Consider the following 283,161-nt stretch of genomic DNA (forward strand, 5'->3'; position numbering starts at 1 on the left):
CCCCTGCCAAAGGAAGAAAGAAGATCTAACTTATCTGGCTGCAAGACACAAAAATATCTCTATGTAAACTGGCATAGTACCAATATAAACTAAAATTACTATAAAGTATAAACTAAAATTAATATAAAGTGTATGTTGAATTTCCTTGTACTCTGTTGAAGCAGCTCACGCTGGCTTATCAAGTTTAGCATGCTGTTTTCCTTTGGTAGGATTCACAGGCCAAATCTTACCTTCTTATTTGGTATGGGAGACCTGCGCATCTCACTCTGATCTAGAACTGAGTGTCATGGGAGTACAAGGAGGTCAGCAATGCTCTAGAGGCTACATGGCAAGAAAATAGTTTTGTATTCTCCCCAGTTTTTGGCTGAAGTGAAGGAATGCAAAACCCTGTCCTCTGTGCTATGATAAGCTGGAAGACCTTGTTGCTGTACTTCAGTATTTTTGGTAATTCCTGTGAATGACTTAGTTATCTGACTTTGCATTAGTTAGAATTTTATGGACCTGGTGCTGCAGTCGCTTGAAAGTTTATGGAATATTTGGAAGGTTCCTAGCAATTAGAAGTTTCTGAAATTGAGGAGGCAAATCCACTTTGTGTATGTAGAGTCAAGACATTCTTTTGCGCTATGCTGGCAGAAAAGGTCACCTCTTATGCTGATTTCAAAGTGCCTCATAAGCACCTCAGGTGATGCCTCTGACTTATTCATTGCAACAGTAGGGTTTTCTTAGTATGTATACTGAGCTGAAAATGGGAGGACGATACAAGAGCAATCAGTGGTGGATTTCTTTTGATGCTTAATTAAGTTTGTTAACTGAATAATCAAGACCTTTAATCTTAAAATGGGGTTTCTCTAGAATTTTTTTCTGCAATGGATCTTCAGTCCAGTTGCAGGAATGAGAACTAATTTGATTCTTATGACTGGTTGTTTTTCTTAAACCAAAAAAATCTGAATGTAGTTATTTTGTTATTCCCTCCTACGCTTGTAGGCGTGTGTTAAAAAACCTGCGTGGTAAATGGAGTGAATCTGTAATGTAAGAAACTCCATCCGTATAAACTACATTTCTCTTCCTTTCAATCTCTTTGATAGTATACTTAGAACTCAAGAAAGACTAGATGCGTTAAAAAAAAAAAAAAGCTGAAAAGAATGGGTAAAGTCAGAAATCGCTTAAATTACATGAGGGATACTAGCAGACCTATTTCTTTAACAGGAGCCCCTTCCCAAACTCCTCTAGGGTGGTTTTGTGGGTTTTTTTTGTTGTTGTTGTTCCCTTTTCTCTTCCTTCCATCTCCCAAGTTTAAATGCTTAAACTGCCTCATGATTTCTGGACCATTGTGAATGACCAAAATACATAATTTGCCTAGATGATGTCTGTTTTATAGCAGTTTTAGACCTTCTAAGATATGTAGAAAGCCTATAGCACAGTTGGATCTGTAGTCTGTTGGATGCTAAATTGTAAATAAACCTTCTGCTCCGATATGATCTTACCTGTGCAGTGGACGAGACAGTTGTCCTGTCTACTGAAATTCTAGTTAGTGCCTCAAGCTAAAGGGGTTCATTAAATCCACAGTTGTACTAAGGGTTAAAATATTGAAATTGGCCAGTAAAGACAGTCTCTCTGAGGCTGGTTCTGGCTATATAAACTACTCCCAGACTAAAAGAGGAACTTTTTTCCTCCTTCCTCTCAAAGAGGATAGAACGGCTTTCTGCATCCTGAGATCTGAAATGCTGACAAAGCTCATTTTCTGACAGGGTAGCCAAATATCTCTGCTATTGTGAAATTAAATCTTAGAGTTAAATTGGCGTATATCTTGGCTCCGAGAGGAACCTCTTTTTATGCCTGGCAGATATCTAACCTGAAACGGCTTGCTCCTGTCACAGATCTATGGAGGGGATGTGTTGTATTAATTCAAAGAATTCTGTTCAGGTGGAGTGGGATAAAGATCTTGCAATTTATAACTTTTACCTGTATAAAAGTAAAGGTTAGTTTAGGTCCCAGACCAGGTATTCAAATTAGAAGAGGTATAACTCACCTGTTACTATTGCTCAGCTGCTAAGATTGTGGGTAATTGGTCAAGCAGACATAACTGCAAAAATTATTTTTGATACCTAGGTATTCATTGCTTTCCCATGCTTTTTCTGTTAATTGTCCAATTAATTCCACTGATTCTACTCCCACGCAGTAGTTCAGTTCCTTTTCAGGACAGGACCTGAAGTCTGTTGAGCAAGGCATAGGTATTAACTGTGGACTTACTACTTAAGGACAAGCATGACTTCTGGTAGGTTTTCAAGAAGTCAGTCCATTTCTGTTGTAACCTCCAATTTTTATGAGGATCTGTTTGATACACCGAAGCGCAGAGCTTTGGTTGTAAGGGATTTCCATCTTGACCACTAAAAATTTGGCTTCTTGGCATTCCACTTTTCCATTCTAAACTCAACCATTGGTTATCATATTAGCTACTGTAGAAACTAGCAAATTTTTTTTTGTAGTTATGAAATGTCTGCTTTTAACTAAAAGTCAGTGGGTTTCAATTGTGTTACAGGTACAAAGTCAGTGCGTGCAGTTTTGCAGAAAGTCTGATTCTGTAATGGTTATTTTTAAAAGGCTAACCAGAGTTGTACGTCTTAATCTCCTGTTGCTTCTGGAAGACCACAGTTAGCATGGCCATTTGTTCTGGTGGCACTGTTATGACCATTCCAAGTAATCGTAGGTAACATAATGATCAAATTGACTGACAAAGGAGGCTGGCAATATTTGTGCTGAACTTGAGAATATTTTATTAGAACAGCTCTTGAAAAGTAAATACTTCATGGACGTAGCAGAATTACCTGAAGTAACTTCAGATCAGAGTAGTTATTCATAACATACAAGGGAGAATGGGGAGGGGACATCAAATACGTTGAATGCTGTAAATTTCAAACAAACTTTTCTCTCTCGCTTCTCTCATTCTGCAATGTAGGGTGTTGAAGCCCCCTGGAGGAGGTTCTAGTAATCTCTTTGGGAACACAGAAGAAGTTTCTTCTTCAAGCAGGCCACACCGGATGGCATCCAATATCTTTGGAGCATCAGAAGAACCTCAAAACATTCCAAAAAGAACAAACCCTCCAGGTAAGAGCAGCCACCTCCTTCAGCACAGTTGGGCTCTGAATTGCAGCACAGAACTGGTTTCGTATTCCTAAAGTGGAACACTGTGATCTGTCTGTCTTTTTTAGTTGCATTTTTACAAATTGAGTGGGCTTGAACAATAAATCTATTCAGACTGCTGAATATATGAATATTTCGGTGATCTACATGTTCACAGACTTCTTAGCACATCATCCAAGTCTAATTCTTTTCGAGTTGAGGTCTAGGAAAAGATGAAAGGAAACTGCTTCTATTCTAAAGCTGTGTCATCAGTTAGCTGCAGCAAGTACAGCGGTGAATCTGAGATCCTCTAGTGAATTCTTGTAACAAAGGATTTCAACTAGTATCTTCAGGCAAGCAAAAGTAAGTCTCTAGGCAGTAGGGTCCTAGAAGTCTTTGAACTCATATCTTTTTAAAATTTTTTTAATATAGTGTGGTAAAACTAAGTCATCTAGAAAAAAAGCTAACAACTGCCTTGCAGGGGGAAAAGAAAGTGGTATTTTTGAGGATTCTAGTTCTGCTCAGCCTCGTCCACGCATGAATCCACCTGGTGGGAAGACAAGTGATATCTTTGGATCTCCTGTATCTACCAGCGTTGTGCGAGCACACCCAAACAAGCCTAAGGTATTTGTACTTCTTTCGCTGTCAAACCAAGAAGCTAGCAGCTCAGTGAGTTGCCTTACAGTCTTGTCACAATGCAATGCCGGTATTCTTTTTAAGATGACAGACCTGAATTATGCATAGGGTGACTTCAAATTAGACAGTTATTCCTGAAGTCTCTTTCTGATAGCTTGTTATCTTTGGTATATCAGATCTCAGCGTGCTCTGTAGTTTGCAGTCAAACTATTAATTAGACTATGGATGTGTATTCAAAAAAAAAAAAAAATGCTTCTGAAGCCTTTGGTCTTCCTTGTAAGTGAGGTACAGCTGGAGTTCTTGGCACACAGTCAAGAGGCATTTAAGCTAGATAGGGAGGAGACACTTCTCTTTATTCTGCCGTTTGGCAGAGGTGATCTTGATACCAATTCTGGAAAGTCGGTGAACACCAGTGAGCTACAGTCATAAATCTTCATGAGGCCTGGCTGTGCCTTTCACCTCTCTTAAATATATGTATCTCCATTCAGCATGAAAGCACTTTAGCACGAGACTAAGCTTAAGTGATCAACAGCTAACTCAAGATCAGCTCTGAGTGTCAGGTCCAGCATGCACTTGATTTTGTGATGTCAGACAAAAGCGTGTCTTGCTATATGAGTTGTCATTTTTTGATCTTAAAGCTGGGATGTGTAATAGTTGGAGAGGCTTGTAGTTATGACCAAATCTGGTTTTGGATAAAAGGAGGATACATTGCCAATTACTTTATTTCTGTATTTAAATGCTCTATATTTGGATTTACAGCCTGCTGCCTTACTCTAAGTAGATACTATTAAGTGAGCAGCTACTGTTTTGGCAATGCTTTTGACATGTCGGATAGCCTGGAAACTTAACATCCCATGAAACACGGCTTGTTGTCTTTGTGCTGAAAAAGTAGTAGTAGTAAATAAAAAACCAGTCCCCCCTGGGCTGCAACCCCGACCCACACCCTGTGGGTGTCGGGCCTCTGAGGAGCCCCTTGGTCCCTCTGCACATCCACCCGTAGTCTCTCAGCACGTACGGAGACCGCGGTCCCTTTCGGACAGGGACCGTCTCTTCGTTTTGCACCTCTCCAGCGCGAAGCAGTGACGCCCTGCTCCTTCAGATGGGCTCCTTGCTGCTGTCCACTTCACCTACCAAATCAAGAGATGGTGACGTTGCATGCCATCCGACACCGTGTTTTATTCCACTGCATCCTGGTGAATTAATACTTGTGCGTTTAAAAAGAGGTGGATGTTCTCGGGTGGCTGTGGACAGGGAGTGTTAGTTTGTGGTCTGTGTTAGCTGCTCTTGTGAGGCCAGCAACATTTTTGTAGGCCACTACAGGAGTCCAGTGTGCACGTGTCCCCTGCCAGGCCCAAGCAGGAGGCTTGGAGCAGCGAAGGGCAGCGTGGTGCCCTTTCCCCTGGAGCGAGGGGCTCTGCCCTCAGCCCACCAGAGGTCATTGCTTGGTCTCCTGCTCTCGGCTCTCTCCTCACGAACCGGAGGGCTGGCTCCTGGCCGTGCCACAGCTTTCTTCATCTCAGGGAGCCCCACGGTCAGCGCTGAGGCTGTGCGGCTGCTATCAGCCTTCAGCCCTGCACTGGGGCATCGGACATGGCACGGGGCGAGGCACGGCAGGGGCTTGGCGTCTCACCCAGCCTTTCTCTCTGCTTGCAGCCCAGCTACCCGCTCCCCAGCCCTGCTGGCACTTCAGTAGTGGGGACCAGGGGAAAGAGCTTTCCTGGCCGGGGCAATGGGAGAGTTGGGTGCAGAAATGCTTTCTAGGTTGGTGCTGGGAGCCCCCGAGGAGGAAGCAGCCTGTCCAAAGGTGCCTGATCCTCCCCTGCCCATCAGGAGACCCTGCTGCTCCTCAGGGGTGGCAGTGCCCAAGGAGGCGCCATTGGCTGCCTGCTGCCCGCCCTGGCAGGCCCTGGGATGCACAGCAAGGCACTGGGAGGTCCCTGGGTGCCATGAGAAAGGCACAGCAATTCAGCAGTGTAAAATGGAAATGGTATATTTCTATGTAGGCAAAGTCAGGTCCCCGCAAAATCAGGGCTTTTCAGGAAAAAATAGCCTGCAGAGCATTAACAGACTGACCCAATCTCATGGAGCGCCGTTAAGCCTGCCTGGGCTCTGGAAGCGTCACTGCCACCGCCTGCATGGAGTCCCTGCGGAGCCCAGGCAGGGTGCCCAAAAGCCAGCAGTTCCGAGCTGCCTTCCCTCCTACTGCACAGCCCGCTCTCAGGCCCCCTGTTGCATGCATTGTGGCAACCCAGGTGTCTGGAGAGGAGTTTTCGGAGGTGTCCCCCTCTCACCTCAGCTCCACCCTGCCTTTCTAACCAGGAGGTGTCGAACAAAAGGCTTGGGAGCCCGAGCAGAGCTTTGGCAGAGTCAAGCTACCCAGCTGAAAAGCTGCCCCCCCCCATAACGGTTCCTGCCTGGGGTTTCATTGGCCCTGCGGCACACGGTGGTGCCTGCACAGCTCTGGGTACCCCTGACAGCGCTGGCCTGGGTGCCCCACTGTGCGAGTCCACGGATGCTTCCCCCTGCAGCTCTGCTCCCCTGGGTGCCCAGCACTACTCTTCCTTCTCCTCCTCCTCCTCTGCCTGTCCTCTCCCCCCGAGGAAAATCCCCTCCTCAGCAGGGACGTGCAGCCGCAGCAGGGCAGACTGCCAGAGACCAGGAGGCACACGGGCCACAAAGAGCAGGGCTGCAGCCAAGCCGGTACAGCAAAGCCTTGGGAGAGGGCTGCCCGTGGAGCAGGACTGAAGCTCCAGCCCTCTTCCCTGCAGTGGCCTTTCCCTGCCCCACCAAAGCTCACCCACTGTCGAGTGCACATTTCACAGCCACCGATGAAAGACCCACAGTGTCAGACCCAGTGGTTTGCAGATGGGGCTTTACTGAACAGAAGGAAGCGTTGGTGATAACAGCCTGGCTGGCCGGCACTGGCGCTTGTCATGCTGGAGGAGGCTCTTGCTGGACATCTCTCTCAGGAGCCTCTGTGCCCGAGAGGCTCTCCTGGCACTCGCCGATGTGGACTAGATCTGCTCCCCAGAGCTGCGGAGTTGAAAACAAAGCTCTGTAGTCTTGTATGCACAGGGAGGTGCAGAGCAACTCTACAAGTCTAGTCAGGACACACGTGGTGGGATCTGCTTCTGTCTGGAGAGAGCAGGCCCGTAGTCCCTGTAATGCAATCCCAGCCTGCTGCTCTCCACGCCACGAGGGCTGTCAGGAAAAGACCCTCTTTGCCCAGGGGCTGCGGGGAGTCAAAGGAAGAAAGGGCACTGCCGGCCAGGGCCAAACACTGGGCATGTTTGGAGATCCTTACCTGAGGGACGACTCCTCACCACCACGGCAATGGGCTCTTCCCTCTACCTTCTCAAGGAGGCGGGTCGCTGCTCCTCGCAAAGCCCAGTAGGTCCATGGGGAAAGGCTCCTACCGCAGCAAGGACAAAGTCTCACATCTCAACCGAGACCCTCCTGCCTCTCCCCTCTCCCAGTTGCCCCCACCCCCACGGTCCCATTCAACCTCACAGCCCCCTCGGTGCCGGCTGTGCTTGGGGCTGCAGAGCGGCACCTGGCATTGGGGACTGACCTGTGCCCTTGTCGAGGCACAAGAAAGGAGAGGATGCTGTCTGTATCCAGCCCCGAGGCTCTGGGATTTGCTTCCCCCACCCACAGCTGGGTCACCAGCCCCCAGCTGGCCCAGGTCTGGCCTGAAGCTGGCCCACACTCACCTTTTCAGAGGTGAGGACCCTGAAAGGCAAAGACTCAACTTGTCCTCTGGGCTCTCCTCATCCTCCACGGATGGCTCTTTTCTGCCCTCTCCCCACCACTCTGGAGTGTCACGAATGCAGGAGCCCTGCACAGAGAGAGAGGGGTGAGCACGGGAGATGTTGCTGGGCAGCAGAGAAGGTGCCTCGAGCTGGTACGGCCCCACACAGGACAGTCAGCCCCCACGCTCCTAGGGCTCAGGGACCTTCCCACCTTGGCCCCCCCGCAGGAGAGGAATGCTCCTTTCCTAATTGTTTTTCACTGCCTGCAGTACCTGGGCCTCCCATTGCTCTCGCTCTTCTTTCCAAGCCTTCGGGGGTGCCACTTTTGCCCTTGCCTTCTGCTGGTACTTCTTGCGCAAGGAGTCCCAGAGCTTGCGTCGTTCCTCCTCCGTGCACACGCGGGGCTGTGCCTGCAGGGCCATGGCAATGCAGCAGCAGGCAGTGTTAGTCTCCCCGGCGGAGGGCTGCGGGGATTTTAGGTCTCCCCCTCCCTCCTGCCCCTTCTTTTCAGCCTCTCCGTCAGCCCTGCTTTGCTCGCAGTCCTCACAGGCCCGACCGCAGAGCCTTTCTGCAATGACCCCTGAGCCAGGTGACCATGGGGCTGAAAGCAACCCAGCTGCTTGCGATCCCAGACAAGCCTGGCAGTGCCGTCGCCATTACAAACACCACCAAATCAAGTCTTTGGGTGTTTCTGGGGATGACAGAAGTGAAGGCTGTCTTCTAAATGGACAGAACGACCTGCTGCCTCTTGAGAAATTCTCGGGAGAAGTGCTTCAGCCTTCAGCTAAGCAGACGGCAAGGCGTCTTGTAAGGCATGACATCCGTAGAACTATGCTTTTCTACAGGTGGATACGACACAGTCCCTCCAGGAGCCCATACCACGTACCGGTCCTGCCCTCCTCTTCCCTGGCCTAGCAGGGGGTGCAGGTTGGGGTGCAGCTTCCCGCAGTTGTTGGCTGCTGCGTGCCTCTTTCCCCGACCGACGCCACTGCAGCACTGCCAGCTCGCTGCAGACACACAGCGGGAGGAGGTGGTGTGAGCACAGGGGGACTGCTCTCCAGCCGGGGCTCCCAAGCTGGAGCTTGCAGAAGGCAGCTCTGCCGAGAGGCCGATGCCAGGAAAGCACCTCTCTCCCCTGGTGCTGCGGGGGGCGGGAGGAAGGGCACTGCGGGAGAGGAAGCACTGCCCGTGTCTGGAGAGATTTACCACTTGAGCTTGTCCTGCAGATCCATCTGGTCATCCCTCTGCCCCCTGCCATTGCGGGCGACCTGCCCCAGGATGCACGTCACCACCTCCCACAGGGCCCGGTGTGTCCGTGGGGAAAGGCTCCTGCAACAGCAAGGACAAAGTCTCTCTGACCCTTCAGCCGTGACCCTCCTGCCTCTTCCCGCACCCAGCCCCACACATACGTGGCCCCATTCGGCCCCACAGCCCCTTTGAGGCAGGAGGAGTTGCAAGCCCCGGCTTTGGCCCCTGCCATCGGGCTCTAACCCAGCTCCTTCCCGTGGCTGGAGAAATCCCCGGGCGCTCTGTGCAGCCCCGTGGCTCAGCGGTTGGCTTCCTTGACCCACCACCGGTGGCTCACCACCACCCCACTGCCCCAGGCCTTGGCTGGAGCTGGAGCACTCTTACCGCTTAGGGGGGACAGCGTCATCCTCGTGGACTGTGGGTGGCTCTTCTCTGGCCTCTTCCCACTCCTCCATCATCGTCTCCAGGAGGTCGGGGCTGGAATCCCCCGTCTCCGTGCTAGTCGGGGGGCTGACTGACGATTGCTCAGAGGAACTGGATTCCTGCGCAGGAAGAGACTCTCATACAACAGCCCCGCACCCGGAGGGTGCTGCTTCCCAGCATGCAGACCCCCTGACCACTTCTGGCAGGGACGCTAGCGGGACGGGGAAAACCAGGAGACGGACCTCAGCACTCCCTTGGGGTGACGCCTGAGTGTCACCAGGGTTTCACTACAACGCCCTGTCACCCCTCTTGCTCGGGAAAGGCAGCAGTCACCCGCCCAGCTCTGCTGCAGCAACGCTCCTATGACGGCTTGGGTGCTAGAGGTACCTTGCAATCTCAGCCCCCCTGGAGGAGAAAGTGCTCTTTTTCTGCAGGAATTCAAAGTACCTGGCTCCTCTGCGTCTCCTCTTGTCTCTTAGCCTTCGCTTTGGGCGTCCCCTTTTCTCTCTTAGCCTTCGCTTTGGTCGCTGGCGGGGTTTGCCGTTTACTTTTTTGGTCTTCCGCCAGCTCTGTTTTCTTCTTTTCCTTTTCAGCCAAGTATTTCTGGATGTGTTCTGGAAGCTTCTCCTTCGTCTTTGAGTGTTTATTCTGGAGGGAGACCAAAAGGCAACAGCAGGCAGCTTAGTCTGCCCTGCAGAGGGCTGAGCTGTTTTCATTCCTACCCTCCCTTCTGCCCCTTCTCTTCTGCCTCTCTGTCCACGCTGGTTTGCTCCCAGGTTCCTGCAGGCTCCACCAAAGAGCCTGTCTGTAATGACCAGGGAGCTAAGCGACCACCAGGCTAAAAACCACCTGGCAGCTGGCTATCCCAGACAAGCCCTGCAGTCACGTTGCCGACAGAAACATCCACAAGTAAGGTCTTTGGGTGTGTTTCATGCGGCTAATGGAAGTGAAATGGCAGAGTAACCCGCCTCTCTTCAAGTAAGCACCAAAGCAACTAGTCAGTGGTCCCGTGAGCACAGAGTGAAGAATCTTGTGAGAATCGGCGTGCATGGAGCGGCGCTTCTTTACAGTCCAGTACCACACGCTCACTGCAGCAGCCCATGTCAGGTACCTTTTCTTTCCTCTCAATAGTTCTGGCAACGAAGTCTACTGTTCTGGGTTTGACCGGAGGAATTAGTTTCTCTTTCTCCTCCTTTTCCTTCAAGGACCTCCCCTGGATGGCCGGTAGCTGCCTGCAAAGACACAACAGGGTGCGTTGGCAGGAGCGCAGGAGGAGCTGGTTCTGCATCTTGTGCTTCCAAGTGGCGCACCTCCTTCTGCAGCAGAATGCGCTCTACTTGCCTCCTTGTGATCAAGTCCACAGAGACAGAGAAGACCCCAAGCTGTCAGACTCACATGTGCCCAACAGCCCCACTAAAACTCAGGATGCCCAGGTCTAGGCCCTCTCTTGCTGGAGCAACGAGAGGAACAGGGTCCCATGCTCGGAGGTACCGCTACGCCCTCCGGGTCAGGGCACTGAAGTCTGCTCAGTGGTCCAAAATACAGAGCGCTCACAGGCTGTACGAGCACATTGGGCGCCGGGGACGCAGTGTCAAAAGGAGGAGGACACGACCCCGTGAGAAAAGCAATCCTGCTGCTGAGCTCTCTTTGGCCCTTCTCTTTTGCAGGCCATAAGACAGGCGTGAGCATAGAAGAGGCTTCTGGTTAATCGGAGGGATCCTCTGCAGTAACTAACTGCAGAGCACTGTTCTCAGCAAACAGAAAGGTCGGGGTCATTTCCGTCTGAAGGGAAAGCCAGAAAGACCTTCCGCTCCTGGAATGAGCATTTGCAGTTAGTTACTCAACAGATCTGCACACCAGGAGGAGCACAGAAAGAAATGGTGCTGCCGGCAGAGTCTCCCAAGAAGCTAGAAGATGCTTGCCATGCACCAAGAAACCATTAGTTAGTGGGACGAGGGATAACCGCACTTGGAGTTCGTCTAGCCTCTGTGTCCAGGAGAAACATCGCACTCCCACCGAGACGAGAGCACGGGGTCACCCTCATCCATTTTTGCAAGTGTCTCACCTGGCACGAGGCTCACTCCCCTCAGCTTTCTGACCCTGCTCTGACTTTACAGTCATCGCGGGTAACCGCTTTGGAGAAAGCCTTGCTCGACGAAGGAGACGCTTCTCGGCAAGATCCTCTAGAAACAGGAAAAGAGACGATTCTTCAGGACAGTATCTTGGTGTTGTTCTGGGAACTGGGTGCCTATTGTGTCGCAGTTCCAACGAGAGTGACGTGCAGGTCTGCTCAAGCCTGTGGTAACCCTGATGCAGGTGGCCCTTTTCATCCCTTTGGATGAAAGCCATGTTTCCTGGGAGGTCTTAGGCCTTTTCCGACACTGTTTTTTTGTCCAGCTCCTCATGCCTACAGTGCACCATTATCGCCTGGGGAAAACTGTTTTGACGGCTTTCTCTCAGGCATGTGCTGAAATGGCGGGCTCCCTGGGAGATGCTGGTGGTCTCCAAGAGTCATTCTGGGGAGGGGAATCATTTAGCACAAGAGGAGCCGGCTCTTGGATTTCTGGACTGGTCCCACGCGCACAGGTTTGCTGCTGGGGCACGTTCACACCAAAGGCATTGCTTCGGAGACATTTGAGAATATGGTGGGAAGAAGCAAGGTTAGAGCGTTGCACTGTTTGCAGCACAGGCTGGGGAGTGGAGGCCACTGGGAAGGTGTCCTTCCGCAGCCCCAGCGGCCATTTGTGGTGCAGGGCTGTCCTGAGACCTTGTTCCGCAGTGGGTCACTGGAGCTTTACCATAATGGGTACAGAGAGTGACAGGAGGTGCCTCTCCCTCTTCCAGGCATCCTGGGGTAACCTAGGCTCTAATCCCCTCCGGACGCGGAGGAAGGAAAACCTACAGCCCCCTGCCAGCAACCCGCTGGTCCCTTACCTTTCTTTCCACTGCCATCACCTTTTCCCCAGCCCTGCTCTGGGGCGGCCTTCACATGTCCCGTCAGGTCTGCTTTCGCTGTTGGCATTTGAGGCACCGTCTCAAGCTTGTACCTGGAAAGAGGAAGAAGGCACCAGCCTGAAGGACAGACACCGCATTGTTTCCCAAGCAGCCCATCCCGGAGGACCAGAGGAGGAACTCCAGTGCCTGGAGGGGCAGGCGAGGCCCCGTCAGCCTGTGCCGGTGTTCTTCCATCCTTCCCGTGAGAATGGTCGTCCTCCCACAAAGCCCCCTTGCTGCTTCTGGGGAAAATGATTCCTCTCTCACTCACAGTGCGCATGGAGAGCAGACTGCTCTCTAGTGCGCTGATCATCCAACACCCTTTTGAATTCTGATCTTGTCCTCCAAGTTTCTTGCAGAGCCTCGCAGATTAATGCCTTTGCAGCTATAAGGAGTCACCTCCCTCCCCTCAGTCGTCGATGGCACTGCACAGCAACATTGGCACGAGACAGAGCTCTGGAGGACCCCACCAGATGCAAGCTCCTGTTTGGACAAGTAACCACGCCTCTACCCCTTGGCCCCAAGCAGAAGGCAGTCTCACGCACAGGAAAGAAAAAGGGCAGGAGAAACCTGGTGGAAAAAGTTGTCTAAATGCCCCTCTAGGTTCACAGTAGGACAGACGCATAAAGCATTGTCCCTGTCCCATGTGCCTCCAAATGAAGTCAAACTGAACAAGAGCAAGCAGGGAGTTCCCTGCCAACAAGGCCTCTGAAACACTCGGTCCTCAATGCCGTCACGAGTACAGTTCTCAGCGCCTGGCAAGGCAGCCCTCCCAAGCACGAGCTGAGAAGCTGCTCGCTTGCTCAGCCAAGGGCTGCAGGAGCAAACATACCCTGGTAGGATGATAACACGTCCAGAAGAGGTCTGGGAAGCAGCAGTGTCATGGCGTGAGATGACCGAGTCCCTCATCTCTGGCATCTGCAACGAGGATGGAGACAGGTGACGGGAGATGGGGACACTGGGAAGGGCTGGCTGCTCAGTCCACCATAGACCAATGCAAGCAAAGAGCCAGAGCAGCCCAAGGGCTCTGGCCTCAGCAAGCCTTGCTCTGCCTGTGCCTCTGCTCCCTACCCCGAGAGTGGGGCAAGCAGCGCTCCCCACCATCAAGGCTGGCCTTTTGTCACAAAGCGAGGCCCCTCTGGGGGTGTCTCTTGCAAAGCCAGACCATTGCACGCAAAGGAAGTGCTCTACAGAGCGCCTGCTGTACTGTAGACCACGAGGAGCCCAAGTGGCTGAACAAGGCATGGCAGGCCAGGAGAAAGCAGCCCCCCAGCCCCCAGAACGCATTTCAGAAGAACCAGGAGTGGCGCTGGGAAAATGAAAACCCTACCTCGAGAACAGCTTGCAACATCTTGCCGGTCCCGTTCAGCCTTTTCAAAAAGTCAGTGTAAAATCTCATTTTTACGTCTTTTCCCTCGATGATCAGCATGCCCACGTCCCTCCAAACGAGGGCAACGTTCCTCCTGTTCTCTAGGCAGACACGGAAAAGACGCATGGTCCTGTCCATGCAAAGCTGCACCGTGCTCTCAGAGACAGCGTTGTCTGAGGCTATCCGAGCGTACGGCAGTTGCTCAAAATGTTGATGACCTGAAAAACAAGAGAAGAGGAACACATGAACTTGCAGAGCTGCTAAGCAGGCTACAGTCAAAGGTCTGCAGCTTCCAGGCCCTCAGGCAATGCATTGCTACTGAGTTGTCCAGCTGGTACAGCGCCTCTGAGGAGAAGCTCGGGTCGCCCCTTCCTGTTGGAAGTGGAAAGTGAGGTGCGGAGTGGACAGCTATGGTTTCTCTGATACAGAAAGGGAAAGAAAGAGTCTCAGGCGCTTGGCAGGAAGAAGAGCCATGACTGCAGGACAAGGTGGGGAGACAGGCGCCAGGTCCCACGGCAAGCTGGAGGGTGCCAGGCCATCAGAGCCGTGCCCACACGCGGTGCTCTCTTTGTCGTTAGAGAGAAACGAACCCCAAACACAGACCCAAGCTCTTGGTGCCCCCCAGGGTCCTACGACGGCTGCTGCAATGGCAGCAGCGACTAGAAAGCACAGGCATCGTGGTCACTTGGGTTTTGGAACAAACCGTCTTTCCTCCCTGGGTTTCCCCTGCTTTTCCCCCTTGCAAAGAGGCTGTGAGAGCCGGGAAGAGCCCTGGCATTTGCCTGTACGAGGCCTAGTGCAGCAGAAAGAGGGAGCAAGAGTTGAAACGCCATGTAATGAGAAGACACAGCACCAACAAAACTGGAAGGAAACCTGTTGTTGAAGCAGGTCAAAGAGAGCGTGCTGTCATGCTGCATCACCAGAGGACGCTCTGGTGATTATTTAAAACAAATAGGTAGGCAGGGTCCTTTTCACAGCAGGCTGGTTTTGTCGAGCTGAAGCTGCTCTCAGGACTGCAGCGGGAGTTTGGTACTCCGCTCACCAGTCACCTCTGGAGAGCAGAGCACACCTCCCCACTCTGCTCAGGGGCAAGCGCCGCTTACAGTCTTTCTGCTTACCAGGAACGTCTATGTAACTATATCGGAGGTCATGATCCCGCGCAATAGCGTTTGCAAGATGAAACACGGGTCTCTCCACAACCACCAGATCCTTCTCCGTGCTGGCTACTCGCTCTCTGACAACCACAAAAGTCCCAAGTCCAGGAATGCGGACAGCCTGAAAGAGGTGAGATGGTGGATCAGAAGAAGTCTTGGAGGGACAGACGGATGACTTGTCAGAGAACGGTGATGGTGCTTAGTGCCCCGCCCAGGCCTGAGGTACGAAGGAGCAAGGTGGGCTCTTTGGAAACCTTGGGAGAAGAGAAACAGGGTCTGCGCTTTTCCCTCACACTCCCCTTCGCCCATGAAGAACCAGATAGTTCAGGAAAAGTTGACAAACATCCTTTGGCTCGACAAGATAAAAGGCGGGGGGGATCCCACACTTGGAATAAAGCCTCGAGTGTCCCAGGCTTCCGTTTTGTCATGCAACTCTGACCGTGGGGACTCCAGAAGCCCCAGAAAAAGCCCAGCCCTTTTTCCGACGCTAGGCCTTATTGTACATCTGAATGGACAGAGGAGGTGGTCCGTCGCACATCTGTGCATTGCAGTGTCATGCTGGAGCATTGTTCCTGCTTTCAAAGGAGGGCAAGAACAATTGCACTCCATGGCAAAGGGCTGTCAGGACTTCATCAACCTTCATCGGGATGTGAGGGGAGGAGGAGGAGGTAAGTCCCACCTGGTGGAGGGCCAGCTGTTGTCTGAGGTAACACGATGCGCTGGCCCAAATATTTGCGAACTCTGGAAAAACAAGGGAAAGACATGTCATGCTCCGAGGCAGCAACCTCAAAACCATTCAGCCCACTCCTGTCCAAGGACCGATGCATTTCTAACACAAGCATTTTGGATGGTCTCTTTAGAGCCCGGCAAGAACCAAAGGACACCTCAGCCTGCCTCCAAGAGAGCTCCTTTGCTTTCAGGTGCAGCTCTCCAGGGTGTGACCCACTGCCACGGGAAACCTCAGTGGATTGCCACGCCAGTGAGGGCACGGTCTTGGAGGCTCAGGGCAGGCCCTGGTGTCCCCCCAGCAGGGGCCAGCTTCCCTGTGTCGCATCTCCGAACACACCGACTCCGCACGGCTCACGAACACCTTCAGCTCTTCCACTCGGACATGAGCTCAGGGTGGGCAATGCCCACCACCAGGCAAGGAGCAGCCCTTTGGGGCCAGGGACTTCTGCCTGGGGTGCCCCAGGAAGGCAGGGGCTGCGTCAGGAAGAGAACCGGGAGCCCTGGCTGCCAAATCAGCCCCTCAGTCCTTAGGGGGATGGTCAAGCAGGTCCCTCCTTGCAGTCACCGGTCCCGAGCAGCCACCCCCACAGCCCTCGGGGTTTCCATGCCTGGTTTCAGAGATGTCCTTGACCAGCCACCACTCCTGAAATTGGGTCTGAAGGCCTTACCGGAACTCTTGAGCTTCTCAGTTGTTGGAGACAAGTGAGGCCGCACGAAGAGGACGTTTGCCATCTTAGTTCCACCCTTGCTCCAGGTCAACAACTGCAGCAGGTGGCTGGCCGATGGCTTTCTTGCTTCCTGCAAAAAGGCTCCTCGTCCTCTCTGCTCTCCGCCTCCTCCTCCTATGCCCTTCACCACCCCCAGTGCTGCTGTGCTGCCTCTCTCTGCCTTCTCCTCCTCACTGCAGAGCAGCTCCTCCGGAGCAGAGAGGTGGCGAGAGCAGCCCCCAGCACCTGGAGTCCCCTCAGCCTCGCCGGGGTGTGTGGGGCGGATGCTGGTCACGATGGGGAATGGGGGCTGTCACCACTGTGACCCCAGACCGTGTCACAGAGGGGCTGCACACACTCGCCTCCCCCTCCCCACCCACCCAGGCCCTGCCACCCCATCACCCCTCTTCGGTTCCCCCAACAGAGATGTTCCCTCTCTGGCTGCCTGTCCTGGTTTCGGCAGGGATAGAGTTAATTTCCTTCCTAGGAGCTGGTACAGTGCTGTGTTTTGGATTTAGGGTGAGAACAAAGTTGGTAACACACCGATGTTTTAGTTGTTGCTAGGTAGTGCTTACACTAGTCAAGGACTTTTTAATTTCCCATGCTCTACCCACTGAGAAGGCTGGAGGTGCACAAGAAGCTGGGAGGGGGCACAGCCAAACTGGCCAAACATTCCATACCATGTGGCGTCATGCTCAGTACATGAACTGGGGAAAGCTGGCCGGGGGGGCCGCTGCTGGGGACTGGCTGGGCATCGGTTGGCAGGTGGTGAGCAATTGCGCTGTGCACCACTTGCTTTGTGTATTATTATTATTATTATTACATTATTATTATTTTATTCCAATTATTAAACTGTTTTTATCTTAACCCACAAGTTTTTCTCACTTGTGCTTTTCCAATTCTCTCCCCCATCCCACCAGGGATGGGGGGGAGGAGTGAGCAAGCGGCTGTGTGGTGCTCAGTTGCCGACTGAGGTTAAACCACGACATTTAGCTACTTTGTTTTGACAAAGAGAACCGTATGTCTCCTTAGTATTTCTTTTATTTGGTATCACTGCAGTGGGCAGGGGCTTCAGGGAGCTGCCTCCACCTCACTGTCTCCTGTCCAGGAGGGGTTTCCCCAGGCTGGAGCTCGCCCCTGCCACATCCCCACATGGGGACACCGGGCTGTAAGTGCTTATGGGCTTCCTTCTACCCTTCCCTGCTTCCTCCTGCCTCTCTTACCCAACATGTCTGCAGCGGGGAGCAGCGGGCTCCCCTGACTGGCGAAGCTTTGGCAGGCGATGGCTGCTCACACCTGCTTTGGAGCTGGCTGGAACTGTCTCCAACTGGCCCCGGCAGCACCTGACCCGCTCCCACGCGGGTCCCGCTGCAGCTCCCGCTGCTCTCCCCTTGCCATCCACGCCCAGCACAGAGCACCCTTGCCCCCGCAAAACACGTGTTTAAGGACCCTTGGGACATGCATCCATTACAAATGCTGCCTTTAGCGTCCTCACAGTGGAAATGAACTGCACCCCTCTGCCCTCAGAGCAGACCACAGGGGTTACTCCTAACGGTGGGGCACATATATTGCTGAAATCCCCCCCTTGCAAACCCGGCTGAGGGGCTCAATGTTGTCACAGCCCTGAAGTTCATCAGCCCCCTTGACACTTTCTCTAGTGTTGGCCCTACTATTGCACTGTCAGCATCATCCGTGATGCTGATCTCACCTCTGTTTCCCAGCATATACCTGTCCCAAGTATGACAAGCGTAGGTCACTCCTTGACCATCTGGGCATCCCACCACCTCATCAGGCATTGCCCGAGGGGCATTACCTGTCTGTTACAGCATCCAGGAACAGCCAAGAGCTGTGACAAACCGAGGTGCTAAGGGAGAACCTGTCTGTGCCCAATTTACTTAAAAAAGAATGATAACTTTTCTTTTTAGATCCATTCCAAATCTCCTGGTGAGACTGCACCATTGCCAAGAATACAGTCAGCAAGGTTTGTAAGAAGAAGGAATACATTAGACTGGGAGAGCTTATGTAGTCTGGGATTTTGGCCTTTTTTTTTCTAGCCACTTCAGTCCATCTAATAAAACCTGGCTGCTTCTTTGTAGTAGTAGTAGTAGTATTACTGCAAACAAGTTCAAAACTAGAAACATAAAAGTGTATCTGGCTGTACAAGTAGTGCAGTGGTGCAACATGTAACCTTGAGGGCACCTGGTCTCACCCAGAAAAATCATGGTCCTGAGCTGGGAGCCTAGGCTTCCTCTGTGATGCATGAAAATCAGACACCCAAGATGATACCGACGCATGCAGAGCAGGAATCAGCCACGAGAAACACTGAAAAACAAGTGGGTCTGCTCTTGTCTTGGCCTTAAACAATTTATTCTGGGTTTCACAAGTCTGAGTCTTCCCCTTCAAGCGCTCTCCAAGTCAGTGAAGGAGAGACTATTATATAAAGCGCATCTAAGGAGACAGATGCAGTAACTTTCTTTTCTCTAGTAGCTCAGTATTTAAAATTCTCACCAAGATAACAAAAAGCTAGGATCATTTTCTTCCTCTGCCTGAGAGGTTATAAATCTGTATCTCTCACCTCTTGCAAACAGTCTAACAATCAGATCAATTCAGAAGGGAGGACCCTTACTGCCTCTCCTTGAAAAGGCTTCAATTTGCAGGAAATTATAACAAATGCATTTGTCCCAATAGAAGGGGACAGTTTGCTATCAGAACGCTTCCCTGCATGGAAAAGAAGACCTGGATTTCTGTCCTTCAATATCCTGCAATACCGGTTTAATATAAACTATATAAACTATAATTGAAACAGTGCCTGAAACTGATGTGGTAGGTATGCTGTGAGGTCGCCCCTTTACGTCTGGCTGTGCAGCTGAGGGAAGGAGTGAAAAGCCAGGTCCCTGGCTCACATTTAGTCTGGGATGCTTATTTGCACCGTACTGTCAAACCTTAGGCAGCTGCAGGCAGAGGTATGGTTTAGGCGCCTTTGGAATTAGGTATCCTGGTGCTTCAAAAGGCTGTTGAGCGGTGAATGTAAATTTTATTTCTATGTAGTATTTCACTTAGGTGCCAACATACCTACTTGCATCATCTCTTGAACCACAGTAGATGTTCCAGTTTCTTCAGCATCTTCACCCGAAGTGTGAAATCCTGACTCTGCTGAATTGCAAAATTCCCCTGGTTTTAACAGGGCTGAGAATTTACCTCTGAAGCAGAAAGAATGAGGAATAATGAGTAAGAAAGAATGAGCATCAATTTGAGGAACAAGAATAAAAGCATCAGTGAAGACAGACTGGGCCGTTCCTTTTTCAGATCAGCTGAATTATGAAATTTATCTCCCTCTGTAAGTTAGCTCTACGCACAGCTCCATGGGCTTCATCATTTCTGCTTAAGCCATCCCAAGTATTCTGCTGACTTCTAGTCACATTGTCAAAATCCAAACAAAAATAGCAAATAAAATATTCAAATTAAAACAATATTGAGAAATGCAGCAAACTTGATCAAGACACTTACTTACTTACTGAATGAGTTAATTTTTACAGGGAGAGAATGAGTAGGTCAGAATGCTTCGCACTATACAGCAAACATGAGAAGGCTGAACAAAGGCATACTGTATAATAAAGGATGGCATATAGGATATATAAAGGATATTCCCCTTCCCTAAAACAAAACATGATAGTTTAAAACCAGCATGCTGAATACACACACAGGCATACACACACAGTTGTTCTGTGGAACTCTGCCAAATGTTCAGGCACTTATTTAAAACAACTTGTTTAAAAACAAGAGAATAAACCAAAAGATTTCTATTAGAAGAACAATGAAGAGATCCACAAGTTGCATTAAAGGAGATTAAAAGAACAAGCAAACCTCAAACTCCTTCTGTGTGTGGGACATACAGACTCATACACAAATAGTCACTCATGCAGAAATAGTCACTAAATGCCTGAAGGCCCCTGCTGGAGAGGTTACTGATAACTGTCCACTACAGAGACTCCTCTGAGGCCTCTGGTGGTGCCAGGTAGTGCCAGGGACAGGCTGTTGGACCAGACGGACCCCATGTTTGATGTGCTATGGCAGCTCCTGCATACTTGGAGCTAAGCACTGACACTGATATGAAAGGCCCGTGGGGACTTTAGTTGGCTGTTTTGACAGAAGTACCAGTTTTTAGACGTGTCAGAGTGTGCACCTGAGAATGGGACAAACAACGGTTGACATCCTTGAGGGCTCATTAAAAGGGCTCAGTACTTTTCGAGTTAAGCTTTTTGTATTTTCCACTGACAATGCAGCTTCAAATGCTACTGTCTAAACTGAGAAATATCAATCCAAGCATAGCAAATATGTGCTCTCTCATTGCTTAGCAGTGATTTGGGGATCCAGGTCAATCATTACTAGTCAGAAAAAAACAGTTTAACATGTCTATTGCTGCTTTTCTCCCAGTGCACAGGCAAATTTCTTAAAGATCATGTTACATTTTTGCTTGGGTATAGGATACTAGAAAAAAGAAATCTATTACAAGGTAACTGAACCCATAGGTGAATAACATAGATGTTTGGATGTAAAATGTCCAATAATGATTGCCAGAGTGAAACTTCTGTGTCAGCATCTACAAAATTAATTACGAGCAATGTTCATCTTCCTAAGAAATAAATTGTGTCACTTCAGTACTTCTGTGTCAATTTAGTATAAATAGCAAGGGAAACTGAGATGACGCTGCGTACCACAGCTTTTTTTTCTGAGAGGTTGCCAAAGCCAAATCCTATCATTGGATTATTTAACAAAATTGATCCCGAATGCTAGAAGGACAAGAAAATGTTTTGCCGTCAAAGGGAGATGTGCAATGAGCCAGAGTGAAGGACTGGCATATTACTTAAATGAAAGCGTACAGCCACCGTGTTGTCCTGTAGGATGGCTCCAGGCACCGCATGTTAAGCAATTTGCAGTGAGAAACTAACTACTAAAAAATGTTGTTTTGTTTCAGAACCCTTCCACCAAACCCATGCTGTCAGCCCAAGCTAAAGGCCAAATCACAGTTTTCTACTGTGAACAGAGAAGCTCATGAATAGATGGAAATGTTTTCCATATGTCAGAGTGCAGGTGATGAGGAGGTGGTTCAAAATGTAGCTGAAATATCAAGGGACTAGACTCACATGAATACACTTGGACACATAATGGTTTTGGATACATGCTGAGGTCTCCGCTGTGCTGACCACACTTCAGAATAGAGCTGGCGTGGGCTTTAAAACATGGTATATGAAAGAAAGACCTGTAAGAAACAAAAAAGTCCTTTCTGTTCAAGCAGATGATCAATACAGCTTGTGACTTTTCTGAAGCTCAGCAACTAAACAGAAGATCAGATTTTTAACAGGGGTATAACAATTGCAGCTCAGTTTCTATAGCTCTTCTTTGTGGAGTGGTCTTACTTCCATTGCAATTCACATAATATTTGTTTGGATAATATGGAAGAATATATAAGCCATAGCCCTTTCTAACGTGTATTTATTGATTGAATAAGTGATTTGATAGCACTCTGACACATTTATATAACGTGGATTTTGGTTCTGAAAAGCTGTCAGCATTCCTTTAAGTATATCATAAGTTACTTTGCCTCAACTTACCAACAAAAATGAGATGCATCAGTGGTAAGACGCTGAGCTAGACTGAGCTATGACTTGGCTGAGCTGTTGCATGATACAGCATTTCTGACTTACCAGAATCGGCAAAACAAATATTCATTCATTAAACATATCATATAAGCCCAAAGTAATTAGATGCAAATAAAAATTGTAGTTTAAGGCATTTGACCAATCCCCTGCCAGTCTAATTTCCCTTAAAAAGCATATATATAAAACTTTCCCTTAAAAAGCATATATATATATATATACACATTTTATAATCCTGAGTGGATTAAACTTTTTATCTCAGCATGCCATAATGTCTCAATTTCTTCCTTTATGTTAGTACAACAGTAGGAATAGGAATTATTAATGCACATTTGTTAAAATAAACCTAAACATTGGTGGTCACAGGATCTTGCAGCCTTTGCAAAGTACAGTTAACTGAGTATCAGGGAAAATTATCTTCTATAATGGACATCTTTAGGAATTTCATATCATTGTTTTTTTCACTTTTCACTGATTGAGGCTTTCTTTAAGGACCATTTTAATTTTTCTTCCATTTTTAAATTGTCTCTCCAGAAAATATTTAATGCTGGATTGGAACAGAATGAGCTGACGCATTTTGGATTCTTAGACAGTTTCCAGTGGTCCATTTTGTATGACCTGATGAAATGCCTCATGAAAGGCAGGCTTGGGTTCCTGTGCTTCTGTTGGCCTTTATGGTCTAGGTGTGGTATGGTCTTAACTGTGTTGGTTGCATCTCTTTTCTTGTTAAAACAACACAGAAGAAAAACTCAGAATATCTATTCCATATGGAAGACAATGACTCAAAGCACTCAAACTGTGACATGCCCGAGAGGAGAAACTGTCGGACCAAGATGGAATGAAACATTTCAACATTTTAAAATCCAATTTTCTCAGAAATTTTCATTTCAGGAAAGAAGAGTGCTGTTTTGACTCCTCATGCTGATTGGGATGAAAAGAAGATTTTAAATGGAATTTTCCTTGCAATGTAAATTGGAAGTTTGAATAGCTCCCTGCAATGTTAAAGTATGTATCATATGCGATTTTAAACTTCTTGCTACCCTCCTGTGGATGAAATGAATAATTACTTCAGTAACAATGTGGGGGAAAAAAACAAAACAGGGAAATAACTGCCTTAGTAGAAGGTAAATTCCAGATAGATTAATAAGATCTATTGTCTTGGGACATGAATGCTGATTCCGCTCCTCAAGAAAACTGTTGAAATCATGCAAATCATATTTAATGTCTGTCACACTTTTCTGTATAATGTAGACAACAGTTTAGCAACTGAAGGGTTGGTTGTGAAGATAAAATAAATAAAGTGTATTAAAATCCTTAGAACAAAGACAGACAGAAGTGCAAATCATTTTTATGAAGCACACTGATGCTAGACCAACCTTGTTGTTACCGTAAGTCGGCAGATGAAAAACTCTCTAAGACTCAATTTGGAGTTTTAGAAAGTAGGCATTCTTTATTGCGGCGCCGGGTGCAAGATGGAATTTTCACAAATCAAGCACACCTATGGCTATATCACCGTTATATTTATACACAGAAATTATAAGATAGTACACTCCCAGTTACAATGATTGGTTAGTGATTTACATATAATTATAATATTGGTTATGTCATTCTCTTCTGTTACTATGCTTGCGCAGGGGAAGGGTCTTCACCTGGGCAAGGGTCTTCTTGACCTGTGGGTGTGTTTTTTAGTATTATAATGAAGGCAGTTCACTTCAGGACACCTTAAAAGTAAGTTTTGTTGCCAAGTTGGCCAGCTAGATATCTACCTTGCCAGGTTGTCAGATAACTCATCCTATATACAATAGAACCTAAGGGCTCTGGTTGTGGTCTAGAGAGTCCAGAGAATAGGGACTTCAAGCAACACAGCCTCAGATAATAAGTAACACAGCAGCCTCTACATAACGCTACCATAGAGGCTAACTTACTGAAATCAAGATGTTCTTATAGTTGATTATTTCACAACCTAACATAAAAAGATTCAGTAAAACTTCAGATAATCTTCAACATTGTGATCAACCAACAAGTTCCAGGATGACAGAAAACATGGGACTTAATCTAAACAGCCCCTAAAACTGCTACCATACGCAGCTGGGCTACCATACAGGATGTTGAATAATTTTCAGTTCTCCTTTTCTGTCACCATAGCGGAGGATGGATGGGTTGATTAGAAAGCCATCTCAAACCTTAGATCCAGCGCACTCCTGGATTTAGAGCTCCTGTCAAATTGCTTTGTCACGAGAAGATGAAGAGAAATGACACAAGAAGCTACACCTGAAATTAACAACAGAGAAAAAAAAGAGAAGAAAAAACAAACCAGAAGGTCTTTACCACAGGCAACTAACCTGCCTGTGAAAAATAACACCTGCTTTCTCTTTTTATCTGTTAACACTTAAGCCCCCTTTTCTAAGACAACCTCAGTTCTACATTTGTTCTTTCTCGTCAAAAAATCTTGAGAGGCAGCATCACTTGTAACACAGTTGGTATTACGCAAAAAGACAGGACTTCACGCTGTGGAATGATCTGCCAGAATATCTCACGTCATAATTCAAACCAGCACCTATGAAACAGAGTAAAGTTCTTCATGTAAATTTTTGTCCAAAATGGTACAATTTTTTTTAAAGCAGATTGTGGAGTTTAGAACCCAAATCCTGAGCGTAAGCCTGTAGGTCTTGTGTTCCCAATCTCTTTGACACTGCTCAGAGTCTCATACAGACCTGTCACCATTTGGTTGGGTTGTGCTAAAGCACAAATGGAACGACATCAATTTTCTGGGGACAAAGACCATAGAATCATAGAATCACTTAGGTTGAAAAAGACCTTTAAGATCATTGAGTCCAACCGTAAACCTAACACTGCCAAGTCCACCACTACACCATGTCCCTAAGCGCCACATCTACAGGGCTTTTAAATACCTCCAGGGATGGAGACTCAACCACTTCCCTGGGCAGCCTGTTCTAATGCTTGACAACCCTTTCAGTGAAGAAATTTTTCCTCACATCCAATCTAAACCTCCCCTGGCACAACTTGAGGCCATTTCCTCTTGTCCTATCGCTTGTTACTTGGGAGAAGAGACCGACACCACCTCGCTACAACCTCCTTTCAGGGAGTTGTAGAGAGCGATGAGGTCTCCCCTCAGCCTCCTTTTCTCCAGGCTAAACAACCCCAGTTCCCTCGACTGCTCCTCATCAGACTTGTTCTCCAGACCCTTCACCAGCTTCGTTGCCCTTCTCTGGACACGCTCCAGCACCTTGACGTCCTTCTTGTAGTGAGGGGCCCAAAACTGAACACAGTATTCGAGGTGCGGCCTCACCAGGGCCAAGTACAGGGGCACGATCACTTCCCTGCTCCTGCTGGCCACACTATTTCTGATACAGGCCAGGATGCCATTGGCCTTCTTGGCCGCCTGGGCACACTGCCGGCTCATGTTCAGCCGTCGACCAACACCCCCAGGTCCTTTTCCACCAGGCAGCTTTCCAGCCGCTCTTCCCCAAGCCTGTAGCGCTGCATGGCGTTGTTGTGACCGAAGAGCAGGACCCGGCACTTGGCCTTGTTGAACCTCATACAGTTGGCCTCAGCCCATCGATCCAGCCTGTCCAGGTCCCTCTGCAGAGCCTTCCTACCCTCGAGCAGATCAACACTCCCAACTTGGTGTCGTCTGCAAACTGACTGAGGGTGCACTCGATCCCCTCATCCAGATCATTGATAAAGATATTGAACAAGACCGGCCCCAAAACTGAGCCCTGGGGAACACCGCTCGTGACCGGCCGCCAACTGGATTGAACTCCATTCACCACAACTCTCTGGGCCCGGCCGTCCAGCCAGTTTTTTACCCAGCACAGAGTCCACCTGTCTAAGCCGTGAGCTGCCAGCTTCTCTAGGAGAATGCTATGGGAGACAGTGTCAAATGCCTTCCTGAAGTCCAGGTAGACCACATCCACAGCCTTTCCCTCATCCACTAGGTGGGTCACCTGGTCATAGAAGGAGATCAGGCTGGTCAAGCAGGACCTGCCTCTCATGAATCCATGCTGGCTGGGCCTGATCCCCTGATTGTCCCGCACATACCTTGTGAGTGCCCTCAAGATGAACCGCTCCATAATCTTCCCCGGCACCGAGGTCAGGCTGACAGGCCTGTAGTTCCCCGGATCCTCCTTCCGGCCCTTCTTGTAGATGGGCGTCACATTGGCAAGCCTCCAGTCGTCCGGGACCTCCCCCGTTAACCAGGACTGCTGATAAATGATGGAGAGCGGCTTGGTGAGCTCCTCCGCCAGCTCCCTCAGCACTCTCGGGTGGATCCCATCCAGCCCCATAGACTTGTGAGCATCCAGGTGGCGTAGCAGGTCGTTAACTGCTTCCTCTTGGATTATGGGGGGTTCATCCTGCTCGCCGTCCCTGTCTTCCAGCTCAGGGGGCCGAGTACCCTGAGGATAACTGGTCTGCCTGTTAAAGGCTGAGGCAAAGAAGGCATTGAGTACCTCTGCCTTTTCCTCATCCTCGGTGACAATGTTCCCCCCCGCATCCAATAAAGGATGGAGATTCTCCTTGGCTCTCTTCTTGTCATTAATATATTTGTAAAAACTTTTTTTGTTGTCTTTAACGACAGCGGCCAGATTGCGTTCTAGCTGGGCTTTTGCCTTTCTCATTTCCTCTCTGCACAACCTAACAAGATCCCTGTACTCTCCTTGAGTTGCCTGCCCCTTCTTCCACAAGTGGTAAACTCTCCTTTTTTTCCTGAGTCCCAGCAAGAGCTCCCCATTCAGCCAGGCCGGTCGTCTTCCCCGCCCGTTCTTCTTACGGCGTATGGGGACAGCCTGCTCCTGCGCCTTTAAGACTTCCTTCTTGAAGATCGTCCAGCCTTCCTGGACCCCTTTGCCCTTCAGGACTGTCTCCCAAGAGACTCTCTCAACCAGCGTCCTGAACAGGCCAAAGTCCGCCCTCTGGAAGTCCATGGTTGCAGTTTTGCTGGCCCCCCTCCTTACTTCACCAAGAATTGAGAATTCTATCATTTCATGGTCGCTACGCCCAAGACGGCCTCCGACCACCACATCTCCCACCAGTCCTTCTCTGTTTGTAAACAGCAGGTCGAGCGAGGCACCTCCCCTGGTAGGCTCACTTACCAGCTGTGTCAGGAAGCTGTCTTCCACACACTCCAGGAACCTCCTAGACTGTTTCCTCTCTGCCATGTTGTATTTCCAGCAGATGTCCGGGAAGTTGAAGTCCCCCACGAGAACAAGGGCTAGTGGTTGAGAGACTTCTGTCAGCCGCTTGTAGAACGCTTCATCCGCCCCTTCATCCTGGTTGGGTGGTCTAGAACAGACTCCCAGCAGGATATCTGCCTCGTTGGCCTTCCCCCTCATCCTTACCCATAAACACTCAACTGTATCATCATCACAATCGTTGAGCTCTAGACAATCAAAACACTCCCTAACATACAGAGCCACCCCACCGCCTCTCCTTCCTCGCCTGTCCCTTCTGAAGAGTTTATAGCCATCCATTGCAGCACTCCAACCGTGAGAGTCACCCCACCATGTTTCTGTGACGGCGACTAAGTCATATCTATCCTGCTGCACGATGGCTTCCAGCTCCTCCTGTTTGCCGCCCATGCTGCGTGCATTGGTGTAGATGCACTTGAGCTGGGCTATCGATTTTGCCCCCAGCATTGGCATGCCACCCCTAGGCTCATCTCTAGTGAGCCTGGTTTTATCCCCTTCCCCCTTCGAACCTAGTTTAAAGCCCCCTCAATGAGCCCCGCCAATTCATGAGCGATGATCCTTTTCCCCCTGTGAGACAGCTGAACTCCGTCTGCCACCAGCAGGCCCAGTGCCGTGTAAACCTCCCCATGATCAAAACAGCCAAAATTCCTCCGATGGCACCAGCCCCTGAGCCACGTGTTGATCAGGTGTGTTTTCCTGTTCCTTTCAGTATTCTTCCCTGCCGCTGTAGGGATAGAGGAAAACACTACCTGTGCTCCTGACCCTTCAACCAGTCGTCCCAGTGCCCTGAAGTGCCTTTTGATCGCTGCAGGACTTCTCTCTGGAACCTCATCACTGCCAGCCTGTATAACCAACAGCGGGTAGTAGTCAGAAGGCCATACCAGACCAGGGAGTTTCCTAGTGATGTCTCTGACCCGGGCCCCAGGGAGGCAGCAGACTTCCCTGTGGGATGGGTCCGGTCGGCATATCGGGCCCTCTGTTCCCCTCAGAAGGGAATCGCCTATGACAATTACCCTCCTTTTTTTCTTAGCAGAGGCAGTCATAATGTGTGGGGCTGACTGCCTCACCCTAGGCAACCCCCTGGATGGACCTTCGTCTACATCCTCATTTGCCTGGCTCTCAAGTTCCAGGGCCCCATATCTGTTCTGTAAGGGCAACCGGGAAGGTGAGGGAGGCCGGGCGGGGGTTCGCCTGGCACCCCGAGCAGTGACATGTTTCCATTCCCCCCCATCGCTTAGGTCCCCTCCTTCTACGTGGTGGCAAGAGGGCAGGGGATCCTCTGCTTCTTGTGGAGCCTCCATCTGCTGCCTTTGCCTCAGGGATGGTAGGGTGCAGCTCCACCAATCTATCTCCCTCTCACACTCCCAGATACTCCTCAACCTTTCCACCTCCTCCTTCAGCTCTGCCACCAAGCTGAGCAGATCATCCACCTGGTCACACCGCACACAGGTGGTGTCTCTGTTGCCCTCCGGTACAAGTGACAGGCTCAGGCACTCCCTGCAGCCAGAGACCTGGACAGCTGTACGCTTGCGTGAGGGCTCCGTCTGGGTCGCCACATTCCTTCTGGCGACGGCTTTCGGCCGAGTGGAAACCATAGCTGGTCCTCTTCTGGGAGGGCGATGACTACTAGTTGAGTTGGCCTTTAGAGCCAGGAGGGGGACTGCGCCCTGCCCGCTCGCCTTCCCTGCACGCCCTCCCTTGTGAACTGCCACTCAAACTGCTGTGCCACGCCCTTCTGACGCGCCACGCCCTGTTTGCCCACCCTGTTCGCCGCACTCCGGGTCGCTCGCGCTCCCTGGGGGCTGCTCTTGTATGTGAGGGGGTTTGGCTGCCATCCCTCTTGTCCCCACCCATGCTGAGTCAGAGCTGCCACTCATCAGGAGCTCCCTCCTCCGGCTTGGGGCGGGGAGGCTGGGGCACCCTCTCACTCCCTGCGCTTTTGCCTTCATAGGTTTTGCCGCAGTTTTGCCACTTTAGGAAGGGTCCCCCGGCGCGATCCTCCGCTCCGGAGCCCTTCGCCTCAGTGGCTTTGCTGGAATCCGGGAGGTTCCTGGAAGGCATCGATGATAACTTCCTTCTCCAAGTGGTAGAGGAGCCAACGAGGAGAAGTGCTATGCTGGACCTTGTTCTCACCAACAAGGAGGGGCTGGTGGGGAATGTGAAGCTCAAGGGCAGCCTACACTGCAGTGACCACGAAATGGTGGAGTTCAAGATCCTTAGGGCACCGAGGAGGGTGCACAGCAAGCTCACTACCCTGGACTTCAGCAGAGCAGACTTTGGCCTCTTCAGGGATCTGCTTGGTAGAGTACCATGGGACAAAGCCCTGGAGGGAAGAGGGGCCCAAGAAAGCTGGGTAATATTCAAGGATCACCTCCTTCAAGCTCAGGAGCGATGCATCCCAACAAAGAGGAAGTCGGGCAAAAACGCCAGGAGGCCTGCAGGGATGAACAAGGAGCTCCTGGACACACTCAGACACAAAAAGGAAGCCTACAGAGGGTGGAAGCAAGGACAGGGAGCCTGGGAGGAATACAGAGAAATTGTCCGAGCAGCCAGGGATCAGGTGAGGAAAGCTAAAGCCCTGATAGAATTAAATCTGGCCAGGGACGTCAGGGGCAACAAGAAAAGATTCTATAGGTATGTCAGGGATAAAAAGAAGATGAGGGAAAATGTGGGCCCTCTCCAGAAGGAAATGGGAGACCTGGTTACCTGGGATATGGAGAAGGCAGAGGTACTCAATGACTTTTTTGCCTCGGTCTTCACCGGTAAGTGCTCGAGCCTCCCTGCCCAAGCCACAGAAGGCAAAGGCGGGGACTGGGAGGATGAAGAGCCGCCCACTGTGGGAGAACTTCAGGTTCGAGACCATCTAAGGCACCTGAAGGTGCACAAGTCCATGGGACCCGATGAGATCCATCCGCGGGTCCTGAAGGAACTGGCGGATGAAGTTGCTAAGCCACTCTCCATCGTATTTGAGAAGTCGTGGCAGTCCGGTGAAGTTCCCACTGACTGGAAAAGGGGAAACATAACCCCCCATTTTTAAAAAGGGAAAAAAGGAAGACCCAGGGACCTACAGACATTTTTATTTAACTTAGGTTTTGCAACAATCTTTACATTTAATAAAAAACTACATTTGAGGAAATATAAATATTTTCTGGATATCTTTGTAGATCTGCAGGATTTGTGGATGAGTTAAAAAAAGAACAACAAAACCAAAAAACCACAACGAACACATAGTTAAAGAAATACCGTAAATACACAATGGTTAAAGCACAGTACTACTCAGTGTCTGTTAGTGTATGTGTTTTTGCCCCCCAACCTGAGAGCCTCTTAATATCACAAGTAAGAGAGACCATTAAAGACAGAAACTTTTAACAGGTATTGGTTGATCAGTCTGGTTCCGTTCCTGGGTGTGCTTTGTGTGGAGCGGGAGTGATCCTTCATTGCTCCTTGTAAAAGCTGTTTGGCAAGCTGAGGTGGAATTTGTAACTCCCTAGAAGTCTTGATAATAAAATAAGAATTCATCGTGAAAAAATCCGTATACAAAAACAATCTTTTGAAGTAGGCAGAATATGCTCTTGGTGTCAGGTTATACTAGTAGTTCTTAATGCATATTCAGTACAATAACTTTTTTTAAGGTTTTCCATTTTCTGCATTTGGAAACAGCCAGGTTCCAGGTAAGAGAAGAGAAGGAAATAAGTATTTTTAAGCTAAGAGTAGTTCTGTTGCAGGCTGTCTCCTTTTTACTGAGCTTTTCTTTTAAATTAGTAGAACTATTCTTTTGCCAGCCTCCCAGCCATGGATTTCAATTAGGACACTACAGTGTCTAAATGTATCACATTTTATATTCGTTTAAAGAATAACTTGTTATCAGACTCTCCCTAGATCGCTTGAAGCCCATCATACTTTATGGAAAAGGGAATTAGGGGAGTTATTCCTGACTCTCCAAGCAGAACACCTGAATCTAGAGAGCTGGGATGCTACTTCTAAAATGTGTTTTAGGGAACAATGAAAATAAAAGTATTGATTGCTGTAGTCGCGGAAGAGTGCTGTAGTGCCAGGGCGAAAACTTCCATGTGAAGTTTTTAACATTGTTTTGTCAAATTTATGTGTGTTCTGTGTTCCTTCATTTACGGAACAGTGTACTTTGCTTGCCGACTTCTAAACTGTGCTGTTCTCACTCTGTACTCAGGGAATACAGTAGTTCCTGCTCCTCTCTTAGGGCTGTCAGCAGTTTTGCATTTGTTTTCTTTCCTCCAACATGATTTTTCTCCTAGATTTTTTTTTTTTAATATCTTTTCCATAATATACTTATGTTTTTCACACTTCTTTTCTGGCTTTTATCCTAGGTTTTGGTGGGTGGGTTGTCCGTCCCTCCGTCCCCGCCTTTCAAGAACAGATGCAAATGCAGCCAGAGCTTATGATGCTGATCCATTGCTTATTTGTGAGCTGCTTGGTGGTGGTAACAGATAGTGGGTATCTGCAACCAAAGGTGCAGCTGAGCAGGTGGTAGACAAATTGATCAGGAACAACTGCCAGGAAGCCTGACTCAATAACAGATGCTTTATGACCAATTAGTTAGGCTCTTTAAGAGAAATAGAAATTATGAAAAATGAACAGCAGCGCTTTTCTTCCTTCTTTTTCTTGATTAAATTAGCTCTGCTGTTCTAGGTGGATCAAATAGCCTTTGAGCATTCAGGCCCTTCTTTCAGTCACCTTCAAGTCATGTGATGGAACAATTTCCACAAAGCTTGTCCGTTTTATATAGTTATATCAGTTAATCTAAGAAGAAATAATGTTTCTCTCCAAAACCCCCTTCTCACTTATACCCTTACACTGTCAAAGTTACAGTAATAATAATAATGATGATGATGATGCTATTTCTGACTCTTCACTTGCATGTAGCTACTTCAAGGGCACGTTTGATAAAAAGGTATTGCGTTAGCTAAAATCAAGATGGAGGAGGAGAGTCAGCTTGCACGAGTAGTCAAAAGAATTTGCTGTCCTAAAGTAGTGTAAATTTGCAATTTAGCTGTCTGTTTCAAGATGCATTGAATTATTGGATTTATTTTCACCGGCTTTAGTGGATTTTGCATGAGACTATTATGAAACTGTGTTTTCCGCCAGAACAGGAGGGAATATCTAGGCACGTCTTCACTAAGCGAGGAAGTCGTTCCAGCAGTTCTGATTGCTGTAATGCTGTAATTAACTCCTTGCAAGAACAAGGAAGACAATAATTTTGGCATGTTCACGCAGCAGCATTGTTTTCTGTACAACTGTTCCATCACATTCCCAGACTTTGCATTTTCTAGCAGTTGGGTGCATTCGTGCATCCTATCATCTCAACGTGAGCTTTATAAAATTACGGTGATGAACAGCATTCGTGGTAATACTGTAAATGTAGCTTTCATTGAATCCCTGTAGTTAAAGGCAGAGAGTACTTGTTGTGAATCACGAGGATGTGCTACTTCAGCGTAAAACTAACAGGAAGAGAGATTTCTAGGAGCTATAATAAAAGTTGAAGACTTCTAGTCCTCAGCTGTTTTTTCAGTTACTGTTCTTGGACGAAATAATAAGAAGCACTGGACAAAGAAATGTAATCTGTATCTAGGGTTTGTATTTACTGCAAATTCTCTAGGTTTTGCCAGATTCTTCAGGTTTTGTACCAGGCACTTTTATACTAGGCTGCCACTTCCGACTGCTGGCTGAGACCAATGTTTGGGCTCGTGAAGAAAAGTGGAGGTTTTTCACCTAAAGATTCAGACCCAAGAGAGAAGTTGTCCAAACATTGACCAGCTGAATTTGAGAGCAGCAGAATTTGTAGTCAAGTTTCCTGTCTTCGTGCATTGCAGTCCCTGTTAACTTGACATAAGTGAGTTTGGGTTGATTCATACTGATCTTGTCCTCACTTGTATTGAAACTTGGTTTATTTACACATTAAAAAAAAAAAAAAAAGAGGGTGCTAGCTGCATATGATTAAACTTATTTTCAGGAGATTTATTTTCTAAAAAATGCCGATTTTCTGATAAAATCATATCTGTGCTTTAATAAAATGACACGAGGATATTGAGCCTCATGCGTTAAGGCTAAGGTGTCCATTGCAATGACCGGGAGGAAGTTTTATCTTATGTCATTGAGTAGATATCCACAAGTGTTACTATGTCCTCCTCTAAGAGTCTGTCCGTCGGCAGAGATTGACCGTTGTACTTGGTGGGACCCACTGTCTTCAAACAATTCAAGTTTACAACAATTCAAGTTAGGGTTAAGTTGCAAGAGGAAAGGTAACAACGATGCTTCTGTTAGAGCAGCTGTAGTGTTGTCTGCTCTTGCGGATGTGGAAATAGGAAGCGCTATTTAAAACCAGGCAAGTGGCTCTTGGGTCTTTTTTATTTTTTAAGTAGCACCATTGCTAGTTTCTCCTCAGCACTTGCTAGCCTTCTCCCCTTTTCGTTAGTTGAGCCATCACTACTTCTGTGTCAGAGCTCATTGGAAAGAGCGAGGGCTAACATATTCCCTCTAGCTTCTGGTAGCTCAGTGCAGACTGAGGAAATCTGCCCTTCCAGCCCTGGGATATTCTGAACCTGTAGAAGTTCACAGCTTAATAACTGAAACTTTTGAGCTGCTCACCTCATCAACTCCATCTTCTCAGGTCTGGCTTCACTTCTGCTGCCCTCTTGCAAATTCTCCTCTTAGCAGCGTAGACAAGTGCTCTTTCTGCCTGATGTTGTCTTCCATACAGCACAGGAAAAAATAAGATCCGGCTGTAGGAATATTCTCCATAATTTCATTTTACTTGCAAGGACTTGTGTTCAGTCCTGCTGCTTCTATGCTAGCTGATCCTTATTGCTTGAAGCATTAGGTAGTAAATACCGCTATCAGTAACTTCGTTGGTCTCAACGCCTGCCTTTTAAGTCTCTAAAAAGAAAACAGGGCTGACTGAGTAAAGAAATCAAATAGTCGCCATTTTTGTTTTCACACAGTGGCTCTTGCTTTTAAGGATCTTTATGGCTGTTAATGTGGTATTGAAACTAAAAGCCAGTGAAATCATACTGTAAAAGTTACTTTGTTCAGATTCCCGCATAAGCTGTTAGACCTCATTTCTGCAACAGATGTGGTGTTGATATTCCAGAATGGAAGACCCTTAAAAAAACTTTACTCTTTCTTCCCATAACTAAGAGTTAGGAGTATAAGGAGGAGACCAAAGCAAAGCCAGTTGTCTTTTATGAAGAAGCTGTCTCTGAGGGTACTCTTCAACCGAAGTAACATAATTCTGGTCCGCTTTATAAAATAGCAATCCCTCCCTAAGTGGATAGCCCAGGGTTTCATGAAAGTCTGGAAGAGTAGGGTCACAAGAGTAGCATTTCTATAATGAAAAGTAAGGTGATAGAAAAGATTGAGTGCTGTTGTGAATCTGCACTGCAAACCCTTACATTTCTTTGTTCATTCCTATAGCCATGGTTGTATTTGACTCTGTATCCCTAATAAGTGCGTATTCACAAACTTTTGTTAATGGTGCCTGTAAATACTTCTCTTTCAATGTATTCAGGGCTACGACTGTTCGTTACAAAGGCAGAAACCTTCGTATCAAAGCCCCGATGTGCAGGGCTTTGAAGAAACTCTGTGATCCAGATGGTAAGTAAGAGATGCTGGAACGTGAAAGGGTTTTAACAGATGGTTGGAAGAATGTGAGAGAGAGTAGGCCTGTTTTGGTGTGTACATCACTGGCAGGGGGATTTGTGCTATTTCACATTTGTGTTGGGCACAGATATGTCCCTATTGTGTTACTTACCCTGTTTGCTTGTATAATCCCAATAACTTAGGGCCCACCCAGCTCTCTAAATCTTGGAGTATGTCACTAGCTAAATTGAAAAGGAAATAGCTACACCAGACAAGGTCGCTACTGCTTTGCCAGTTGTGCTTTCAAAGTTTAGTCCCTTGTGCCAGTGAATACGCAGTAGTACATTGTTTAGCATTGAGCATCTTAGATTTTTTTTTTACCTTCTCCAGTTCAGCTATGTGTGATTTTTTTTTATTATTATTTTTCTTTTCTTCCCCCCCAATAAGTAGAATCAGTACAGTTTAAAGGTCTGAAATACTGTACGCGTTCAAAGTTTCCAGCCACCTGATCTTGACACTGCTTGCTCAACTGGAAGCTCCAGTACCGCTGCAGTGTCCAAGGAAAAAAATAAACATATTGGAACAGGAGGTAATCTAAGGAAGCAGGCTCCACTGGTGAAGCTGAGCTGCCTAAGTTGTCGCTAGGTGATGCTGATGTCTGTGATGCTTTTTTTTCATGTAACTGAGCATATAGCGTTCTGACTGAGTTGTCCTTGCTTTGACCCGTGCCCTTTGTGCTTCATCTCCCTTCAGGTGTTAGTGATGAAGAGGACCAGAAGCCAGTACGTCTTCCTCTCAAGGTCCCTGTGGAGTTGCAGCCACGAAATAATCATGCATGGGCTCGAGTACAGAGTCTTGCCCAGAATCCACGGCTTAGGTAATGAAGAACTGATTGTGGTGCTCAGAACAGAATAGGGAAATATATGAGCAGCATTCCAGCATCTTCCTCTCTCTTCAGGGTTCTCTTTGCCGACTGGGCAGGTCATCTTTGACAATGCAGTTTGCCTAAATGTACTTACTCTGAAGGCTTGTCCAGCCAGGGTACATGATTGTTGTAAACATGAGATATCAGACTTGAAAATTAGATTACTATTGTTCTTTATATCTTTTAATTTGAGTAATGATAGGAGCTACTAGAGTTGGAGATGAATATACTTTGAGCCACTTACACCCAGTTGTCAGAGCAGAGTGCAAGTAAAATGGAGATATGCAGCACTAGTTCTACTAAAATTTCTATTGAACGTACCATGAGACAGGGGCACAGGGGACGGAAGTAAAACAATGGTCGGAGGTGTCTGCACCAAGACTCTGAACCTGTCAACTGCAACACAGTGATACTAGCAGAAAGGAAGGTATTTGTAGCTTAATCTCCTGCCTGCAAAATGTAGTTGGTGCTGTCGTTTCAGTGTCATCAGTGGCTGTTCATCCTAGTACTTGCATCTAGTCCAAAACTCAGGGCAGAAAACACGAGGCCGCTGTGGTGTTGATTGTTCTTTCAAATAGAGTACTTCAGTATAATGACCGAAGATGGTGCAGAGAGGAGAATGAAGATTTTTGGCATTAGGGTTATTTTGTAAAATGCTTTAAGAGCAAAAAGTAAATGTTGGGGGGGGGGTTTGTGCCCCTTTCTCTATTTCTTTCTATACTTCATGTGGTAGCTTTGTGCCTTGCCTGCAGTTTTGCACTTCAGCTACATCTTCCCATCTTTTCCTATCTTCTTCCATCTGGAGAAACTAGTATCTTGAATCATGGCAATCAGATTTATCTGATATCTATAAAATGAGATTTATCTTTCATTTATCTGAGAGATCTTAGATCTTTCTTAGTTGTGAGTTACCTAGATTTTAAAGTTGCGGCATAACATATGTTTTTTGTTTTTGTGGTTTTTTTCTTAGCGCTTGGGAGTGGTAGGTGTGTTCTCTGTGCTTGTACTACAGAATGCCAGTTTCTTCCCTTAATTCCCATTCTGGCATCAAGGCTGTGACTTGAACTTCTGCTGACGCTTTTCCTCTGTTCCCTTGCTTTGTTTATCTCGCATACAGGATGATTGTGGAGTTACATCGAAAGGTCTCCAGCCTCATTGAGTTCCTGAAGCAGAAGTGGGCTCTCCATGAAGTGCGTATTGTATCCTTTTTCTGCTTAGTCTGTTCTGTATGCTGTGTCCTGGGAGCAATTCCCTTCCTATGCGAAGTTCATTTCTGCATCAGAAATGTGATTCTACCTCATAAATTTACCAGCCCGTGCTTAGTAAAGCTAGAGGTCAGTATCTCAGCACCACTAATGGAGCTTTTCATGGGAAACCCCATAATAGTCCACTTTTACCTCCACTCTTCTCTACTATGAACCCCTGAAAAACTCATTAGTAATAAGGGAAGCTCCCTGCCTTTATTTCATTTCCTTAAACAGTGCGCTTAGTCTGTTCATTATAGATGGGTGACCACCGCAGAAGCCTGGCTAATAGCTGACGATTTTGTTTCCCGTTTCAGCAAAGAGATTAAGGACAGATCTTTCCACTTGCTTTATGCAGTTTCACCAAATGAAGGCTTAAGCTTCTTGTCTAGGTAGCTGCTGCTACCTGTTAGGTATCTATATGCTGTCTGAGCCGTACAACATTAGAGATATCCCTACCTCTGAACTTTGATCCATGGAGTAGAAGGATTTGTGAGTTAACAGCCATTCTGTTCTCCTGTTGACTGGTATGCTGTATCCTGTTCTTAGTCCTTTAATTCAGGCTTTTCTTTTTAATTTGTGAGCCTGGGAAGAAGTAGCAGCATAGCACTTGAAACTTAGAAGGGTGTCAAAACACGTAAGGTGGAGGTTACTGCACAGTAAGGGGAGTCTGTTTTGCTGTGCAGTGACGTTGGGGTTTTTTTGCTTGGTTTTGTTGGGGTTTGTTGGTTGGTTGGGTTCTTTTACAGTTACAAAGGTGTGTGAAGCAGAGATAAGTAATTTTGTCTGGAACAGAGATTTAGTTTGTGCTTGTAGCAGGTCTTCAGTGTAGTCCTTATCCCCACAAAAGAACTTAATTTCTGATCATAGAGTCTTCATGTCTGTGCTGAATAGAGGACGTGTCCTTGATCAGCTACTTTCTTTTTTTTTTTTTTTTTTTTTTAACTTGCGAAATAGGCTACCGGGTGTTTGTTTGGAAGGGGCAGATGATCGTTGTATTCTTTGACACGTCTTTTTTTAGCGTAAAACACTAGAAGAACGGCAGCTTCAAGACTCCAGAGACTCGGAAACAAGAGGCAGCTTCTCAGAGGAGAAAGTGATGCTCCATCTCTTTCCAGGAGAGAACTGTACACTCACTCCGCTGCCTGGGGTAGCCAGAGTGGTCCACTCCAAGGCTTTCTGCACAGTGCATTGGCAGGAAACTGGCAAATGCAAACAGAACACGAAAGACTCTCACTTACTACCCCCTGCACAGATCTTAGGCATACAGAGTGGTCAGGGAACAGCTAGGGGACAGCTAAAATACACGCGGGGAACAGAAGGTAAGGGTGTTGGAAGGGCAGAGAGCACTACAGAGTCAAGCAGAACCTCTCAGCCCACAGCTGAAGTTTCTGCAAGCACTGAAGATGGTGCCCCGGAGACTGGCCTGGTGGAAGGAACAGCCTCCAATCTTGGCATCACTAATTCTCTCCAAAAACCGCCTTCTGGACTTCAAGATCCAGGAGGGAACCACGAAAAGCTGAGCTCAGCGGCCTTCTGTGTGGAGGGCAGGGAGGCCCTGGCTAGTGACCAAGCAACTGTGTTACCATCGTGCAGCACAGCTTGTGCTTGCAGTAAGATCCCTGATGTGGAGGAGCTCTCTCTGCTTGATCCATTCCCACGGTACATGAAGTCCTGTCAGGACCTGATCGTCCCAGAGAAGTGTTCTTGCACAGACAAACTGCATGGGAAAGACTCTACTCCAGCAGCTGGTGATACTTCTCCTGTGGCTTTTCCAAGTGGGAGGAGCACAGAGACATCTGACTCCTATTCACAGCTACCGCGAGGTGGTGTGGCTTCACCCGGCAGTGGCCCATCCAGATACGAAACTCAGGCTAGCCACAGCCAGGGCCAGCAGCTTGATGCTTGTGCCAAGGATATAACAGATGCAGTAATGGAGGATTCTCAAGAGAAGCTGGGCTCCTCATTTCCACCTCCACCTCAGGGACAATCTAGTACAAAGTCTCTCAAGGATGACCCAAGCCGGCTCTCTCAACAGGTTAGAGAAGAAGGATGGAGCCTGCGAACTTCTGAGAGCCTTACGCTGGCTGAAGTCTACCTCATGATGGGCAAACCGAACAAGTTGCAGCTGGAATATGACTGGCTGGCCGTCTTGGAGCCAGAAGCCCAGGATGCTAGGGAGCAAACATCTGAGTCAAGTGCTGTTCCTTCATGTACCACCTTTCACAAGCAGAGACTCCTAAACTGCCTTTTAAAACTCATCTCTACTGAAGTCAATCCCAAACCAGTAAGTAGTTCTTGTTCATGCTCCAGATGCTAAACTCTCACTTGATCTGGGGAATAATTGCCCAGTTCTGTTTTCATAGTAAATCAGTGACCAGCCTTGTCAAGATCTTGGAGATTCCTGTGTTTAAAAAAAAAACAAAAAAACCCAAACAAAAACAACAACAAAACCCAAACACCACCACAACCCGGCTTGCTACAGAGCGGACTTTTCCTCAACATGCTGCATTTGCTTTTTACACTACCTTTTAGTTTCTGGTTTGCTGTGAGTCTCAATGGTATTACAGTGAACATTTAATGTGACTACTGAAAAGATCAGTCATGGGGTTAGGTTGGGTAGGTGCCTTCTATTCTCTCAGGTTTATAGAACTAAAGAACAGCCCAGGTTGGAAGGGACCTTGGAAGATCATCTGGTCCAACCTTCTGTGGGAAATGGAGCCTAGATGACAGAGGGAGCCTAGGTGAGATTAATATTCCACATGAAAAGTGCAACCCTTAATTTCCAGTGTCTGTGTAGTTCAAGTTACACTAAGTGTAAGTGTGAAAAGAATTCATTTTTTTGGGATAGCATAGCCAATATAACTGTGTCTGCCACAGTGATTTTTGTAAAAGCTCCCAGGCTCTAGGGTAGTTGTTTAACAGACCCAGAAAAATATCTTCTTCCTTAGGCAGACAACCGGGAATGAACTTGCTTTCCTTCTTGTGCATTGTAACCAATGTTTAAGACCTGTCCCTGTGATACCGGGGCAGCCGTTTCCACCTAGTGCAACCGATTGAAACCTAGTAAAACATCCTTTTAAAGACCAAAAGGACACTGAATTCACCAGATGAGACTGAATTCCTGTGCTGGAGATACGATAAGTTAAAGATACCATTTGCATTGTATTTCCAGCATAGGCTGCAAATGTATCACTATTCCCAAACACACATAGTTCTTTGATCTTTCTTTGTTGGCACAGATTTACCACCCCCACCCCCCCCAAGCTCCTTTTGATCCTGATTTTATAGACATAGAAGGTAGGATTTTATAAATTTAAAACCATCTTTGCTCAGATATAGCTCCAGATATAGACTTTGTTTAAACTGTAAAGACTTTTGGTCTGACATCTCAGAGGTCTGTGACAATGTCTCCTCTTTCGGCATCTACTTTTACTTCTGGTGACACATGTGACAGCCAGGGATGACATGATGAAACAATCACGAACTAGAAGGAAGGACATCTCCTTAGACTTGGGGGGAGAGGGATAGAAGAGGGGGGAAAAAACCCAGCAGTTATTATTTGCAAGTGTTTTCCCGTCACTTCAGCACTCTTAGTGTCTTAATCAAAGTAGTGTAGTGCTCCTGAAAAATAATTCTTTCAGATATGTACCATATCGTACATTCCAATGAAAAGTAACGTATACTTTTATTTGTCAAATACCACTTTATACTGGCTGTTTTTCAGAAAAAGAGATACTCTTCTTGTGGCAATGAATGTCGTGGGACTGATACATATTCAAGAGGCGAGGATGATACTGCCTAATTGAAAGTACTGTAGACTTTTTGAAAGTTTTGTCTCTTAAATCCTCTGCATTTCATCAAATAATGGCAGGAACCATAATATTTTTGCCACAGGGTACTTTAACAGCGGAAGGATTGATAGTCTAGATCCTTGCTGTTTTCTCAAGATAATATGTAACAAAGCTAAAATGGCCAACTGTGCTGTGGTTCATTCCTTTAAATGAAGATTACCAGCATAAAGCAAACTATAGCAAATTGCATTGCAGTCAAGTGTGGGTGGTAATTTTATGCCTGTGATTGCACACAGATTCCTTAAAAAGGGAGCATTTTCTAGAAAAGCATTTAAACAACATAATGAAAGAACTGGATAGGCCTGGAAAATTAGTAAGCACCTTGCCATGTGCCTCTTGTCAGTGCTGTATTACAGTATGAAATAGGAGAAGGGATGGGAAGAAGTTCAAAACTATTGGTCTCTACTTGATTAGAATTAAGAGCAAAGTATTTTTGTCCAAGTATACTTCCAACCAGAGGTGCTCTCTGGATAGGTAGAGTTTATGAAAATTAATTTTGCACTGAATTAAAACCAACACCTTTTCCATTAGTGTGACAATTCTGTGTCTTTACCTTTTTTCTATTTCTTTTTTTTTTTTTCCTTTTTATCCTGGGGTAGTCCAGCACACTGAAGCTTGTGTAGTGTTAACCCGATTGTAACATAAATTAATGATATTGAACCGATGATGTTTAACACTGCTAAATGCACAGGCAGGGAATTTCAGCTGCCCACCGCACACACACAGAGGTATTGGTTAGGGTACTTAAAGATGTTGTAGTATGTCAGATTATTATTTTTTTTAAGCTTCCTAAGTAGAATGAGTTTAACAATATACTTCTTGTAACAGTACACAATATTCATGTAATGTGTGTGCATTTTTAGACGCCCGAGATGAGCTCTGTGGCCACATCCCCTATAAAGCCTGCTCAAGAGGAGCAGTCACTGACTCCTCCGGGAAAGGTGATTGCCATCAGCACCAGGAGTCCAGGTTGTGCACGAAATCAGTCTGCCCTTCGCAACAACAAGACTTTTTCTCCTGGTGCTGCTTCCAGCTCCTCAGGTGAGTATTCATAAAAATCCATTTCAAGAGATCAGACCCAGGCCATGAGCACCTTGTACCATGATGAGCACGTCCCAGTAATGTAACGCTGGGAGAATGAGTGTTCTTACTTTTACGAACTTAACTGTTTCAGAACATTGGTATGTGTTAATTTGCTTTAGAGTTGTCCTAAATTCAGTGCTTCTTTGAACCTTGAAAAACAATGTGTGCCAATAATACAGTTTACAGCCTGGAAGAACTCTCACGAGTCTCTCCTACAGAAGATGCTGGTGTTTGTTAGGAGCTGACTGATACAGGGCGTGGGATCTCAACAGAGTGAGGGCTTACAGAGCAGGAGAGTAAATATATGGTGTAAAGTTTGTTGATAAAACAATTACTGAAAATTTTCTGTGCCATTCTGCCATTATAAAATACGGAATGATTATGAATTACCTTTTCTTTTAATAGAAGGTACAGCTGCTATAACTTGTGAGCCCTAGCCATGCAGACCAAGAATTTCAGTTCTATTCTTCAGTCCCGTTGCATTTGCCAGCAAACGTTTTATGACTTTAGAAAAGTCTGTGAAGGTGTCAGGGTTACTGGGAACTATTGTGATTCTTATGCTGTCCTTTTCACACCCGTGCTGTAAGAAGCAGTGGACCATGAGCAATTTAACCGATGCTGTAAAACATACTTAGTGCTCTGTGTGGTTTTCATTTTAGAATGGCATTATAGCAATTTCATCTTTGTCTAAAGCTTACTTGCAGACAAGGACGTACTTACTTAAATATCTAGTAAAAAGCCAATAATTTAATAGATCAAGCAGATAAATTGTTACATTTCAGTAAGATACACAGGCCTGAAGGACATACCTTTTTAAATCAGACTTGCAAGTAGAATCAAGCTTACTTAGTTTGCAAAATTCATTTTTACGAGATTGTACTTTATGCTGCCCTAATGCCTTGAGAATCCTTTCTGAAGCCTTTTAAGTAACGGTAAGGATCATCCGCTGAGGATACCAGACAGAAACAGCAAGAAGATAACAATGCTTTGTATCTGATCTCTTAGAAACAGACACCTGTTCTGTTTACACAGAGCTTCATTGATTCAAAACCAAATATAATTGTCCATGTTAGTCTTTGATTCGCATCACTGAATTACAAGTAGGGTTGTGCAGCACTATGGTTTAAGATACCATAATGAAACACATAGTCTTTAGTGCAAAGTCAGGACGTGAAAAATACAGACTATGTATTCCTGCTTTTGTACAGTACCAAAGGTAGGTTGACAGTTGGACTCGATGATCTTAGAGGTCTTTTCCAGCCTTAATGGTTCTATGATTCTATAGCCAAGTTGGCTTCAGCTGAGCTGTTTGGCTTGAACAGAGGAGCAGTAAAAGTGTGTTCAGTACAACATTCTACCTAGTTAATTAGTATAGCTTCTCAGCAGTTCTGCCTGGGGTAATGCACTCAGCTTGGGCCTCAGGTAATGGCATCCAGCACGTCACACAGATACCCAAGCAAGTCTGATACCTTCACCCTAAGTTGTGTTGTTTTGGTAGACAAACTGAATGCCTTTTATCAGCCCTGATAAGGGTGTTCTGGATCTAAAATAGGATTGTTTGTGGTCTGCAACCTTTAGTATACAGTAATTATCAAGCTTCTTTGTATCCTCACATGCAGTGCTATTAAGTGACTGCAGTAATTTGGCTGTCAGAAAGCAAACTGCTAGGTTACTTTTGGTGATGAGCCTTCTAGGTGCCTTCCCTCATAGACTTTGGTCCTGAGTCCGTCTAGGTGCTAACTGCTTTTTGGTTTTCGTCTTCTGGGTTTTTTTAATTAAAGATAAATTGATTTGGCCTTCTCAGTAGAAAATAAAGATTAGAAGATAGCCTGTGTCTACTCCAGAAGAACTGAAAGTGTTAGCAAACTGACAGTTCCACAAAAGCCACGCAGGTAGCTGGAGAGACAAAAGAGAGGATAAGAAGAATCATGCAAAGAGATTTAGAAAAAGTGAAGCAGCAGCTGTGATGCAACATCACCTGTAGTGCTTAAAATATCGTTACGTAATTATAGTTGCATCCGTTTATTGCTTTTTTTAAAGATAATATCATGTGTATTATCTTTAACAATTCTCTCTAACTCCTGGTCAGGCAGGAGGCACAAATTTATATGTCTGCCTGGAATTGATTTTTAGATACATTGGCACACTAATTTTAACTAAGCTTTGGAAAAACAACCGAATCTAGAGCAGCAGGGTGGAGGGTGGCAATTTCATCTTTTAAATAGGAGGATAATAAAACCTGCAGGTTTATTAGGTAAATAAAGCTTCATGTTCTTCAGAACACTTCTTGAATACTGTTGCGTATACCCATCTCTGCCTTAGGGTGGCCCAAGCTTGTGCTGTACTGTATTCCTGCCTAGGGCAGCGGGCATGACTAGGGATCGTTGCCCACCTTGCTTCTTCCCCCTCTGGGTGAGTCAGGTGCCTGCTGCCTGCCAGCTGAGATCTCCAGCCCAGCAATAGAGGCTGGAGCACCGTGACAAGTATGAGTGCAATACGAGTGTGAAAATAGCCGTTACTCTCTGTTGTAATGAAACCCGATGTTTTATGCACAGCAAGCACTTCTGTGGAAGAGAGGCAGGTACGCTTCTTGGTCATCTCAGAATGACATACTGACAATACTGGTTTTCATCCTAGCTGGATGCCTGCAGAGTGGGCACAGCACTGTGGAATCCTACAGTATTTTTTAAAGTTCAATGTAAACGAAGACGTTTTTTACTTGGACCAGATGCCGTTATTTCAATGTGCCAAATGTATTTCTAAGACAATCCATCTTTTGGAAGGTATTTTGGTAAATTGATCCCTGCTCTTTCTCTGTCACCAGAATCGCTTTATTGGGGTTGCACTTGGAATCACCACAGGGTGGTGGTGGGGAGCGTAAATAAAATATAAACATTGTAGAATGAGTCTGTGTTTGTATTACCTTCCCCTACAAAAGGAATGGTGGATATATAGTTTGTTTAGTGGGAAGGGCCTTCAAGTATTTCTACAGGCTGAATAGATAAACTGGTTAACATGGTCTGTGTGGGGCTTAAAACTGGCTGCTTAACTTCTAGTTTCTTTAGTAGCGTAAAATTGCATTTAACCCCCTTCTTCCAAGGATTTCAAAGCAAGTGAATGTTTGCAGTGTCCTTGTGAAGCAGGTAAATACTGTCAATTTGCAGGTGGGAAAACTGAAGTATCAAGAGTTTCATGATTTGAGTTCACAAGCAGATGGTGGCAGAGCCAGGATCCATTAAGTCCCAGCTCTCTGTATGATCCTCCAATTACTAAAGAGTTACTTTCTTTTTGTTTTCACTTTACTTCATTTAAATTGCTGTCAAAATCTTCTAGGTTTGAGAAACCTCCCTAGACCTCTCTTGGTGGCTGGTCCTTCAAGTTCTGGAAGCACTGATGCGGATGGTGGACTCTTTGCAGTTCCTACAACTCTCCCACCCAACAGCCGCCATGGGAAACTGTTCTTGCCTAGCAAAGAAGCAGAACTGACCTTCCGGCAGCACTTAGATACAATCAGTGTAAGTGAGATGACTGAATGAATGAAAAAAGTAGCATATTGTGCCTGAACCAGCTTCTAGTCGGTATTACAGGGGTTTTTTTGGTTCATCAGCAAGTATGGGCTTCCCTATGAAGCAGTGCTTCTAGTGATGCTCAAGCATAACATTTTATTAGCTGAGATTAGTCAGATTTTGACTATGTAACTCTGCTTTGAAGTGACATCACCTCTTCAGGCCTGAATCTGAATGCCATCACACAGCCTGATGAAACTGGTTCACTCTCTAATTAAGTTGCTCCAGCAAATATATTTGCCAGGTCTAGCAAAACTGATATCCTTCTTATCGTGCAGCTACTTTTAATACCTCATTGCTGTATTAAATTCAAATACTCATTTTATTTTTATATATACAGTCTCACTAACAACTTCTGGCAAGCTGCAGTAGCTAAGAAGTGAAATGGCTTTTTTGGGAGAAAGCTTTATCTCCGTAAAACAAGAAGAAAAAAAACCATGCCTGGTGGAAAATTTTCCTACTCTAGCAGAAAGATTATTCTACTGTCTGAAACAAAACGCAGTATTTTAATAAATAGTTATAACTTTACTGAAAAACAGAGTCTGGGGGGTATAATTTATTCTGTGTCTGCATGCTTAAAATACTTTCTAATGCATTTCCTGCTCTTGTCCAGATGCAGTCGGACTTCTTCTTGCCAAAGCCGAGGAAGTTACGGAACAGGCACTTGCGGAAGCCATTAGTAGTACAGGTCAGACCAATTTGCAAAGTGTGAAATGCCTGTTTTGCTTCCTGAGTAGATATCAGTAAGGCTATACTGATTTGCACCTAACTGAAAAAACCCTGAACTTCCCTCGTACATCCGCTGGAAGAGTGAAGCTGAACATATGAAGGAACAAGCATTTTAGTCTATATTGTAGCCAGCCATGTTACATTCCCTATGTGAGGAATGTCAGCAACAGTAGTAGTCCAGTGCATGAGGTAGTTTGGAAAAAATAAAAAAGGCCCTCACCTGAAAGCAGGTTCTGCTGTTTGGGCCTGCTGGTACTGATGCACAGGCAGTGTGTTCACGTGGTATCCTGGTCTGTCATTGTTAGAGCTGTCAGTGCTAATGCAACAAGATCCCCCTTTAGGTATTTTTTCCTGCTTCCTACGCACTAATGGCTGTTAAACTGGGGTGGGTATAAACCTCTGTAGTGAAATAAAACATAACACTATTTAAAAGAACAATGATTTCTGGAACAAATGGGTCTTGCAAAGAGATGTATGGAAGAGGTAGCCTGTTGTCATGGAACTTTGGTGGTAGGCAGGCGTTAACCTCCCTTAGACTACTCTGATAACCCAGCAAAAAGGCACGTGCCACTGTGAAACTGCAGGTGGGGAACATACAAGAAATCTAAAACCAAAATAATGGAAACTTGTTTAGGGAAAACAAAGTTACCGAGTGTCAATATACCCTTTTGTCTCTTCTGCTCTGTATAAGAGTAGGAGACCTAGAAATCACATACATGCTGTTTTCTGGTACTGAGATTTTCTGGTCTATGCAATTCCATTTGTTTTAAGAGCTCCCAAGTACATACAGCTGCCTCATGAATTCACACTTGATTAATTGTAATGGAAGATCAGTTTGCACACAGGCTAGATCCCATCCTTAAGATCACTGCTGTAACTCTGTGGGAGATTTGAAAATTACCACAAGTATAATCAGAAAGGAATATAGTTCTAATTAGCATTTCTCTGAGAATTGTCCATGTGGAAATTTTCTCTTAGAGTAGTTTACAGAGAAAACACATGATTCCTGTCTGTAGCTTCTTTCTCAAGATTACACAGACCTTATTGCTGTGTCTGTTGCATGATAGTCACGCCGTGTAAATACTCTGCTTATTCTGGAAGGTATCATGAACTTCTGTGCCTTAAAAGATGAGCTTTACCCTCTGTTCTGTGTTTAAATATGTTCTGGTTTATTGTTGTTTCTCCCACATAGAGAACACTGCTCCCGAGGCCATCTGGAAATCCATCCCAGCATGTCTGTTCCTTTTCTATCTTATCCAACTCATCCATTACAGGTGAGTCTGCATGTCTTCTATCCCTTTTATGCTGCCATGAGATGGACTAGAAAGTGTCTCTTAAAACTGCATAAAGGAATAATTTCTAAAAAGAGGAAAACATCCTTTCAAAACCACAGAGTCCTTTACTAGTTGCTTGAGTCACTTCCTACAGGATGATGTGATTGTTCTCCATCATTGTTAAGCAAGTCATGATTATGATAGAAATTTTTTTCTTCCGTTTCCCAGTATTGAAAGCAGGGAAGAGTAAGGAGTTCTCTACAGGGAGACAAAATTTTGGAATAAATTACTTAGATAAGAATTTTTGTTCTGTAGGGTGTAATAATTTGTCTAGATTTTTTAATGGACTTTTCCTAGTACTGTTTAAATCTCATACACTATAATCAATGTACTGCCCATTTGCCCTTTTCTGCTAATACACTCTTGAGTACAATGGTAGCACAGGTGATCCCCCATCTCGGCTTAAATCTCAAAATCAACATGAGACAGCTTCAAGAACACAGCAACACTTGCTGTTGCATTTTTGTGATAAGGCACTGGTTAGCTTGCATTGGTATTTCAAGTCTGTTTCCACTCCGCTACTCGTCTCCACTACTTGCATTTCCGGAGCTCGCTACTGCTTGGAATTTGTTTGCTTCCACTGAACTGTGTTGTGCTCTGCTTTAAAGATGTTAGATTTCATTTGCTTGAGAGGTATTTAATCCTTCACCCTAGGGAGAGGTTCGTTTCGGCCAATCCAGTCCTCACTGACTAAAGCTGCTGTTTCTCGTCCGATTGTGCCCAAAGTTCTTCCAACACAGGCTACCAACCATCTGTCCAGTAAGTCACTTCTTAAACAGAATGAGTGTCACGGTCTGTTGTGATCTGTATGATGTTACGTTGTTGGTTTCTATTTCCTAGGTAAAATCATTAGTGCCTTTGGAAGTTAAAGAAAACAGCTGTGTTAATGACAACTTTACTTTCTATGACTTTGTGTGGCTGCAGAAAGGGAGCAGTCAGTGGTGGGACAGCCTTGAACTAGGTTCCTTCACTGTGTCTGACCTGCAGGCAAAGCAAGGGGTTAGAATTTGTGATGGTTTGTTGTCAGACCACTTTGAAAAGGGGTTGTGACATATTTGAAAGAAACTTGCAAACAGCTTATCTACTAACATGGGATTATGAATTCTACAAGAAAACAACATGCTGGTGTACTCCAAGCAAATACTGTCTTGCAACAAAAGAATGGGTCCCTTAATTAGAATGATTAGTGAGGTGAAAGCAATACCTGCCTCTGTTTTACTTAGAGGATTCTCTGTGATGGGAAGACAGTCAGATGTTTTAAGTGGATTTGAAAAGATCTGGGTGAGGTTGACCCTGCAACAACATAAGAATTTTTTATATTGAATCTAAATGGCTGCTAGAGGCAAGATAACAAAATAAGGCTGTGTTGTTTTTATAGCTCCTCTAGTAAACCGTATGAAATTTCTAGAAATTGCATAACCAAGTACTTAACCATTTGCAGGACAAAAAAGAAAAAAAAATAGAGGGAAAGGGCGGGGGGAGGGCTGGGATGTTCCTCTAAACTGTTTTGATATACCTGATAACATGTTGGAACAGGGCAGAAAAATTAAACATTTTAGCTGAAAGAAATGTTATACTTTGAAGAGGAACAACTGATACAGCTGATCAGATAATTACCATTTTTGCTTTTTGCATGTGTTTAAGTTTTGACTCTGGGCAACTTTTAAAAAATCACCTTTTAGATGAGTCACAACAAAGTAATTGCCTGAAGAAAAGGCTTGCAATGTGTTTTTTGCTTTTTTGTTTCACAAAAGGTGCTATCGACTTGGCAGCTAAAAGTGCTGGTATTATCCCTGGTAGCCCTGTGCCTGTCCTGGATGCAGATGGTTTGTCGGGTGTATCTCCACTGTCACCAGATGGAGTGACCACGGTGGTAACAGGGCAGGAGTCAACAGTAGTGCATCAGAATGGAGGCTCCATCACCACTGTAGAGGTCAGTCTCTTGAGCATGCTTTTTAAAGTAGTTCAGTGTCTCGCTCTTTCATTGTGTAAAAAAGCTGTATTATTAATGACTGCTTCAGCGAGCTTTCTCCTGGAGCTTGCTGTTAAACACTTTTATCATGGCAAACCCAATCTATGTTGTATAGTGCGTATTTCAGGGTTGAGGGATCAGATCATCATCACATTGAACAGATTTCCATCCTATAGAACAGCTTTCAGCTGTGAGACTGTTGAAGTTGGCCATCCAGAAATCTGGGCTTGAAAAGAAACAGTAGCATTTCAACAGACAGTAATTCAGGAGGGAATTTGGGGCAAAACAGGGACTTTTAGGGATGTATTTGGAATGGAAGCTGTGATTTCTCCTTGCAGTTTCTTTCATTGAGACCCAAGATACATGTTGGTCCGTGTCATTTTCTCAGGGAGTTGATGGACGATTTTGAAAGGCACGATATGTAAAAGGAGTATGCATAAACGGTGATAGGCACTTGTCTCTTACCTCCCCAGCTCTATTTGCAGCATTTTGTGTAAATGTTTGTCACTCACATGATTTCTGTTGTGCTTCTAGGGCTCGGGCCCTGGGTGTCGGGTTCCATTCATCAGCCTACCAACACGGCATGAGCAGGAGGCAGTTCCTGATGGCTTCCAGGTAGAGTATGTGTTGAAAGAACAGTTGTATGAAATAGGTAATGTTCTGAAAACACCACTGGTATTACTAGTTAAAACCCCTTGTTCCCAGGTAATTGTACGCCATTGGTACTGTTTTGTGAGAATTGAAATCTCTAGCATCTGAAGAAATTTAAAGAAAGGGATTTAGGAAAGCTGCTTGAAGTTATGTGGGTACCATTCTCTAAAAAAGCAAAGCGAAGCTGACAGTCTCTGACCTCTGAAGGACAAACAGGTTTTACGTATTTCTTGATACAGTGGAGGAGTTTATAATTGCTGTGCTATATCGTACGTGTGTATTTTAGACTTCATAAAGAAAGATTTCAGCAATTGGCAGTCCCGCTGCTTGTATGTTGCTAAAGAAGGAATATTAAGACTAAAAGCGTGATTGTAATGCCAGCATCCTCTTCAGAGAATCACTTTTCTTTATGCTGGATCCAATAAGACATAGATACTTAAAAAGTAACTGTGGCAGCACCTAAGTTGTAAGTGTCATCATCCTACCCCAACTTCCTTCTCCAGTGGGATCCAGGACCTTGCGTTAGATACTCAAGCCTCAGAATACAGGCTTTTCTTTTTTCCAGTGGAGGCACTTTCCACCCTTCTGTGACAGGTACATGTGAAAAAGGTCAAATTAATTTGATTGGAGAGCATAAAGGAGGAGAAGAATTTTTTTTTTTTTTTTTTTTAATAGCACAGATGTTAGGACATGGACCTACTAGGCATTCGTTTGTGGTAACGGGGCCTTAGGTTCTGGTTCTTGCTCTCAGGACAGCTTTGTATATACTACATCAGAAAAAAACCACAAACAGTTCTATGATGAGGTATTAATAATGAGACTCCTCAAAAAAGATCAGTTGAGTTTTGGGAAGTCTGGCTGTAAAGAGGAGTGAGTTAGCAGTTTAAAATATTTATATACCCTTCAAGCAGTTACAGGTTTTTTGCCTATACAAAGGCAAATTAATACTTAATTCTTAAGAACTGTCTTGTAGGTTCATCAAAATCATGTTAATTTTATTATTATGCTTGTTTCTGTTACGTAGGCTGTATTAAATATTCTTTGGAATGTTACAGACCCGTATTTTTTCAGATGATTTGGCAGGATATGGGCTGAAGCATATTTGTTTATGCTTACAGATATTTTTTGTGGAAAAAAAAACCAAACAAATTTATTATATAAATAATATATTCCTAAAATTTCAGGAATATTAGCTGCTGGATTATTAGTCGTCTTTTTTTTTTTCCTTAAAGTCTGATCTTAATCTGATGCTTAGGAGCTAAGCTGTTGCTTTTCAGACGGATTTCCAAGTCCTTCATAAATTTATGAACAATTAACTCTGTTTCTTGTAACAGGGCGCATCAGTCCTTTCTCTGTCAGAACTGTCCAAGACTCCCCTCCAAAATGGTCTTTCCACCCCTCCGCTTCCCTCATCAGAGGCTTCCAGTACCCGGCTCTCTCCTCCCAATGTTTCTGCTCTCTTGGATATTTCGCTGCCTGGACCACCTGAAGATGTGCTTTCTCAAGGGGAACCTGCCACTCAAATCAGTGATTCTATCATTGAAATAGCTATCAGCTCTGGTCAATACAGTAAGTCTGAGCTTGGCTAAAGTCTTCCCATTAACTTAAAAAAAAATCCCTGTCATCTTACATGTCAGCAGAAACTTTTCCAGGAAGCAGTTCTTGGGTTTTTTGGGGTTTTTTTAATATCTGTTGGAAATAAAATTATGTGCCTAGCCTTTATTTTCTAGCATATATAGGTGGTTTTTTGTTGGTTGTTGGGTTTTTTTCCCCTTTCTAAACATAAATTGGTGTAGTGTCCTGTAGCTTTACCGCATTGACTGAATCAGTGATTCCTGACATTGGCTTACAGGTGAAGGTGTTTCTCTCTCTCCTGCAAAGCTGAACGGCAGTGACAGCTCCAAAAGTCTTCCATCCCCATCCAGTAGTCCTCAACAGAACTGGATTGCCTCTCCCAGCCATGATCCCCAGTGGTACCCCAATGACTCCACAGACTCGTCTCTCAGCAGCTTGTTTTGTAAGTGTCAGTATGCAGAGAACTGCAACAAAAAAGCTCTTCCCTTTCAAAAAAAAAAAAAAAAAAAAGCACTGTTTATTACAAGTGAATCCTTTGGAAAATCATAAACCCAGTAGGACATTTGTCGAATTCTTCCCTTACTTCTTGCTTTCATTTCAACAGTGCTGCCTTCAGACCGTTTTCCTTCTCTTTACAAGTCTGTTCCTGAAAAGATCCTATTGCTAGATTGGGGCCCTTACCTTGGGACAAATAATTCCTTGGCAGTTCTTTGTAGTCTGTTTGGAGCCTGACTCATCAGATAGGTTGAGACATTTTGGCTGCTCTGCCAAAATGAAAAGATGCCCTTGGCTCTGCTGTTGGAAAAATAGACTCCGTTCTGTGCTTGGTGAGCATAATCCCAAAGACGTGAGATCACTGGGTTTGTTTGGGCTTTGGTTGGTGGTTTTTTTTAATTAGTATTTAATGGGGCCAGTGTAATGAGTCTCTGTACTGTTAGCAGCGTGCTGATGGTGTTCACGCTGGTAAGACATAATTTTTAAGCGATAAATAGATATCTGTCCTCCATTTTCAATTTCCTTGTCCTTCTCTTTATCCTCCCAATTGCAAACATTCAGTGCAGTGACTTACTGATGTGCCTGTTCTTTATAGCAAGTTTCATCTCCCCTGAGAAGGGACGAAAAATGTTGCCAACTCCTGTTGGGACTGCCAGTGGCACCTCCTTACTGGGACCCAGCCTTCTGGATGGAAACTCACGGGACTCTTTTGTGTCACGGTCTCTGGCAGATGTAGCAGAGGTATGTCATCAAATTACATCCAGCTGTCTGCTTCCTTTTTTAGAGCAGTGTTATTGTATATTGTCCGTCATACCTTCCTGAGATACTTAAGGCAAAGATGCTTTGACATCTGCACTTTAGCTTAGTAAAACAGGGTTACAGTCTTAACAGAAAGATGTAAAATGACTTGAGGGTATACTGCACCAGAGCTGGTGCAGGAAGCTGTTGGGAGCACCTTCGACCCAGGTTCTTTTTGCTGGGGGAGGTCGTGTTTACCTTGTTGGACATATCTTTGTTTCGACAGAGTTGTAATCCTTCTGTTTTGTGTGTCCTGCTTTGTAGAGCAGGAATTGAAAATACCAAAGATGAGAGAAAGGTTAATACTGATGCAGCTACAGTACAGTCGGAGGACTGGTAGAAAAAATACATAGGTCCAGAAGGAAGAAGCAGGAAATGGCTAATACTGAGTTACCTGAGAGAACGGCAGGTCCTTATGCTGCTGAGTTATTTTCTCTGTTGGTAGAATTATCCTTCTGTTTTGAAACCTTTTGGAGGGGTAGAGTGAAGACTAGCATTTACTAAGGCTTTGATACGCTTGAGGACAGAGCTCCCTTTCAGAGGGACAGAGACAGACTGGAGGAATGAGCTGCCAGGAAAATTACGGAATTCAGCAAGGACAAATGCAAAGTCCTGCCCGTGGGAAGGAATAACCCCGACAGCACTATAGGCTGGAGACTGACTGTTTAGGACGCAGCTCTGCTGAGAAGTACCTGGGCATCTTGACAGACGGCAAGCTGAACATGAGCCAGGATGTTCTGTGGCAGCTAAGACGACCAACAGTGTCGCGGGCTGTTTCAGCAGGAGAATACCTAGTAGGCTGAACAACGTGGCGATTATCCCACTCTACTCAACAGCTGTGAGACCACGTCTAGAATATTGTGACCAGTTTTGAGCACCCAATACAGGAAAGGCATAGATAAACTGGAGCAAGTTCAGCAGAGGGCCACCAAGATGATTAGGGGGCTGAAGCACCCGTCTGTGAGGAAAGGCTGATGGTACTGGGCTTGTTCAACCTGGAGGAGGCGTCGGGGCAGGAGGGACCTAACTGCCTGCCAGTACTTGCAGGGTGGTCATCACAAAGATGTAGCCAGGCCCTTCACAGAGTGGTGATGCATGGTGGGAGGAATCAGAGCAAAAGCTGAACTGAGAAAGGTTCTGACTACATATAAAGAAAAACTTTTTCACCCTGAGGACAGTCAGGCAGGGGAACAGGTTGCCTAGAGACGTTGTGCAGCGTCTGTCTTCAGAGCTTTTTACGACTAACATGGATAAAGCCCTGAGTAAGCTGGTCCGTCCTCCTAGGTGAACCTGCTTTGAGCAGGAGGTTGAACTAGAGACCTCTTCAGTTCCCTTCCAATCTTAATTGTCCTACAGTTTACAGTCGTTGACTCAGTGTAACATCATGTACCTTGTAACTTTGTGGGGGCTTGCCCTGATGGAAGGAAAACGTCATTCCTCCGTTGCCCTTTGGATTTGAGTAAGGAGGTTCTGTACAGACCTTGTAACCAGAAGCTGCAGCAAGCTCATGCTGTTTTAATGTGCCCTTGGCAGCTTCAGACTCCACACACAGCTCCACTTCCTGGCAGAAATAAGATTCTGCTTACTAGGTGGTGAGAATCTGTCAAGGCGTGTGTTAATTAAAGGATTATATCATAATTTATTTGTGTGGATTTGAAGTGACGTTGCAGCCCTTGATCTTACAAACTGCCTTCAGAAGAAAATGGGATGTGGCACCATTTTAGGCACGCCACATGAAATTCCACCTGAACACAAGAAAACTTTTTTAATGTGAGGGTGGTCAAACACTGAAACAAGTTGACCAGAGAGGTTGTGGAATCTCCATTCGTGGAGATAACTCAACACCTGGCTGGACAAGGTCCAGGGCAACCTGTCCTAGCTGACCCTACTTGAGCAGGCTGGTTGGACAAAAGGATCTCAAGGTGTCCCTTCCAACCTCAACAGTTCTGTGGTTCTGTGAAATTTCCACTGACATGTAGTTCTTCTCTTCTCTCTTCTCTTTTCTAGGTGGTGGATTCCCAGCTGGCTTGCATGATGAATGAGAACAGCATAGATTACATATCTCGTTTTAATGACCTTGCCCAGGAACTGTCAATACCTGAGCCAACCCGCAGGGAAATTCTGTTTGATGGAGGAGGAGGCGGTCCCCCAATTGGGGATCTCTCACAGTGAGTGTATGAGACCAGCAGGCTGGTGTAGACTGTTCAGCTAAAGTTGGAGCTTGCAGCGCTGGATCATGGCAAGGGCAGGTTGCAGAGAAGCAGCTGAGGCTCAGTTGTCCCTGTCTTGTGCCCTTCTTTCTAAAAGATAAGCATTGTCTTCAAAGGTCTGAAGAAGTACTTGCAAGTCCTGGAATGTGCAATATACTTGGAACAACGAAACATGGCGTAGTATTACAGGAAATGGTGTGTCCCCTGCATCAGCGATGTAAGATGGCAGGTTTATGGGACAGTCCTGGACTTGTACTTTGGAATGGCCTAAGCAAGAAGCTCAAGCAGGGAAGGGTATTGCCAGAAGCTCCCCTACGCGAATTATTTTTTGCGTAGTAATCAAAATGCCGTGATTTGGGATCCACATTGAAGTTTTGGAGGATGAAGGGTGGGGGTGGGTATGGGAACCATTTTGCATCTTGACATGTCCTAGTTGGCACTCTTTTTATCAATCAGTCAAACTGAAGTTTCTTGCACTCTCTTCAAAGGCGCTGCAACTCTACGATGCTTCGTTTTTATAGACCATTCTGTTTCTTTGGCTATGTTTTGTTGTTTGACCATTCCAGCAGGGGCACGTACCTGTTTTCTTGTTTTGTAGGGGAGCTCTGATTCACCCTACTCCCAGTATTGCATGGATCCTTGGGGAGTTTCCTCTATTTTTAAACCCCATCACGTGTCACAGTCATCATCATCCTGACTGCACTCATATTCTCCACCTTTGAGATTCTTCATCGCATTGCACAGTTCATCCCATGAGTGGGAGAGTGCTTTGTTTGCTTTCCCTGAAGAACGGTTGCTTTTTAAGTCAGGAGACACTGCAAAAGAGCTTACTGGAGTCATTATGAAAGCTTTGTCATAATTAGTCTTGGCTTTGCTGGAAACCTGTATATATTGCCATCTTTCTTCACAAAAACTGAGGATTTACCTGGGAGAGGAAATAGGAAAGAATATTGTCATGTATAGAAACAAATAATATGTGAATGCTAAAGTTGTTAAGATCTGTTTTGTGTCATGAAGAGGAGAGGTGTCAAGCCCTAGCTTAAGCCCTTAGTCCTTCCTTATTTCCTCCTTGTTCTGTGAATTCCAGGTGCTCTGTAGTACCTCAGGGCATCATTTTTCATTATAGTCACTCCCAGGCACTAGTGGATCTGGTACTCCATCTACTAAATCCCTATGCATTTAATGTTAGTGTTCCAATATTTGAAAGACCCAGATCCTGATACCAGCGGGTTCAAAGGAATAGAAAGTTACTTTCTCTACAGCTGGTTGTCCGTCGATTCTACCTTTATAACTCAGGAGACTTTTCCTATTTCCTTTCCTGCTGGTCACGAGGGAGAATACCTTTATTGTGCCCCTTTTTTTTAAGCACTTGTCTGCTTCTCCAGTAAGAGGATGTCCCTTGGCCGTTTTAAGTAGCTCTGAACTTATCCAAGGGACTAGTCCTATATAAACCTCAACTTTATATTATTAATAAATAAACAAAACTTCTCCATCTCTTAGGCTATTATCAGGGGTTCATTTTCCCAACTTGCACTATACTTGGTGGATGTAGTTCTACCTGCCTTTAGCTACTTTTACAAGGCATTTGACTGGGAGTTTCTTCTTGTAACCTTGCTCACGATGCACTGATTGGATTTGCTGTTTTCCCAGTCACTTTACCCTGCTTTCTGCAGATTTTTTTTTTAACCGCTATGTAGTTTGCCTTATGCTTTCTGTCATTAAGAGGAAAATGTAACACGTTTTCTGATGCACCTTTTGTGTGGCCCAGAGCAACCTTCCTGATTTCACTCAAAAAGTAGTGAGATTTGGATGACATTCCAAGACCCCACGTATCAGGTTGCTACATTCTCCTCCGACGTAGGAACCATACGGATGTGTAAAAACAGCGTTAGTACAATTAGATGTTCCCAACAGGGAGGCAAACCTGTATTACTAGCAAGAAAACAATCATGACTAGAAGAATGGAGAATTTAATACCTGTGGGCTAACTTTGTATTCTGACTGCACGTCATGTGGGATATTAAGTCCTTCTGTCATTATTCCTCTTTCATTATTCTTACAGAGCCTTGTTTGACAATTCTGATGCAATTATCAGGAAATCATGTAAACCTAGAATACAAAAAGTTGAAGGCTGTCAGAAACATGAAGCTGAGGAGTGTATCGTTCTCAGCATTCATCCTTGGTATGGAGAGGATACCCATTAATCTCAAGAGTCATTCCCTCTAAAACTTTTAAGTTTCACTTAGAGTTGAGCTGTATTTTGGTTCGGCCTTTCCCAGCTTGTTTCCTCTTGGTTTTGGCTTCTTAACGTTAGTAATGCTGATTATCCTATATGCTGTACCTCCAAAAATCCTTCGGACTTGCAGGACAAAAGTAGAGGGCTCCTACTGTACCTGTGGATTATGGGACATGCAGGAGGAGATGTTGATACATTCTAATCAAGTACTGTATTAAAAAAAAAAATCTGAACTCTCATTCTTAAACTTCTGAATATTGAAAGACCAGCCTGATGGTCTACAGTGTATTTACGTAGCTTGACAAGCATTTCCTCTGTATCGATGCTGGTAGCGGAGTGGATGTGACGCTGGTTTTGACTCTTGGGTTGCCTAGAATAAGTGCCAGTGTTGCTGCGCCTATATGGCAGAGCACTTCATCGATGAAGATCTGTGAAGACTTTCTGCCGCCTGATACGGGGAGCTGTCAAGCTGCCCTTTCTCAGCCCATTCAGTTGCCATAGGGGAATAACAGAATTGCAGAATGAAGTCAGCACAGTGGCTATTTTTAACGATGCCATGAGATCAGAAAACGTTAATATCCTGAACCTTTGCAAGTAGACTTGGACTGCCAAGTCATAACAAAAGTGGAAATGACAGAGGTCAGTTCAGCACTCAGAATTTTGTGGTTAGAAATGTGTTTGGCATCAGCCTCTTAAAAGTTGTTATTATGAAACAGAATTTGGTTTCAGAAATGTAATGCTTTGCAAACTGCAGTTTAATAATAAAGCCCTTTCAGGACAAGTAAGTCTTATCAGGGAAAAACGTGAAAATAACGTAGGTCATTGTGGTAATTTTGAATCGATGCAGAATTTGTTATCCTTATTATGTGAAAGGTCACTTAAACACGCCTCTGATTCCACCAGTTCTAGATTTCAGGTGGATGTGCTTTACAATACTAATCATCATCAGTTTGTGCCTAAGACTGCTAAGTGAAAAATCGGGGTGGGGTGGGTGGGTGTAGGAGGTGTGTGGGGGTATGTATATACACACACACTATATATATATATGTACACACACACGTATATATGTATGCTTGTGTGTGTGTGTATATATATTTTTTGTAGAACACAAAACTCTTTCAATTTTAATTATTTCAGCTTCCCCAACAGAAGTAACAAAATCCGTATGTGTAACAATGTCAGCCTATCCTAAGCAAACATTCCAGCAAGTTATACTGAAATGCACGCAGGATTGTTTTTGAGGTAAACAGGACTTCGTTAGCTTAATAGCTTCTTGGGGCACTGTAAGGTGGTTGGAGAGGACAAATGGACACTAACAACCTCCAGTTCTAGTATTAATTGCTCTAGGCTTTCCCCGTGTTGGATTAGTGACTATATATAATAAGGAAGTTCTGAGTAGCTCAGCAAGGTGAATGGCAGAAAATTCAGTCTTTGTTGCCATCATAGTCTGGGTGAAAAGCAGTACTGCATCCTAAGAGTTCGATCTACCCATGTGTGCGCTAACTGGGTTTTCTGCTGGGTGTTGCATCCTGATTACCCACACAATTCATTTATCCTTTATCACTAAATCTACTAAGCATAGGAATACTAATTGGTTTTAATATGGCATTGTTAAGCCTTTTCTTGACACCCCTCTTTGTATTTCTAAATGGAATTAAATGGCTTGGATCAAATCTAATCTATAAAGACATCTCATTTACTGACTCCGCAGATCCCAGAGTGGAAATTACGTTGCATTTTGGTTTTTACACTCAGACTTTGGATGCATTTATAAGGAAAGTACTGCACTTTTTTTTAACCTTTTCAAACCTTTGAATCTCTTAATTTCACAGCAAGTTGTAAATGTTAACTAAGTGAAACCTTGGCAAGCACTACGGCAATAAGTTATCATTAATTACTGAAACATGGTAACTGCTTTAGAGCTTATGGTTCTGGCAGCAAAATTTAATGCTGTTTCTTTTAATAATAGTTAAGCCATATCATCTAAGGTTTCTGGCTTGTTTGAGATGTGAATTTGTTTTATAGATTATAAATATACCTATATAGTGTATGTATAAAGCAGAATGCCTGTCCTTACTGATTATTTTTTGTACCATATTGTAAATTATATTATTTATTCTTTACCAATTTTGGAAAAAGGTGTTTTGGTTATTTAATATAATATACAAAAGCTGTTAAACTTCCTCTGTTTAAATTTCCAATTCAACTTGTAAAGCTGTTTTTATTCTTGTGCATAAATACATACTAATACTTGGTCTAACTTATGTCCAGTGTGTTACTTGCCATTCACGCCCTATCAGATTTTTCCATTAACCTTTATTTACATAACAGTGGCCCCTGGGGGGGTGTCTAAAAATTTGTCCGTAAGGCCAAGCCTTCCGAGGTGAAATTCTAGTTTCAGTGAAATCAGTGGCATAACTTCCACTGACATCTCCCATCCCAGAATTTTCATGGTTTTCACCACAGTGAGAGGTTTTGGTTGGGTTTGGTTTTGCTTTGCAGCTTCCATTCCCAGTAGCGTCCGCTAATTGTGCGCGTCAGAAATGGGTCAAACCAGAGGGCTGTCTGTCCTGAACGTCCTCTCTTTGTCCATGGTCACCTGTAACAAGGGGAAGAAAGGAAAAAACCAACCAACCAACCAACAAAAAAAACTACCAAGCAAAAGGGTACAATAAAAAGGGTATCGTATATCTTGGTTTGGGTTTTTTTTCCCCCTAGGTTGTTTTTTTTCCTTCACAGCTTCAGATAAGCAGGAACTTAGATGTAGAGGTGGTATTCAGGCCATCACGTTTTATATAGCCACTACCAGAAAAACTTTTTCACCTTGAGGACAGTCAGGCAGGGGAACAGGTTGCCCAGAGAGGTTGTGCAGTGTCTCTCTTCAGAGCTTTCCAAGACAAAACTGAATAAAGCCCAGAGGATGCTGGTCTGATCTAGCTCACCCTGCTTTGAGCAGGAGGTTAGACTCTAGTCCTGAGGTTCCTTTCAAGCTGAATTATCCTGTGATCTTTGTCATGAACTAGTTCCTTTTGGTACACATTTAGGATTTTGGTCTCTGCAATATGCAATGGCAGCTTTAGTTTAATTACGCGTTGAGAAAGTGCAAGAGTGTTCTTAAAACTAGATGAAAAGAAATGAGGAACGTTTTAAAAAGCTCAACACAAACCCGCGTAGTAATATTCTTTGATGCTTCCTTTCCATCCAAAGAGTGAGGACTTATCTCTACCACTTGTGTACTGAGAAAACTGGACTGCGTGACCAAGTTTGAGCTCTTTCCGTGCAGCTTCTCACCTCTACCATGCTGTGACAAAGGCTCACAGCTAAGAGAGACCTTCACTTCGTTCCCACCTTATGTCAAAGCTGGTACTGAATCCTACCACTTTCTTTTCTCACAGACTATCTAATTTTGCCCTTAATGACCAAAACTTAACACTGTCAAAACAGAAGGAATGAGTCGGAAGTAACAAATGATTAGTAAAGTAAGAAATGGAGCAAAGCAAGATGTTGCAGTTAGAGTGCACATTTTTGGTGTGGTGGTGTTTTGTTTGAGGTTTTTTTTAATCCTTCAAGACAAAAGCAGCAGTACGGCTGCTTCCAAATTTACTTCTTGGCATATGGAAAGCTGTGGAGCCATTAAGTAAAATCTCCAGCTGAAAAAGTTAACTTGTAATGTTACTATCAACCAAAAACGTTTGGCTAAAACGGCCATGCAACTGTTGGCTCCTCGAGTGTAACTGTACCAGCTCCTGGGAGCACAGGTTCTCCAGGAAACCAGTGGCTTTCGCGTGGCAGTTGCCCAGCGCTGCTTCAGCCGTGAGCGATTTACGGACACCGTTTCCCGGGACAGGGACCGAGGTGAATTCTAGCAGGTGGATTGTTTACTGTCAGGTTGCACGCTGGGGTCGATAGCTGTGTATGCACGTTGCCTCCCCACCAGCTGCGCTTCGTGAGACTGAGGTGTGACCCTCTCCTCTCCTCTCCTCTCCGACAAAGCTGGGTGAAGCGTCAGAGGTTCCCAACAGACGCGGTGCTGAAGTCACCAGGTTATAAAGTCGCCTCTGCGGTTACTCCTTATGGTGGTTTTCCTCCTGCGTTTCGCTTTACCTTGACGTTTTTGGGTGAAATGCCCGTATGAGGCCCCCGGGGCCGGGCAGCACGACTGAAGCGCGGACCGGAGCCGACCCCTCTCGGGGCCGTGGCAGCCGCTTGCCACAGGGCGCCCCCCCTCAGCGGACAAAAGCCGGCCTTTTTCGCCCGGGAGGCAGGGCCGGCTGGGCTCGTCCGTGGGGAAGGGACTACACGCTCCGGAGCCCGCCCTCGGGAGCGGGCGGCTGCGGCCGGGGCTGCGGAGGGGCGGCTGCCGGGCCGGGCCGCGCCCCCTCAGCGGGCAGACGACCAGGCCAGCTGCGGACGCCGCACCCCTCTGCCGGCCGCTTACCGTCGCGGTGCCGCTGCCCTACCGGGCCCTTTAAATGCCCTCCCCCCGCTCGTCCCGCTCCGCCTCTCAGCCAGTGTGGTTCTGCCGTTCCCTCTGACGGACGCGCGGTCTTACCAATGGGAGGCGGCCCGGATGAATGACGACGCGGGCCCTTTTCAAGCTTCCCTCCCTCTGCGAGGCTCACCGGACAGGCGGGATGTCGACCGGGCGGGCTGCGCTCGATAGGCTGCTCGACGTGATGGGCAGTTGGGTCAACCAACGGTGGGGCAGGGCGGGCCCGCCGGCGCTACCTGCGGTCCAGGCAGCCGAGGAGGAGCGCCGCGCGCGAGGCTGTGGAGTGGAGCCCGTCGTCCGCCACCATGTTCCAGGGCCCCGAGGCCGACTCGGCCAAGCCCAGCTCCAGGTGGCGCAGCGGGGGTGGATTGGCGGTGCGGGGGTGAAGGGGGGAACGGGAAGAGCCGTGCGGCGGCGCAGAGCCCGCGGCGGGGCTTTGTTCGGGGTGAGGGAGAGGCGGGAGAGGCGCAGGCTGAGGCTGAGGCTGCGGCTGCGGCGCGGCGCTGAGGGCGGGTGCTCCGGCTGCGGCGCGGCGCTGAGGGGCGGGAGGCAGATGGGGGGGCTCTGGCTGAGGGGAGCGGGTCCGTGCTGGGGGGGCCTTTTCGGCCGCGGTGGGCGGGAACGCCGCCCCCCATCCCTCCGGTAGCTGCTGGGGCAGGAGGCCGGCGCAGGGCGGCGGCGCTCGCCGCCTGCCCGGTGACCCTGCCGTGCCTCAGCTTACCTCTCCCGCGCCCCGGGGGCGGGGGGGGGTGGCGCCGCCGGCGGAGCGGGCGGTGTGGGGAGCGGCGCCGCGCCGCGCTCCCGGCGGTGCGTGCCGCCTTGGGCTCGGGGCCACGCCTGGGACACGCGGAGAGAGAGCGGGCAGGGCCGGTCCCCGTGGGGCTGCAGCGCTCGGCGCCCGGCCCCGGCCCGCCGAGAGGGGGGTTGAGCTCCTGCTGGGGGTTACCGAGGTGGAGAGGGCGTCTGGATCCCGAGGGGATTCCCGTGCGGGAGGAGAGGCCTGGCGCTGTGGAGGCCCTCCTTCCCCCGTGTTTGTACCCCCTCAGGGAGGGAGGAGGAGGACGTGGTTACGCTCTGTGAAGCGTTGAGAGGATCCGACACAAACGCCTGCATAAGCATAAGCAGATGTTACCTTGTTTTCGCCCTATGAAGTTGAACTATATTGTTATACTTGGACGAGGGCGTATATCGTAATAACTTGGAGCTGGAGTGATTAATCCATCTGTGAGGTAATTATGTGCTCGGAGGGGAAGGAAGGAAGTGTTTTGAAACTGCGTAAGGGTGCTCTAAGTTTGCCTTTTATTCCAGTCGCTTTAAGCTATGACCTGGTTGTAAAAGACTCCTGAGGATGCTCTGCCCTTAGTATAGTCTCCGAGAAGCTTCTCTTCTCATCGTAATTTTGGACCGTGTTTAACTTATAAATTTGGTTTCTGGATGGAGTCTGGAATGCAGATCATCATAACTTTAGTTAACAGCAAGCAAAGGTGGTCGTGTTACAGCTTGTTCTCTGGCATTGTGGCAGAGTGTTTTCATCGTGCCTGAGAACAATCTATAGCAACGCAGACAACTATATAAACGGACTGGCACAGCAAGCATGCTTACTGCAGCACTGCAATACATTACGTTATTGGATTTTATAGTGGTCTCCGAGATGGTGACTATTGACGTACGGCCTGTGCTGTCAAAAGCAAAAAGTACTTGGTTTAAGGGCACTTTTTCCAGAGCTTATTCTATTAATTCCCTAAAATTAATATTTGATGATAACTTTATTTGATGGTAACTTTATTTGATGATAATGCAAATCCTTTTGCAGTTCTTGATGTGTAGAAGTTTCTCTAATGAAAACTGAGCCTAATTCAAAATCCTTGCAGCAACCACCAACAGCTGTGGAAGTGGGAAAAAATAACTCTTCCTAATGTGAAAATCTTTGCGAGGAAATTATAAACAAATGCGTTGCATTTCATAATACAGGGGTGTTACTGTTAGAAATAAATTATGTGAAAAATATCTTAAAGGAAAGCTTCCACTGAAATCATTGTCCAGTGAGACGTGTCTCTAGTGATCCAGTTAATGTGTACAGTGATACAGCTAACAACTAGTTTTATTTTATTAAACTTTGTATTTTTAAGGAAGTTTTGCATTTCCAAAATAAAACAAGGAATTGCGTGTCTAAGAGTTGCTGTTGCTCTGAAAGCAAAGCAGGACAGAGTTGTATCATTCTACTGTTGGTGCACGCTATAAAGCTCTTATGTATCCTCAATTCAGCTCGTATACGAGCAGTTTCACAACTACTGTATAGAGCTGAAAATGTTAACTGTAGCCATCTTGGAAATGTAATACACGTGTTCCCCTCTGCCCCATCAGTTTTATGGCAGAGTACTGCAGAGCTTTCAGATCAAGAGCATAACTGACTTAGCAAAGCTTGCTGTTTGTTTATAAGGTGAGTGAGCTATTTAATGAGCCATGAGTTTGTATTGATCCATCAGCAGGAGTGCCCCCAGGAACTTTCTGGTCTTTGCTTGAGAGCCTGGTGTTCCAAACCTTAACACCTGCTTTCTGCTAGTTACCTTAGTGATGGTCTCTGACATATAATGCAACTCTCCTATTTTACCTGCTTTATTAGAAGTGTCTGAAAACTAGTAGGACTTCAGTGTTTAACTTTCAGGGAGAATTAAAAAAAATATATATTTAATTTATATAGCCAGTGTCTTGAAGTAATGGATAAGCCTTGGCGCACCTCTTCCGTAGGTCAGCTGAAAGGTTTAATGAGGAAAAGGCATTCAAATTCAAGTGTGTTAGAATGTAGGAAAAAAAGATGACAAGAACTAATTAAAATTCTTCAAGCCTGCCAGAAGAGAACAAAGCAATTAGTAGAGGCTTTTAAACTTACAGGGTAGGGTTCTTAATTTAGCTGTTCTAGATGAATTGACAGACTTCTAGTCTACTGGAGGGAAGTGGGAGAAGAGACAGATTTAGATTGCATAGAAAACAAAGGGTTTTTTTCATTACTGTTTAACAGAATAAAACAACGCCTCCCCCCCCCGCCCCCTGCCAAAGGAAGAAAGAAGATCTAACTTATCTGGCTGCAAGACACAAAAATATCTCTATGTAAACTGGCATAGTACCAATATAAACTAAAATTACTATAAAGTATAAACTAAAATTAATATAAAGTGTATGTTGAATTTCCTTGTACTCTGTTGAAGCAGCTCACGCTGGCTTATCAAGTTTAGCATGCTGTTTTCCTTTGGTAGGATTCACAGGCCAAATCTTACCTTCTTATTTGGTATGGGAGACCTGCGCATCTCACTCTGATCTAGAACTGAGTGTCATGGGAGTACAAGGAGGTCAGCAATGCTCTAGAGGCTACATGGCAAGAAAATAGTTTTGTATTCTCCCCAGTTTTTGGCTGAAGTGAAGGAATGCAAAACCCTGTCCTCTGTGCTATGATAAGCTGGAAGACCTTGTTGCTGTACTTCAGTATTTTTGGTAATTCCTGTGAATGACTTAGTTATCTGACTTTGCATTAGTTAGAATTTTATGGACCTGGTGCTGCAGTCGCTTGAAAGTTTATGGAATATTTGGAAGGTTCCTAGCAATTAGAAGTTTCTGAAATTGAGGAGGCAAATCCACTTTGTGTATGTAGAGTCAAGACATTCTTTTGCGCTATGCTGGCAGAAAAGGCCACCTCTTATGCTGATTTCAAAGTGCCTCATAAGCACCTCAAGTGATGCCTCTGACTTATTCATTGCAACAGTAGGGTTTTCTTAGTATGTATACTGAGCTGAAAATGGGAGGACGATATAAGAGCAATCAGTGGTGGATTTCTTTTGATGCTTAATTAAGTTTGTTAACTGAATAATCAAGACCTTTAATCTTAAAATGGGGTTTCTCTAGAATTTTTTTCTGCAATGGATCTTCAATCCAGTTGCAGGAATGAGAACTAATTTGATTCTTATGACTGGTTGTTTTTCTTAAACCAAAAAAATCTGAATGTAGTTATTTTGTTATTCCCTCCTACGCTTGTAGGCGTGTGTTAAAAAACCTGCGTGGTAAATGGAGTGAATCTGTAATGTAAGAAACTCCATCCGTATAAACTACATTTCTCTTCCTTTCAGTCTCTTTGATAGTATACTTAGAACTCAAGAAAGACTAGATGCGTTAAAAAAAAAAAGCTGAAAAGAATGGGTAAAGTCAGAAATCGCTTAAATTACATGAGGGATACTAGCAGACCTATTTCTTTAACAGGAGCCCCTTCCCAAACTCCTCTGGGGTGGTTTTGTGGGGTTTTTTTTGTTGTTGTTGTTCCCTTTTCTCTTCCTTCCATCTCCCAAGTTTAAATGCTTAAACTGCCTCATGATTTCTGGACCATTGTGAATGACCAAAATACATAATTTGCCTAGATGATGTCTGTTTTATAGCAGTTTTAGACCTTCTAAGATATGTAGAAAGCCTATAGCACAGTTGGATCTGTAGTCTGTTGGATGCTAAATTGTAAATAAACCTTCTGCTCCGATATGATCTTACCTGTGCAGTGGACAAGACAGTTGTCCTGTCTACTGAAATTCTAGTTACTCCCTCAAGCTAAAGGGGTTCATTAAATCCACAGTTGTACTAAGGGTTAAAATATTGAAATTGGCCAGTAAAGACAGTCTCTCTGAGGCTGGTTCTGGCTATATAAACTACTCCCAGACTAAAAGAGGAACTTTTTTCCTCCTTCCTCTCAAAGAGGATAGAACGGCTTTCTGCATCCTGAGATCTGAAATGCTGACAAAGCTCATTTTCTGACAGGGTAGCCAAATATCTCTGCTATTGTGAAATTAAATCTTAGAGTTAAATTGGCGTATATCTTGGCTCCGAGAGGAACCTCTTTTTATGCCTGGCAGATATCTAACCTGAAACGGCTTGCTCCTGTCACAGATCTATGGAGGGGATGTGTTGTATTAATTCAAAGAATTCTGTTCAGGTGGAGTGGGATAAAGATCTTGCAATTTATAACTTTTACCTGTATGAAAGTAAAGGTTAGTTTAGGTCCCAGACCAGGTATTCAAATTAGAAGAGGTATAACTCACCTGTTACTATTGCTCAGCTGCTAAGATTGTGGGTAATTGGTCAAGCAGACATAACTGCAAAAATTATTTTTGATACCTAGGTATTCATTGCTTTCCCATGCTTTTTCTGTTAATTGTCCAATTAATTCCACTGATTCTACTCCCACGCAGTAGTTCAGTTCCTTTTCAGGACAGGACCTGAAGTCTGTTGAGCAAGGCATAGGTATTAACTGTGGACTTACTACTTAAGGACAAGCATGACTTCTGGTAGGTTTTCAAGAAGTCAGTCCATTTCTGTTGTAACCTCCAATTTTTATGAGGATCTGTTTGATACACCGAAGCGCAGAGCTTTGGTTGTAAGGGATTTCCATCTTGACCACTAAAAATTTGGCTTCTTGGCATTCCACTTTTCCATTCTAAACTCAACCATTGGTTATCATATTAGCTACTGTAGAAACTAGCAAATTTTTTTTTGTAGTTATGAAATGTCTGCTTTTAACTAAAAGTCAGTGGGTTTCAATTGTGTTACAGGTACAAAGTCAGTGCGTGCAGTTTTGCAGAAAGTCTGATTCTGTAATGGTTATTTTTAAAAGGCTAACCAGAGTTGTACGTCTTAATCTCCTGTTGCTTCTGGAAGACCACAGTTAGCATGGCCATTTGTTCTGGTGGCACTGTTATGACCATTCCAAGTAATCGTAGGTAACATAATGATCAAATTGACTGACAAAGGAGGCTGGCAATATTTGTGCTGAACTTGAGAATATTTTATTAGAACAGCTCTTGAAAAGTAAATACTTCATGGACGTAGCAGAATTACCTGAAGTAACTTCAGATCAGAGTAGTTATTCATAACATACAAGGGAGAATGGGGAGGGGACATCAAATACGTTGAATGCTGTAAATTTCAAACAAACTTTTCTCTCTCGCTTCTCTCATTCTGCAATGTAGGGTGTTGAAGCCCCCTGGAGGAGGTTCTAGTAATCTCTTTGGGAACACAGAAGAAGTTTCTTCTTCAAGCAGGCCACACCGGATGGCATCCAATATCTTTGGAGCATCAGAAGAACCTCAAAACATTCCAAAAAGAACAAACCCTCCAGGTAAGAGCAGCCACCTCCTTCAGCACAGTTGGGCTCTGAATTGCAGCACAGAACTGGTTTCGTATTCCTAAAGTGGAACACTGTGATCTGTCTGTCTTTTTTAGTTGCATTTTTACAAATTGAGTGGGCTTGAACAATAAATCTATTCAGACTGCTGAATATATGAATATTTCGGTGATCTACATGTTCACAGACTTCTTAGCACATCATCCAAGTCTAATTCTTTTCGAGTTGAGGTCTAGGAAAAGATGAAAGGAAACTGCTTCTATTCTAAAGCTGTGTCATCAGTTAGCTGCAGCAAGTACAGTGGTGAATCTGAGATCCTCTAGTGAATTCTTGTAACAAAGGATTTCAACTAGTATCTTCAGGCAAGCAAAAGTAAGTCTCTAGGCAGTAGGGTCCTAGAAGTCTTTGAACTCATATCTTTTTAAAATTTTTTTAATATAGTGTGGTAAAACTAAGTCATCTAGAAAAAAAGCTAACAACTGCCTTGCAGGGGGAAAAGAAAGCGGTATTTTTGAGGATTCTAGTTCTGCTCAGCCTCGTCCACGCATGAATCCACCTGGTGGGAAGACAAGTGATATCTTTGGATCTCCTGTATCTACCAGCGTTGTGCGAGCACACCCAAACAAGCCTAAGGTATTTGTACTTCTTTCGCTGTCAAACCAAGAAGCTAGCAGCTCAGTGAGTTGTCTTACAATCTTGTCACAATGCAATGCCTGTATTCTTTTTAAGATGACAGACCTGAATTATGCATAGGGTGACTTCAAATTAGACAGTTATTCCTGAAGTCTCTTTCTGATAGCTTGTTATCTTTGGTATATCAGATCTCAGCGTGCTCTGTAGTTTGCAGTCAAACTATTAATTAGACTATGGATGTGTATTCAAAAAAAAAAAAAATGCTTCTGAAGCCTTTGGTCTTCCTTGTAAGTGAGGTACAGCTGGAGTTCTTGGCACACAGTCAAGAGGCATTTAAGCTAGATAGGGAGGAGACACTTCTCTTTATTCTGCCGTTTGGCAGAGGTGATCTTGATACCAATTCTGGAAAGTCGGTGAACACCAGTGAGCTACAGTCATAAATCTTCATGAGGCCTGGCTGTGCCTTTCACCTCTCTTAAATATATGTATCTCCATTCAGCATGAAAGCACTTTAGCACGAGACTAAGCTTAAGTGATCAACAGCTAACTCAAGATCAGCTCTGAGTGTCAGGTCCAGCATGCACTTGATTTTGTGATGTCAGACAAAAGCGTGTCTTGCTATATGAGTTGTCATTTTTTGATCTTAAAGCTGGGATGTGTAATAGTTGGAGAGGCTTGTAGTTATGACCAAATCTGGTTTTGGATAAAAGGAGGATACATTGCCAATTACTTTATTTCTGTATTTAAATGCTCTATATTTGGATTTACAGCCTGCTGCCTTACTCTAAGTAGGTACTATTAAGTGAGCAGCTACTGTTTTGGCAATGTTTTTGACATGTCGGATAGCCTGGAAACTTAACATCCTATGAAACACGGCTCGTTGTCTTTGTGCTGAAAAAGTAGTAGCTGTCTCCTTTTTCCTGGAACCTTAGGGAGAAAAGATCAGTCCAATTTAGCTTCTTTTTCCCTCCTTTTTTCTCCTTAAATTTGAAGGTGCTGGTAGTGTGGTTTTGCCTAACTTGTTATACAGACTCAGGGGTGTATTTTGGGGGATTTGGGTCATAAGAAGGGAGGAGAGAAAAAAAAAAGTGGGAGCTAGGTTTTGTCAGGAGTAGTGCTGTTGGTGTAGGAAAGGGCTTTGTTTTCTTCCTCTGTACCCCTTTATCAGGCTGGTCTCTGATTCTTTTTAGTTGCTTTTTTAAAAATCTAACATTAATTCCTGTGAATTCCTGACTAAATGGAGGACAACACTTTGGAAATTCCTATGTCTTTAATTAGAGCATTGGAATTGTGGGAAATACTGGGATGGAAAGGAGATAGCATATTTGCAAAAATTACTGCAAGTTGAATTTCATGGGTGGGAAAACATGCAAGCTTTTCTGAAGTATTGCTGTGTATTTCCGACAATCAACTGGGACTGTTGGGGAAATGGTCTTAAAAGGTTTTGCTAATTACCTGACTGTTCGGATCACTATGGATACTTGCTGAAGACAGTAATTGCTGAATATAAATAGGGTGCTCAAGGGCTGTTTGTGTTCTAGTTGTGAATACCAACTTCTCCTGGATGGTAGCGGGTGCTTGACAAGAATGGTAATTCCAGACCTTTGGACTGAACTGTTTATCATAGACAAAGTTTTAAGCCTCTAATGAACTAATGTAGCGTCTTCATCTGTGCTTCGATGAGTTGTCCGAGTTGTGCACCTGGACATAACATAGGAGTTTCCTTCTGCCACTGCTTTTGGGATTATGCAGTGGTAGAGGGGATGCAGGGCTGCACATAGTGTCTGCAGCTATTGCCTTTTACCATGATAAACGTATAAATTTAGATCAGAAACAAAGCAAAACTTTCTGAAGGATTTTGTGACAGAGTTACTGTTTGAGAACGATAATATACTAAGATAGTTTTTGGTTTCTTTGCAGGATCACATTGTCTTGAAAGAAGATGAAACACCAAAGAAGCTAGAAGGTCAGCAAGAGAAATTCCTTTCTCTGTTCTCTTTGAGAAGATAAGCTCTTTCTTATGCTTCCTCTTAAAAATATAAGACTAAGGCTGGTGTTTAGGGTAATGTGACAGGGAAGTTTTCCTTCTGTGAGTCAGAAACTTAATCACTTAACTTCAGGGAAATGGTTCTCTTCCTCTTATTGAGGAGAAGTCCACAGTCTTGATACTCTCTGTGTGTGTGTGTATACTTTGCTTGATACCGTGTGTGTGTATATATATATATATATAGAATCTGTATATATAGAAAAAATCCTACCAGATTGCTTCTTCCTCCCTTGCCATCTCTTTCAAGTGTATAATCTTGGCCTTCTGTAGTTGTAAGTAACAAATAGCTGATTGACAAAATGTATTATTGTTCAGTTAGTTATTGTTAAAGAACGATGGGAACGCTGCTTTCAAGCTCGGTGTGAAAGGATTCATTGGTATGTTGCATCTCTTAATTGCCTGAAACTGCCAAAATAATTCTGAAGGTATATTGCTTAGCCTACGTATCTTTGTTAGAAAGATTGCTGAAGGAAGAGAGGAATTGTTGTGAATAGTGAAATTCTTCCTCAGCACCTGTTTCCTTCAGGAAAAATGAACAGGTATAGAGAAACCTTAGTGTGCTATGGATGGGAGACATGGGAAATAACGCAACTTACAGAAGGTGAGGCACTTTGTGTGCTACAGAATAGCAAGTTGATCTAATCCCTTTTCTTTTTATTCAGCTACAGAAAATATCAAACCACAGCTGGAAGATGGTGGCGAGAAAAAAGATCTGGGCAAAGAGGAGCGATGCAAGGAGCCAGAACCCAAGATAGACAATCATGAGCCTCGACTAGGGCCAAGGCCACGCTCACACAACAAAGTTCTCAATCCACCGGGGGGGAAATCCAGTATTGCGTTCTATTAGGGTCATCTGTTCGCTTTCACTAACGGAGTCTGCACAGTAACTCTTGTCTGTGGTTGCAAGGTCAGTTTATAGGCTATTGTTTGTGGATAGATTCTTAGGCAGATGGACGAGGGTTATGCTAAAGTGTGTAGGAAGGATAACCTGATGATCTGGGGAGGGAGGGCTGGGGAGGGAAAGGGTGCCCTGTGGAAGGTGTGAGTGTTGGCCTGCCTGGGTGGGTGGCAGAGGGGGACATTAGTGTAACTTTGTGAAAGATCAGTGCTACTTTGTGGTGAGTTCATCAGACTGTTAGGTTCTTAGCTAGCTAGTGGCTCAGGACACTCTTGTGGAGTCAGGCTTATCCATACAGTCAACACGTAAAACATTGTGAATGGGTAGGGACCTGGAGGTCACATCTGAAACATTCTGAAGCACAGCAGGTAGGCTGTGCTTTCCTCGAGGCAATAGGATGCAGCTTCACAGTGTGAGTTGCCTTGCAGTCACTTTAATGTAAATACGTTCCGCTGGAACGAGTAGTGCTACCGTGGTTTTGAGTGTCTTCAGTCTTTGGTTCTCTTTTTCTCCTTTCTTGCTTTGCAGCACATGATTGCTGATACAAGGACAAAACATGCTGGAAGTTTCTTTTATACTTACAAACCATCGTATGTTAATAAATATTGTGGTCTTCCCCTCCCCAGAGTATTCAGGCCTTTCTGATGCCTTCGGTAATCTGCTGATTACTATGACTAGCTCTTGACAAGTGATAATATAAGTCCAACATACTGTTTCATGTAGGTGCTTCTAGAAGACTTTTATTTAAAGTATCCTGGCTGAGTGCTTGCACATTTTCTGGTAAAGATGTGGGTGCAAACAATAGCTTTATGGTACTCTTTGAACAGAAGCAATGTAAAGTGTACCATGACTGTGGAGAATATACTGAGGTGTCCAGCCAGCTAGCTTTGACCCAACCTGTATAGAAATGCCTTAGCTTCTGCAAAGGTTTTTACTTTGTACCCTGCGGAAACCAGGACTGTTCTACTGTCTTCACCACAGTGCATTTTTTTGTTTGTTTGTCTGTGCTGACTCTGTTAGTGAATTCTCTTCTTGTCGGTCAGCCTTATGTTTGCCTTTGACTGCCTCAGATTTTTGTTGGTAAGGTTGGGAGAACTACGTGGATTCTCCCCAAACCACAGTTGTAGTTGTTTTGAGACATGCTGTAGACTATCCTAGTTGGAGAAGCAGAGACTTTAGCAATACAAATGTTTTGGTTGCGCTGGCTATCTTAAATCATGTTTGGAAGATGTGCATGTTTTGCACAAACATTTGTTGGGGAGGGTAGCTCCCATCATTTGTTCCCTGAATGGACTTTCTGATCATATCCAGAGCTTTGATATATGAATGTTAACATTAGGTGCTTACTGTTCAATGTATTTAATAGTGACTTTTTAAATTTGACATATCAAAACAGGAGTTGTTCAGGTACACCAAAGAACAAGTGGCCTTATCTGCGTATATCCACTGCTGTTCTAGCCCAGGTTCCCTGGGAACTGCTACTGTTTAGAGGGGACTATCTCTGGGCCAGGTGCTAAAATACTCTGTGATTATAGTACTCCCTTAGACTGCTCAGTTCAGTTGATGTCAGAAGTGGTGGATGACTGCGTGAAGACTTAGTTGCCTTTTCAAATAGTGAAAGTGAAATATATGGGGCAGTGCTAAGGGTAGAAATAGCCATGAAAAGCAGGGATTTCAATGCCTTTGTACCTTTCAGATAGGTTTGGAGCTCCCTGTTATTTGTTCCCCTAGGAAAACAAGATGGTGATTCTAACTGCAACCCTGTAATGGATTTATGTTACTTCCAAACATGTATTTCCTAGTGGCTATTCTTGAGTCTGTGCTGTCTAGCCTCCGGCTGAGTCTGACACATCTATCTGTTTCAACTCCTTGTTCCAGTACTTGACAGGGTTTTAAGAGGCTATGGTGTGGAAAAGTCAACCAGAGGCTGCTTTCTGCATTGAAGGGTCTGGTGTAATTGACGCCACCTGTAATACTGAGCTTAGACTTCGCATCTTTTAGTACCTGATGTGCATTGGCTACAGTGCCTGTCTTTTAAACAGCAACTTCCAACTAGGCCTTAAATTAGTTAAACTATGTTCATTTTCTTGCATTTCTTTCTTTGGAATCTAAACCGTGTTTTCAACTCATCAAGTAAGATTGATAAGAACATTTCTCCAGTACAGAAGGGGACTGGAAATCAAATGATAAATCATGCAATTGTCAATAAACCTCTGTATTTTGTTACTTCATTGTGTGCTGTAGATGTCTGCTTTTATAAATTAACGGGTAATCTAGTTCAATGTAGATACACTGGTGAATTTTGTTATCTGAAATTGGAAAAATTGCACAAATCTTTTCAGGCCTTCTGCAGTGGGGGGTATGCTTTGGAGATGTGACATCCTGCTCAAGGTTGCTCATGAGACAAGCACCTCTTACCCCTGGGGAGTGTGAAGGGACAGTAGCAAGGGCAGGCTGCTCAGGTCAGTGCCTTTTTGTGGGCAACGTTCCGTGGCATTCTGTACAACGCAGCGATGCTGTTACGCTCTTCAGCAATGCTGTAAATAGAGTTAAATATTCAAATATTTTAACTCTTTAAGTCTATTTGTAGAATAGTGTAATAATTCCCCTTGAGCACGGGAGGCTCTTTATGTGGAGAAGTCATACCCCCGCTTCTACACTTTTGATGAGTGTGTAAAACTCTCCTCATGTGCCAAACTGTCTTGGCTGACAGCGTGGAGGTAACTGCAGCTACAGAAATTCCAGTTCCGGGTGAGCTGGACATGGCAGCCTCTCAGCCGGGGTGTTCTAAATCTGCTGTGTTCACAGATTGTGATGCCCTACAGAGCCTCTCGGCCAGCACTTGTTTCTGCAGTGACTTCTGTATTTGGCACTGAGAGTTTTGCCATTTATAGTTCAGAACTCTTTTCTCAAGCATTCACAACGCTTTGGGTAGGATCTGCTTAGTGTGGGAACTTGTGAATATCCTTGATAGATAACACATTATAATAGGACAATATAAAGGATTGTCCTTCCTTTGAACTGCTGCCAACTAGTAGACTACAACATAGTTTCACTTTGCAACTCTATACATTACCTCATTGCTTTGCCCCTAAATTGAAGGTTTGTAGCTTAAACACTTAAGATAGAATATTATCCAGGTTACTGTTTCAGTCTTGGAAGGGAAATTATTGTATCGTTATAATAAGCTTAGCTTGGAAAGTGGTTAAAGGATGACTTGCGTGCTTTCGTAAGTCGTGTACAATTCTAGGCATAGCTGCTGCTTAGTTCCTAAATGTGTCACCATGCCCGTCCAGTACAAGACAACACTGTTCTAGTGAACAGCCCAGCTGCAACGTGTCACCCCTCCTGATCCCCTGTGAACCTGATTAACCCAGATCAGTGCATGTTTTCCCCTATTAAGGCTGCTGGCTTCCATGCAATACCTTTTAGGCAAGCACTGTCTCATATTGTCCTTCTGTTACATCACTGCATAACTGTTGATAAACAGCCCACTTTGCACTCTTAATGAGGAAGATTAATGTCTTCTCTGTCAGTGTTTTAAGTAGCATTACTGTGGGTTTTTGAAGGATTTATAGAGGTTAAGCAGACTTGGAATACCTGAAGTACATTCTTGGGGCTTGTTTAGCGAGAGAACGTATGTAAAGTAGTCTTGTGTGGAGACAATTATTTGAGCCCTAAATGAGTAACTGTTGTGGTATGTTCCTGAAAAATTCTTGCGGTTGCTTACGTATAATATGATTACACTGGTGCATGGACGTCCGAGTATCTTGGCTACCTGTGTGATCGTGTGGTGGAGAACAGTTTGATGCATGCCTGTCAACATGTGGAGTGTGCTCAGTTGTCAACTTGCATCTTCATAGTTTGGAAGCCAGCTGGCCACCTGGCATTTTGTTCAAGCCCTCTGATGTGTCTCCTATTGAATTTCAGCTTGAAGCTCTGCTGAAATCCTGTATCGCTTCCCTTTGGAAAAGGTGATGGTTTAGAACATTGTTGAGGTTGGAGTTTTCCATTGTTTATTTTTCTTGAGGAATAAAGTAGGGTCACAACTAGGATGCTGTGCTATACTTGACTAAAGAAAGCAAAAGGATACAGACCTCTGTGAGCATAGGCTATCTGCTGGTAACAGAGGGCAGGATTACAGAGAGACTTTGGCACATGATAAGCCATTTATGTCATCACCTGTTATCAGCTGTGCAAGAAGTAGACTGGGTACTGATTTATTGCTGGCCAAGGACTGATGCACAGAACCCCCACAAACAGCCAGCAGACTAAGCTGGATGTCCAGGCTGCTAGCCCAATTGCTACTTGCTCCTCCCTCTGAAAACACAGTCAGTGAGCAGAAAGAGCAGTTTTTAATTATTCTGCTAAATTTGCAGCCCTGATTATTTTTATTGTTTTATCTTGCTTCTGGGGATGAAGATTATGCCCTCTTGAATATGGCTTTCCCTTTCTTTCAAGCTGCAACTCCTTATACTGTTAACAGGACCTCCTCCTCCTCAAGCAGGTCAAAATGCTGGCCATAACCAGCAAGAACGCAGTAATTTGCTTTACCCGTCAGCCTCTCTACCTCCAGCCAGCTTCTAATTCTGGTCTCTTACCCTACTGCTTTCCTCCTCCCTCCTACATATACATATATTTTAAATAGTAGCTATGCTGCCTTTGGCTTCTCGATTATCCTTCCCATGCTACTGCTGGGTGTATGCTATATGCCACTTAAGCCAAAAACACAAACAGCTCTGTGTCGAAGTGTATCAGAAGCATAGAGGTCGGTCAGAAGTAACTGGGAACTTAATGTTGTGCCAGTTTCTTCATAAAGATGATGGCTTTTCCTCCACTGCCACCTCCCACAAACTTATGTAAGCGTATGCTCCGCTGTGTAAAAGTGTTTAATATTCTGGCTTCTGGGAGCATCCCCCTCGGTGTGAGTTGCCTGAACTAAAGTCCACTTTCAAGTTTCACAGTTTATATTTTAAGAGTTGCAATCCACAGTGTCTCATGCAAGAGGAAGGTTCTGCCAAAGAATATTGTTGAAAAGAGCTCGCCATTTCCAGGGTTGCCCAAGGCTGGGGAGAGGGTTGAGGGGTGGGGGTTTTCAGTTACCTGTATACATGATCAGTGCAACACTACAAAAGTGAAACAAGAACAGCTGATTGTTTCTTTCCATTTCTTGCAGCACGTTGACCTCTGTGAATGCCACCCTTTCATTTTCATTACAAGCTCAAACAAAGTAGAGAGCCATGCAATTACTTTGTAAGAAGTTTCTCAGAAGTGAGCTCTGGCATCTCAACAGCAGGTGACAAGCAAGAATCAGGAAGGCAGGCAAAGTGAAGGTGGCTTTCCTGTCATCACTGGAGTAATTAATAAAAAAAGCAATTAAAGAGGAGTAACAGGAAGCTGTTGATGAACTCCAGTGGAGATGAGCAGGTACTGTTGCAGGAAGGCTGATTCTCTACCTCCTTACTGTTGTTACGTCAGCTTCAAGCTTTATTAATCTGAGCTGAAAGACATGAGCAGTCTTTTATGAACAACTCTTTGCCTGTAAGAGGCTCTAGTAGAATCCTCCCAACCTAAAGGTGCCTGTGCAACAGACTCGAAGGTCACTAGGATCTCCCCACATCGTCAGGTTGTATGAAAGGGTTTTTAAAAGCACATGCAGGGATCTTTGTACAACGGTATCTACAAAAACCTCTGTAGCCAACAGAAGTTCTCCTAGGCGGTGAATGTAGGAAATATGCAGGAATGCTTCACAGTGAAACCTGGTAGACTAGGCAGTGAGATTTCCAGTGCTGCATCGTCATGAACTTTGTTAACCAATGGCAGATCTTAAGGAAAGTACGTCACAACTCTTCTTCAAAACAGAAGAGTAAAGTTTCTTTTCTGGTAATTTGGAAGTAGGTTATGGGATGGCAAACAGGAATGGCTGGCTTTTGAGCTTGTTCCATGAAGAACCAAGTACAGAACTTTCAGTGGGTATCCCAGCAATTGTTACAGGACCAACTCCATTGAGTTTAGCTGCAGCTGAGAAAGCTGAGGACTTCCTGCCAGCCAGGCTGGTCACTGCTTTTAAACCAGGTGTTAGTAGTATTGACACAAAAAATCAGCTCTGTTGAACACATACTTTCTTCTGTACACAAGCCTCCAACATAAGTATATAGCATGTGGTTTTTCATAATCGCATTTGGAAACTTGCCATGGGCTTTCCCCACTACAAAAAAATGCAACTGCAGGATTTCAGCACGGAGGAGTAGTACAGTGACTGGAGGCTGAGGGATGTACTTAAAGCCACAGTCTAGAAGGAGTCCGATTTACCAGCTGAGTGAAAACACTGGTGAGGCCTCACACAGAGTACCGAGTCCAGTTTTGGGCTCCCTAGTACGAGAGAGATGTGACTTAGGGAGGGAGTACAGTGATGGGCCACAAAAGTGGTAAATGGACTGGCACATCTTTCACAGGAGGAGAGGCTGAGGGAGCTGGAGCTGTTCAGCCTGGAGAAGAGATGGCTCAGGGAGATCTTGTCAGTGTGTTTAAGTACCTGCTGGGAGGGAGTGAGGACGAGGGAGCCAGACTCTTCTCTGGACAAGAGGCAACGGGCACAAATTAAACCACGTGAAATTCCATCTGAACACAAGGAAGCACTTTTTTACTGTGTGGGCGTCAAACGCTGGGACAGGTTGCCCAGAGAGGTTGTAGGGTCTCCATCTGTGGAGATGCTCAACCTCTGACGGGACGCAATCCTGGGCACCCTGCTCTGGCTGACCCTGCTTGAGCAGGGGGTGTTGGACTAGGTGATCTCAGGAGGTCACCGCCAAAATGTGGAGTCTGTGATTTTGCAGTTCTGTGACTTCTCACCCCACCCCCAAATTTCTGCTGCACCAGACTCCAACGGGCAAATCCTTTAATTGTCTGTGGTGTGAAATGAATTCACGGTGTAACTTAAAACTTAGAAGACCTTGTTCTCTGAACACGTTCTCTTCAGTAAATCAGTTTAAGAAAACTTTGCTTTGATGGGTGGATTTGTCTTCTGTGACATCTACTTAAAATGTGACTTTACTGGATGCTGTTGGTGCCTAAATTGCTTTCAATCTACTAGTGTTCATATTAAATGCAACTTGAGCAAAGCTGCTCTTTCTCTTAATTTGTAATCATTTACATAAGTCATTCACTTCAGCTTTCCTTGTGCTTGGCTATGTTAAAGTTTACTTCATTCTTAAAGCATCCTTTGTGCTTTCGTAAACTCTGTGCGAGTGTTTGTGAGCGTTTTGCATAGTGAAAAGGGCAGTTGGCTGAGCAAAATAAACCTCTAGCATTCATGAATAAGAGCACCCTGGTGTAAAGGACAGAATTTCAGATCAAAACCTTTTATGCTTTTGAAGGCAAACGAATAGGCACGGCTTACAGAAGCATTTCTAGTAAGGTAACAAGCAATTAAGCTAGGCTTGTGTGCAAAAGGTAATCAATTGATTAATTCAGTTGCCTGCCTAAAAAATAATGATGGTGTCACTTGCATGGATAGGTAGTTTGTGAAAGATGCATGCTGATCTAGAGCAGTAACAAACAGCAGGCCTACCAAAGTATGTGGATTAGCAAGTGCTGACGTACAGGATTCTCGTGATGGAGAAACAGTGGTAGACCAGGCAGGCACACCTTATGTGGGCAGTTTTGATGCAAGATTGAAAAACAGCTATCTAATGGCTTATGAACAAGCTTCAGCTAGGTTAGTTTCACTTGCTGTAGTGTAGCTCTTAAAGTGCCCCATGCAGGTTTCTGTATGTTGGAGAAAGCCTAAGAACCATACAGCAGACACCTTCCACCAGGCATAAGAAAGTGGAAACATTCCCTTTCTGTAGACAATTCCCTTCAAGATTCCATTTAAAGATGTTTAAAATACGCAGGCTAAAAATCCACTTTCAAACAGAAGTGATCAGTGCTGTGTCTGGCAGCCGTCCTTGTTCTCACACTGCAAAGGTTCAGCTGACAGAGCCTTCGTTTCCTGTTTCATCATCGAGGAGTGGTGCTGCATCTGCAGGGTCTCTGTCCTCCTGCTCCACAGGTGCTCCCTTTCTTGTTCTGTTCAGTGTCCCACCCTAGAAATTCAAAGAACCGGTTAGTGACAAAAAGGATACTGTTCTTCCTGTACACATATTGCTACAGCTGTGTCCTGGCCCTTCCCCTCACCTTGCAAAAAAATACAGCTGCCAATAGCTTGATACTAGGTAAGACTACTATGCACTGCATCAATATTTTAGCAGATAGTTCTCTTTTTATGCAGTTCCATTTTTATGTTGGAGGAATTACTTATATACACACCCAGTAGCTATTACATCAATAAAAGCAACTCGGTGATGCAAGCCTATTCTTCATCTTTTATCACACTTACCTGTTTCTTGTCCACAACATTGAGGCTAACGGAGGCAACAATGCATGCAATAGTGTTTGCCAACATAAAGATCATCATCTGTTGCCAGCGCCACAGGGGGATCTTTAATTCACTAGAAAAGGCCAAAACAGGATGGAACAACTAGTCACTTGAAGATGTTTGAGGCACCTCTATAGTTCCTTTTGCAACCAGGTTGCAAAGACACTGGTTTCTGTTCACACTGCTCCACTAAAGCACTGTTGATGTCTCTGCTTGGGAAAAAAAAAAAAAAAGCATTCTCACCTGGACTTTGTTCCTAGAATGTGTCCAACAATCAGATTCGAAAGGCCAACTCCAATCATCTGCACAGAAGTTGCAAGCCCCATAGCTGTCCCTAAAGTTGCTTGGGGGGCCACAAGAGGTATGGATGGCCACATACTAGCCTGGTAGAAGTAATGAGAAGAGGAATTAACTCAAAACCTTATTTAAAGGTGTTAGATGGTCATTGGTTTAAAAAGGAATTATTCCCAATAAACATTTATACTTTCTCTTCAAAAAATCTGTTTATCCCTCCCAGCCTATTGGCTGGTTCTAGACTGTTCCCCATCCTTTTCAAGCAGCTTGAGACAGCAGAGACAATGCATGTTATTTGAAACTGGAATAACCTGACTCCAGATTGCTGAAGGGGAGTTAGACCTGATGATTTAGCTCGTAAGACTCAAAGGAGATTCAGGTGTTACATTCAAGGTAAAAAAGCACTAAGAAAAGCACAGACAGATTCCTGCTTCATGCTATATCAAATGGTCCCTTACTCTGCGTTTTGCTCCATATTGATTCTTTGGCGTTATTTGTTACTAACCAAAGTCTTCAGGATTGGGGAGCCAATGACTTCAAACTGTGGCTGCTAAACCTGCTCATCAGGGCACAAGGGCAGTGATATATGTCATCCAGGATGTAGAAGGAGCACAGCCACAAAACACTCAACTACAGCAGTGAGGTTGTGAACTTACAGCAGCGAAAGAATAAGTAATCCCCAACCAGATGGTAGAGACTAACGGAGGAACAAATGTAAATGCCAGGAGAGCGAAGACTGGCAGAGTCAATGCAGCACAGCCAACAGCAAAGACGCCTCTCAGTCCAACGTAGTCCTGGTAAAGGAAACACAGAAGGCCTCTTACCAGGAATCCTTGCTTCCCACAGATCCTAGTGACATGAGCGGCTGTGCAAAGTGGGCTGGCATGAGTGGCAGTAACATGTCATTTCCTAGTTGTTGATACTGTAGCAGACTAGCTATTACTAGTTCCTCTTGCATACTCCTGAACCGAGACTGAAACACTTGTCAGAGAATCGGTGTCCAGTATTCATGTGAAATGGCAGGCTTTAATAAAGGGGGAGGAAAAACACACCGTTATGCCCTGACAGTTATGGAAGTAAGGAAAGGAGGAGTTTGACAAAACAGGGACTGATTACATGCGGGTTGTCCTTTCCCATCTACTTGCAAAGCTTATTGCGATCCTTTCTGTTTGTCTCAGACTTCTCAAAACATACAGCGATTTGCCATGCTTTGATGCTACCCTAGCACAATTAAGGGACAGAGGGAAAAACAAGTTAACATTATTTCTTGTAATTTAATTCAGACTAAAGTGCATCTTGCAGTTTGCAAGGAATTAAAGGACTGATTGTTCAGCAACAACAGGCTAAATTCTGGTTGAGGGGGTTGTAACAAAGACATTTCAAAAAATTAGGAAAAAGTTACCAGCAAGCACTTCTGGTTTTGGGTACTCACAATTAATATGCCAACTGCTGCAGAGAGAACAAGGGAGCTGTCGTACACTGCCCCAGCAATATAAGCGGCTGCCTGCTGACTGTAACCAGAATATTTATCCTGGATAAACTTGCTAAAAATAAAAAGAAGGGGGAAAAAAAATCACATAATTAGGATTCTTGGTCTGGTTATTTTGACAGAAAGTAAGTCTGAGCACAAACGTATGGACAGGAAGGGTTTTAATGAGAGGACTTGTAAACAAGTTTGATTCCATCTGGTTTGTAGAGCCAAGCCTTTGTTGTTTTATTTTCTTGTTAATTGGTGCATGCCATAGAGAAGCTGGTAGCTTAAATGGCCACTTTCAAGATGCTTCTGCAAGTGCAGAGTAAAACCGCAGGTTAAAGTTGGGCATATGTTCAATTACATCAGCACAGCTCACAAGCAGCAATTTGCTGTCACCTGTCCAAAACACATGGATGGATTTTTTACATTCTCTTTGAAGAGACAGAAGGCATTATCAATCCAAGGGTGGGAATGCTGAGGGGCAGCAAAAATATTTTAAAATAATCCAGCAGCAAAGATTAGCATTTAAATTGAACACCTGCATTTTAGAAGTACTAGGAATTCCCCCTTGGCATCTTTACGGAGACTTCTGGTTAAAGCAGAAAACATACAAACCAAGTTTTGTTTTCATTGCCAGAAGTCAGCCTTTCACCTTTGTTAGGGACACGCAAAAATGGCCTTAAAACTTACTCAAATTCTTTACAGAATTTACAGTCATACAGTCATAGCAGCTTAGAAAGACTAGTTTTAGAGATCTTGTAGCTACTTAAACCTGGTTTGGCTACTTGCATGGCTATTTACCATTAGTAATAATGAGCCTTTATAGCCTGTGCTGTCAGCAAAGTATGAAACAAGACACTGTTGCCTGAACATTTACTGCAACAGAAGTTGGCAAAGAGCAGTGGCCTTGGGACCATTATTTTTCCGACTGGGAAGCAGCATAGCATTTTTTGCCAGAAAAGATGTGTGAAACATGACTCTCGGTGCCTGAACTTTTGCACCACAGGGAGCAAAAAAAAAATTCTGCAGGGAGGCAGAATTGCAGAAATGAGGATTCTGTGTGATCAACAGACACCGTTTTCAGTTAAAATGAGATGCCCATAAACTGCCCATAAAATGGGCAACTGATGGAGAGCCCATCTCATCAAGGCCTTGACGATCCTTGCCACCTTGAATATCTTTATTTTACTAGTAAGAGGTCACTTGTACATTTGTTACGACAACGTTGATGACATTTCTTCACTTCCGATTTCACAGTGGCTTACTATACATCACTAATGAAGTACTACCAAAATAATTTTCTTTTTTTTTTTACTGCAGGCCTTTGCTAATATAAAAGTTCATACTCGTTATGTGATAGAAGCTGCATCATCCACAAACAGGAAAAAAGCAGCAAAATGACAAGTCTGTGGCAGAGACACAGGACAGAAGCAGGAGTCCCAATTTAGTCGGGCAGGTTGCTGCTTTGTTTTAAGCACATGGAGGCATCAAAAAGGAAGTCTGCAAGCTTTGCACTGGGATGCAAAGGCTTTCTCACTTACAAACCCAGGCTGATGCAAGCTTAGCTTTGTTCCAAACACAGCAGACAACATGCAGGAACTGCAGGACAGAACTGCCCCAGGCCTGTGAAGCTAACACCCCACCCAGCTCAAAAGACAGCCACTTCGTTGGACTATCACAAAGGTGAAATGTCTACGGGCTATTTTTTAAATAAAGTATTTCTTCCCCTTCTCCCAAATCTTTCTGATCCTCCTTTAGCAGTGTTCCAAGCTTTAAATATTGGATGAATCATTTCTCTTTAAGTTATTTTTGCTTTCCTTCAGAAACCTCCCTCACCTTTGAAGGGAAAGAAAGGTCAAAGAACCCTCATATTCTTTAGCTAGGTGTTAAAGACATGTTTCTCTGTGTTTCCTGAGTGGAAGGAACAAGCATATTACCCCCATATTTCCCAGTCAACTGAAAATCGAGGGCCTGCAAGGCTCTGATAGGCTTGTATCGGTCAGTGGGACTACAGCCATAGAGCAATACCTGGCGTCTGCCACAAAGGGGAAGACTCCATTGTAGAAGAACATGATGGTGAGGACCAGGAGCCAGTAGCGAAGGGGAAGTCGCTGGATGTCCTGAATGCGCTGCAAAGATAAAATGTGCCCTCACTCACCAGGAAATAGTCTTCAGCTCCACACTAATGTCACTTTCTGGGAGCCATTGAAAGTCACAAAAAAATTTAAGAAGTAACAGCAGGTAAAAGGGAATTGAAAGGCAGCTCATGTACCTCTAAGCGAAATTTGGCATGTGCTGTCCCCAAAGCATTCCTTCCTTAACACTATTCAGTAAAGAAAACAAAAGAAGCTTTCTTCTTATTTTTATAAAGGTTATGGCTGCAAGAGACTATTCTAAGCTGGCTCCATTAAGAGCCTACTGCAAAACCTTAAGTTGAAACACAATGGAAAGATATAGTATAAACAGGAGTCGCAACACTGAGATACAGAAACCAGTAAGAATACTGTCATGAGAGGTAAGCCTCATGACATAGATTTAAGTGCCATAAAAATTGCAACCTATTGCCTGTAATGCTTGTTCCTAGACAGAAGAATGCAAGGAGGAATGGAAGATAAGGGCTGGCAAAAGATAGTTCAGTACCAATCAGATTAGCTATTTTCTATCACGGATCCTGTGAGCCAGAAAGCAGTTCCAGAGAGAGGCTACTGTCTAGTTTTATGCACAAAATCCTCCTCTGAGCCACCTACAGTCAAGAAGTAACTGGCTCAGGAAAGTAATGCCGTTCAGAGTGCTAACTCAGCTCTCTGGAAGCCTGCAAATACATAGGCTCTAAACAGAAAATTTAGACTTTAGTGGCTTGCAGATGCAATATCCTCAGATGTACCTGAAGAACTACTCTGCAAGATTTAACCAAGTGGTGTTAATGCCCTCTTCTGGCCAGGACCAGCTCTTACTACTGCAGGCTTCCCTGCACTGCAAAAGCAGTGCTCATGCACCCCAGGCTTTCAAGATTGAGATAGGAAAGCTGTCTGTGCACCACATACCACTTTTTTGGATTCTTGCTGGATAACACCATCCAAGCCCAGTTGCTTCATGCCCACTTTATCTAGTACACTGACTGTGAGGGCTGAAACAAAACCAAGCACACAGAGCAGGGTACCTGGAAAAGACACAAGAGGTGTTAGAAATTCCTCAGCGTGGAGAGAGCTGAATGACAAAACCAACTGCATGTAATACACAGAATTCTCTATGACTCCTACTCCTGGCTTCTCTTAACATTAACAGCCTTCCCTACTGCAGCCATATAGTAGGATCATTTACCTCTGACCACCCAGAGTCCTTGAGCTCTTTGTCCACTACGCTTCCAATTCCCTGCAGAATTGCCTGAGGCCAGTGAAGCTAAAGCCCCACCCGTCTCTAAAGACAGCCACTTTGTTGGACTATGGCCGGAATGCCTTCTAAACCACAGCAGGCCTGTGCATAACAAACCCAAGGTTAAAACAAGCCAGACATTAAGAAACTTCCATGGTCCCATGAGCAGGAGAGGTATCACACACAGGGTGGTACTGGAAGCCAAGTTACACCTCTTCATTTATGTGACCTACTGCAGTTACTACAGCAATCTGACCTGTCGGCACACCCAGCTCCAGAGAAGTGAGTCAGATCATGCTGGGTATGCCCGAAGCAAGTTTGGCAACGGGCATCTGCTGCAGACATCCTTCTCTCAGAAAGAGATCTGTATCCGTTTTGTTTCTCTGTGACGCATACACACTTTGATGTATTTATCCCTTCACAGGCTACTGAAGTCGCTGTGCTGTGCTTGCAAATGCTGCCTGAGTACAAAACTAATAGTGTCAGATGGGATGCAACATGCCATGCCCGTCCCAGTTTCTTCGCTGGGAGCTGGAATCAGAGAGCAACGGGTTTCAATTTCTGCAAGAGATTTATCTTGTATGCATCCTCTTTTCCATGGGTGATGGCCCACACTGTTTTGTTGTTTGAGAAATAACATTTTCCTATAATCACTGAGTCTTTGTATCCAAAGGATGCCCTGAAGCAGGTCTCCCTAACATCACCACTCCAGTACACCAGTGGTACCAGAGTACCTGAGTGCCACTACTTAACTGCACAGTGAAACAGATCATCCCTTCCACTAGAGACAGATCCCATCTCACTGCACCAAAGAGAGGACAGAAACTCAAATCTTCTAAAGATATGAGCCCTAGAACAGATTCACACTAAGAAACATGTAATTCAGATTCTGCTTCTCACAGTAATTTAAGCCCACAGTTTTGATCAGTCCACGTGCAAGGCATCTTATGCTGAGACCAATACAGATAATATTACAGAACCAGCATGTTCTGCTAGCTAAAACACAGAAGAACAAACACATTAGATTCCTCTTTTGTTTCACTCTGAAGTTTCCATTCCATGGGAGTAAGCCTACATTAAGTACTGACTACCTGTGACTGCAGATGTTAAAATATCTCAAGAAAACTGCAGACAAAACTGTCAGGCTGACACTACAGCTTTAGAGAGGATTTTCAGGCATCAATGAAGAAAACACCACTCCATTGCATACAGAAAGCAACAGGAAAAACTGGAAAATAATGTGCCTCCTCCTGCTATCTTCACTATCTCTTTCAGGTACTTTTCATAACCGGACAAAACAGGCTAGCCTCGGGTCTAGAAAACAAAAGGCCAAAGCACCAAAGAAACTCACCTCCCCAGAGTGTCCACTGCATTCCAAATCTTGCCTCAAACTGCTGGGTGAAGAAGAAGTTGAGGACACTCCCAAGACGGGAGAAAGACAGAGTCAGTCCAAATGCCAGTGCCAGTTCCTTCCCCTTGAACCAGAAGGCTGTGATACGATTCTGCACAACTTGGAGAAGACAAAAATCTGCTCTTGAACAGACAGACTTGGCCAAGAGCACTGCACAGAAGCAACAAACACAGCCTCTCAAGCTCGAGTGCTTGAGCTGGGGTTAGAGGACCACTACGCATCCCAAGTGGAGGTAGCACGTGTCAACTTCGCAGTCCATTTTAAAACGTACTAAATCATACTGGGACATGGGAGGTGAACTTACCCCTCAAGTAAGGCAAGCAAAAATAACCCCAAAGGCAAAGCAATCACATGTCAGTCCCCACCCTTGGGAGAAGGACAAACTTGTTAGAGGGGAAGACTTTTAAACATTTCAGCACACATTAAATCCATGCAACCCTTCAACGAGCAGTGTTCTTCTGTTAGCAATGTAGGTTCCTGGTGCAGAGCAGGCAAAGCTGACTGGTAGGACAATGGTCTAGGAGGCAAAATAAAAATGACCCTCTGGTGAAGCATAATTAAGACTGTGAATTCCTTACTAGTAAGTGATCCATTCCCAGAGCCAAAGAGCAGTCTTCCTGTTAGCATCATTGGTAGGAGGTATGGCGACCCCTTGAAATGTGAGCCTAGAGCAAAGATTGATGATCCCAGCACAGTCAGAAGAGAGAAAACAAAGACACCAACTAGGGAGAAACAGAAAAAAAATACACAAACCTCAACAGACATGCTGAGATCAGGACAAAAGCATTCTTTGTCAAAAAGCAAAAGAGCAACTTCAAAACACGCCAGTAAACCTGTGGGCTTCCATCAGTTTACCCTCTTTATTTTAATTTTGTAAAGACTGGTCTCTTTATAAAATGACCTGGGAATCCTCAAAATAATGATGATATGATCATGGTGGAAGGTTAGAGAGGCAGAGTAAGTCAGATAGAGGACTCTGAACTCTATTATAGAGTCCCTGTTCCTGTCCTGAGCTCCACTACAGACTATGGCCTAGAGCAAGGGATCTCCTTCTCTGTGCCTCTGTCTCCTCATCTGTAAGATGTTTACCTCTGTGATACAGAGACAGAGCATAACTGCATTTGCTGGGACTGCTGGGTCTTAGATTATGGCACACGCCAAAACAAATGTCAGGGAACAGAACACTGCTTTATCAGTTTGCCCCATCGAAAATAGATAACACTATTCCCTGTTACATGCGTGCCAGGGGAAAGCACGTTCACTGCACTGCTGTGTAAATTAGATAAGTCAGCGGTCAAAGGATGAAAACGTCTCAGTTGCCTTCATGGAGCTGCTCAACTAACCGTCACGCACTCCGCACACAGAGCTGTCCCTCCTCTCCCATCCCTCTGTGATCTTACTGAAGTGGAACCCTTGATCACCCCTTTGCACTGAAAGAACAGCCTGAAATCCCACTTCAGTACAAGAATAAATTAATTGATCCTCAGAACTTACAGCGATTTCCTAGTTTATCAATCAGGAATCCAGCCAGAATAACCACTACTGCATTTCTAGGAGAAAACAAGAACAGAAACATTTGTGTCTTGCTGCTGGGAAGCAACTAGCAAACTACCCCCCCCCCCCAAAGCAAGGGAAAAGTGACTTACGTCCAAGCATAGATCGCGTACAGCAAATTGTATTGTGCAGGTGTCATTCCCAAGCCTTCAACACAGTCCAGCGTGCTATTACACCCAGTGCTGTTACAATGGGTTCCATTGGGGCAGGTCAAGTTCTGCGTAACAAGTCACAGAGCCTGTGTCAGGCAGCAGACACAGATGAAAACCCACGCATTCCTTTAAAAATGAAGTAAAGTTCTTGCCTACTAGATTTCTATTTCTCCTACTCAGTTCCCACTTCCACGACCAGGAATTAGAGGACGTGCATCTTCTCCCAGGAAGCCAGCCCTTGCCAAATGAGAAATGACTGGCCATCGGCATGGCACGTCTTCCCTTTCCCTTTCTGTGGCAGTCGCGGCAGGGGCTCAGCACTTCTATACACATTTCAGTCCAAAAGAAAAGCCAGGAGACTGCACCATGAGGTTTATTTGATCCCTTAGTTTCTTGGCCATAGTTTAGCTTCATCTGACTCTTCATTACATACTATAAAGTCTTAAGCAGCGTGTAAATATGAAACTTAGCAGTAGTCCATATTAATTCACAGCTATAAAGCATTTGCTGAACAGTCGGAAACTGGTAGTCCTAGCGTGATTTAATAATGTCGGTTTTGCTACTGAAAAGCAACATTTCCTCAACCCTAGATCTTCCAACTACTAAAAATCTACCTGCATTAGGAAATGGACGCTACGTCTTCCATACCAGTAGGCACAAGCTTAACGTCTTGAATAAGCCCAAGGAAAGTGTGATTTTAACCACATTATTTTTATATAGCCATCATATATACAAACCCCTCAGATCTGCTGTAGCAGAAATGTCCGAGGCTGCAGGGGAACAGTTCTCTAGAACAAAGCGTCTTCACTGCAAGCACTGGTCTCAGACGCTCCAACTACCACTGTACCACTTGTGTAAGGCAGGTAGAGGCTGAATTCCCCAGAGTAAAAATATGATGAGAGTGTCAACAGATAAAAACACTCTTTGCACAGTTCCTAACACAGAAAAATATGGCTTGGTTTCACTACCCTATAAAGTTGCCTAGGTAACAAAGTATGACATAACCTTTCCTTTACTCCATAAATAAATAACTGATTCTTCTCCCACAGACCTACAGAAGTTGTGGAGCATCAAGGAATAAATACTGACCTATTTTTTTTTCTTTTTACTCCTGTTTGCAAGACAAACTGCACCCAATTTAGCTTGGAGTTCACTGTCTGAATGTTATGGATTAACTGCATTTAAAAAAAAAAAAGTTACATGCAAGCTATATATGTTTCTGCCCTTGCTATTGAAGCAGACAAAGGACAGGACAGTGACTCTCAGCCTACACATACTAATCTACCAGCAGATGGCAGGCATGAGTAAAATCATCTCTCAAAAGACATGAAACAAATGCAGTATGACAGATAAATGAGTCAAGTAAGAATCTGTAAGGTATTCAGGATTTCAGGTAAGAACTTTGGGACTCCGGCATCCCTGGAGAAATCCCAAATATCAACTGGGATATCAGTCTGAACCCTGAACAAAATAATTTTCTAGCGTTTGAGAACACGAGTAGTTTTTACGTGACGGAGTCCTCCTGTGATCTCCCTACACGGCTCTGTCTTTCAGGTAGCAAACAAATGCGTGATGTGATACCTGCAGTATCAGGAGGTTTGGATCTGAAGACCCAGAAAGCCTTTTCTAGTCTTCTGTCTCCAACAGCGCTAGTCTTCCAGTCCAGTGCAGGTACTAATGGTCAATTCTATGTATCTTCTACGTGCAGAGTGGTGTGAACGCTATTCTAACTCTGAACTTCATTAGTGTAGTAAACAGTTGTTTGGACGGAGAGCTGACAGTCATTGAGCAAGGGCAGGTTTTGGAGTTCCAGTTCTCCAGGCAGTAGTGAGAACTCAAACCCTTCATGGCTTGTCCCAGCTTTGTGCATCTTCTTCACGGCAAACATGCCAGTAATAACCCCTCACCCCCAGCATCTGGAACATAAGACCTTGGAGCACGACTCCTATACCGACACGATCAGAAAAGGTTTTGAAACTCTACCGGCGACCAAGGCCTCCATTTTGCTGGTTCTGCCTTTTTTTGCCCGCCCCGCTGCCGGACCGCGGCCCAGACGAACGCCCAGCACTTACCCCCTGGAACTGCTCCTGCAGGACGCTGGGGATGTCGAAGCAGAAGTAGGAGCCGAAGGTGAGGAGGCAGTTGAAGAGGAGCACCACGAACCTGTAGGAGGCTGCGGGGTAGAGAGGACCCACCTCACCCCACTCCTCACCTCACACCCTTCGCCTCAGCGCACGGCCCAGCCCTCCCCTCCCGCAGGCCCCGCCGAGCCCCCAGCTGCGGCTCAGCCAGGCGGGCCCCGCCGGGCCCGGGGGTGCGGGCCCCGCAGTCAGCGGTGGGACGGGGCCCGACCCCCGGCCGCCTGCGGGGCCCGCACCCCCGGGCCCTGCCCCCCGCCCCGCCGGCGCTCACCCCGCTCCGCCGCCACCGCCATGCCTCAGCCCGCGCCTCCCCCCGGCCCCGGCCGCTGCGCCGGCCCCGCCTCGGGCCCGGCCCCGCCCGCGGGCCGCCCGCAGCGGGGACACGGGCCTGGCCCCGCGGAGGCCGCCGCCGCTGCCCGGGGGGAGGCCGCTGGCGGGCCCCGGTACGGCCCCGGGGCCGGGGCCTGCCCCTCTGGGTTGAGCCGGAGCTGGAAGGGGTTGAAAGGAATCTGAAGGGAAGGGATCCGATTTGAAAAGCAGCGTGATACACCGGAGGAGGTATCCTCGCTTGAGAAGAGGAAATTCAGCAAAGAGAATTAAAACAAGTGCATACAAAAGGAAGGAGTCAAATGGGTAAATACAAGATGGGGAATAGCTGACTAGGGAACAGCAGCACAGAAGAGACTGGTTTGTAATGCATCATAAACCGAACAGGAGTCAAACCCGCGGTGTTTGGGGGGGAAAAAGGCATATCTTTTAGGATGCGTTGTCTCATCTAAGAAATGGGGAAAGAGAGCAGTTATTTAAGCTAGTAGACAATACTGCACAAGAACAGATAGAAACCAGCCAAGCATAAATTAGGGGGTTGTAGTTATCACAAGAGCAGGGTCCTGGTAATAAAAAGAAGAAAAAGAAAGAAAGAAGAAAAACCCCACAAAAAAACCCAAACCCCCAAACCCCTATATGATTGAAAGGGTAAGTATATTTCTCTCCCTGTTTGAAGAATATTTTCTACCCAAACAAGGCACAAACAGCCATCAAATAAGGCAAGCCTCACAATAGCAACAGTGAGGGCCAGTGCCTTAACCTGATTTTAAAATAGAGCTTGATAAATACATGAGTAAGGCATGGCTGTCCTTCACAGCAAGCAGCAGGACTTGGGAATCCAGAAGTTTCTTCCCCCTCCTGTGTCAGTGGATCAAAGGTACACACACAGCAGGGAAAAGGTACGGGATGAAAAAATAACCTTGAGCGACCAGGATACATGTCGCAAAATGTTCTCTGTGCTCATGTTACATGTTCACTAAAAGTTTATTCAGGTAGCCATGTTAAACAAAAGTTTTCCAGCAGTGGTGTGTACTGAAAATAGTTCAATAACTAACAATTTTAGGAGCATCTGACTTATGAACAGAGTCAGACTACAAGATATCCTTAAAGTCTATTTTTATAAATGCTGTTGTTTTAGACATCGCTTGTGCTGCCATGTAGAAGTTTTTTATTTTATCCTACCCTATGATTTCTCACTTCCGTGGGCTGCAGGTGTGGAGAACGCTGAAACAGCGTTGTTACCTTATGTGCAGAGGGTGCTTCATGTTGCTGATCCATGTTGTCCTTACCTAGCTTTGGTGGGCTGATCCCGACGAGCAGGTGACCCCCCACCCAGCTGCTCACTCACTTTCCCCAGTGGGATGGGGGAGAGAATCAGAAGGGCGAAAGTGAGGAAAAAAACCACAAAGCCTCGTGGGTTGAGATACAGACAGCTTAATACATGAAGGGGAAAAAAAGAACAAGGAAAAAACCCACCAAGTGATGCACAAGCGATTGCTCACCATCAACAGACCGATGCCCACCTGGCCCCCAAGCAACGGTTACCTTGGAAGTAACTCCCCCCCAGCTTTCTTCTCAACATGGTGCTACATGGTATGGGACATCTCCTTGGTCAGCTAAAACATGGTTGTGTTACCAACAGTTTTCCTCACCAGCCTGAAGCACAGCACTGTATCAGCTGCTATGAAGAAGACAGATAAACTCCTTCCCAGCTAAACCCAGTACACTAACCAAGAACCAGCTCCTGAAAGGAACTCTTTTGGCCAAACAAAAATGTTTTATAGAAGCATTTAGCAAAAATAAAAATGTCTGGATAACAATAACATTTATATATACATGTGGATATCTGTGTATGTATATGTGTGTATATACAAAAATGTGTGTGTGTGTGTGTATAAAACATACAACTGTGTGTGTGATTGATCTGAAAACTAGGGTTAGAGCTTTCCTAATGATTTGCAGGTTTTCAGGAAACTAGCTGGGTTTTGATTCTAGGTACGTCCTTACAAAAGCTATGAAATGCTCCCGAGTCCAGTTCTCTGTAACAGTGCTGGCCCTCATTTCATTTCTGATTTATGTCTTCATGAAGGATGCCTGCTGGCAAGTATCGTTAAAATGGCATCTGGGAGAGCCTTTTCAGCTATCAATAGATTGCGACAGCACTATTTTTTAAAGTCAAAGAATGAATCTAAGATTCCAGACTTGGAAGTAATACATATGTGCAGGGTACTATAGCCCACAGATTCTCAGGTTTGTCAGGCTATAACCATTACTAGCAGTGGCGGGCGTGTGTACCAATACTGCTGGGAGCAGCAGCAGGTTCCTGTTCTGTACAAAGCTTTGTAGCACTTCTAAGACGTGTTTGTGCCACTAGTGGTATTTGTATCACACTTCAGGAACCTTGCTTATGAAAAATATTAATATGCTGGACAAAATTCACTGTGGTGCCAAAGGGATGGAAATGAAAAATACCTATCAGCATCCTGCTATGTAAATAATAGGCTGAAGATACTGGATTCCTTTGCATAGTGAGTCTGGACACACACTTCCAATTTTCTCCCTCAGAAGTGTTTTGTTTTCCATATATATATATATGAAATATTTTCTGTATATATATGTGTGTATATATGGAAATAGATATATATTTCATAATAGTCCGTGTTATATATATGGAAATAGATAATATATGTTTTCAACATATATGAAATATTTCCCCCTCCCTCCTTTCAATTTTTGGCTAACAGGCTATATGAATTTGATGTGTTAGAATTAATTAATCTTTTGAATTTTACTCTTTTTTTTCCCCCTTTTAGCTCCAGCTCATAAATGATCTGGAGTAGAGATTGCAAGTGTGTTTGATTCATGAGCCCTTACTAAGAATCAGCATATAGGACTAGTGATGGTGAGGTCAAATACTTGTGAGGATTTGCAATGGTAGCATGAATGTTTGTCCAGACAGGTTACTGCATGTCTAGAAGAACCTTTAGGCTGTCTTTAGAGAGGAAAGGGACAGGCATAAAAATACTTTAGATGTCTGGTCAGTTAAAGATAACTTTCTGAGCATGGCCAGGTGAAATACTTTCCTGCCAAATCTGTATGTCAGCAGCTCTGGTGTCTCTGCTCAGAGCTTCCTAGAAGAGAATCAGAACTAATAGACGTGACTGATTAAAAATCTATGATCCAGAAATCATTTGGGAACACTGAACCTGAAGATTGTTGTTAGTTCCATCTTCTATCCAGTAAGAAGTCTTTTTGTAGAAGAAGAGGTGGGGGCTTATGTCGCAAACGGAGTAGGAAGATCCAAAAAAATTAAAACTGAAGAACTAGCAGTGTGTCACAAACCTCGTCTACTCACAGCACTTATGGGGCAAGAACCAGACCAATTCAGACAGAGGAGAGAAGGAGGAGAGCTCTTTTTCCATTACTGCTTCAAGGAAGAGAATTAATATTTGATACGAAAAATCAATTAGCTGACAAGTAAGATGGAGATTATGAATACAACCTATGGAGACCATCCTTGAAGAAAACCTTTAACGTAGAGGATCCGTGATGGCTTTGTAAGGTCTGGAGCACAGTTGTGGGTAGCTGGTTGACTCAAGGCTTGCCTTAGGTTGTACCTTGTAAGTGTGTCTATGATTTGAATATTGTCTCCTGTCTATTAGGTCTCTCATGTTCTGTCAAATTCCATTCATCTTAACTTGAATTTGAAGGTGTTCAGCCATTCTGATTTTTATTTGAACCATTACCTGGTTCCTACACCTGTGCATCCATAAACATATCATCACAACATTTTGCCTTGACTGTATATTTATTCCAAAACTGCAGAGCTCTTGTTATTTCCTGAAGCTCTCAAAAGTCCTGGTTTTAGTCCTCTCATAAAAACCTACACAGATAATTGTAATTCAGTTTTACAGAAAGCTTACTGAAAGTACTATCAAGTCCTTGAAGTTCTTGTGCCAGTTTTTCTGACTTTATAGCTTCAATTTTCTATCTTAAAACAGGCAGTCTCTTCTGGTATATGTTTCCTCTTGTTTATCTGGACTTGTCATCGCCAAGATCTCAGTCTCAGGGACTCCTCAAGTACTGTGGACAGCCCTTTGAGTTTAACACTTAACTTATTAAAGCATGTGTCATTATTTGCATTCCGTTTCCAAGTGATTGCCTTACATGAGAGAAAACAGTGAAATTGGTTTTGTGACAAGTTGTGTTAAATCTTCTTGAAAAGAAAAGATATTGTATTTTTTGTTATCTCTTCAGTCATAAACAGGTAAAAGTACAGCTGTAGTAAGTACAACATTTTCAGGCAGGCAAGTGATTTTAATTTGTCAGTGTTATACTTCATTTTGCAATGAATTGTGTATTTCTTCTGAAAACAGAGGAAACAGGAGCATTAATATGTAATCATTTAACATGTTTTGCCATATCCTTCTCATGACTGCGTATTTTTCTTACTGACCAGCCAGCGTCTTCTCTCAGGCTCGCTGGGTCCCCAGAGGTTGTTCTTCTGCCAAGCTCTGAAACGTCTTTTTGCTGCTGCTGCTGTCAGAGGCTCCCTCACCCGATGGTTTGTGTTGTTCGCTGCCGAGGCCGAGTGGCTGGAAGGGAGGAGAATCCCGGGTGCACGGGGTGAGCAGGGGGGAGGAGGAGGGTTTACAATGGCAGGAAGACCCACACTTGCGTGTGTTTGCTTACTGCGGTGTCGGAGGGATGAGCTATTCTTTTTTTTCTGTAATGTCCTGCTGTTGCAAGAGAGCTCTTTAATATAATTAAGAATGTAACCTTCCCTAGCATTACTGCTCCATTTGCTCATTCCAGCTAGCTGAGAAGCCATCCCTCCCACGGGTTCAGGACAGACCTTAAAACCCACCATGGATTTAATATGGCATTAAACTAAGGAGTCCTGTTAGTTAATTATATTCTTTGGCCTTGCCACAGAGGCAGAATTTTCCCTCTTGCTGAACCGCTAATAAAGGCAACCTGACTCTTTCAGTACTTGTACTGCATCCCTTACTGCCATATCTCAGCATCTGTCTGTCACCTTAAATTTGTACTGAAGGTCTTTTTTAAATGCAGCTTAGGTTTCTAGAGGCTCTGCAGGAGTCTCTCTCCTACTTTATAAAAAGCAAATGGAAAGAAATGGGGGAGCTGATGTAAAGCTTCTAGACACTAAGGTGTGTGCAGCTGCCCCTTTCTGCTTGAAAAGATTGTCCCTAGCCAGGCATGTCCCTGCACCTGCAGTTTGTGAGCTGAAAGCACAGGAGTAAACGTGGGGCTGGGTGGAGGTCCAGGACACGGGAAGAAAGCAGCATGCTGGTACAGAATAGAGTGTCAAAACCGACATTTGAAATCTCCCATCCTACTCCCTTCATGTTTCTCTCTGTCTCTCACTGGCATGGAAGGATGCCAGGTGCAGAAGGGCTACTATAAAACATGTAACAGCAGCCAGTGTTTCTGAAAACACCATGAGCTTCTGCGCATCTTACTAGGCTTCTACTCTTTCTTAATTTACCGTGAGATACCCTTCCTTGCAGTGGCCATGGTTTTCATATAATGTAGCTTGCTTGGGGTTTGGGGTTTGGTTTTTTTCCTCTCTATACTTGATAGGACAAGGAGTAAAAGGTCTTGAGATTAGCGGGCCAGGACATCCTGGTCTCATTCAGGAAATCTTTTTTGCCTTCAGTTCAAGGTCTACTCATTGATTTAATATGCAAGAAAAAAATAACAAAGTCCACATGCAAGTTAGTAAAAAAAAACCCCAACCCTGAACTTACACTTTGCATGCATTTTTGGTGTTAATATTCACTGTGGATGTAATTATCATCTCCCCTGAAAAGCACTCTTGGATATCAATAATAAAGCAATGAGAATACAGTTGGACTCGATGATCTTAAAGGTCTTTTGCAACGCAAATGATTCTATGATTCTATGAGAATTAATAAAATACAGAGATGGAAATGGAACTCTGATCTTACAGATCCTTAGGGCAGATCCCCACTGCAATCAGTGGTTTGGCAATTAGCACAATACCATCTTAAGGCAATACTGTACCATTTGCGTATCATTTCTGGAGGTATTGCAGAGCTCTCAGGTGAACTTCAGCTGCGAGTACTGGGGTCAAGTTATTTAGTGCACAAGTTGAGCAGTTTATTGTGACAGATCAAAAGATAGGTAATAACTGGGTATACGCTAACTTTGGAGAACCACGTCAAAAAGACATTTGCTTTAGGCAAAGATGCCATCTTTAAAACTGTGTCCAGAAAATGCTTCTGAAGTGCACTGAAGAGAGGTAGAGAAGAAAGTAACTTTTCTGTTGCTAAACCATATCATCGCAGCAATGAGTAGTGCACTTTAAAATTTAGCAAACCAGCAGATGGGAAAAACATTGTCAGATTTTACAAACCTTTGTTTTAATCAAAATATTGTCAAAAATATAATTACTTGAAGCATTTCGAAGACAGAATCGCAGTGCTTTCTTATGTTCTTTAAAGAACTCAAATAAAATAGAATACAAAAAAGAAGGGGAGTTGCCTTCAGCGATGCAGAAATCCGTGTTTGCAGATCTCAGGGATTTCACCCAGAATGGAAGTTGCTTTTACTGATGTTTTACGAACACTAAACAAAACTCTCCCAATCTTTCCTACAAGGCCTGACTTCCTCCCCTTCTCTCCACCATCCTCTGAAGACCAAGGCTCTGGTACAGTTCTGCCAGAACCTTCGAATGCCTCCTTGATTAGCCCCTAGGGTCGGGTAGGGAATGGATCACATTACACAGCCCCTAACAACTGTCTGAGATCTTGTTTGGTATTTGCACAATCTTGCTCCTTGATTGAAAATGCTTTTTGGTTTGTTTGTTTGTTGTGCATATTTATACTAGTGCCATTTACACTGCTGAAGAAATGTAAAAGATTAGAGAGGATGAACTGGTGCGCCTGTTTCTCCATTGGTTACAGAGCGTGAAGCGCTACATCAAAGCAGTTAATTATGTTTTGACTAAATTAGAGTATTATTTGCAAAACAGCGATGGAGTGCTCAGTAGGGTCAGTAGATGTACACAGCTAGTCTGCACAAAAATTTCATGGTTGTGAAGGTATCCAATACGCAGTTTTATCTACCTTTTTTTTTCACATTCCATTTAATTAATAGGAACTCTGTGTAATGATGTAGAAAACTACACACAGTTTTCTTCAGCCAGTAGAGAATTGAACAAGCAGAAATACGAGGGTCTGTGGTCTGTAAGTACCTACCAAGGAATGACGTCTGATTCGAGACAGCTCCTGAGTCCTGTAGAAGGTATATTAAGATTCTGTGGCTGCAAATCAAAAATAAAAAATTTAAAGCTGGAAATACCGCTAAGGATTTCCAAGAGATATGGTAGATTGTCTATTTAAAAATGAAGGCTGAATATCTCTGTAACATACATTCTCTGGCCGAAGCACAAGTCATTACCACAGTTCAGAAATTACTGGGTGAATGAGGTTTTGTAAAACTACCAGAATATTTTTTCCCGACCTTAACAAATACGGAAGAAGCTTCTGTAGTGGGAGATGAGCTATATGTGCATCGGTTGCTGTTGTTATATAGGGTTTTCAGTGGTCTTCTGTAAACATTGTCTTTAAAATGCTTATGGAACTTCATAAATTATTTGAAGCCAAATCAAGCATTCTTATTAAACTTAAAAGGAATACCACTAAACAGTTCTTATGCTAGACAGAGATAAACTTCTTTAAAACGGTTTTATACGATCCCATTCCTGCAGCCAAATTTTGCCAGTCAACTCTCCAAATACTGTCTTATAGAAAGGAAGCACAAGTAGTTTCTGCTGTACAGGTATTTTTAAACAAGAATAAGCACTTGTAAAGAAAGTCTGGTTTACAGAAACCCTACCTCTGCCACAACTGTCATATTGGTTCTATGATGCCGTAATTTTCTGCAGAAACAACTTAACACCTCAGATTTCGGCTGAATATTATTTGAAGGTAAATTCTAGCCACTAGAAAACAATTTAATATTTTCCTTGGCCGTGTGCCATCAAGATAAAAACCTAAAGACGTTTATTCTTTCACACAGCAAAGTTCCAACTGTCCAAAGGGAAAAAAAAAGGCTAATTGGAGATTGCGTGGTTATTAAAAAACACTCCTGCTTTTACTTGCTTAGTCTTAGTGTTTCTATCCATTTGGCACTCCTTGTGTGTTGCCTTTATATTATCTACTTGGAAAAGCGAACTCTTTAGGAAAGGGACCTTGCAGTCTTACCTGTAGAACAATTAGTTTTTAGCATATTGTTAGCGCTAAGCAAATACCAATTTGAATCATAAGTTCCTACGCTAGATGCAATAAAAAACCAAGAGGGATAGAATAAGCAAATATTTTTCCTTGCCAACTTTCATTTTGGAGTGGTAATTTTAACTCTTTCTCACACATGGCGGCACCTAGCATTTCTGCAGTTTCTTGACTCATCTCTAGACTTTAAATTATTCGTGGATTTATAAATACAGGAATGTATCTCTTAATGTATAATTTAACTTAAGGCAATCATCCGTCTTTTTCAGTAGGAGCTTTAACAACATCATAGGACTTGAACAAGCCGTCTTTTGTAGAAAGGAGAATGTGATCAAGCTCAGATCACCTCACCTCAGGGATGCCTGCTGAACCTTTTGAGATTACAGTCAAGAAATGTGGGTAATACCATGAACTCATCAGGCTATGCAATTTAATGGCGTTTAATTTGTGTCACTCCCATTGTTACAGTTTCTTATGTATGTGGGCAAACGCAAGAAAACTTTATGAATGTTTTCTACATACCCTCTAGATTACATGAAATTAGAAGTTTGATGTAATGAGGAATGAACCAAAATAAACTGGCGAATAAGCCTTCTCTCACCCTTTCCCTGCCTTGTTTCTCTCTTTTTACCTGATCTTGTAAATTTTTATTCATAATATTTTAAATGCAGTCAAGCATTTAGTCAAGCAAGCAATCAAGTTTGCTGGCATGTTATTTTTGTTGTGAATGACAGTACAACTTTTTGTCTATATAGTTTCCCATGCAAGACAGTGTGAATCAAGGCCCAACATGTTGGTCAACTTTTTGAGTTTTAAATTTTTCAGCGGGATTTTTTGCAAGCACCTTTGTTGCTTATATGTATACAGCCATCGCATCTGCTGCACTCTGCTGGACCTGCTCTCTGTGGAGAACGTTTGAAAATCTGACTGTTACATTCAGATGCCTCATGATTTATTGGTGATCCATCCCATAACTAATTACACCTCGGACTCAATCATTGTAGGTCCCTTCCAAGTGAACTACTCCTGTCCTGTCCTGTCCTGTCCTGTCCTATCCTATCCTATCCTATGCTATTCTTTCTCTGTCAATTCTTTTTTTGGGAGACAAACAGGTTTTTTGCTATAAATGCAGCCAAATCTAAAAGCTGTCATGCAATGAATCTATCGTATACTAGCAATATAGTTAGCTACAATTGACATAACATAGACTTAAAACTGTTAATTACCCATGAGATGTGATATTTTCATTGTAATTATGCTTTCTGGGTAGGTTTAAAGTTCTTTCCCTTTGTGTAATATGAAGCTTTTAGGGTCACTGCTAATGACAACTTTGGAATTACACTCTTCTTCAAGACCTCTAAATCAAATGTGTATGTTGGGAGCCTTTTCACAAAGCAACACCTCATTTCTCTATCCTACCAGGTTGGACTCAGTACAGAGAAGATGGCTTTCTGTTGCCTTCGTACTCAAACTCCACAGTCTAAGATCAGCTGAGCCCAAGATCTGGCTGACTGCTCTGAAGTTTGCCTGCAGGGGTTTTCTGCAGCTGTGCTGCAGAAGGGAATAGCTGGTCCCTATCCAAGTACAACCCTTTTGGCATTTCCCTTCCCTTGATAACTCTATTACAGTCCGGAAGCACCAGTGCACCAAGGCAGACTGTCGGCCATGGCAGTGCTTCACGCTGCTGTAGAAAGACGAAAACACAGGTCAAATGAAGACTCCGGATCTGCATTTAGCTCTCAAAAGCTCCTTTGCTTTAATCCCAGCTCTAGCAGTCCTTCCCTACCTGGTCCATTTAACGCTTCTGCCTCAGTTTCTTCCATCTCTAAACCAGAGACAATATTCACAAGGTGCAAGACCCGATTAGCATTTGTAAAATGGCAGTTACTGAATATGGTGCTGTGGATCTGTGGACTCATACACACCAAAGACAGATATTTCTTACATAAGTCATTAATACGCATATCGCTGTAATCCCACTCACTTCTGTATTACTTCTGCTTGCAGGATATAGAATCATAGAATCATTAAGGTTGGAAAAGACCTCTAAGATCATCGAGTCCAACCATCAACCCAACACCACCATGTCCACTAAACCATGTCCCTAAGCACCTCACCTACACGTCTTTTAAATACCTCCAGGGATGGGGACTCAACCACTTCCCTTGGCAGCCTGTTCCAATGCTTGACAAGCCTTTCAGTGAAGAAATTTTTCCTCATGTCCAATCTAAACCTCCCCTGGCACAACTTGAGGCCATTTCCTCTCGTCCTATCGCTTGTTACTTGGGAGAAGAGACCGACCCCCACCTCGCTACAACCTCCTTTCAGGTGGTTGTAGAGAGCGATGAGGTCTCCCCTCAGCCTCCTCTTCTCCAGGCTAAACAACCCCAGTTCCCTCAGCCGCTCCTCAGAAGACTTGTTCTCCAGACCCCTCACCAGCCTCGTTGCCCTTCTCTGGACACGCTCCAGCACCTCAACGTCCTTCTTGTAGTGAGGGGCCCAAAACTGAACACAGTATTCGAGGTGCAGTTGAATATGCCCAAACGTGTGCTGCTATAAACAGCTGACTGCCTTAGTATTTAGTTTTCATTTGTTGTATGGGAAAATTCCCATCTGCCTGTGTTTTTGCAAGACTTTTTTCTAGATTTTTTTTTTCCCTAGATCACAAGATTGTTCTGAATGAGACCATTTTTTACCTTACTGTCTTTGTTTGCCTGGTGTTTAGTATGCTGCTGTTGTGGCTTGTACTTGGAGTTGTAGGTGCTACCTTATTTACTATTAACGATAAAAAAATGACCCTGTTTAGGTGACGGGAATTTCATCCACCTTAAGCGCTGTTTAGTTTGCATGGGCTACAGAAACATTTTCCAGTTGGTACTGTGGACAATTCTTTGATTACATTATAACCAGGATTATCTTGTTTCTCTTCTGTGAAAGCAAGCAATTCACATGCTAACTCAACAGATTTCTCTATAAATTCTGATGAAAGTAACATTTAAGTCCACATAAAACTATGTTAAATTGGACTGTTTACAAAACCACCAGGGCACTCATTTGTGCAATTTTAAATTTTTTTTTTTCAAGAAAAAGTTTGAGATCTGAATTACACTTATATCTTTTTAAATGAGGACCTATTTCAAAGTAGTACGTATTTCTTCACTACCTTTGACAGTTGGACTCGATGATCTTAGAGGTCTTTTCCAACCTTAATGATTCTATGATTCTACATCTGACACGGTGTCTGAAAAAACAATTGGATTGTCTGATTTAGCACTTACTGCATGTATGCAGGGGAAGTAGCTCCATGTAAGTACTAGCATACGGGTTTAGTGGATATTTCTTTTCTAGGTATTTAATAAGCAAGTTGGAGATTCAGATTAAACATCGTTTTCCCGTGTTTATGGGACAATATGAGTCGCCAGAATCAGAAGGTTACATTGAGTATGCTTATTTGGTGTTGTTAGGTAGGGAAACTTCTTTTATAATACATCTGTAGAAATGGAAGTGGGTGTCTCAGTTCATCTGTGAGCAAAATGTTCCACGTTGTTTTCTACCATGCAGATTTTATCCCCATGCCTAATAATAACCACTAATATCTGGGATGATATTCCAGGTGATTGAACCATTGACTTTTCCTCTGAACAACACAATCATGTAAAACTTGGGGGCATATCCCTTTTTTTGTCACGGTGTTTACACTATTTGTCGTAGCCTTGCCCAGTTGAAATTCAGAAAGACTATATATACTTTGGCTTGTCCGGTTTGTCTAATAAAATCCAATATTTGGGACTCTAGTGATGTAAACTATTTAAAGGCAGCTAGAAAGATACAAACAGCTCTTTACTGCTGTAAAGTATTGCTTGCCTACAAAAACAGACTTGTTAAATTATCTTGTTTTAGCCTAAACACAGCTGTATTGCAAAATGCAGATTTCATTGGTGGTGTAAAACAGGTATGTCTTTTTCATCCAAGTTTTTCAGCCTTCAATAACAATACCGAACCTGAAAAACCATTTCTGATTTTAAGCTGTTAATTTAAGCAGTTGTTTGGTCTCCTCCTTTTACCACCCAAACTGAAGATGTTTCCTTATAGTCAATGGGCTGTGTAGTTCTCTTAGCCTCTCTTTGGCCATTTTTCTTTTAATTTTTTTAAAAACACTGTACAAAATATGACTTGATTCTTCAGGAAAAGCTCTGTAGCTGTAAAAGACAGTAGCATGTGTATGTTCCGAGAACCTAAACACCTAAGTTGTCCATTAATTGTTTGTTTTAAATGTATATTCTTGACTTGCAGAAATCTGAGGAAGAAAAAGTAAGACTGGACTTGGATGAATGGCACCCGAAATGTAACCACACTGTAGTTTCCCGGGTGTTAATATATATGCAGCTACCACAAATGAGCACAATTAGCATGAAGTCCTGCATCCGCTCGTTAGGCTCAGGCTGAAGCGTTGCCCCAGTGATGAAAAAAAAGCATCCCTAATGTCTGAAATCTTACTGCAATATTGGTTTGGCCATTCGTTCCTCCTGGCTGATGAGTTCTCAGGGGCCGTTCTGCACCCCTAAAAGAGACAAAAGTAAACGCTGGTGAAAGGCGGTTGAGGAGTGCAATTTGGGGTGCTACAAAGGAAAGTTTAACTCTTGAAGAATGATTTGGTCATATTTTCTATGCATAAATTTGCCCTGTAACTTTGAAATATTTTGTTCAGAAAGTTAGAAATGGCAACTATCACCATAAACCTCCAACAGTTTTGGTTTAGACTTAAATTTCGATTAGTTGGAAACCCCCTGAAAGTGGGAAGAAATAATCCTTCAGAGAACTTTACAGATCCTTTATTTGAATATTTCTGATCATAAGGTGATTGAACAACTGTTCAATAAAATCTAATGCATCTAATAAAATCTTTTTTAGGGCTTGATTTTTTTTTTTTTTTAAGGCAGTAACAGCTTGGCTAATTAATAAATCTCTTTTTCTCTTTTGCCTATGCTTATTTCTTCCAATGATGCAAATCACTTACCTAGCTTGTAAACCATTTTTATTTCTAATTAGAATGCCTAAATGAGAAGCTTTTGAATTTCAGATCTATGCAAAGAATTTAATTTATTTGCCTTTTCTTTGTTAAGAATAGTAAAGTATGTCCTTGATATTTCAGGATCTCTCTACTTTCTCAGCTAAGAACGTGAAAAACAGTATCCCTCACAAGTAGGTTATTCACAAGGATATTTTGCAAAAGGGCATCGAGATGAGTAACAAGGTACTGAAATGTTCTCGTCACAGCAGCGAGAACTGGGGGATGCTGGTAACAGAGGCATTTGGGAGCATTATTTCCCTCTTCCACCGCGTTGCTAGACTCTGTACAAAGGTATCACATAAATGGGTATCGTATGCATCAATTTGCCTTTTGTAATACACGCTGTGGGTGCTCCCACATCTGGGAGCGCACTGCTGCTTATAGAAACCTATCGATGAAGTTCTGCGATTGTGCTGCTACTTTCAAGGGCTCAGGTGCTGGGGTTTTTTCAGGACTTCAGACGGCCAGTTTGACCTCTGGCTTTATCTGTCAGTTCACCCCTGCCTGACTAGGTCCTTGTCTCCTTTCACTGTAGTAACCGTAGCTGCCTTACCTTGGAAACATAACTGAGTAACTAAAGTGAAACAACTAACAGGCATGGAGCAAGGGAGTGCCCCGATTTTCATAGAGACGAGGAAGAGACTTGCAAGTCTGAAGGTGTTGGGAGGTTTTGCATTAATAACTGGGTGCAAAATTACATTCTGACACTCTTCTGGCTGGAAGTTTTCGCCCTCCCTCAAAAAAGAGTCCTTCTAGATCAGGCCTCAGATTGAACAACATCCAGTTTAGATAATGCTTCTTATGTTTTTGTTAGACGATGGAGAATTTGAGAGTGTGAATAGGAAAGACTTGACTCGTTTGTGACCTTCAGACCATTTACTTTGAAGGACTCTCCAGTTTGTAGCTTGTTAACATATCCAGGCCCGGGGCAAGTTATTTTCCCTAAATCCTTTGGGTTTGGGGTCCAGATCAGGATGTGGAGATTTGGGTTTGGATTTCAGCTAGGATGAACCGAACGGACCGCAGCACAGAGCTAGAGTTGCTGAGTCTTTAATGTGGGTCCCCGAGGAGATGGCCTTCCAGCACACAGCATGATTTGCAGCTTGCGTCAGGGCGCTGGATTTCATCCGTGCTCTTGGTAGCTCTGCTGCGTGACGCTCTGCAGCGCCGGGGTGTCACACGTGAAGATCTCCTGCGTTGCATGGAGCCCCCACGTGCAGCTGACACTTCACCGCCGTCCTTTGTCTGGCCATAGGTCTTGGGGGAAGAAACTGGCCAGGGGTGGGTTTGACCTTAGTGTACCCCCACAGCAGAGCGGCGTGTGCCACGCGTGGGGGACGGTTCAGTCGGGCAGCTGCTGTCCGTGGAGGGGGTTAGCGGCTCCCCAGTGGGAAAAGCGTTGGTGTGCTGGAGCTGCTCCCTCTGCACGGCCGCGCGGGGAACGCCGTGGCCGCCCCCCGGCCCCCTGCTCCCGTCCCTCGGTCACCGCCCGGGGGCGGCTCCGGGCTCCCGGGGCGGCGCCGCCGCGCTCCGCCCCGGCCGGTCCCCGCGGCCCGTGACGCGGCGGGCGGGGCGGGGGCGGGCAGAGCCTGGCGGCGGCGGCGGCGGCGGCGGCGGCGGCGGCGGCCTCGGCAGCGGCGGCAGCGGGAGAGCGAAGCGGCGCGGCGGAGCGGGTGGCTGTCGGGCCGGCAGGATGCTGGAGATCCAGCTGGACGATGGCGGCGTGGGGGGGTACCCGGGCGACGATTACTGCTCGGGGTCGGTGATGTCGGAGCGGGTCTCGGGCCTCGCCAACAGCATCTACCGCGAGTTCGAGCGGCTGATCCACTGCTACGACGAGGAGGTGGTGAAGGAGCTGATGCCGCTGGTGGTGACGGTGCTGGAGAACCTGGACTCGGTGCTCACCGACAACCAGGAGCACGAGGTGGAGCTGGAGCTGCTGCGGGAGGACAACGAGCAGCTCCTCACGCAGTACGAGCGGGAGAAGGCGCTGCGCAAGCAGGCCGAGGAGGTGAGCGACGCCGCCCCGCGACCATCTTGGCCGCCCGCCGGGCGGGGGCACCGCGCCGCGGCCCCGCTGCGGCTGACGGGCGGGCAGGGCCCGCGGGGGGGTGCGGCGGGGCCGGCGGGGCGAGGCCGCGGGGGCGGCTCGGGCCCGTGGCGGGGCCGCCTACCCGTGGGCCTCGGTTCCGTCTCCTCGATCGGCCGCCGGCGGCGGGTTCTCCCCCCTCCCCGGGCCCTCACGGCGGGGCCGGGGCGGGGCGGGGCGGGGAGGCTGGGGCGGTGGGGAGCCCCGGGGAAGCGGCCGGCGGTACCTTCTAGAAGGGGAGCGCGGGCGGCCGGCGCGGGTGCGGGCCCGTGCCCTGCGAGACGTGTCCCTTCGTGCGGGGGGGCGCGGTCCCGCCGCAGCCCCCCCCCCCCCCCGGCGGGATCCCCTCCCCTGGCCCGGGCAGGCCGCGGGGTGGACGGCCCGGCCCGGCCCGGCCCGGCTCGGCTCCTCCCGCAGCACCGCGGGGCCGGGCGGGCGGGTGCCTCTGCGGCTGATCCGCCCCTGTAAAAGCAGGAGGGAAAAGGACTAAACAAAAATAGCTGCAGTCCTGTGGGTTTGAAGAATTCCCTTTGGAATGCCAACAGCACATCGAGGACTTGGCATTTATGCTAATTTGTGGTTTAAAAAATACTTTTTAAATGGATAATGTCCGTGCAGCCATACAGCTTTTTTAATGTCAGCAGTAAGCTATTTAGTTGGAGCAAGAAATCACCTTTAGAGTATAGCAGCTGATTTTTGAAACTTGCTTTTACCAAAACTACACCTTGAACCTTAATAAAATAGTTTCCCAAGTTAGCATCTGCAGTTTCCTGGAGTATGGATTCACTCCCGTGAGAGCCATGTCAGAGCTGCCCAGCTGGGAGGGGGGATTGGAAAGTGGATCACGAGAAGAACAAACCCCTCTGACGGAAAGGAATGAAAATCCTTGGGTTGCAAAGACTCGGATGTAGACAAAACAGGGAGGGGAGGTGACTTGCACTCTTGTCTTCTTCCTACATCTGCGCCTGTCCCTGCTGAAATCAAGAGCATCTTTTCAGCCATGAATGAGGACTGTGAACCGTAGGGTTTCCTGCTCAGGCTCTTGAAGTGATAGTCCGCGAGCTGGGATAAAGCATTGGTGGCGGAAAAAGTCTGTCACCATCACATCATCCTCGTTTCACTACATAACTTCTTAAAAAGTGGGGTGTTTTCCATCTTCCAGACTAAGAAAGAGCAGAAGATTTAAGATTCAGTAGTCTTACTAGGAGTTAAGTTCTGATTTGATGAGGGGTAATTAATGAAATAGCTTTTGAACTGGAGAACAATGAAAAACACCATGCAGTGGTTTCACAGTCGTGTTCTTGTTGCTTAATAATCGTGTGCAAGAATCTTGCGAACTTGATGAGGGGGACATCTGCGGTCCATTACTAATACTGAAAGCAAGAGCCAGTCAATTAAAGTTTTAGTCCTGAGTTTTAATTATGTATTAATGGACTAATAAATAATCTTTTAAAATTCTTTCGAATGCATGTAGGGATTGAAAAATGATTCTGAGTACGTGAGACTTTACTTATTAAACGTTGTGTAGAGACAGTATTTTGCAGCTTCTGAGAAATAAAATTTTTTAAAAGTGCACTATTTATGGGGAGAAAAAATGGGACTACAAATGGGGAATGGAACGGTCCAGTTGGAATGATCTTGCACCGTTGGACTCGGGTGGATTTCTGTTCTTGACTTACTAGATACAGGATGTGTTTTCTGGAAGCAAACGTAGTGACAACAGTTACATTCCCTGCAAGGAAGCTCAGGAACCATAGAAGGATACTCTTTGCTGAGATTTCAAAAGCGGCGATGATGATGATGTTACTCTGTTATCCTTGTGCACAGCTCAATGTAAGTGGGGGAAAAAGTGTCTGCAAGGAGACTTGTTACCAGAAAGGAATAGATAATGTGCTTTTTACGCGAACAAGTGAGTATTCTGCCTCTACGTAATCCCTGTTACAAGGTCATATATGGAATATATGGCTGTTATTTCACTCTGCATATAACAAAAAGTACATTATTTGTCTGCACCCATTTCCCGTATGCTGCTTACTATGCAATAAATTGCATGTTATGGAGGTGAAAATCTATGTATTACAGAGAAATCTGCTGTCCACCAGATAATTGTAAACGATCAAAAACCAGAAAAATGTTTTTCCCACCAGAATGTGGATTGTTGTTCTGTGGCAGTGCCCATAGTAACCAGGGAAGGTTCATCCCACATCTCAGGCAGCGTTCAGCCTCCTGCGCTGCGCCTCGAGTCTTGGGGTGAGATCTTCACTTCTAAGTGGGAGGATCCTCCTCTGGGAACAGGATTTGACCTCACTCTTGATTCCTCTCTGGGTATGAGTGCTAATTACAACAAATAAAGTTGGGAGTTGGAGATGAAAAACTGATCTGTTCTTCTTTTGCAATATCGTGTCAAAAGACCCTGAGTTATAATTACTTTATATTAATTTATTAATTTCAAAGTAACTGAAACCACAAGTGGGCATTGTTCTCTGGCATAAAAATGTGCGTTGTATTGTCTTGTTACCACCGCTGTAGAACCATCAAATCTTGCTGTTTCATCTTTATGGAGAAATTGTGCACAAACAGACTCTATAGGTATGTTTTGTTAAATCAGGACTGTTTCTAACAACTTTCATTTCACTCCCACTAAATGCCGTAAAGGAAAGTTTTCCTTCTCAGTACTCTTCTGTCTCTTTCTCCAAGATGATTCTGTATATTATGTTTTAAAACAATCTTTGCCAAAAGCAAATTATTGCTTTATTTTCTAAACACTTGGGCTGCAGAGTGACTCCATATTTTCCACTTGTCCTAAAATAGGACAGCAGAAGCACCTAGGCAAGTGGATTGAAAATAGAAGTTCCTTGAAATGAGGCGGTGCTGTCAGTCTCTGATTACGGGGCTTAGTACACAACGTTTCAGTTTTCCGTGACCTCCAAGCTACTGAAGATGTGGGATTGCACCAGATTTTTGGTGTTTTTGTTTTCTTCCATCTGTTTCGTATTATCTATGAACATAGGGTAATTATTGCTTGCATGGTGTGGTGTTCTGCGGAATCACAGCATTGTTTAGTTTGGCGGTGACCTCCTGAGATCACCTAGTCCAACACCCCCTGCTCAAGCAGGGTCAGCCAGAGCAGGTTGCCCAGGATCGCGTCCCGTCAGAGGTTGAGCATCTCCACAGATGGAGACCCTACAACCTCTCTGGGCAACCTGTCCCAGCGTTTGACGCCCACACAGTAAAAAAGTGCTTCCTTGTGTTCAGATGGAATTTCATGTGGTTTAATTTGTGCCCGTTGCCTCTTGTCCAGAGAAGAGTCTGGCTCCCTCGTCCTCACTCCCTCCCAGCAGGTACTTAAACACACTGACAAGATCTCCCTGAGCCATCTCTTCTCCAGGCTGAACAGCTCCAGCTCCCTCAGCCTCTCCTCCTGTGAAAGATGTGCCAGTCCATTTACCACCTTTGTGGCCCTGGTATTTGTGGTGGTGTATACTAACACATGGTATTTATTTATTTTTACTGGCTAAGTATTGTTTTTAGCTTGATTTCACAGAAGGAAATGAAGCTTGTGTGATCACTCTGTTAGGCAGTCGCCCCCAGTAACTTAGGAAGCTGGTGACTACTTTCAGCCATATTTGTAAAAAAAAAAAAAGGGCTAGTTATAATTTTTTTTGTGAAAAACAAAAGAGAGAAAGACCAAGTGAAGGTCCTGCCTGGAGGAGAGACAGGCAGAGCTTGCCAGCGTGCGGGTCAGTAGCAGGCAGCAGGACAGTCGGCACGTGGGTCTGGGGCAGGTAGGTCCAGCTCTCGTTAGCCCGTGCAAACGCCGTTTCTTCCTGGTGTCTGCTCAGAAGACACATGGGGGTAGAATTGGGACAAGGAAAGGGCTAGGGGACACCAGCAGAAATCCCCAGGGAAAACAAGCTTTATTGGGTCCTCTCTTAGTAAGACATTTTGTTTTATCTAAGCTGCTTTCTTAATGTTCTGGATTCTTCTTCTTCCCCTGAAGAAAACCACCACTGTGTGCCCTAAATGCTGGTTTCTGCAGAGATTGTTGGTCACGTTTGGGCACTAATTCCAAGATGACCATGCATGTGTAAATGCACATAAAAGCTTTCACAGACGGGAAGCACAGAAGCACGGGGCTGGTTGGCGTACGTTAGCATTGCTCCTTGGAGGTCAGAAAAGCGACGAGGATCTCTGCCAGGCATGGAGGTGGCCTTCTGACCTCTTGTTGCATGAAAACTGCTTCCAGTGAAATTTCATACATCACAAGGGAAGGGTGGTGGCTGTCCAAAGAAACAAAAAGTGCGTTAATAGCAAAGTAAGATCTTGGTCGATTGATTTGCAACATCAGTTAATGCTCATTAGAATTTTTAAAATGGATGCTCATTTAACATGCATATATGTATGGTATAGAGATAAGTACCTAGTGCTGGTTAGGAGATCTGACCCCCTTGTGAAAGGCTTTTGTAGCTTGTGTTCTGTGCTACGGCAGTCCAGCACCTGGAAGCAACCTCCATTGGAAGGTGCTTAAAGAAACCTCTGTCTCAGTAAACCTGGCTGTTGTTTCTAAACAATGACTCTTCTGCCTGTGGTGGTAGGTGTGTTTCCAGGCTGCAGGTGTTGGAGGGCAGGTGACGCTGCCCACGTCAGTGTGGTTGGGCCTTTGCTCGGCTCCGGGAGCAAGGAGCCAGCATGCGACCATGTGGCAGCGCCTTCCAGACTGCGGTTCTCAAAGACTTGCTGTCTTGCTGTTGGACTCGACCGAGAGGTGGGCAGTGCTGCCCTGAGCTGCCCAGTGATGTGACGTGAGCTTTAGCAGTGCAGGGACCCCTTGAAGCAGCGTGTGCTGCTGTGTGTGACATTCCCAGTGGGCTGTCTTTTGAGTTGTCATCTTCTGGGCTTCCCCACAGGTGTATCTGTGCTCTGGGTACTTTCACAGAATCACAGACTGGTTGAGGTTGGAAGGGATCTCTGGAGGTCATCTGGTCCAACCACCCTGCTCAAGCAGGGTCACCCAGAGCAGGTTGCCCAGGACCGTGTCCAAGCAGCATTTGAATATCTCCCAGGGATGTAGACTCCACCACCGCTCTGGGCAACCTGTGCCAGTGCTCAGTTACCCTCACAGTGAAAAAGGGTTTCCTGATGTTCAGAGGAGACCTCCTGTGTTCCAGTTTGTGCCCACTGCCTCTTGTCCTGTCACTGGGCACCACTGGAAAGAGCCTGGCTCCATCCTCTCTGCACCTTCCCTTCAGGTATCTATACACATTGATGAGATCTCCCTGAGCCTTCTCTTCTCCAGGTGCTCCAGCTCCTTCATCATCCTTGTGGCCCTTCACTGGACTTTCTCCAGTATGTCCTTGTCTCTCTTGCACTGGAGAGCCCAGCACTGGACACAGCACTCCTGGTGTGGCCTCACCAGTGCTGAGGGGAAGGATCACCTCCTCAACCTGCTGGCAATAGCCGAGGACACCATTCGCCTTCTTTGCCGCAAGGACACATTGCTGGCTCATGTTCAACTTAGTGTCCACCAGGACCCCCAGTTTTCTGCCAAGCTGCTTTCCAGCTGGGTGGCCCCAGCACATGCTGGTGCCTGGGGTTGTGATTCCCCAGGTACAGGACCCAAAAAGGATGTGAACTGTAAAAGCCCTTTGCTGGCATTGCCACTGTGGGACTCGTGTTTGAGAGACACCTGGGTGTCATCCTTTCCCACTTCCAAAAAACAGCAACATCTCCATCTTCTGATGGCACGTTGCCGTGGCCATCGCTTCCTGTTTATGGCTTGCTATTTGCATTATTTTACGTGATAAGCATGTTCACTTACCAGTATTTTATTTTTTTTGGTAATAGTTGGAGATGCCTCCAGTGTTTTGTTTGAAAATCAGCGGGCAGTGCTTTGGGAAAAGATGGTCCTTCGTGAGAGACAGGGACTGCAGTTGCCGCAGGTTTCTGTGTGGCTTGAGGTACTTAAAGAGCTCTCCAGCTGGGTGGCAATATTGCAAGTTCACTAGCTCCTATCTGCATCTCAAACAACAGAAAGGCTTTTGAAAATCGCCCCCTCCCTCCAGTTTGTTAAGGAATACTTTAAATATTGTCCCTCCCTCATACACTAATTCCCTTTAAGAAGATGGTGAGGAAGAGTGATAAAAGTGATGCTCTGTGCTCCAGCCTGCGGTGTTCTCTGCTGCGAGCGCTTTTTCCCTTTCTGCCTTGTACCTTCTTTCTCTGTGAAATGAACTGCAGCCTGGGAAGGCACTTTCTGTTTCCCCACCCTGAAACCTGACCTCACAAATAGCTGATTAATGGGAGTTTCTGCAGCTTGCTGGTGACCTCACAGCATCGAAGGAAAACAGCATTTGGGAATAGCAGATACCAGATAAAGAAAGGCTTTGGTTATCACATGGATCCTTTCCACTATATGCAGTTGAAAGTAACTGGCAAGCATGAAATGCAGACTTACTGCACAGCCATCTATTTACATGATCCGTCTCTATATTCTTCAGAACCCTCTTCGTCCATTCCTGGAGCCTGCGGGCACTGTCAGATTTCACCAACAGAATGAGCAGCAGAATCTGTGTCATTATTAGAGGGTTCTTCCAATTTACCTTGAGTCCTCTTTTGCAATTGTCTTGATTTACAAAAGCTGTTGGTCCCAGAGAAACTAGATTTTTTCATTTTTGTGAAAAGGACTGTGATATTTGTAATGATTTTTTTCTACTGAGCATGCAAATGTTAGATTTCATATTTATGATAATTTCCTCCTTACTTGTTGTAAGGTTCCAAAATATATCCATTTAGTTGTTCAGAAGTAAAAACCAACACAAGTGTGAGCGTCTGTAAAGTGATCCCATGTCTTCTGGGTGAGACAAACCTTAAATCATTGGGATATTAACCATCTTTTCTCATTTTTCTTCTATGTCTTTTGTCAGTGATATCACTTGAACATGATTCAGAATCGATCACAGTATTGCAGATTATGATTAAAACTCAACAACTGAAGATAATAAAATTAACTCCATATATTTAAAAAGTAAGCAACAACAAAAAATGTTTCTGGAGACCCCTGTGTTTCAAATTCATATCTAAGTAGGCAGTGTTAGTTATAAGGATTCTAATTTTCTCCTTTCTCTCTTAAATGGTAAAATAAACCTACTAGCCATCCTTACCAATAGTGGCAACCTTGTCATTGCTTTGGCCTGTGATCAGCACGTCCACCATGTGAAGGATGGTAATCTTTAGATTCTAAGCATGCCTTTCCTTATAAAAAATTGTGGCAATAAAACTAAATAGGATTGTAAGTCAAAGATTTAACATCCCGTTGCTTGTCTCCTGATGCAGGACTAGGATCGATGTTAATGCAAATAACAGTGGTAGAGATAATTCTTTCCTTCCCCTGAAGGTGAAGTAGGGGCTTTTGCTGGGAAATAATTAAATGGTGCCTTTTCTCTACTCAGATGCGAGGGTTGAGAGCTGCCTCTGCAAGCAGAAGGAGGGTTTGCTGCAGTTCTAGATTGGTTCCTGTCCTGCCCCTTACCCCTGTCAACGCGACACCAGGGAAGAGACCGTCTGCAGAGGTTTAAGAGCAGCAGCCACTCTCTTCCCTCTCCACAGTATGATTTTAGTATTATGGCAGTCTGCCCTTTTTTATTTGCTTCCTTCTTTGTGCATCACTCCATCAGCAGTAAGGCGGATCGGCACATGATAGGGTGCGGACCGGGGGCAACAGCACGGATGAATCCCAGGCTGGCAGCAGCGTGGCGTCCAGAAAGGTGCAGAACGTGCTGGTCTGTTCTTGGGACCTCGTCTCCCGTGGGATCTGTCTTGGTGGCGGACTAGTCAGCGCTGGTTTTGAGATGCAGGAGAGAGAGGTATCCTTCTGCTGGTGAGAAGCCAAGCTGGTCTGATGGAGGGATACCAGGTGTATCAAATGCAGACCAAGGGCTAAAATACAAGATGTAATGCCTTGGGGTTAGGCAGAGGAAAAAATGCTCTTAGAAATGCAGAAGCAGCCTGTCCTTCCCTCTACTTTTTTGATCTTCTCCCCATAAAAAGTTTGTGTGCAAAATGCTTTTTTTTAATCTAAATACTAGATTTTTTTTAGCATATTAGAGATGACCTTATAGGACAAATGGTTTCTGGAAAGCCACTTGCTAAAAACGCTTGATTAGTTATTCTAAATTTTTTTAATAAATGGTATAAAGTCTAGACTGATTAGATGAAATGAATTTGGAGACTCTGCAGTTTACAAGTTTTATTAATTTAAAGAAAGCTAACAAAATCGATTTGTGACAGGCCGTAGAAACTGACCATATGATACATATTTCTAAATCACTTCTTTATGAGGAATCAGGCTTTCCAAATGTAATGCCCATCAGTCCTTGCCATCTGGTAACCTTACTTTATTCTCACTAATCTTGGAGGAAAAAAATATATCCAAACACAGATCCTTCATACAAATCTTCTTTATGTCATTCAAGCTTATGGCACTTACTAATATTCATAAATATCAATATATGTTATTAAAAATTACCTTTAAAGTAAAATTAATCTGTGTGAACACTGTGAGCTGTTGCTTTATTTAAAGAGCAATTCAATATAATATTCTGGATGTTAGGTGATGATGATGATCTGAGGTTATGGCCAGGTTTCCCCTCAACAGGTTTACCTGCATAAGTCAAATTGTAATCCCCAAGCGGGCTTTGAGAAGCTTTTTTTTTTTTTTTCTCCTGATGAAATGAAGCAGGCTGCTTTGTGGTCACTTTCTGTTCATGGCTCTACAGGTGGATTTTTCAGGGATGTTGTTGGGATGTGCTAGGTATATGAAGGCAGAACTTGGCATTGGGGTTTCCGGAGGTAGAATTGTAAGAGAAAAGCCAAGAAGATCTGGGAGGATTCGGACTTACTACCATTGCAAATGAATTTAAATAACTGTGATGGCTGAAGTTCAAAGAAAAATCCCTAGCCAGTCTTCACTTTTCTGAGAATGATGCAATCTTTCATCTAGCAGAGGCACCCTGGCACCTTTGTTCTTCCTCTTGCCCGCTGAGGAGGATGAAGATGGCACACATCTCCATCATCATCGGTTGTCGTGCTGCCTCCAACAAGTTGCAGCAGGCTAGATCCTTTCATGCTGCTGAGGAGGAAGCGTGGGGTGTCCCAGGCGAGAGGAGCTGCTCCGTTCCTGTCCTTATCTCCTCCTGCATAGTCCTCCTCCACAGTCCTGGAGCTCACACAGGGAGTGCTGGCCAGGCGGTGTCTGCTCTGCATTGACTTCAGGTGGTGAAGTGACGTCTGAGCAGCCGGCTGGACCCTCTTCCTGCCTTTCCCAGTGGGAACCTGCTTGGCATTTCCAGGAGACTGCGCCATGATACTCAAATACTTACATCATGTTGTGTGTGCGAGCCTTATAGGCTCAGCCTATGTCACGCTGACTCTGTCCAGCCCTTGCTTACTGCTGTGCAAGGACCAGCAGATGTGTGCAGGGCTGCCATTTCATCTGTCTGCTTCTCAATCAACAGTGATTTCAGTTCTAGTCCAATCTTTCAGATAGATAGACCATCGGTCTGAAATTGCACATTGTTGTCGGGAAGATTGACAGCTAATCTGCATGTCCAGGAGTGCCACGCATGGGCCATGACAAACACTGCAATTCTTCTGTATTTTGTGGTAGAAAATACCTTCTTTTCTTCAAGGAGGTGGTCAGCCTTCAAAATTGATGTATCGGGTGTGGTATTCTGTTTGTCTGCAGGTCACTTTGCAGTCTGTTGAGCTGCAAGGTGTCCAGAATGATATCCTTGGAGCTGTGTCTTGCTTTGCAGGACAGATTGCTTTAGTTCAGGTATCAATGGGAAGCATTGGACCTTTTGCTTCTGAGCTGGATGGTGACGTGGTCTCCACTGGTTGTGGAGAGCTGCTGGTGTCTGCCTTCTCTCCCAGTGCCCTCATTCGAAGGGACTTGCTCAAGATGCGATGCTCAACTGGGTCTGACAAAGAGTTTCAGGCTCTTATTTTTCCTTCCCATTCTACCTGGGGTTTGGCCATCCCAACCTCAGCCACTCTGGCATGAACGCTAGTTGCCCCCTGGAGAGGGGAAGCCACATAGCGGCATCAAAACAGGCTTGCCTGCCCTTCCATCTGCAGTGTTTCGTGGAAAGGTTTTCCTGTCGGGCACATGCCGAGTTTCTCCCAAAAGATAATTGTACATAGTAATGGTAAATCCTAATTTAAAACAGGAAAATTAACTAGTCTGTTAATGATTGGATATTTTCAAGGTGTATGGCCCAGAGGCACGTTAGCCTTTTGCCCTCTTTTTCAGAGTCTGTCTGAAATCTTTGTTTTTGAGATTCTGTGCTTGAAAAAGGACTGAAAGGGCTCATTTGCAACACATTTATGAACAGCACATTCGGAAGAAGTATACAACGTGATGTACAACACATTTAGAAGAACTCGGTTTAGAAGCTACTTGGAAGTAGCTTCTCCTTCCCACTATGGAGAGAGGTGTCGTTTCAGGATATTTTACAGTTTTCTTTCACCAATCAATGATAGCTTTGGAAAATAATCCAAATATATGTTTTGGTTGAGCTAAACCAGAATCCTCTATTTTTTTATTTAGTTGTTAATCATTGTAAAGTACATTGTGTCTTGCAGAAAGTGGGACACTAGGACATGTGTTTAAAGAATGAGCAATCTAAATTCAGCGTGTCACAGCAAACGGAGATGGGGAGTAAGGCAAGAGGCATGTGGTCTGCGTGCACAGGACGAGAAGATGGTGAAAATTGCTGGTTCCTCCTGTGGCACATCTCGTATACCAAGTTCTGGGTCTCTCTCTTTGCTTTAGAGCTGCAGCTGAGAAGGCAGGTGTCTGTTTTCAGGAGAAACCTCCCTAGGTTGAGGAGTGGGTAGGCAGAGTTGGTGGTATTCGTTGCAGAGCTGCCTGTGGTGGTAAAATTAAGAGGAATCTGCTGCTCTCAGCATTTAATTTGGTGCATATGTTCTCCTCCAGCGTTACTTAAGGAAAGTGTATAGATTGTGTTTCAGAGTATCAGAGCTAAAATCAGAGCTAGTGGTTTCAGAGCTAAGAGATTTTTTAAGTAGCTGATACATTAAGTAGCTTTTTTTCTTACTAAATCTTAAGGAGTTTTATATTTCATGGTGATGGTGGCATTAATTGACTGCCTCTGTCTGGGTCTGCCTTCCCATTTCACTACATTTATTGTTACTAAGTTTCAATATTCTCCCCAGAAGCCCATGGAATGGATTTTTTTTGTTGGTGAAATATCCACTGGTTTATATTGGGTATAGTGGAGTATTTCTGATGTCTTTCTCTACATGGTCTAAATTTGACCTTCCAAAATCTAGTTATAAAGCTCATCTGAAGCTCCACTAGAAAAGAAATTAGCCCTGCCCTACCTCCCAACAGGAGGGTTAAATTCCAACCCCAAGCCCCTGCTGTGGAAGCAGAAATGTTCTATTATGTAAGACATTATAACAGACGTGGATACTACATCTGCTGAGTATTTCAGAAAAGTATTGCTAGATAGTTCTGTACAGCTCTGAGACACTTCAGGATTGCTTCCTATGAAGATCTGAACAGCTACCACATTTATTTTTTTCTTTTAGATCGTGAAGGTGTGGTACCGTACAGTATGACACATATCTGCTAGAAATATCCTTTCCTTTAAGATGAAGGAAAGGTTTATGGAATAAGGATGAAAAAAAGTATTGAGAGAAATACAGAAGGATGGCCGTGGTAGCTGGCCTCTTCACTTTTGTGTAATGCTTAATAGGCTCTTCCTGCACAAGGAATTTGTCTTCTCCAGTGTTAAGCTACATGAAGAGTGTGAGGCTTGGTAGCTTTGCACACACAAAGCTTTGTTTTTAAGGTGTGTTGGGTGTACTAGATTGGATTTGGTATCAGTTTTATCCTTAGTACACCAGAGTGACTGAAAATAAGCTCCAGTAACTGATTTTAATTATTTAAATAGAGATTTCCCACTCTAAATGATCTGTTTTATTTTGTTTATCACTTTGTGCTTTTCTGTAGTCTTTTAAAGACAAGTTGCTTCTCACTGGTTCAATGCAATTAGGCTCTATGTATATATAAAATAAGGAGATACAGTATTTACACACATATGCTTAAGAAATTATGTTAGTCATACTTCTTACTGCATTTTCATTTTATTAGAAAGTGAAAGACTTTGTTAGAGAAATAATACTTTTTCATTTGTGATTTGAACATAACAGTGTTCAACAGATACTACCGTACTTTCACATTCAATCTCTGAGCATTTATGTTTAAAAGCACATTCAGTTTAAACTAAAATGTTATTTTTATCCATTGATTTGTGTATACCTTGTACTAGGTGCCTTCTGCCTCCAGAAATCTCCTCTACTTACTAGCATAACTGGAGAGGTCTGCTTTGAAGGGGCTTCCCAGCGCGGTGCCTTGGCAGAGTCCTGTGGCGTCTCCAGCTCTGCACGGGGGAGATGGAGCTTGTGGTGGCCCGGCTGCGGGCACCTACTGGGCCTGCGCAGGGCCTCTGGTTTCACTAGTTGTCCTCTCTCTGGAGGTCCTGGTCCAGCAGAACACATGCCATGCGTTCAGCTTCAGGGACATCACAGGCTCCATCGACTGCTGCGCTGGTCACAGCCATGGTGTTGGGGTTGTCCCTCTGGTGATGGCTGTCAGCTTCATTCCTTCCTTGGTGGCTGTGGCTTCAGTGGGAGCTGTACCCCTATTCTAGGGCCCTGCCATGGGCACGCAGGCAGCGGACCTTGCCCTTCCCACCAGCCTGCTACCTGTTCTGCTGGAGTCTTGATGGCTGCTCTGCTGCTCACTTGCGTAGTGGTCTTTGGCAAATCTTCTGTTCACTTTGTAACAACTTTTTAAATCTGTAAAATAATGATTTAAGCACCTCTCAGGATAGTTACGTGGTTTAACACTATTTTTCATCAAAGCCACCTTTTGTAGCAGCATTAAATGCAATTGCAGCATCTTTGTAATTCCAGTTATTTGAAACGCTGCCTACGTTTTACCAGCCCCACCTTAGTCTCACCTCCCTGGTTTCCTTCCTTTTCATTCCTTCAGCTGGGTGGCCTTTGTAGTGTGTAGCCTGAGTTGGATCGAAATTGCCACATAATTTGCACCATAATTCCAGATACAAAAATACATAGAAATACATTTTAGTCCTCACAAAGGAAGAAAAGTTTACATTACTAGCTTGCATAATTTTGATTTTTTTTCCTTTTTAAAATGTTTGTTCCATGAATATTTGTTTCATTATCCGTTGCTATCCATGCTCTGTTTCTGTTCAACATTTAAAAACAGTGCATCAGTATCTTTTATCTCCTTGAATGGAGGCTCCTGCTAAGCTATGCAGGAAGCAGAAAACCATGACTTCAATAATGTAATGTCATACATGAAAAAATTTAGAAAGAAAGAAAAAACAGGGAGGCAAGAGTTGGATCGTGGTGGTTGGGTGCTCTCCACTTGCTGCACCTGTGGTATGTTGATCTCTGTGATTTGGGAGAAAATTAACATCTACGCTCTTGCAATAAGGAAAGTTATCTTAAACTAATATTTACCATGTAATTTCACTGAGAATGCCTCTGTCCAAGTGTCCAGCTTTCATTGGACAGCCTGTTGTGGAAGCAGTGTGTGAAGCAGGAGGTCTGTGCGTGTCACAACGTGATGGGCATCCAGCATCCACTCAACCTGTTTTTTAATAGTGAATCATCTATTACTATCTGTTTATACACACACACATAAGATAGTATTAAATACGTATGTAGCTATGGTATGTGTAGTTATAGTGCTGGGGAGTGTCTTCATTTAAGTTGAGTTACTCCAGACTTGATCCCTACGGACTTCTTATGGCATGGTAATTTTTGCACCAAATCTGTAACTGTTTTGCCTCTAGCGTTCTTAGAAAGTCATCCACTCTTAATTAAAAGCTTAGGACAGTAACACTGGAAGGGACTGAGTGTGTGTGTCAGCGTGTCCAGTCCCTTGGTATTGCAGGCAATTGAGTTATATAATCCGTTTCATAAATATATCAAGCTTTGTCTTAAAACCATTAGTTAAATCTCCTGTCTCTGCTCTTCTGAAAGGTAACCGAAGATTGCAGTGGAGGGTTTTTTTGGCAGGTTTTTTTTTTTTTTAATTCGTCGCCTGGTTTTACTGGTTTGTTCTTCTGCCAGCATTGTCCTTTAGTATTAGTAAGTTTTCCCTCTATCAAATATTTATGTCTTTGCTGTGTTAATGGAAACTGGTCCTGACCTATCTTGGTCTCCCTTTGCTAGGTGTTGGAGCCAAGCTCTCTGTTCCCTCACTGAAGAAGGCGGGCAAGCTGGCCTGTGCTGCGTGTCCTGCTCACATGGAGGTGTCCGTGTGTCACCTGGCCAGCCTAGTCTTTTTTTACAGATTCCCTCATTCCCCTCTGCCTTGAGTAACACTTAGCCACATCTGGTGCTTGGGTTGATCCTCTCTGAGAGGTAGGAGGAATAATGGGTGGTTTTCCAGGTACATCTTACCAGTGCTTCGTATGGTGGCGTGAATGCTCTCCCGGGAGTGTCCCAGTGTCATGCTGCCTTTTTCAAAGTCCTAGTAATAAGATCTATCTGAGGGCTGTCACTTTCCTTAGCACAGTCCAGTGCAGTCTGTGTGACATGGAGTGGCAGGAGGCGGCAGCATGTCCGACTCCTCTCTGCCCTCCTCACGCTGCGGTTGCATCTGGCCCAGAGCACGTCACCGTGGGGCCTGATTAACTAATCATTCTGTCATCAGCTCCTTACTCTCGACCCTCCTCATCAGAGCAGAAATGGCTGTCCCTATGTGCGTGCCCTTGCACTCGTGTGCTGTTCAGTCACAGTATTGCTCTGGTCTTCAGCATCATCCAGTTCTTCCCCTGTGATAGTTTGGTTCTTTTTAGTGCTGATGGCACCTCCTGGTCTTGTGTCATCTGCAAGATTTCACAGTCGCACCTCCTTTCTTGTTGGCTGTGCTTGCCGATGGAAATACAGGACAAGGCTGTTCTCAAGGCACTTTCGAGAAGAACTCCTCTAGCAGCCTGTCCCTTCTTTGCGCACCCCTTTCCTCCACCGCATCTTCTGTTCCAAGCAAGGATGTCGTTAGTCCCACCAGGAGATGTAAGTGGCAGGATGGGCTGTGTCTCGAGCGGAGCTGGAGCAGGGTCGAGGGTGTGGGAGGGTCCCCTCTGCCTCTTCCGGCTGGGCTGTAGGACCAGGCCTACTTCATGGAGAGCATCATAAGAGAAAAGTGATCTTCCTTTGAAAAAAGACTCGGATCCCTTGGAATAGGAATATAGGAGATGGTAATCTTTGCATAAATCAACAAAAAAGACATTTATTTTACAGAAGGCATTCAAAGACCAATCTATACTATAGAGTATCTAGCAGATAAAAGATGTCTTTTTGACTTCTTGAAGTTAGCAACAGGAACAAAAATCTTTATCTGCAAGTCTGCAGATGTAAAGGAGATGTTATTTCACTAGAAGGTTGTATGCTTTTATGGAGATGGAAATGTTCCTTCAGGAGTGCATTTGTCTTTGAAGAGGATAGCAAAGATTCAGACACAGGGCATAACTCGGAGCACCTTTCCATCACAAAACTGTGTGGTGTGTTCCCTTCTGGACTAATAAACTCTAAAAACTAAGTTAAAAATACAGTTAAAATGGCATTATAATGTGTCAGAAAAAATGGGAAGGAGGAGGAAGGCGTTCTCTTTTGCGATGTTTTGGCCATTCTACTAATAAATGGCCTTGTTCGTTGTCAGCTTTGTTTGAGGTCAGAGACCTCAGCCAAGGAGGGCTGATACGTATTTTTCCATATTAAATGCATATTTATGTGTAAGCATCTTCATGTGAATCAGTGTTATGTATCTTAAGTATTCAATATAGAATTATTAATATAATCATGCATTCCTAATATAAAACACGTCCTGGTCCCAAGGCTGATGTGTAACATAAGTTGTACTGTGAATATGGTTTGAACTTCAGGCCAAGCTCTGCGATGAAAATGTAAGAGTTTTTATGTCGCAGCTATCACAACTGTGATTGCATAATTGCCAAACACACCAGAAATGGGGAACCCACGCAGAGTACAGTAAGAGACATTGGAGAACACAGTTGTGATTTGCTGAGTTTTGTGATAAGTGCAGGGTAAGATTTTGAACAAGCATGAAATTTGAGTTGGTAAATAAATTATCTGTGATTTTTAAAAAGTGTGGTGTAGTCACAATTTGTTGATTGCTTGATTTCACAGTTGCAGCTGAACTTCTTTTCAGCTTGTGGACTGTGCTATTTGTCAGTGCACTTGTGGGAGTGTTTGGTCTTTTGAACTATGTCTTACAAAATTAATACTTGAGATAGCATCTTCTTGTTTGCAGTAACTAAGATCCTTCTAAGCTGGAGAAGATATGGGCTATTACTAGAATTTACACTTACTGATTGCATATTTCTTGTGGCACAGTTGCTGTTTGGGGTCTCTTTTACATGGATTACAGATGTATTGGGGTTTCACTGCACGTCGATACTGCTGGGGAGTATCCAGGCTGCAGGGGTTTGCTCTTCAGGTGCCGTGGCTGGGATTGACCTGGGTCACCTGGAGAAGGGTCTGCTGAAGGCAAGGGCCTTCCAGGAGAAAGGGTGAGCATTGCTCGGAGCACCCTCAAACCCATGGGTCTGTCACCTTGGGGCATTTAAGAGCAAGATGAGTGATTGTCAGGTGAAATGCAAGGAGTTCCTTTTTACCTGTTAGTGAAACTCTGCTTTCAGGGAGCCAAAACATTTCTAAAATTCACATCATGTTAGATACAACACATTGGAAATTCAGGTATGCTTTTATCACTGTGTGTGGACTGATGGCTGTATTTTTCTATTTGTGTGAGGGTACATTTCAGCTGTTGAGACCAGCGAGGGAGAGCGGCTTCAAATATTTGCAAAACCATTGTTTTCACAAGGGAAACACTAAATATGTCTGTACTGCTTCTCTTCTTGATGGAAACTAGGAATGTTTTCATGCAATGGAGTCAAGTTAACATTGATGTAAGGTAGACAAGCCTCAATTCCTTAATCTTCTACTTCAGCTTTGCCAAATAAATGGCTTGGCTTTATATAAAAAGCCTATAGGAATAAAAATCTGAACATCTATTCATACTTTGAGATTTTTAACTGTTTGTTGATTTTTACACAGCGCTCTAATGCTCTTCTAAAAAGTAGCTGCATCAATGTAGGCTGGCTCATAAAGTGAGAAGCAGAATTCCCTCGATATCAACTATTGAAATGAAAGTTATTTCCTGAGGGAGCATTTCACTGATGACCACTATAATTCTGAGAAGTGGCTTAATTTTAAAGATCCTTCCTCTGATTGTCAAAGTGAAAAGATTTAACACTCTGTTCCTGAAGCTCTGGCATTGTTGGTATCCGACTGTGGCCATTGCCTGTACAGGAGCTACAATAAGAAAGTGTGACTTGCTGATTTGAGTGTCAAATACTATGTGGTAGACATCTGCTTCGTAAGGAAGTAATCTCTCTTCCTGAAGTTGCTGTTGAGTGAAATGGCTCCTGTTAAGAGAGCAGAACAAGGCCTTCACCTTGAGCAGCATTTAAAACTCATCAGCAGCGGGCCTGATAATGGCACTGGAGACTTGGTTTTGAACAAGTCAGAATTTAAATAGCCAGCAGTTGGCCTCTTTCTTTGTCGTGGCTTTCTAAGACAAAATACTGTCAACACAACTCCCTAAATTGCCGACCTAATTACGTGCTGCCAGGAAGCTGTGAGGTGGACTACACAACTAGCATTGCCTCCCTTGTCTGTGGGCTACCTGCAGGTGAGGTGACCTCCCTTGGGAAGTCGCGTGCAGCATGAGCCCTTCCCCACTTCACCAACAGACCTCTGTTTCCCAGCAGATGTCTCTGCCAGTTGTGTATTCCTCGCTTCTTCATGCAGCGCTGCTTTTGTACCCGCAGCACTGCCATCTCTGGCCAGCAAAGGGGCGAGGGGACGGGTCTGAGGCTGAGCCCCCGATGCTCCCTTTGGTGTGCAATACCGTCGCACACGCTACCAGCCACCACAGATTAAGGCCACGTAATAAGGTTTCTGCATATATGTGCGGCTCTGGCTCTCTGCTTGATTTATCACTGATGTGATCTGATGATTTCTGATTTTATACTACTATTTTTAGTCATTTTCTTCCTTTGCAAAAGGCAGTAAAGCAGGAAGCCAAGTGATCTGCATTGTGCCACTGCTTTTCAGAGGAATACTCATTCTTTCGCCTTAAGATGATTTTTTGCTAGATATTTTCCCTGTAAAGACTAGCGTGTAAGCCATTGTTGTTTGTCATAATCCTGGGTTATTACAGACCAGTTATCCTGCTTGAAACCTGGGGATAGAGGCTAGCAGAAAAAAATCCATGTGACTAATTTTTATATATAGCAGTTTCATACTCCAGTTTTCTTAGATCACTGAGGTTTAACTGTTTAACTGTTCATATTCAGAAATTCTTCTTTGAAAGCAAGCATAGAGGCTCTGGAAAAAATAGTAAAAATTATAAAAAATAGTAAAAATAGTAATACTGTGGTCAGCCTTGCTATTGAGAACTACTGGGAGTGTGGGCTATTTCTTCTTCCAGTGCACCCATCTACTTTGTAATAGTGGGATCCAAAAAAACTTTTTCTTAACCATCAGTGGAATTATCTGGTCCTTTTTATTTCTGTTTTCTAAATGTCTTTACCACATCTCCATAAAGATGGAGCTGTGAGCTGTGAAATCACTGAGGTATGGGTCTGAACTGAGCTCTGCGCGGTGAAACCATCAGAGCAAATCAGTTGCAGCACCTGGCTCTGCAAATAAGAAACCCCTTGAAATCAAGGGCAGCTCAAAGCAGCAAGTTAAGCCTGTGATTCTTTGCCAGCACCGTATTTTTTTTTTTTTTGCCTCTTGGCAGCACTGAAGTGAAAGAATGCAGTCAGCAAATTTGCATTTCAGTTTTTAAACTTAGTACCCTGGGCATTTTAATTTGTGGCAGAGTTTTTTGTAAATAGTGTATCTTAGTTATTTTAAGATGTCTTTAAAAAGACTATACGGCTATGCTGTTTGGTTTGGGGTTGGGTTTTTTTTGGCCCACTCTTATCCTGTTAAGTATTTAAGTTTGTAATGAAGCAAGAGTCATATCTGCAGTATCTGCTTTCAGTAAGTCATTGGAATTTGTACTATTTCTGAGGCCAGAAGTATGAATTTGATTCATATGAATATTCTTTTCCCTTATAAAAGCTTGCTGATTTTAGTTAGCACCCACAGAGATGTGGGGCTTCATCTTTGTGCATCGAACATTTGCGCAGCATTTAGATAGGATTGGCTGTGCACAAACGTAGATGAAAAACACAAGAAACAAGTAAACCAGAGGGATTCTTTTTCTATTATAACTGGTTTTGCTACTTTTTGTTAATATTACAGACAGAAAATGTTCAGATGGGAAGGTGACTTTCAAGTTAGTGTCCCCTCTGCCTGTTTATTTGTAGGAGGTTTAAAAGGTCAGGGTGAAATCTTGGTCCTCTTCAAGTTACTGAGAACATTCCCACAGCTTCAATAGGGCCAGGATTGTACCCACCCCTCTGAAAGCAATGGAAAATGTGAAATTGCTATGGATGTTTAGTTACTGAGCTGCATTCACTCAATAATATGTGCTTGGTTTTAAAGCATAACTGCCTCTGTGAGTCTGGTTAATAAAAATTAAAAAAAAAATTAAAATACTGTATTCAGTTTGTGTTCTCTGTTTCTCCTGCCCTGGTATGAGTTTCTAGCAACATGGGAGGGCAAGGGTTGGTGCAGAGACCACCATGTGATAGGGGGATTTGCTGTGTGCTAGGGGATGCACCTGGCAGGTTGAGTTAGGGCAGGAGAGAGACCATAGCCAGCCCTGGCCGTGCTGCTTGGCTGGGCCATCTGCAGCTGTATACTGTGGTCCACGAGCCGCAGCTTGAGGACCATGGCACGGCATCATGCTGTAGACGAAGTGCTGCCTTTGCTGTCTCTGTCTCTGGAGGCTGTTGTTCACAAGAGTAATACAAATGTACCTGAAGCGCCTGTTTTCCCCAAACTCGTGGCACTGCTTAGTTGTGCTTGTAGAAGTGCTCATATTCCTGAGCAAGGTCATTTCAATCTCTGCTGCTTTTAGTGGCTAGTAAGGCTCTTCCCTGGATCCTATAGGAAATGTCTGCTGCTGGCTTATTGGAAATAAAATAAAGCCTGCCTGAATACTCTGATGAGAGCTCACTTGTACCATGAAGGATGAGCGGCAGTGACAGTGTGCGCTAAGCCGTCTCCTCAATCAGGAGCGCGCTTTCCTCGGGGATGGCCCTGGCAGTGAGACCTCTCCTCCTCGTCCCGCTGCTGTGGCCGTTCACTCCTCTCTGGATCTGGGACTTTTCCTGCTCTCAGCCCTTCAGACCTTCTGATGCACAGGGAGAGCCTCAGGTGAGATGGCTTCTGATGCAGGAGCAGCTAAAAGGTGCTTCAGAGACAGGGAGAGTGAAGAGCCCTTGGGTCCCTGCACACAAATGTCATTGTTCGATCTCTTCAGCAGACAAGACAGGATATACTGCAGTACATTTATCTGAAATGCTGTTCTTCCCTGAGAATACTTAGGGTAATATTAATTTTTAATATTGTTGTCTCCATGTCTCTTTCTTCTCCAAATGGTTAATTGATTTCTAGTTTTCTGTTTCTTTGATTACTTTTAGGTTGCAAAATGGACAGGACTGAATAAGAAGACTGAGCCATATTTGCAGAAGACTTAATCTTTCAATCAGTTTCCTCTGAATTAGACCAAAACAGCAGTGGCAAATCCAGGAATCCTATTAAAGATGACCTACATAGTGGGAATAAAATTGGGCTTGTACCTTCTTTTGCTTCCTAATTTTCTGTCAAGAAATCTGTGAATGTTTTCCTTAAAGTCCATTCATTTTTATTGCTGCTAAAAACTTCATTCCTGCCTGGGCTGGGTGGCATGCTCTTGGATGGAGAACTAGGAGCAGGAGGGCATCCTGAGCCAAGAGGGTAGTGAAAGGTGAGCCAGTGCGATGTGATGGGGATTTAGCACTTGGCTGTAATTAAAAAGGTTCGTCAATAGAGCTTTAGCAGAGTGGTTCCAGCAAAACCCTGCGAGGAGATGGAGATTATACCAGGAAAATAGCTCTTTTGTTGGTGTAGCTTCGATCAGTCCTCCAAATGGAGCAAGTTAAACTGCTGCTTCTCTAGGTCTGTTGCTCAGAGTAGCTGTGTCAGTTAGGATTTTTTTTTCCTTTTTACTTATTCTGAAATTACATTGTTATTCTGGAAAATGTGTCAAGAATAAACCTGAAAATTTACAAAGCAGGTTGCTTTATAAATTTCTCAAAATCCGTAAAACAGATTGCTGGGTATTTGTGAGTGACTAAGGGATTTCAATGTTTAAGAAAAGATGCTTACTTAAAAATCCAAAACCTTGTACAGTCTTAAAATTTAATTAAAAAGTACACGTTTAGCCTCTGAGATGACTCCTTTATAGTGGAAGAAAGGTATTGGTGTTTCTGGTATTTCTAGAAAATACTGCTGCAAAACAACCATAAGGTGGAAGAAAACCCCACATTGCAATAAATTTGGGCAGGAAGGAAAAGAAAGTTAAAAGCCCAGTTAAAGATTAAAGGCACTGCAGAACACCGAGTGCAGGAAAATGAGACGTGGCTAAAATGGGTTTGATGGTTTCTATAAATACAGGTATGTAGGAATGAAAACTGACTCATTGTTCAGATGAATTTACTGAATAGTTTTAAAAGTCTGCAAGAATAATAAATGATGTAGCCTTTCAGTTGTCTACAGAGAGAAGATCCAGTTCACAAACATAATGATGGCTCCAGTGTCACTGCTAATTATTCCAGTAAAAGTAATAGGAAATGTGCACAGGGCTTATCCTGAGAGTGCAGTCAAACACTGTGCATATTGTTTCATGTGCAGAATTTTAACAAAATAATCTTACTGTGCATTTAAATGCATTCGTTTCCCTGGGAATCTTATCCAAAAATGATTTTCACCAGAGTCTGTCTCTCTTAGAGTACAATGAGGCTTTACTTTGTTAAATTAAACGTGCCATGCCCTCTTGAGTGGCATTATTCGCAGAGAGCAACCCTTTCCCCCGTGCAGAGTACAGAGGAGGGTGAGAGAAGGCTTTTCTTCCCCAGTATTCGTACTTTCAGAAAGAGGAGATTTCAGCCAGCTGATGTGCATGTGCTGGTGAATCTGTTAGAGTTGGACCTAAGGAGCATTCTGCAAACAGACGGAGAGGAAGAGAGGCAGGGCCAGGAGCAGAGCAGCCCTGTGAGCCCCTCATAGCCCTGAGTTACCTCCTGTGGGCTCCTCTTGTTCTATAAACATCTTAAAGGTAGATTAAAGCCTTCTCGGCTTTATTTCCTGCTCTCTCTTCCTCTGCAGCTCTGAATCCAGGGCTGCTCCTGGCCCCAGTCGTGCTCTTGCTGCTCAGCTGACAGGTTTGCGTTTTAATTGCTGGACTGGTTGATGCAGATGACTCTCTTGTTTTAGCTTCCTTGATGTTTAGGAGCAATGTAATGAGACTCGAATTTTTGGGGTCGTAAGGCCAGAATAGGACTTGTTCTGAAGCTAGTGAGATAGCTTTAGTATCCTACACCATTGGAAGCATGGTGGGACTGCGCTTTAGACTTGGTTTGCTGTGGAGAGGATGTATGTGGTTAACAGAGCAAATGTTTTCTGAGCCTGATGGATTTTTCCACAAGTTTGTGTCAGGGGTGTTACTAGAACCAGCTCAGTTTCTGAGTCTAGGAATATGGGTTATGGGTCATTATTGTGTATGGGTATGCGTTAGTGTTTTGTGCAGAAAAACTCTCGTGACCACGTATAGCACAAGGACCAAGCTTGCTTAAGTACACTCAGAGATTTGAAGGTGCTATTCACTTTCCAGGGACCCTGTTTAGTTTAAATATTTCATGAAAGCAGCTGTGACTACAGCTCTTATCAAGAGTAATGTGTAATATCAATTCATTACAGTGGAGATAAATTGAATGTTTCACACGTTTTACTTTTCTTTGCTGTGCATGCTAGTATCCAATGCAGAGAATGACTAAAGCTCCCAGGTCAAAAGTGACATTTTACAGAAATAATAACCTGAAATTAGGTATTTTTCTGTTGTGTTTTCATCATGAAATGAGTGTATCTGTAAAAATCTTTCCTTCAGCCCAGTGTTCTATGCAGGAGTCCGCACTACTATGTGCACAGTTGCCACTTTGCTGTTGCTAATGAGAGTTAGCAGCAATGATCCCTTCCCTCCCTTCTTTGCCAAGAGCAGCTAGCCAAGCTTTTTCTTGCTAGGTATAAATTTGTTAAATTCTGCTGTGAGAATCTCCTCCTCCGCCTGTTTCCCTCCTCCTTCCCTCGGCTCCCGCATACCACAGAGCCCTTCTCGAGTTTGCTGCTGGGGCAGGTCACCGTCTTTGGGTGCAGAGGTCGCTCTCAGCTGCCCGGAGTTGTGGATGAGTTTTCCACAAGACTTGCACGTTTCTGCAGAACTTACCCACCATGTGAATTATAGGTGAAGCTTTCTAAAAATGTGCAAATAGAAGAATTGGTCTGAAGGTTTCTGACATATGTATTTGTAAATATATGACCGTAGAAATAGAATTTGTCTTCTCTGACATCAAATTAACAGGAATCAAAATTCAACCTGGCATGAGGAATAACAGTGTTGCTGAAGATGATAGAGTTGCACTGGATTACATAACTCATGTTGGAACATAGTTTATGTATTAATAATACATTAAATATAGCTAACACTTTCTCATATAAAATAGTCTCTTCAGCTTGATTAAATGCTATTGTACTAATTGCAGTACTTAAAAATTCTTGTTTCCTATTTTGTAATTTATATGCTCTCAATTTTTCTTTTTTTGTGAGGAGAGGAAAAGTCATATAGGGCAAACACATTTTACATTTATTCCTCATCCGTGCCTTCTTCTCTGCTTCTTCCCTATTCAGAAGTTTATAGAGTTTGAAGATGCACTGGAGCAGGAGAAGAAAGAACTACAAATCCAAGTGGAACACCTTGAATTTCAGACTCGACAGCTGGAGCTGAAGACCAAAAACTATGCAGATCAGAGTAAGCAAAGTTGTACACCAGACATGATTATACGCTTTGCCTTCCACACACATATATTGCTACTTTGAAAATACTTTTCATACTTTTTGTTTGTTTTAATGTAATTTACGCAAAGCCTGAAATGTCTGGTTATCCCTTACTTTGGTATAAAATTCTGAGCCTTCTAAAGGGTGGGATGTATCCACACTAATTTAGTAGAGGCTTCATTGCTTCTCTTGTGTGGGGCATGCTCAGTCTCTCCTGATGCAAGATTTGGGTGATTGGTGAAGCTTCGGAACCTGGTTTCCAGTTTCTCCTTACCCCTGAATAGAACCTCCCATTTTTTTTCTCATATGAACAATAACATTTATTTGTTTGTTTGTTTGTTTGTTTGTTTATTTTTACAAATACTTCCTTAACATGCACAGCCGTGTTTTGTTGGCTGAAGTTCCCCTCAGAATTCATTGGTGTTTTGTCCAGTCCTCCTGCTCCTCAAATAGCCAGAGGCGCCCGTCCCAGAGGATAATTTAAATTGTTGTCAGACTAGGACACTTACGGGGCACCAGGCTACTGCTGAAGAACTCTGCTTCTAAGGTCTTATTGCATTATTTGGTCTGTTCATTTTGGGAACATGCAGATACTCATGAATTGAGTTTGTAATGAAGACCAGATCCCACAACGTGCATTATTCTGTTTTGGTTTGTTTTGTTCAGTAGGTATAAATTAATTTCTAACAAAATATGCTTTGAGACTTCTAGTTTCTTTTGAGAGCCTGATGTGTGTTGGCTGATGGTTGGAATCTTCTCTTGGTAGTTTCACGACTGGAGGAACGTGAATCAGAAATGAAGAAAGAGTATAATGCGCTACATCAGCGTCACACAGAGGTAGGATGTCATCTCATTATTTCTAAATAAATAAACTGTTAGCCTATAGGTAAAGTCATGTCAAAGAATTCAGCTTTACAACACTAGTGATGACTAGAGCTTCTGAACCTTGGGAACATCAGAAATATCTGAATGGAGGGTGTAAAGAGAATGGAGCCAGGCTCTTTTCAGTGGTGCCCAGTGACAAGACCAGAGGTAACTGGCACAAACTGGAACACGGAAGGCTCCCTCTGAACATGAGTAAAAACTTCTTTACTGTGAGGATGACGAGCACTGGCACAGGTTGCCCAGAAACGTGGTGGAGTCTCCATCCTTGGAGCTATTCAAAAGCCACCTGGACATGGTCCTGGGCAACCTACTCTAGGTGGCCCTGTTTGAACAGGGATGTTGGACCCGATGGACCCCAGGGGGTTCCTTCCAACCTCAACTGTTCTGTGATTCTGTGAACAGTGCCCCACTACCTCATCTCCTACTGCCAATGAGCCTCCAGGAGACGTCTTACATGATTTTTGGATATGCTCTTTCATGGCTCTTCTGTTACAAGATTAAGCTTAAGTCATTTCTGACACTATTTGCTGTCAGATTTGCTGTCAGATTGGTCCATTCACTTACATCATCAGCTTAGAAGACAAGAGCAAAGACAAGGAGGTGTGCAAAAAAAGAAAGGGAATTGGAAATGGATGCTGGAGAAGATCAAACAAAAGCAGAAAATGAATCTTTTCTTCTCCTCTGTTTGGCTCATGGATTTTTCTCTCCTCACAGATGATCCAGACCTATGTGGAACACATTGAGCGATCCAAGATGCAGCAAGTTGGAGGAAATAATCAAACTGAGGGCAGTCTACCTGGGAGAAGGTAGGGCCATAACCTCTCCATGTAATGTATGCCATCTGGGAACTTACAAACTGGGTGCACTTATTTGAGAGAGAAACCAGAAGCAGGATCTTTCCCTGTGGGCATGGGTTGTAGTTGAAGCTTTTTTGTAATGGGTTGTGGGCGAGTTATGGGTGCGTTTTCTAAGGCTTGACAACGAGGAACTTTGTGTTCTGTTACAAAGCTTAGGCTTTGTCACGCTGCTATTGATGGGGGGCCTCTGGAAAAATACATTTGTATTCTCAGCATGTGAAAGGTTTATCTATAAAATGGATGGAGGTGTCAAATAAAGTATTTGTGTGTGTGTGTATTTGTATGTGTGATAGCCAGCAAAACCGTAGCAATTAAATGCGTTAGCCATTATAGGATTTTTTTTTTCCCCCCTGTTCCTTCAAGGGGAGCTTTCTGTAAGTCAGTCACCCAATAGACCTACTTATGCCCAAGAAATTGATTTTCCTCCCTCCCCGCCCCCCCGTTTTCAGACCACCAAACCAGTAAGAACCAGCTTTTGCTTAAAGAAGGCAGTGGTGGGAAAGAAGTTCAGTGTATACAAGAACTAGTCTTCTGTAGTCTTAGTCTTAGAACAAATTTAAAGCACAGAAGTTGTAGTTATATTGATTTCAGTACAGATACATCTGGTTTTAACCGGTATGTGAAGGAACCAAATGCTTTCTCTCTGATGATACTATATAGCGGTAACATTGCCCACAGGGTGAGAAGTAGAAGAGATGTTCCATAAATACTGGTTAGAGAAGTAATAGATCACATAACACATTATCTACTCAGATTAAGCATAATCTATTAAGTCACTCAGCCATAAAAAAGATGTTTTCTGTGGCAATTTTTATGCATGGCAGATTACTCTTTACGTTAATCATCACATGCTAATGAGGTGATTTACACTATAGTGACACTGGCTAACCCAGGAGGTTTTAAACTAAAACAGTGTTTTCCAGGGGAACATTATTGACCAAGTAATATGCTGCAGGCGATTAAATCTTTTTGATGTCCTTGCCTGTCTTTTTGCAACTTTTTAATTTCTCCTGGCCTTGAGGAATGTTAAAAGGTTTTGCGCACATGCTGACCACGAGCCGTGGGAGCTGTTGGTCTGAGAAATAGACAGAGACAGTACCAGCTGCACAGGAATACTCGGAAAAGAGTGCCTGCTAGGTGCATCCTCCCTCGTTTCTTACAAAATATGTCTGTCTGATCTTGGTTAATATCTGTGAACTTCAGCTGGTTAATACCACTGAACTTCGCTCAAAAACCAAATCTTTGGGAAGTATTAGGCTAAGAAAAGGAGTGGGGATGGCATGTCAGACTATACACATAAGGCAGCATGGGCAAAGACACGGAGATGAAAATACTGGGAAAACAGATAAATGGAAAGCCTTGAAGGTTTTTGAAGTATCATCTGGTAGGAATGACGAAATGCAAAAGAAGAGCATTGAGCAAAATTTGGGGATGAAGAAAGAGCAAAATTATATGAAATTAAGAATAAAGAAATACATTAAGAATAAAGGAAGAATAAGTGAGGATATTTTAGTAACTTGTATTTAGGTCTGTAACACTTAAATACCAGAATGTCAGTTGGTTTTGGGGTAGTGTAAAAGAAAGGAAATTTCAGGTCTTGGCATAGCACATGTAAATACCCCCTGTCTGCTATGGCGTCCTGTTGCTGCATTGGACTGCTCTGGAAAAGACTGAATTCAAATTGCCAAAGTTTTGACTGTGTATTGTAAGAAAGAAAAAGGGAGAGAAAAAGAGACCCAACCCCACCTTGTCAATGAAAGAGGCTTGAAGGATGGAAAGGGAGTAGTGTAAGACATGAACCTTCAGAAACTTCGGTAACTAGCCTGGGACTCCTGCCAGATTCCCTGCAGCCTTAGAGTCATACAATATCCTGAGCTGGAAGAGACCCACAAGGATCATTGAGTCCAACTCCTGACCCCACACAGGGCAACCTAAAGGTTAAACCATATATCTAAGAGCATTGTCCAAACACTTCTTGAACACCGACAGGTTTGGAGGCGTGACCACTTCCCTGGGGAGCTTGTTCCTGTGCTTGACCACTCTCTCAATGAAGAATTTTTTCTAATACTGTCTATTTGCTATTTCATTACATCCCATAATAATTAAAGATACTTCTGTAGCCGTGGCTACAAGAATAACTTGCAGCTGGAAGATACTGGTATCTCAAAGAAAGATCCTTTATTTATTCTGAATCAGTTGATAAGATTTTTATACTCTCATTTGTAAGGCTACCAAAGCCTTACATAAAGGAAGGAAAGACACAGTTATATGTGAATCAAGGGGGACTATTTACCCTTCCTCTTCTGACAGTCAAATAGTCCTTTCAGGAAAGAATATCTTAGAGTATTTCTTCGAGAGAGGAGTAACTAAAGGCTGTTGTAGTTGTTGAGTGGGCTGTATAGTGAGTTACCTCTATGCTCTATTTTCTGCAAAACAGTAAATTAATCTCACAACAGAGAGCTGTTTAGGAGAATAAAAATAATTACAGAATACAGTGTTTGGGGTCTGGCTAAAATTGGATTGTCTAAAATGGAAAAATCTATTGGGGAAAAAAAAATCAAAAGATAGATGGCAGCCTTCCTAGGCAAAAGAGACAGGCATGAGGGGTGTAGAAAGCAAGAGAAGACGTGGTGTAAAAAGAACCAGTGACTTGTAGGTGTTCTTCTATTCATAAAATCTGCCTTATCAGACTATTTTTCTTCCTGCTCCTCTCCCCCTCGCAGTCTGGAAGTCCACAGTGGGCTGCCAGAACATGGTCTGATCCTAGTGTTACAGCTGAAATGGGTTAAGCGTGTTAGGCTTGTTTCCCTCCCCACTTACCCTTCTGTAAATAAGAATATATCTGTGGAAGTACTTACACAGTAAAATATAAAAGTACCATAGACAAAAGCATGCTTAGGGCCTCTCTCTTTTAAAGGGTGGTTCATATATGGACCTGCCAAATTTGGGTTGGACTGCATGGTAGAAATTGATTTTAATGAGATTTCCCTTCCCCAACTTTCAAACAAGCTAATATTGTGTCTTTATGTTATCATTCTGTGAAAGAGATGCACAGTGAAAAGTGTTACTGGTTATATCTGCAAGACTGCCATTCTCTGGGGTGAAGGGCAAAATTTTAGTCAAGAATTGCCTCTTCATATTAGAGAAATTAGTCTTTTACCCTTTTAAGTGAGGCATATTGCTAGTCTCCTTGGAGAGAAAAAAAGAGAAACACTTTATGTCTATGAAAGCCCCTGATGGGTCTATGATCTGAGTCTGTAGGAACCACCAGTGGGAAATGGGACTTTTTCCTTCATTTCAAGCTTTGCACTGTTTGCGTGTGTGCGTGTGTATGTAGCTCTGCGTTTGTATATGCTTGTGCACAAGCACTTGGGTCAGATGTGTGTTTTTGTGTCACTGCACAGCTGGGTGGGGGTGAACACCAGTGTTTGCGTATCTTGGTGCACTGATGTGCACTGGGGGGGGACATGGGCATAATTTCTCATGGCCTGTCACACAAATTTGAGTGCATTTGTTTTCATCTGTGGATGCGCTTGGGTGTGCTAGACTGCATAGGGATGCATATTTGCCCAAGACCGTAAGTACACCAAGTATGTTTGCCTGTCACTTGAGAGAAGTTTGTGCAAGAACTGTTGCGGGGGGTGCGTATCTATGGCCATCCAAGACGGGTAATGAGTACAGCGCACACTTCCACGTGGTGTGGATTACAGTGCATGCGTACTCCGTGTCTGTTGTAGGGCTGCATGTTTGCATGACCTTTGCTCTCTAATGGTTGTTTTTTTGTCTCGCTTTTTGTGCGATTGCTGCTCTGTTTTGGCTGTTATGTTTGTCACTGCAGTCATCGCCAGTCATGGAGGAAAAGGTAAATCCTATTGCTGCATCTTAACTTTGTTAATCCTAGTTTTGGAGGTTGCTGTTGAGTGGCAATAGTGTGATGCTGGGAATGTACTGTACCGGCATGTTTGCCCTCTTTGTCTACTGGCACCTGTGTTAAACTTGCTCATTCGGGTGAGGCAGAGGGAGCCACCAAGCTGCTGGGATATCACGTCAGGAAGAAGCTTGTGTACTCAAACGCAGAAGACGCAGAAGTTCAGTCCCAAAACAGGATCAGTCCTCTGTGATGGGACATTTACACTTCATGTCCCAGAATGTTTTAAAAAGTCATCTTTTCTCCCTTATTTTACTGTAGAGTACAAGGCATGCATATTTTCTGAGCGGGGCAGAAAATGCGTGTCACTGTTAGTAGCTCTCTGAAGGCACTTCTGACTTTGGGCTGGGCAGTGAGTTCGGCACCCAGAGCCTGCAAAGAGAGCAGTTCTCATCTTTAAATGCTGGCAAACAAATCATAGTTTTGTTATGTTTTGTAAGCTTTAGGATGTTACTTGTAGAGCATCCTGATCCCAAGTTTTGGCTACTGCAAACCTTTATTGAGGAGGTTGCTGTTTATCTTGTAACTAATGCAAGGTGGAACTAACCAAGTGTTGAGTCACCCTGTACTGGAAAGAATTGGGTGCATGAAGGTTACTCCAGCACTCAAAATTTAGACCAGCCCTGAGGATACTCTAAAGTTCTTTGAAGACTGGTAGTCAACCCCAGGACTGCAAAGCTAAAGCTAGCTCTTCTGTAGTGTTTGCTCTTTCCCCTTCCCTGGGAGGTTCAGAAGAGGCTGGAAGGTGTTTCCAAAGAAACTCAGCAAGGAAATTTCCTAACAATCTACGTTAAAATCTTTTCCTGAAGATCCTACAGCTTCTGATGCTACGGAGACTTCGTACTTCTGTTCTCTGTTTAGCAGGGACCGTGAAGTTCACACGTTCCCTTTACATTCAATGGGGTGCTGTATCTCCTTGCATGTTAAATGTGTATGTGTTTGTATATGAACATAGAATTAAGCTATGGGTTCCCAAAAGAAGTCTGATAGAGATTACCTAAAGAGGAAGTACAATTTAATGTCTCTCTCAGCATACGTTTGGGATGTCTCATATTTCTCAGCGCTGCCAGTGAGTTATGTCAGGCCATCCCAGCAAGTCACAAAAGCGTTTATATTATAGCATGTTGTTAGATACTCTGGCTGCACCACTTGTTTTGCAAGGAATGTTTTGCAGTTGCAGGAAATTTTCTCTAGCTACGTACACCTGTGAAGCATGACTCCCTTAAGCCCATCATTCTAACCTGAAGAAGAGGAAAGATATGAAACTAATGGTTAAAGCAGCTCAAAAAATGGCCTATTTTTTTTTCCTCCCTGAAAAGAATGATTCTTTTGCAGTAGACTCTTTGGGACCCTTGAGTTATTTCTTTAATTGTAAAACTAGGAATTTTCTGTCTTTGTGGCGTAAAGTTCTAATTTCTGGTTTTGAATCTCTTCATCATCTCTTATATATAACTGACAATACTTCTTATGGTGCTTAGATCACTGCAGTGCCAGGGGTGAAGATTTCGTATTAGGGGAAAAATTTCCCTAGTGTGTTATTTAGAAACTTAAAACACAGCTGTTAGAAACTTTCAGGGTCTTGGAATGATAGCAGTAGGATAAGGAGAGGTAAATGCAGGAAGACGGACAGAGGTAGATGTACTTTGGCATCATGACCTATTAGGAGCAGGTGTAAATGGCAGGATAGGGGTCATAAATCGGTATTTAGACAAACAGCAGTGGGATGTTTTGTATAAACCTTCAGTGATTGTTAATATTTAAAAGTAACAAGCACCAAGATGCCTTTTGAGTGGAAAGGCTACAAGGAAACTGATAATCCCTATCATATATGAATCTGGTTTTGAATCTGTTGAAAGATGCTTGCATCTTCTCTATAAAAGAAAGTAAGGTTAATCAGGTTGTGTCAATGATCTGTATTCCTCTAAAATCTGGTTACGTGCTGCCTTTCTAAGAGGGTTTGTGTATGAAACTTCCATGTATGAGTCTTTAGCATCTTCAGGAGAGGATTTTAATGCGGATCCTTAGGAAAAGTGCATCCCAAATCTCCTTGCTGGGCCACACTGGAAACACCTTTCTGCCCCTTCTGCCTATCCAAGATAGGCCACAGTAAGCGATTATTCCTCAGCACGAGTGACACTGATACAGCAGTGTGGCACGCTGTGTTGGCCAGGCAGTGCTGAGAATAGGAAGGTTGGCCGTTGTGGTTTTCTCCACAAACATTGTCTCCTCTGCTAGACGCTCCACCTCCTTCCTTCATAAATGAGCTGGTTCATGCACCATCTCCTGTGTTAGTGTGTTTGCATATGTCCCGGGGGGCCTTAGGTCCTGCTGCAGTCGTTTTGCCCACAGTCACAGGTGAGGTGGTTGTGATGGTTGCCTAGCCTGGTCATCAGACCAGTACTGGTGATCATTAAAGAAAGGCACATGAAGGTCTACTGTTATTAATACTGGTGTACAGAAGGGCGGATTTCATCACCCCGCACCAATAAGCGGAAGCCCCATACAGGAGTAGGTGAAGTACCATCATTGAACCCCTTTGTGGGTGCATGTCGCACAGAGGATCAGCTTAGTTCATCTCTGCAGGGCTACTGGAGTCCAGCTAGTGGAGGCTGCTGGGGTTATCACCTCCATGGATGTGTGCTCTGTCCCTGCAGGCCTGCTTCTCTGGCACGAAAACAGTTGCCGGTTTCGGCATGCTGCTGCAGCCTTTCCCACCTCCACTGCTTGCTCTAGATTTTCTCCCACTGGAACTTGGTCTCAAAACCTGTGCCAGGTTTTATATTCAGAATCAAACCCGCAGCTAGCTACTCACCTGCAATTGCCAGAAAGAAGAGGATGAAGAAAACATAATTACAGACATCTGGCAATATGAATGATGCATTCATTTATACCTTTGTTTAATTTCTGAATTTTGAGTGCATTGTAATGTGGATATGGAGAGGGGATCAGAGAGTACAAGTATTATTTTTCCTGCTTAATATTGGAAGTGATCCAAAAACCTCTGATTTCTGCTGTTGGAGCTAACCAGATTTGGGGTGGAATGTACAGAAGTGCCATGTAGATGACTCTTACTTAAAAGCCTTTCCTGACCCAGTGATAACATCTCTAGGATCTATGGAAGCTTTTTTTTTTTTTTGCTGTGAGAGTTGTTTGCTGTGGCTTGTTTTCCCACAGTACCTTTGTTTCTCAGAAGATACACTGACTTAAATTGGCTGATGGTTCCCTGCACTTTTGCATCCCCCCAAAATGTTTCATACTGAAGTCAGTTGTGTCTGTTGTGGTCACTTGACCCCCTCCCTCTTAGAGTCTGCCCAGGAAGATGTCTGGCTCTAGCAGTAGACACCATGGGTCTGACTAGACAACACCATGGAAGTGTGGGAGTTGGGAGTTCATACAGCTGCTACGTGAGGGGAAGGAGTGCAATTCAATTTCTAGTGACTAATATTTCACATAAACTAGTGTGCTGTTTCTTTTCTATAAGAATCTTACAAATGGCTAACAGATTGGTTTCCCTTCTCTCTCTGTTTCTCTGTTTAGCAGGAAGGAACGTCCTAACTCTCTGAATGTCTTCCCCCTCACGGATGGCATGGTACGTGGGCAGATAGGGGCCAAGATCGTCCCAACACTGGACCACTGGCACCTGAGTGACCTCGGCCAGCTGCAGTCCAACTCCAGCTACAAGGTTTTATAGACCATCACAGAGCAAGGGTTTCCCACTCTCCCACCGTCAATAGCATCCCACGTTTTCATTAAGATGGAGACCAATATGTGTCCATAACCCTTTGCAGCCTCTCCCTGCTGTGTGTCTGCTCCTTTGGTAGCTGTGCTGTAGGTGGGAGGATATTCTTTTGCAGATCTGGCATATGGCGCGGGAGGGATTTGACACAACTCCTCAGTTGTGCTCAGACAATGCTTCTTGTCTCAGTGATAATCTCCTTTACTTGGCTGGCCCCAAGTTGAAAGGAATGTATGGGGAGGTAGTTAGGGATTTAGGGAAGATAAATCCTTCACTTTTTTTATAGCTTATTTGGAGAGGAAATGGTGGAACCTGTCCCCTCTCTCCCCCTTGATAAGAGCAGTGCTTTTGCACCTCAGCTGGGACCAGGCATTGGGTTGTGCTTGCTCTCCAGTGTTTATCCTTTTTGACTGATCGCTGTTCTGGCCTTCCTGTCTTCAGTAAAAAGGGCTCCTGATCCTCTCTGGATGCCCAAGTCTTGCACTGTGCTTCAAGGTCTTCAGTTCCTCATATATCTAGTCATTGCTCTAGACTTGCGTTGTCTACCTTCAATACACTTGTCACCTTCAATGTGCTGCCTTCTGCACTGGGGCTTGCCAAAAACCTCACAGCATTGCAACTGCGCTGAAGCAGCTGCATGGTTCTGCCTGTTGCTTGTGGTGCTCTGCTCTGCCATTCAGAGACTGGTCTGAGCCCAAAGACCCAGATGTTGTACTCTTAGCTGACAGCTCACTGTAATTGTTTACAGTTTAGACTACACATGGTGACCCACACTTCCCATGAGCTGTACCTGTAGACTTCTCAAAGTCTTTGTGCTCAGGATCCCACCAAATTCCTCTCTTTGAATGATGTTCCACAAATGCCTGGTGACAGGCCTGAGAGCCCGTGGTGTATCTACCCAGCATGGCTTACAGTATGTCCACCAGTATCTCACAGAGCTTCTGGTCTGCTTTAAAAGTGTCTGATAGAATTTACTTTCTCTCTGCCTGGAATTTGTAGAACATCAGGTGTTTTATATGTCACATCTAAGGACTGGTCTCCTTTTGAGAAGTTGTAATTCACTAATCCTGTAAAATACATTGAGGCAGTAAAGGCAAAGAGGAGGAAAAACAGCAAAGAAATTAAAAATCCAGCTTGTTGTTGTACCCATTCTGCATGTCTCCAGATGATATTAATGGTACTTTGGCCTGAGGGACTCTGCAGGAGTGGCCTCCTTGATGCATAGCACAAGAAATTTAGACAAATTCAAAATTTATGCAGAAAACAAAGCAGCAACTTCCCTTTTTTAACACTACTTTTGTAAAGTAGCCAGTCCTAGCACAGCACAAACCTTAGCACTTCGTCAGCCCTCTGCTGTCATGGAAGTTGGAAATCCAAAAGCAAGATCTTTGGATAGGATGGAGACTGTTCTTGGAACCCAACTCTTGCTGTAGTGTTAGAGGCACAGAAGTTTGGGAAACGTAGCAACTTGCGGAATGCCAGTTGGGTCCTACAGTCATTCCTGGAGAGCTTTGCCTGGAATTATGGAATAGCAATGCCACAGTGCAATAACGTAATTAAGGATGGTGGAAATGAAGACAGAGCATGAATGTGTTTCTTCAGACTAGTGCTATGCTGACACAACACTGCTGCAAGGACACAGACAGCAACCAAAATGCACAGAGACCAACCCGCTTCTGGTTCTGGAACCAGTTTGTTCCTTGGGATCTCCAGGTAGTGCTGCACGCTATGGTGTGAACATGCCCTCGAGCTCTCTAGCGATCAGGCGTGTGTGACAGGGGTTAGTTTCTAAAGAAGAGCTGGGAGAACGTTGGGGTTAGATCCGTCTTCCACAGACTTGCTAAGGCGTAATTCTTTAAGTGGTACCATTGCAGAACTTCTGAAAGAAGTTAAGTGGATCTCACTGATAACCCAGTGTCTGCATTGCAGGAGAATGCAACAGGAACCCAGATAAATTGGAAGCTTTGATGTCCAAGTTCAGGTAATGGAGGGTTACTGACTGGATCTCTTAGTGATTTGGTGGTGGTGTCAGGCAAAAAAATCTGTTTCTGGTGACAAGAAAGCTTTGTGCAGAAGTAGTAGTGTGCTACTCCAGATGTATCTGACGGGTAGTGCTGGGATTTGTGTTGGTGCTCGTTAGGGAAACTCAGAAGTGGGATGCTGGGTTTAAGGAGGCTAGCCAGTAGGGTGGAGTTAGAGAGCTTGGGCTGTGGAAGACTTGGATGGGGTAGCGTGTTATGGAGGATTTCCTAAGAGTATGGAGCAAATCTATAAACAATTAAAGGATGTGATTGACTGACTTACTAGATTTGCAATTTGGAACGGAGATTGTCCTTCTGCAAGCTTCTTGCACACTCTCTGACTGGAATGCTATTTCTTAAATATTTTGCATGACTGAAATCTCAGCAGTACTGCTCATGCACTCCTCGCTGCTTCTTCAGCAGCTCTGGTATTTCACTGACATCAACTGCACACATGTGACTCACCTTCCCAGTGTGTATATCCTGACTCTTCTGACTAGTTTTCCTTCTTCATGGGGCCATATTGTAGTTATATTTTAAGTGTCCTTGTATACTTATTATTACTATTTTCTGTTTTAGTTGCTGTCATTATATTATTTTATTTTTACATTCAGTTGTACATTTATTTTATATAATGTTTTGGAGATGAAAGTCCTTAACATTTTTGTTTTTATGTACTATGCTTTCAGTGTTATAACCATACAATTGTGGCTTCTCATGGTGACATATGACTGCTATGAATGTTGGGCCTTTGCAATGCATTTTGGAGGTCACTACTACACATTTGATGTTTAGGAGGTTGACAGGTATGGCTGTAGGTAAGTGGTGGTTGTGGAGAGTATTCTTTGGGTGAGCTATGGGTTATGGAGAATGCCTCCTACGCTGTAGAGGAGAGCCATACACTTAGTGGAATACTTAGCATTAACGAAGCACTCAGGAAGGAAGATACCAGCAAAGATTAATAGAGCTTCTGGACTGTGAAGAGGAGCGCCTTAGTAGTATTTACATTTGGAAGGAATTTCTCCAACGCAGGCTGGTAGGTTGATAAAGTACGTTTTCTAAGTAAATATAAAACTCAGATGTATAAGCAAAGAGTAAGTGAAAGACCAGGATAATTACTCACTGGTGTGTTCTGAGTGAGCGGCAGATTATGTCAATAAACAAGAAGTTACAGGATATCTCTGATGCAAATATCGACCTATAGACAGTGATGATACAGGCTTTCTGAATGACATCTAGTTCCTAAGAACAAGGAATGACACGTGGACCCACCTGGGTGTCTCTTATACAGTGCTAAGATGCTCATGGACTTTGGTTATGCTTATAGACTTACAGTGGGTACAAGAACATCTCTGAATCCTTTCATCCAACAAGTTTTCTTTGGGGAAAGAGGTTTTATGGTTGTACTTTACACTTGATACTCTTTGTCCCTTTGTACATTAGAAAGCACAGCAGGCAAACTGAAGTTGAAGTAGTACAAGGCTTACTGGATCATATTTGTTCTCAAAAACCTGTTTTTTTTTTTTTTTTCTTTACATATTAGGAAGGTAGCTCCTGAAACAGGAATATGAAATAGAGGTGGGAAGTGTGGTTTTCACATGTAGCAGCCTAAGTGAAAAGTCCCCATCTCAGTCTTGATGCTAAAATCAGCAAATATGCAGGGAGATGATTTGAATGTCCATGTGGGAATGTGGGTGCTGTTTGGACTGACCATGCAGAAACTATGTACAAAATGTGGATCGTATTTAATGGTAACACAGTTATAAAAAATCTTAAATTTCCAGTATAAATGCACAGATGCAGTGCAATACCTTTGACTTCCACAGTGCAATGTACAGTGGGGTATTTTAAGATAAGCATATAGAGGCCAGTCTAATTAAAGGAAGATCTTAATAAGATTCCAGATTTTAAAAATAATATGGCTGCAAAGGGTTAAGTCACCATTTTTTTTCAGTCTTCTCTCTCATGCCATTTTGAATTTTTTTGTCATGTTGTAAAGTTATTATTAGAACAAGAGACTGAGACTTCCAAATTAGTGAAGTGAAACAGCGTCACAGCTCCAAGGTTGGGAGGCTCAGAGCAGCCTCTGAGCAGAATCAGGATCTTTCTAGTACTTGCACAGGAGGGGAGAGACAAGTAGTAAAGATTAAAGCTGGGTCTGGATGTGCAAATGCTGAATGTCACTGCACCCAATTGCAACTCATTATCACATACAACACTCAACATTAATTTTGTCATCTCCCTGCAGGCAGTAATTAGAGCGGGCTGCCGTGAAGAATGGGGAGATCTCATTTGGGTCTGGGAGTGATCACAGCATTGGTCAGGACGTTAACTGGCTGACTGTGAAGCAGTGCTGTTTTAATTGACAAACAAGGGTCACAGTATAAAATCCTGACAGAGCCTTGAAAGCCTCCCATGTTTTTCAAAAGGTGGTATTACAAGAAATGGGGCTGTAATGTCTGTAAAACTGAGAGCCATTGTGTGCATTTCACACTGGGAATCCACCTCCTATGTTAATTTGTCAGCTTCTGATTTTTAAATTCTTGGGTCTTGTTGTCCTGTCATTTGGAAGTGGGGAGACCACACCTGTTTCTGCTGTGTTGTCAAGCTGGACCCATGCCTGGCTAGCTTCTGCGTAAGGTGGTATGGGGACACAGGTCTCCTGTGCTAGCAAAGTCAGACCATCTCAGCTTGGTATCTGCTTTGCTTCTGCAGTTTAGTGTCAAAATCACTTTGCTGTTCTCTCATCCACGTTGTGTTGGTGGCTTACAGTAATGACATCATCCAAGACCTCTAAGAGGCCACTTCAGATCCTTCCCAAGCAATATCCATGTTGCCTTCCAGTCTTGGGAAATGCTGGCCTGGCTTACCGCAAGTGCCAAAGCCCTTCAGCTTCCACTGTAGTCAGCGTGAGCTGGAGGTGCTTTTCACTTACGATAAGGCTACCTTTCCTGAGATGCATGATGAAGGGATCACATACTGATGTGACTTGTGAAGAACAATGTTTAGTAGTAAAGGAGGAAGGATATCAGTCCTTTCACAGGTGGGATTTGCTTGCTGAGTTCAGCATGAGAACTCACTGCTTCATTGTGGTTGCAGTGCCTAGTGTCACCAGCAAGTGCTGGACATGTAGGTGGTACAGCGAGCAAGACTTATTCTCCATAATGCTTTAAGGCAGCCATACACCAACAAATGGGAGATTAATTGAAATGTATAGCTGTGCTTTTCGCTTTTTGTTCTTCCCCCACCCTGGAATTGCTGTAGTGCCCCCAAGATGAAATGTCCGAATCTGGGCAGTCCTCAGCAGCTGCCACACCGAGCACCACTGGAACCAAGTCCAATACTCCCACGTCATCTGTGCCCTCTGCTGCCGTCACACCCTTGAACGAGAGCATTCAGCCCATCAGTGAATACAATGGCACGACCAAGAGCAATAAGAGGGCGCGAGAAAAGCGGAACAGCCGGAACATGGAAGTCCAGGTCACGCAGGAGATGAGGAATGTCAGCATAGGTATGGAAGCTGGAGCTTGGGTACTTGGTCATTAAAGTAATTCCCAGTGCTTGTGTCCCTCTGCTACAGGAAGAGGCTGGGAGACTGAGGGGTAATCAGCTTCATAAGTATAGAATTTGAGGTAACCTTAGAAAGATAAGTGAGTGAGACAGGGCTAATTGGATGTTAGCAGTTTTGTGGGTAGCAAATTTTTAAAACGTCAGTAATATGAATACAGGATGGGAATAGGTTATTGAGTTTAGTCCTCTGCAGTTGCATTCATCCATGTCATAGAACCTCTTTCATGAACAGTCAAGTCCCATCTTAGTCTAACTGAGCTTTTCGAAAGCTGTTTCTGAACCTCATCAATATGATAGTTAAAAGCTTCCATTTAGTTTTTTCTCTGGATTTATTCATAAGTATTTTATATCCAGTTGTTCATATGCCAAATTTGTCAGTCAGGTTAAATAATTATTTTCCCTTCTGTATGTTTATCCCACACCTTGATGTGTTTAAAAATGGCAATTATATCCAGCTGTTTTTCTTAACTAAATAAGCTGTTTTCTTTTAGTCTATTTCTCATATAAGAAACCCCCCAAATCTTTGGAAGTTACAGTTGTTTTCTCTCCACTTCCTGGAGTCCTTTAGTAATTTGATCATGATTTCTTGTCAGGAAAGCCATCACCTAAGCCTTTAGCACCAGGCTGTTTAAATAAAATGGTGTAATAACATGATAAAAGCCCCTTTCTGTGCTTTTTAATATAGCTGTGCCAATGTAGTATCTGAGCAACTCCCACCCTGTATCGTATTTAGACTTGCAGCAGCCTTCAGAAATGGGAAGTGGTGTGTTCTACAGGTCATGAACTTACATACAAAAGGACTGTAAAACTAGCTGACGATCATAAGGAAAGTCTGAGCAGGAGCACAGGGATAAGCGTAGGTCTCCGAGGTTAGCATCTGAACCAGATGATCATCTTTTTTCCTAAGTAATACAGAGGAATTTCCTCTGCTAACATTCACAAGCTGGTTCCTAACAAGTTAAGACTATAAAACAACATGTAACATCTTTTGTTGTAGCATTTGAATGAGAATTGTCATGACTGAGTCCCATTCTGTATTTATATTAGCAGCCGAGGGGGTCCCAGGGTCACAGATGTCAATCTGCCAGAAACTAGTGTAGTTCTCCATAAAAGTATATGGCTTCTGCATAGCTAACTGTTAAATTGTGGTCTGTTTGGTGATCCTGGCCAGAGTAAGTCAGTATAAACATTGGTGTCAGAGAAATTGAGCACGGATGTCAGTGGTTTGAATGCCCTATAAATACTTACCCTTATTTTTACAGTTGCTGCTTTACAAGCTCGTTTACCATCAATAGGTTTCTTGGGTCAAAGTCTGCTCTCTTCGATATGTGTGCAGCTCTGAAGTCGTGCACGTGAAAGCTTCCTTCTTCTTGGTGGAAGTATCATATTGTGGAATCTGCTCAAGGCAGATAGTTGTATCTTTCCTATGTGCCCTGCATATTCAACCTTTCAGCTATTTCTCACACGTAATGCAAAATCAGATCTCCATGATGAGGAGGAACACAGATGCTTGAATTTTAATTACGTATTTTATGCATCTATAATTAAAATGTCTGTCAGTGATGCAAATGCCTTAGAGCTGAACTACCAAAAAAAGGTACTCAAAGGTATTTGCAGAAAAGCTTCCCAGCTTGAAAAAATAAAGAAAAGGAAGCCTCTGTTTCTGTGAGCTTGAGAACCACTGGTGTATGGGTGCCTACTTTGGCAACAGATACACATCACGCTTTGTCTTCAAACATGGCATTTGTTGCCAGCTGGTGTACAATGCCAGCCTAAAAGAATAAAACAACACTCAAGTTGTCATGGGCCTTGTATATTTGGCTACTGAGGCCGTTCGGAAAGGTCAAAAATTTCACATCTAACACCGTTGAGGGACTAATGTAGTTTACAAATTAGGTCTTTAATCCTTCAAGAATTCCTTGTGTGAACAGACACTGTTCATACTGCTTGTTTAGAATACGTGCAAGTCTGAGCTTTTGAACAGTTTGGTATCCAATAAATGTGACTTGACAAGAGGAGGAAGTTCCTTATTCTTTAAATACTGACTTCAGACTGTAGATTATACAGAAACCAGAGTAGATTTCATGTATCAGTTTTTAAGTGAAATTTCACAGTAATGGGTATCTAAACCAGTTGTAGACTTGAGAATTTGTATTGAAAAATTATTTCTATTAAAACTAAATAGTGCCAATTCATAACTACACTAATCTCTGTGAAGCTATACGGAAAATCACCGTGTTGTCTTCGATCTCAGCTAAAGCTGCATGGTGATTGAAGAGTTTTTACTGACAAATAAAAAGTTCATTTGGAATTTATTTTAATGGATTAAGTATTTCTGGTTATCACATTTTAATGAGGATTCAGGCCAATGACCTTGGTGACACTCTGGTATGGTGGCAGGGAGGGGATGCTTATGGTCTTCCTGCTCTGGAATTGTGAGGGCAGCTTCCCAGCGCTGGTGCATTTGTGACTCTAGATGATCAGCCACTTTCTGTTCCTATTTTAAGACTTTGAACACGACACCGTGAAGTTTTGAAACCTCGATATACAAAGCTGCAAAAGTCCCTTCAAGGAACACCATCCTGTGAAAGTCCTGATCCTATAGATCATATGTATTGTCTTACCTAGGAATGGGCAGCAGTGATGAGTGGTCTGATGTTCAGGACATCATAGACTCTACTCCAGAGCTGGACATGTGTCAGGATCCCCGCCTGGAACGCACTGGTAACAGGTATTGATTGTGACTTTTCACTGTGTGCTCTTTTGCTTGGTTTTATGAGGCGTGAGGAATGGATGCTGTGGCTAACACTGAGTTCAACACGCAGCTGTTTGAGAAAGTCCATATATTCTGCCTAGTGCGAATATGAGGGGTCCTGACCTTCTTTGAGTTCTCCAGAGAAGACAAATGTCTGCTGGTAATCTGCAGAAGGATCTGTCCAGCTGACCCAGAACTGGGTTTGTTTGCCTTGCCGGACCAGGGAGGACAGAGATAGAGCAACAAAAGGTTTAAGACAGGGAAAGGGAACATGGGCTTAAGCTATCAGGAAGAGGAAAAAGGCATTTGTCTAATAAGAGATCAGTTCTGAATTCAGTTTTAAAACCTCAAGCTTTTTTCAGTTTTAATTTTGTCAAGTGTTTGAAGAGCAGGAGCAGGGCTGCTCCACAAGGGAGGACAAGCAGGAGTAACCCCAGCGATCCCAGTCCCTCAGGTTCTGAGCAGAGAGGGCAGAGCACTGATAATGAGCTCCATCAGCAGCCCCAGACAAGGCAAGGGGATGAATTAGGTCCCGGTGCTACGCATGAGCAGCAGGAGACAAGGCTGAAGAGAGGTACACCTACAGCATAGCTCAGAGAAGGACTGAAGGTGCAGGCCTAAGGTTAAAGGGAGCCCTTGGACCAGTGGGTGGGTGTGGGTCCCAGGTGAGGCTGGTCAGAGCAATTCTCACCCATCAATGCACTCAGGACCTCGACAGAGTCCTCTGAATTAGCAGACTTCTACTGAACTACTCTGCTGCTCTGGTTCCTATCCATCACCCATTTTGTGCTAAATAGGAGGCTCCCTAAAGGCTATTAATTTGGGCACCATATTACTGTGAGGCATGTATTAGTCTAGAAGCGTTAGTCTAGGTACCTTGATTCATTTTTACTAAGGTCTGGTGGTTGATTTTACAGGATTCATTAATTTTTACCCTCATCCAGTGGGTAATTTGGCAGTATACCAGCAAAAATAACGCCCTAGCTCTTACAAGTATGCGGAAGATAATACCCTGACAAAGTTAAGGCAAGATTTTCTCACAATCCAAATCTAGACTGGATTCCCCCTGTTGAGCACCCTCATCGAGAAGGGTATGAGCAGCAGATGCATTTCTCAACTGTGATACCACATACAGTTAAGCTCCCCTCAGAATATGTAGGATGCATGGACAATTTTAGGGTCAGATGCAGGAGGAATCTAGGTAGCCGAAACAGCTCTGTGTGGGGAGGACAAAAGCAACTGATGAGATCAGATCGAAAATTGGTCAAACCCAAGGAAAAGAAGGGAATGGAGAGGATTGCTGCACTGGGAGCTCTTCAGGCAGTGATCTGTGATCCAGGTAGTGAGACTGAAAGCTACAGGAGGCACAAGCTAACTCTGGAGCTGCTGAACAGTGTGCTTGCAGAATGCTTTTGAGATGTATACAGCTTCTGAAAGTTGAGTGCTGAAGAGGTAGGTTCAAGCTGAATTGGGTCTTCAGGTCAGACACTGAGTGCTTGTTGCTTCTTGTCACTTTTGCTGTCCATTAGACTGCGTGAGCTGGTTAATTCTGCTGCAGTCATGGCACGCATTTGTAAGTCCTCAGTGCTCTCAGATGTCTGGGTAGCTGTAATTTTTCTGTAATTGAAAAAAACCCGCTATTTTTTTTCCTTTTCTCTGCAATGTGCTGTAACTCTGCAACATCAGAGACAGCTACCACACCCCATTTGTAACCTCCAGGCTTTATCACCAAGACTTGATTTATCTGAGAATGAAGCCACACAACTTGAGATAATCTCCAGTGGTACTGCCCTTGGAAAAATTGCACACTCTCTTCGTGCTGGCTGATTCCCCTCATAGAAGGCAGGGCACTTAAAAGCGTTTAGACCCACATTAAGACCTTTTTTTAGAGTAGGCAATGACAATCCCAGAGGTTGCCTCACCCTCACCTCCTGTAACAGCTGTTTTCTGTTTGAGCCATGAGACTGTCAAGAAATGCAAGAAGATTCTTGATGGTACCAAAGACACTAAGAGGTGGAAATGTGCTCCCGTATGATATGATTTGAAAACATTAACTTTGATTTACCTTTAATGAAATACATTTTCCTGACATGTGAAGAAGCATTTCGGTGCATAGACTCACCCAAAGAAGAAGAAGAAACTAACCCTTCAGGCTGATTTCACTTACCAGTTGGTGAAGAAAAAAGACCACTGCTATTTTCAACATTTGAGTCCTTATCTGATCTTACTGCTATCTAAGGTTGCTATCTAAATTGATAGGCGTGTGGGAGTCCTTGCAGAGTCTGAAAAGTCAGAGCCGAGAACTTCGTCGAGTTGAAATTTTCCTATCAAATATTGAATAGTCATTATCTGTTATGATTTAAAAGGAAGTCAGCTGGGTGAGCTTTGAGGTGGTGCATGATAGGTACTTGTCCTTGATATGGGGAATAAAACATGCTTTTTTCTTTACTCAATATGTTCCCTGAATCAGCCCATGGTGAACAGGTGGAATGTGCTCTCAGGTCTGGGATGGCTCAGTATTTCAGAGAGAAATGTTCTAGCTTAAATGTTGCCAAGTAACAAGAGTCCTTTTTTTTTTTCTTCCAACAGCCCAACACAGGGGATTGTGAACAAAGCATTTGGCATCAACACAGACTCTCTGTATCATGAACTTTCCACAGCAGGGTCCGAGGTTATCGGAGATGTTGATGAAGGAGCAGATCTGCTAGGTAAAACCTTGTTTAGAACCATTCTGGTTTCTCTGGTACAATGACAACTATATTAAGCTTCTAGAAGCGCTTAAATTCTCTTTTTTTTTTTCAGAACTTGGATGTTTAGCTTTTAAAAAAATGGCATGGAAATTGAGACATTATGTGACTGAAAAATGTACCTGTAGTACAGTAATGCTTACTTAGAAATAACTTAAACTGCTGGGTAACTTTTATTTGGGTTGTCTTTATGTGCGTAAGTTATTTTTCTATAGGATTCTCCCACACAAACAGTTTGAAGACAAAATTTGCTCCTTCTGCTTCCTCCCCCAAATTTCTGCCCCTCCCGGAGTAATTTTACACACTAGCAATTTCACTTGGAATAAAGAGTTTGTTTGAAATTTGCAAGAAAGTAACTCCTTTTGTTAAGTTTTTGAAGTTTAAATGATAAGGAAATATTATGGTCTGTATTGCAGTTTTTACCCTTTTATAGTCAGTCTAAGAGATGTAGTAATTCACTTTTTAGGCTGATTTTGAAGGAGCTTGTAATACCTGAAGTGTGGTTATATTCCATATTCCTGACTAGGACTTTGAAGCAGTCAGAGAAGCAGCTTTGCGTCAGGTAGCAGTCTGAGCCCTTGCCATACTTTTTGGTGTTGGACTCTTGAGTATCTAGACCTTAATTCATGACAGAATTTAAGCATGTTCTTAAGTCCTGCTGACTGTTTTCCTGAATCAGGACAATTATAGTGGTCTTGTAATACTTGTAATACTCACACAATACAAGCAGCTGACTCAGCAGCTGAGTTTATAACTGTGTAGCTCACTTTCTATTTTACTGCTTGGTTTAAGGAGCCTTAGAGACGTGAGGACTCCAACAATATTCCTTTTATGCATTTAGTAGCAAGAGATCTGATCTGAAAGTGTACCTTTCCTTTCTGGTGATTACTGATAAAAGAGCTGCTTATGGATAATCTTGTAAGTTTTGTTCTGTATGTATGTCCAGAACAGGATGAGCTGAATCATGTCACAGATTTACAGCAGCTCACCTTTGCAGAAATTAAATTAGGAAGATACTTTTATCACCTTTGAATATGAGTCTTGTATCAGGACCCTCTAAAAGGGTATGTTTCTGCAGAGAGGATGGATTTTACGCTATTCACCGAAGACTTAACCATGAAGACGTGGTCTGAAGACTGGAAAGGAGGTTAATGCAATACTTCTTGCTTTACCAAAGACAAAAATCTGGAAATTGTTACTATTACAGGCAATAATGTGACTGGAATGTAAGAACATGTTCCAGACTATCATCAGAACACTCGCAATACCTTTTTGATATGGGTAGGTTTGGTGTTTTTTTTTTTTTTTTTTTTAGAAGCATGGTGCTAGCCCTGCAACATGCAAGAGAGCTCTCGTGCATGGATTGATGACCATTGCCAGAAGTGTTAAAACGTCTATTGTTTCACCTCCAACTCAAGACTGCCAGAAGAAAAAAAATCTACAGAAGAGTCAAGATGAAAGCATAGGCTTTCTCTGCCTGCAATTGGAGCCAATGTGCAGATACTTACAAAATTAAGAATTTAGAAGGAAAAGCAAGAGTTCCGGGTCTGAGAATCACCTGGATGTTAGCAGTCATTGCAGAAGGGCTGGCACTCCTGCTTAAAGTGAAGATGACAGTAGGAACTACATGTGACGGTTAAAGCTTCATCTACCTGCTGTGGAATGAATTTTGGTTAGTCAGCCCCTGTACGTTATTGGGAACTCTCTTCCCAGCAGAATCAAAGCATTAAAAACACTGACGATCTTGCCATTGCCCATCTATTTTTATCTTGGTCCTCAGGTGCTTCCTTATCTAGGAGAGTGTATGGCTGATTATATGGCTATCTTCCAGTAATCACTGTGCCAACTGCTGCTTCCTTCTCTCCCCAAAATGGCTGGAGCATCAGGGATTGTCAGCTTCTAAGAGTTACTATTCAGGAAAATGATTTGCTTGGTGTATGAACTGCTTCAGACAACCTGTTTCCCACTTCTGGAAGCTTGCCTTCTGGGAATCCACTTCCCCTTTGGATTACCCTGTAGTCGGACCCAGTGATCAGTGAGAAATGTAAACTGTTGTTTTCAAAGGGCCCAAACCTTGCAAGGTTGATCACCACAATTTCAGTTACAAGTCAAAGGTGCTTCACCTCTTCCAGTAATAAGGCTGCCCAAAGACCAGTGATTGATTTTGGGTTGTGAGACATCTGTTGTTTGGCAGTTACCACTTGTAACAAAAATGTACGGAGACTTTGCTGAACAGTGCCCATGTAAGCGTGGCTTATGAAAGATAGGTTTCTGGGCTGGGACAATTTTCCGGTTTGAGCAGAGCAGCAAAACTCTTGCAGGTGATTGCACGGCAGGCTAGCAGAATAGGAAGGCTTCTCCTGGTTCCTTTTCAAACCTGGGAGATGGGCTGTGGTGAAATCAGGTAGTTCTGTGAGTTTCCTGTGAGAAATGTTAATCTAATTAATCCTTTTTTTGAGTTCTGGCTACTGACTCTGTCCACATAAGTGGTCTTTAAAATGAACACACGTGTTGCCAGGATTGTACAAAGGGAGGAAGGCAGAGAGAGATCTTAGAGGTCATGTCTCTGACCAAGAAATGAGATCAGTACTTTTTTTTTTTTTGGCTTTGCGCAATAGAAAGCACTAACAAAGTCTGGCAAAGGTGGAAGCAAAAGGATAGATCTGACAAATCTGTCAACATTATTCAAAATTTTGCCTTTTTTGTCAGATAAATTGTTCTCTCTTCCTGCTATACCTTTGAGTCTGAAGAGCCACAGAGGAAACTGTGTTTTATGGACGTGATGTAAGAAACAAGACCCACAAGCCAAACGAGTTCTCTCTCTTTCTGGGTCATATTTGGAGCTCACTTGTTTCTGTAAATCAAAAGAATTAATGAAGTTTACCCCACCTAAGTGAAATTTGAATATTTCCTCTAGTCTCTCTCAAAACTTGGCAATCAATCTTCAAAGAATATTCTCTCCTTTTGGACTCAGTTTCTTAAAGAAAGAGAAATCTCATTAAAGAGGACTTTAAAATAGAAGGATCTTACAGAAATTACCCTTGAGCAGTAGCTGTCAGGCAAGTCTGTTTCCTGAATGGAAAATCTTACTCATTCCTTCTGGGTATCTGCAAAGCAACCAACATTGGTTGGTGCAAAACTGGCACTCTTCATTGCAATTTTTGAATATAAAATAACGAATAAAATATGTGGGTTTCTCCCCCTGCCTCTAATACTGCTTTTCATACATGAGTTTGTATAGGAAGTATTCTGGAGAAAAATGTGGAATGAGAACAATTATTTACTAGTGGTAATTGTAGACCAAATTCCCTTCTTTCTCGCTGCAGCCTTGGGAACACTAATTGGCTGTTTTCCTGCGTATTCACTTGTTAATCGCAGGTTCTTACCTCCCGATCCTGGGTAGGCTACCCCTTCTCCTATCTCCCCCTTCCTGCTCTTCACTATCCCAAGAGTTTCTGGATGCAAAGGAGCACCAGCAGTTTGGTTGTGTGCTATGGGCAGGTCCTTCCTTTCAGTTTTAGATGCCCAACAGTGTTTGCTTTGGAGATTAAAACCTCCCATCAAATAACGGGTTTTGTGGTGAAGACAGAAATTCGGCCATATTAGCGGTAAGTTTATATATAGCTTTTTGTACAGAAGTTGAAATGGGATTATCAAACAGAGTCCCATCACTGCACTGTAAAAAAAAAAAAAAAAAAGTTTTTTTTAAATGCAACTAATTGTCTTTTGCAAGCTGAAGTATCATTGAAGAGCACATTTATTATCAGAAGATCTAGTTGCTAAAATCACAAGGGGAGGGGAAATGTGAAGGTAGTGGGAACTAGCTGTTCTGCATTTAGTGGTACACAACTAAATAAAGAGAAAATAAAGGTTTATCCAGTCCAGGAAGATGCGATTGCCTGAGATTCATGTCTGGAAAAGTGGGCTGAGGCATGTGGTTGCAGTTGTACCACGGGTTACCTTCCCTTGATTTTTTTTTTTTATGTCCTGTATGTAGAGTCATGCCATCTACAGTCATGGCAGGTCCTGTCCTTACTATTTCATGCCTTTTGACATTGAAATGGCTGAATCATTGTTAATTTTTTTTGAACAAAATTTTTATTTTGTTGGTTTCAGTCACTGATTGATCCTTTTTTCACTTCCTTTTTTCCCTTGTCTCTCTGTGCTTCGCTGGACATGGCCCATAGGGGAGTTCTCAGGTGTGTATCTCCTCTGCTCAGTTTCCTTTCTTGTTTCTTTTTTCCTTGTTGAGGTCGAATGACGTGGTATACACGTGTGATACTCCCCTGCTCTTGTCCAAACACGGTTGGCTTTGCGGACTTCTCCCACCTTCGCCTCGCTTGGTTGCCTTGCACCGGTGGGTCCCTGGGCAGCAGGACATCCCTGCTCTGTGCTCAGATGCCTGCTGCGTTTCAATAAGCTTTTCTTGTGTGGCTTTCTGCAGGTTTGCTCCACTGTGTTACACTGGCCTGTCACTCAAGGTCTTGGGGCTCAAAGTGCTTTTTTTTTCTGTCAAGACGGGTGCTGTGCTTGGAGCAGAGCTCGGGTGGGCACAGGACTGAGTTAGGTTCCTGCTCTTCTCTCAGCGAACCACGCTGTGAGGAATCCCTCCGTGTGCATGATGGCCACTGTGGGTTAGCTGATGCGTACTGGCCCTCTTCGGGAATAGTTGTAGTAACATTAAAGAAACTTTCTTGATGGATTAGAGTGGCAAAGCCTCTGTCTTTCGTTGAAGCTTTGCCTTTCTGGCAGGAGTTTAAGTGATAGCTCTGTCTTTTGTTTTGGTGAAGGAGACTCACTGCCTTAGGGCCACGCTCTGTCGTCAGAAGGTTTGCACCTTTCCATGAAATGCACTTGGGCCCTGATGCAATTTCAGATGAAGTCAAGGGGATCTCTCTTGATTTCAGTGCAAATCGGATGAAGTTTTCCCTGTAGTAAAGGCAGGTGACTTATGCAGCGTGATAGCGTCATGCTGTGCGGCGATGAGCTCTGTCACGTTCCTTTGCCCGGCACCTCTTGGTGTTGGCTCTGTGAGGTTACAAAAGAAAGGGATGGCATCATCCTTTCTTTTAGTTCTAACTGGTTTTACTGTAAACCACTTTTTCGTGGTCCTTTCTCAGAAAACCTCCCACTGAAGTTGAGTTGGAGTTTGTCGCAGTGCAGAGGTGGATTTGGGCCTGTGCAAAAAGGCCAGATGAGAGCTTTGATATCCAACCCCCCCTTTTGTTTTTCCTCCTGCCCCTGTCCTTCCCTCATCCTATTCATAATGTCTGTTGAACTACCTTTGTTGTGGGGATGGGAAACCCAAAGACGTGCAGTCCAGGGGAAATTAAGAAGATGGAAGAAACAGATGAGCTCATCTCGAGCTTGTCCTGACATCTCAGGTGTAAATCCCTGTTAGGCCAAGCTGCAGCAGAACAAGGCCTAGGTTAGTTACTACTGAGCATCACATATACTGGCACCACACACAGATGTACACATGCTGATGAGCTGCTCTGTTTGCTATTTACAGACTGGTACTTAATGGCTGCTTTTTTTCTCTTCCTTTCTTCCCCTTTGTCCCCATCTCTTTCTGTTCCCTTTCTCGTATGGGATGGCTCTCATAGTACGGGATGATTTCTTTGGTAAGGCGAAGGCCTTTTTTCTTTTTTTTTTTTTCTTTCTTCTTTTTTTAATGTGCATTTTTTCCTAAATTTCTTCCATTCACTCAACATCCCTCCATATGTCTTGCATTCCCTTGGTTTGTTTTTTTGTGATGGTGGTATCACCTCTCTAAGAAGCAGGACGCAGCTGGTCAGTAGCGGTGGTTTGGGGATTCTCCTCTGTTTCTTGTAGTTGATTATCCACTTTGATGCTTCACACTATTTGCCTGGTTATGGGAGGTAGACAGTGTAGGATGGGCTCTGTTAGACATGGCTCTGTCCAGACCTCTCTTCCCTTTGCTTCACGCCACAAAGGGGTGAAGAGATCTCCTTATAGTCACTCCACAGTGGGTTTTTTTTCCCCATGAGCAGGGCTTTCCCATTACAGCCTGCATAAGGTTTTCTCATAGTGTCAATTCTATGGCTCTGGGATGGCTTCATCCATTTCTTTATTGCAAGACTAACCCTTCAGACCTCTCGCTGGTTAAAGCATTGGGATGTGACTGTGTCACACGCAAATAAGGTAGAAGCTGTGGTGAGGATACTGATAGTTGGGATGCTGTATGGCTTTTAGTTCTGGCATGATAGCTCACCTTCTTCACCAGAGTTCCTTTCTCTCCCAAAAACAGCCACAAAGAGGAACAGATGACTCAAGAATGGGAAGGAAAAAGATTTAGTCCAAAAAAACTGGGAATGAACTCTTTCCCTTGATGTCCCTCAGCACCTGTAACGTCCTTGGGCCATTTTAATGTCTTACTGGCTAAATACTTATTTGATCATTTGTAGAATCACTAAAAAGGAACAAGAAAATCATTTCATAAACAGATGACTTCTTGGTCTTCCAATCAACATACAGCATGCCACAAAAGAAGGGGCTATAGGTCATTCACCTTACAAAACCAAAATACGCTTCAATTTACACTGCAGTTAGTCTCTCTCACTTTTTTGCTGTTTGCAATATTCTTTGACACAGCATCCAAAGAACACATTGCCTGAAACATCAAAGTGATTAATTATCTGTCTACTAATTTTTCAAAAGTTATTTGAAAATGCTGCTTCTTACTCATTCTTGCTGGGAATTTGCTTTTGCCATCATAAGTTCATCCCATTTAACTGTGGGAAGAGGATCTGTATGTTGGAGTGTTGTGATGTGTTCTCACTTCTTGTATGCTACCATGTTTCTCTAACTTCCATTTACTTCAAGTTTGTGTTGGTTTTATTTTATTGCAAATATTCATTAATCAGCAAATAACGGATCATGAAAACTGTTGATGTCTTTGCTGTAAAGGAAGAGGTAGTTCAGAGGGCAGGACAAGGAGCACTTCAGCACAAACACTGATGGTTGTGAGACTTCTTCATGCTCTGGGACCTGTGGTGAGAAATGAGCTCCAACCCTCAGCATTGTCCCCCGCCAGGGAGAGGTCTCTTTGCCTTTAGCTCTCAGGTGGCCTCTATTCCCCACTGTAAGATAGAAGCTGACCCTGGGAGCCAGCAAGTCCCTGGCAGCAGGAAACAATCCAGATGTGCTTTTGGTCCCTAAATTCCTTTCCGTTTGGTTTCATGACATACTGAATTCGACCTTCACTCTTAGGCCCAGATTTTTCAAAGTGCTTGCAACCCAATCTGCATATTGCAGTCATTGTACGTTGATGCCCAAGTGCAAGTGCAGTGTCTCTGATGTAGATGTTTTCTTGAGTGTGGGTCTTAAGTACTGAGACTTCAGATTTTAAACATCTGTGAGAAAACTGTTAAAGGTAGATAGAGCAATGGACAATCTAAAGTCTTGTTAAAATTGCTCTGGTGGAAGGCTGATAATAGAAAGCCTTTCATGTTCATGAAACTGGGCACAACCATGATCCCAAATCTGTACTGAAAAACACAAAATTTGGCTTATACTAAGAAAGAAAGAAAATCACTGATGTGCAGATCTGGCCAGCAATTTGGACAGTGTTCTGCTGTCCTCTGTGAAAAACCCATGAAATTCTACTTTCTTTCTGTATGAGTGATGATAAAAAATGGTTGCAATAGCTCATGGGTGAACCAGGAGTTACTGACTTGACTTCCCCTAACTGCTGTTAGTGAAGCGCTCTCCTCTCTGCCCCTCTCAAGGGAGTCTGTGAAAGTTGGGGTAAGAAGCTAGGTCTGCATTTGGGCTCTTTACAGAAGGACACATGGGTGTCTTTGCTTGGGCTGCATGGTCTTTCAGCAAGAAACACTCCACTCTCCACAGCAGGACACAGAAGCCTAGGGAAGCCTAACAAAAGTGATTTCTCTTCCTCAAGCATGAGTCAGGCAGTGCCACACAAGCTTCATATTTCTAGGAGAGCGGGTGAAAACTGCCTGGCCTTTCTTTTCAGGAATGGGCAAAGAAGTGGGGAATCTGCTGTTGGAGAACTCGCAGCTACTGGAGACCAAGTAAGGAACTGTTGCGTACTCTGAACTGCCTGCCTAGTTATAAATGAGATGTCATCTTGAAGTAGGTCTTGGCCAGAACTCCTGCTTCACAGGGGCTTGCTCGTTTATCTAACAGGTTCTCTTGAATACTTGTTGTTCCTTCAATTGTAGAAGAGGAATTGCTCTTCTGAGCGGCTTTCCTAACTGTTTCCTTTCTGCAGGCACTTGGGTGAAGTCTCTGGGCCTGTGCTGGTAGGGTCTGATCTCAACTGAAATCAATGGCAAGCTTTTAATTAACTTCAGTGGCAATCTAGATGTGGGTCTGAGCCTCTGTGAGGATATTGCTGTTTATAAGTTTTTATTTACAAGGTTTGCTATTTGGAAAGAAAATTTTCTTACTATTGAGAAGAGTTTTCAAAGATTCAGTAGTTGATAAAGTAGAAGCAGACAATGTAATGGACTTATTTTTTAAGAAAGGCTGGCAAACCAGATAGTAAAGCTAAACAGCCAGGAAGAGGAAGGCAAAGTACTCCCAGAGGAGAGTTGGAGAACTTACTATGATAGGAAGCTGCTGATTTTAAAGATTTTAAGATATTTTGGAGCTGATTGGAAATGCTTATTTATATCACCATCATCCACAATTATCCACAATTACAGATAACAGCAGTTCTGAAAGACGTGTTTCAGATCTTAATTCTGTTAAAAATAGATTTGAACCTTATGCAGGTGATAGGTTACCCTACACCTGCTTTCTGCAGTATTCTGCCATCTTCTTAAGGAGATGTTGGTCTGTCAGTCAGGATACAGGACTGGACAAATCTCATCCTGACCAATTATGGTGATTTCTGTGTTCTTCTGCAGCTCCTTCTTGCCAAAATCTACTTTTCCATGAGTTATAGCTGGACTGAATTGTTTAAATACACTCATTTCAACTCTCCTTGTAGTGCCTGTGACTTTAGTTTCAGATCTCTCTTATGGACAGCTCCTGGTTTTGGGCATTTTTGCTTATTGTCCCTTTCACACCTTTAAGAAATGCTTTGAACGTTGTGAAGAATGATTTGATTGCCAAGGTGGACCAGCTGTCTGGAGAACAAGAAGTGCTGAAGGGAGAGCTTGAAGCAACAAAGCAGGCCAAAGCCAAAATGGAAACCAGAGTCAAGGAGCTGGAGGAGGAGCTGAAAAGGTGAGTGATTCACACCCTGCCCCAGGGAGCTGGAAGGACATAAGTGATAAACCCACTTGCTCTGTTAGTTTTACTCGTTTCTCTCATGGAAGTTAGCACTGGAATTCAAAGGTACCTTACAGAGCACTTCAAGGCTGATGGTAGGTGGCTGAGATACTTTTAGTGTTATGTTGTTTTTATTGGATTGAAATGGGTTATTGAACCTTAGAAAACCTGCAGAATTTTTCTCCCCAGGATTAGGATTCTGCAGCAGCAACTGCAAATCCAGGCTCCCTAGAGTGAAGCGTTCAGAGTTTCAATTTGCAATTTAAGAAAAGAATTTCAAAACCAATAGTTTTGAAGGAAACTGTCAAGAGCTTGATCCTTGCAGCAACTAAGACAGCTCTGGGAGGAATGAATGCCCATTCATTTAATGAAAGAGCTAATACAGATTCCCACAAAACAATATTTAGATGCCAGTATTGTTAATTGTTTGATTGTTCATGTTAAGAATGAGAAGAGGAGGCAGAAGAGATTTTAAAGTCCTATGGAGGTAGCATTTTGAGAGATCCCACTTATTTTCCACTCAGACTAGAGAAACTGAAGCCTAAATGCCTAGCAAAGCCTGTGATGATTTCACATCCATAAAACTAAAGATGCCCCATGGGCTCAAAGCAACATAATTACATTTTGACTAGCTGTACATTGCACTGTGGTATCTCAATTCAGAGGACAGTGTTTATTTTGCAGCTGGAATCTGGAAGGTTGCCTCTCTAATCTGAGCACAGAATCACCAAGAATAACACAGACTGGTCTCTTCGTTGTTCAAAATGTCTGAAATGAAAGTAGTCTGACAAGCAGTGGAAATAGGTCTGATTTTTAAAAATTCCTTTTTGAGTCTCTCATAATATACATAATATATTTAATATATTATGCAGTAGGGATATGGACTTGTAACTGGCAAGTGTGCCTTTTTAGAAGATGGAGACAGCATTTTTTTTCCGCAGTGTCTTTGCTGTTAATAAAAGTGCTTGTAATTCAAATGGGACTGCACGACTGCACCTCGGTATGGAGTTTAAAGAAATTAAAAGCGCTCAGATAAATACTTGAAATATTTTATTAACACGGATTTGGTGTTCTCTTCTTTACCATTACGGCAAACTCTCTGTCACATTAGATGCTTTTTTCACTGCATTGAAAACAGAAGCAGCCCAGAAGAAGAACTTAAGCCAGCATTTTGACTGCTGATAATGGCTCAGTTTTCCCATGGTTAAGATCTCATCAAACATTTGAACATAGATTATGGCTCTGAAATAGAAATTGTCTGGACTGTTCCAGTGGTCAGTATTTTGGTGCTTACATCAAATGTTCCAAAGAAATGGTGTGATGTCGGTGAAGCTGTTCAGAGTAACATGCTGCAAGAGAGAGAGAAAAATATCAGAGAAGCATCTAATAGTTTGTACACTTAGCTCGCAGTTTGAAAATGTTTCCTTGTGATGCATGCAGACAGACCTTCCCATAGATGGTTCACCTCCCCAAAACACTTCAGGGCCAGCCATGGTATCACTCGCTGGTTTGATGCCTTTCTTCCTGTTTCCTAGAGTGAAATCTGAAGCGATTGTTGCCCGACGAGAACCCAAAGAGGAGGTGGAGGATGTAAGCAGCTATCTCTGTACAGAATTGGTATATTACATTACTAAAATGCCTGTGGGGAAAGGGGGTTTATATACTTACTCTATATTACTTCTATATATGAGTCCTGAGATGCTGATTGATCTGCCTTCGTTAACGATGAGGGCAAAGCTGGTGAACTGCGGGTTATTGCTGATGAGCATTGCTAATAGACAGATGCCGTGAGATTACCTCTTGATATGACTTTCAAACGATAGTTTGGCAAAGATGAGCAGCTGACACAGTGACAATACCGTGCACGATGTGGTTTCTGCAGAATGGTGCTAGAGCAGTGCCCTGCTCAGCACCTTCCCATTTTATCTGGTTCTCCCTAATTTTGAATTACAGTCTAGTGTGCAGTGTGGTTTCTCTCGGGGTCTTGTGATAGTCAGGCTTTTCCAGAAGAGCTTGTCTCCACGTTGGCAATGAAGCTGTAAGCCGTGAGGACATTGTGCAGTGAAATCCAGGTTTACAGACAGCTTTGCAGCAGGAACTGCCTTCTTTTATTAGTTCTGTAATCTAAATCTTGCGGCATTGTTTTTCTCATTATTTCTTTTGCATAAGCCAGTACTGCATGTTACAGGATACAGGCAGAGAAGGCTTTATGGACTGTTCTTCTGTGACAGCTCTTCAAACTGTTTTGGCTGAGGTAGAGGCTTTTCAACAAAGACCAACTGTAGCCAAAAAAAAAAGGCAAACCAAAATGGTAACAGAGATTCTCCTTGTAAATGTCACTCTGCTAGGACAGGGAATTAGATACGCTCCTTTTCAATATTACTGTGTTCTTACTTTGTAAAAGGTATTGGAGCAGGTTCAATTCTAGCTAATTCTCTTGACTTAACTGGGGTGAACTTGGTCTGTTGAGAATTTAGGTAGATAGGAAAATTTTCAAGTTGTGCTTGTGAAATGCTGAAGAGGACTGGATTTCTTTTAAGCTGAACTGACAGGAGGTCTGTTTTTTTAAATTAAAAAACCAAGAGTTTGTAAAATTCCTTTTCATTTATACACTTCTTGTTTTGACTGGTCATAGAGGTTTATTCCAAGTCCAGGGAGGCTGGAGAGGGACTTGGTTAATTTGTGCTATTCCAGCTCTCAGCAGTACTCACCAGCCAGGCTGAGCTTGGGAACTGCCACAGTCTAGACACAACCCAGTGCCACTTCCTAGTAATGGGTTCCCAAAATCCTTACGATTTCTTTTTGGGCAGATATTGTCCCCACCTTAAGCCATGTTGTTCTCATTTTCCACTCCTCAAAAGAGGCAAACAGAATCTCATTCCTATCGCCTGCAAAGCCGCATGTGCCCTCATTGGAAGGCCAAGTTGTATCACCAAAGAGGAAAAGGCCTTTCTTTAGTTTCTTGTGCCCTACACCTTTATCAGTGTGTACTAACAGAATGCCTCCTTCCTAGTTCTCTCGAGGGGACAGATGGCATTATGTGGTGCTCGCTGCTGTTTGTGACTGGATTTGCTAATGAACTAAAACTTTGGTTTCCAAACTTTCTGGACCAATGGACCACTGTCAACTCTCATAATTCCTTGCAGACTATCAAAGCACCTTGCTGGCAATAGTCCCTGGGTGGGGTTTTCAATTTGGTGGTGGTTCTAATTCTAATTTCATGGGTTTGCAGAACACTCCAGAGGTCCGTGGGCCATAGTTTGGAGATCACTTGTCTAGAATTAGCACCTCATATGGGGAAATCAGGGGGTAATCAAACAGGACAGGAGGAGAACTAACAAATATGTCTTTCTGTCTCCTGACTTGCCCTGTACTAACATCAATCCCCTTCCATCTTTTGTTGGCTGAAGCAGTGCTCCTCCCCCCTGCAGGACAACATTCCCATAGCTCAACGCCGCCGCTTCACCCGTGTGGAAATGGCCCGGGTTCTGATGGAGCGCAATCAATACAAAGAGAGGTTGATGGAGCTCCAGGAGGCTGTCAGGTGGACAGAGATGATCAGGTGAGACTGAATGTTAGTGAACATTCCTATTTAGGACAGAACCTGGCCATGTTTGACCTTGTGGTCAATGGAACCCCTACCAAGATATGGGTTGAGAAGTGCTGAAAGTTTTCCAAACTGTAGATGCTTCTCTCCTAATACCTAATTCTTTCTCTCTTATTCCTGATCCTGGGCTGCAAATCTTAAATTGCCATCGTTATTTGGAGACACTGGACAGCTGTTTGTCTTGCTTGTTTCTTGTGTGCTAATGAAGCTAGGAGAAGCTGTAGGGAAGAGGGTTTCTTCTAATTAATGAATTCTAAAGGCTATGGCTTGAAATGAATATGATGCTGGGGTTTGTAGTTACCAGACTAGTACTGTGGCAATGATAATGTTGCAGGGAGTTGATAAAACTTCGAATTGAACCCACTTATTTGCACTTCATGTCAACATTGAAACATAAAGTGGTTGAGTGTGCTTACATTAAAGACCAGTGCATGTCACTTCCTCTGTTGTGCTTTGAAACATGTTAGAATGAATTCTGAATTTTGACATGGCTTCCTTGATGGAAATGGCCTGCTGGTTGGCAGAAACTTGGGTAAGAGATGCTGAAATTAACTTGCTTCTGCTGTGTTTGTCCTTAGAGCTTCCCGTGAGCACCCATCCGTCCAGGAGAAGAAGAAATCCACCATTTGGCAGTTGTAAGTTCTTTGGTGGTTTGTGTAAGATTAAGAAAAGGGGAAGCGTTGCCATTTCTACTTTAGACAGCAACTTAATAGACTCTGACATTAATGAAACATCAACTAAAAGTGTTAGCTGAACCCTTTTGCCTTCAAGGGCTTCCTTTGTCCTTAGTGAAATTAAAGTCAGATCTGAACATCTACATTGGTTTTGTTTTACAAGCTGAAAAAGATCACGAGTACCCTGGAATGGAAACATACATACACTCACAATCAGTTTTAATAAAGGGCTGTTTTCAGAAGGTATCTGTTTCTGACACCTTATGTCAATCAAACTGAAGACTTAGCTCTATGTTTGAAGTAGGGCAGTTTTTATGAAGGGCTTACAGCCTCTGATTGCATACCTCTTGCCTCCCCTGTTGTGAATCCATGGTGTGTTGTCTCCCCAGGCACCTTTTCTCATATTTGTTGGCCTTTTTCTGTCCCTAGCTTTAGCCGTCTGTTCAGCTCTTCCTCAAGTCCCCCACCAGCAAAGAGGACCTACCCATCTGTGAACATCCACTACAAGTCTCCAACAACAGCAGGGTTCAGCCAGCGTCGCAGTCACACCATGTGCCAGATCTCCTCCGGCAGCCGCACCCTGGAGTTCTTCCCTGAAGAGTGAGTTGCGTGCTGTGTGCCAAGCTAGGTCCCCCTGCAGCTCTCCTAAATAGCAGCTTTTCTTAAAATAAGCTGTTTTCTGCTTTAAAAAAAGTCTGTGTGGTGTCAATACGTTTCTGTCTCTTGTGGTTTATCTCCCTGATCTCTCACTCATCAGTTACCATGTGGATGGGCTCAGCAAACTTTGCCCTCCCAAACATATTGCTGCCATGGCTTTCTAGGCCATGATGGTTCATCTCAGCAGGGACCACTGTAGGCTTGAGTTGGCCTCAACCCTAGTTCTGCACTCATGTTTGCAGACTGCGCAAGGGAATGAAGTAGGGCTTTCGTGGTAGAGTGTGATGGCAGCATTAGGACAGCGGGATGGAGTGTCTTGCCCGACCCTGTTGACAAGGAGTTTAGGTGAAGACAAAAGTTCTCTCAACAGCACATTTAGGTTACAATATTTGGTTTTAACCTTAACCATGCTAAAAAAGAGCCTCTAAGTGTTGCTGCTGCAGTCTTCTCTCTATCCTTTATGTCTCTGACATGAAGGGAGAAAACCCTTCTGTGCTTTACTTGACTTCAAAATGCATGTGTTCTACCATTACGAGGTTGTACCGTTTCATATGTGATGTTTTTGTGGAAGGACTTTGGAGAATATGATGGTAAAGTATTATAACTTCGGCAATAAGATGGATTTGTTGGAAAGGCGCTAGATGAGGAGAAGAGAGATTGTCTTTAGAAGGGTAAATTTGTGTTCTATAGATACCCACTGCCTTCATTCTGTTCTTTTTATCTGATTACAATATCATAGTCATTGTATGGTGTCTGAGTGCTTTTCAGCAGTGCATTAAACGATGTGACTAACCACTGTCAGAAGCTGTTTGTTCTCTCATTCTCTCCCCAGGGGAGGAAGCATGTGCAGGGAAGTGCTTTGTTTTAGCAGGGAGTTGTTTTTGGTTTAAGTATATATGTCATTATGTGTGTATGTGTAGGGGTTTTTGGTTTGGATTGGATTTTTTTGCTGATGTTGTTTGTACCTTGGAATGATACTTTAAAAACCTATTGAGAGCTGGAACTGATATTCAAACAGCCTTTGTTTATATTAAAACATAACTTAAGAGCTCACAGATCAATTTTTCTTTTAACCTTTGCCAGTGCAAAGCTGGAGTTGTTCTGTTGAAACCAGCAGTTTCAACAGCAGTTAGTGCATATTTTCCTTATCAGCAGAGAAAGCTTTAAAATGGACAGAAAAATAAATAGTTGGCTATAATGAAGAAAGGAAGAACTCAAAATGCCTTCCTGATGGAGACATTAGATCAGTAAATTGTAACAGCTAAGCAAAAATTGGTGTAATCTCATAGATTCATAGGTCTTATGGAAGGTTGATTCCCTGTTCCTGAAGGGCTCTTGGAGCATTGAAGTGGAGATGACAATGATTTGGCCTGCCACATCGCTCAGGTAACAGGGAGTTAGAGATTGGGGATGCCTATGTCTGCTTCTTAACAGGGTTTCTCCTCTCTCCGATTTCCTGCATCTGTTTACAAAGATGAATTTGGTTTGCTTTGTGTTTCCTCCCCCTGCTATGGCGACACTCCCTTTTTACTTTCAGTTTCTGTTTTTAACCATAGATTGGGAAGTAACGCTGTTGCTTCTCTCCTCAGTGACTGTACATCCTCAGCACGTCGCGAGCAGAAGCGGGAGCAGTACCGCCAGGTCCGGGAGCATGTGCGGAATGATGATGGGCGATTGCAGGCCTGCGGCTGGAGCCTCCCTGCCAAGTACAAGCAGGTAGGGACCACTCCCCGGACAGGCTGAGGGGACATCGTCCCCCACAGTGAAACCAGTGAAGACCTAACTCTCCCACTGGTAACCCTAGCCTTAGTCCTTAAATACTTCATTTAGAGGTATCAATCATGCATGTTTTATTTGTATGATAATTGTAGGCACAGATTAAATTAATCTTTTCTGTATCTCCACCAAAGTCAATGGAGGGGGCATTACTCTGCATGATGGTGCTGAAAGAACCTACCCTAAACCAAAAGTAAATTAATCTTCTTTGTCCAGAGCCCAGTACTTGTTTTTATTTCCTTTGTTATTATAATTGGGCTTGAACATTAGATATTTCATTTATACTCTGAGAACTTTACCAATTGTTTAGTATAAAAACCAAATGCAGTGCAGTTTGCTCCCATTTCTGCCCAGCAATAACACAAAATCAAATGTCATCAGCCTCATTTGTTGGCCTATGACTCATTTAACTGGTCAAAGACCACCTGGAAGGAAGGAGTCTTGCAGTGTGGCTTGAAAGTGGATGAGTTTCAGGCCATGGTGGAAGGGAACGCCAGTGTTCTGACTTCTTTGCAGGGAGCATCTGTTAACAACCCTTTCTCCGTCAGCAGTGCAGTGTATAGCCTCTGTTGACCATAACTGGGGCACCGTATCATGGTGAGAGAGGCAGTCTCTTGGGTAGGCTGCTCCCGGCCCTGTAGGGACTCTCTTTCGTACAAGATGTGAGATGAAGACTCAGCAGCACCCACCTCTGAGGCTAAGTTCGGTTCTGCCATATTGGTTATATCTCTCTTACCATAGCCTGGTGTTTACAGCTTTGTACTGTCTTTTTTGCCTTCTCTTCCCCCACAGCTGAGTCCCAATGGTGGTCAGGAAGACACTCGCATGAAAAACGTCCCCGTGCCTGTGTATTGTCGCCCACTAGTAGAGAAGGACCCAACCATGAAGGTACGTTGTCTCTGCATACCATTCCAGTCCAGAAAGGGGACATGGAATAAGCAAAGAATGTTGGTTGCTAAATGTGCAATTTTTACACAATTGTATTTTGTAATTTTAGGGAAAAGTACCTCTCTCTGTAAGGACATAATTCTCAGCTGATTCTGGTTGCCAGGTCCCATGCTTCTGTCTACATCTTATGCTTTTTTGAGACAACTTGTATAATATCAGCAACATTTTATGCTTATAAGGCTTTTGCTAAGACTCCTTAGGGTATAATACAAAACAATATAAAAATTCATGAAAATGAGCAGGTGAAAGTAAAACTGCATTTCATCACTCTTTTTTTAGATTCCACTGTTGACTGGGATTCACTGGTAACAGGCCAAAATTATCTAGAGCAGATTTTTGTGAAACTATGTCTATCAAGACTAGAATATTTTGAGTAGAATTGCGGTTGAGAATAGATGGTCATCTCTCTGCAGGTAGCACATTTATCTGTTATAACTAGTTGTTTTGAAGTAGGCAGTTTGTCATTAACTTCATTCAGAGCTGATTTTTAGATGTCATTCTGATGTTTAAGTTGTAAGAAAATTCTTACAGTTAGTTGTTTCTAGAAGGTTGCCGTGATCTTTGGATAATACTCTGTTCAGCATCTTTCCTTTATGATTTTGGATAATTCCAGTATTTGTTTCTGTAGTCCCGTTCCCAGCATTCTGCTAAAAAATTAGCTGGAAATAGGTTACAGGAGCTTAGCTAAATTTGATTTCAGAAAATACACAGTGTGCTTCTTTCACTCTACACTTGTTACATAGGGAGCTAAACCAGCAGATTCTTTTTTCCTTTTCCCTTTTTTTTTTTTTTTTGGTAACTTAATTTTTTGCTGTCTTAGTTCTTTAACTAGCTCTCTAAGATCAGACAAACACTGATTTTCGGGCAAAGAAGCATGTGAGGAAACAGAAGAGTGCAAGGGGTGGGAGGGAGACTAGGGAACAGGAGTGCACTGAATGTGTAGTATGCTCAGCCAAGCAGTCACTGTCAATTTTGATTAAGCAGTCATGCTTATTGTACCCTGAGCTAGTAACATCTGCCATGTCCTGCTTGCTTTGCTACAGTGACTTAGGAACCCCAGAGTCAGAAAAACTGAGGACATTTCAGAAGCCTGTTTTCAGTTATGCACCTGATTTATTATCTTTATTTTCTTTAAATCTGTTAGTCACATCTGGTAAAAAAAAAAAAAAAAAGAGATTTTCGTTAGGTTATAGAGAACCTTTATCTTACCTCCATCAAATCTGTCTATGTCTTCTAGCAGAAATCAACAAGATCTGTTGTTTCCAACTAAATATTTTAGGTGTTTGACATGTGTCCACAGTTCTCTACAAAGGTTCCTGAATTTCAAGAGACCCTGGAGCCTCCAGAATTCTTAGTTTAAGATTCCTGTTTCTGTTACTTAGCTGTGGTGTGCAGCTGGAGTCAATCTCGCAGGATGGAGACCTTTGGAGCAGGAGCCTGGGAGTGGGCAGAAACTGGATCCTGGACGTGATCCCCTCACCTGTGATAGGGAAGTGGAAGGCGAGAACAACAAAAGTAACCATACATCTCCTGAAAAGAAAAAGGTCAGAAAAGAAAATGGATTTTTTTTCCTTCTGATGTTTTTTCCTATTCCATCCCTGACATGCCCCCTCTCTCAATACCTTTGTACTATGCTATATAATGCTCTAACTTGTACTTCTGAGGCATCATCTTCACCTTCACCGCCCTGAGGCAGGGTTGTGGTGTTCTGGCTCTTCAGTAACTTTCTGTGTGATTTGGGATAAATCATCCAGGATAAAATTTTCCAACTTCTGCTTTTGAAATGTTTGGAATTTTGAAAAAATTCTTAATAATAAGGGTAATTAAGTGCTTGATGAGGTTGCTAGGAAGATTATGGAGTCCTCATCGCTGTAAATTAAAAAATAAATAAATAAATTCAGGCAAAGCTTTGTTAAAAAGAACATAGACATAGCAGAGTCCATGAGTCCATGTGGTTCAGAAATTGAAGCTCTTGAGATTTATTCCAGCTCTGTTTTTTAATAGTCTTGAGTGGGGTTTTTTTTAAGAACCAAGCTGTAATTTGCAGATAATAAAGAACATTTTATCCTTTCTGGTTCGTGGGGGTTTTTTCCACAGCTGTCTTACACTGCTGCCCTATAGTCTTCTGAGATCAGCTTGCTTAAGCTGGTAAGTTGAGTGCATCCCAGCTCCATGGTATTCTGTCTAAAGTGAATGTTCGGTGATACATTAGTCAGACATCTCAGATTAAGAGAAAATAATGGCCAAACTCCTCTTACCCTAGGGAGCCAGATAGGGTCTTTGGCCAGTGTTCCCGATACTAGTGCAGCAATGTGAACGAAAATTGCATTAGCTCATATTGTTTATTTGAATCAGCTAGGAAGAGACTTGGCTCTTTGAAGCCGGCATTGTGGCCTTTGCATGGGTAAATGTTGCCAAGCAGTAATACACTCAGTCTGATCTGAGAGGAGCACTGATTCTGCCCGTGTCATTGCTCTCCTGAAGGCAAAGGAGCTTCATGAAATGGATGCCACGTCCAGTCGTGTCTGGATCCTCACCAGTACGCTGTCAACAAGTAAAGTTGTAATTATTGATGCCAATCAGCCTGGGACAGTGGTGGACCAGTTCACTGTCTGCAACGCTCATGTGCTCTGCATCTCCAGCATCCCTGGTAAGTGGGGCCCAGGCACTGGCTGTGATCTGCACAGGGTCACCTGCTCCACTGAGGAGTGCAAATGTAGCGTCCTCACTTCAGAACTAACCCTTGGACCCTGCTGCATTCTGTAATTGTCCCTCAAAACCATAACTCAGATCTTGCCTTCTTGTAGTACCTTTCCGTGGAGATCCCTCACTGTTGAACATTTAGTAAGTGGTTCCTTTGGCACGTAAAGGATGGTTCTTGGGGGCAAGAGTGAGCCTTGCCCAGGTTTGGGAGGGCTCTGTAGCTGGCCTGGATGTTGATGCTAGGGATGAGGGGATTCACCGTGATGTTGACTGATGCTGTGGTTCCTCCCCGGGTTAGTGAACCCCAAGGATCAGCGTCTTCCATCTGTATGGTTATCTCAGGAGTACGGCTACATTTAAATTAGCAGTGACAGCTAGATTTATGGGAGAATCTGTTCTTTGCCCTTCAGCGGCCAGTGAGAGTGATTATCCTCCAGGCGAGATCTTTCTGGAGGGAGATGTAAATCCTGAAGAGTCGTCTGGAACAGATGGTGTCTTGGCAGGAATCACTCTGGTGGGCTGTGCGACCCGCTGCAATGTGCCACGAAGCAACTGTTCCTCGCGTGGTGACACACCTGTGCTGGACAAGGGACAGAGTGAGTTTTGGGACATAAAACTGAATGGCAGTCCAATTATAGCTAGTCCCATATGAGCTTGCGGTCTTACAGCTGCATCCTCCTGTCCCTGAGTTAACTACTCTAGAGGCCTCAAGAAGTTTCTTAATGTAGTACAGGAAGACCAAAGGCCCTTTTGGTACCTTTCTCTTTAGAGCCCTCCTTTTCTCTCTGAGTCATCCACATCCTGCAGCCTGGTTGTGGGGGTCATATAGCAGAGTATTTTGGACTGTAACATATTAGGTGATATGTTTGCCCTGCTACAATTGCTTCTGTGCTCATTGCTTTCTCCTCTGAACCATGTCTTCTTGTGAAGTCAGTTAAGCCCATATGAAAACCATAGTGATGCCCTTGCTGATTCCATACTGTAGTGGGCAGCCCTAGAGAACTTCTGATGTTTGCTAGTCACAGATTGTGCATCACTTTAAAATAGCCTCTGTTCCCCATCCAAGCAGAAAACACTGGACGAGCTGCTGTCCGTGGTGCAGGCTCAGGGCTTGACTGAATTTGGCAAGGAAGGATAAATTAAAAAATTGACAGCCTGATTTCTGTATAGGTAACTTACCAGCTCATTCTCCGGTACGTCTCACACTCTTTGTCTCTTAGGTGAGGTGGCTGCTGTCTGCAATGGAAAGATCAACCAGTCCCAGTCTACTGAGGAGGCAACAGAAGCTACGGAGGTACCAGAGAATGGTACAAGCGAGGCAGAGCCTACTCAGGCCCGGCCTGGGCCCCTCACGGAGCACGTGTTTACAGATCCAGTCCCTGCACAGGCACCTCTTAGGCAGAACGGGTAGGCAGTCTGGGGCCAAAGTGTCAGTTCAGTTATTTATCAGCTCTGTTTTCATAAGCTTTTTGATATGAGAACCAGCCTGATCTTCTGATAAAGTGTCAAACTTTTTTCAGTTTTGTGCCCAAATAGTATTAGAGATGGGATGATAGGGAGAGAAAGAAATGAAATGAAAATAAACATGGTTCAGCCTGCAGCAGACTGTGTCAGCTGTTTCAGTGCAAATATTTGATCTCTCAGTATGAATTTAGACCTGCTGTTAAAACAGATCTTCCAAAGTACACGTACACTTAATGTTCTTACTGAAGGAGCTTATTGATTCATGTGTAAAAATGATGATTGATTTATTCTAGTAGTACCTCTAATGTGCTGTAAAGATAATGAAGAAAACATATCCACCACCCAAAAATTATTAAGACAGTTGAGTCTGATGGGATGGCCTGAGGAGCAAGGTGGAAGTCTTGGACAGAAATTGTTCCTAAATGACGAAGTTGTTCTAAGTTGTTTCTGTTGAAGTTGTAAATGCACAGAGAAAATACTGTTTATATAATAGTACTTCCAAACACTAAGTAAAGTTCTGTAGATTTGAAGTACTTGCTATTTGTATTGCTGGGGGAAAAAGGAAGTTTTGCAAATTGCAGATTCAGGAGTCAAGCAGTTAGAAAACACTGAAGAGAAGGAAGCGATTTGTGTATACAAGTGCCCTTATCTGCTTGTGAATGCCAGACTGTGAGCGTAGATGAGCATTCTGTGCATTGCTGCTACTAAAGCCTCTAACAATGTTCTTTTGCCTCTTCAGGGAGAATGGGCAGCTGAAGACAGAGTCAAGCACGACACTGCCAGATCAGGAGTTGAATGGGGATGCTGCTGGGACTTGCACCAGTGCTGCCCCCACCATGTGGCTGGGAGCACAGAACGGCTGGTAGGTTCCCCTTGGGCTGACAGATCTCTCTGTCACCTCCGTTCTCCTCTGGGCCCCACTTTTCATGTCCTCACACCTTTAGTTCACTTCTTGTTTCTGGAATAGGTTTTCATTGCTCGTTGTTGTTCTGAGCCCTCAGCTCATCATAGGCACAGAGATTTAACCTCACTTTCTTACCTAACCACCTTTCCTACCAGAAGAAAAGACTCAAGCCTAGTCAGGCTGAGGGTGGGGGGCCTTGCTGCTAACCCTCCCCGATTTGTGCTTTCTCACAGGCTTTATGTGCACTCGGCTGTATCCAACTGGAAGAAGTGTCTGCACTCGATAAAGCTGAAGGACTCTGTACTGAGTTTAGTGTAAGTGTGCATGCCAAGGGACGCTGCAGGAGAAGGTTCAGTGCCTAAGTGATATTTTAGACGGGAGTAGCAGCTCTTTGTCAGTCATCTTTTTCTTTGCCCTTCTAAGTGCATTGGTTTGTAAGGAAAGTTTCCCAAGGTTTTTGTTATTGGAAAGCCTCATACTGAGCCGTTTTCCTGCTCAGCTGCAGACCTGACCCAATTCAATGAACAAGATACTAAATGAGATTAGCAGTATAAGGAGGAAATAAGTGGGGAGGAGGAAGACAAAATTTCACTGGGGTGTAAATTAGATGGAATTTGTTGAAATTGATGGAGTTTGTAGTGTGAAGGAGAAGTTAACCTCAACAGGAACTTTATGGATGATCTTACTACAACGAACGTAAGAGGTATGACCCTCGGCCTTTGCAGGATGTTCCTGCAAGTGCTAAACTGAATGGGAATTGTAGAGAGAACATAAAGATGGACTGCGTAGAAGTCAGAAAGGATTTGTTAGTCCATTACTTCTACAGATTTTTATAAGTATTTACTTTTCTGTGATTTCAGGCATGTGAAAGGGAGAGTCCTTGTTGCTCTGGCAGACGGAACACTAGCCATATTCCACCGGGGAGAAGGTAAGAATCAACGTAGTAAGAGAAAACCAAACTTGGCCAAAAGTGTAGCAATGGATTAAATGCTATTCTCTGAGTTGAGAAGGAAAGGTGCTGGCTTGCCAGAGTACAAACATACAGTTAAAATGCATAGCTATTATACACATGTAATCCTTATACTGAAACATCTAGGGCATACTTTAACACCATTTCCTGAGCTTTTCTGAACAAAAACATGAGTGTATGTGCTCCGCACATGCGGAGTAAATGCAACACTTTAGGAATACATATGCTGTGCAGTTGTTTGAGGCATGCTTGGTAAGTTTAATCCATTTGGGCCATATCAGCGTGCATTCACAAATCAACTGTAACAGGGCGTGCACAGGGAGCTCCACACAGCTCAGGCTGTACCTGAGCAGATCATCTGTGCAGCTGTAAATAGGCCTGCTGCTTCCCAGAGAAGTTGGACTCTGTGTAAGTAGTGGAATTGATCACTGCATACACAGCGGGCAGAGCTGGGATTCTCTGGAAGTCTGGAAATCGCAAACAAATGGCGCCTTTGCATTACACTTGGTCAGTTTTTCTTGTTGCAAAAAAGAGATGTCTGAGTAAGCCAATGTGCCTTAATCTTGTCACTTCAAGATATTTTTTGAATTTTGTATTTCTTGTCCTCTTCACTGTTGTAGGTTTTGTTTCCCTATGACTTGAGCAGTTTCTGAGCTGTGTTCATACTTGAAAGCACATGGGAATTTGCTAACTGTGACTAATGTTTGCATATTATTAAGAACTTAGTTATTCATTGAGTAGCAGTTTATCCAGCAAGCTGAAATATAGCGATCTCTGGTTTTGTGCAATCTAAATTTTGATTCAGTCTTTGTCATGAGTTCAAGCCTGACCATTGACACATTAAAAATTGTTCCCATCAGAAATAGAATAAAGCTTAATGACATAGAGGCCACTGTCTGTGAAGGACGCAGTATCTGTCTGGTTAGTTAGAAAATAAGCGTGAGAGAGGGAGATTTGATTCCTTATCCTGGATTTGACACTTTGGGGAAATTATGTTGTCCATCTGTGATATGAGGAAGCCTCACCACAAGGACTGTATGGTCCCTTTCCTTTTAAGTTTCTGCATAGTCTCGTTAGGCTGTCTTTCTTCTTCCCCTCCCGTTTTTGTTGTACTTGATAGAGAAGCCTGTTCACTTCATTACAATAAAAGGATGTTTAAATTAGCCTGATCTGGAGAGCTTTCAGCCCACCAAACTGAACTTTATTGTCATGTGTTTCATAAGTATAAGGCTGTGCCTGAAGTAGTATTGTGGATTCATGGGAAGTTCACAGACATAATCAAAATGAGCATTTGAGTATTAGCTAAGCCTGTATACCTAGAAAAGGTATACACGGAAAGGTAGATGATTCTATTGTATACTGACACATCATGAAGGAGATGCATCTTTCCACACTTGTTTTTCACTTTAGATGGTCAGTGGGATCTCAGTAATTACCACCTAATGGACCTCGGTCACACTCACCATTCCATCCGCTGCATGGCTGTTGTGTATGATAGAGTCTGGTGTGGCTACAAGAACAAAATCCATGTTATCCAGCCTAAGACAATGCAGATTGAGGTAAGAGGGCAAATGTGTGTGTATGCATGCACATGCTTTTGTTGTATTTATTCTTATAGCTGTTTTCTGCTGCAGTGTATGGAAATGCAGAACCTTTGTATTATCATTGCTGACTGTAGGACCCAACTGTCAGTCTGAATCATGTTATGACCCAGTCTGCCAGGGAGGGTATTTATTCCTTCCTCCCTTGGCAGAGCTTCAATCTTTAGATAAGTCTAAACTGAGCACTTTCTTTGCCTTTACTAGTGAGTCTATGAGGCCACGTACTGTACAAATATACGTGTGTGCTTTACAGCTACCCTTCATATATGGTCTAAGACTTCTCCATCTGTAGGCATTGTGGCACAAAGGAAGAGTACAGTTAGCAAGCCCTGGTGATCCCACTTGCTTAATCAAAAAATGACATTTAGAGCCTTTTGGTTGAAATTCAATACAGTGGTGTTGGTACAAACCTGTTTGACAGTGCTTGGAATAATTCTAATCAAAGGGTGAAGGAGTGCTGAATCTGAAGCTCACATCAGTGAGCCAAGGCAGTTTGATCTTTGGAATTTATATTGGAGTTGTGTGTTTTCCTTTTCTACCAAGCACATTGAAAGCTCTTAGGTTCTAGATGTTCTTGCTCCTGAAGTGGTCTGCAAAGACCATAATCTCTGCAGAGCTGCTATACAGCTCATCATTTCAAGCAAGGGATTTTCTGTATACTGTAGTGAACTTCTGAGGTCAGCTAGCATTAACACATTTTCTCCAAGAGCCTTGAAACCCAAACAAGTGATCTCAGTTGAGGAAAATGTAGTATATGTGTACATAATTGCAAACCTTTTGTGAACTCATATTGGTTCACCTATTTGGCATTTCAGAAATCCTTTGACGCCCACCCTCGGCGGGAGAGTCAGGTGCGACAGCTGGCATGGATTGGAGATGGAGTATGGGTTTCTATCCGCCTGGACTCCACTCTGAGGCTTTACCATGCCCACAGCCATCAACATCTGCAAGATGTCGACATTGAGCCTTACGTCAGCAAGATGCTAGGTGAGGCAGTAGGCACTGTCAGTAAATGGTCTGTTGCTTACTGAGATCAGAGAGAAATCAAAATTCATTAGCAGACCTTGCCCAAAGTCATAACTGACTCTCCAATTCTTGTGCATGCTTACTAGGCACTGGAAAGCTGGGCTTCTCGTTCGTGCGGATTACAGCCCTGCTCATTGCTGGAAACCGCCTCTGGGTAGGGACAGGGAACGGTGTCGTCATCTCCATTCCATTGACTGAGAGTAAGTGACATTTATTGGAGATACTTCTGCGTCCCCCCCTTAAAAAAAGACTTTTGCATGTTATTTGTGCAGCATGGTGGATGGCTCTGGCAGGCTAATGCTTTCCGGACATTTTTACTCTGAACCTGACACACCTTTGATCATAGCAGTGTTCAGAGACAAGAGCCCTGAGTATGAGCAACCCTGAACTTGGTTCAACTCTCCCTTATTAAGGAATTAAGTGTTCGGTTGGATGGATTTAACCTGTTTAAAACCAAATAGGTATTCGTTACTGTCCCTTTCAGTTCAGTTGAAGCCATTTCCTTCTTGGGGGACCAATGAGATCTCTACCATCCATACAGTCTTCTTTTCTGAGCGTGACCTTGACAGAGCAGACTGATGTGAACTGATTCTGTAGCTACTGGAAAGCAGGAGAAACAAAGCTTTAGGAATTGTAGTAAGTCTCCAAAAGGAGGCCATGGAATGAGAAGTCACCAGGAAGATCTCCCTGGAAATATTGTTTTGGCATAGAAATCTAAACGTCTCCATAACAGTATTTTCCAGAAACTGACCTTAGAAAAGCTTCACGTACTCAAATTAGGACTCGGCTTTATCAGTCAAGTAGAAATCAGTATCCTACGCCAAATGCAACCTGGTGAGGAGACCCAGCAGTAGTAGTTAATAGGTGCATCTCTGGAGCTGGAAGCTTAGTTGAAGCTCTTAGTACTCCTGTTCTGTACCTGCCAGTCAGCATCTAATTTTGAAGGTCTGTTCCAGATTATAATGGGGGAGTAGGATTTGAGGCTGATTGCAGTTGCTTTCAACAGAAAGCAGACAAATTTACATTTTCTCACCACTGCTAGCAGGAAATCTGAGAAGCAAATGGCTCTTGTATAAGAGGAGCAAACCTGTTGTAATCCTCCTGGAAGTCAGGGCTGAGATTGTCTCCTCTAAGGCTAGTGGAGCTGGATATGCCCAGGGCTGACACAAGGAAGCCAGTGACACAGTCGTCTTTGCGCATTGCAATCTTGGTCTCATTTCTGAATCCCTGTTTTAAAGCCCATTCTTTCCCGGGGCTGCTGTCCTAATTCTGAGTTGAGCTTGTTCCCTGCTGTAAACCAGTTGCATTTTCTTTTGGTGTTTCTGTAAAAATGGGGTAAGCAGTAAGGTCTCACTAGAAATTTTAGCAATGGATCCTTGTGACCATGGTCCCTCTCCGATCTCAGATATTACATTTGTCCTTGTAAAATAAGAGCAAGGTGAGCAAGAACAATGTTGGTATAAACTGATCCGAGCCTGTAGCTCCTGTTGTGGTTTCTCTAGATTTTATACATTTCTGTTGCTCCCTGAATTTTCTCCCAGTAATCACCTTTTTCTTCTCTCCCGTCCTGCCTGTCTCTTCCCGTGCCCCTCTGTGTTCCCACTCCTTGCCTGTGCCTAGCTGTAGTCCTCCACCGAGGCCAACTCCTTGGGCTCCGGGGTAAGTCCACTGCCTCCTTCCTTCAGCTTTCACTCCTTTTGCACCCATTCACCTTTGCAGTCACTTTCCTACCCTTCCGTCCTGCCATTCAGCTCTCTCCATCCATTTTTCGTCATCACTCTTTCATTTTAAGTTGATCTGAGAAAAGTGACCAGAGACAGTAATGTAAATATCCTAATTTCCCATGGCTAAAAACATTTTCATCCATCTCATCAGCCATCCTTCTGGTTTTTTTGTGTCAAGAGTACTTTATTCTTCATCAGTAGTTCCCTTATCGTGGTAGGCCAGGTTTGAGATGGGGACTGTATAGGTTCATTCAGTCAGAGAGTTCCAGGAAGCAGAAGTAGACTGTTCTTCCAAGGTCTTTCTTGGTCATCCTTGGTTTTCCAAGGATGCTTCTCTCATCAGTTCCAGACCAATGGCAGCAGGTGCTGTGGCGCCTGCCAGCTGCAAGTAAGCAACCAAGACTTCTAACCAGAGGGGACTTCAATAAACATGAAGAATTGTTTGGTTTTGTGCCAGTTAAGGCAGGGTCTGAGTTCAAATTTTTGCTTACCTTAGCCTTTCCAGGGTCAGAAAGGAGTATGTTTTTCTCATTGTAAGACATTTCTGTGGCTGTCCAGAAGCATTATCAACATGTGTCTCCTCCTTTTAAAGCACCTGATATTGGTTGCAGTAAGAAGCCAGATGTTGAGTGAGAAGACGTGCTAGTACCAGCCCTGTCTGTCAATCAGTTGAGCTCATCCAGTTACAGCTGCTCACAGCAAACCAAAGCACAGAGGTGCAGAGAGCCTTCATCTTGGGGACCTTCCCCCTGCACACATTGATTCTCATTCTTCCATCAAAATACTTGTACTTGTCTTGCCATCCTGGCTTAAGCCTGATAGGTAAAAGTCTCCCTTGTCCAAGTCACTTAATAATTGAAATCCAGCCCAGGCCAAAATACAGAACTACAGAAAATTAAGCAAGCAATTCAGTTCTCTCACAGAAAGTGAAAGCCTTCTGATTTTAGTGCTGTTTCTGTTTTACTGATGTGGGTGCATGCGGAAGGAAAGCATCTCCCATCCTGAGCTCTGAGCACTGCTCTCTGTTCCTTGGTGAGTGGAAGCATTCACATTCTCAGAGCCTGGGACATGAAGGATGCAGGCCCCTGAGCCCACCTTGAAATCCTTGGAAGCTATGGATGGTGAACATCTTTCAGATGTTCATTGCTTGAGTAGCTGATCTTCTGGTGTCATGACTAAATCAAGGACTAAGGAAGGACCTCACTCCACTGGTGTGACATTTACTGGGCTGAGAGGCCTTCATCAGACCCAGAGACTGCTTTCAGCAGCCTGTGTGATCACGGCTTTGCATGAGCAAAGGACTTAACTTGGAAACTGAGCAACTTCACCAATCCAGAAAATAGCAGTAATTCTCCTCCAGGTGCCCTTAATGTCTCATGGGTACAATGGACACCTTTGGATACCCTGCCAGGTACAAAAGACCAAGGTTGATCCTAGGACAGTAGGTGATTTCTGGAGCCTGGACAGGATTGCTGCTGGTGAAGGGGCCTTCACTGGGACACCTCAGAGACCTTGTCTAGCTTGCCCTAGGGTCACTCTTGCCCAGCACCTCCAGCGATGAGTGCCTCGTTAGTAGCCAAATACTAGATTTGATGAGAAAATGTAGTTTGTTATCATGAGTGGATTGTTACCAGCCTCAGAGAGAGGGACTGTATAGTCTAGCGTGGTCTCCTCCATCACATCCTTTACGCAAGACCTTTAAAGAGACCTGTGCCTTTGAAGGTTTTCTTTCATGGCTCATGAGTTTTCTCTTTGATTGAGTCCCTTCTGTAAATGGGACTCAAAGCCATTGCTGACAATATTCCTCCTCCCTGTCCCCAGCCAACAAGACCTCACCAACCTCTGGAGAGGGCAGCCGCTCTGGCGGGGTCATCCACGTGTACGGTGATGACAACAGTGACAAATCTGCCAGCAGTTTCATTCCCTACTGCTCCATGGCTCAGGCACAGCTCTGTTTCCACGGCCACCGTGATGCTGTCAAGTTCTTCGTCTCTGTGCCTGGTAAGGATGAGCACAGCCCTTCCTTGTGGGGGTCTTGTCCCGCCGTCCATTCTGCGGGAGGAGCTTGAGCTGACCTGCAGCAGATGGCTGTCCCTGCCATTTCTAGTGCTTGCAGATCACTTTGGCTCAGACATCAGTAGTTTAAACTGCAGTGACTTACAGATTTCACCAGCAGAAGGAATTGGCCTGCCCAATTGTGTGTGTGTGTGTGTTAAATGCGTGGGGGCTGAGCAGAGGCACTGACAGCACCCTCTGTCCTCTCCCAGGCAATGTCCTAGCAACCCTGAATGGGAGTGTGTTGGACAGCCCTTCGGAGAATCCCAGCACAGCGGCCACAGAGACCGAGGGGCAGAAGCTGAAGAACGTCCTGGTGCTGAGTGGAGGAGAAGGGTACATCGATTTCCGGATCGGTGAGTGCCTGTGGTGGGAGGCGTCTGGAACGGGAAGGGGCGCAGGGCCGTGGCTGTGGAGAGAGGGATCACTGCTGTGGGCAGTGAAATCTGAAGAGCAGTGCTCTCTGTTTCTCCTGCCTCTGGCTGTGAGGGCAGATAGCAAGCATTTTCCTTGCACAGCACAAGGCTGCCAAACCCTGCCCCTGCCTGTGCCTGCAGTGCCACGCAGTCTGCGTTAATGGCTCTGGAAAGAATAAAACCATCTGTGCCACTGGCTCCAAACATTGCTGCCCTGCTGTGGTCAGCTGTGCTGCTCGAGGGCGCTCTGTGTTGTAAACATTGGCTTCCCCTAAAGGAAGGGGGTGGTTTTCCCTACTGCTGGAGGTGGTTTGTTCCTTCCGTACAGTCCTGCTTCAGAAAAGCATCATGTTGCTATAGATGTTCTCCAGGCATAAAGGAAGGTCTCAGCTCATGCTGTCTGTTGTCAGACTGCCGAGACTGTAACAGGGATATTAGCCTCTTTGGAAGTATTCCAGAGCAGTGCAATTTGGGATTTTCTTTCTTGCCTTTTTTACTCTCTGTTTTCTCTGTTCAGGGGATGGAGAAGATGATGAGACAGAGGAGAATGCAGGAGATGCCACCCAGGTGAAGCCAGTACTTTCCAAGGCTGAAAGGAGCCACATTATTGTGTGGCAGGTATCATACATCCCTGAGTGAGAATTTCTCCTTTCCCACCAATGTAAGTGTCCCTCCTCCCACCTGAATGCCAAGATGTACATACAGAACGCCTGCATTATACCTACTGCTGGAAACCGACCCCAGACAACTGCAACGGCTCCTGCCTCGGACTGTGACCCCCTTCTAACCTCTGAACTTGCAGCTTTCATCTTGGGCCTGTGCGCTTTCTGCGTGGTTGGATTATTGTTCTGCTCTTGGAGCTGGCATCTACAAGGAGAGAAATGGCAGTGCATCGATGAAGTGAAGCTTGGAGCTAGAACTGTGCAAAGCCTTTGCCCAGCGCTCGGGAGCTGGCAGCTGGATGGGTGGTGGCTCAGGTTCTCCAGCAGGTTGCCTCACTCCCACCTGCATGAGAAGAAGTACGTCCCCCTGGCGTCCCCTGCAAAAGTGGTGATGGTGAATCACAACTTCTGCAGCACCCTAGCAGAAATCCTTTCTAGTTCACCAGTGGACTCTCCACCTTATCCACCCATAAGCACAGAATAATGTCCCACGGACTGAGAGCAGCCAGGTCCAAGGAACCCTCGATAGAAAGGAGTGTCAGGGTTTGGGCAGCACTTCTGCTGTTTGGCTGGAGAAGGCAGCAGTGCCATTACTGTGAGGAACACATCCTCCACGCTTGCAGATGGAAAGTCCCCCTCCTCTGCTGCTGCTCTTATCTCAGCAGTCGTGTGCTGGGTGACTGTGTGTGTCCGGGGAGGATTGTCTGGTAGCCTCAGATGGGAGACAGGTGTTTGATTGTGGAGGCCACAGGGCCTTTTGAAACTGTGGTAGCAAAGGGGTACTGGAACCTTGCTTTTTTAAGAGCAGAAAAGGCAGCAATACTTTTAACTCCCCCTTCCAAAAATGCCAGGCAGAAAAGAACTCTTGAGTTCATTCATTCTGAAAGGTTCAGGAGAAAGCTATCTCTGCATAGCATTTGTTGACTTTTAAAACACAAGCGAGGGCAGATGATGTTGGTCTGCTGTGAATTCTGCATTAACACATTGAGATTACCTTGACTCATAAGGCTGTGTCCCCATCCTGGGAGCTGCTGGAGGAGATGGCTGTTTTCCTTCACACTGTGGCTGTTGGTTAGGAAAGACTGTGTAGGTGCAGTCAAGGTATAGAAAGGCTGTGTCTCACCTGAGGTCACACAGAAAAAGGAATTGAGGCCAGATCTCCTGACCTCTTTTACCTAACATTGCAAGCACTGACTTTGTTACTAAGTAGTTTGAAAAGCTGGAAATTTCTGACTCCTGAAAAGAATTGACAACCCCCGAGAAAAATTCTGATGGCCCTCCTTCTGTCAGCAGTGCTGGGGGATTGCAAACGTGCATCCTCCTTACAAGAGAAGCAGCAAAAAATGGGGCCAGGGAGAGCGGTTTTGAGCTCCAGATGCAGAACATGGCAGCTCCAGATGTAGAGGCAATGTTTTGTTCTCCCTTTCTGACAGCGGAAACAGTCCTGTCTCCACAAGGACAAGTTCTGTTTCCTTTGGACACTCCCTCCTGGATGTGCAGGACTAGAGCGAGTAGCAGTTGTTAGTGATGAATTTGGAAGCTCCTGGTGGTCATGTTGTTTCTTCCCTGAGCTGTGCAGCACGCCAGGGTTCACAGGGATGTCCTTGTGCCAGTGTGGCAGTATGGGGACAACTGGGGAAAGCCTCCATCTCCTGGGAAGCTCCCAGCTGTGTCCTGTGCTTGTTGCCACAGACCAGGCTGCCCCCAAGGCTTGTGGTCTAAAGCTACTCATGTTCTGCAGGGATGCAGCATTCCCAGGGGAAGCTCTAACATGTGGCATCTGTCCTGATGCAGCAGCACTGAAATGATTTTTGGATCCACAGTTCAGAAAGAGCTGGGGCAAGAGGACATCTCTGGAGAACAGAAGCCTCAGCCACCAAAGTACGGAGCCACAGTGGTGCCCACGCTGCCTGTGAGCAGTGCTGGTGACACGTGCACCCACACCACTCTTCACCGAGGTAGGAAACCAGCTGGATGGTGTCCTCCAGCCCTCGGCACACCAGGCTCTGTGGCTGGCATTTGGCTAAGGGATGCTTGGAGCCGCCACCTGCATGCAGGGGGACAAACTTCATAATTTGGGCTAATTGAAGGAAAAAAAAGGCAGCCTAGTAGGCCTGGTTCCTTAGCTCTATCGACTCTTCCATGGGAAAATACAGAATTGCAATGTTCTTACCTCTTATTGTTTGTTCTCTATCTGGTTTTAGCAGTTGAAGTGACAGTACTCGGTCTCCTGTCACCCACCAGGCCCTGGCAACGTAAGGAAACCGGTCTTGGGCCTCTAACCGACAGGTTCCTTTCCAGCTCAGTGCACGTTTTCCTCCAAGAGAAGCACATGTCTAAGAGGGACAGCTACAGCTAAGTAGAACCAGCTCCTGTGGGCGTTTGGTGGCTGCTGGGCAGCAAGGTGAGAACTGACTGGCTTCAACACACTTCCCTGTCATATCTCCACTGTGATGTATGTAAAGTATCTTGTATGTTACAAAAGGATTTTAAAAAGTGTCTTAAGGCCTGTAAACTCCGCTATTTGTTCTGAAGATGGCATTCTGTAAAGAGACTGCTGTATGAATACGTTCCCTTGCTTTGTCCCCTATGCTATCAAACAACAAACCATATCTGTTCTGTATGTAATAAATGTGTTAACATCAGCAAGTGCCGGGCGTTTTGTTCCTATAAAGGGACTGGGATTTCTGCTCAGTCTTTAATAACGGCAAGACACTTAAAAGAGTGGGAATGGCAGCTCAGGTGTTCACCGTTGACCAATTTAGTGGCAAGAAATGAGATGTGGATTGCTCACCAGGTCAGAACAGAAGGGGCTGGTCTTGCAAGCCACAGTGCAATGTGTAGCTTCTCCCAGCGTCAGAAATAAAAGGTGGAAAAGACAACCATTCAGCTGCTGGCTAGCTGCAGCTGTCCTCCTGGTGTCCCCTTCAGGTGAGCTGCCAGGGTTAACACATCAGGCTCGGGTTTCAACACTCAATTTACCAGTGTCTCCTGCCAATACAGGGTGGTATTTCACAAAGTCCCATAGGAATCGGTGACATTCAGCGCAGCAGGAAGCGAGTTCCTCTTAGTCCCAGCAGTACTTAGACATGTTCATATTTATTTTGTAGAACTGCATTAATCCAAGGGCTGTACATAGCAATAATAGACAAGGGAGCTGCCTCCTTACGTCAGGAGCGGCTTCTGCCCTGAGCAGCACCATGACTAACACCTGCACTGCGGTCCTGTGCAGGCCAGGGTGAAGTACAGGAGGCAATGCCTCCTGGGTTACTAGAAGCACCTTGACAATGAGGTTTGGAAACAGGCCTGGGACCTGTCCCGCACCCCTGGGGCTGCACCTTTTGATGCAGCCAGGAGCAGTTTGAGCGACGCATGGGGTGAAGTTCAGCCATGTCTGGCACCCATCTGGGTGGCTGAGAAAGGGGCTCACTACCATCATCCTTCAGACAACCACCCCACGCTGTTAAAAAATCCAGGAGGTTAATGCACAGGTTTGAGAGTCCCGGCAGAGCTCACGGTATGTTCCAGGCATTGAATCCCACACCATGGCAAATGGGGGCTTTGCAGCTTTCCAGAAGGGACCTTCACAATCAGACAAGGCTGCCCCAGGGCTCTGTGTGAAGACACCCTCCCCCAAGCGTTAAGACCCTGAGGTCACCAGCAGGCCATGATTGTCCTGATCAGCCTCACCTGGGCCCCGACTGGTACATGGACCCTTTCCATGGCCCAGGGGTCTCATCTAAGCACTGGCTGGGGCCTTCAGTCTTTGCCTGAGCTGTGCTGTAGCTGTGCCTATCCTATCTTCAGCTGCTCCTAGATGGACCCCTTGGACTTGGGAGGGTTTGGACTAGCTGATCTTCAAAGGTCCCTCCCAACCCAAGCCATTTTATCACTCTATGCCTTACGGTGTATTATCTCCCTCTGCTTTTGCTCCTGGCTGGGCTCCCTGGGTGGACCCTGGTCGTGGGTCATTTCTTGCCTTGTCTGGGGCAGTTGGTGGACCCTGTTACCAGCACTTGGCTCTGCCCACTGTAGCCAGACTCCATGGGCCTGTGCCCCATCAGGGAGGGCACTGCCTGTGCTGGGGTTGTGTTCAGCTCCTGGCTGTGCAGGACAGAGGACTAGATTGTTCTACTCATCCCATCTAACTCACATCTACACCTCCTTTCCCACCTGGGTTGGTGTGCTGGTTCGGTAGCACCTCAATCATGTTAAGGACAATAAGGCACTAGCTCAGCCCAGCACCTGGCAGCAGAGGCTATGGAAACCAGAGAAGCTGTTTTCCATCAGCTGCAGCTGCAGCGGCAAGTCTCACAGCCTCAAACTGTTTGTGCCTTTAGCGACACTCTGGATCCTCCTTCCCCTGGATTCTCCCGTTGCTTCTGCATCCAGTGAACCAGCCCTGGCCTGTGCCCTGCAGCACACCTGCCACAACAGAGGGACAAGAGCCGAGCTCTTCCCAGCCTTCACGCCTTGTCACAGGACCAGCTTTTAACTCATGAGAAAAACCTTCCCTCTTGTCCCGTAGGAGCCTCTGGTGAGGAACCCCATGGGAAGTCCAGGTAGCCAACGTCGATGTGTTTTCTCCTGCCTGATGACAGCCTTTTTCCTGGTGGCTGAGGCCACGTGTTCCCCAGTCCTATCCAGGCCTGCCATGCACACTGGGCAGGGCAGAGCGTCCAGTTTTTGCTTTCCCTCAGTAAATCCCTTCAGGCTACTTGCGATTTCAGGATGCTGCAGCAAACGGAACAGCACCTCTTGACTGCCTACTACAGCAGACAAAAGAACTAAATAGCTGTTTCTGCAGGGAGCTGATCTGCAGGGTTACAGACCAGAACAGCTCTTGTTCCCCCTCCACCCCCACCCAGACTAGACCCTCCACAGCTCCTGACACAGCAGCAGAACCCACAGCCACCACAAGAGAAAATGAAATGCTAACAACTGCACTAAGGAGTTGCATTTTTGTAATGTTCACCACAATGCGCTGCACTGGAACAGGTGGTAATTTGTGATTGGCTTCAAATAGTAAGAGCCAATCCTGTATACTTTGCATCACCGGCATTAAAATGATTTCTCCTATGTCCTGACAGCCATCTCTGGGAATGAGAGATGGATAGCTTTGGATAAGCTTAGGATCCAAAGTCAAGTTGTGTTCCTCCCGTGTTGTTCATTGCCACCACCTGTAAGTAACCCAGACGATTCTGCAGTGGTTAAGAGGAATCCAGTGCTGTGCCTGTATTTGGTAAGCTAATGACTCTGCATTTGGACCTCATGATGATCTCCATGCACTGAAAAAAATACCAAGTTTTCTTAGAACTGTGCTGCAGAAATAAGAAAACATTTATTTTCGTTAGCAGATACATTTGTACGCAGGTCTGTGAAATAACGTGATATTCTCAGTCATTTTTCTGTGATTTATGTAGGACCCAGATTATCTGAAAAATGTTCTTAAAAACCTAATTTTCAGGCTGTAGAGGAAATTGTGCCCCAAAGAATTGTAGCTGGATGACAGGAGCTATGCGTTCAGAGACTATACAGGGAACCAAAAAGGTTCTTCTGCTGACTGAGACCAAAGTTATGGAAAAAAAAATCTGAACGTATCTGCCTCTTTCCCTTCAGATGAGGTGACTGTGCAGGGCTGGGGAGAAAGCTAGGAAACCGGGATACACCATACCACAGTGGACAAGGGGGTCTTCTGTAAGATGACGTGCTTCTAACACACAGCGAGAGCACGTGGGAAGCTCAGGACATAGAACAAGTCTTTATACTGGTGTCCCTCTAGCTTTTTTCTTTCCACCCTGACGGGGAGAGGCCATGACCTTCTCCAGATCAATCATTGGCTCCTCTGTGATTGGTTTTCCCTCCTTCTGCCACTGCGCAAGGATCATGGCTCGGAGCAGAGGCGGGTATGGAAGGTACCGAATGGTCTCCTCTGGCACTGGGGTGAATTTCTTGAAGGCTTCCTCCTCATGCTTGGGCACCATACGCCAGTCATGGTACATGACTTTGTCGATCTCTCTCACTTCTTCTTTGGTTTTGCCTGAGAAAAGGTGATGAACACCAGTGGACAATGCTATTGACAACAAACTCCCTCCGGGAAATGCAGCAAGTGTCGACTCTCTGGTATCAAAGATGCTACAACAAGCAATAGTAAAGGAAGTTTTCAAAGGATCGGACAGTATCTTCCCTGCTACACTATGGGATCCCACTTCCATCCTTGGAAATCAAAACAGAAACAGGCTGAAAGGACTACAGGCAAGTCGTTCCAATTCTCTTAATTTAAAATGTCACTTCATCTCTCTCTGGTTCGGTTTCCACGGCTAAGGAACGAGAATAGTTTCTCTCTACACTGACGAAAGTTCCCTGGGAAATTTAACTTTAAAAATACCCAACAACTTTAAAACCTTTGAATGGGAAATGTTTCAGGAACTCTAGTAAGTGACAATCATATGCCTAATATAAAGCAGCTTTAAAAAGGGAAATTCACTCTCTCAACTCCAAGCGTTAATTTAAAATCCCAGTCATGTAAGTTTACTTGCCATCACTCCTGTTTTACTGATCATTTTAGCTGGAATACCCTCATGTGTTCATTCTGTGTCTTGCTTTCCAAGTCTCAAAACAGCCTGTCGCCTCATCTAATCCCCCGCTGGCACGCTGTCTTTCCCCACCGTCAGCCTACACTGGCTCTCCCACAACGTTCCTTAGAAACGCATTCTGTGAGGGCTAGATCCCAGCATTTGAAACCAGGACACGGAGAGCTGCTTTTCTCATTAGCGGATCTCCTGCGAGGAGCAGGGAGTTGGACTCGATGATCCTCATGGGTCCCTTCCAACTCGAGATCTTCTATCATCTGAGAAAAAGGAATTTCCCAAGGAGGAAGGCTGCGGTTTTCCTGCAGCTCTCCCACCCTCCCGTTATTCTCCCGTCCTGCCTACAGACGCTCTCTCCAAACCTCGTATGTAGGAAGACAAGCCCCTTTTACCTCTGAAGGTCAGGTAGCCCCAAGCCCTTCCGTGATCCATGTTCTGCAAAGAGAACAAGAACCTGTTGAGGGCAGCAAGCGGTGAGGCGGCGGGGAGCGGGTCTGGGGTCCGGCGCCCCCGCAGCCCCTCAGGGAGCCGGGCGGGGGCGGCGGTTACCTCGGCCGTGTAGTCCGCCTTCACCTTGGTGATGACCCAGTAGCAGGGCTCGTCGTGCGCCCACAGCCAGGACTTGCGGGTGACGGTGCGGCCCACGCCGAACTGCGGTAGGCGGCAGAGCAGCGCGAAGAGCCGGTTCTCGCTCCGCGCGTCCTCCCAGGCCCGCACCGGCAGCCGCTTCTGCGTCAGGGGCCGCCGCATGGTCTCGTAGTCCAGGGCGAAGCGCTGCGACTCCCGCGGCCGGTTCTTCAGCGCCCGGTACTCGCGGATCTTCTTGGCCATGGCGGCGATGGGCCGGTGCAGCTTCTTGCGGGCCATGGCGCCGGCCGACCGCGCCGAGCGCTCCCGCCGGGACCCCGCCGCCGCTTCCCGCGCCGCCCGGAAGCCGCCCCGCCCCGCCCGGCGCCGGGGCGGAACGCTCGTGCCGCGGCGGAACGCTCGTGCCGCGGCCCCGCCGCCCGGGGGGCCCTCGCCCCGCCGCGGCCGCCCAGCCGCCCCTCGGCCGGGCTCCGACCGATCGGCAGCGCGGTCGCTCTCGCAACAGCTCCGGCGGGCAGCAGCCCGAGGCGCGGCCCGGCGCGGACGCGGGGGGCCTGCCCGCTCCCGCCGGCGGAACCCGTCCGGCGGTGCCGGCGGGCCTCTCGCCGTTGGCTGTGGGCGTGAGCCGCGGCTGAGGCAGGCGGGCGTTCGGAAGGCAGAGCTGAGCAACGCCCCGACGTCCTCGTGTGCTGGGCGGTCTCTTCGGATCGGCGCGATTCGGTTGTCGAGATGGATCTCGGTAACGGAAAGCCGGGGATAGAGAAATCTATTCGAACAGACTCGCTTATTTCAGGCCCTGGAGAAGGAACTTTCAAAGCCAGGGAGTAAGTCACCCGGGTAGGTTTTAGGAAGATTAAAGCCACGTTGAAGGTCTGCCCGAGGTTAGAGTCGGAAGCTGGGCCGAGGGCAGAAGCCGGGTCTCGTAGCTCTGTTCCCCGGGACGGGACAAACTCCCCCTTGCGCGAAGCGCTCCAGCCGCAGAGCGCCAACGCAGGACGGCCGCGCGGGCAGGAACCGCTGCCTGCGGCATAGGCTTACGGGGCGGGAAGCTGCGTAGGTCTGCCCGTATCAGCCCCTGGATTTTGGCTATGGACTGATAAATTAAACCTGTCAGGAGAAAGGGTTTTCTTCTTTTTAAACCCGTATCTTATATTGAAGGAAACACATCCATTCCAGTACTGCTGGAGTCCTTTACTGAAGACATTCAGGCATACAGAGACTGGTTTTTGTCAGCAGCCGAGATCAACGCGTGGAGGAAAAGGGGGGGGCAGGGGGTGTGCGCTACACAACAAAACAACACCCATCTTAAAGGCTGTTAATGCTCTTAAAATAGGACATTTTCTCCTGATGTGGTGCATCTCTCTTGAAAAAGGACAGGGGAGTTGTAACAAGGATGACACACCCGATGAAGTTGACAAACACCGATTTAGAGTAAGATACTCAACCTCAATCCAAATTTGGGAGAAAAAGCAGAGCGATTAAAGCACTTATGACAGGGTGCAGAGTGGGTAGCTCGTATCCAGGGCTATGCAGCACAGGTATCAAGTTCGTGCCCTTTCATGCACCCACGCTCAGGTTTCTGAGGGGGCACAGAGCAGAAGAGGACACAAGAACGCTCCAAAAATTGTGAAACTGGCTTAGTCAGACGCACAGAAAGGAAGGGCAACACCAAACACAGCAAGCTGTCAGGAAAAACTGGTGCAGCTCCACAACAGTCGGCTGGCGACAGCATCTCCTGGCTGCTACTGCAGGAGAGCAGGCGCAAACCATGTTCTAAAACCTACCACCTCCTAATTTGGCCTAACGGGGGGTGGCCGGGAGATAGAAGTGCAGGTCACTGATGTCTTCTGGCATCCGGACACCCCGAAGAGTCGGCCTCCTGACAGCGAGCTGTCTGGGTAGCAACAGCGCCCTTCCTTCGCCTTCTTAAGGGGGAATCTCCTATTGAAGGAAACCCCTTTACTCGGGGGACGCTGTAGAGACCTTTGCCGCAGACGCTCAAGGAACAAGCGCCCTTCGCTACAGACGGAAGCCCCCGGCACAAACACAGGCATCGCCGGGAGCGGCGGCGGCCCCCACCGGAGCGGCCTGGCAGAGCAGCAGCGACCCACTGGCCGCCCCGACCACTTACCCCGACGTGCTCAGCACAACGTTCTCCTGCTTGACGGCTCCTCCCGGGCCGCTGGCGGGCAGGGCGAACCGGTGAGAGGCCGCCCCGGGCCTGCCCCTGCCCCGCGCGAGCCCGACGTCATCACGATACCGCGCGCCCAATCGACGCCGCAGCCGCAGTCACGCCTCGGGGGAGAGGCCGGTGACAGCCCGCCCGCCCACGTGACGGGGGCTGCCCAATCCCCGCTGCCGCTGCCTCCCCCCCCCCTCCCCCCCCCCAGCGGCGGGTGCCGTCCTGTCCCGGCAGGCCTTGCGTGGTGCGGCTGGTGGCTCTGTCGGTAAGATGGCGGCCGTGAGTCTGAGGCTCGGAGATCTGGTGTGGTGAGTGGCGGGGCAGGCCGGGCGCTGGCGGGGCAGACTGGGGCGGCGGCCGCGGGCGCCGGGCGGGCGGCGGTGGACGGCGGGGCAGACGCCTCTTACGGAACGAGGCCGAGGCTCCGCCTGTGACAGCGGAGGCGCAGGCGGAGCGGCGGCGGGGCTGTGCCCGGCCCGGGGGGGAGCGCGGCACGGCGGGAACCGAGACGGGCCGGGCCGAGCGCTGTCACCCCGTAGCCGCGGGGGACTCCGAGGCGCGGCAGCGGGGAGGGAGGGGCTTGGCAGGGCAGGGCAGGCGGCGGCGGGGCCGCGGCCCGGGCGGCGGGTCTCGCCGCCGCCGTCCCTCGGGGGCGGTGTGGGGAGGGGCGGGGGGCGGCGGCGGGAGGCAGTCTGGGGCCGCGGGACTGGGCTGGAGCGGGCCGAGGGGGGGCGGGCTCGGCTCTTAGCCGGGCCGGCACCGGAGACTAACGGGAGGCGGCGCATAAAAGAACCTGTGTAAGATGGAGGGGCGTGAGGGGAGCGGGACAGGGGGGCAATCATTGCAGGGCTCGGTTGGAAATACGCTCTCCTCCCAAGGGAGGCGAGAAGGGACGTAAACAAGTTAATAGGTGTTTAGGGAGAGCAACGATACCATTTCTTGGCAGTGCTTTAATCAAGCAGCACAACAATCTGGGAAAACAGCAGTTTTTTGCAGGTTAGGATGTCCCTGTTGAAGCTCACAGAAGCCATTTCCCCTTGTCACTCCATTTTTACCCTCAAATAGTCAGAGAGCTGTGATTTTGTATTTCCTGATCAGGAGAACTGAGGAGATTCCATTGAGCCCTGTAAGTGCTGATTTTTAAGTGCACAGGCTGTACTGTACTTGATAGGCTAGGGTGTCCTGCTAGGGCTTGCAAGAAATAGCTAATCCCCAACACGCAAGTGCATGCATTTATATTTATATCCCAGATAAAAAGAAGCGCGTGCTCCAGGCTGTGACAACTGCAGTTTCTCATCCGAAAAATTGACAGTGCTGTGAAGTTGTCTAATTTATATAGCAAAGTAAGTAAAGATTGGTTCCTTTTAGCAAATTTTTTTTTTTTTTCAAACGAGGATTTGGGGAGTGCGCTGCTCTCAGTGTTGGAATGCAGATTATCCTGCTTTAGTTTTGTATATGACAACCTAGACAGGTACTATCCCTACAGCCATCGCAGAAGAACTGTAAGAGTAAGACAGTAACATATGAAAGGCTTTGATGAATGTCTTGTTCAGTACAAGAATGGAAGCATCGAATATGAGACACGGTCACGGTTACAGCTCTTGGCAGTGTTCCTGCCTGACTGTCGCTACTGAGTCGTCTGTGTAGCATTGCCATCTCAGGAGGGGCTGCAGTGCCACTTGCTGAGAATTTTTGCTTCAGGAGGTGGCGGACTCCACAGGTTCTTTACCAGTCTTTTGCAAGACAATGACTGATAAGGTTTTGTGAGAGTACTGCAGCCCGAGTAAGTGACAAGGGTAAGATAGTGATAAAGCCACCATGCTGAGGGCTAAGACTAATGTCTGTCTTCCTCCTCTCTGAAGAAATAGTTTTGTGTAGTTTTCATAATGGAAACATTTGCAAGTGTAGGAATTAAACTTTTCTGCCCTTCTTATGGCTCTTTTATATCTTTAGCACGTCTTACTGTGGTGGTGAGCACCTGAAGAAAGTGATAGTGGAACACCTGTTCAGGGGGTCCTGCCATTAATGCTTTCCTGTGAGAACTTCTAAGAATCTCAGCTCTCTGAGCTGGAAATCGGTGGCTGCTCTGCTCACTAGACTGTTCCGTCCGGATGGATATAAGTTACCAACTTGAACTTTGGTTTGATTGCCTGCATCAATACTTTTTTTCAGTTCCTTGTGAGGGAATATCCAGTCTTACAGTGCTATAGTGCTTACTACTCTTGTATCTTCCAGGCAGTAGCTATGCTGCTGCTGTTCTGTTCACTTAAATTCTGATAGTTGAGTAAGTTCATGCAGACTGTTCAGAGGCTTAGTTTAGGTGCAGGTATCTAACAATGTAATGCTTGTGTGTCAACTGCACGTCTTGCCTTTCACGGTAGGTTTTGACTGTAAGTTGTAACTCTCTTAATATGAAAAATATGACGTAATGCAAAAAGGTAGACATGGGATAGTTGGTTTTTGTCTGGTTCTAGTGCCTAATACTTTCTTTTTTCTCTAGGGGGAAGCTGGGCCGGTATCCTCCATGGCCAGGAAAGGTGAGGTTTAGTTTGTTTTTATTATTGCTTTCTTGGGTTTTATTTGTTTGTTTTTGCTTTTTCCTTCTGCACAGAGAACGCTTTGCCTGAAAGCATTTCAGTTAAAGATTAATATTGGATTTTTTTTTTTTTTAAAATACATATCCCACAAAGATAAACTGTGAACCAGTTCAGGACTTTATTTGATCTAGGAGTTCAGACTGTTGCTAACAGCTGTTAGTTCAGATGGAATGACAAGCAACAGAGAGCAGTTCATCCAGCTCTGCAACTGACTGTTTCCCAGATTTAGTTATTTAATCCCTATCGCTTTCTGCAAGACAGGTTTCTTTCCTCCCATAATAAATTGGTTAAATGCACTGTGTTAAATAACAGAAATAAAGAGTCTGGCTTCTCAAGATACTGTTTTAGAGCTATGTTTTTTGAGTAATAATTCTGGGGGTAGGGAGTAGTTAAACTTTCTCTTCTGGTTTGGTTGGTTTTTTTCTGATTAAAGGCCAAAAAGATTTAAAAAAAAAAAATTGAATTATACGCGCCATTTTTATTATTTCTACTTCTCTGAAAGAACTTTATTTTTGGTGTAGGTACGAGAACTAAGCATGCTGAGATAACAGCATGCAGCAGGGAAAAGTGTTGTCAGTATGACTGACAACCATAAATGTTTGGCTTCACTCTGCTTTTTGGATCAAGTTAAGTCCAGGCTCCCCTGTAGTCTTTCAGGTGTCACCTGTGTATCTGAATGACAGCTTTTCTCTTTACTAATATTTTAAACTTTTTACTCCCAGAATAGACTGCTTATAGACAAAGCTTTAAATGTAAATTTTAAAAGTTACCTAAGTGGAACAAACTTCTATTAATGCCATTTGGCTTTCTAAATTTTTAAAAAGATGGCTAGCTTATCTATTGGGGATAGGGAGAAGAAAACCTCACTAAGAATGTAGTGATGTATCAGTGGAGTTTGGGTACTTTTTCAGTCTGCTGCAGCATACCATGGAAATAGGGGTTATGTATTTACTTGAAAGACTTATAACAGTTTCAAGTTCTCTTCCTAGTCAGATTAAAAAAAAATCTACAATAGCTGTAACACATGACAGTAAAATCACAGAGTATAAATTTTCATTATGTACTTTTTAACTTTCACTTCTAATCACCTTCAGATTGTTAATCCACCTAAAGATCTGAAGAAACCTCGTGGGAAAAAGTGCTTCTTTGTGAAGTTTTTTGGAACAGAAGATCAGTATGTACCTGCTTGTTTTCATCTGGTGGAAATACTGTGCCATATAATATGGATCTTTCATGGAAGAAATATTTACTAACACAGTGCAGTGTAGCGTTGCAAAGGATTGTCTTTGATCTACAAGCAAAAAAAAATTCAACTATCATTGCATGCTATAGCCACTCATGTGGGTGTATGAAGACTGTAAAGACTTACATACTCAATCATGTTGGGATTTTAGTTGCCGCTGTGAAGGAAAGTTCTTGGTAGCTTGCCATTTTTAGGGGAGTAGGTGTGACGTGACTGGGTTAGATTTTAGCATGTAACCACGTATGAGAAAGATACAGCTAAGAGTATTAGTCTGTTTTTCTGCCAGAAAAATAAAACAGCTACATACTTGCCATTTGTAAAAGAATATACTGTCATACCTGATGACTAAAAATTCTTGCTGTGCTTTGGGAAGACGTTACAGTATAGGAAAGCCAAAACTGTTGTAGACTACCTTTTTGCAAGGCAGAATTTATTGATTGCAAACACGCGTACAAAATCGTAGTTGTCTTAGATACTTACAAACTGGAAAAAAAAAACCCCAAAACCCGAGAACTTGGGTATTTCATGAAACTGAAAATTATTTTGCTAATTTTTCAGTTTTTCCCATTATTTTCTGCTATTTTGCATTAAGTCATGCAATAAGGGAGAAAATTATAAATATCTGCGGAAGACTAGAAAACCCTTTACTTTTTGGAAAAAAGGTAACAAGAACTGAGACCATTTAATGGATGTTTCTTAAGGAAATTATTTTTGACTGCTAAATTATTTTTGCTCAATATTTAAAAATCATTTTCCATTAAGAACTGAGGTCTAAACTTGATGGAGTAGAAGTGAATGCTGCATACTAAATAGGGACGTTTGTTGGATCTCTAGTAATGTAAGGCAGGTGAAGGTTGATTTGAGGGCAGAGAGTGTTTCTTGGTGGTGGCGTTGTTGTTAAACATGGTTATTTGAGCTAATCAAGTTCTAGAAGTTGAGGAGGTTGACTATTTCTATCCTGATTGTTCTCAATTCTTGTATTTCACGTTACTGAATCAAATACAGAGATGTTTTGTATTACGACAAGTTTGGAAAAAGTGGTCGTATGTCTGGGGTACTGTAGCTGAGATTAGCAGCATGATTGCAAATGAAGAGTTCAGAGCTGCAAAATAATCGGGATTTATTACACGATTCTAGAGCTCTCGCTAGGGAAAATCCAGTCATCTGGCACAGTAAGGTAGTGTGGTCATTGTCGTGTCTCCCCTTCCCTCCCCCCGTCTCCAGCTTGTGAAATTTAATAATTTCCTGCTAGATAATTATGATTTAAAAATTTGCTTGCTTTGACTGGCATACCCTACCTGAAAATTAAATAGAAATAAATACTGTCCCTTTGTTCTTCTTTTAAAATAATATTGATAGACAGAAGAGAGAGAAGCTTGTGTACCTGTTCTGTCCTGACTTGGAATTTTAAAAGAGTGTGCTGGTCAGAACTGTGCTGTTCTAACCAGTGTGCTGCTTGAGAACCAAATCAGGAAAATTTAAATGATTTCACTTAAAATGCAAGCATGAAGAGAAAATCCTTTTACTTATTTTGTGCAAGTAAACTAATGTGTTTTGCAAATACTTTTTTCTAGTTGTGTATGAACAGTAAGTGGAAATATGTAACTGACAAAATGTCACTACTCTACATAATGAACAGCATGACGAATAGGAGGATGCAGAGCTCCATCACTGACTGTAGTCTGTGGTGTGATGAGTGCACTGACTCATACTGATATGCTAGTGCACGTTGCTTCTGTTTTCTAGCACCGCTCTTTCTGCCACTTTGAAGTTTGTAAGGTGACATTACTATACCACTGATCCATTTTTATGGCTCTTCTATTATTGCCTTACTCTGTCAAAGTTTAACAGGTGAGGATCTCGATACAAGCTATTTGCCTATGGTCCAGTGTGTGTAAGGTGAAGGTGATGCTAGTTGCTGGGTAGAATCCCTCTCAAACTTCTGAGGATGATTGCCAGCCAGTTTGTCGATGGGTAGGCAATCTCAGACTTGATACTCTTATTTCCTTCTGAGGATTCCCAGGTGACTGTTGTGGCCAGAAATGCCATTGTTTCAGGCTAGTTAAAAATTGTTTCCTCCTGACTTACATGGCTCCAGTTTGCCATACCAAAGATTAAGGAGAAAGCTGCTTAGAAGTAACAACTGGTGTGCATGCATCTGAGCGGAGTGGATGGGTGAATAAAAACGTATCGATGAGTTTGGAAGTGGTTTTGGTGTAGTGTATAGATAGGTTTTGGTTATTTGTGAAATCCTGAATAGCTTAGGGTACAGAACAGAAGAAAATGCATTTTTCTTTACCTGTGAATTGAATACTAATACTTACTGGCCCAGTGCGATGCTGCAGTGACTAGGGAAATACATTAACTGGAAGGCTGTAGGTAGTTTTGGCCAAAGACATAAAAGTGAGAGCATGAGTGCATTCAGACTGTGCTCTAAGACCTGGCTTTTGATGAAGTTTCTACTGAGCTCTATGCTCCTTATGTTTATTGTGTTGGTGGAGTTAGTTGCTTCTGTCACTTTCAAAGTTAACAGATTTTCTGGAAGATAAGGATTCTCTACTCATGGAAGAAGAATTTGCTTATTTGTTTAAACTGTGAAGTACACCTATGCTTTACCACAGTGAAAGCCACCTTGATGTTCATAGTAGTAATATAATATCTGTGTCCTATTCTAAGTGATTGCCTTAATTGTGATGCACGTACTAATGTAATGTCTCTTATTAACTTGTTCTCCAAATTGGTAAGGAGATTTTTCTAGTCTGCCTAGGAGTTCTGAGTGTCTCTTCTCAGAGTAAGTCGCATTAGAAGGATTCTTCAACTAAAATCATGAATAGTTGATGTTTCCTGCCCATAGACCTGGCAAGCATGTAACAACATCCAATTATGGGAGTATAAACAACAATTTTAATTTAGTCTTTCTAAATAGCAGTGGAACTTTGACCTCTTATCTGTGTTTCTAACTGTGCTTTTCAGATAGTTTTTAAGATCCCCTTTTATTTCCCAAGCTACAATCTTGTCATGGGAAGTCTTTGTAGATCATTCCAGTAGTCAAGTACTGCAATGTAAGAACTTACACATTGCTATATACGTGCATTTATTGCTTTTAGTAGTTAGAACTAATAGACTGGCAGGCCCATAGCCTACAAGTCTTTCTTGGTGTGCTTCATCCAGTTCAAAATATTCTTGCATTTCATGGCTTGCTTGGGAATTCATTATGACATTGTCAAAACTAAAAAAATCATTGCTTTGAAGGTATCATTCTACTATGTTTCACAGAAGTACTAGGGAGAGTCTTGCAGTCATCAGACGTGTGTACAAACACACACATTCTCCTCCCATCCCAGCCTCTTCCCCCCTTAGATATTCTGTAATAGTCAAATGGTCTTGCAAGTCATGTATATCAAAGTCTTAATAGGAAGCTGGAGCAGTCCATTCTTACTCATAGCACCTTTTTGAAGCATCAGTACAAAACTAAATAGTCTCACTAAATGTGGTGGAGTCAAGGGGCACTTCCTGAGTTGATATATTAAGGAAAAATTGGAGGAAGCTTGCAATCCAAGATAAGTATAATAATCTGCAGCCTATTTCCATCAGGCACAGTGATTTTAGCACAGCCCTCATTGCCTTCCCATCCTCCATATCCTGTTGGGATGCAAACACCTACCCTCTTCTGCCACTGTTCTCCCTGGTTTTTGAGGAGAGAGAAATTTCTGGATGTAGTCTTTCTAAAATGTTCTTTCAGGTCCCAACATCAGAAAACACTTGCTTAAAGTTTGCCACGTGTTGAACGTGGTACTCTTTGGCTGTCTGAGGAGCCAGAGGGTATAGGCTAAGCTGACAGAGAGGGTTAGTTTACATTGCTGGTGTTTCTCAGTTAGGCAGATTATCCCATGCAGAGCTTTATGTTGCTGTAGCCAAACTGCTGTATAGCAGAGCCAGCTGGAATGTTGTTAGACATCTCTGCAGGCAGAGTGCCATAGCTGAAAATTACTGTAGCCAAAACTTTTCCACCTCTTGCTCATATCTTTAGATGTGTAAGTACTCTGCAAAATTTTTTTTATTGCACAAATTTGAAAAATCTACTACTTAGAATTTCTTTCAGTATTGCCCTGCTGCTTGTTTTCTTTTGCTAAGTATCCCCTCCTTTTAGCTGCATGGATGTTTATTCTAATTTAGTGTGGTCATTTTTGTATTTTTTTTCCATTAAGAAGTTTACATATCAAATTCCAGAGTTCAGCCATTTGAGTTGTTTTACTGATGAAAATTGGGGCATTCCCTTTTCACAGCAGGAAACCCATCTTGATTTCTCTGTTGTGTGCTTGCAAATAACCAAGCAGTTTTCTTTTGACTTTCAAAATTGGTTGTGTTAGCGTTTAGTGTGGGCATCTAAACTGCTACAGTGTAAAACTTTATGAAATTTTTCCCAGACTATAGTAAATAATAGAAATTTGGAGGTACAGTGCCACTGTTTTCCATTCCTAACTGTAAGGCTTGCAAAAACTGAGTATTTATGGATATTCCTCCACTTCCATTTCCTCAATTTATCATTAGGAATTGATATCTTTAGACTGGAAGAGAGTGGCTAGAAAGTTGGGGGTTTTAAGGTCTCCTTGCCTGTGCTAAGCTCGTATCATGGATTTGAATCTGGTATCTCTGGTTGCATCTTTTCTGTGCCACTGTTTTCCATACAGCTCCAGGTCACATTTGTACTTGCCTCTGCTTTACAAGCATTCTAAGTTTTGATTATTGTTCATTAATATAATATGGGTTTTACATGAGTAGTGGTTTTATAAGAATGATATTTTGGAGGGGATGAGGAAGAGTATGGAGAAATGAGCAGAGAAACCCATTACTAACATATCTCTTTTTTTTTTTTTTTTTTTTACATCTTTTCACTTTCCATTTAGCCCATCCTTTACAGATAACCAGATGACTCTCTGCAGCAGTATGAGTACAATTTCATCTTAAATATGACATCTTCAGTAATGTAATGTCACTAATGCTTTCCTAGGGCATTAATTCATTGCTGAGTCAGGAGAGAAATAGTAGTTCCTTTTGTATGTTGCATCCTAGAGACCTCTTATCTAAATATTGGCCATCATTGGCTTTGAGTTTATTGCTTAACAGAGAGAGATCTTGTCTATAAACATGAATGATTTTGTTTCATGGACAGTTCTTTCGTTTTCAAGCGTTTGAAACATTGCACGCAAATGTTTTATGGACATCAGGTGTCAAAAGACATGTTTGTATCTTACAGAAGGTTGTCCAGGTAGGTTACACACAAAGGATAAACTGGAAGGGAAAAGACCAATTTTTTTTTTTAATTTTATTTTTTTTAAATATTTTTTTTAACCCTGAGGCAGCATTTAATACTGTTTTTCACTTATTAGTTTGTCTCTGAGATCTCTAGCTCTTTGTCCTAGGGGATCACAAGTGCCAAGATGTACCTTCGAAGCCAGGAGCCAGAAAGCTTTGTGCTTCAGACTTTCTCCATACCAAAGGAAAAGTAATGAAAAAGGAAGCTAATGAACATGTGGAGTGAGGAGGGATAGGATGTGCAGAAAGCTGAGAGAATGCCTTGATAGAAAAAGTTATTTTTATTTAGAAGTTCAAATCCGGCAACAACGTTTAATATGCTTTATTATAATGTACTCCAAAATTTTGTTTCCTTTACATACATAATGGAAAGGCTTCTCATGAGCTGATGTTGTCTAGTACCTAGGGATGCTTTGTCACTGAGTGCCACACAGAAGAGCTTTATAGTATAAGAGAATTTTAAGATATGTTTCACTATAAAGTCTGGGCAGCTAGGAGGGATTCTCTGAATAGCTGCTGGATGGCAGGCTCTAGTCTGAAAGTAATGATTTGACTCGTTATATTAATTTAAGTCAATTATTATGAAGAAGATGTAAACTAAGCAAAAGTATTCCGCTTTGTGTGCAAAAGAGTACTGGATTCTGCTTCCAGGCTATGGTGGAATCATCCTGCAGGCCATACTGGCAGTGTGGACAGAATACTAGCATTTTTTGCGGTCAGTTCTAGCAGGAGGCCTCATCTCTCCAAATGCAGCCCAAAAAGTTTCAGTCTACCTTAAACAAGTTGATTGCTGACTACAAACAATGGCTAATGCCAGTGAAGAGAAAGATCTCCATGAAGTTTTAAAGAGTTTACTGGACTTTACTACTTTGTGAAGAGAGGACAAGCAAGATCCAGCAAAGCATTATTATTATTTTCACCTCTACGTTCAGTTTAGCTGTATGACATGATGCTTACAGTGTCTGACAATGCAGCTATTAAACCACTTCACCTGCTTACAGGAGCTAGACTGCACTGGAGAATATTTAAATCCTATAATCATGGCTAGTCAGTGTTTGTAACACATGTTTTGGGATCAGAGGAAATCAGTTTGACTGGTTTTTACTGTGTGCTGGGCTGCTGTACGCTAAGAAGCACTGTTGGTCATCCTAGCTCAGGAAAAGCTTTTCTAAAACTTATACAGGTCTGTTTTCAGTAGGATGGAAATAGCTTTGTAACTGTGGCTGATAAGCCTGGGCTTGAACTGGGGAGAGAGGAAGGTAGTCTAATCTCTGTGAGAGCCACAGGGAATGTTGAAAGCAAAGGCATTCCCCTAAGCCACAGTGAAGGAGTGGTAGAAGAGCTTGTCAACCTGAAGGAAAGTGGAGTTGTCACCCTGTACTTGACCACTTAACCATTTGGTAAATGTCAAGAAGTCCTACTTAGCAGCAGTGGAAACAGGGAAGTCATTTGAGTTTCCTCATAGGACTGCAGTCAGGTTAATACTCTGCTACTGTACCAGTTTATCTTAAAATATCAACAGTGAAGAAAACGGTTCTTTGTTCTCAAAAGTGAAAATGTTTTCGTGCAGAATATCAAGGTACATCATAAATATGTTCAGCAATGAGCTGTGGTGTTTGCGCTCACTTTATTTGTGGTCAGCTCTATTGTGAGATACATAATTTTGGGGTTTTTTTCTCCAGTTTTTGCAGACACTTATGTGTGCACAGTATGTTTGAACAAGGGATTGATGGCTTAGAATTGTTACGTGGCCTCTGCTTTCAACAACCTCTCGAGCAGATTCATATTATTGGCTACCTTATGTGGAGGCCTGTGATTGTGGGTGTTCCTCCTGGTGATACAAAAGCAGTCACTAGACTGCCTTTGCTCTAAACAAGTACCTATGATCACATCCAAAAGCTGTCTTGCTGATAGAGAATATGAGTAACGCTTAGAGCGGAGCATTGCTAGCATAAGAGCATATAAAACTTGAGAGAGAAACCAAGTAAAAGTGCCAGAAGAAAGTTCTCGGTGAATGCAGAAATCACAGCCCTTCAGGTTGTAGAAAGCAAGTGAGTTTGGGCTGCTATCATCAGTTGCTCTGGACAAAAGAAGTGTATCTGTGTGTTTCTAAAAGTGGGATGGTTGAGAAAGTTGCTGTTTGGAGAATATAACTAACTTTTTTCTGGTTTCTAGTGCTTGGATCAAAGTGGAGCAGCTGAAGCCTTATCACCCTCACAAAGAGGAAATGATAAAGATTAACAAGGGTAAGCGCTTCCAGCAAGCCGTGGATGCTGTAGAGGAGTTTCTTAGAAAAACCAAAGGCAAGGACCAGGTGAGTGGGTTCTTCAGTACTGTGTGCATCAAAACAAGTCTTAGCATGAATGATGGTCAAATGTATTTTTATGTGAAAGGAGTTTGTTGCCTCTGGCAAGTTGAGGAGGCAAGTTGTTTTCATTCCTTTGTTTTTTTTTCCTATCCTCTCTTCTTCCCCATTCAGTCTTGTTTGGTGGGGGAAAAAAAGTGTTGTTAAACTGATGGAGAATCTGAAGAGGCTAATTGGTCTGCTTATGATGATTTGATAAATCAGTCGTAAGTCTTGGGCTAGATTTTGATATCTACTAATCTTGTCTTTAGTATATTGGAAGTGCATATATGTGCACACACTCCCAGCAAGTCTTCAGATGGCCTGTTCTGTTACTCGCTTACTTAACTGATGTGTTTTTGCAGGAGAACTAACCAGGAACTTCACTCACTGACTTCAAAGGGCTAACAAATACCTAGTTTTCAAGTTACTGTGCTGTTGTTTTGCTTGATAGTAATCAGCACAGGGTTCTTCACATCCTTGGTTTTGCATGAAAATCATTCCAGCTCTTCTCTTCTTTCCTTACCATCTTCTATTCTGTAATCTCTCAGGCATCTTCCCATAACTCCAATGAAGAGAAGAATCGGCGTAATTCCAGTGAAGAAAGAGGCAAGCCATCCGCTGGTGAAGAGAAACGCAAAGCCAGTTTGTCTGAAGGGAAGTTGAAGAAGGGCACAGGGGAAGGAAAAAAGAGGGTCTCTTCTGTATCGTCAGAGAGAGGATCAAAATCACCTTTGAAAAGAGCCCAGGATCAGAGCCCCCGAAAGCGGGGGCGTCCACCCAAGGATGAGAAGGTTTGTGTTGTGCATGTCCGCCAGTGCCCTGTGGACTTTGCAAATGGACTCTAGGGTTGACTGGCACCTTGACTAACAGGCCAGCAGGAAGAGTCAGTTCAGTATCAGGTTTTTTTAAGCTGTTCCATGTTACTGTTTCTAGACCATTTGGCTGCCTGATGCCTTTGGCAAGCATATTCTTCCTGTAATTTTTACTAGTTAGTTATTTTGAGTGGCTCTATTCATATCTTTGAGAGGGCTTTGAGAGCTGTGTCGTGAGACTCCACCTTTCATCTTGCCATCCCTCAAGATCAGTTTGTGCGGGAAGGATTAGTGAAGAGATGTGGGTCTTCATCTGATTCCTGACTTCTCCCATCTCTTCTACTTTGTATGATTAAGTGATTAGTAGTCACTCAGCTTCACCCTTAGTACTTTACAGAGGGTGGGGTATTTTTAAGGGCTAGGGCTTAAAGAAACTCTTGTAGCCTGGGGAATCCACCAGAAGAATTAATTGTATTCATTTCAGCTTCTGTGCTATAGGATATATTTCCATCCTCCATTATAAAGGTCCAACCTTGGAGCATTATTATTTTATCCGCATTACTTCCCTGTTATTTCTGGATGTTGTGGCAGCAACAATAGCCACCAATACTTTGTATACCCTCATCTAGAGTTCCAGCCTTTTTATTTATTGTGGAACTCACTGTTGTGGTCCAGATCTTCCTTTTCCAAATGGATAATTATTTCAGTGGATTATCACAATGCACATGCTCCATCGGAGACTACACCTGAAGACCATTGGGAGACCTCAGCTGATACACCTTGTGGCAGCCTGCTTGCTCACCTGTGCTTCAAAGGGATCACGTTTTCATTGTGCTTCACAATCTTTGCTTCCAGTGCACTTCAGGATACAAGTCAAGATGGTAGTCTTTGATCTCCAAAATTGTGAATGGATTGGCCTTCACTGGTTGAACAGCAGACTCTTTCTTGATGTAGTAAAATGAAGCTAATCATCTCAGATATTAGCTATGAAGGAAGTACTGGCTTTTTCTTTTTTTTTTTTTTTTTAGAGCCAGCTTCTGTTAAGTCAGGCTGTACAACAGAGCCCATCAGTTTCTCCTTTTGGGGGAAGTTGGAGGAGGGGAGGAATGGATGCATATTTGCAAATTCTTATTAATAATTGCAGAACCTGTGACTTGACTGATGCAGGAAAACACTTTACTGGCAACATACTTTCACCTTTAAAAGTGTCTTGCTATGACTGTGTTGTATCTTTACATATTTCTGTTACAATAAGCCCCGGAGCCTTTTTTTTCCACTTGCAAAATGCTTTTGTGTCTTTGAGCTAGATTCGTTCCAAAACTGATCAAAACTGATGGCTGGGAGAATTCTGATCGTGCTGACACATTGCATGCTTAGGTTTTACTGTATTAGCTACCTCAGGGCATCAGAGCGCTTTGAGTGAGTTAATTGTGGTAGTAGAAATTATTTTACTGGCAAATTGCAAGCGGAGTGGTTTTAAACAGCTTATCACAAAGAGGTGGCCAGCTATGTGATAAATATCTGGCCACAGACCATGAAAATAAGCAGGCTAATGTGGGAAAGTAGCCTTATAGGTTCTGGAAAGTAATGTACTGACAACTAAAGAAATTGCCACGAAAATATAACAGTACTGCCTTAATACTATTTCTCAGCCTGTGAAATAACTTTAAAATCTTTTCTTCTTGCCTGGTTCTCATAATTTCCCCAAATTCTTAGCCCTAGGGTAGAAAACATGTCGCTGTTCTGAATTACTGCAGTGTTGGGATTTGGGGGTTTTTGCCCCATCACGGTCCAAATTCTGGCTTTGCAAGTAATAAGGATGCACAAAATTCAAGGATCCAGTTGCTGCTGAGGTGTGCTCTGTCTAGAAATGCTCTGTAGGCATACATGATCATTCAAATACTCTCATTTTTAAGCTTATATGAATATTTTCAAAGGACCAGCATGACTTCATAGGTATCAGAGCAGGCTTCATCCATGCTTTACCAGTTGAAACAGCAGCATGGTCTCTAAGGAGAGAATTTTAGTGTGCAAGGCTCTCCCTAGACTGAAGTGGCATTTTAAGTTTAGAGACTGATGTCTAAATTGTCCCTGCTAACAGATGAAACAGTTGCATCAATCTGGGTTACCTCCAGGAGTCTTGCTCTTACCTTTTTTGCAAACAGTGCTCTTCTCTTGTGGTTCTGCGTGGACACTAAGGTATATTGTGCATTTTCAGGAAGTAATTTTGGAGGGGAGATAGTGTGATTCCATTTCTGAACCCTAATTTCAGGAAGATAACACATACTATGCAGAAGTCCTGCACATTCTCTTCATATAGCATAAAGACCTATATGTCTATAGCATATGTTTGTGACCTATAGCATAAAGACCTATTTTAACCTATATATCTTGGGGAAATAAGAAAGATAAGTTTTAATCTGCTCAACAGTAAAAAAACCCCAATGCGTTAAGTATTATAATGACATTACAAATCAGGGCCTGTTGAGTGAATGGGGCGGTCCACATATCAGCTTCTGTCTCATGGATTCTGCAAACTTGAGCAGATGTGACTATCAGCCTCATGCTTTGAAGGTTCTCCTGTTAACAGGTAGGCTACTTTTTTTATGACAGTGGAGGATTAGAAGAGTTCAGACTTCTGACTGATGTGATGTTCTTCACCCATTTGTTTAGCTTTTTGCATCCACCAGAGGAAGATGCTGGATCAAGTGTGTTCATTTGCTTCTCTGCTCTTTGCATGATTACGCAAGTGCAATGATTCCTCTTACATATGAAGAATGGATTCTCCAGAAGCCATAACTGTGGTTGAATTCCTTCATTGGCAGTTCATGTTTTCTTCACCTCACCTGTGTTGATAATACACTGTGTGTTTAAATATGAACTCTTCATGGAAAGGCATGTGAAATGGAAGGCATTTGTGGTGCTTTTCAAAACTCTGTATGTGTGCTCATATGATCAACGTGCTGTGGCCAGCCACTGAGCCAGGTTGTAAGCTCTTTCTGCTCCTCCTTCTGTCTCCTCAGGACCTCACAATTCCGGAGTCAAGTACAGTGAAGAGGGTGATGACTGGAACAGTGGCTGGATTTAAATGGCCGCCAAGCGTCAGTGAGGTGAGAAACTTTACAACACATGCAATCTAGGAACTGAGTTTGTGGAAGCAAATCTAGAACCTTTTGTCTGGACTGTAAAATAGCGAGATCTTCTCTTCCTCCTGTAGGAACAAAATAAGACGCTCTTATTCTGTCATTCTGTAGTGTAACAAAGCTAGACAATATCCCGGGCAATTAAGAAGTATGCTGGGAAGTGAGATTTCAGTCTTTGTGGAACCATTTGCAGATTCACACTTAACTTGCTGCACTCATTTTTGCGCTTGTTTCAAAAGTATTTCTGGGACTGGCTTCCCAAAACTGGAGGAGTTGATGTGGATAGTCTCTCCCTGTCTGGATACTATCGTATGGGGTGGTTTCATTTGATTTCCCTCATAAGCAGCTTTTGGAAACCTTTCATCTTTGTGCATAAATAAATAAGTGGTCAGTAAAGCAGAGGTAAAAGCAGCATGACTCCAGGCTAGTGCATATGATGCTCATCGGGGAGGTGAGATACCTGGGCCTACAGTCCTTGTTGCTGTTAATACAGGTTTGCCTAGCATGTGACAGTGCTAGGTTTAATCTCCAGCCAATTCCCAGAATGTTGTTTTAAGGAGTTCCTTGGAAGCTGGAAAATAAGCGTTTTCATTCCCTTGGGAAGAAGAAGCGGGATATGAGATCTCTTCCTCCTATGTTAATCTTGCTCATAATCTTCTTTGGTTTTCCTACAGATGTCCAAAAATGAGGAATTTTACTTGAATGGCTTTGGTTTTGAGAATGAAACACAATGTAAACTGCTTAATTGAAACAGGCTGCTTGATACAGCTGATACATTTTATGTTTTCCACCTTAAGCTATTGTTCTCATGCAGCTTGGGAGAACAAGGGAATTGTGCTGTGGTTGCTCAGTGACTCTCTGGGAATGTTTCTGAGCCTGTACTTTCTCTCTTTGTAGCCTGTGAAAGACAGCGATCCACACTTTCATCACTTCCTGCTGAGCCAGACAGAGAAGGTGAGGATTTGGCAGACAGCATCATTCTGCTGGTCTGTCTAGCTTGGCATCCTGCCCTTTGCTGGGACTAAGTACAAGGAGTATGCGTAAAGAGCTCTGAAATGCTCTTCTTTGGGGCTAGTGGCAATTAGATTCTCATGTGCAATCCTGTAGTTCATTTACTTCCTAACCTTAAGGTTTAGAATGATTTAGCATTGAGTACAGTGAATAGTTTAAGTAACTAAAGATTATCTAGCACCAGGATTTGACAGGTCTGTTGTAGTAAATTCTGTAGATTGAACATTGAGGGGTAGGAAAAGCTGTTTTTCTGTTTAAAAACCCTGTTGTTTGATTGTCTTTGATGGTTGTCCTACCAGTTCCTTCATCTGGATGAACTTGTCAACTAACTGAATATGGCAGAAGAATTTCCATGACCAGAAAAAGTCCATGTAAAATATAGCCAGTTTATCTCCTGAGAGTCAGAAGCCTTGCAGGATTTTATCTTCAGCAGTGAACATCAGGAGGGAAAGGAAATTAAATGAAAAAGGATTTATATCTAGCTGAGGATCTGCGCAGAGCCAGAAGGATTAAGAGCAGCTAAGAGTTTTATTCTAGACAAGCTCACAATAAGCAGCATGGGAAGGAGCAACCTTCACCTTAATGTTTGTTGAAAGCCACATGCCTTCTCATATTAACAAGAAGGTCTTGCTTCCACAGCTGCATTGACATACTGAGCATAGATATGAGGCAAGGTGCTCTTTGGCAGGCTTTAGAGATCTCTGTTTTCTTTGGGCCAAATGTGAGAGTAGTGATGCCCTGGATCCTTGCTGCTAGAGGAGCCTGTTACATGAACTACAGAAAGGAGTTTGCAGTACCTGTATCAGAAGACAGGCTGAATTGCTGGGGCAGGGTGGGAAAGGAAGAGCTTAGTATGTTGCAATAGGTTTTTGTTTTTATTTTCCCCCATTGAGGGAAGCCTGAGAGTTTTCCTGCTTTGCAGATGGTGGTGGGTGGGTGAGCTGCCTGTTTCTATGTAACAAGGATATGGTCTGTTTGCTCAGCAGAGCAAATCAGCACTGTCCTTCCCCTGAATGCTTTGTTTTCTCCATACAGCCAGCTGTCTGCTATCAAGCCATCACAAAGAAGCTGAAGGTTTGTGAAGAGGTAAGTCAAATCTTGGGTTTGATGGATTTTCCTTATTGTCATGAGGACTTGCAGTTCCTCCAAAGCTGTGCGCCTTTTTTTTTTTTTCTTTTTCCCCCCCTCTCTCCCCTCCTCTACCCTCCCCCCCTCAGGAAACAGGATCCACCTCCATCCAGGCAGCAGACAGCACAGCAGTCAATGGCAGTATCACGCCTACAGACAAAAAGTAAGATCTCCAACGCACTTCAGCCATTTCCCTTCCTTTTTCTCCTTCCCAGCTCATACATGCAGCCATTATCCAGCTTGTCACTGAGAATAAATAAACCTAATGTTTCCCTCTAACTACAGATCTCCTCTGTCCTTGTGTGAAACTGATTTGGGGGGGGGGGGGGGAGGGGAGGGAGGCAGCTAAAAACAAACAGGGGCTGTACAGTAGAAAAATTCAGAATACGGGCTGGCCTGGATACATTTGCAATTCAGGGCTTTTGTGCCGTTGCCCTTTTCCTGTAGGGCGTACTGCAGAACATTAAGCAGCGGTATTTCTGAATGCTGTATGAGGCAGAAAGATAAAAGGGTGTCTTTCTCCAGTAGTGCCTGGCAGTTGACTGGGGTTGTTTAATCGCTCTCCTGAGCATGTAGAAGACAAGAGGAAGAGGGAGGCGTGTTCTCCCTGCACAAGAGCTTTGCTGTGTAGCACGTGAGCTTTCTGGTTTCTTCTAACGTCCCCCTCTCCTTTCTAGAGTGAGAGAAGCCTAACTTAAGCTTCCTGTTTCACTCTGTAACTTCCGCTCTGTTCAAATTGAGTTCAGGCCACAGCTTGCTGTTTGCCGTTGGGGTCGTTCTCATGGGATGTCAGTTCTCAACTGTACTCCAGGGGAACCAAAATAACAATGAAGCTGTTCAGGTAAAACAGTCTCTCAGGAAAGTGTGGCTCAGAGGTGGGTTGGGAGAGAAAGAATATTTCCTCTGTTCTAGAGACTTGAAAATAGGTGGACCTTGTTTGGGCTGTTTAAGGAGTCTATAGTGACTTGCTCTGACCTGTCTAAATTAGTTTGCTCTAACAAAAGGTAGCATGGCTAGCTGGGAGAGTGCAGGTTGTTTGCGAAAGCCACAGCGCATCTGTAGTGTGGCTAATTCTGAAGAATTAACTGGGGAATTGCCAGGCAGATTTCGTTACGAAGTTACATCAGACATGTAACTGAACACTTGCAGAATCTCCTACTAGAATTGTGGTTTTGGTATGAAGCTAGCTGCATGATGTATAAAAGGATCCTTGCAGCAATGACTGCAACGGAATTCCTGTTGCAGGTAACAGTAGGGATGGAACTTGTTAGCGCATTGTCTTTTTCTTGAAGGGGGGGAGCAAAACTCTTGCCAGCTTTGGGCGGTAGCGGGGGAGGCATGGGGGGAAGGCAGCTGGTATCTGGGACTATTGTATTGTCGCTCATGGTGACCTGACCTGTACTGGCCTATTACTTCCTTTCTTTCTGTGTCTGTCCAAAACTGCAGCTGTAGAGCAGGGACTAGGTCTTTGGTCTGTGCATGATGCTTAGCCCAGTAATCCTTGCTGGGCTTTATTAAAATAAAGGTTGTAATGTATCATTCAATAGTATAAGCAAGTCATTGTACATGTGACAGTGTAAAAATCAGAAGATTAATTAGAGAAGCACCTGCTGACCTCTAAATGTTCCCTTTATCTTCAATAAGGCAATAGCTGGCAACAGAAAGCATAAGAGCAGCAATTTTAGTAAAAGAAACAAACAAAAAACCCCAAACAACACCCCCCACACCCCACCCCCAACAAACAAACAAAATAACCCAGACCACCCAAACCTTTAATGCTTAGGTAGTCTTCTGAAGCAGACTAAAGACTTTCTTCAGGAAATTGTTAGGGATGTTTGGTAAGCAAAATAAATACCAGCTTGCTTTCAAAGCTTGGTATCTGCCCATTCTAGCTGTGGCTACAGTGGAACATGTTTGATTTTGTTGTGGTTTTGGGATTTTTTGCTGGTGATGCTCCAGGGTTTGCTCTTCATCCTTTCCAAGACCATGAGAGGCTGACACCAATTGCTTTCTGTTGCATTAATGTTTATCTCTTCCCTTTAGGATAGGATTTCTGGGACTTGGTCTGATGGGAAGTGGCATTGTCTCCAACTTACTGAAGATGGGTCACACTGTCACTGTCTGGAACCGGACTGCCGAGAAGGTAGGCATGTGCTTAAGGTACAGATGATACTTAACCTGTTCTAAACATGTAGTTACCACCTCTAGCTCAGGGAGGCCTGGAGTCACCAGTCGGTGGTGCCTGGGAGAGGATGCCAAAGAAACACAAGTATATGCTTGCCACCTCGTTCTATTATTATTTCCTAGGTGCTTGTTGGTGGCCACTTTTGACTAGATGAAGCTGTAGTCTGTCTTAGTATGGTCACTCTTATGTTAACAGTCCCCACCTCATTGCCATTTTGTATGAGATGAGAGAGTTGCCAGAAAAATTACAACCTTGTATATGTGTTGAGGAATATAGTGTAAAGTGCCTCTGGAAATACTACTGATGTAAGTAACCAAGTCATTGTGTCATGGAGCTGGACAAAAAGACCAAGTGCTGGGGAGTTGATCCTAGGAGCGGTGTGGTAAGATGCACTGCTTGACCGCAGCTTCATCTACACATCCATTGTGCTGTTCATGTTGCAGTAACAAAGGTTCTGTTGAAAACCTGCTGTGTCATAAGACCAGGATGAGAAGGGTTCTATAGGTGTATTCAAATGAAAACGGAGCTTATATTACACTTATATTCTAGCCAGCGTTATTCTTTGTAGTGGAGGAGGAAAAGTAGGTAACTGGGGGAGATGTGGTACTCAGATGATATTGTGGAATATCAAAGGCAAGAAGGGCACCGTGGTTACTTTGTTAAAAGGGATTAAAAGATTTCTTTTTTTTAACTGCAAAACATGGATGGTATGAGAGGATAGGGTAAGAAGGACACATGTCAGTCTCAGCTGTGCATATTCCTGTTTACTGTCCAGTAACACCTTTAGCTATGTCTTGTTTACCAGTTTTTTTCCCTCATCACTCCTGCAAAAACCACAACATACAATCTCTTATCATTTCACCTAAGTGTTCTTTTTCCTGTGTCTGTCTTTTGAAGTTCTTCACTTGGGGTTTCAGAAAAGCTGCAGAAGAGCCCCGTGTGTGCGTGTGGGGACAAACCAACAGAAGACAACCCAGTTGCTATGTAATTAATATGCCTGACTCCTTTTGAGTTGGGTCCAGCAGCAGAGTTTGTTTCAGCAAAATGCTAGAGAGCCCATTTGCTCCGTACTTAATTTTTCTTACGTTTGGATTTGTGACTTTTGCAGTGTGATTTGTTCATCCAGGAGGGGGCACGGCTGGGAAGAACCCCCGCTGAAGTTGTCTCCACCTGTGACATCACCTTTGCCTGTGTATCAGATCCAAAAGCAGCAAAGGATGTAAGGATTAGCTCTTATTTTTCCTCCACCAGCTAGAGTACAAGATACAGTCACTGAATGCCAGTTCTCATTCCTACTAACCATGGTAGCCTGGGTCATTGTAGATGCTGGGTAGTGCAGCTATGTAAAAATAAATGTCCCAACAAAAATCATACTTTTAAAAAAATAATCCCTGGGGGATAGGTTTTGATAACCCTCTAGGAGTCTACCGCTGCAGTGCCAGGCTCGCTTGAACTGCTGATTGGGGTTTCTTTGCAGACACCCTATTGCTTTACCGCTCTTCTGTTCCCCACAGCTGGTACTTGGTCCGAGTGGAGTGTTGCAGGGGATTCGCCCAGGGAAGTGTTACGTGGATATGTCCACCGTGGATGCAGATACAGTCACAGAGTTGGCCCAGGTAATCACATTGAACTGAACTTCTAACATCTGTGCTTCAGCAGCAGTACTGCAGTTCTTGTTGCTTCAGGCGGTAAGCTGTTGATAATAAAGATGCTTCTAAAGATTTTTGGGCTTCTTTTAGGAGACACTCAAGGCCCAGGCAAATAAGACAAAATAAACTGTCAAATCTTGACCAGCAAGCAAAGTTGGATGAGATGTTCCCTGGTGATAACAGCAAAGCCTGTAGATTTGGCAGGGCTGTTAACTGGCACCAATGCAAATAGCCAGCCAAATTATACAAAGAAGTACTTATAGCCAGATTGGCATTCTGTAGCAAACTGGAGGAGAAAGCACTGTCTGGATTGGTTACTGTCCTTAAATTGATAAAATGCATAATCTGCTAATTTTAAATGTTCTGGTTGGGGTAAAAGAATACCTGCATGTTTCATTCCGTAGAAATATTATTATAGAGAGGATTTCTGTAGAAGTGTTCTGATTATTTCTGATGTTGTACCTTTGATTTCCTCTTTGGCATCTTGATTGTTATCCTCTGCCCTAAAGGCAGTGTGTGTTGTTGCACAAGAAAAGGGAGCTAGTTTTGGTGAAGTTTTAAGCAGACGTATTGGTGATGCAGTAGTGTGTAACATGACTTTGGAAGATGAAGAGTCATACATATTAGTAAGCTTCTGGCTGAAGAGATCTGTCAAAGGCCTTTCCTCTTTGGGGAAAAGGGGGGGAGATACCATAACAGTCAATTTTCTGAGATTCCTACACCACATGTACAACTTCAGCACTGGTTCCTTGGCCGTTACAGGGTGCCATGGCAAAAGCACGTAAGTTCAGCTGCTTAAAACGTGCACAGTAGTGATGGGTGCAGGAAAGTGTTGCTGGAGTGTGAGGGCAACTTTTGGTCTTGAGTACCCTTTGCAGGTTGCAGCGCATCACGTGTTAGTGCTTTCCTCTCCTGTTTATGTGTCTGAGCTATTTGTTCTGCTTTTAAAATTCTGTCCTCAGGGACAGGAATGCCCTAAACAATGTTCTTGCTGTGCTGCCTACTGAGCATCAATGCGTGTTCTTCGTGTACAGCTAACTAGAGATGCTCTTTTTCCAGGTGATAGTGTCCCGGGGTGGTCGCTTTTTGGAAGCACCGGTCTCGGGAAATCAGCAGCTATCTAATGATGGGATGCTTGTGATCCTGGCAGCCGGCGACAGGGGTTTATATGAGGACTGCAGTAGCTGTTTCCAAGCGATGGGGAAGACCTCTTTTTTTCTAGGTAATTGAAACACAAAGGGCCTGGTAGCAGTTTCTGAGTCAGTGCAAGGACTGGCAATTCCAGCAAGGAGTCCGGGAGGCACATGTGTCGTCTGTTTCTTGTCTCCTTGGGCAGTATGGGAAACTGGCCTGCTCTTCTGGAACTTGGCCAATTTCAGAGCTTCCAGCCTAAGTTTTCTTTTTTTGAATACTGGCTCGTTATGGAGGATCCGTGATACTTTTTTTATTTTAAATCATACTTTGTTATGATCTCTCCCTTCCTTTGAGTGCTTGGAAAAATGGGTAAGTTTTCTGAAGTCTTTCAGGGGAAGGGAGAGCTGCCAAGTGCTTGATATGAAGAGTCCAGTAGTGTTAATACTGTGTGGGATGGGGGAGCAAGGCTGCTGTATCTCTTCTGGAGGAATGCCCAATGGTATGTCTCGCTCCCAGGTGAAGTAGGCAATGCTGCCAAGATGATGCTGATTGTGAACATGGTCCAAGGCAGCTTCATGGCAACGATAGCAGAAGGACTGACTTTGGCTCAAGTGACTGGCCAGTCCCAACAGACCCTTCTGGATATCCTCAATCAGGGACAACTTGCCAGCATCTTCCTGGACCAGAAGTGCCAAAGTAAAGTTCTCTTACATTGTTTTATTATAGGACATTTGCCACAACCTAGCAGCATTTCAGATAATGGCAGAAAGGAGAAAATAACTGTCCCATCTTCATCAGCCTGGGATTCTGGGTATTTTAAGCATTCTGGAAATGAAGAGCTGAGTTCCATTCCTTCCCCTTCATAGCCAGGGCTTCTGAGAATCCACCCCAAGCTCCGCATTGTCTACAGCCTGCTTAGGACTTGAGTTCACAGTGAGGATTTCCTTGGGGCAGGGTAATAAGTGAGATGGAGGGCAAGCTGCTTAGAAATCTGAGCTCGCTTTGTCAGTGGGCAATAGTGACATTATCTGCTGTGGCCAGATGAAGATAGAGAACAGAGAAACAGAAGAGCTAAAAGCAGTGTTCCTGGTGATCAGCATGGGAAAGGGAAGTTTGCTGTTGAATTGCATGCCCTTGCAATGTGGGCTTGAATTACTTTTGTCATGCTTACTTTTTGCACACATTCCTCTCGACAGATATCTTGCAAGGAAACTTTAAACCTGATTTCTACCTGAAATACATACAGAAGGATCTTAGATTAGCTATTGCACTGGGCGATTCTGTCAACCACCCAACTCCCATGGCAGCTGCTGCCAACGAGGTAAGAGTGGTTCAGGGTTCAGTTGTGTGTTACTCAACATTTCTTCAGTAGAATCGTTTGTCAACAAGAGACGAAAATCTAAGAATTACGTCATCTCTAAGATGAGGGAACAGCGATTGAAATATATTTTGACTAGGATGGAATTGAATTTGTTTTGATTGTAGAAGCCCTTAGAATATCACATCAGTAAACACAAATGGCCTTAAGATCTGGTGTGTTCTGATCTGCACTGCTCTAATTACTTGATATACTATGTGGTTCTCTGGTTTGCAGTGGTCAGCAAAGTAATTTTTCTGCTGGGGAAAGGCTTTGCACGGGAGCAGGCACTGATCCTTTTCTAATTTCTCTTCTCTAGGTCTATAAACGAGCAAAAGCATTGGACCAATCAGACAACGACATGTCTGCAGTGTACAGGGCCTACATCCACTAGGCTGCACCGTTCTTACTGTTAATACTATGATTATTGATTAATATTATTATGATACTGGGTTTTAACTCTGGACCAGTCCATCTCTGTCTCTCCATTTCCTTTTATACACAGACTTTGAGATCTGCCACGGAGGCAGCTGCTGCGGTGAGCCTTCCCCTGGTGGCAGAAGGGGGGGAGGAGGGGGCTCCGATTGTTGCAGTCTAATTAGAAAAATCCATGCCATGCACTGACAGTCATGGAACAGAACAGTGGCGGCTTGTTCAGAAGCTCTGAGGCAACTCTGCCAGAAATCTGCTGCTTGGCTGCTTTTATTTTCCTCTTTGTATGCTTGTCCAAGATGCTGTTTCTAACGATCCCTTTTCTCTGTTGCTGTGAAATAATGTGTGTGTTGGACTCTCTGCATCAAGGGGACATTCCCATCTACCTGTGAATATCACTAAAGTCCTTGGTCCCAAGTAAGGTGAGGAGCATTCCTGTTAATCGGCCACTGTTAGAGAACAAAGCACCTCCCATGGAGGAGAATGGCAGTTCCAGAAGGTAATGGGGTTGCGTGCAACACTGTCTTGATTCTGTTTCTTTTTAAACTTCCACCTCCCCAGCATTTGATGGAGGAATTCCTTGTACTGTTAAGAACAGATTGCATCCATGTCTTCCCCTGTACAGACAACTTTAGCTTAGGGAACACAAACCTTACTGAAAATGAGAGAATGCCAGTGTAAATGAGCCTCCTAAAAGGCTAATCACAGCTGCCCATCCCACAAACAGCATTGGAGATCAACATGTTTGCATAGAAAACTGCAAGAGAAACATACAGCCGAAAACTGGGCCAGAGATACTTTATTTGGGGAAGGAACAAACCTTAGGGTTGCTCCTGGCCTTAGCTTACGTTGCTTTACTTCTTGCCTTTTTTTTTTTTTTTTTTTACCCTTGTAGTCCATAATTACAAAGGTGTCTTGGATTGTAGCAGTGTCACAAGCAGAGTGATGAGTCTGAAAGGGGTGAGAAGAATGATCGTAGAGCCAAGAGATTGAGAATCCTGAGCTCCTTTCCACGCTCTCTCTGGCCTTTGCATGGTTATTATATCTCTTAGCCTGTTTGCCCATCTTTAAAGGTGGGTGATGATTACCTACCTCACAGGGATATTTTTGTGTACTGATTAGTGATCTTTATACATGTCAGGTTTTCCATACATGTTCTTCGTGTTACTACTCTGGGTACAACACTAGCACAGCATGAGACTTTTCCCTGTACCTGTGACTCTGCTTGTGGCCAGATACAACTTCTAGAAAGACTCATAAATAAAATGGGAGGCTAAGACCACTGTTGAGCTTTAGTCTAGAAACGTGGGGCTTGAACTGCAGATGCCAAGGCTAGAGAGCAGAGGTGCTCTCAGTGTTGATAGCAGTGCAACCCGGAGTCCAAAGGATGTCTGTCTCTAAAAATGCACAGAGCGTGGTAGGGGGTTTTCTTTTTGTTTTGTTTTTTTTTTTTTTTTGTTCTCAGTATTAGCCTTTTAGGAGGGTTCTTGCATTTTAGATTTGAGAGTTAGTAAAATGCCAGTAAGAAACTTCATCGGCCAAAATCACTTCTCAGTGGCACAATCTCCTCCCTTGGGTTGGGATTCTGAAAGGAAGGCAAGCAAATTCAAATTAGACCGTGTACCTTTAAATCCATGAGGTCTGCCCCTCCCACCATCTTATTTTTCTAGGAACTTAATGGCTGCGTAGGGAAATTTTCCTGTGGGTTAGGATTTCTTGCCAATCCTGCTTTGTGCAGCACGTGCATATGGTTCAGGGGCACCTTATTAAGAAACAGAGAAAGTATCAGATACTCATTATGAATCACATCTAACGCCTAATGCTGTAAATGTTACTTTGTTGAGTATTTCACCTCCTGTGATCACTATTATTTGTGGGCTAATATTGTGTTACGCATTCTGTCCTGTGGTGAACATCTAGTAATAGATCTGTTAGACATCACTTTGCCCGTTTGTCAGTGGTATATGTGAACAATACTAGTTATACATACATGTTTCTTTGGGCAGTGCAACTGTCATCCTGCATGTAGATAATCATATTAAAGGCACATATAGGATAACCAGCCATTAGCCGGCTTTTGACACACTTGCGCTTCCCCCATCCAGAAGAACTCAGCTATTAGCATCAGAAGTCCTTGGTTAAACATGCCGCAGTTAAGAAATCACTTACATGAATTGTGTATTGAGGGCATCCGGGGGAAATTGTGTTTTTGGGGGCAGGAGATAAGACCACAGGTATTATAGTGTAAGAAATCTTTTGGGCAGAAGAGGGAGGTACTGTCTCAGGTCCAGCTGAGAGTGGAACTGTGCTGAGCTAGTGCAGCAGCGTCCCTGACCTGTCCCTGCAGAGGTCTCTTGGGCCAGAGTGAAGGTGAATGTGTCTGAGCAAAGGTAATGGAGGATCTCCCTCTTTTTTTACTTTGTGGTGCCTCTGGATAGAGTGGGAATATAAAAGGAGCTCTCAAGTCCTGTGACGTGTATTTCATAGTGAATTCAAAGAACCGTATTTGTGAGAGGGAGAACCACTCCCTAGGCAACTCACTGCTGCAGGTTTTGTTTTCCAGAAATACTGTAGTTCTCAAAATGGAGGTCGTTACGTATGTGGGAGTGGCAGGTGCAGACTAGTTAAACACTGTAATTTATCCTGGGAAAGTCTGACTGCAGCTTTCTGGCGAGGTAGGTGGATGTAGAGTGGCTGGAGGGTGCGGTGCTGCCCAGCCAGCTGTACAATCACAGGTATGCCAGGGAGGAGCAGAAGGAGACCAGAGCTCTGAAGTGGATGCGAAGTGAGGAGGAGGGATGGAAATGGTGAAAACCGGACTGTTTCAGATGCCGTTGGAGATTGACTCGTGTCGGTCTCACTCGGATTCTTATATTTATGTCTGTAGCCTCTGAACATGGATCTTAATCTGTTCCTAGGCCTGAGATTTGGGGGGAGGGAAGGTGGGGAAGCTGTGGATTGAGAGATGCTCTAATAAAACTGGCTAGTCAATGTTGTCTTAATATTGTTGACAATTCTGTAAAGTTCCTTTTTACGAGGATTTCTGTTTTAGCGATTTGCTTTTTTTGACTCCCTCCTTTTTAAAGAGAAAATGTGACACTTGTGAAAAGCTTGTAAGAAAAGCAGTTTCTTTTTTCCTCAATGATAGATCCTATAGAATTAAGGTTGTGAATTTTTATTTTTTTGCCTTGTTTTTAATTAACGTTTGTCATTCAGAATAGGATGTGTGAAAATGTTTAAATGGCAAAACAAAAAGATTTTTTTGTGCAATTAACAAAGCTACTGGCAAAAAGAATAAAACCTTTCTTGGTAACACAATGTTTTTGTGGCAGTTTCTGAAGCCTCTCAAACCTGTATTGTGGCATTAAAGAAATCCGTGCGTTCCTGAAAACATTCAAAAATCAGAGTTGCTGAAAAACAGCACTATGCCTGAGAGCATTTTTGTCATTGCAGAAGCCTGATCTTGTCAGTGAGGCACTACAAGGGATGAATTTGGATAAATTCCAGCCCTCCGCGTGCAGAGGGCTGCATGCATCTGGACTGAGACAAGGACGCAGGCTTCGTTTTTAAAGCAAAGAATGCTGAGAGCTGAGGTCCAGAACTTTCTGCTGTCGATGACTTCTTGTGTTGTTTAAGCGTTGGGAGCCTGGTGGCCCAATTGCTCTGTCTGGAGTATCCTTCCTTCTAGTGTGTGGGGTTTTTGAGCACTAACTCTTAGGAGCAGTGAGTGGGGTTTTCCAAGACAAGATCCCTTAACTGAAGTGTTTGCAAGCTCTAGAGTACCCTTTTTTGATGATCCAGGCAGCGTGTGCTGTCAAATAGCAGTAGATGTTCGCGTACTGAGGCATAACAGGCTAGTACTGATTAATGGTGTGCTTCAGTTAAAATGAATTACAGGTGCCAAAGCAAGGAAAAACTCAGCATTGCTTTAACCACAGTGCTAAAACTGAAAGCGATGGAGCAAGGCCACTGGGTCGGAGCTGTGCTCACAGCAGAAACTGGCAATATCGGAAGCTTTCCGGGCTCTGTGGATGAATAATGCCTTCCCTCCCAGAACCCACCTTGCTGACGTGGCGAAGGCGGCGATGCTGTTCCCTTGGCCACCTCTCACCCGCAGTATGTCCACTGGGAAAAGGAACCCACCACCTTCAATGCAGAGACTTCACTGCCAGTATAAATTTATTTCAGTTTCAAAAATTTGAGAATAAATTTGATGAGACTCCCAGGTCTTTACCCATTCTTGAGGATTCTTACATGTATCTTAACCGCTCCGCAGTCAGCTGCGGCCACGAGTGGTGCGGATCAAAAATTCATACTGCAGCAGTAACTTCAGCATCTGCGCTGCAACCGTCAGCCCACGCGATTAGCAGGGGCGGTGCGGCCTGCGGTGTTTGAATGACGGCCGGGCGGTGCCTGGCCTCACGCCGTAAGACCAAGCGTGTCTCCCGGAGGCTCCCCGAGGCCGTGCTCCCCGAGGCCGTGCCCTCCGCTCCCGCCTCCGGCCCCCGCGGCGGCCCCCTTCCCGCGCCGCCCCCCGCCCGCCTGACGTCACGCCTGTTTGGCACCGCCCTGGCCACGCCTCGATTGCGAACGGAGGGCGGTGCTGCCCAATCAGAGGCTGTTTTGGCGGCGTTGCCGGGCGGAGGCCGTGCCGGCGCGGGGCGGTGTGGGCGGGCTGAGTGCGGTGGCGGCAGCCAATTGGGGCGGCCGAGGGCGCCGCGAAGGGGCGGGGCGGGTGGCGGGATGGCGGCGGCGATGGCGAGCGCGGCGGAGCGGGCGGTGCTGGTGAGTCGGGCGGAGGGCTCGCCGTTGCCGTGGCGAGCGGCGGCGGCCCGGCCCCGGCGGCCCTGCCGGGACCCCCGCAGGGCCGTTCTGGCTGGCCGGGCCCGGGCGGGGAGCCGCACCTCCCGGCCGGCGGCGAGGCCGTTCCTTGCCGCCGGCTCCCCGCGCCTGGGCTGGGGCGCTCTGTGAGGGCCGACCGGTCACCGCTGCGTGGGCCGTGGGGCGGCTGCTCCGGCGGCCGCGGCGGGCCCGCAGGGCGGTTCCTAGGTGCTCGGCCGGGGCGGGCTTTCGGGCCGTCCCCGGGCTCCGTTGCTGTGCTGCCCTCAGGCCCGCGGCCGCCCGGCAGGCCGTGGTCTCCTCCAGACTCCCCTTGAGCTGCTTTAACGGTCTCTGCTTCGGTGTTCTCCCCGTGAGCAATACGAGGGTGGGTTGCGATTGACGCCGCTACTTGCGTTGGCCTCGAGTGAGTCCGGGGGCAGGCCGGTGCCGGAGGCAGTCCTGCTTACGGTAAACAGCGAAGTGTGTTGCGTGACCTTGATTTTTTCATAGTCAGCCCAACACGCTGCTTGATGGAAGACCAGGCGTAGCAAATGGCAGGCAGGCGTGTCAAAGCAGCCTTGTTCACTCGATAAAGGTAGGAAAGACATAGACCAGCTGACGTTGCAGACATCTCCTGAGACATAAGCTGCAAGAAGTAGTGAAAACTTCCTATCTAGGGAGGGAATTTTAGAGATGCATCTGGGCTGGGCAGAAAGCCGCATGTGAAAACCAGATTTTTCTAAAATGAATGTGATTTGGAATGATATGACTAGCACTCTTCAAAAACACAGATGTGTAGTGCACAGACATGGTGAATGAACCTGACTTAGCCTGAAATTAATACCGGGGGGGGGGGGGGGGGAGACCTTCTGCTGTCACTATAGGGGGATGAAAGACACCAATGATGTTTTGAAGTAGAAACATCTGCATGGCGACAGTTGGGTGGTGGAGGCACTAAAGGCATCTGCTTTACCTACGTGATTTCTGCTCCTTTGGGAACCTGGAGGAGGGCGAGTGTTACAGAGAACAAAAGAGCAAGGAATCCGATGTGTCAATATGATGCCCAGAAACCCAAAACAGGATTAAATGGTGAAAGTCAGTGGTCCTGCACCCACACTGGTTTGAAGGATAACAGAGAATCCTACCTAGGTTAGTTGTGCATACCTGCTTTGGGTGAACATTCGTTGAAAAAACCCCATCCTTGTCCTACTCTTTGTTCAGATAACTCTTGCGTAAGGTGATGACACATCAGTGAGTAGTTATTTTATGTTTCTCATGGTGAACAGGAACTGTCTAGCGGAGAAACCACAGGCTTAAATTTCTGAGCTGACCATACCTTTCCAATTTTTCTGTGGGCAACGTGCTCAATTCATTCCCTTCCGGTACTTCCCACGTGGAAAATTTCTCCTCTCTTACAAGGTAGCAAGTGTCAATCTCTTCTTTGTCCCTTGCTTGCTTCTGTCCCCACTTCTCTGACGATCTTCTGCGTGGGGGTCTTGTGGTTTGAGGATCTGCTTTATACAGGCTTCGCTGTAGCAGACAACTGATTGCAGCCTGAGGTGGTGTGTCATCAGATCTGAACTTCTTTGTTACTGAATTTGCCCAAATGATTGGGAGTCCTTAGCCTTTCTCTCTCCCCACCCACTTTTCAGTTTAGCTTTCTTTATTTTTAGGCTGCTGTTGCTTGGTAAAATGCCACTGGGGGCAGGAGGAGCATTTTAGGTTTTGTCTTGGTTTCTCACCATCTAATTGACAACAAATTTGTCCACAAGTTGAGTTTGTTCTGCCCATGACGGTAATTGGTAAGGCATCTCCCTGTCTTTATCTCGGCCGATGAGCTTTTCATCTTATTTCCTCCCCCTGTCCCATTGAGAAGGGGGAGTGGGAGAGGCTGGGTGGGTGTCTGGCAGCTGGCCAGCCAAGGTCAGCCCACCCCAGCAGCTTAAAAAGATGCCCCAGATTTTGAAGCAGCAGGATCTGTACTTTGCTCTGAAATTCACATCCCGTGCTGCCTGTTCTTTCCTAATTCTGTGATTATTGGTACAGTGATTTGTATGAATGCTGCTTTGTTAAACAAAGTCAAAACAAGAATGAGGACAATTCATTTGGCTGGGGCGGAGAAGTGGAGAGTAAGGCCTTTCAACAAATCAGGAAGAAATCTTTTTCTTCTACTAGCATGTGATGTAAACAGCATGGACATAGCAGTATACTTAGAACTTAAATAATTTTCGTATGTCTGAGAGATTTATTTCCAGTGTTTGACTTCTAATGATTCTAGTGCTGTCTTTCCACAATGTAGGAAGAAGAATTTAAATGGCTTTTACAAGAAGAGGTCCATGCTGTTTTGAAACAGCTGCAGGATATTTTGAAGGTAAGGTTAATTTGCTTCATCTGTTTTTTGTGTTGTGGGTTTGTTTGCTCTCCCATGTGAGGAATGGTGGTAGATTTCCCCTGGAGGAAAAAATTCTTGGTAGAGGGTGCACATAAAGGTCCGTCACGCATGTCCAGTGCTGTCCCAAGTGTTTGCTTGCCCTCTGGTCTCGAGAACTCAAAATAAAGCTGATTCCCCCTAGATTTCTCTGTTCTTGACCCTCTTTCCTGAGAGAGAGCTGTTTTGAAAAGGCACATGGAGGCACCCAGACCTGTCTACGAGGCATTTGCCTGAGATGTGAATATTTTCTGGAACTGAGAATCTGGATCTGCCTGTAACTCTGTCATGTGATGGTGGAAACAAGCATGATAGCCTTTAGCTGACAAGCTGCTACTTGTGCAGTAATTAGTAGCATGCACTCTCCTCATTCAAAACCATCCTTCCCTCGATATGCCTACTTCTCTGCTGGTACCTGCCCCTTTCAGAGGTGTGAAGTCTTCAGCTGAACCAGGCCTGCAGCACCTTTCGCCAGCCTGAGCATGGGCTGCCGGGTTCGGCTCTTTCCAGGCAGCCAGGTGGTGAACTGGCCAAAGGGGATTGTGTGCACGAGAGTTCACCGCTCTCCTGCTAGGTTAGTTTTCAACAGGCCCAGCCCCTTAATGTTCTGAGATTTCAGTGGGGGTTAGGGGGTGATGCAAGAGCAGGGGCAAAAATGTGGAGGTGAGGGGCGGGTGCCAGAGGAGGTAGGAGTGCCATAGTGCTGACCCAGGATGTGACTCAGTAGCAGGTGACAACAACCTGCAGTATCTGTATATATAGTATCTGTTTCGAAGAATTTGCAATAGTTTTAAGGGTGAAGTGTGATTAAAGGACAGTCACCAGCCAGTATAACCAGTCAGGAGTGTTGGTTTTCGCTCCAGACTTCGCACGTGGGTAAGGGACCGGCGGTGCTTGCGCTGTGCAGCCTGGGGGCAGTGAGCGTGCTGAGAAAGGGGCAGCGCCACGGTGCCTGAGGGCATGCAGGGCTGGGCTGTGCAGAGTGCTGCTCCTGCTGTGGACAGTTTGCCGACCCCTGTGGGCACTGGCCGTGTCACCCAGCTCCGGGGTGTGGAGCTGGAGCGTGAGATTTCTGATGCCTGTTGCCATGAGCCGCACACACTGAGCCTTCTCCTGGGCTGTGCCTGTCCTGCAGGAAGATGAGGGAACATCTGTGTGCTCTGCTAGGTGGGTCGCAGGAGGGTCGTTTCTGCTCTTGCCTTGTCTTTGTTCATGGCTTGTGGTGCGCTGAGCCTAGGTGGACGCTCCAGCACTCACTATGTCCTCTCTTGGGCAGGAGGCCTCTCACCGGTTCGCCCTGCCCACCAGCAGCTCGGGAGGAGCCATCAAGCAGGAGAACTTTGTGCTGAGCACGTCGGGGTAAGTGGTCGGGGCGGCCAGTGGGTCGCTGCTGCTCTGCCAGGCCGCTCCGGTGGGGGCCGCCGCTGCTCCCGGCGATGCCTGTGTTTGTGCCGGGGGCTTCCGTCTGTAGCGAAGGGCGCTTGTTCCTTGAGCGTCTGCGGCAAAGGTCTCTACAGCGTCCCCCGAGTAAAGGGGTTTCCTTCAATAGGAGATTTTGCCTTAAGGACAACAAAGAAACAAACTCTCATGGCACGTTAACGTAACAGTCTGTAGCCATGTTCCAGGGGCTGCCTTAGCCAGACTTGTGCCGTTTCCTACTGACACCTGTAATATAGTCACTGATTCCTGACCACACGCTGGTGTGTTGCATCAGCGTGCTGCTGTCAGCAGTTTTGCCAAGGGGCATTCTTCTGATTCTGGGCGCAGGGAGTCGCAGTTACAAGACCTGAATTCTGCTCTTGGCTCAGCTTCTGACTCTGACTGTGGACAAATCTTAACCTTTGTCCTCCCTAAAATAGCAATAATAAATCTACTTTGCACAGAGCAAACTGAGACCTGTGCAGAAGGTGCTATAGAAGTGCGGTTCTTCTGAAATAGTTGTTCATTTTTTGATCTTCAGCATAAGCCTTGGTCTGAATAGCTGCACTCTGGCTGAGGTCACAAGCTTGTTGCAAAGTAGGAGACCTTAGTCCTTAGAAGCAGCATGGTGAGCGTTTTATAGAATGGTGCAATGATTCTGTATTGGGTTTGAAGGTTGCATTCTTCAGATCTTAAAGTATTAAAGTTGATTCTAGTTTTCATTCATTGTTGTTGCAAGGTGGATCTTAAAAAGCATTGATCTAAAGAGTCTCTGTCTAATGTATTAAAATGTAAGGTATGGCTAAACTGAGTTCTTGAAGGCCCAGGTGCTTCAGTCTTCCCCCACTTCATTATAGAGGTGAGCCATCTTGCAGGACCTTTTAAAGGGCTTGGTGTGTGGTTTTTTTTCTTTATTTAGGTTTTTTTTCTTGGGGGTGGGATTTGTAGCTTTCAGCTCCCATATGAACCATGTAGCCCTCCAATGTCAGTAATTTATCTAATATCTTGTGTTTGTGCCTACTAGAGCTGTTGGTAACTGCAACCACATTGTTGATAGGTAATACATGAAATAAGCATGGGATCAGAAATGAATGTAATGTTTTAGGTAGAGCAGTTAGGGTGAGGTGGTTCATAAAGAATATGACAGCAGCTGGCCGCAGGCCAAGAGCTGGGGACTTGAACGTGTGTGTAGAGTTCATCTGCATCCCCCAGCTGACCCCTGGAAGGAGGGGAACTTGGCTAGCTACATGGGACAGGGAGGGGCGGTGTCAGTTTGGCAGTTTTGGTAGGTGTCTCTTGCCTCTTGTGACTTGTGTTGCCCGGATCTTTCTTCTCATTCCAGCACAGACCAGGTGAAAGGTGTGTTGACCCTGCAGGGAGATGCCCTGTGTCAAGCTGTGAGTACTTGCCGTGGTTCTTGCTTTGTACTACCATCAAGGGGTGGGAGTCATCCTTATCAAGGGAGAGGTCATTCTTATTATGCTTTACCAGTGACCAATAAGTATTCTTTGTTAGTCTTCCCTAATAGGCCTTAAATCCTTAACATTTCAGCAACTGTTGAAATTTGTCAAGATCCAGCATCTAAACACCCCCCCCCCCCCCCCCCGCTGTGGTGAGTGGTGGAGTTGACTTTCATGGGGATTCCTTGCCTTTACCGCCTTTGTTGTGTAATATGGGGGCCTTCTGAGATGAGGTTGTGTGTCCTGCCTGGATCCTGATTCACTAAATGCCTTTCAACTTATCCTTTGTATTCGCATCTTCCTGTAGGAGGACTGAGGTTCTGGCTGTGCCGGGACTGCTGAAAGCAGCTTGCCAAGATGGTCTGGGAGACAGAATGGAGCGGGACTGGCAGTCTCCACGTTCTGCATATGGGGATTGCTTGCTCTCACGTGTTTGTTTCTTTCTTCAAGGATGTTAATCTGAAAATGCCCAGAAATAATCAGCTCCTGCACTTTGCATTTCGGGAAGACAAGCAGTGGAAATTGCAGCAGGTACTGTTAACTTTAGATGCCTACTCCTCTGTAGCGTCTGCACCCTCCAAGCATTAGCTGTAGCCCCTTGCTTTCCGAGAGAGAATGTTATGTCCATTCCACGTTAGCTCCAGTGGTAAAAGCTAAGGGAAGAAACAGATGCAATTAAGTTCAGTTATGGTGCTAGGAGAGAGAGGTGGGTTCTGCTTGTTCCTGAAACACCAGCGAGCTGAAGGCTGTCTGCATAGCAGTCATAATCCTTTAAAAGGAGTGCCTAGGGTGCCTGTGCAGTACTGGCCTTGTGTCTTCTTGTAAAACCCAGGCTAGCAGGACAAAGAACAACTTCAGAGGCTTTGAGTAGCTTGCTCTCATTCTCTTGCAGAAGCATTTCTTTATGCTGAGAACAAACGTCACTGCATTGTGCTCTTGTACCATAGCTGAGTTCCCTCAGTTAAGGAGTTAAAGGGATGTGGCTATCCAGAACGTTGAATCTCTTTCCCACCATTTTGCTGGGAGATACCTGACTTCAGGATCTGATCTAGTGCCTGATCTTGAAGACGCAGTTTCCCGCAGTTACTTTGTCATAGCTGAGTACGTTGGAGAAAGATGTATTCCATGTGTTCCACTATGCCATGGCTCAGGTTCTTCTAGGTGATCAGTGCATTTGGTATTGAGTGCAGTTTCCAATGGCTGCTTTGGCAGCGGAGTGAAAGCTCTACCTGGTAACTTTGTAGAAATGTAGAAAATTGTGTACTCGAGATGTTAATGCCAAACTCGACTGAGTTTCTTTATGCCTCGCAACAAGGCAAGGAAGTTTTTGTGATAACACTCAGCAGTGTGTCCTATTTTGTGGCTGTTTTGTACTGCTGCCTGGTTGATAGGCTTCTACCAGCTTTTATGAAAAATGCCTTCCTTTATTTACTTGCAAGAGTTTTGTGTTCTAATGTTGTTCAGATGTAGAATGTGAGTGCCTAAAGGACTCTGTGCGGAAGCATTTACAGTGATTATGTGGAGATCTTTGTCCTGTCTCAATTAAAAATGAACATCTCGAAGTATTGTGAGTTTCTTCCCTTAGTGAGTGGTGCCAGCTGGAGTTTTGCTTCTCTGTGCAAAGTAAAGTCATCGGTAAGAAATTGTAGCATAGGCATATTTTTGAGGAACACAAGTCTTTAGGAACTTGATTAGAAAACAGAGCAAAATCAAGGGGGAATAGGAATGAAGCAAGTCCTTCTAATAGCAGGATTGGCAGTGCTGGGTTGGGTAACACTGCCAAGGGTAATTTAGCTTGCTCGAAAGCATCTAGGAGATGTAAAGGCTAGAGGTGGTGATGTTTGGAGATGCCATAGCCCAAGTACCTGCAGAGTCTCTCTGTAGTCTGACAGTGGACTTTTATCATCTCTCTCTTCTGTCTGTAGCCTCCAGTGCCTTGTGCTTTCTAAGAGCAGGGCTGTTCTCCAGATGAGAAGGAACCAGTGCCCATATCTATGCCAGGGAGGCCTCTACAAGGCTGAGCTGGGATCTGGGGTTGCTGGGGAGCAACGTAGATGTATGAAACTACAAATATCCCAAGCTGTGTTATCCATCTCCCAGCAGCCACCTCTCATACAGGCTTCCCTGCTTATGTTTTCCATTTATTGCACCCTCTGATTTACCCTTTTGCTTTTTTTCAATTTTCCTGCTGCTGCCTGGAACTGAACACAAGTCACTTTCTCCCAGGGCTGTTTTCTTCTTCCTCTGGTTTGTCCTTGCTCCCATGAAAGTACACCTATCAACCTTGCTTTGATAATTGTCTCCTGGCTGCAAGCAGTCTTGCTTGAGAGGGACTTGAGCTAGCTGTGTTCTGAGTCTGGTCAAGTTCCACACAAGTGGTGTGATGGCAGCTTCTTGATGCTGGAGATAACTTTCAACCCCAACAATTATAGTTTAGAAGGACTCTGGAATACTGCCAGAGATGCTATATTAGAAATCAATGTTTGCTGCTCATTTCTGCTATTGATGTAATTTACACCATTGGTTTTAGCTCTAATAGTTCCTAAGGAAGAAATCATTATTCATGTTGCTAGACCTGACTGCCTGCTGTGTACCATCAACAGTGAGAATTCCTACCTTGAACAGTCATGATCAGAGTCCTCCCCAGGATGAGAGTGCCTGATGTCACTGTTCCTTCAGGGCAGCAGCAATATTTTTATTGACAATCCAGGTTGTAGCTATCAGACTGTTTTGCATCTCCAGTCCTTGAGTGAAGAACCCAATAATGCATCTGGGCAGCAGTAGTAGATTTGTGTTAGCGAGTGTCGGGTACTCAGAGAGAAATGGCCTTAACATTTGAGAAGTCACCATTTTCTTAGGGGCAATGAAATAATCAGGGAAACCTGTACTTCCTAGTGTGTGTTATAGAGAGTGTTTCTTTAATAGGGCTGTATTTGTACCTTTGCAGATCCAGGATGCTAGAAACCATGTTAACCAAGCCATTTACCTGCTTATGAACAGAGATGTAAACTACCAGTTCAAAACAGGCTCGGAGGTTCTCAAGGTGAGGAGAAAGCCCTCTCTACCTGGGTGGGAACGTGCGTTTTTCTTCCCTTCATTTGTTGTTTTAAACACAGTTAATGCACATTACTGTCTTCAGTCTCTTACTGGAAATGGATCCCCCAGTTGTAGCCATATGTACCTGTGTCAAGGAGCATCCATGTGACCTCATATTTGATATGAATCTATACCAGTTTATCATCAGTAACAGGGTTGTACATCATGGTGAATGGTAATCTGAGTAGTCGGTGCCCTGTTGCACAGCGGTGATGTTCTGGGAGCATCTCCCTTGGTCTTTTTTGGATGATGTGGTTACACAGCTCATGCTCTTCCCTGTCAGTCAGTGCTTTCGGGGAGAGAAGAAATGAGGCAGTCATCAGCAAACAAAAGATTACAGTTAGTACTCATGATTTACTGATGATTTGAAAGTGAATTCTCACTTGCTAGTAGTAGTTGACGTGGTCTGATACAGACCAGCTGCTGCATGGCAATAAGGCCCAGCCCTCTGCTTGGAAATGCTCTCTGAAGCTACCAGAGTTTCGACTTACTCATTAGAATCCATCACAATATCAAACATGAGAAAGCTAAACCTTTTTAGTCTCCACATGGGCAAGGGCTGCTAATTGGAAGAAGCTAGGTAATAAAACTATTTCCTTTTTACTTTTGGGTGGAAGTAGGGGGTAGAAATTAGTCATAATATAAAATACCTTCATCTTAGCAGTCATGAGCTCTATAACAGACATATGTTGCTTCCCACGTTTTTTTCTGGAAAAGGAAATCTGCCTGAATAGAGCCTTTGAACTGTAGTTTCTGGCAGGATTGGACTCACAGTGAGTTGGTTCTTTTCTCTAGTGCCCTAGCTCTTAGACGGTTATGAACTGGGGGGCCCATTCAGCAGTTGTTGTACCCGTGATGTGGGAGTGGGGAGAACTAGAACACAGCTGCTTGTTTTTCCTTAATGCCTGCTCTTCAGGAGAGCTGATGATGAGTTTGTCAACGCTTCTGTGGCATCAGTAGTTGATCTCATGTTCTCTTCTTATTCTTCTAATGAATAGCTGTTCTCTCTTCAGTCCCTGGTATTAAACACTCCTGGCCTGTCTCACAAGTGTCTATAACGGTGGTAACAGTTAAACTGCATTTATGTGGGAGCCACCCCTTCCCAATAAGTCCCTGAATTCCTGGAAGGGCTGGGGGGTGGGGGTGGGGGTTGTTCTTGTAACACTTGCAAAAGGCTGTAGGATTCTGCAGCACACCATCCAGAGCTGTCCAGGGATCGCCACTCAGCAGTATACTGTATGTTATCTTGTAGCTTATGGATGCTGTGATGTTACAGCTCTCAAGAGCCCGAAATCGGCTTACCACTCCAGCCACTCTGACTCTACCAGAGATTGCGTCCAGTGGTCTCACAGTAAGTATGTGGTGGTCTAGATCTCCATACAGTCTGGCAGCATGCAACAGTTAGGATATTGTGCTGCATCCTGGTGGAAGTGGATTTCTGAAGTGTCTCCTGAGGCAGAAAGAGGGAGCTGAAGTAGGTGCAAAGCCGGAGCATTTTTGGCTGCTCTGTATGTTTCTGTGGGAAAGCAGATGACTTGGGCATGAGGACTCTGGTTCTTAGAGAGTAAGTTCTGTTCTCTGCCCACAAATCTTGTCCAGGGATGATTTGCCCTTGTGAACGCTGCTCCATCCTCTTTTGTCACCATCATGCACACACCATTTGATCAAGTGCAGCAAGAGCAACTATTGCCTGCAAGCTGCTGAGTCTTTGTTTCTTTCTTAATGTCCCTCTCATTATGGGGTAACTGTAGTATGGCTTAGAAAAAGGTAGTGATTTCCTAGCATTAGAAATAATGGTCCTTTCACTGACAAAGAAACTACTTATTTTCTCACCAGAAAATGTTCACCCCTGTTCTGCCTCCAGACATCCTTGTGAATTTCTATATTAACCTGAATAAGCTGTGCCTGACCGTCTACCAACTGCATGTGCTGCAGCCCAGCACAACCAAGGTGACGCCTGCTATCTCTTGAGCCTTGTTTATTTACCTCTCCCTACGTCTCACTGTGAGGAGGCGATCGCACTGCTACACGGTGCAATGTTATATGCATAAGATAATGCAGAAATGGCTGTAACTGGTGTTAAGTGTCTGTGTTTAGATCTGCTGCAGACAGAACGCTGGCTCTAAATCTAGTTTGGGGCATGGCCACTTAGCCCAGAAGAAAACACCAGTGCTCTGGAGAAAGCCAGTAAATATTTTTTGCCAAGTAATGCTTTATCTTACAATATAGTTTGATAATTTTGCATAATTTTGGAAGGGCATAATTGTATTAATCCAGTTTACATCGAAGTAGCATCTTGGGTTTTCTGAATGGAGTTTTGATGGATACTTTTCTGCTTCACCTGTTGCATTTGGGTCAGCTTGATGTCCTGTAAATACAGAATTAAACTCTTAAGCTTTATGAAATGCAGTCCTTCCATAAGGATATTTTTCCTAAAATCTATCTTTTGTTTTTCTTCTGGATCCTCTCATCTTATTTTTGTGGTGCTAAAATTTGGAGCTAAGTTGGACTCAGCCACTGTGTAGAATTTTTTTTTCATGAAGGAGCAGGAAGGGATCAAATGACATGGATTCCATATGAATGGAGTATTCGGGCAGATACAGTATAGGGATTTCTTGATGTCAGGCTACTGAAAGTGCAAACCTTAAACGTCCTCCTCCTAAGTAGTTTGTTTACTGTGTCAAAATTCTAATGACCTTTTCCTTCTCCTCTAGAACTTCAAGCCTGCCGGAGGATCCATTTTACACAACCCTGGAGCCATGTTGTAAGTACGGTCACTACAAGGGCTGTGTAACAGGTGTAGGAGTATGCTGAGGATGAGATCCAAATGGATGATTATAGCATCTGTTAAGTGGAGAAGCTGGATTGAGTCACTTGCTGTGGCTGTGCCTGTGAATGCACAGGTGCCCATGAGTGTTTCTTTAATGAGTTGGTCATAAAGGCCCAGAGATGTGGCTTTTCAGGATACGGCCCACCCATACAGTGCCATGAGTTTGTCTAGAGATCAGAGTTGTCAACCAAAATGAACATTAGGTTATTGGCATTGCCATCTGCATTTCCTGCCTTTGTGCCTCTCTGGAAAGTGGTAGAGTTTCTACCTTAACCCTATTAGATTTAGCTTAACTCTAAATCTGGTCAGAGATAGACTGAGAGTTTGCATTCTATAACTTTGCCAGGTGCTGTTTTAAATGTAGTAGAAATCATAATGATCTCTTCTTGGGCCCCTCACTACAAGAAGGACATTGAGGTGTTAGAGCGTGTCCAGAGAAGGGCAACGAGGCTGGTGAGGGGTCTGGAGAACAAGTCTTATGAGGAGCGGCTGAGGGAACTGGGGTTGTTCAGCCTGGAGAAAAGGAGGCTCAGGGGAGACCTCATCGCTCTCTACAACCACCTGAAAGGAGGTTGTAGCGAGGTGGGGGTCGGTCTCTTCTCCCAAGTAACAAGCGATAGGATGAGAGGAAATGGCCTCAAGTTGCGCCAGGGGAGGTTTAGATTGGACATGAGGAAAAATTTCTTTACTGAAAGAGTGGTTAAACATTGGAACAGGCTGCCCAGGAAAGTGGTGGAGTCCCCATCCCTGGAGGTATTTAAAAGACGTGTAGATGAGGCGCTTAGGGACATGGTTTAGTGGGCATGGTGGTGTTGAGTCGATGGTTGGACTCGATGATCTTAGAGGTCTTTTCCAACCTTAATGATTCTATGATTCTGAGAATGGAGGACAGTTGAGTTTTGTGTTCTGTGCTGTTGTGTGTGAAGCTGTGTTCTTTTTTCCCCCACTCCAGTGAGTTTGGCAACCAGCGATATGAAGTCAGCCATGTCCATAAAGTGGAATGTGTTGTCCCATGGTTAAATGATGCCCTTGTCTTCTTCACAGTTTCACTGCAGCTTTGCCAGCAACTGAAGGACAAGGTAATGGTTTTAGAGAAGAGACTTTGTTTTTTAACTCTGGATTTTGAGAGGACCTCAGATCTCCTAAAATCTGATGTGATGTTATTCTGTACAACTTACATATAAACTGAAAACAAGCGATGAGTCAATGCTCTGGAGCCAGGGAGCTGGCTAGCACTGCCTAGCAGACAGCCGTCTGGGATAAGTGTAGTAGTGTGGCAGATGTCTTTGCTGAACTACTGACCAGATGGAAAGGAGCAGGTAGACACTTTTGTGTTCTCAGTCATGAGCTGGATGTGAGGAAATGCCAGGGTGCTGGAGAGGAGGCATGGAGACCTCAGCAAACTAGATTGCAGTAGACCAGTGTTCGGTTCCAGCTCTGCAGCTCACCTGGCTGCCACCTTGAGCAAGTAACTTTGGGCTCCAAGCCTCTTCAGTGACAATAGCAGCAAATCTGCCCTTCTGCAGTGCAGTGCTGGAGTGTGTAATGCTGTAAAGCTCAATCTTCATGCACGCATTATATGCTCGCTCTTCTATGGCCCAAGGGATACAGGAACTTACCTGCTTTTCTTCTTGCTTTCCAGATCTCCGTTTTCTCCAGTTACTGGAACTACAGGCCATATTAATTCTCTGTGGAGTGTCCAAGCCCTTACAGTACTTCCAGTGTCTCTCTGTTTTCAACATGCCAGCTGAGTCCAGGTCAGCCTGAGGAGTGCTGTGGTTCGCTACCATATGGCCCTCCGTAGGGTAGGGTCAGTGTATCCAGAGACACAACTTTAGTAGCCTTGTCTGGGACTGCTCCATAAGCAGGGCACCAAGCAATGCTGTGTGGTTTGCAAGAGCTTCCACCTGTCTTTGTTCTCATGTGCGTTGTGTGGCTTACACTTTCCAAGCCTCTGATGAATTACACTAGTCCATTACAAGGGATGGGGAGCTGTGGACTACTCTTACTAACTGTATTTGCACACAGTGCTGTAACTAACTGCTGGACTGAGCTGGCTGGGAAGGGATGAAGACAGACTAATTTAACACACCACAAAAAGTGTAGGGCATGTTGCTCCATGTAGTGAAATATGTTGCTGTGGTCTGGTCCAGCTGTGGTTATGACTAGCCCTGAGTTTCTCCCTCTCCTATCTGTTCTGTCCATGCCCATGTTACTGATTCCCCTTTGGGGATATTCTTACTTGCTGCTGTTTGAACTCTTTTTTTCCCTGGCATCAATGTGATAATATTTTTTTTTTTCCTAAGCCCTAGTGGGGCCAATTGGTTTTTTCCAGGTTTAGTATCTTGTTTTCACTGCCAGCCTTTGGAGCTGCTTCGGTACCTTGAGCACAGCTGTGCAGTCTCACATCCTGTCATTAAACCCAAAGTGAGTACCACGTTGTTACTATGATTTGCTGCCTACCTATGGATGCTACAGTATGTAACTCACCCATCTAGCCGTTGATAACTATGAAATAAAGATCCTCAGACCTGCCATGCTCCTATGGGCTGTCAGTGCTGAGAATGAAAGAGTATCAAAGATTGTGCTCTCTTACAAGTGAGTGGCTGTTCTTAGTTACGCATGCTGGATTACTGTTTGCCTTACTGGGAGGACGGTAGTGGTCTCTGAGGGCAGAGCTGGGCAGCCCTTCGAAGGCTGGGCGTGGTTTGTGTAGCCTCAGCCCAGTGCTTTCTGACATCTGAGTACTACCTGAAATACTTTTCCAAACTTCCCTTGACGGTCATGCTTGGAAGAGGCTGTAGGTACTGAGACTGGGCTGGGTTGTCTCATGGAGCTGGCTGTTAAGTGATGAGGAAGCATCACCTGCCTCCTTGGCTCCAGCTAGCCGTGTCCAGCCTGTGTTTATGGTGGCTTTCCTCACTGGATTACCTTACCCAGTAGCCTACATGTGTGCTGAGGTCAAGACTGCAGGCTCACCGAGGTCCCTAAAAAATATCAGGGCCATTGGAGCCTATCTTAAAAGCATGGTTGGAAAACACCAGAATCCTGGTGTTTTCCAAGCGCTATCCAGAGCGCTGTGCTCAAAAGGAAGAGATCACAGAATCACAGATTTTTTTTTTTTTTTTTTTCTTTCCCTGCATAGACCTCTGCTCTGGGCATGTGTGGCCTACCTTGTCTGTGACCTCCCTTTCTGTCCCTTTGTGAGATCCCTGGGATTCTGAGTGGGTTAGCGCCAGCCTTGTTACTGCTGCAGCCTCCTTCTCTGAGGGCTTGACACTTGGTGCTGTGCTTGGTCTAACACATGCTAGTATTACAGGTCGCAGGCAGTAACAGAGCCTTCAAATGAGTATCAGGCTGTGACTGATGAATGTGTGTGTTAGTAAGTAATGAAAGGTGGACGGTACAGAGGCCTGGATGGGCAGATGCAATAGCAGACTCATTACTGATTCCAGTCAATTAGCCTTATGATTAGCTGCGGTCATGACCCTGGGTATGCATTTACTAACCCTTGCTCTGTTCCAGACCATTCTCTGCTTAGAAAGTGAGTGTGCACGTGTGGAACTGCTCACCATTAACAGCTTCTTGGATGAGAGTATTCTTATAGTTAATAACCTCTCTGGAGCTGTCTGCGCTCTTCTTTAACCCTCCCTGTGTGCGTAGGAGGCTCCTTTTTTAATTCACACTAGTGTGTGCAGTTCAATCAATGTTGCCACATCCTCTCCAACTCAGCTTCCTGCTAATAGGGTTATAACATGCAACCCAGTGTGTGTTGTTTTCTTCTGATGAAAATAGTCGCCTTCAGTTCTGGAGGGCAGGAGTGTGCAAAATGGAATACCTGTTTTGATTCCAGCTCTGATGCACAGTGGCTGCGTCATGAGGACTGCTAGGTGGCAGTGGTAGCTGCTACAGGACACTGCCTAGGTTACTGTTACAGAAGAACAGGGTAACAGCAAGGTAGGTGGGATTCAACAGGAGAGGCTGGCCCAAAGCCCTGGGCTGGTACCCCGTGATTTGAAAGATAAAACAAGGGTCCACCAATTAAAAGACTTAACAGTCTATCTCTTTTCCCCACAAAACCTCTGAGCACAGAAGAAAATTTACAAGGCCCTAAGGGCTCTGCTTTTTCAGCCCAGTGAGGTTGGTACTGGGGTAGCTACTGGCAGCCCACCCCTCCCTTTGCAAATGCAACTCAAATGTGCTGTGGGCCACAATTTTTGGCAAGTGCTTGGCAGCAGAAGGTGTGTGTGAAGTTTGGGCTGCTCTGCAATACTGCAAGGGCTTTTGATTGGTACATGCACTGATGAATGCTGCTGTGCAACTGGAGCAGAATGCAATGATCAGACTGTCTGCCTTTTCCTGGGCTGGGCTTTTATTCTTTTTTTTTTTTTTTAGCTTCCTTTGGGGAAGCTATAATTCTCAGGAGCAAAACCTTTCCTGGTGGTACCTTTCTTTTTCCCTTTTGCCCAGGGAATCTCTACTTAGTCTTCAGGGGATAGAGATCTGCTGCTTAGACCCACTGGCAGCCTGCTTTTGATGGGTCTAGCAGTTGAGTTGCTGCTGCCTGTATGCTGCTGGTTCTGGAACTACAGAAGACACTGATCCATGGGCCTCTGCTGCTGAGCTTCTACATGCCCTTCGAAAAGGAATTAGAGTTGCCTGAACTGAGATGGAGAAGATACTTGCTGGGTAGCTTTCAACAACAGCACTGAGCAGGGTAATGACAGAGCAGAACCACAGACTAAGAGAACAATGAAGAAAGTTTATTTTATGGTTGCCTCTAGTCTGTCTCAATCTGAGCAGCTATTTCTGCATCGTCCAGAGAGTAGTGACAGACAGCAAGCAGAATCCCATGCTACTCTTCCCAGCACCTCAGCACTGAGCAGACAAGAATGTCTCCTTGCTGAGCTCAGCTAAAGCTAAATGTTTGTAAAGATATAATCGTTTCCTCCTGGAGCTGGAGTTGAAACTAAAGGTATTTGTGTGTGCTGATGCCAGTCTGCTCAAGTATTGCCACTGCCAGGACTTGCGTGGAATTGCACCTAACATCCCTGGCCTTGTCCTGCCTTCCAGCTATGGTGGAAACACTGGAAGGGCGTGTACCACCACTCCCATTTATGAGTGCTTGGCTGCCTTTCAGGGTGCTGCCTTCTGGAGTTGGTGTTCTCGGGACAGAATTGAACCTTTCTTGTTCTGTATGTGCCCCAGCAAAAAGGGTCACCCTGCTGCCCCATCATGGCATCACCTGTGGGGACACAGAGTATCACCCTAAAGCAGAGGGACTATACCAGTCGAAAACCTGGGTCCCCCTGGGACTGTAAGGATGCTAGGTAAGGGGGTGATGCTTTTTAAATTGGAGGCGTTGCTAATCTTCAGAATGAAGAACAAGCATCCTCTGCAAAGGTCATAGGGAGGAGGGAAGTCACTGCTCCCTTGCACAGAGCAGTTTTGTCTTCACATGCTTTTCTGTCCCCTGAGAAGAGGTAAGGCAAATTGTTTCTGAAGTTGATGCAGCACATAAAGGAAGCTGGCTCACTGATGACATGCTCCAAATGACTGCAGGGACTGAAAGGGTTCCCAGAAGCTGTGGCTGTGCTTTGAAGCATCTTCAGGGCCTTGTGCTGCCTCTTAATGGATGTTCACAGCCAGGGACAGTGCTACGCTTTGTTTTCAGTCCTGCTGGAAATTACGGAAGGGCTGGAGCCCAAAACCCTGAAAAGAAGCATAGCTGAGCCTCCCATTCAGTCATCCCAGAAGGGATCTTAGTGTGAGGATGCTCCACAGCATGTTTTGATGATCAGCAAGTGTGAGCTTGGAAAAGGATTCCAGCCTGTAGCTGGAGGGAAACAATAGTTTCTCCTACTTTCTCCTTGCCCTCACTCCCTGGCGGTTCCCATGGCTGCTGGCTCTGCATGGGGGAACACCTATTTTCCACTTTGGCTGCAGTAGCTGAGGATGATCTGTGGCTTGTAGCTGAAAAGTCTGCATTAAGGTACTGTATCTTACGGGGATTGTGGGGTGGACTGATTCAAGTGGGTGTATTGGCCTAGGATGGCGTTGCAGGTACCGTGCAAGGGGTTCGCATTCATCCATGTACAGAGAATAGGAAGGGCAGTCGCTGAGGTTGTAGAGGAGGATGGAAGTAGCTGGGCAGCTCTTGGCAGTCAAGGTGAAGATAGTCTGATTTGTAGGTGCAGCAGAAGGAAGAAGCAGGAAGAGTTGTTCTGTCCAGCCGTGAGATGGAGGTGGGTTTAGGGCTCCATTGCCAGGTTGCCTATGCCCACTTTCCTTCTGGGAATCTAGTTGTTTTGGAAAAGGATGTGTCATTGTAAAGAGGAGGGGAAGGAGTTTGCACACCCATGAACACACAAATTATAAATAGTCTCCATGCTTTGTCCATGCTTAAGCCCAGGTACCACTTCCCTTCCCCAGAACAGTGCAAAGGTCCTGGGCGTGTCTGTGCCTGCTCAAGCACATCCAGCCTGCACTCTCTTCCCCATCACCTTCCCTGTGTGAATGTCCCCCCTTGGTGGCTGGGCTATGTTTCTCCTAAGACATGAGTGTGCCTCTGCAGGGGAGAGCAGGGTCTGTCCAGTGCTCTGCCTGCTTTCCTCCCCTGCCCCCCCCATTTCAACAAGCAACACAGATACTGCAGGGCTGGCCTCAGCCTTGGGAGCTCCTTTGTGTCCCAGGTCATTCTTGGGTGAGTGGGCTGGGTTTCATCACCTTGCGTTGTTTTGGGAAGTCGCAGTCACAGCAGCGGATAAGCACCAGAAGCAGCAACAGAAGCACAGTCCCTGGAGAAAAGTGAGCCGTTGCATCAGCATCAGCCTCTATGTCTCCCTGTTAGCACTCTGTGTTTCAGCAAGTACCCTCTTGGCTGTCTGCTCCCTTTTCCCCATTAGCATTGCAGCACTTTGCATGAAGTGCTGTACATCACACAGGACATGGCAACCCCACTAATGCCATCTGAGCCCAGGCTGGTCGGAACTGTGCTGGTGTTAGGCAAGGTGGTGGCATGGCTATGAAAGTGGTCTTGTAACCAGGGCAGGTTACACAGGGAATGTTTCCTCCAGGCCCCTGTATCTTTGCTGGTGTCGCTGCCCTTGCCTGCTGAATGTAAATGGAGTGGCCGCACTCTGCCATTCTTCCTCCAGGGCTGTGCTGCTGGGGGGGCTGCGTGAGTTGCTGGGATTAGGGCAGCTGCCTGCTGAGCCCAGCACCGAGAGAAGCTGTCTGGCACACGCCTTGTGCTGAGCTATGCACTCACCCACAAAGATGAAGAAGATGACAAAAGCAGCAATGTCCCACTCAGTCTCAAAGAGCCTTTTTCTTGCCAGCCGGCTCAGGAAGTTGTGGATCTCATTTTCCAGGTCTGGGCTTTGGCTCGTCATCTCAATTTCTGCTCAGAGCTTATCCAGGTGGCTGACCTGCTGGGCTGCAAGATAGCCCCTGCTAGCAGGGGGGAGTGGAAGAGAAATGCAGCCACGCGCTTCTAGTCCCTCACTGGAGGACGCAGGCCACTGCCTGGGGACAGGGTGATCCTTCTAACCCTGACGGCGAGCCTTGACTTAGGGCTGGCCTTGCAGGGTGGGGAACGCTGTGCCCAAGCTAGAGCAGGAGCTTGGCAAGACTTCTTCTGTCAGGAAAAAGCTGCCCTCGTTTCATGCAACTGCTGTAGATGCAGGCTGTTGAGTCAGCATGGCACCCTGCTCTCCTCCGCAGGCCTGGTCGGCAGCAGGGAGAAGTGGGACCCAGCCTGCAGAGCTGGGCGGGAGCATGGCAACAAGAAGGGCTTCCAGCTTTTCGGAAGCCCGGGCTGCCTCTGCTGCAGGAGGAATGGGCGGGGAAGGCAGCAAGGAGGTACCCACCCCTGCCCTCGTGGCTGCCAGGGCAGCGGGGGCCCTGCCTGCAGGGAGGAGAGGGCAGGAGAGCAGGGCCTTAGCTCGGAGTTCCCTAGCCTGATGCCTCAGAGCGAGCGGTGGGGCATGCCTGGCGCACTGGGGAGAAGGGAATGGCCCGGGGCTGCGGCCAGGCCCTGCTGCCGCTCCCCCCCAGTATCACGTTTCCCTGTTAGCCAGGTCTGGCCTTACCCTGCTGCCCGTGTGCTAGCTCTGCCCCACATCCCCTTCCCAGCTGCCCAGGGCAGAGTTGGCTGCCACAGCCCGGCCCCCGCTTCATCCCCTGACAGCACCTCCTGCCAGGCAGGGAGGCACAGGGGCTGGCAGGGGAACAGCAGCAAAAAAACCTCCTCTGGCAGCCTGTGGCGCTCAGGACAAGGGCGGCTCCAGGGCCTGGCTGTGTGGATGCAGGTGCCAGCCCCATGGGGAGGTGGATCCCCAGCCCTCCCACCCTCCCGCAGGGGGTCAAAGGCTGCAGGGCCTGGGGGCCTGGCCCAGCTTGCCTCCTGGCTCAGCCCTGAGGAGAGGGGAGCCTGATGCCAGGCCTGTCTTGGTGCCATGGCGGCATCTCAGAAGGCAGCCCTTTCCCTGGGGTCAAGGTGTCCGTGCCCAGCCTCTCAGCCACAGGCATGGTCAGGAGTGACAGGGTGAGATGGAGGCCCGGGAGAGGATGATGGGGACGCCCAGCTCTGCCACACTGTGGCCATGCTCTCCTGCGGCGCGTCACAGCATGGCACGGGGAGGAACGGGAATGCTTGCAGCCATGCAGGGGGGCTGTGGGGTTTTGGCCCTGGAGAGCTGGTCACAGGTGGGGTCACAGGCAGCATGTGGGGTCCCCCATTGTGGACCATTGCGCTGCCCTTTCCCGAGCACACAGGGGTGGTTCCTGTGGGTTCCAGAGGAGCTGTTCTAGAAGAAAACCTCTCCAGCCCAGCACTCTGCTTCCTCCCCCGGTGGTGCCTGGGCTCCCTGTTTGTGTGGCTCCAGGCCTCTCTGCTCCACCTGGCCTCCAGACGCTCCTGCCTAGCTTTCCTCTGCCCAGACTGTGGGACTGGAAGGGCTGAGACGTGACAGATCCACAACATCCACGGAGAGAAGCAAAAGGTATCATGTTAGTGAAATGGAATCAGAAAGTGGAAAGTGATTGAACCATAAGGCACACCACTTTCATTGTCTCATCTGAGTGAAACGAAAGAGCAACACAACTGACTGAAAGAAATGGAATACTGAAAATTTATTTTCCACAAGTTGTTAATAACAACAGTTAAAAATGAACAGTAATATCAGCTTGAGGCAAATCATTTAACTACCATATTGTAGAATGAGCCTATTTTTTTCTGAATTATGATCATATTTTAAACTGGTAGTCCTGTGAGGAGCAGGGAGTTGGACCCAATGGTCCTTTCGGGTCCCTTCCAGCTTTTGAGATATTCTATGTAGTTCAGGGGTGCATGGTGTGATCATGCCTGCTCTTCATCTCGCAGGCTGTGAAACAGCCTAGCCCTCCTGCGTAGGTCCTGCAAGGATGTCTCGCACTGCCCTGACTCAGTTTCCCTTGATGTGGTTGCATCTTATTTGCTTTCCCTTTTTCTTGCTGAATTCACTTCTACATAAAGGGATTGTAGCTGCGCTGACACTCCCTATGTAAGGATGTCTTGTGTGTATATGCCAAGGGGCAGCAAATCCCTGGTGACCTAAAAATGATCTTTCAGGTCCTTGTGATTATTGACCAGGCACATGGTCTTAAAGAAGAGTCTTTCAGAGGATGCTGCAGTGGTGGACAACCCCTCTACCTGGGTCGGTGGGTGCGTGCCTGCCAGGGTGGGTCCCTGGGAGCCAGCCGAGGAAGGGGGCACCAACTGCAGAGCTCACCTTATCCCTGGCCTGTCAGCAAACCAGCCCCTCTCCAGCTGTCCTCTGCCAGCACTGGCAAAGATTTCATGGGGTGGGTCAGGGCAAGAGGGACAGGGCCTCTAGGACCCACCTATTGTGGAGTGGAAGTCCTGTCCCCACTCCTGGCCTGGTTGCGCATAGCCCCTTCCAGGCATCTGGGCACCAGCTGCCTGCTGGCCCCAGGGCACAGGGAGCTCTGAGCCAGGCAGGGCTCGTGTCTCCTGAATTGCAGTGGGCAACAAGGAGGATGAGGAGCTGGGAGGCGACATCCTGAAAGGGATTAGCCCAGCATGGAGGCTCAGGAGCCCTTGCACACACTGTTCCTGCTGCTGTCACCTGTCTGTGGCACCAGCAGTGACCCGCAGCCCTCACTGGGAGCTGCTTGCACCTGCCTGGCTCAAAACCTCGGCCCCAACCTGCTCTGTGGATGCAGAAATGCCCTTCCAGAGTCTAAGTGTCTTTATTAGAGCAGTCGCTGGGAGGACTGCACTGGGGGAGCTGGGCACAGGCCAAAACCAGCCAGCAGGGCGGGACTTACTTACTTTTGGCAGCTTATGGCCCTAGAGTGAGCAGTTGACACCATGCTTCACCAGCGTAGTCCTCCAGCCTGGGGCAGCAGGGACCACGCTGATGTGTCCAGCAGTGTGAGGACAGATTGCAATTAGCAGTGTCCCAAGAGGAAATAAAGGAGCCTAGGTGCATGGTGAGGAAAGAGGTCTGCATAGACCATGCCACCTTTTCTTTGAACCTCTGGAGAAAAGCAATTCAAGCCCCAGCAAACCCTGCTGTCAGCTCCTTTCTGCCACAGCCCTGTGCTGCTGGAGCAGGGACTGCAGACCCTGGTTTCAGACATCAGCCCAGCAGGGGGATCCTCATCCTTCATCAGCAGCTCCAGGCCCCATGGTCCCACCATGCTTGCTGGGACGGGCCTGGCCTGGGGACCAGCCAGGGCTAGCAGGCTGGGGGAGGCTGGTGGGGAGCAGCCAGGCAGTGGCAAGTGGTTGAGGAAGTCGCAGTTTTCAGGTGTTATCAGGGGCCTGGCTGGAGGCACCGCCATCAGTAGGAGCACCCAAGCCACCCCAAAGGCTTGTGGAAGCCAGGGGCACCTCTCTGCAGCGTTCTTCACCTGCCTCCACCAAATGCAGTCACTTTTGCTTCCCACCGTGCTGCTGACATGATTTCCATTTACGTGGTCCCCACTGTACCAGGGGTGAGGTACCTGGGCAGAGATCTTCTCCAGGCCCTGGCTCTTTGCTTTTGAAGCTGTCCTAAAGCAGCTCCCAAGGAGGGGCTTTTTCTACTGCGGGTTGGGATTATCAGCAGTGTAACACCGCCGGCCAGGCTGGAGGGACCAGGCTGGAGGCCCTGCTCTGGCTGGTACCCTGTACCCCCATGTCCCTTCTCTTGCAGGGTCAGAGAGCAGCACCCACAGGACCTGCTGCAATTTATTTTCCCTTTTCTTGACAATGTTTTCTGCCTTTACTGCTGCTCCACATTGTTTCACATTAAAAGGTGCAAAACTAATTTTGAAATTCAGACCACAGTGCTCTTCACTGAGGCTATAAAAATCTATTCCTTATAAGAACCCTGTGCATATTACTGAGCAGTACAGTAGTCCTGAGGGAATGCTGCTCACAGACAGGAACGTCTAATACTGAGAGTTGCTTTTCATTTTCATATAACAACAACAAAAAAATCACATAGCAAAAGTAGTTTGCTAGAATGATCCATCCCAATGGAGCAAGGATAGGGCGGGACGAGTTGTGTGAGAGGAAGATGTGGGTTTAGAGCCAAGTTGAGCGGTCCCGAGATCTTGCGAGTTTAGCTGAAGCTTTGACTCCAGTTTACAAGGGCTAGATGTTTAGCTGGTGGTAACTGTCATGGCCTTAGTTAACACGTTTTTGGCATGATTTTTCTGGATGTGTGTCCTAGGCAGCTGGAGATGGATGGCACACTCCTCAGGAAGGCAGCATGGGGTCAGAACAGCTCTGGTGCTGTGGAAGTGCGAGTGGGATGATACTTCCCAGCAGTGTGTGCTGGTCTGGTGCCAGTGAGGAGGGGCACCCAGGGGCTCTGCCTGCCTGCCACAGAGCTGAATGCTGGCAGCCACGCTGCCTGGGCACAGTCTCCCGTGACGCCTGGGATGGGGTCTGTGCCTCCTCATAGAAAGCCTGGGGGCTGAGACAAGGATTTTGCTCACACACACCCAGGCTTGACAGTGCTTGTGTTATCTGAAATGACAGCAGACGAACTGATTTGACAGTTGGGTTTTTGCTCCATAGAGTCACAGTGAAGTGTAGTTTCATGCCTGTCTGGTCCCATCTCCCTGATCCTCAGCAGGAGGGAGGAGGTGGTGCAGAGGTTGATGCATGGCATCCTGCTTCTGAAGGCGACTCGCTTGGCAGAGCTGATGCCCAGGTCTCAAAGTAAATTGCTCTAGCAGAGCTGCTAGTCCTTCTAGTGTCCCCCATTTTCAGGACCTGGCTTTCATTCCTGGAGTGGGGCACTGGGGAGGGAAACCTTGGTTTGTTGCTCATTTCCAAGAGACTGTCCCTGCTTGCTTCTTGTAGAGCAGTCCAGTGGATGGAGGCATCATGGCAGGGCTGTGTAATCAGCTTCGGGATACACGGGAGGATGCATGTGGGTCCCTGGGGACTGGAGCTAAGAAAAGCCCAGTATACCCTGCTCCCAGGGAGCATCAATCAACAACAGGCCTGTGCACAAGGCACCATGCTGACATCAGAAGGAGAGAGGTGCAGGGCTGAGATGTGCATTGGCTTTGTTCCTCTAAACATTTGATCCTAGCAGAATACATGAATCCATAGGTGCTCAGCCTGAATATGACAGTGCTAGGCTGCATCCTCAATCTATGGATTAGACAGGAGGGAGCTACTGGCGTTTCAGCAAGCCAAGAAGGCAGTGTTAAAGTAGTGGAAGAGCTGGGTCAAGAGGGAAGGCCCACTGCAAAACCTGCCAAGAGTGCTTGGGTGTCTGGAGGTTTTTGGGGTGGCTGGTGAGAGGCAGTGCCTGTTTGGGTGGGGGATGCTCTGACAGAGCATGTACTAGGTAATTTCTTGCTTCTGTGGTTTCAAAATCCCCAGCTGCCTTCTATTTTTAATAAAGCACACCTGTTTCCAGACTGAGCCCTGACTCAAGAAAATTATTAGTGTTCAAAAGGACTAGGGAATGTTAATAAGACCTTACAAGCCCCCATGCGAAGTGGGTAGGGGGACTGTTATGGGTGCTATTTTGGTGATATTACTGCTGCTATTTTTTCATTAAGAGAGAAGCTGAGGAACAATGAAGATCCTTGGTGCACGCTTGGAGTGGGAGAGGCTCTGTTGGAGAGGCTCAGACCTCAGCGTGGTAAGAATTCTTTGTTGTCTAGTGATCTGGAAGGATTGCTGGCTGGTCCTGCTGCTGTCCTCGCGTTAACAGGCAGGGGAGCCATATACAGTGGGTGAGGCTGTGTGTAGATGTGGTGCTGAGTCCTCGAAAGCTTGGGCAGTCTTCTAGGTCCTGCCTGTGTCTGGGGAGGTCTGAAAAAGAGACAGATGCACCATTCCACAAGGACCCACAGACTACTATTCCTTTCCATCAGCCAGGGGCTGTGGTGAATCCACAGGGGATAGGAATGCTTCAAAACCAGGTACCCTGCACTTTTCCTACAGAGGCTCACTGAACGTGCCTCATTTGTTGGTACTTGCAATTTATACCCAGATGGCTACTTGCTGTGGCAGCCATAGTCTCCTAACCACCTGCTCTCCACTGCAGGTCCCTCAATTATACCATTCCCAAAATGTGGTGGGCTGTAATTCCCTGGAGACATCCACTTCCTCCCCAGATTTGGGCAATGGGAGGGAAGATGTCATTGGTCGGCCACGGCTGCACAGCGAGAACTGAGTTTGCCCTGCCTCCACCTTCTCCTGTCTGCTTTGGTGACATCTTTCCCCATGGGGAAATCATTGGCAGAAGCAAGAGCACAGTTTTGCCTGTGCCACACACTGCAGGGAACTTTGCTGTGTGTCCCACAGGGCAGTATCACTCTCGTCCCTGCTGCAGGCTGGCACCAGGCTGCCAAGGACACCATCACCCTGAACGAGGGAGCATGGAGGCTGCAGCTGAAATTTGGTGCTTCATGTCTACCTGGGGTAAGATCTGGGGGGAAATTTTGTCCCATCTGAGATGAGGAGAACTTCCACAGTATCGATACAAATCTTTCTGCATAGAGCAAAAGTTCTATGCAGAACTCATGGTCTGTCATGGATAAGGATGTATTGCACAGACGTAAAAGCTTGCCTTCTCTGTCCAGGATGTGTACGGGTGCACATGGAGCCTGTCCCTTGGCTGTCCTCTCAGTGGTTCATTGCATATGTGCAACACCCTAGGAGCAGGGAGCACCTAGGTGTGCAGGAGAACACAGGCACCCATGTGGTGTATTTGAGGTGGGAGACAGAACCGGTTCTGCTTGCTGGTAATCTTTGCAGAAGGTGGAATTGCTTGTCCTGATTGCTGTGAACAGCGGGACATACAATGTGTCCCTGCTTCTCTCTCCTACAATCTAATTAGAGCCAAATTCCACCACCACTCAAATCGTGGTGTCAGAATAGAAACATTTTCAGTCGACTTGGGCAAATGAATGTTTTACCTCTCGGCTTCTTATCAGCAGAGTCCATAATTCACCTGAAAGATATTCATGTGTGCTGATTCATTGCCCAGAGACGGGAATGACATTTATGTTTTGTTTGTGAGAGCTGGGATGGGGGCAGCGACACCAGAGGAGACCGGGGCTCCATAAATTTGTCCTCAGGGCCAGCTAGGTAACTGAGTGGGTTTACAGGCAGATGGAAAGTTAGCTGGGGAGGTTGAAAGCTTGAATGGGCGAGAGGCAAAATGCTGCATTTATTTGCTGAGTGGCTAGATAGGTGCAAATAAACATGAGGAAGAACTAGGTTAAGCAGCTGGTGAAAATGGAGAGATTGTGCCTCACATGCCTCTGGGTGCAAAAATGATTTGTGGTCCTAGACAAAACACGGTCTCCAAAATGCTGGAGCCAGTGTGGGAGGTAGTCCTTGGCTCTTGAGTGCCAAAATCACTCATCATCTTGCTGCAGCTCCCCATTATGCTCATTCTGCTCCTTTCTTGCTGCATTCCCACTGCTGGTCCAGCTGCTCTCACTGTCCCTGAACTGCCCTCTTCCCCACTAAACTTTGGGACTGGGCCACCCTTTTGCTGGGCACCCCCAGGAAAGCGTGGTGTGCTTTCAGCAGCTATGACTGCTGGGTGTTTGAAAGTGCAAGATAGATGTGAGAGCAATTTCTCCTTCTTTAAGTAGATCTCCAGGCTCTGTGTACTTTGTAGTGGTGGTGGGCAATGCTGTTCAGGTTATCAGCATATCAGCCCACACTAGCAACACAGATTTGGGGGTCAAATCCCATATAGGGAGTCAGATCATGAGTGAAAGAGACAGGGAGAGAATACAAACGCTCATACCAATGCATGAGAGGAGCCCAGGGAGGCACTCGGTGACTTTCTGCTCAGGTGACCTGCCCATCAGAGGGTATTTCTAGCCCTAAGCTCACCCCAGAGAGCCTCGGCGGTCAGACAGAGTGCCCTGCTCCTCTGCAAACCTAGGATTGCACAAGCTCCTGCAAGCCCCATCATTGGGGCTCACCTTTAGCTTTTCTTTGAGAAAGCCTTTGACCTGAGCTCGAACACTTCCACTGTCGGGGTGGAGGATTTGCTGCCAATTCTAACAACTGTCATCTTGCCTGGTAAAAGAAATGCACGCTTTGGTTCCAGCCTGAGTGTGTGCGACTTCCATTTCCAGCTAGGCTTGAGATCCCAGCCTGCAAATGTGGCTTCTCTTTTTTTCTTAGCACAACAAGGCAATATTCAGCCGGATTGAAATGCCAAATGCTTGCCTTCTCCCAGCCTGCCAAACAAGATGGGTGATGAAGGATCCCACATCACTAGTGGTACTCACTCAGCAATGATTCTGCCTTTCTAGCTGTGGTTTGTGGCACAGACATTTTAATGGGGTTTTAACCCACTTAGTGTGCATTATTCTGATTTTGTATTGTTCTGGTGTGTTAATCAAGCATTCAGGGATGGTCTGGTAGACAGTGCCGATCAAAGTGGGGTTATAGAAAATAGCTCTCATCAAAGTCACTTGATATTTTTCAATGCAAGTGGATATGTTATGTAAGAAGACATCTGTAAAAGCTCTGTCCTACCATCACGTGACATATTAATTAATGAATCCCATTTCAGCTTTTTCATTATTTTCCTGAGTTGGCATCAGGCTGTTGGCTGTGTAGTTAACCTGCGTCCTCCTGGTTCCTTTTGCAAATCTCTCTGCCAGCCCTGAGACCTTCCGAAGAGTTTGAAGATTTACTGAAAGCCAGTGTTGGCTGGCCTGAGAGCTCCTAGAAAATTTAGATGAAAGTTTTCTGCTTCTGCTGATTAAAGCCTGTTTCTGGGGTTTCAGCTGATTGCCAGGTTTCATTACTGTTGGGGAGTATTTCAGCATCCCGTGATAGGAACACATAATGTCCACTTGCCGAGAAGGAACAGAAATATTCATTAATTCTTCTGTCCTGTCTGTGCTAGTATTGCAGCTCCTCAAGGTACTTCTGTTGGTTATAGCAATCTCCTTCCTTCCCTTATCAGTTTTCTAGCTTTGGTTATTTATTATACATTGGTTGGGGAGCATTTAATTCTTAACTGCTTTCATCTTCTCTCCTAACCAATCTGTTTTGTGGAGTGTTTTCTTTCCCCTTGGTTTTTCATGTTTCCTCAGGTAGTCTCCTTTCCTGACTGTGGAACTGTGTATTTTTTAGCCAAACATCCTGAAAAAAAATCCAACTATTATATTTTTCTATTTCAGTTCTTTTCCTTTGTTGATTCTCTGCCTATGCAGAGGAAATGAGTGATGTCTTCTGGTTATACATTTAACCACATTTAACTTTTTCTGCTGCACTGTAATAAATATACTCACCTCACACTTCTGCACACCAAAGCGATTGATAGGTCTTCTAAGACTGAACACTGCTCTGTCAAGCTTAAGTGTGATATATAATCTGCTCATGCAGTGTTTTAATTTAGGAAACTATCTTTGCCTGTTCTTAGAAAGTCTAGGGATATTTGACTTCTGGCAGGCAGAGCATGCTAGCATTGCTACTCAGAGCAGAAATTTCCTGTGATGCAGTGGCTGTTTCAGGTGTTAGCAAGACAGGGGAATTCACAGCTGCATGTGTTAAATACTGCTCAAGAATCTCCTGTTCACTCTGCTTTAAATTAATCAGAGGAAAAGATATCTTGGAAAATCTAGTTCTCCCAGCAAAGTCCCTCCCAAGCCAGCCGGGATGAGATGCTGGGGAGCTGCAATCCCGTGCTGGTCCTTGCCCAGGATAAGCAATTGCCCCAAGGCCAGGACACTGCTGCTCCTGAGTTGTTTTAGGGTTTGTGTCACTGGGACTAGGGGATGACTGGGTGCTGAGCAGTCTCATTTCACTTTTGCTTGCAGGTTAGCTTGCTCTCTGCCATTAGCTGGTGCTGCGGTTAATTCACAAACCCATTCCCTTTGGGGCTGGACCCAGTTGCACTCTGCACCTGCCTGATGCTCTTTCTTTGGGCAAACATGCTGACTCTTTCTGGAGCAAAGCCCAGCAGCAAGGGCTGCTTCCCACTCACTCCAGACTCAGTCAGTGATGGGAGCGTGCTCTGCTCTCTGATGGCGCCTGCTCGGGGGGCTGCTGTGCTTGGGATCTCCTCCACCAGCAGAGCTGGATCCCCTTGCTTCCCTCAGCTCCATGCCCATCCCCTTGCTCCATATATATATATATATATATATATATATATATATATATATATATGTGGAAAGCCTAGTGGTGGAAAAACCAGGAAGAGCAGCTGCAAACTCTGTAATGACCTGTGTGGTGCTGAGGTAGTGCTGCCATGGGACACTGCTGGAAGGATCTTGGCATGTGCTGGTGAAAGGTCTCAAAGGACATGCCTGTCCTCTTTGGTCCCAGAAGAGGACACTCAAGAAGCACAGTGTTTCTGTTCTGCAGCATGGCCAGTAAAATACAAGATAAAGCTGGGCAGTCTTGAACTAAACCCCTGGTTTCCATTTCCTTCCTTGCTGGGGAGCTCTGCCTGCGCTGCACTGCTGAGGGGTCTCCTGGGGAGAGGACGTCGGGGGATGCACAGCCCTTGCTGGGAGGCTCCCTATGCTGAGTGGTGTAGCGTGGGAGGAGGTAATGGACCCATGACACTGCCTGTCCCTGTCTGGGGTAGAGCCCCAGGCTGGGGCTGGTCAAGGAGAGCTCTGCATTGCTACAGGTAAGCCTTTTGAGTGATGACTGTAGATATTGTGGCCCCCTTCTTGGGAAAAGTGATGTGTTGATGTAACCTCTGAATGCACAGCAGCCCTCTGGAAGCTTTTACAAGCTCATCTGTGAGCAGTAGGGCTCAAGAGCCTGCAGAAGTGTGGAGGTAGATTTGGCCTGTAACTTTGTCTTAGCTGTTCTAGGGCTGCATTGTTTTAGGTCTTGTTTTGTTTCCCCCCCTCCCCTAAAGAGTCCAAAGTGTAGTTTGGTATTGCCTGGGAGACTCCTGCAGTCGCTGGGTAGGGGGAACCTGGAAGGACTTATAATGTGAGTACCTGCAGTCCTGAAAATCCTATACCCTTCTTGGAGTAAGGCTTTCTGCCTTAACTCTGCTTCACGTGGGGAGATGTTTGCAAAGCCCTGTGGGGCTGAGTGACAGATGCTGCCTTCTGGAGGAAGGTAGCTGTGATCCCACTGGAAGGGAACAGCTCTGTCCCATGCCACTACCTTGTCCTAAGCAAGTCAAGGGGATGTTGCTGCTTAAGCCTGGTCAAGCAACCAGTCCACTGGGTCTGTCTGCCTGAAAACAATAAACAGGCCTGATCCAGCACTTACAGGAGCTAACGGGACTCTTCCTATCAATGGGGAAGATGTAAAAAAGTACATTTAACCCTGTGGTCAATGCAGCAGCTGAGCTTTTCTGAGGAGAGTCTCAAGTCCCTGAGCTGAGATGGTTCTGTGGGGCTGGGTAGGTGCTGTTTTCGGCTCATAGCTCTTCCCCAGGGAGAAAGGAAGAGCTTTCTCTCCTTGGCCTCTCTAAGGAGGATCAGGAGGTCTGACTTTTGTATGCATATATCTATCAGCATCAGCCCTCAAATAAGGCTCTGAAGTTGTCAGCGTGACCAAGGGCCTTTGGGGCAATAGAAGTTGTACGTCAGGGAGCAGGGCAGCACTTCTGAACAGCTAAAATAGGGGTTTGAGCCTGTGGTCTTAAGTCCCAGCTCTTCCGTGGCAACCACTTTTGCATCTCCGGGCCTTCTCCCCACCTCAAAGGCATAGCTTGTCCTGGGAGCATTGTGCTGAGAGCTGGTTTTGATGGTGCAGTTCTTCAGCCTATGGCAGAAGGGTGAAGGAAACTGTGGAAGTGTAGTTTTCCCTGGTGAGAGCAAACCTGTGCTCCTTGCTGGATCTCCTGCTCTGCAGAGATGTTTGGTGCTCCTTGGGTTTGGGGGCCAAGGAGAGCCTTCAGGTAGTCTGATCATCGCCAAGCTATGGTGTTCAAGTGGGATCGCTCCTTCTCCGCACCAGGTCCTGTGCACAATGGCAGCAGCTCATGGTGGAGTCAAGGCTCAGGGGAGAAACTCATGTTGTTTTAACTGTGTGCATTTAGCTCTTCCCCTGCTTTAAAATCATCTCTCTCCAGGAAAGCTTTTTCATTAAAATCATCAAGGAAAAGACGCAAGTGGCTTCATTTAAAACAGCACCAAACGTTTGGGAAAAATTTAAGCTAAGATCGACTTATTCTAGATTTAGCTATTGGCTGGGGCAACAGCCAGCTGGGAGTCATTAGTATGAGCAGGAAGGACACGGCTAGGTGTTGTGGGCAGGAAGCCATACAGGACACAGTACCAGGATTTTGCTGTCTAGCACAAAGCCAGGAGGAACACTTCATTAGAAGCAAGCTGTGTGATGTTCTAATATTAGCAAATCTGCAAACAGCTTGCTCTGTCTGCAGTGTTGGTGCAGGCTGTCCTCCAGCACAGCATCCACATGTCTGACTGTGCTGGGGGCAGGCTGTGTGCCATGCTGGGAGTGCAGGGGTCTAGGCTGCCACTAGCAGAGCTCCCTGCAAATTAGGGCTGTGCTAAGGGGTGCAGTCCCTTTGCTCAGACATCCAGTGGGTGGTTTTCAGAGGTAGTAGCACTGACAGGTACTAAGTAGATGTGAAATGGGAGAGTCTTCAGCCTGCTCCATGTGGGCCTTGCGCAGGGGTTTGTGCTCACATATTCCTGCACTGTGTATTCCCCCCAGGTTCTGCTGCTCTAATTTGTGAGGTCTCTCTGTTGTTGTCAAGTGTCTTCTGTTTCTGGTTTTTGGGCAAGAGCAGTTGATGAGATGGCAGGATGAAGTAATTCTGTTAACGGAGAATACTCCCTAATGGAAAATATTTCTCACATGTCAAAGCTGTTGGCATGAATTGATTACAATGCATCAGTCTATCAGATGGCACTAAACAATTTGTGTTTAAATATCCCTTGAAATACGTGCCTTTCTCTGGGAGGGCCTGATCCAGAATCCAGCCCAGCAAACTTGAGCCTATCCAATGGACTCCATTTGGATCCTTTTATTGATGCAGTAGTGCAAGTTGGTGTGAACTTGCGGGCAGTTGCAGCCGACAGAACAAATGGATGCCAGGATTGTAGGGCTGAGAAGATTGTTTCGACTCAGTCTTGCAGGGAGAGTTGTGTCTGGAGGCCCCAGCACGAGGAATGAGCTTAACCATTGCTGGCTTTCCAAGAAGGGACAGGTTCCATATTAACCTGTGACTACTGAGATGAAGAGGAGCTTGGGTGGGTTGAGATGGCATTATCCTTTGAAGAGGCTGGTGTCTTCTGTGCTCAGTCCTAGGCGGTGGCAGAAGAAATGGAAGATGTGGGACCAGCTCTCATGTGCTCGTGTTGATGTTATTGAACATGAAGTTAAAATCGGTGACTGGAGGGCAAAAAATCTGTGACTCCAGCTCCAGTAGGAGCTCACAGTTCCCTCCCCTACAGCTGCTCCCAGAACTGTAAATCCTCATCTTGCTCTCCCAGTGCCAGGACTTGGCTTGCTCTGGTGCCTTTAGACTAACTCAGGGAGCTGCCTGCTGCAGTACATCTGGCAGTAACATCCTGCTGTGAGGTGCCCATGGGTGCTTATGGGCCTCTTGAGGGGTGGGAAGAAGGGCATGTGAGGAGGGGTGCCAGGTTCCTGGGGTGCCGATGGGGAGTAGGTGGACTACGTGGGAAGGGAGGGTGAGAAGAGAGGGACACTGCAAGCTAAAACTGATGCAGGGTACACTTCTGCTAGCACCGAGGCAGGGCATTTTCATTTTCACCATGTGCCTGGTGCTTCCCCAAGCTGGCTTATAAAACAGAATAATTGGAATTGTGAAGTGCCCCTACTTCTAACAGCAGCAAGGACTGGCTGGCAGAGTCCTACCACCCCACTGGTGTGTGGCAGTGCCCAAGGCCAGCCACCTCCTCGGCTGCACAGCAAGAGTGGTGCTTGTGGCTGTTGCCTCTAGGGACACTGTGCCTAATGTCAGCAGCCCCCAGGCACTGAATCTGGTAGATCCCCCTCTCTGGACCCCTCTCTAAAGGGCCAGCCCTTGGCAAATGAATTAATCCTCCTCTTTTTTTTTTTGAGGACTGGTTGAAGATGGTGTGTGGATGATGGCACTGGGGAGGAGACAAACTGTCCCCAGAATAGGCTGGATGATGGGAATCTGCGTGCAAGTAATGTAAAACAATGCTCTGGCCGAGCTGATTTCCTGCAAAACCCAGGTAGCTCCTGGGTGTGCTTGGCTATACAGTTGTTACAGACAGACCTAATGAATCCTGGCTCTTGCTAAAGCCTTGCACTTTGTTTGTGACTTGAAGAATTATCTTCTCTACTGAGAGGAGAAAATTAGCTCTTCTTTTCCTCCGCCCCCAGCCTTTGCTGCCCATTTTGTGCTGTCCCCTAGACTACTTAGACTCTGATGCTCTCTTGCTATACAGTAATTCCACCTTTATACCCACTGCAGCCCCTCCACCCACCCATTCCAGAGGAAAGCTGGTAGCATACTATCTTGAGTGGTTTATGTCTGCCCATAGGTCCCCTCCAAGCCTGATGTTATATTCCCTGGCCTCGGTTCAAGACTTGGCAATCTGGGAATGGTTTGACTATTTCCACTAATGCTTTCTGGCTACATGGGGGAAAAAAAAGATGTGACTAACACAGGATTATGTATATGGCAGTCATGCAGGCCTTGAAGCTAAACCCAACTCATCCACTGAGTGCAGTTTTGTAAAGAAATTAGTGCCCACCCAGAAACATCAAGCAGAATAACAACCCTGGTATCCCCAGCACAGCCTTTTTCCATTGACTGGAGTATTATTCATCCAAATGAAATTATTGCTCTCTGAAAGTTGAATGCTCTTGGTCAGTGGGAAGGATGGACTTGCTGTAAGAGCAGATGGGACCATTTATGTCTGCCTGGGTTGATACTCATTGCTCTGGAGGCAGCTGGAAGCATTGTGACTCCTGTCCTGAAGCACAGACTCTGTTTTTTTAATGCCAGGTCATGCTACAGGCTCTCTAATCACAGCATTTACATAAGTGATATATTGGGAGGATGGAGAAACAGACATGGGAGAATGCAGCCCAGCCCATGCGGAAGACAGGGTCCATGCTCAAAGGATATGTCTGCTGGCTCATGTCTTTACTGACCCCAGCTGAAATCTCCAGGACTCGCATCTCCTCCTTGACTGTGTTACTGTTGCACTTATTAAGGGTGCTGCCAGGTCCCTGCACAAGCCACCCAGCTAAATGATGGTGCATGTCTATGCCAATATACTTGAATTAGTACTGGTCTCTGTCTGACGTTAGGAGAGAGAGGTATAATTAAGGTAATTACACGCCATTCAGTATCAGTCAGGGAGAGCAAACTGTCTTTCACATGAGAAAAACACAGCGTTTTAGTCTGCCCAAATCATCACAACACAGAGCAAAACCAGAGATCTCCAGCCAGCCCACGGAGAAACCCCTGGTGACAGTGCTGCGTGGGGTCTGTTTGAGAGACAACAAAAACTCAACCCCCAGGATCAGATGAGCTCCCAGTGCTTCCCTCAGAGCGGGGTGACTCCTGGCTCTGCCATGGCTCATTGCTGGGTCTGGGGTTGAAACAGGTGCTGTGGTCATCTGTCTGGGTGCCTGGGCAAATCTTGAGGCATTACTGTTAACATTAGATGATGATGAAATCATCCCGTCCAGCAAAATAGATCCAGATGACAAAGAAGCTCGAGAAAATTGCTCACTCTTCTGCACATCAGGAAGAAATGAGATCTGTCAAGTTATTTACAACTGTAAGACATCTGTAAATAACTTGACAAATGCAATCTCCCTCCCAGCACTCCTGGGTGCCACAGTTGTCTTCCAAAAAGCTGCATACTGCAGAGCCTGTTAGGAGCCCAGGGTGCAGTCTGCTATGGGGGGTGTCACAGTCCATTCAGATCTCTCAAATTTACAGGACAACATACTCTGTGATTTAAACTTTATTTCATGAGCTCATTAAGAAATATGGCAAACAAACACAACAAACAGGGGCTCAATACCCTTTTGACCAGACTAGTCTATATCATGTGAATTCACTTATTCACCATTCAAGTCATAAAGTTTCACAACTTATAACCCACAACTCCTAATATCATGCACCTATGAGCAAAACAAAAAGAATTAGTTCCCTAACCTACGGGGAGAGTGCTCATCCTTCCTCCTCTGTCACGATGCGAGCGTCCCCCGTATCATACTGGGAAGCATGAAAGCCTCAGTAGTCTGGCTGCTGTTGGATCCGCTTCAAAAGCTTTTTGGGTAAGCTGATGTTTTATACCCTCCAGCTTGGAGGTTTAGTCTATACCATTTCCATAAGTTACTGGATTCTGAGGAAACTGCCAGATGAAAGATAATGGCTGCCGGAGACAGCCAGCTGCAGGTGATAATGGCTGCATCATGGCCCTTTAGCTCTTTCTGGCCACCTCTCCTGCCTATGTGGTACTCTGGCTTTGACCTGATGGTGCTGCTGCCAGCATACATCAGGCCTTAGCATGAGCTGGGATAGCCAAAATCTGAGCAGAAGTTGAGTGACTGCCAGGCAGTCACACTGCAGGGGGGGTGACTGCCAGGTACGGCCAGCGACTGCTTCTGCCACAGAGGACACCTACCTGATGGTTAGGGCTTACCTGATGTGCTGCTGAGATGGACGACTGTGGGATGATGCCTGGGGCCAGGCATTCACCTCCCTCTGCTCCTGCCATGTCTCAGATAGCAGGGCTCCTGGTGGCTCCTGCAGATGACAACACTTGTCCTGAGCCCCTAGGTGGGCACTGACCCTCACTGCAGCATAGGGAAGTAGCTGGGAATTGCGGCTGTTGTGCTTGACACTGGATGACCCTGGCATGCCCCAGTGAAGGCTCATGGCTCTCAGGGCAGGACACGTAGATGCTTCCAGATCCACTCCCAGCTCTTTCGCCTGCTACTGGCTTCCTCAGAGCAATCTGTACTACCCTTCTTGGCTGGAGACAAGCCTCATCTCCCTTGGAGATCTGTAAAACTCCCTGTGGGGGACAGGGATCTCCCAGAAATTAATGATGTGCTAAACAGCGCCAGATTCTCTGTTTTGGGGGCTCCCTGCCTTGTTACCGTAAGTCCTTCCTGTTACTAGCACACCTTCCCTAACTGCTGAGTGCTGCTATGGCCTTCCCTTCTAGCTCAGGAGGGAAGAACCACTATCTGCTTCTTAAATCGTTCCTACATCTCCATGTCAAGCAAACATACCCTGGGACTGAAAGGGGATTTCACTTGACCACTCTTGCTACTGCAGCTGTTCTGGAGGGACCTTTGCTGATGTTGCCTCATGTCATGTGCAGGCACCTCTGCTGCTTGGAGCAGTTGCTCTGTTTTGGGGAGCCCCACCGTTAGTTGCGATTTGGCTCACTGGAGTAGTGATTCAGGCACATTGAGTTATGCACAACTGTATTCTGTGTGTCCTTGTTGCCTGAACTGAAAGCATGCATGTGGATCCTCACCGCCAGAGCCCTGCCCCAATGCGCTGCTGTGCGGAGGGACTCGTCTTAGCTGTCTGCTGCCATGGGATTGAATGGTTGTGGCTGAGATTTGTCTGTTGAACCCTAACGTGTTACCTGAAGGTTTCTCTTGGCAATATTGTGCTGTTTTTGTGGGGTTATTTTCTTCACTTTTAATTGAATATGTCTAGATAAAATGCAGTTGCTTTTTTCCCCAAATTACACTTATTTCTTTTCAGTCTCCCTCTCTCTCTCTCCCCTGCCCTGCCCCTTCCCTCCTCACCTTAAAACACCTTGCCAGACTCTAACTCCTGGCTCTTTCTAGTGAATAGAAAGACTTCTGCCATGGAGGGGGAGAGTGAGTCGTGTTCCCCCCAGCACGGAGCAGGAGGGACACCTGCATCTCAAAGGTCACTGGTGGAAGCTGCTTTGTGCCTGATTTGTTGTGCCTAGGTGGAAGTGGGTGGTGTACTTGGGCATGTAGATTTGAGACATGACCCTTTGTATCAGATGTAGAAAATTATTTTGACTGACCGCATGAGCCAAGGACAGCACCTATATGTGAACAGGCAGATGCTGTGGCATTGTAGAAAAAGTGTGAGATGCCTGTTTGATGGATATCATTAAAACTCGTGTCAGGGTGGAGAGAGGTAGAACAAGCAAAAGCCTAAAAAAATCTGGTATGTGAGGAAAGATTGATTGAACTGGGGTTCTTCTGCTTCTGTCCTCCTTATTCTCTTGAGGCTGAAGTCTTCATATATGGCAGTCATTGCTGCAGTGCAGATGTGGTATCTTTTCTCCACCTCCAGTCAGTGAGATGAAGTCCACGGGCTTCAATTTACTGAGGGGCAGATTAGGCACTAAAAAAAAATTGTGATGGAGAAGCTGGAGGAGCTCTTTGCAGGAAGGTTTGAAGAACAACTGTCGGTGGCCCAGGCATGTGGGGCTTCTCCACGGTTTTGTTCCCCATCGTTCTGGCTGCAGCTCACGTACGCTACGCCAGCTACCCCTGATAATCAATACGAATAAGGAAGCCAGTCAAGCCCTGTTATAACCAGCTTGTTTGTGTTTTCCCCTGGGGCACCATGCGCAGGGGCTCCCCTTGGTGACGGGCCTTCACTGGCACTTCCCTATGGCTTCAGGCAGGTGCCTAGTTTGATTTCTATCAGGATTCCCAAAATAGAGGTGCTTCTTGGAGCTCTGTTCACTTCAGATGTTTTGCCCGATCTTGCTCTCTATCATCTTTAGAAAGAAAAACAAAAATAAATGAAAACCAGTCAGAGCAAGCAGCCAAACATAAAATGACTCATATACTGTACAAAGTGTTCTCCATCTTTAGGAACAGCCTTTTAAGTCTCAGACCTCGTTACTCTTCTGATTTATTCTCTTCCTAACCAATTTCTGTCCCTTTTTGTCTCTAATGGGTATTAACACGTTTTTTCCATTTTCTTCATCTGGATGTGCTGATGATTGAGTTACTGCAGTTCAAGAAACTGTGAATTGAGCTGAGTGTGCAAGACGGGTGGTAGGAGACCTTTAGCACCCACCACTGACTTTTGTACAGATCCTACGTTAACATGGTCACCTTTCTGCATGTCCTTTTCTGTTGGGAACTGAACTGGGATTGTGAACAAACTCAGTTCTTTGGGAGATGAATCCTCTCAGAGACTACTTGCGTGATGGAAAGATAATTCTCCCTCTGCTAATGTGGGAATGATACAGGAGAACCAAACACATGGTCCAAAACCCACTGAAAGGCAGTGATCTCTCCTGGCAGTGAGGCGCTCAGGCCAGACCTGGAAGTGCTGCCCTGGGAGCAGAGAGTCAAGTCTGAGACCTGCTGATTTGGTTTGATCCTTCAAACCAAAGAGAAAGACGTGCAGGCAAAGAGAGAGCTGATGAAGGCATTGCAGGCAGTGGAAGCTGCCCTTGGCTGGGGAGCCCTGGCTGGAGGTGGCGGAGGCTGTGCCGGGCAGGTTTTGCAGAACTAAGAGGCTGTTTCTCTGTAATTTAAGATTGCTGGTCTTCTGACCCCACTAGTTCTGGCACAGAGGCACTTCGAGGAGTGATTTTTATTCTAGGAGAAAAACCTCTCTGCTGACAAAAGTAAAGTCCCTCAGACCTTCCCTAGTCCCTCTGTATCTTCCATTCCTTAAAAAAAAAGCACTGAATGACCAGAAAACAAGTGGGAAATAACTTCGTAGTTGGTAAAACCAAGGAGAATCTGCACAGGAATGAGCACAAGTATGCACAGATACACCCAGCCACAGACAGACTAGCACAGATAGGAGGGGGCACCTTTGCTGTCACCCTCAAATCCTGATTTATAATCTTGATTTTAGAGCTCGATGCTTGAAATACCCCTTTCACAGCTCTGCCTGTCCTACTTGCTGGCTACTCCGACCTTAGGTTTGCTAGTCATCCCCCACTCAGGACAGGTCTCTGCAGTTGCTGGCATCTGAACCCCTGAGACCCGCAGCCCCATGAAGGGTTTGCCCTGTAGCTGGCACCCAGACATAGCCCCACGTGGAGCTGGCTGGTGGTCCACGTACCTGGGCTCAGAATGGGGACCTCACTTGTGCAGGTGACTGTGCTCTGGAGAGAGGTATTTTGGGCCACAGGGGTTGGCAGGGTTTAAATATTTGCATGGGATGCCCTGAGGAAGGAAACATCCCCTTCCTCTTTCTGGGTCAGTGTCTGATATGGTTCTAATTGCTGAGCCAACAAGTAAGTGCCTGCTTACTGGTAATCAAGCCTGGTCTTTACAGAGCTCGCCTTACTGCAATTGCTCCATACATGGGGATTGAATTTAGGAGAGCTGTGTAAAATAGGTGATTGCACAGCTATGGCACCAATCCTGATGACAGCAAGTTCATCTGCTGCCCCTCCGCATCTCTGCTGGGCCCTGGCCCCTGTTTGAGCGTCCCTTCCCCAGCACAGAGGAGCTGAAGCAGCTGGTTTTCTCCAGGGAGGGCAGGTACAGCAAGAATAGAGGAATGGCAGCCATTCAGTAGGTACAAGGCCACCTGTCAGCCCAGCACTGAGCCTTTGTAACAGGAGCTATAGGTGATACCTACAGAATACCTGTGGATTTCCACCCCTGATGAAAATCTTTGCATTTGGGCATAATTGCTTGTGTGGTTCCCGTTAGCAAGACAGCAGAACCTTGCCGGTCATGCACGCAAGGGACCTGGGGCAGCTCTTTCTTGTATCTCCAGAACTTCCTCAGAGAGCTGTGTGTGACCAAGGGATGTGGGAAACCAGGTCTGCTGTCCCCCCAACCCAAACACCAAGGGTTGGCCTGTGCTGTCTTGTAGACGTGTGGGAGGTAGTGCTTAACTGCTTCTCTTCAGTGAGAGCTTTCAAGTGCTCTGGCTGGGCCCAGTTTGCAGTAAGCACAATTGCTTTATTTATTATAGCAGCTGATGCAGAAGGACATCCAAGCCAGAGCATGTGCTTCTGCTTCTCACTGTAGCCTCCTGCCCTCCATCCACCATCCCGGTTCAAGCACCATTACCAGAGTTGGGGCGCAGGGCTGTTTTCAGCTCCTCTAGACCAGGCACATGGCAGGGCATGTCAGTACCTGCCAGCCACTCTGGAGGGGAGCCCAGCCTAGGTACGGTGAGCTCCTGAAATCCCTGCATGTGCCCCTTTCTGACTGCTGCATCTGCCAGCAGAGATTTTTATGCAAGGGACAATGTGGCTAGCTGCATGGGATAATGCACTTTTGTGACTGGGTTTTCTACAAAGAGTGAGCGTGACTGTAGCTGAGCTGAGATCTATATGGGGAGTGAAGGTTTTCTGCTAGCTTTTGGGTTTGGGAGGGAGGACATTATCTACCTTCTGCAAAACAAACTAAATCCAGTTTTCTTTTGGTGGGAACACATCCACAGTTACTTTAGATTGAACTTTTCCATCCAAATCACATTTGAAATTCTTCTCCTGTTCAGAGCACACCAGGAGCTCTTCTTGTGGGGCAAACTGAATTTTCAGTCAGTTTAACGAGATTCTTGAGAGCATTTCTGTGTTTTAAAAGAATTAGGTACTATTTCATGAAGCGTCTTCTCTGTCTTGCTGTGATCTCTTTCCAGAATGCTCTCTTTTGATCTTTGCAAACAAATGTGGATTTCTATTTTGAGAGGAAAAGCTTTTCTTCTATTTGAGCAGATACAGACACAGGTTAACTGTCTGTGTGCATTGTAAGTAGGCGGCTGCTTTCTTCCCAGCCAGGGTTGATACTCTAGGCCCCAACTTATCCATCCCACTTTGTCTCCTCCCATCAACTCCCAGGTAACTTCCAGCACTAGCTTGACAGCAAAGTGTCTGAAATTGCCATTAGCAATTGAACTCAGTGTGCGCTCCTCAGGGTCAATGCAGGTAACAGGTTTAGGTGAATGAGACCTAGGGACACAATGTTCTCCTTTGGGGATGGGGTGATGGAGTGAATCCCACAGGAGAACAAGTCCAGATGAACTCTTTCAAAAATCTTCAGTCACCTTCCTCCAGAGAGCAAGAAGTCTAAAATGCAGCTACCACTCAGCACCTGTCTTTCCTGTACAGTTGTCTATGCCTGGATCTCACCAGCAGGGCTAATGAGCAATGATAGATGCATCCCAGTTTGATAAGTTCTTGTCTGTTGGCTCCTGCACAGAATTTTTTTTTTTTTCCCCAGGAGAAGAGTTCTGGTGAGAAAGCTCTAGCAGTAACTAGAGCTTTGCTAAAGGCCATGGCTATCAATCTGATTCAAGCAGAGAAAATTCAAACCTGGTTCCTTAATGATGAAGGTGAGGCAGAGAAGGTGTTTCCTGATGGGATGGAGCAACTGGAGGCTGTGTGGTTAGCTGCAGAAGTGTGGTTAGCTGCAGAACTTCACTAACACTAATGAAGGATGGGATGCAGAGGGACTGCGCTGGGGTTGTCTCCTGGAAAACTCATACCTGTTCATGACCTCAGGGCCTGAACTAGAAACAGCAATCCTTGGTGATCAGCCAAAGGAGAGGTTGCCTGCTGTGCGTGAGTTAGTTACACTGGTCTCAAAGCAGGCACCACAAGGTGATACCACATAAAATGCCTATCAGGAGCTCCAAAGAGCCCCCATCTCCTGCCAAGGCCCTTTACAGTTGATCAGACTGGAAGGAGGCAGCCCCTCAAAATGAAAAGGGAAGATCCTGTTTCGTTAGCAAGGGCTCAGTGGGACTAAAGAACCAGCCTCATACAGCATGTGGTTCCCCTTCTCCTGAGCCCAAGGCTTCCTCTGCCTGGTTTGCTCCTGAGCTGAGTCTGGTGGTGTTGATGCACCAGGCATGGTATGACTGGCGGAGGTTGGAGTTGTAAACCTTGGAGTGACTACTGGTTTTCTGTTGTTTTATGAGTATTGGCTAAGTATTTCTGGGCTGGGGGGAGCTCTCTGTCACTAATTACAGCTGCCTGGCAGAGGCACCAGGGGATTCCTTCCCTGGCAGGAACCAAACCAATAAGTAGTTTGTTTATGGCACTCACTATTGGGTGAATTTACTACAGCAGCCAAGAGCAAATCCTGAGAGTCCTGTATCAGTTTCAAACAGGCTGGAAATTGCTCTCCAGCTTGTTAAGTCCAACTGTTTTGTGAATGAAGGGGAGTAAATCGCTGTTCATCCCCTTTGCCTTACCAGAGGGGCCTCAAAAGGCTGCCCTGATAGTGGAGGAGCAGGGAAGGATAGGAGAGTAACGTGTTCTTCACAGAGGACAGAAGAAAGTAAGACTTTGTACCAGGGGCAGGGGTTTCAGCATGCATAGCTAAGAAGCTTCCTTAAGAATCAGGATGGGGACTTGCCAGAAGCACCTGTGAGAGGGCACTCCATTGCTGGAAGTGCTCTGCGCTGTCCTGCACCCATGCTTGCTGCGCAAGCTGCTGCCCTGGATACCCTGCTCTGCCAGCCAGACTCTTGCTGCCTGGCTCTGGTTGGAGTGTAGGGTCTTTGGGACAGGGACCACCTCTGCTCTGGGTTCCTACAGCATTGTGCATGTGCGGTGAAGAACCATAGCTGGGATTTCCAAGCTGTCCTGCAATGGGGCTGGTAGCAATGCTGGACAAGTGGCAGGGCTTTGCTAGTGGGACTGGGAAGGTGTGTGGAGAATATAGCAGGCTGGTTTTGAGGCCCAGATGTTCTCCGTACAGGTCCCAGTCCTAGAGCTGGAAGGAAGGTATGCCTTACCCTAGTGTTTGCCCAGCTCTACAAGATTGGGATCATCTGTTGGAAAGGTAGGGTAGCCCCTGAGTTAGTGAGGAGAGTTCGTTGGACTACATTAAGCACAGCAAGGAAGGAGTGGTAAGTTATTCCCGGTTTTCACTGCGGACGTGCTAGCCTCTGGTGTGGAAGTGTCTTGCACTTGCAGATTTTGGCCTCATAAAGCTGGGCTGTTGTGAGTTACCGTCAGGCACAATGAGAAATATGTTTCTCAGATCAAGTGTTCCTTGGCTTCTCAGTCAGCTGGAGTGGCTTTTGGTTGAGAGCCTCTGGGTAAGGATGAAGGGGAAAGAAAATAAAGTGGATATTGTTGTGGGAGTCTACTATCGACCACCCAGCCAGGACAATGACACCGATGAATTATTCTACAAGGAATTAAGGGATATCTCTAGTTCAACTGCCCTTGTCCTTATGGGTGATTTTAACTTCCCAGACATCAACTGGGAATATCGTATAGCAGACACAAACAGGTCCAGGAAATTTCTGAAGCACGTTGGAGATGATAACTTCTTGGCGCAGGTACTGAGGGAGCTGACTAGGAAAGATCTAAATCCTAGATTTGTAGTTTGTAAACAGAGGGACTTGTGGGTGAAGTGGTGATTGGTGGCTGGCTTGGTTGCGTTGACCACGAAGTAGTTGAGTTTCAAATTGTTGGCGATAGGAGAAAAAAACTTTGGATAGGAGCCAGGAAAACTTGGACTGTGGATATGGGGAGAGCAGACTTCGGGCTGCTGAAGGAGCTAATTAGTAAGGTCCCCTGGGAATCTGCTTTTGAAGGTATTGGGGTACATGAATGGGGTCACTTTTTAAGAGCCATCTCTTAAGAGTGCAGGAGCAGGCAATTCCAAAGTGTCAGAAGTCAAGCAAGCAGGGCAGAAGGCCGGCTTGGCTGAGCAGGGATCTTCTTCCAGAACTTAGGCAGAAAAGGAAAGTGTATGGACGTTGGAAGCAAGGACAGGTGACACAGGAGGACTACAGGGATGCTGTTCGACACTGTAGGGAGAAAATTAGTGCAGCCGAAGCTCGATTAGAGTTCAAGCTGGCCAGCACTGTGAAGGACAACAAAAAGGGCTTTTTCAAATACATCAACAGCAAAAGGAGGATCAGAGATAACATTAGTCCATTACTTGATGAGGTCGGTCACCTCACAAATAGGGATGTAGACAAAGCAGAGACGTTTAATGCCTTCTTCACTTCTGTCTTTAACACCGATGATGGGCCCTGGGACCCCCGGAGCCCTGTGTTGGAAGACTGTGACTGGGGGATGATAAACTCCCAGCTGACCCTGAACTTGTTTGAGACTTGCTGCTCCAGCTGGATGTGCATAAATCTATGGGGCCCAATGGGATTCATCCCAGGGTGCTGAAAGAGCTGGCCAATGTCATCATGGGACCTCTCTCCATTATTTTTCAATGATCTTGGGAGTCTGGAGAGGTCCCAGTTGACTGGAAGCTGGCCAATGTTGTCCCAATTTTCAAGCAGGGTAAGAAGGAAGACCCTGGTAATTACAGGCGGCCAGTCACCAGTGGGGCTCCCCAGGGCTCAGTTTTAGGGCCAATGCTCTTTAATGTTTTTATAAATGATCTGGACTCAGGAATCAAATGTACATTAAGTGAGATTGCCAATGATACTAAACTAGGAGGAGCTGTGGACTCCTTCAAAGGTAGAGAGGCCTTACAGAGATATCTGGATAGGCTAGTGAGCTGGGCAACCACCAAACTGTATGAAATTTAACAAGAGCAAGTGCCGGATTCTTCACCTGGGATGGGGTAATCCTGGTTATACGTACAAATTGGGGGACGAGAAGCTGGAGAGCCGCCCCGCGGAAAGAGATCTGGGGGTTTGGGTGGGTGGCAAGTTGAATATGAGTCAACAGTGTGCCCTGGCAGCCAAAAGGGCCAACCGTGTCCTGGGGTGCATCAAGCACAGCATTGCTAGCCGGTCAAGGGAGGTGATTGTCCCACTCTATACCATACTGGTGCAGCCCCACCTCGAGCACTGTGTGCAGTTTTGGGTGCCTCAATACAAGAAGGACATCAAACTATGAGAGTGTGTCCAGAGGAGGGCGACCAAGATGGTGAAAGGCCTCGAGGGCAAGACTTACGAGGAGCGGCTGAGGTCACTTGGCTTGTTCAGCTTGGAGAAGAGAAAGCTGAGGGGTGACCTCATTGCTGAGGGGTGACCTCATTGCAGTCTACAACTTCCTCAAGGGGGGCAGCAGAGGGGGAGGTGCTGATCTCCTCTCTCTGGTGACCAGTGATAGGACACGACAAAATGGAGTGAAGCTGCATCAGGGGAAGTTCAGATTAGACATTAGAAAAAGGCTCTTCACTGAGAGGGTGGTCGGTCACTGGAGCAGGCTCCCCAGGGAAGTGGTCACGGCACCAAGCCTGTCAGAGTTCAAGGAGCATCTGGATGATGCTTTTAGTCATATGGTTTAGTTTTAGGTAGTCCTATGAAGAGCAGGGAGTTGGAATTGGTGATCCTTATGGGCCCCTTCCAACTTGAGCTATTCTATGATTCTATGATCTCCAGTGATTTAGCAATGGCAGGAAGGCACCCACTTGCATCTAATCAGCCCTGGTAAGGGAGATGAGAGTTTTCCTTCCTGAAGCTCCAGGGGGCCAAGTGCATGCTTATATCCTGAGATGAGATTCAGCATGCCCTGAAGAGCATCTGCTCCACTATGGAGAGCGAGCCTCCTCAATCCCCTGTGCAAAGACTGTGTCATGCAGGCAGGAGGAACCATAACTGAACTAACCGCTTAACCCTGCCTCTGCCCACTAGCTCCTTACCTGCCCATGGGACCTCTGAAGCATGGTGATCCGGTAAAGCTGCTTTTATGCACTGACAGTAGACTCCTAACTGTGGAGGGTGGAGGTCATTTATCTTGGGAGAAAAATATCAGCTGTGCACTGACCTGCACAGGGACCTGGTGGCCATGTCAGTAAACACAGCTGTGGAGAAAGGAGTGGGGATACCAGGCAGGGTTTGGCTCTGCAGACTTTGCTCAGTGCTGGTTTTCATGGTGCACTGTGATTTACACCAGTTAGGAAAAAGGCCCCGTTGAGGTATGGGTTAGCCCATCCCCACCCTAGATGACCAACGCAGGGCCCACTATTGCCTGGATGAGGGAAGTGCATTTATTTGCTCCGGGTTAGAAAGACATTTCTCTAGTATGTACAGCAGCAACATCACACACATGCAGAGAGCAAACAGCCTGCCCCATATCCCAGGGGAGGACCCAGTCACTGGGAGAGCCGCGCAGCCAGCACCAAAGCCATCACTGCAACCATCCACGGACTGTGCCAGCCGCTTTCCACACCACCTTTGCTTGCCTGGCCCTGCCTACACTGCCCGTCTCCCTTGCCATTCCTGCTGTGGGAGCCAGTCTGGCCAGAGGGGGCACTGGGAGGCAGAAGAGACACTTTGACAACTAACCAATGTGTCCAGAGCAGTGGGGCCACGGAGTAGAGGAGTTAGAAGGATGAGAGCCAACAGAGGAGCTGGAGTTTTAGTCCTTGGAGTCCAGGTGGTCTGAGGATCAGGAGCAAGTGTGGGTTCATTCCTTCCCTTGCATGCAGCATGTTGTGGGGAGATGGCTCAGGAGAACAGTTGGTGTATGGAATGGGAACGAACAACAAGGCCAGAAGCAGTTTCTGGCTTGCCTTTCCAGCATCCTCTCTCACCCAGTGGGAAAGGGTGGCCTGAAGCTGGTGACACAGCCGAGCTGGCAGATGGTGTGGAGCTTGGCCACTGAGAAATATGAAGGGGCTTGGAGGAACTGGAGGGGACTACCATGGAGGCTGGGTTCAGCTCGCACCTGTTATTCTCCTCATGCATCTGGGACACTTCAGTGGAGCCTGCCTCAAATCCAGGCACAATGTGGGCAGCGTGCACCACATGCACCTTGTTGCGGTGCTTTTTCCTCAAGAGACAGCTGAAAACTTTTTTGAAGCCCTTGCGGAAGTGCTTGGAGACCAGGGCGTAGACAATGGGGTTGAGGCAGGAGTTGGCATAGGCCATGCAGTGGGAAAGCAGGCGGAAGGCGTAGGTGGCCTGGTTGAAGGGGAAGTCTCCGTAGAGGTATCGGAGGATGACTACGTGGTAGGGCAGCCAGCAGAGGCAGAAAAGGATGGTTACAATGATGATCATCTTGGTTACCTTCCGCTTGGCCTTCTTGGACTCTGATATGTCCTCCAGAGGGTCCACTGCTGTCCACAGGTACTTGATGGTCCTGGTGTAGGAGAGGCTGATGACCAGCACTGGGATGACATAGCCAAAGGCAAATGTGCTGGTGTCCATGACCTTGCGTCTCCACTCCTCCCAGCCAGGCATGCAGATGTAGCTGGACTCCCACTCAATCAGGTCATAGTAGCTTAGGTAGGGCCCAGCAAAGACCACGGAGAGGCCCCAGATCACAACCATGGCAGCCACCGCGTTGTGGGGGGTCCGCAGCTCCCGGGAGCGCAGCGGATAGCGGATGGCCAGGTACCTGGAGGGGAGAGCAAAGCAACAAGCACTGAGATTTTAGCCAAGCTCTGCCTGGCCACATAAACTCCAGGGACAAGAGAGTTTCCTTCATTCTCCTGAAGGTCCTTGAGCAAGTGGCCCTACATGTTATCTCACGCCCTCTTTGAGATACAGTCCTGGGTAAAGCAGCTTTTCTCTTTCTAGCAAGGATGATGCTTCTCCCACAGGCTTAGGCTGGCTCACCCCTCCGTACATGGTGGGGTGTGTTATGTCCCTGAGCTAGGGCCAGCGAGATAGTGCTATGGAGACCATGCAGATATCCACTGCTTGGCAGAATTTATCCAGCAGAAAGAGGTCTGAACGGAAGATTCAAGACGTGGGGAAGCTTCACTGGCTGATGGGCACCGTGCAGGCTCCTGCCCACTGAGGGCATATTTCCAGCCTTCTCCAGCTTTTGGATCAGCCTGGTACGGGGGAGATTTGCTCACTGGAGCTGCGGCTGCCTCCACCTTGGTACCAAAGGGACCAGATGGGCCCTTGCCTTTTGGTACTGTCTGCTTTCTCGGGCCAGCCCAAAGCAGGCAGTGATGGTCTGTCTGCTCCCTCCAGCAACAGTGGCCAGATACAGTGTGATGGCCAGCTCTGCTCCTCCACCTCCAGGCAACACCATAGGGCAAAGATGCAGATGTCAGCAAGGAGAGAAGGTGACTCGGTGCTTGCGGGTAGGGGGTGGAGAGGAGCTGTCAGCACAGACAGGAGTGCAACTGCTGCAGCCTCAGCCTGCCAGTGTCTACAGAAGGATGCTCATTTGATGCACTGTAAGGCCAGCAGAGCAGGTAGATAACACATGCAGTTAGTGTGAAAGGTCACATGTATGACAAAACCCTTGTTGCTTGCTGGTCTTGTGTCCTGGTTTCGGCAGGGATAGAGTTAATTTCCTTCCTAGGAGCTGGTACAGTGCTGTGTTTTGGATTTAGGATGAGAACAAAGTTGGTAACACACCAATGTTTTAGTTGTTGCTAGGTAATGCTTACACTAGTCAAGGACTTTTCAGCTTCCCATGCTCTACCCACTGAGAAGGCTGCAGGTGCACAAGAAGCTGGGAGGGGGCACAGCCAAAATGGCCAAAGGGACATTCCATACTATGGGACGTCATGCGCAGTACATAAACTGGGGAAAGCTGGCCGGGGGGGCCGCTGCTCGGGGACTGGCTGGGCATCGGTTGGTGGGTGGTGAGCAATTGCGCTGTGCACCACTTGCTTTGTGTATTATTATTATTACATTATTATTATTATTATCATTATTTTATTCCAATTATTAAACTGTTTTTATCTCAACCCACGAGTTTTTCTCACTTGTGCTCTTCCAATTCTCTTCCCCATCCCAGCGGGGACGGGGGGGGGAGTGAGCGAGCGGCTGTGTGGTGCTCAGTTGCCGACTGAGGTTAAACCACGACATCCTGTCATCCTGAAAGCTGCCGGCAGCTCTGCGAGAATCACTTCACGTCACGCTGAAATGCAGCCACCTGCAGGTGGAGCACTGCACTACAGCACACAAGTGTCACCAGAAAGGGAGAGAACACAGGCACTAGCACCTTGCCAAAACGTCCTTTTTTTTTGTGATACTGTCCCCAGTTCTGAGCTGGCTGGAGAGGCAGACTGCACTCAGGTGATGTAGGTGCAGGGAAGCAAGAGGCTTAGACCATGAGAAATCTCAGGTCTTCCTTGTGACAACAGCCAAACTCTGTAACTGGAATCCCAGAGGATTGGGATATTTTTGTCGGGGATTCCCCTTGCCCCAACCAGGGGATGCTGGCATCTCAGGGTGCATTGCTGAAGTGTCAGATCGCTGTTTGAGTCCAGGTGCCTGTTTCTGCAGGTGGCACCTGGGAGCAGGACGAAGTGGAAAGGGGCTGGAAGAGTAGCCCAACCACACTTTTTGCTGGGATTTAACCCATCCCAGATATTCCCTGGTACTGAAGTTTCCTTCTGCCTGAACCTCCTCATTGCCGAGGGCTGTTTGGCCCTATCTTGTCTTTGGTGCCTTGGAAGCAAACACAAGGAGCAAGATGGGCCAGGACGTGTTCCCTGTGGCAGTCAAGGCTGGAGCTTACCCCAGTGGGGACCTCTTCCTCATCCTGGACCATAAGTGTGGGCTCAGTCAGAAGTGGGGCAGCTGACACAGTCACCTTACAGAGCCCTTGGGAACAATGTAGGTGGCACCAATCAGGGCCAGAGTGTCCTGGGTGACCTCCCTAGAAAGGACTTGGCTCACGGTGCGGGTACCTTTCTGCACAGGGTGCAGGAAGGCTGGGGGCAGTGGGGGAACAGGAACTGCTAAAACAGGAACAGGTTTTGTGCTGGGCTGGCAGCCCCTGGGGAATGAGAGGTGTGTTTGCTGCAGGACTGTGATCTCTCCTGGGTATTTATGTGGCTTCTCTTACGGTGCCCTCTGTTTACCTTGCTGCCTGCACATGATGCTTTTCTGAAATGGTGGCTTGGGGATAGCTATTACCCTCTGAGTGCCATCTCTAATACAGAGCTAGGTGACTCATTGGGAGTCTGTGGCACAGCAGGGAGCTGAGCTTGGGTCTCAAGTGCTCTAACCACAAGGCAAGTCTTTCCTGTAGAAAGCACAGACAGGAGCAGCACCAGCTTTGCACTCGAGAGATCTGGAAGTGCTACTTGGGGATTGTTAGGGCAAGGGAGACACAACTGGTCCCCAGACTGCCTTTGGCATGAATCAATACCACTGGGGTTTGAACCATCTGCCTAGTGGTGGTGAGCCACGATCTTCCCATGCCCTCACTCAGCCCAGCTTCTCAGACTGCCCTCCTTCCCCAGCCCAAGGTCATTTTTAGACTGTTACCTGTCCACAGAGACGGCAGCCAGAGTAAAGCTGCTAGCATACATGGTGAGGTAGATGAAGAAGTGGACAGCCTTGCAGATGAAGGAGCCGAAGACCCAGCCCTCAAGTGAGTAGATGGTGGCCTGGAAAGGCACGCAGAAGACAATGAAGAAGAAGTCAGCCAGGCTGAGGTTGAGGATGAAGAGGTTGGTAGTGTTTTGGCCCATTTGCCCATTGCGCAGCAGCACTGCCAGCACCAGGCTATTGCCCACTGTGCCCAGGAGGAAGATGAGGGAGAAGACCACAGGGACAATGACACTGGCAGGGCTGAACTGGTAACTGTTGGAGGAGTTCCAGTATCCAGCCAAGCTCGCGAAGTCCTCGTGCTCCGTCATTCCGTGTCGTGGTGAGATGTTGGAGCCTGGGGCAACACAGGGAAAGATGTGAGAGACTGGAGAAACACTGCTTAGCCTGTTAGCTTGGCTGATGGGCCTGGGCTCACTGGACACACAGAGCCCCATTTTCAGTTCTGTGACCCACAATGCTTTTCAGCAGGTTCCTCCGGACACTGCTGGCCTGGAGGACACGTAAGATTAGGTTGCAGGTAAGGGGTGCCCTGCTCCCCCATTCTGGCCCTGGAGTGAATCCACAGCCCATGTTCAGATGCTGCCTTGGATTGATGATACTGGAAGTGAGGTTTGTGGGAGAGAAGAGGACGGCATCTGTCCCCAGCTTCCTCCTCTGTGGGAGAATGGAGCCAGGATCTCCACCTCCCAGCTGGTCCAGCTGATGGCAGGAGGGGTGTGACATTCCTTCCCAGCAATGGGGCTCCAGCCCCAAACCAACCAGTTGGACAAGCCAAGATGTTTACTCCCCTGATACTGACATGTAGACTTTTATCCCTCCCCTGCTCCCAGCTCTTTTGGTACCTGCTCCTAGAATAAACCTCGCACACTAGGCACAGGGCTTGAAATGCTTTTGGCAGTGACAGCTACTACACAGCTCCATGTTGTGCCCAGGTGGGGACTTTCTGAGGAGGACAGCTCTGATGGGACTACTCCTGCTTTGGTTTCAGTGACCCAGATACATATTACCTTTCTATGTCTCACAGGGCAGCTCTCCCCAGGACTTGGACTTTTTGTATCATTCCCCTGCCCCCAAAATAAGCATCCGGACTGAAAGCAGAAGGTGAGGTTGTGCATAGTAACACTAGTTTCTCTGTCACAGGCATAGAAATCTGTCTGCATGTTTTTGAGTTCTGGAGCCGGGGGAATATCACACAGATACAGGCACAGCTTCCCTTGAATAAACACATGGTTTGGGTTCTTCCCCACCCCCCCGCGGTGTTTGTTGGGATGTGCTGTGGTTACCAGAGTGTGTGGCCCAAGGCTGGCTCACCATGAGTATGGAGATCGCAGAGTCTGTGCAAGAAACCAACCTGTAGCTTGTGCATTCTCTTTCAGGCTGGGAAATTAGCAAGTGCTCCCTGGGGAGCACTGGCAGTGCGAGTGCCTGAAGCAGAAGAACTGCAAGGGGCATGTGAGCATGGGTCCCTGGCTACAAGTGTTCTTGGTATCAGTGCAGATTTGGGGATGCCAGCAAGCTGCCTGGAATCATGCTGAGCTCTGTTCAACACTACCACAGCTGTAATGAGACCACTCCTGTACAGTTGTAAGTATCCCCAGAGGCAAGTGCCAAAGCAGGATGCGGTCTTTTGGTTGGCCTGTTGTGCACTGCCCAACAGTTGGTACAAGTCAAATACCCCACTTGGCATGGCAGCCTCTCCTCTGTCCAGGCAGCAGGAAACTCATGCTGCTACCTGGGAGCTGGACTCTGCTCTCTGGGACCCAAAAGGTCATTGCACCTCATTTGTGAACATGTGGATTGCTCCCATAGCACCTACCCATCCCGAAGCAGAGGGGATTTCACAAGGACGGCTTCAGTTGCTCTGAATGTGAATTTGCCTTGTGGCAGCTGCAGCACTGACATTTTATGTCTGCCTTAGACTCTTCTGTTTTACAGTAACCTTGAGCTCCATGAATGCTGCTTGTGTGGCAGAGGGATGAGCTTTCCTCTGGAAAGCTGGGATGGCCAGTACTGAAGTGCATACTACTTAGTTTTGCTAGCTCTGCCTCTGTGTCCAAACAAAGCCAATTCAAATGGCAGTGTCAGCTCTCAGTACAAGCAAAAGTTCCCCTGCAGCCATGTGAAGAAGATATTGTACCCCATGCAGTATGGATGTGTGGGAAGCAGGGGAGCTTACACAGGCCCTGGCAGGAGTGGGAGAGAGAGAGATGGATGGGAGCCTGACAGAGGGTCTGGTGCCAGAGTCTGGCTGAGGACCTCGGTCTCTTCTCATGCTGCCTAATTCCTCTGGGACCAGGAAGCTTCCCTGAATGCAGGGGAGAGCAACTCAGGCTGCCACTGGTGTTTTATTCTTACCTCTACTTGATTGCACTGGCTTAGGCTGTGCTTGGGATTATACCCCATGCAAGGCTGTGGCACTGAGACCCTTCTTCCATGGGGCTGAGAAAGATATTAGGAAAGCTGGAGAAGAGCTGACAGCTCAGCCAGAAACCAACTTCATCTTATCACCCACCCAGACAGTGCCTGTGTTGCCTGGTAGAGTCTCTGGCTACTTCACCCTGCATCTCCCCCCATCCATCTCATTGCCAAGCGTCCTCTCTTTGCTCTCTCTTGCAAGGCAGACGAGCTGCTAGTCAGCCCTCCTCAAAGGCTACTCTAAAGAGAACAAAAAGACAGGGAATACCTGCGCATGCCTCTGCAAATCAAGGAAGGCAACTCTGCAAACATCCCCCTCACTGGTGCGACCTGCAGTGAAATCACTTTGGAGTACTTGCACATCACATAGCCTGGTTGCAGACCAAATTTGACATCCCTTGATGTGCACATGAGCAGCTCATGCTTTACTTGGAAAAACTGTTTCTGGCTGTCAGGGAGCCACTACTGTTGTCCTTTACCACTCAGCTCCAAGCTTATTTCTTGAGTCTGTAGGAATGGGAATTCAGGGAGCTTGGTGCGTTCTTTTCAGGGACAGCCAGTGGCCAGGAGCAGAGTGCCAGGAAGGATGTGGTGGCAGGTTGGTAACTGTACCCTTGCCACAGCTTTGAGGTTCTCCCTGGTTGCCCATGGCTCATGACCCATCTACATGAAGTCAACGTAGTGCTTCAGTCCCCTTTACAGATGGGAGTTGAGACACAGCGAGCATGAAGAGGTTGCTTTGTAACTGGTTGGATCAGGGAATTCACTGATGCAGCAGAGAAGCAAATCTTTATCTCTGCTGGCTTAGCTCTGATCCACCCCTCCGTGTACAGTCCTGCCTACAGACAGAACAGCAATAGAACAGGCAGAGAGTGAAAGCAGGGTCTCTTAAGTGACATATACGAACTGTGACACTGATGCTGGGGCACTGGGGTGCTAAGAGACTCTCACAGAGTCATTCAGAGCATCTCTGGCAGAGTGGGATGTCTCCCAATCCCTATTTAGTATCTTCTCAGTAAGCTGCCACTCACCCCCACGGCTCTGTTGTCCCTTGGAAGCATTTTGCAACCATTTCACACCCTACCATTTTGTGAACTGGTTTATGACAATGCTCCTGAGTTTCACTTGGTTCTGAATAGCCTTGACTAGCAGTGAGAGGGACACCTGCTCTGAGCAGAGGGAAAATGCAGAGCATGGGCAACAGGGTTCCTCTCCCACATCTGCTACTCAGGGTTAGCAGGGGCAAAGGCGATGTGATGGAGGAGGCAATATTCCCAGGGATGAAAACCCAATCAGTGGCAAAGTTGGGACTCAAGAGACCTGATTTTTCTAATGAGGGTTTGGTAAAGGATTGGCAGGGAGACTGGTTCCCAGTACCCATCTGTGTGGGGGTACCAAAAAGACCAACACAGAGCCTTGGTGTGGGCAGGCAGCAGGTCATGCCAGGGATGCCCGTGAGCCAGCATAGCCAGCTCCTGTGTCAAGGGAAGGCCAAGAAGGGCAGGAGGAGGCAGGGTAAGAGGACAGAAACAGCAGTGCTGGGGGGAGAACACAGATCCTGCTGGTCTGGCCAGACAGGAGCAGGGAGAGGAGAGATGCGACAGGGAGCAGGCAGTTCAAACTCCCTGTTTCAGTGGGCTTGGGAGCCAGCTCCCCCCGGGCTCTGTCTGCTGCTGCCATTGCTGTAGAGCGCCTCCACTTCCCCATTTGCGCAGCAAAGCTGCAGTCAGGCGCCTCATTCGCTCTGAGGCGGGACAAGGCAGAGCCCCCTTTCTTGGCCAGCTCGGGGGCTCAGCCTGGGAGTCACCGCTGCCCTCCAGCACCCTGCCAGGCACCCCACCCCGCCTGTGCCCAGCCTGGCCACAGTCCCCTCCCCGGCACCGGGCAGGGTCGGGCAGCCCCAGCGCTGCCCCGTCCCGCAGCAGGCACGGCTGCCGGCGCCCCGTGGGGCTGCCCGTCCCCCGCGCCGCCCCGCCCCGCCCTGCCCACCCCTGCCCTGCCCGCGAGAGGCAGCGGCTCAGCCTGGCGCAGGGTCCGCCGGCCCCCGCCCCGCCGGTCCCCAGCGCCCCGCTCCGCTCCCCGCCGCTCTGCTCGCCGTGGGGCACCGGCCGGACCCAGCGCTCCGCCCGCGCCGGCGGGACCCTACCTGGCCCCGGCCCGCGCCGCCGCTCGCCCCGCTGAGGGCAGCTGCGCGCTGCCGGTGCTGCTGCTGCTGCCGGTACCACTTCTGCTCCCGCCGCCGGGGCCGCTGCCCGGTGCCTCTCCCGATGGCTGTGCCGCTCGGGCAGAGCCCGCTGCCGGCGGCGGCTCCGCCCCTGCCCAGCGCACCCCTGGACACACGCGCGCGCACGCTTTATGCATGCACGCGCTCCCGGGCACATGCACGTGTATAGAGACATACATGCAACACTGGCAGTAACACATACGCACGCTCCAGCACACCCATGTGTGAAGACTTGCACCCTGCAACACACGCCCTCCCGCAAGCAGAAGACAGTCAGCACTCGCACCACATGCACGCTCCCCCCTCAGAGCACACGCTTGTAAAATCCACCAGCAAGCACAAGCCTCTCGAACACCGACACTGAGCACAACGTGATGCGTGCCTCCCCTTGCACATACACAACCCCTGACACACCCACCCCGGTACTTCCATCCACACGCACATCCCTCAGCACCAGCCAGCACTCCCCTGTCCCAGGCGGGCACGAGGGAAGGCTCCAGGAGTTCATGGAGACCAGAGGGGCAGCTGGAGCCGCCCCAGCAGCTCCCCCCGGGGGGATTTTGAGCACTGGGCAGAGGCTGGATGGCCCTAAGGTAACCCAGGGAGGCACCAGCTCCTCAAGGACACACACATACATACATATTTCAGACAGATGTACTCTTCGCTGGGTAAAAAACTGGCTGGACGGCCGGGCCCAGAGAGTTGTGGTGAATGGAGTTCAATCCAGTTGGCGGCCGGTCACGAGCGGTGTTCCCCAGGGCTCAGTTTTGGGGCCGGTCTTGTTCAAGATCTTTATCAATGATCTGGATGAGGGGATTGAGTGCACCCTCAGTAAGTTTGCAGACGACACCAAGTTGGGCGGGAGTGTTGATCTGCTCGAGGGTAGGAAGGCTCTGCAGAGGCACCTGGACAGGCTGGATCGATGGGCCCAGGCCAATTGTATGAGGTTCAACAAGGCCAAGTGCCGGGTCCTGCACTTCGGCCACAACAACCCCATGCAGCGCTACAGGCTTGGGGAAGAGTGGCTGGAAAGCTGCCTGGCGGAAAAGGACCTGGGGGTGTTGGTTGACAGCCGGCTGAACATGAGCCGGCAGTGTGCCCAGGCGGCCAAGAAGGCCAATGGCGTCCTGGCCTGTATCAGAAATAGTGTGGCCAGCAGGAGCAGGGAAGTGATCGTGCCCCTGTACTCGGCCCTGGTGAGGCCGCACCTCGAATACTGTGTTCAGTTTTGGGCCCCTCACTACAAGAAGGATGTCGAGGTGCTGGAGCGTGTCCAGAGAAGGGCAACGAGGCTGGTGAGGGGTCTGGAGAACAAGTCTGATGAGGAGCGGCTGAGGGAACTGGGACTGTTCAGCCTGGAGAAAAGGAGGCTGAGGGGAGACCTCATCGCTCTCTACAACTCCCTGAAAGGAGGTTGTAGCGAGGTGGTGTCGGTCTCTTCTCCCAAGTAACAAGCAATAGGACGAGAGGAAATGGCCTCAAGTTGCGCCAGGGGAGGTTTAGGTTGGACATGAGGAAAAATTTCTTTACTGAAAGAGTGGTGAAACATTGAAACAGGCTGCCCAGGGAAGTGGTGGAGTCCCCATCCCTGGAGGTATTTAAAAGACGAGTAGATGAGGCGCTTAGGGACATGGTTTAGTGGGCCTGGTGGTGTTGGGTCGATGGTTGGACTCGATGATCTTAGAGGTCTTTTCCAACCTCAATGATTCTATGATTCTATGATTCAGGCCACCAGGACACAGCAGCAAGCCTCCGGCAGCCGCAGGGTCATGGCAGGGCTGCCCCAGTCCCAGTCCCTCTCCCGGGGGGCACCCGGGCACCCTCATGGCTATTCCTTTTCCCTCCCCATTCCCTGTGGCAGTTGTGGTGTGCTGGGGGCCGCTGCAGCAGCCAAAGCGATGGTGCCACCCCTTGGCACCATGCCTTGGCCTTTTTGGATGCGCACGACCCAGCCGGGCCTGCTTGAGTGCATGCACTGGCCCCCTGGCCTTTTCTGGGGCGTGTGCCCAATCTCCCAGGCGTGTTTGGGTGTGAGCACTGCACCCCCCAGAATTTTTTGTGTGCATGCGTCCAACCCCCAGGACTGTTCGGTTGCACGCGTGCTGCCCTCCCTGCAGACCTGTTTGAATTTGCGCGAGGCCCCCACCCCCACCCCCACCCCCAGCCTGTAACCATCTGCGGCCTGTTTTGGGGCGCACCCCTCTCTGCGCTTGCCTATCCACGTTCTCTCTCACTCTCACCAGAGCCCCGCTCCAAAATTGAAAACATCCAGCAACTGCTCCCCCACGAAAGGGGCCAGGACTGTCAGCTGTTGCTGGCCCTCGCCTTCCCTTGACAGCCCTTCCACAGCCCCACAGACACTGGGGCTCTGAGCTTGCATAGCCATATAACGGTCCCCTCATTCTCTCTCACCCGAACTAGAGCCTAGCTCCAAATTTGAAAATGTCCAGCAACTGATCATACAAGGATGGCGCCCTGACTGAAAGCTGTTATTGCCCCTCACCTTCCCTTGGCAGTCCTTTGTCGTGGTTTAACCTCAGTCGGCAACTGAGCACCACACAGCTGCTCGCTCACTCTCCCCCCGCTCCCGGTGGGATGGGGGAGAGAATCGGAAGAGTAAAGGTGAGAAAACTTGTGGGTTGAGAAAAGAACAGTTTAACAATTGAAATATAATAATAATAATGTAATAATAATAATATACAAAGCAAATTATGCACAGTGCAATTGCTCACCACCCGCTGACCGATGCCCAGCCAGTCCCCAAGCAGCAGCCCCTCCCGGGCAGCTTTCCCCCAGTTCATGTACTGAGCATGACGTCACATGGTATGGAATGTCCCTTTGGCCAGTTTGGGTCAGCTGTCCTGGCTGTGTCCCCCTCCCAGCTTCTTGTGCACCTCCAGGTGTACAAGGGCAGGGACATCTTCAACTAGATCAGGTTGCTCAGAGCTCCGTCCAACCTGACCTGGAATGTTTCCAGGGATGGGGCATCCACCACCTCTCTGGGCAACCTGGGCCAGTGCTTCACCACCCGCAGCGTAAAAAATTTCTTCCTTATATCTAGTCTATATCTACCCCCCTTTAGTTTAAAGCCATTCCCCCTTGTCCTGTCGCAACAGGCCCTGCTAAAAAGTCTGCCACCATCTTTTTTATAAGCCCCCTTTAAGTACTGATAGGCTGCAATAAGGTCTCCCCAAAGCCTTCTCTTCTCTAGGCTGAACAACCCCACCTCTCTCAGCCTTTCTTCATAGGAGGGGTGTTCCATCCCCCTGATCATTTTTGTGACCCTCCTCTGGACCCGCTCCAACAGGTCCGTGCCTTTCTTATGCTGAGGGCTCCAGAGCTGGACGCAGTGCTCCAGGTGGGGACTCACCAGAGCAGAGTAGAGGCGCAGAATCCCCTCCCTCGACCTGCTGGCCACGCTGCTTTGGATGCAGCCCAGGGTACGATTGGCCTTCTGGGCTGCGAGCGCACATTGCTGGCTCATGTCCAGCTTTTTGTCCACCAGTACCCCCAAGTCCTTCTCGGCAGGGCTGCTCTCAATCCCTTCATCCCCCAGCCTGTACTGATACTGGGGGTTGCCCAGACCCAGGTGCAGGACCTTGCACTTGGCCTTGTTAAACCTCATGAGGTTCCCAAGGGCCCACTTCTTGAGCTTGTCGAGGTCCCTCTGGATGGCATCCTGTCCCTCTGGCATGTCGACCGCACCACACAGCTTGGTGTCATCTGCAAACTTGCTGAGGGTGGACTCGATCCCACTGTCTGTGTCACTGATGAAGATATTAAACAGTATCGATCCCAATAGGGACCCCTGCGGGACGCCACTCGTCACCAATTTCCATCTGGACATTGAGCCGTTGACCACTACCCTCTGGATGTGACCATCTAACCAATTCCTCACCCACCGGACAGTTCACCCATCAAATCCATACCTCTCCAGTTTAGAGAGAAGGATGTTATGGGGGACTGTGTCAAAGGCCTTACAGAGGTCCAGATAGATGACATCTGTAGCCCTTCCCGTGTCCACTGACGTAGTCACTCCATCATAGAAGGCCACTAGGTTGGTCAGGCAGGACTTGCCCTTGGTGAAGCCATGCTGGCTGTCTTGAATCACCTCCCTGTCCTCCATGTGCCTTAGCATAGCTTCCAGGATGATCTGTTCCATGATCTTCCCAGGCACAGAGGTGAGACTGACTGGCCTGTAGTTCCCTGGGTCTTCCTTTTTTCCCTTTTTAAAAATGGGGGGTTATGTTTCCCCTTTTCCAGTCAGTGGGAACTTCTGGAAGAAAGAGGTGAGCCCAGGATATCAATACCTGGCTCCAGGACTGGTGCCTCCACCAAAACTTGGGGGTTTTAAACCATGGAACAGCCTTTGAGAGGCAATGTCTGTTGGGGCCTGACAGGATCCACCTGTCCCGATGGGGAAAAGGGGTCTTTGGGTATAAGCTGATGGGGCTGATTGAGAGCGTTTTAAACTAGAATCAATGGGGGAAGGGGATACCAACAGGATCGCAGTAGGTAAGCCAAGGGTTGGCATGGCATTGCCTGAGGGTGGCAGTGCTAGTGGGAACAGTTACACAGCAAACTTCCCTGAAAAGAGGGTCCGGTCTGCAAATGGGTGCTTCCATTCCACACAGGAGGCAATTGCCAATAACCATAACTTGCCGTTGTTTCTTCTCGGCGCTGGTCTTCATGCAGGCTGTGCTACGAGAGGTTGGTCTCTCTGATCTTGGCAGGACTGCTTGCACAGGTTCCTCCTCTTTCTCATTATGCCCTTCATCAACCATACCCAGGGCCTCATACCTGTTCTGTAAGGGTATGGTAGAGGGTAACTTAAGGGTAAGGAGGGGTTTCTCTTACTGCTCTGTGCTGTAACCTTCGTCCACCCCTCCTTATCACTTGTGACACCGCCTTCCTCCTGGCACAAAGCAAATCTAGGACCTGCCTCTGTAGTGGCCATGCTGAGTTGGCTTCTATGCATCATAGATGGCAGAGTACGGCTCCATTGATCAATCTCCCTCTGAGACTCTCGAATACTCCTCAGTCTGCTCACCTCCTCCTGCAGCTCAGCCACCAAGCAGAGCAGTTCATCAATGTGGTCACACCTCCTACCATCTTGCTTGCAATCACTTTCCACCTCTAGGAATATCCCTTCACTCATCCCACAGCCGGAAAACTGGGTGGTCACATGCTTGAGCAGGAGCTCTGTCCGTGTGCCTGCATTGGTTCTACCAGGTGCTAGAAGCTCAGGAGAAGCAGGGGATGCTGCTTTTTGCTGGCAGGTCACCATGCTGCTGCACACCTGCCTGCTGCTGTGCGCCTGCCCAGTGCGAAATACATATGCTCTGGCGTCCGTTGCAATCAGCTGGGCTGATTGTTTTTGCCTGCTTAAATCTCCCGTGCTGCCGGTCGCAGGCTCTGCCCCTTGCTGTCTCTTCCAGTCAGTGGATCCGGGGTCAGTTGCTCGGGGAACGTCCCCTGTTCAGACACGCCGCTATTTGTCCACGTGTATCCCTCCTTGTGTGTCCCACCTCTGCTTGCTGCCGCTGCTCTGGGCAAAGGAGCCCAGAGGGCTGGCCAGCAGTGCTGGAGTGTGGGGAGAGCCTGTGGACTCTGTCCTGCAGCCTCCCAGGGAGGCATGAGGTGCTACCGAGTGAACCCTCTTGCCATATGTGCCTGGAGACGTCTGCCACAGCCAGAGCGACCTGACGGGGTCCTGGGAAGACACGGGTGAGGCCTCGGTGACTGGTGTGAAACACTGATGCTGAGAACAAGACAAGAGATGGGGGGATGAAGTGGGCAGTGGTGCTGCAGTAACTCCAGATGCGTGTGCTGGGGCCACAGCGCTGCCGGGGCCATTTGTGAGGATGGCCCGTTGTGATATCCCCAAGCGATGGACAGTGATGTCACCAAGCGATGGGTTCTGATGTTACCACGTCCCCAAGCGATGGGTTCTGTTGTCACCGAGGGATGGACTGAGACATCTCCAAGCAATGGACTGTGATGTCACCTAGCGATGGACTGTGACATCCCTGAGCGATGGATTGTGACCAGGTGTCCCTTGCTGCTTATATTTGGACGCTGAGTGTCACCCAGCTGGCTCGTGCCTGCACTCCAGCTGAGTGAGTTCACAAGGTTTGGAGTGTTGAGAGAGGCCTTGGGACTGGTGTCGTTCCCGATTCTCTCCCCCATCCCAGTATTGGGGGAGAGTGAGCAAACGGCTGTGTGGTGTTTAGCTGCTTGCCGGGTTAAACCACAACACCCCCAACCAGCTCGACCCACCAATATCTCAAGCCATCACCCCTCTTCGCTTCCCCCAACAGAGAGGTTCCCTCTCTGGCTGCTGATGGCGTCGGAGCTGCCCAGCGTGCGCTTCACCACCCTGGCCATGCTGCCACCGGTCACTGCTTCTGTCTCAGGGCTGCTGGTGTCCTCTAAGCGTGCCCAGGTCCACACAGTCACCTACCAGCCGGCACAGGCCACCATACAGCAGGGGGTGCCAGGACCCCTGGGGGCCCTGGGGCAGGTGGTGCAGCTCCCCCACGGGGTGTCGCTTCCCCCTGTGGTACAGATCCCCCACGGGGTGCCACTCCCCAGTGTGGTGCAGCTCCCCTGTGTGCCTGCTCCCTGTCCCCCTACCTACAGCTGGGGACAGCAGGTGGTGACGGGGACGCTGGTGCCCCACCAGCGGATGGGGCTGGGGCCATGGGCTGTGGTCCAGGGGGAGCCCCTGTACCTCACGGGCTCCTGCCTGCTGCACATCCCTGCCCGCCCCGGCCCCCCCCCACCCTGCCGCCCCACGGCTCAGCATTGTGTGCGGGGCCCCCCTGTGCTCCACACCCTGCCTGGCAGCACCCAGAAGCTGTTGGAGGCCTCCAACGACGACAGGGCAGCCATTGAGGACAGCGTCCCTGCCACCAGCCCCCACCAGACTGCCTTGGCTCCACCAACCGGCAGAACCACGACGAAGCCCAAAGGTGAGTTTTGGGGGGTGGCAGAGCCTGCAGGTGGGCGGCCAAACTGAGGAAAGCTTGCATCAGCCCGGGGTCGGGTTGGCTTTGTTTGCTTTTTCAGCAGCGGTGACCACCCTGGCAGCCCTGGGGAAGCCTGCGGACCTGCCTGAGCAGGGGCCAGCCGCCTTTGCCGAGGCCTTTCCTGAGCAGGCAGAGGACACCACTGTCAACCAGATGCTCACCTGGCCTGACACCACGGATGGCGAGGACACCGTCCTTGATGTCCCCGACAGCCCCAGCTTGACCGCCTTCCTCCATGAGCTCCCTGACCTCTCTGAGTACGTGGCAGAGGACAGCTGCCCCAAGGAGCAAGCAGTGGTGGCGGGACTGTGGCAGAGCGAGGACACCGTCCCTGATGTCCCCGACTTGACTGCTTTCCTCAGTGAACTCCCCGACCTCTCCGAGTATGTGGTGGAGCGTGGCTGCCCCAAGGAGCGAGCGGTGGCAGTGGGGTTGGGGGACAGCGAGGACACTATTCCTGATGTCCCTGACACCCCCAACTTGACCACCTGCCTCGACAAGCTCCCTGACTTCTCCGAGTACAGAGCAGAGGGCGGCAGCCCGAAAGAGCGAGCGGTGGTGGCAGGGCTGGGGGATGGCGAGGTCACCGTCAACAATGTTCCCGACGCTACCAACTTCCTCAACCAGCTCCCTGACCTCTCTGAGTATGTGGTGGAGGGCAGCTGCCCCAAGGAGCGAGCGGTGGCAGCAGGGTTGGGGGACAGCGAGGACACCATCCCCAATGTCCCCGACGTCCCTAACTTGACCACCTCCCTCAACAAGCTCCCCCACCTCTTGGAATACAGGGCAGAGGGCAGCTGGAACAAGGAGCAAGTGGCGGTGGTGATGCTGGTGGACAGCGAAAACACCTTCCCCGATGTCCCCGACAGCCTTGCCAGCACTGCCTCCTTTAATGACATCCCTGACTTCTTGGAGGACAGGGTGGAGGGCAACTGCCCCAAGGACTGCCTGGCAGCAGCGATGCTGGGGGACATTGACCCCTTCTGGGGGGTGGCAGCCTCCCCCTTGCAGGACCCCAAGGGGAAGCAGGGTGGGGTGGCGGCAGACCTCCCCACCTGGCTGCCACTGAGTCCCTTGGGGAATTCCGAGGAGAGCTCTCCGGAGAGTTCAGAGGAGACTTCAGAGGAGACTTCAGAGGTCAGTCCTGTGGACAGTTACCCAAAGAATCCCCTAAAGGGTCCTCCGGAGAGTCCCCTGCTGAGCCCCCTGCAGATCCAGCTGCTGAGTCCCCTGGCCAGCCCCACGGCTGTCCCCCAGCATCATCAGCCCTGCATGGCCCAACTGGTGGAGGAAGCGCTGCATAGGCAGCCCGGATTGGTTTTTACCTGCTTGCCACTGCCACCAGGCATCGTCTCCAGCCAGGTGGTGCCCAGATCAGGCAAGGTGGGCGGCAAGAAGGCCAAGCGCCCTGCACCGGCCAGCACCTGCAACTCGCAAGAGACATCCCCACGGCACAACAACCCACCAAAGAAAAAGAAGAAGATGGTGGTGCGCCAGATGGCCAAACACTCAAGAACCCTGTGGGAGGGGAAGCTGGACAGGGACGGTGCAGCAGCGGGCGGCAGCGGGCAGCAGGCAGGATGCAGCAAGCGGAGAGCATCTGACAGCAACAATGTGCCCGCCAAGCGACCTAGAACCTGGGGGGATGCCAGAGGGCAAAGGCCCTTCGCTCAGCAGAGGGGACAGGTTTAATGCAGCCTGTCCACCAAAACCCCGCAGCATGGAGGCCTTAAACCGCTGGCCTGGGGCTCCGGCCCCATGCCCCGCCCCGGCACAGATACCCTCACCTGCCTGGGTCCATGCTTTAAGCTATGGCTCTCCGCTGCCTGGGTGCTGCGATATGTTCAAAGGAACGGGTGACACAGCACTGCCAGCTGCTGGCGCCACCAGTGTCAGGG

At 45.9% G+C, this 283,161-nt stretch overlaps 8 protein-coding genes and 1 long non-coding RNA gene across 43 annotated transcripts; 5 read left to right on the forward strand and 4 right to left on the reverse strand.

The window, feature by feature from the left end:
- Positions 1 to 2,992: 2,992 nt before the first annotated feature.
- LOC143166677 (protein cramped-like) lies at positions 2,993 to 58,250 on the forward strand (the record flags this gene model as incomplete). Its single annotated transcript, XM_076351267.1, has 16 exons — positions 2,993 to 3,105; positions 34,540 to 34,625; positions 35,364 to 35,487; positions 36,653 to 36,734; positions 37,801 to 39,066; positions 41,497 to 41,674; positions 45,050 to 45,231; positions 45,896 to 45,970; positions 47,204 to 47,285; positions 48,000 to 48,104; positions 49,100 to 49,278; positions 49,852 to 49,932; positions 51,303 to 51,537; positions 51,821 to 51,985; positions 52,634 to 52,779; positions 54,844 to 58,250. Coding segments are annotated over 16 exons (3,264 nt in total), but the record flags the coding sequence as incomplete, so codon positions are not given.
- A 3,755-nt stretch (positions 58,251 to 62,005) lies between these two features.
- Positions 62,006 to 73,737, forward strand: JPT2 (Jupiter microtubule associated homolog 2). Its single transcript, XM_076351422.1, has 5 exons — positions 62,006 to 62,123; positions 67,774 to 67,922; positions 68,419 to 68,561; positions 70,482 to 70,527; positions 71,271 to 73,737. Exons 1-5 carry the CDS (start codon positions 62,080 to 62,082, stop codon positions 71,453 to 71,455), a joined length of 567 nt encoding a protein of 188 aa, XP_076207537.1. The 5' UTR covers positions 62,006 to 62,079; the 3' UTR covers positions 71,456 to 73,737.
- A 5,102-nt stretch (positions 73,738 to 78,839) lies between these two features.
- On the reverse strand, positions 78,840 to 90,639 carry LOC143166733 (lysosomal dipeptide transporter MFSD1-like). Of its 2 annotated transcripts, XM_076351419.1 has the most exons (13): positions 90,595 to 90,639; positions 90,255 to 90,355; positions 88,123 to 88,247; positions 87,971 to 88,026; positions 87,055 to 87,198; positions 86,417 to 86,575; positions 84,738 to 84,853; positions 83,722 to 83,822; positions 81,652 to 81,763; positions 80,876 to 81,013; positions 80,169 to 80,308; positions 79,887 to 79,998; positions 78,840 to 79,593 (listed from the first exon to the last, which is right to left on the reverse strand). In XM_076351419.1, exons 1-13 carry the CDS (start codon positions 90,614 to 90,616, stop codon positions 79,477 to 79,479), a joined length of 1,443 nt encoding a protein of 480 aa, XP_076207534.1. In that variant the 5' UTR covers positions 90,617 to 90,639; the 3' UTR covers positions 78,840 to 79,476. The 2 variants fall into 2 exon arrangements, with proteins under 2 accessions (XP_076207534.1, XP_076207535.1); XM_076351420.1 differs by lacking the exon at positions 79,887 to 79,998 and having other exon boundaries at positions 79,499 to 79,593.
- A 14,994-nt stretch (positions 90,640 to 105,633) lies between these two features.
- MAPK8IP3 (mitogen-activated protein kinase 8 interacting protein 3) lies at positions 105,634 to 183,885 on the forward strand. Of its 29 annotated transcripts, none has more exons than XM_076351460.1 (33): positions 105,634 to 106,011; positions 130,144 to 130,264; positions 131,057 to 131,127; positions 131,890 to 131,981; positions 135,871 to 135,894; positions 139,498 to 139,642; positions 144,982 to 145,228; positions 147,916 to 148,018; positions 150,632 to 150,750; positions 154,977 to 154,988; positions 156,396 to 156,413; positions 158,789 to 158,846; positions 159,856 to 160,008; positions 161,589 to 161,670; positions 163,464 to 163,615; positions 164,239 to 164,295; positions 164,764 to 164,934; positions 166,581 to 166,707; positions 167,560 to 167,655; positions 169,098 to 169,259; positions 170,200 to 170,365; positions 170,829 to 171,014; positions 171,639 to 171,825; positions 172,622 to 172,744; positions 173,020 to 173,100; positions 173,647 to 173,714; positions 175,167 to 175,315; positions 176,173 to 176,344; positions 176,470 to 176,583; positions 178,004 to 178,042; positions 179,929 to 180,108; positions 180,375 to 180,518; positions 181,096 to 183,885. In XM_076351460.1, exons 1-33 carry the CDS (start codon positions 105,694 to 105,696, stop codon positions 181,215 to 181,217), a joined length of 4,059 nt encoding a protein of 1,352 aa, XP_076207575.1. In that variant the 5' UTR covers positions 105,634 to 105,693; the 3' UTR covers positions 181,218 to 183,885. The 29 variants fall into 29 exon arrangements, with proteins under 29 accessions (XP_076207575.1, XP_076207577.1, XP_076207580.1 ...); XM_076351462.1 differs by having other exon boundaries at positions 163,467 to 163,615; XM_076351465.1 differs by having other exon boundaries at positions 163,485 to 163,615.
- A 2,672-nt stretch (positions 183,886 to 186,557) lies between these two features.
- Positions 186,558 to 188,731, reverse strand: MRPS34 (mitochondrial ribosomal protein S34). The gene is made up of 3 exons (XM_076351053.1): positions 188,380 to 188,731; positions 188,223 to 188,265; positions 186,558 to 187,280 (listed from the first exon to the last, which is right to left on the reverse strand). Exons 1-3 carry the CDS (start codon positions 188,695 to 188,697, stop codon positions 187,003 to 187,005), a joined length of 639 nt encoding a protein of 212 aa, XP_076207168.1. The 5' UTR covers positions 188,698 to 188,731; the 3' UTR covers positions 186,558 to 187,002.
- An 863-nt stretch (positions 188,732 to 189,594) lies between these two features.
- Positions 189,595 to 190,646, reverse strand: LOC143166432 (uncharacterized). The gene is made up of 2 exons (XR_012996398.1): positions 190,550 to 190,646; positions 189,595 to 190,359 (listed from the first exon to the last, which is right to left on the reverse strand). It is a non-coding gene; the product is annotated as an uncharacterized LOC143166432 (long non-coding RNA).
- A 182-nt stretch (positions 190,647 to 190,828) lies between these two features.
- On the forward strand, positions 190,829 to 218,272 carry GLYR1 (glyoxylate reductase 1 homolog). 6 transcript variants are annotated; one of them, XM_076351558.1, is made up of 16 exons: positions 190,829 to 190,908; positions 193,101 to 193,137; positions 194,292 to 194,371; positions 201,932 to 202,070; positions 202,652 to 202,894; positions 205,939 to 206,025; positions 206,956 to 207,012; positions 208,105 to 208,155; positions 208,287 to 208,360; positions 210,241 to 210,340; positions 211,491 to 211,601; positions 211,897 to 211,998; positions 213,091 to 213,253; positions 213,682 to 213,861; positions 214,362 to 214,486; positions 214,842 to 218,272. In XM_076351558.1, the coding sequence occupies exons 1-16, from the start codon at positions 190,871 to 190,873 to the stop codon at positions 214,914 to 214,916; spliced, it is 1,662 nt and encodes a 553-aa protein (XP_076207673.1). In that variant the 5' UTR covers positions 190,829 to 190,870; the 3' UTR covers positions 214,917 to 218,272. The 6 variants fall into 6 exon arrangements, with proteins under 6 accessions (XP_076207673.1, XP_076207674.1, XP_076207675.1 ...); XM_076351559.1 differs by having other exon boundaries at positions 211,900 to 211,998; XM_076351560.1 differs by having other exon boundaries at positions 211,509 to 211,601.
- A 1,413-nt stretch (positions 218,273 to 219,685) lies between these two features.
- ROGDI (rogdi atypical leucine zipper) lies at positions 219,686 to 233,543 on the forward strand. The gene is made up of 11 exons (XM_076351142.1): positions 219,686 to 219,739; positions 222,075 to 222,146; positions 223,480 to 223,562; positions 224,965 to 225,019; positions 225,533 to 225,613; positions 228,030 to 228,125; positions 229,431 to 229,529; positions 230,015 to 230,128; positions 230,893 to 230,942; positions 231,961 to 232,087; positions 232,651 to 233,543. The coding sequence occupies exons 1-11, from the start codon at positions 219,698 to 219,700 to the stop codon at positions 232,690 to 232,692; spliced, it is 861 nt and encodes a 286-aa protein (XP_076207257.1). The 5' UTR covers positions 219,686 to 219,697; the 3' UTR covers positions 232,693 to 233,543.
- A 32,124-nt stretch (positions 233,544 to 265,667) lies between these two features.
- On the reverse strand, positions 265,668 to 269,916 carry LOC143166492 (galanin receptor 2b-like). Its single transcript, XM_076350876.1, has 2 exons — positions 269,528 to 269,916; positions 265,668 to 266,681 (listed from the first exon to the last, which is right to left on the reverse strand). The coding sequence occupies exons 1-2, from the start codon at positions 269,899 to 269,901 to the stop codon at positions 265,790 to 265,792; spliced, it is 1,266 nt and encodes a 421-aa protein (XP_076206991.1). The 5' UTR covers positions 269,902 to 269,916; the 3' UTR covers positions 265,668 to 265,789.
- Between the last annotated feature and the right edge of the window lie 13,245 nt (positions 269,917 to 283,161).

The sequence above is a fragment of the Aptenodytes patagonicus genome, chromosome 13, assembly GCF_965638725.1.
Source record: "Aptenodytes patagonicus chromosome 13, bAptPat1.pri.cur, whole genome shotgun sequence".
NCBI classification, from domain to species: Eukaryota; Metazoa; Chordata; class Aves; order Sphenisciformes; family Spheniscidae; genus Aptenodytes; species Aptenodytes patagonicus.

What these genes read in the sequence shown, in the direction of transcription:
- JPT2 (XM_076351422.1), top strand. Translation starts at nt 62,080, where the DNA reads ATGTTCCAGGGCCCCGAGGCCGACTCGGCCAAGCCCAGCTCCAG. An exon ending in TCGGCCAAGCCCAGCTCCAG is followed by an intron (nt 62,124 to 67,773) that starts GTGGCGCAGCGG and finishes TCTGCAATGTAG; the next exon opens with GGTGTTGAAGCCCCCTGGAG. An exon ending in AACACCAAAGAAGCTAGAAG is followed by an intron (nt 70,528 to 71,270) that starts GTCAGCAAGAGA and finishes CTTTTTATTCAG; the next exon opens with CTACAGAAAATATCAAACCA.
- ROGDI (XM_076351142.1), top strand. Translation starts at nt 219,698, where the DNA reads ATGGCGGCGGCGATGGCGAGCGCGGCGGAGCGGGCGGTGCTG. An exon ending in AGCTGCAGGATATTTTGAAG is followed by an intron (nt 222,147 to 223,479) that starts GTAAGGTTAATT and finishes TCTCTTGGGCAG; the next exon opens with GAGGCCTCTCACCGGTTCGC. An exon ending in CAGGCTCGGAGGTTCTCAAG is followed by an intron (nt 228,126 to 229,430) that starts GTGAGGAGAAAG and finishes GTTATCTTGTAG; the next exon opens with CTTATGGATGCTGTGATGTT.
- GLYR1 (XM_076351558.1), top strand. Translation starts at nt 190,871, where the DNA reads ATGGCGGCCGTGAGTCTGAGGCTCGGAGATCTGGTGTG. An exon ending in ATCCAAAAGCAGCAAAGGAT is followed by an intron (nt 211,602 to 211,896) that starts GTAAGGATTAGC and finishes TGTTCCCCACAG; the next exon opens with CTGGTACTTGGTCCGAGTGG. An exon ending in CCTGGACCAGAAGTGCCAAA is followed by an intron (nt 213,862 to 214,361) that starts GTAAAGTTCTCT and finishes TCCTCTCGACAG; the next exon opens with ATATCTTGCAAGGAAACTTT.
- LOC143166733 (XM_076351419.1), bottom strand. Translation starts at nt 90,616, where the DNA reads ATGGCGGTGGCGGCGGAGCGGG. An exon ending in CAGCAGTTGGCATATTAATT is followed by an intron (nt 81,014 to 81,651) that starts GTGAGTACCCAA and finishes TTCCTTTACCAG; the next exon opens with GACTACGTTGGACTGAGAGG. An exon ending in TTACTTATTCTTTCGCTGCT is followed by an intron (nt 80,309 to 80,875) that starts GTAAGTTCACAA and finishes TACTTCTACCAG; the next exon opens with GCTAGTATGTGGCCATCCAT.
- LOC143166492 (XM_076350876.1), bottom strand. Translation starts at nt 269,901, where the DNA reads ATGACGGAGCACGAGGACTTCGCGAGCTTGGCTGGATACTGGAACTCC. An exon ending in GCTGCCGTCTCTGTGGACAG is followed by an intron (nt 266,682 to 269,527) that starts GTAACAGTCTAA and finishes TCTCCCCTCCAG; the next exon opens with GTACCTGGCCATCCGCTATC.
- MAPK8IP3 (XM_076351460.1), top strand. Translation starts at nt 105,694, where the DNA reads ATGCTGGAGATCCAGCTGGACGATGGCGGCGTGGGGGGGTACCCGGGC. An exon ending in TGTGCTGGACAAGGGACAGA is followed by an intron (nt 171,015 to 171,638) that starts GTGAGTTTTGGG and finishes TTTGTCTCTTAG; the next exon opens with GTGAGGTGGCTGCTGTCTGC. An exon ending in TTACGTCAGCAAGATGCTAG is followed by an intron (nt 176,345 to 176,469) that starts GTGAGGCAGTAG and finishes CATGCTTACTAG; the next exon opens with GCACTGGAAAGCTGGGCTTC.
- MRPS34 (XM_076351053.1), bottom strand. Translation starts at nt 188,697, where the DNA reads ATGGCCCGCAAGAAGCTGCACCGGCCCATCGCCGCCATGGCCAAGAAG. An exon ending in AGGCGGACTACACGGCCGAG is followed by an intron (nt 188,266 to 188,379) that starts GTAACCGCCGCC and finishes TTCTCTTTGCAG; the next exon opens with AACATGGATCACGGAAGGGC. An exon ending in GGGCTACCTGACCTTCAGAG is followed by an intron (nt 187,281 to 188,222) that starts GTAAAAGGGGCT and finishes ACCTTTTCTCAG; the next exon opens with GCAAAACCAAAGAAGAAGTG.